At 34.2% G+C, this 266,594-nt stretch overlaps 20 protein-coding genes and 5 long non-coding RNA genes across 55 annotated transcripts; 17 read left to right on the top strand and 8 right to left on the bottom strand.

The window, feature by feature from the left end:
- Positions 1 to 3,856: 3,856 nt before the first annotated feature.
- LOC133825859 (putative disease resistance protein At3g14460) lies at positions 3,857 to 8,059 on the top strand. Its single transcript, XM_062258752.1, has 3 exons — positions 3,857 to 7,276; positions 7,409 to 7,493; positions 7,867 to 8,059. The coding sequence occupies exon 1, from the start codon at positions 3,961 to 3,963 to the stop codon at positions 7,165 to 7,167; it is 3,207 nt and encodes a 1,068-aa protein (XP_062114736.1). The 5' UTR covers positions 3,857 to 3,960; the 3' UTR covers positions 7,168 to 7,276; positions 7,409 to 7,493; positions 7,867 to 8,059.
- A 6,255-nt stretch (positions 8,060 to 14,314) lies between these two features.
- LOC133825860 (putative disease resistance protein At3g14460) lies at positions 14,315 to 18,108 on the top strand. The gene has a single exon (XM_062258753.1). The coding sequence runs from the start codon at positions 14,446 to 14,448 to the stop codon at positions 18,106 to 18,108; it is 3,663 nt and encodes a 1,220-aa protein (XP_062114737.1). The 5' UTR covers positions 14,315 to 14,445.
- Positions 18,109 to 19,273: 1,165 nt separating this feature from the next.
- On the top strand, positions 19,274 to 20,574 carry LOC133824847 (uncharacterized). The gene is made up of 3 exons (XR_009888583.1): positions 19,274 to 19,374; positions 19,527 to 20,203; positions 20,472 to 20,574. It is a non-coding gene; the product is annotated as an uncharacterized LOC133824847 (long non-coding RNA).
- A 6,419-nt stretch (positions 20,575 to 26,993) lies between these two features.
- LOC133824829 (putative disease resistance protein At3g14460) lies at positions 26,994 to 30,949 on the top strand. Of its 2 annotated transcripts, none has more exons than XM_062257813.1 (2): positions 26,994 to 30,733; positions 30,866 to 30,949. In XM_062257813.1, the coding sequence occupies exon 1, from the start codon at positions 27,009 to 27,011 to the stop codon at positions 30,660 to 30,662; it is 3,654 nt and encodes a 1,217-aa protein (XP_062113797.1). In that variant the 5' UTR covers positions 26,994 to 27,008; the 3' UTR covers positions 30,663 to 30,733; positions 30,866 to 30,949. The 2 variants fall into 2 exon arrangements, with proteins under 2 accessions (XP_062113797.1, XP_062113796.1); XM_062257812.1 differs by having other exon boundaries at positions 30,875 to 30,949.
- Positions 30,950 to 35,247: 4,298 nt separating this feature from the next.
- Positions 35,248 to 39,225, top strand: LOC133824832 (putative disease resistance protein At3g14460). Of its 2 annotated transcripts, none has more exons than XM_062257814.1 (2): positions 35,248 to 39,009; positions 39,142 to 39,225. In XM_062257814.1, the coding sequence occupies exon 1, from the start codon at positions 35,285 to 35,287 to the stop codon at positions 38,936 to 38,938; it is 3,654 nt and encodes a 1,217-aa protein (XP_062113798.1). In that variant the 5' UTR covers positions 35,248 to 35,284; the 3' UTR covers positions 38,939 to 39,009; positions 39,142 to 39,225. The 2 variants fall into 2 exon arrangements, with proteins under 2 accessions (XP_062113798.1, XP_062113799.1); XM_062257815.1 differs by having other exon boundaries at positions 39,151 to 39,225.
- A 3,633-nt stretch (positions 39,226 to 42,858) lies between these two features.
- On the bottom strand, positions 42,859 to 45,485 carry LOC133824830 (uncharacterized). 2 transcript variants are annotated; one of them, XR_009888574.1, is made up of 4 exons: positions 45,289 to 45,485; positions 44,453 to 44,581; positions 43,408 to 43,592; positions 42,859 to 43,326 (listed from the first exon to the last, which is right to left on the bottom strand). It is a non-coding gene; the product is annotated as an uncharacterized LOC133824830 (long non-coding RNA). The 2 variants fall into 2 exon arrangements; XR_009888575.1 differs by lacking the exon at positions 45,289 to 45,485 and adding an exon at positions 44,916 to 45,282.
- A 4,206-nt stretch (positions 45,486 to 49,691) lies between these two features.
- On the top strand, positions 49,692 to 51,340 carry LOC133825861 (putative disease resistance RPP13-like protein 1). The gene is made up of 2 exons (XM_062258754.1): positions 49,692 to 51,249; positions 51,293 to 51,340. The coding sequence occupies exons 1-2, from the start codon at positions 49,885 to 49,887 to the stop codon at positions 51,338 to 51,340; spliced, it is 1,413 nt and encodes a 470-aa protein (XP_062114738.1). The 5' UTR covers positions 49,692 to 49,884.
- Positions 51,332 to 66,900, top strand: LOC133824839 (putative disease resistance protein At3g14460). 4 transcript variants are annotated; one of them, XM_062257840.1, is made up of 4 exons: positions 51,332 to 53,602; positions 53,735 to 53,819; positions 65,855 to 66,531; positions 66,798 to 66,900. In XM_062257840.1, exon 1 carries the CDS (start codon positions 51,346 to 51,348, stop codon positions 53,491 to 53,493), a length of 2,148 nt encoding a protein of 715 aa, XP_062113824.1. In that variant the 5' UTR covers positions 51,332 to 51,345; the 3' UTR covers positions 53,494 to 53,602; positions 53,735 to 53,819; positions 65,855 to 66,531; positions 66,798 to 66,900. The 4 variants fall into 4 exon arrangements, with proteins under 4 accessions (XP_062113824.1, XP_062113825.1, XP_062113823.1 ...); XM_062257841.1 differs by having other exon boundaries at positions 53,744 to 53,819; XM_062257839.1 differs by lacking the exons at positions 65,855 to 66,531; positions 66,798 to 66,900 and adding an exon at positions 54,193 to 54,614.
- LOC133825862 (putative disease resistance protein At3g14460) lies at positions 60,643 to 65,587 on the top strand. The gene is made up of 2 exons (XM_062258755.1): positions 60,643 to 64,507; positions 65,158 to 65,587. Exon 1 carries the CDS (start codon positions 60,774 to 60,776, stop codon positions 64,434 to 64,436), a length of 3,663 nt encoding a protein of 1,220 aa, XP_062114739.1. The 5' UTR covers positions 60,643 to 60,773; the 3' UTR covers positions 64,437 to 64,507; positions 65,158 to 65,587.
- Positions 66,901 to 73,309: 6,409 nt separating the features above from the next.
- Positions 73,310 to 74,684, top strand: LOC133825863 (putative disease resistance RPP13-like protein 1). Its single transcript, XM_062258756.1, has 2 exons — positions 73,310 to 74,584; positions 74,652 to 74,684. The coding sequence occupies exons 1-2, from the start codon at positions 73,310 to 73,312 to the stop codon at positions 74,682 to 74,684; spliced, it is 1,308 nt and encodes a 435-aa protein (XP_062114740.1).
- On the top strand, positions 74,545 to 77,993 carry LOC133824838 (putative disease resistance protein At3g14460). 2 transcript variants are annotated; one of them, XM_062257836.1, is made up of 3 exons: positions 74,545 to 77,027; positions 77,160 to 77,243; positions 77,621 to 77,993. In XM_062257836.1, the coding sequence occupies exon 1, from the start codon at positions 74,686 to 74,688 to the stop codon at positions 76,954 to 76,956; it is 2,271 nt and encodes a 756-aa protein (XP_062113820.1). In that variant the 5' UTR covers positions 74,545 to 74,685; the 3' UTR covers positions 76,957 to 77,027; positions 77,160 to 77,243; positions 77,621 to 77,993. The 2 variants fall into 2 exon arrangements, with proteins under 2 accessions (XP_062113820.1, XP_062113821.1); XM_062257837.1 differs by having other exon boundaries at positions 77,169 to 77,243.
- Positions 77,994 to 78,572: 579 nt separating this feature from the next.
- LOC133824848 (uncharacterized) lies at positions 78,573 to 80,403 on the bottom strand. The gene is made up of 2 exons (XR_009888584.1): positions 79,329 to 80,403; positions 78,573 to 79,232 (listed from the first exon to the last, which is right to left on the bottom strand). It is a non-coding gene; the product is annotated as an uncharacterized LOC133824848 (long non-coding RNA).
- A 1,989-nt stretch (positions 80,404 to 82,392) lies between these two features.
- Positions 82,393 to 84,984, top strand: LOC133824842 (putative disease resistance protein At3g14460). Its single transcript, XM_062257844.1, has 3 exons — positions 82,393 to 84,039; positions 84,181 to 84,255; positions 84,632 to 84,984. Exon 1 carries the CDS (start codon positions 82,621 to 82,623, stop codon positions 83,965 to 83,967), a length of 1,347 nt encoding a protein of 448 aa, XP_062113828.1. The 5' UTR covers positions 82,393 to 82,620; the 3' UTR covers positions 83,968 to 84,039; positions 84,181 to 84,255; positions 84,632 to 84,984.
- Positions 84,985 to 87,659: 2,675 nt separating this feature from the next.
- Positions 87,660 to 89,555, top strand: LOC133824846 (uncharacterized). Of its 2 annotated transcripts, none has more exons than XR_009888581.1 (5): positions 87,660 to 87,777; positions 88,085 to 88,167; positions 88,463 to 88,615; positions 88,755 to 88,837; positions 89,183 to 89,555. It is a non-coding gene; the product is annotated as an uncharacterized LOC133824846 (long non-coding RNA). The 2 variants fall into 2 exon arrangements; XR_009888582.1 differs by having other exon boundaries at positions 87,666 to 87,777; positions 88,764 to 88,837; positions 89,183 to 89,549.
- Positions 89,556 to 90,300: 745 nt separating this feature from the next.
- Positions 90,301 to 95,806, top strand: LOC133824835 (putative disease resistance protein At3g14460). Of its 10 annotated transcripts, none has more exons than XM_062257825.1 (6): positions 90,301 to 93,908; positions 94,041 to 94,201; positions 94,291 to 94,367; positions 94,510 to 94,544; positions 94,647 to 94,847; positions 95,329 to 95,806. In XM_062257825.1, the coding sequence occupies exon 1, from the start codon at positions 90,457 to 90,459 to the stop codon at positions 93,835 to 93,837; it is 3,381 nt and encodes a 1,126-aa protein (XP_062113809.1). In that variant the 5' UTR covers positions 90,301 to 90,456; the 3' UTR covers positions 93,838 to 93,908; positions 94,041 to 94,201; positions 94,291 to 94,367; positions 94,510 to 94,544; positions 94,647 to 94,847; positions 95,329 to 95,806. The 10 variants fall into 10 exon arrangements, 8 of the variants coding, with proteins under 8 accessions (XP_062113809.1, XP_062113805.1, XP_062113810.1 ...); XM_062257826.1 differs by having other exon boundaries at positions 90,302 to 93,908; positions 94,050 to 94,201; positions 94,473 to 94,544; XM_062257824.1 differs by having other exon boundaries at positions 90,302 to 93,908; positions 94,050 to 94,201.
- A 3,830-nt stretch (positions 95,807 to 99,636) lies between these two features.
- Positions 99,637 to 101,147, bottom strand: LOC133824843 (GDP-mannose 4,6 dehydratase 1). The gene has a single exon (XM_062257845.1). The coding sequence runs from the start codon at positions 101,043 to 101,045 to the stop codon at positions 99,933 to 99,935; it is 1,113 nt and encodes a 370-aa protein (XP_062113829.1). The 5' UTR covers positions 101,046 to 101,147; the 3' UTR covers positions 99,637 to 99,932.
- Positions 101,148 to 108,235: 7,088 nt separating this feature from the next.
- On the top strand, positions 108,236 to 115,001 carry LOC133824836 (putative disease resistance protein At3g14460). Of its 8 annotated transcripts, none has more exons than XM_062257830.1 (5): positions 108,236 to 112,065; positions 112,361 to 112,518; positions 113,128 to 113,352; positions 113,947 to 114,117; positions 114,889 to 115,001. In XM_062257830.1, the coding sequence occupies exon 1, from the start codon at positions 108,680 to 108,682 to the stop codon at positions 112,052 to 112,054; it is 3,375 nt and encodes a 1,124-aa protein (XP_062113814.1). In that variant the 5' UTR covers positions 108,236 to 108,679; the 3' UTR covers positions 112,055 to 112,065; positions 112,361 to 112,518; positions 113,128 to 113,352; positions 113,947 to 114,117; positions 114,889 to 115,001. The 8 variants fall into 8 exon arrangements, with proteins under 8 accessions (XP_062113814.1, XP_062113812.1, XP_062113815.1 ...); XM_062257828.1 differs by having other exon boundaries at positions 113,956 to 114,117; XM_062257831.1 differs by having other exon boundaries at positions 112,361 to 112,496; positions 113,956 to 114,117.
- Positions 113,427 to 115,510, bottom strand: LOC133824845 (uncharacterized). Its single transcript, XR_009888580.1, has 2 exons — positions 115,163 to 115,510; positions 113,427 to 115,072 (listed from the first exon to the last, which is right to left on the bottom strand). It is a non-coding gene; the product is annotated as an uncharacterized LOC133824845 (long non-coding RNA).
- A 1,238-nt stretch (positions 115,511 to 116,748) lies between these two features.
- LOC133824833 (putative disease resistance protein At3g14460) lies at positions 116,749 to 122,970 on the top strand. Of its 2 annotated transcripts, XM_062257816.1 has the most exons (5): positions 116,749 to 120,578; positions 120,895 to 121,063; positions 121,509 to 121,751; positions 122,299 to 122,521; positions 122,604 to 122,970. In XM_062257816.1, the coding sequence occupies exon 1, from the start codon at positions 116,872 to 116,874 to the stop codon at positions 120,511 to 120,513; it is 3,642 nt and encodes a 1,213-aa protein (XP_062113800.1). In that variant the 5' UTR covers positions 116,749 to 116,871; the 3' UTR covers positions 120,514 to 120,578; positions 120,895 to 121,063; positions 121,509 to 121,751; positions 122,299 to 122,521; positions 122,604 to 122,970. The 2 variants fall into 2 exon arrangements, with proteins under 2 accessions (XP_062113800.1, XP_062113801.1); XM_062257817.1 differs by lacking the exons at positions 122,299 to 122,521; positions 122,604 to 122,970 and adding an exon at positions 121,930 to 122,261.
- Positions 122,971 to 124,796: 1,826 nt separating this feature from the next.
- Positions 124,797 to 140,541, bottom strand: LOC133824840 (serine carboxypeptidase-like 7). Of its 2 annotated transcripts, XM_062257842.1 has the most exons (14): positions 140,236 to 140,540; positions 140,011 to 140,156; positions 139,169 to 139,245; positions 138,770 to 138,892; positions 138,524 to 138,626; positions 137,282 to 137,319; positions 137,046 to 137,147; positions 136,611 to 136,697; positions 136,316 to 136,474; positions 135,718 to 135,789; positions 126,691 to 126,815; positions 126,281 to 126,394; positions 125,677 to 125,722; positions 124,797 to 125,082 (listed from the first exon to the last, which is right to left on the bottom strand). In XM_062257842.1, exons 1-14 carry the CDS (start codon positions 140,382 to 140,384, stop codon positions 124,999 to 125,001), a joined length of 1,425 nt encoding a protein of 474 aa, XP_062113826.1. In that variant the 5' UTR covers positions 140,385 to 140,540; the 3' UTR covers positions 124,797 to 124,998. The 2 variants fall into 2 exon arrangements, with proteins under 2 accessions (XP_062113826.1, XP_062113827.1); XM_062257843.1 differs by lacking the exons at positions 135,718 to 135,789; positions 136,316 to 136,474 and having other exon boundaries at positions 140,236 to 140,541.
- Positions 140,542 to 143,666: 3,125 nt separating this feature from the next.
- On the top strand, positions 143,667 to 145,092 carry LOC133825864 (putative disease resistance RPP13-like protein 1). Its single transcript, XM_062258757.1, has 2 exons — positions 143,667 to 144,273; positions 144,752 to 145,092. The coding sequence occupies exons 1-2, from the start codon at positions 143,667 to 143,669 to the stop codon at positions 145,090 to 145,092; spliced, it is 948 nt and encodes a 315-aa protein (XP_062114741.1).
- Positions 145,093 to 145,269: 177 nt separating this feature from the next.
- On the top strand, positions 145,270 to 148,041 carry LOC133825865 (putative disease resistance RPP13-like protein 1). Its single transcript, XM_062258758.1, has 4 exons — positions 145,270 to 146,141; positions 146,236 to 146,416; positions 146,834 to 147,115; positions 147,499 to 148,041. Exons 1-4 carry the CDS (start codon positions 145,270 to 145,272, stop codon positions 148,039 to 148,041), a joined length of 1,878 nt encoding a protein of 625 aa, XP_062114742.1.
- Positions 148,042 to 155,957: 7,916 nt separating this feature from the next.
- LOC133824844 (serine carboxypeptidase-like 7) lies at positions 155,958 to 179,609 on the bottom strand. Of its 5 annotated transcripts, XM_062257846.1 has the most exons (12): positions 179,412 to 179,609; positions 179,171 to 179,316; positions 178,625 to 178,701; positions 178,264 to 178,386; positions 178,018 to 178,120; positions 177,358 to 177,395; positions 177,123 to 177,223; positions 176,634 to 176,720; positions 162,993 to 163,167; positions 157,774 to 157,898; positions 157,095 to 157,208; positions 155,958 to 156,189 (listed from the first exon to the last, which is right to left on the bottom strand). In XM_062257846.1, exons 1-7 carry the CDS (start codon positions 179,558 to 179,560, stop codon positions 177,200 to 177,202), a joined length of 660 nt encoding a protein of 219 aa, XP_062113830.1. In that variant the 5' UTR covers positions 179,561 to 179,609; the 3' UTR covers positions 155,958 to 156,189; positions 157,095 to 157,208; positions 157,774 to 157,898; positions 162,993 to 163,167; positions 176,634 to 176,720; positions 177,123 to 177,199. The 5 variants fall into 5 exon arrangements, with proteins under 5 accessions (XP_062113830.1, XP_062113832.1, XP_062113831.1 ...); XM_062257848.1 differs by lacking the exon at positions 176,634 to 176,720; XM_062257847.1 differs by lacking the exon at positions 162,993 to 163,167.
- A 5,296-nt stretch (positions 179,610 to 184,905) lies between these two features.
- On the bottom strand, positions 184,906 to 205,852 carry LOC133825866 (serine carboxypeptidase-like 7). The gene is made up of 13 exons (XM_062258759.1): positions 205,771 to 205,852; positions 203,695 to 203,771; positions 203,333 to 203,455; positions 203,087 to 203,189; positions 189,718 to 189,755; positions 189,482 to 189,583; positions 189,006 to 189,092; positions 188,254 to 188,412; positions 188,098 to 188,169; positions 186,702 to 186,826; positions 185,879 to 185,992; positions 185,420 to 185,465; positions 184,906 to 185,143 (listed from the first exon to the last, which is right to left on the bottom strand). The coding sequence occupies exons 1-13, from the start codon at positions 205,850 to 205,852 to the stop codon at positions 185,060 to 185,062; spliced, it is 1,212 nt and encodes a 403-aa protein (XP_062114743.1). The 3' UTR covers positions 184,906 to 185,059.
- Positions 205,853 to 228,668: 22,816 nt separating this feature from the next.
- On the bottom strand, positions 228,669 to 260,699 carry LOC133825868 (uncharacterized). The gene is made up of 33 exons (XM_062258760.1): positions 260,467 to 260,699; positions 260,244 to 260,389; positions 259,284 to 259,360; positions 258,685 to 258,807; positions 257,118 to 257,220; positions 256,317 to 256,354; positions 256,081 to 256,182; positions 255,650 to 255,736; positions 255,347 to 255,511; positions 255,163 to 255,234; positions 253,846 to 253,970; positions 253,443 to 253,556; positions 253,165 to 253,210; positions 244,800 to 244,880; positions 243,964 to 244,266; positions 240,895 to 241,182; positions 240,629 to 240,721; positions 240,440 to 240,547; positions 240,269 to 240,342; positions 238,922 to 239,131; positions 238,703 to 238,848; positions 236,559 to 236,635; positions 236,198 to 236,320; positions 235,952 to 236,054; positions 234,731 to 234,768; positions 234,494 to 234,595; positions 234,067 to 234,153; positions 232,965 to 233,126; positions 232,349 to 232,420; positions 230,191 to 230,315; positions 229,781 to 229,894; positions 229,155 to 229,200; positions 228,669 to 228,980 (listed from the first exon to the last, which is right to left on the bottom strand). The coding sequence occupies exons 1-33, from the start codon at positions 260,613 to 260,615 to the stop codon at positions 228,897 to 228,899; spliced, it is 3,783 nt and encodes a 1,260-aa protein (XP_062114744.1). The 5' UTR covers positions 260,616 to 260,699; the 3' UTR covers positions 228,669 to 228,896.
- Between the last annotated feature and the right edge of the window lie 5,895 nt (positions 260,700 to 266,594).

Here is a 266,594-nt window from a genome sequence, read left to right on the forward strand (position 1 = left end):
AATTTAATTAACAAAATTTCAGTTTATAGGAAAATTAATCACATATAGGAACTCAAAATTAAACAAAAACACATCAGCAAAATGAGGGATACTATGATAATTAACATTGCAAAAACTCATCTACTCAAACTTGGGTCGATCAACAGCATCTCCACACAAAATCGTGTCTTCAGCTAAGGCACCCAAACTCGGGCAACACCTTCCACCTCCGACAACAGCTTCAAAACTCCGACGAGATCTTCAAGATTTGATCAAGAATGACATTCAAATCAATTCCAACAACAAATCTACAACCTCCAGGCAACTCCGATCGGCAAACTTCAAACAACAATCGGCAACATTCGATCGGTTCTGCTGCAATCTGAATTTTTTTTCTAGGTCTAAACTTTTTCTTTTTCTTTAGATCCGGAACTAACTTGTAAAAAAATTAATGTTTAGGTAAACAATTGCTCATATTATTACAGATATACCTTCTTTTTCTTGAGTTGCAGATCAAAACTCGCTTGTTTTCTTTGGATTTGTAATTTTTTTTTATCTCAGGTCTGCAATAGGTAACTGGTTGCCTTTACGCTCTGTTACGTGTATATTTCTATGTTCTTTATGGTAATCGATTACCTTCACGTTCTGGTATGTGTGTATATTTCTAGATTTTTTTTTTCTATCTTCAGATCTGCAATAGGTAATTGGTTACCTTAACGTTCTGATATGAGTATATTTCTGAGTTCTTTATGGTAACCAGTTACCTTCACGTTCTGGTATGGGTGTATATTTCTAGGTTCTTTATGGTAACCGGTTATCTCCACGTTCTGATATGTGTGTACATTTCTGGGTTATAAGATTAGATCATGTATTTTTTTTCTTTCAAATTTAATGTTTTTTTTAATATTTAATATAAGTAACTCGTCGCCCCTCGTATGGTAACTGGTTAACCCTCCTATGACAGAAGGTTACTTCTATCAGGATAAGTGATTACCCCTCTTGATACTTGTTATTTAACTTAGCTCTAGGATTTTTTTTTACATAACTGTGAAAAATCAATCAAGTTACTGATTGCTTTACCCAGACTTTGAAAAAAAACAACAATCTAAAATAAAAGGAAAAGAATATTTATAATAAATAAAAAATGATAAACACAATTCATATTGCAAAAATAAAAAATAGTTTTTTTTTTTTTGGAAAACAACCAAAAAAAAATTTAATATAAAAAAATCAAATAAACTAAAAACTAAGAATCAAATTACAAACGTACTTTTCTAAATTAACAAAATTTGATTAAGAGTAAAACTATGACATAAACCAACTTTTATACAAAAATATGAAACAATAAACTCATATAAGTGAAAATTCTTAAAAAAAGCCATATATTAACCTTTTTTTTTTAAAAAAAAAAAACCATATTTTTGCAAACTCTATTAAAAATCTCATATAAAATATAATTTCCTCCTTGAAATATGACACCAATTTTATGAACACCAGGCCTCTTCAGTATAACACCAATTTTGAAAAATTGGGCTATTTGCTTTTATTTTCCATCTTACACTAAAAGCTATGCTCATTTTGGATTGGATATATCATCACCACAGCCAACAACTCCTGCTTGACCTTTACCACTACCAAAGTCAACAGCTCTCGCTCGATCTCTTGATGTGGACAAAGTATTATTCTTTTCTTAATTCATTAATCATTAGTTAACCTTAATGATTATAATAAATTTAATAACTTGATCGGTTTCTAAATGTAGGTAATGAAATGCAAGTTGTGCGTTGATTCGAAGAAGAAAGCACATGAGAAACAGATACATATTTTTCTGAAATTAAAAAGTCAAAAATAGAAATTGAAGACATTGTACATGACAAACAGACATTGTGAACAACAAAAATCACCCAGGACTGTGATGTATTATTCTGTACCAGTTCACTTAAATGTATAAAATGAACGGATAGTGTTGTACCCTAATTTTAGCTCGAGTCATTCACTCAGTTTGGATACAGCTGATAAATAAATATACGGAGAAATAACCAAGGGAATGATATCTGCTTATTATCCACATAAGCAACTCCAGTTTCACATGGACACGTATGGTGTTAGAAGTCCTGAGTTTAACCCGAGCTACAGACACGAAGGTTGTGAAGTGCGAGCTCGAAATATTCAAACAGTTGTCGAAGTACGAACTAGAAGAGATACTAAGCTCGTGCTTCAGCTCAAGTGCACATTTTTCTTCTATATGTATAGTTTGTTATGGTTGATATTCCTATTCATTGCTCACTTTGTTTTGACAGACTTTACGTACACTGAAAATCTGAGACTGGAATTGTTTAGAATTCTATATTTATGAAATTACATTTGTTATTAAGTGTGTCACTCTTTTAGTTACACTCGTAAATCACATTTACCACAAATATTATTGAAATTATAAATATCATCAAAACTAAATAATAATATCATTTTCTAATGCCACTAGTGAATCTGACCAAAAATTTGTGTGAAAACCCCAAGAATATTGCTTTTTATTTGCTTTGCTTTATAATCATTATATATTCTCATATCCTCTTATATGGTAATTAGCTAGTACTTCAACAATTATTTTGGTAATTATTTCAATGGTGAAGCACTATTATTTTGTCTTTTATGATTCTATTTGAATCATTTTACAAAACACAAGGTCTAAAAAGTAATTTATTAAAATATAGAGTCTGAACAGATAATGAGACAAAACATGGTGTCCAAAATGGTATATACCCTAATAATAATAAGAATAAATAATATGTTTACCCCCCGAACTATGACCACTGTATGATCGTGCCCCCCGAATAATTTGCGATGTTAAAAATTCCCCCCGAACTATGCACGTTACTGAAATATGAGACTTCTGTTAGATTTCGTCCTAGGTGGCTAACAAAATGATGATATAGGATTTTGTCTCTGGATGTGGCAGTGCCATGTGTAGAATAATTAGAAATTTTGCCCCCCGAACTTTGACCACTACCAAATTGTGCCATTTTTATTAAAACTAATTTAATTTAAAAAAAATATAATTAAATCCTTAAAATTTAAAAAAAATCATTTCAAAAGATTAAGAAAATAATCAATCCTAAAAGTTTCAAATTAATTAAATAAAACTCAAATACTCAAAAAAATAAAAATCTAATTAATAGAAAATAAATTTTTTTTACTTTTTCTTTTCTTTTACTATATAAAATAAATATATTTTAATATAAAAATTAAAAATAATTCATAAAACAAAGTTTTTCCCCTTTGTCCTCCTCTTAAATTAAAATTTTTATTTGTTTATTTAAGTCTTTCGTCCACCTCTTTAATTAAAAGTTTTTTCTTTGTTTTAGTATTTATTTTAAATGTTCATTCTAAAATAGTTGTAATTAATATTGTAAAAGAAAAAGTAAAAAATAGTTATTTGTTGATAATTAATTTTTTTATTTATTAAGGATTTAATTATTATTTTTAAGAAAAAACATATATATATATTTATAAAAATGGCACAATTTGGTAGTGGTCAAAGTTCGGGAGGCAAAATTTCTAATTATTCTACACATGACACTGCCACATCAAGAGACAAAATGCTATATCATCATTTTGTTGGCCACCTAGGACGAAATCTAACTAAAGTCCTATATTTCAGTAACATGCATACTTCGAGGGGATTTTTAACATCGCAAATTATTCGGGGGTACGATCATACAGTGGTCATAGTTCGGGAGGCAAAAATGCTATTTATTCTAATTAGAAGGATGGCAAAAAATTAAAATTGCAACCCGATCAATTAAAATAATAACAAAAAAACAAATTATCATAACTACTAGTTACTTTGGCGATGCTGAATACGATGCTCTCAAACCGAAGAAAGCTGCTGAGTCAAGGAAAGCAAGAAGAAAGGCAAGTAAGTTACTCTCTCGTTTCTTCTCCAAACCTTCGAATTCAATTGATCGTAAAAGAAACACCGATATGGAAGAGATTCTTCTGAGATTGGAGTTGTTGGCAAATCAAATTGGAATCTTGAATCTAGAAAACAATGTTGTTGAGGTGAAACCATCAGAAATGTTGTTTGTTAAGACTTCACTGCCGGATGAACCTGAAGTTTATGGTAGAGAGAATGACAAGGATGCTTTAATGAAGTTATTAATGTCAGATGATGTATGCGGTGATCAAAAGATATGTGATGTCATTCCCATAGTGGGAATGGGTGGGATTGGAAAAACTACCCTTGCTCAAACCCTTTTCAATGATGAAGAAGTGATGAAGATGTTTGAACTGAAGGTCTGGGTGTACGTTTCTGATAAATTTGACGCCATGGCTGTGACAAAAACCATTATTCAACAGGTAGCTCCGGATGATGCTCGTAATGACATGGATTTGAATTCGCTTCAAGTCAATTTGGCAAAGAAGTTAATGGGAAAAAAGTTTTTGATTGTTCTAGACGATGCTTGGGCGAATGATTATGTTCAGTGGAAGGAAGTGATGAAGCCTTTCAATAATGGGGTAAAAGGCAGCAAACTAATAGTAACAACAAGAAACAAGACAGTTGCAGATAGCATTGGAACTGTTGATCCACACTATCTTAAAGAACTATCAAAAGATGAGTGTTGGGAACTATTTGCAAAACACGCCTCTCGTGGAAATCTTAACATGTTTATTGAGAATCCAAAACTAGAAAGTATTGGCAGAGAAGTTGCTAAGAAATGTAATGGCTTACCTTTAGCTGCTAAAGTTCTAGGAGGGCTCTTGAGATCGACGTTGGATGCTGAGAGATGGGAACAAATAGCAAAGAGTAATGTCTGGGAGCTGACAGATAAAAGGAGCAAGATTCTTCCTGCAGCCTTAGAAGTGAGCTACCACTATCTTCCTGCACACTTGAAAAAGTGTTTTGCTTATTGTTCAATATTCCCAAAAGGCTATGGATTTCAAAGAGAAGAGTTGGTCTTAATATGGATGGCAGAAAATCTTGTGAAGCATTCTGAGGGGAATAGAAGACTGGAAGAAGTTGGTGATGAGTATTTCGATGAACTAGTATCTCTGTCATTTTTTCAAGTGAACACCGAATACTCGACGACTAATTCTTATTTCGGTATGCATGATCTTATAGTTGATTTGGCTAGAGCTGTTTCTAGAAAATATTGTTGTTTGTTAGAGCATAATAAAGATATTGATAAGTTTGAGAAGAAGACTCGTCACCTTGGATGTGCCACGAAAGTCCTTTGTTATGGTGATAAGATATCTACTTATGATTTTAAAGCTATTCGTTTGCGAACCCTTTTGTTTGGTGATTCATTGGTTCCTAAGGAAGTAGTGCACGATTTGCTGCCGAAGTTGAAGTGTTTGAAAGTTTTATCTTTTCGTGATTGTGGTATCACTGATTTGGCTGATTCAATCGGTGATCTAAAATATCTTCGCTATTTAGACCTTTCTGGCACCAAGATTGTGATGTTGCCGGAATCTGTAACTGTATTGTACAATTTACAGACATTGAAATTAGAAAATTGTCATCTACTTGAAACTCTGCCTAAAGATATGCATCATCTCATTAATTTGAGACATCTTATTATCAGCAGCATTAGCCTAGTAGAGATGCCAAGTCAAATAAGTAAATTGACGAATCTCCAAATGTTGACAACATTCGTTGTGGGAAAGGATAGTGGTGCTAAAATAGAAGAGTTGGCAAATCTTTCAAGTCTATGCGGAGAACTTTCCCTTCAGAAGTTAGAAAATGTGGCCAATATTACCAAAGCATCGGATCAAGTCAATGTACTGGATAAGAAGCAACTTGAGAAATTGAGTTTGGAATGGACTGCTGCTGCTGCTGATGATGTTGTTGTTGATCCGAAGCATGGAGAGGTTGTGCTTGAAATGCTTTCACCTAACACAACGTTGAAGCAGATCGAGATTCTTGGTTATCCAGGCACAAAATTTCCAAATTGGGTTGGGGATGATTCATTCAGCAACATTGTTGACATGAAGCTTAGTGGGAGTTGGCATTGCTCCAATTTACCACCACTTGGGCAACTACCTTCACTAAAAATTCTTCACATTTCATGGTTTGATTCAGTAACGACTGTGGGTGCTGAGTTTTACGGGAATAGTTCTGCGAAGAAGAAGCCATTTTCATCATTGGAAATCTTAAGCTTCAGCTTCATGCCATCATGGGAGCAATGGCATTCAATGCAAACTGAAGATGCAGCAACATATGGAAAGCTCAAAACACTTGAGATTTCTTTTTGTCCTAAGCTCATTGGGGATTTGCCTCGCTTCCTTCCTTCATTAACAAAGATTGAAATTGATGCAGATGGGCAGTGTGCTTTAAATATCCCAAGATTACCTTGTGTCACAGTAATGAGCATTGCAAAATTGGAAACTGTGGAATCATTGTACGAGGCAATAAAGGCAATGAATCCTTTTTCTTCGACTGGAAGTTTGCTTACCACTCTCACTCCTCTTCAGTCACTTACTTTGAGTTTCTGTGGGTCATCCTTTAGATCCTTCCATATGGATTTATTTCCCACTCTCCAAACTCTTTCAATAATCAACTGCTATTACTTGGAAGCCCTCTCAATGTCCGATGGTCAATGTCGGGAACTAACTTCTCTGTCTATCTCTCGTTGTCATAGCTTTGTGTCTTTCCCAAATGGTGGACTTATTGCTCCCAAACTGAGAAAATTTTGGATTTCTCTTTGCCCTAAATTGAAGTGGTTGCCTGACAAGATGACTTCCCTCTCATCTTTGAAAGATTTGAAAATCGAACGTTGTCCGTTGGTAGAGACTATTCCTGAAGGTGGTCTGCCCATTAGTTTGTCTACACTTCGGATAAACTATCATCAACTTTTGAGGATAAAATGGAATTGGCAAACATTACCCAATCTCAGGAATGTTACAGTTGACAGATATAAAAAAGATTTGGAATCATTTCCGGAGGAAGGACTACTGCCTGCCACTATCACCTCTCTTTCTATCGAAAATTTTTCAAAACTTAGAGGCCTGGACAAAAATGGGCTGAGTCAACTCACCTCCTTGCAAAAACTTGACATCTGCCGGTGCCCTGAGTTGCAGACATTATCAGAAGAAGGGTTTCCAACATCCCTCAGCTCTTTGAGTATAACTGGTTGTCCTCTGCTGGAGAAAATTTACGACCCAAAGGAGAGTGAGAATAAGGAGTACTAGAGAAAGATTAGTCATATACCACGTGTCGAATTTGATTGAGCTTGCATTTACCATACGTCACATCCAATCTTTCACACAACTACTCTGAATGTTAAATCAAATAATTGAGGTATGTATTCGCTCTTTTTAGGCAATCTCAATTAATTGATTGATCTCTTTGTATTTTTCTTCTATTAATCGTTGATCTATAGAGATAATAGTTTTCGGTATTGTTTTACATATCCTCAAAACTATTTGTTAGTTATTGCAGAATTACTATGAGAGCTACAACTGTTGAAATCCATATCAGTTCAGAATGGACCCAAAATATCAAAATGGGAACTCAGGTTAGCAAAATTCAATACAAAAGTTTCAGATTTTAATTTTTTGGCTCGAAACACTATGTTGAATTTCTCTAAGCAAGTAGACCATTTTCTTAATTTTGTTCTCAGGTGTCACCCTTATGATACTTGTAAAATAATTAATGAAGACATGTTTGTTTACATAGAGATGTGTATTTGAGTACGTTTGCAAAAACACAAGTCTTAATTATGTGTATCAGCGACAACATTTTTTGCTTTTATTTTTCAAAGGCCAAAGTTTCTTTGGAGAATATTTGTAGAGAAGTTGTTGTTTTGTCTCTGAAATTTACAAAGATTCTATGCTTTTGCCTAATTACTCCATGATGAAATTTATGTGTATCTATCTTTACTTTTGCAGAACAATATATTCACAGCTTGATCAGCTTCTATCATGGAGTAATTTATGTTCACAAGTCTATGGATTCATTTCAAGAGATGGAAGTGTAATAACCCGGAATTTTTTTTTTATTTTATTTTATGTAAGACAAATTTTGTGAATTAATTTTTATTAAGAGTTCGAATAATAATTAGTGAATATTATTTTAACTAAATTTTAACTTAGAGGTTTGAATAAAAATGGGCTTAAACATGGCTACCTTTCCTTTTTGTCGAACAGGGCTGGCTTGGTTTTGCAGGAGTTTAGAGAGGAAAACTCTTAAGAATTTTGATTGATTATCGAAAAAGGAATATACAGCTAGCTATAGGATTTATTTTTTTTTTAAACATTCTATTATATAAAATTAGTAATCTGCTGGTTAAAATTAGTAAGCAACATGTTAATAATAGGGGTGAACATTTTGAATTTTCATAATTAATTGGTAGTTCCAGCCTAAAGATTTAGAGAGGAAAACTTTAATAATTTTGATTGACTTCAATAAGAAATATACAGCTAGCTAGGATGTATATATATATATATATATATATATCTATATAGATCAGAACATGGAAAGAACTATAAATACTCAAGTGCTGCTCTTCAGTTTTTCTTTGATGATTTTGGCTTCCTGTTTACTTAGATACTTTCTTTAGTTAGTGTCTGAGCATGTTGGTGATGATTTTCTTGGCAAAATAATATCCTCACAGAGAAGAAGTTCTCCTATCCTAAGGAAGTCTGGGATTGAATATCATATTGATCCCTAAGCAGCCCAAACACAGGTGTTAGAGTCCATGTTTCTGCCTAATTACTCAAATGATAATTTCTATGCGTGTAAGCCTTTACTTTTGCATTGCAATTCATAATTATATCAGCTTCAAGAGATGGAAGGCAATGTGGGAAAAGATAATATCATTATCATTATCATCATCATCAATGATTTAATGGTCTTAGAGGGCAACTGTGAATTGGTCAACTTATTTTTACTGTTTTATTACAAATAAGGAGTAGAGTACAAAAGATTGAGAGACATTAAAAAGTTTCCTTGTAATTGTTTCAGAGTCATTTTGCTGAAGTGAGAGTTACGTTGTAGAGTCCTAGTAGCTGTGCTGATGCTAGAGAAGATGGTAGAGATTGAATGTGGAAAGTGGTGTAAAATTTGCTCTTTTGGCAAGTTTGAAGCACTCTCAATAATAGCTATGGAAGAGGTCTAGTCTAGTTTGAAGCACTTTTTTGCAGGACCGTACTCATGGCTAGAAGTTCGGCCATTAGAGGTGAACAATGAACATCAACAGTCAAAGAACAAGCCCAAATAACCTCACCATGGTCATGGTGGTTTCTAAGAACAGCCTCAATCCCAAGCCAGTTCGTGTCTTTAAACAAGGCCACATCAATATTAAGTTTCAATGGTCCAACGGGAAGAAGAGACCAAGACCTGGTATATGACTTGTCATATATTCAGTTAATAATGATCTAAAAACGCCTTGACAACTGTTATATCTCAGAATAACATAATAGAGTCTCTACTTTCTACTAACAGAAAGTAATATAGTCTAGTTTATATGTACTATAAGAAAATAGTCTCTTCATTCCAAGTCCAACAACAAGTACCAAGGTATATATATTTATATATTTTACTATATTAAGTGCGTCAACGTTCTCAGTGGCCTAGGAGACCTCAAAACTTGCTAATGTATTATTAGCATGACTAAAGAAGGAAACGGTTTATGATAATTAGTGTACCAATAGAGACATCATCATGTGAGGTTTCTTTTGGCAGTTGGTTGATTTAACCTCAAAAATACCTCCACCGACACAAACTACTATAAATAAAGTAAAAAAAGAAAAGACCAAAACTTTCCACCAACTCAGACTCATGTCCCCTTCTATTTGCAATTAGCAATTTATAATGATTTCTCAAAAAGAAGAAGAAATTTGCATTGATTAATGAAAAAACAAATTTGCATCTGTCAAGCCACTAATCAAACCATAACACCCACCAATTCAAACTTTCTCTCAACAATTATGCGTCTAGTTTTATAAAACAAAAAACTGTCAAAGGAATCTCATTCCCAAATACCCTTTTACAACAAATACACTCAATGAATTTTAACTGATAAATTATCACTCTTAAACCTGCAGATTACTAATTTTAGCCATTCTATGGTGGTGATATTTTGTAAGCCAGAAACTCTTACATTATAGAATGCCTCAAAGCTCCTCCCTTTGATTTTTCTTGTCTCTTTCATGTTGTGGATGATATCTGCATCAGATTCATTCAGATAGACATTGGGAATAATTACAACTGAAAAGCATGCATGATTAGGTAGAATCTGCTGAGTTATGAATATTAGAGGACAGATTTGGTGAGGAAGAAACAGGTGATGACTGAGAAGAAGTATGGGACACTGAAGAAGTAACAGTGGGAAGAGAAGTACTTCGAATGACAGTAGAGGGAGTAGGAAGGGGAACTTTGTACGCATTAGCATCAATAAATTGTGTGGAACTAATGGTAGAAGTAGACTGTTGAGGAAACAGAGATGAATAGTGAAATTCAGACTCATTAAATGTGACACTCCTAGCAACATAGACCCGACCACTACTATGCAAACACCTATATCCCTTTTGATTAATGCTGTAACCAATGAATACACATTTGAAAGACCGAAAAGCAACTTTATGATGTTGATATGGACGAAGTAAGGGAAAACAAGAGCAACCAAAGACTTTGAGCATGTTATAGTCTGGAGTATGATGAAATAACATCTCATAGGGTGAAACAAAATCAAGAACTGGTGTAGGTAATCTGTTAATGAGATATGCAGCTGAAGTAAAAGCTTCCCACCAAAACGTGAGAGGCATGTTGGCTTGAGCAAGAAGAGTGAGGCCGATATCAACAACATGCCGGTGTTTTCTTTCAACACGGCCTTGTTGTTGATGAGTATGAGGACAGGAATTTCTTCTTTGAATGCCCAGATTTTTAAACAGTGAATACAATGGTTTATACTCGGTTCCTAAGTCAGTTTGGATACTTTTTATCTTTGACTGAAACATTCTTTCTACAAAAGCATTGAATTGTTTAAAAATGAGTGAAACTTACGAAATCAGTGTTGTTTAAAGATGATGGTAGGAACCATCTTATTCACAAGGAAATAATCGATCCCATGCGTGAGTTTCGTAAGGAGCTACTTACGAAATCAGCCAACTTTATCAACCAGAAGTAAGTTTAGTAAAACATTGGTAAATTTAGCTACTTCTTATTTATGTATATATGTATAGACACATGTTAAATTGCACTGTATTGAGTATCTTGCTCAGTTTTTCATCATTCTAGTTTAATCTGCTATGCTAAAGAAGAACAGTGCTTTTTTTGTGTTAGTAAAATTTTGCAGTACATGATGAAACCTGATTAAATACAAATCAATTGATTCCACAAGAAATAGAGAACAAGATTGAAGTTGTGTAACGTCTAAATTAACTCAGTGTTGTCAGCAATGAAAACTACTACAACACAAAATTTATCACAAGGCTCGTACTTGATCATCGACACCACATCTCTCTCTCTCTCTCTCTGAGTTAAGTCTTGGCAACATCTCAAACTTTATTGTCACAACATGTGGTACAATTTCATATCAGATTCCACATATTTTGTTTCAAATTTGAATATGCAGAATCCGATATTAAATTACTTGATCACTTTATGCCGCTTCATGTGGTATCGAGTGTCATATAGCAACATTCTTTTTATTAAAAGGAGGTTGACAGAGGTTATTAGTAACTGCGATGCTTAATGCAGAAGAAGAATTGCAGCAGAAGGAGAAGGACCAGAAATCTCTTAGGCCATCATCTGTAAAGCCATTTGCAGTAGTCCCAGTTGCTGCTGCTAAAGAAGATAGTTCTTTTGACTCCTCTTCTATGCAAAGCCAAGAAACGTTCAACCAACAAAGGTATATGTTCAATTTTCATACTCACTAGTTCTAGTCTTTTCACTTGTACATGTTATATGTTTGCTTTAAATTTCAAGTTTTGAGCTTAACTTTCTTTGAACTTTAATAACATTCCTGGTTTGTTATGATTAGCTAGTCTATCATTGGCATGTACATAGTCTTGGTTTACATAGTCTTGCTGTTTTTTCAGGTTTATTGTTTTACTAAAGAGGTGCTCAATATTAATGAACAAAAATGAGTACAACTTAGTATTGCTTGCAGATGACTATATGATTTGCTCTATTCGGTATGCAATTGTGAATAATAGTCCTTTAAAAATGGTATCTCCAACTCTCACTACAAAAAAAATTTTATTGCAACTTTTTAGTTGTAAATAAACCTCACTTTTACTCAAAAAGAATTAAAAATTAATATTTTGTCACAAGTTCTTACTAATGTATTTTTAGTCACAACCTATCATATATAAGATAAAATTTGTTATTACTAAAAATACATTTAGTCATAACAAAACTAAATGTATTTTACACTTTTATTATTAAGTGTTTCTACAAAAATTACATTTGTATTCAAGTGTATTACTCTTTTAGTTACACTCATAAATCATATTTACCACAAATATTATTTAAATTATAAATATCATCAAAACTAATTAATAATATCATTTCTAAATGCCACTACTGAATCTGACCAAAAATTTGTGTGAAAAGCCCAAGAATATTTCTTTTTTATTTGCTTTGCTTTATAATCATTATATATTCTCTTATCCTCTTATATGGTAATTAGCTAGTACTTAAATAATTATTTTGGTAATTATTTCAATGGTGAAGCACTATTATTTTGTCCTTTAGGGTTCTATTTGAACCAAACACAAGGTCCAAAAAGTAATTTATTAAAATATAAGGTCCAAACAGATAATGAAACAAAATACAGTGTCCAAAATGGTATATACTCTAATAATAATAATAAGGATCGCAAAAAATTAAAATTGCAACCTAATTGTAACGACCCAACTTTTCTTAACTAAAATATTTTCCAAGTCCGTGAAAATATTTCGTAGCCTTTAAGCTGTCAAATCTAAACTTTGAAACTAATTCCCGAACTTCGAATTTTTCTTGAAGCTTACATAATAATTCCCGAGCCTAGCTCGTAAATTATTAGTCTTAGATGTTACTTAGATAAATTTTTCTAAACCTTGATCCTCAAATATCAGTTTGTAGACTTTGGGGTACCTAATCCCGAGCTTCGCGACAAAATTCCAAAGTTTTGGACCAACTACCATTTATGGTCCCTTTGGTTACTAATCAGTAACCATTAGTAACTAGTTGGCCACATACACGTGACTACCCCATCATCTTCATAAAGCTCAACACCAAAGGCAGTCATGGCTTCTCCTCTACACCACCATAACCACCCTCTCGGCCACCACAACCTTTTCTCCACTCCCACGTTGATCATGGAGCCAAACTTCCATACCCGCCTCTACCATTCATCACCCATCACCAAAACACCCCAAACTTCAAGCCTTATCATATTAAATCGTTCCCAATCCCCAAATGAATGTTTCTAGTCCCAAAACACAGATTAAAACTATATAAAACAGTCCACAAATTCATCACCATCCTAAGAAACAAAAATGAAAAATGGGAAACGTAACACTACGAAGGAAATCTATGAATATATACCTCTTACTGTGCCCGGTTCTTGGTGTGTTCTTTCTTTTCCTCAACTTAGTACACAACACTATGAACACAAGAAAACCATTTGACATGAATTTGGTACTCAGAATCTAAGAGAAAAATCAACGCAAATGTATGTTCGGACTTACGTTTTTCTTCTGACTATTCTTGCACCGGACTCCCAATAACACTCCCTTCTTCCTCTTGCTTTCTTCTACAATCAAAACATAGGCTCTAAGGACGTCTCTAAGGACTGTAATCCAAAGAAATAACCACAAGTGCACCGTGCACTTCTTCCTTTCCTTCTTCCCTCTCGGTTCTAGCTTCAATATCAGGATGGCTGAAACCAAATGAGAGAAAGTGGCTTCAACTCCCTCTCAACCACCCTCAAATAACCTCCCAAGATTCATTCAAAATTTCCCACCAAGTTTGTGTGTGAAAAACTTACGTGAGAAACATAAGAATATATATTTATATTTATACATGTGCTGTGCTGAAAAGTCACAGAACAATGTTTCCAGGTTATTACACTAATCAATTAAAATAATAATAAAAAACAAATTATCATAACTACTAGTTTATTTTTTATTATATGTTGACTTTATGTTTTTATATACGACAAGACTTTGTTTTGTAATTTATTTATATTGATGGTTGGAATATATTATTGTCATAATACAGGCTGTTATAGCTTAGATCAAGGAGATGAGCTCTTCCACCAATACTAATATTGTCACTTTTGCTGGTTTATGTGGCAATAGTTTAATCCAATTGGATGAATATTATAACATAAAACGAACGACTCAACTTTTGATAAAGAATTATTATACTCTTCTTTTATCATTTCGTTGTCATTACAGTGATATTTTCATATTGCCATTGCTTTAAGTTTTTTGTGAACCTTTAACAATACTGAGTTTGCTACTGAAGTGAAGTGAGACATGGCTGCTGAACTTGTGATCGGGTCTCTTCTCTCTTCTTCTTTTGATTTTTTGCTGGAAAAGATTGCTTCTCCTTATGTTGAGGAGTTCTTCTTCAAGGGAAATAAAAGTTGTGTTTCTGAGAGGCTTTTCAAGTTGAAGTCAACGTTCAACTGTCTCGCTGCTGTTCGTTTCGAGGTGGAGAACAAGAAAATCAAAAACCCTGCTGTGGAGGAGTGGCTGGACGATCTTCTCGACGCTGTGGATGATGCTGAGGACTTCTTTGGCGATGTTGAATATGATGCTCTCAAACCGAAGAAAGCTGCTGAGTCAAGGAAAGCAAGAAGAAAGGCAAGTAAGTTACTCTCTCGTTTCTTCTCCAAACCTTCGAATTCAATTGATCGTAAAAGAAACACCGATATGGAAGAGATTCTTCTGAGATTGGAGTTGTTGGCAAATCAAATTGGAATCTTGAATCTAGAAAACAATGTTGTTGAGGTGAAACCATCAGAAATGTTGTTTGTTAAGACTTCACTGCCGGATGAACCTGAAGTTTATGGTAGAGAGAATGACAAGGATGCTTTAATGAAGTTATTAATGTCAGATGATGTATGCGGTGATCAAAAGATATGTGATGTCATTCCCATAGTGGGAATGGGTGGGATTGGAAAAACTACCCTTGCTCAAACCCTTTTCAATGATGAAGAAGTGACGAAGATGTTTGAACTTAAGGTGTGGGTGTACGTTTCTGATAAATTTGACGCCATGGCTGTGACAAAAACCATTCTTCAACAAGTAGCTCCGGATGATGATGTTCGCAATGGCATGGATTTGAATTCGCTTCAAGTTAACTTGGCGAAGAAGTTAATGGGAAAAAAGTTTTTGATTGTTCTAGACGATGCTTGGGCGGATGATTATGTTCAGTGGAAGGAAGTGATGAAGCCTTTCAAGGATGGAGCCAAAGGCAGCAAAATAGTAGTAACAACAAGAAAGAAGACAGTTGCGGATAGCATTGGAACCGTTGATCCACACTATCTTAAAGAATTATCACAAGATGAGTGTTGGGAACTGTTTGCGAAACACGCCTCTCGTGGAAATCTTGAAATGTTTATTGAGAATCCAAGATTGGAAAGTATCGGCAGAGAAGTTGTTAAGAAATGTAATGGCTTGCCTTTAGCTGCTAAAGTTCTAGGAGGGCTCTTGAGATCGACGTTGGATGCTACGAGATGGGAACAAATAGCAAAGAGTAATATTTGGGAGCTGACAGATAAAAGGAGCAAGATTCTTCCTGCAGCTTTAGAAGTGAGCTACCACTATCTTCCTGCACACTTGAAAAAATGTTTTGCTTATTGTTCAATATTCCCAAAAGGTTATTTATTTGAAAGACAGGAGTTGGTCTTAATATGGATGGCAGAAAATCTGGTGAAGCATTCCAAAGAGAATAGGAGAATGGAAGAAGTTGGTGATGAGTATTTTGATGAATTAATATCTATGTCGTTTTTTCAACCGAGGACCGATTACTTTAATAAGCCGTGTTTTGTTATGCATGACCTTATAGTTGATTTGGCTAGAGTTGTTTCTGGAAAATATTGTTGTTTGTTAGAGCATAATGAAGATATTGATAAGTTTGAGAAGAAGACTCGTTACCTTGGATGTGCCACAGAAGTCCTTTGTTATGGTGATAAGATATCTACTTATGATTTTAAAGCTACTCGTTTGCGAACCCTTTTGTCAATAAGATCTAGTCTTGGTGGTTCATTGGTTCCTAAGGAAGTAGTGCACGATTTGCTGCCGAAGTTGAAGTGTTTGAAAGTTTTATCTTTTCGTGGTATCACCGATTTGGCTGATTCAATCAGTGATCTAAAATATCTTCGCTATTTAGACCTTTCTGGCACCGACATTGTGATGTTGCCCGAATCTGTAACTTTATTGTACAATTTACAGACATTGAAATTAGAAAATTGTCATCGACTTGAATCTCTGCCTAAAGATATGCATCATCTCATTAATTTGAGACATCTTATTATCAGGCAAGAAGAGGTGTTAAATGAAATTGGGTCGTTGAAAGAGATGCCAAGCCAAATAAGTAAATTGATGAATCTCCAAATGTTGACAACATTCATTGTGGGAAAGAATAGTGGTGCTAAAATAGAAGAGTTGGCAAAACTTTCAAGTCTACGCGGAGAACTTTCCATTAAGAAGTTAGAAAATGTGGCCAATATTACCAAAGCATCGGATCAAGTCAATGTACTGGATAAGAAGCAACTTGAGAAATTGAGTTTGGTATGGACTGCTTATGTTGTTGTTGATCCAAAACATGGAGAGGTTGTGCTTGAAATGCTTTCACCTAACACAACGTTGAAGCAAATCAAGATTCTTGATTATCCAGGCACAAAATTTCCAAATTGGGTTGGGGATGATTCATTCAGCAACATTGTTGAAGTAAGGCTTGATAAGTGTCGACGTTGCTCCTATCTACCTCCTCTTGGACAACTGCCTTCACTAAAAATTCTTCACATTTCAAGTTTTGATTCAGTAACGACTGTGGGTGCTGAGTTTTACGGGAATAGTTCTGCGAAGAAGAAGCCATTTTCATCATTGGAAACCTTAAGGTTCAGCTTCATGTCATCATGGGAGCAATGGCATTCAATGCAAACTGAAGATGCAGCAACATATGGAAAGCTCAAAACACTTTGTATTTCTGATTGTCCTAAGCTCATTGGGGATTTGCCTCGCTTCCTTCCTTCATTAACAAAGATTGAAATTGATGCACATAAGCAGTGTGCTTTAAATATCCCAAGATTACCTTGTGTGAGAGAAATGGAAATTACATATTTGGAAAATATAGAGTCATTGTATGAGGCAATAAAGGCAATGAATCCTTCTTCTTCGACTGGAAGTTTGCTTACCACTCTCACTCCTCTTCAGTCACTTACTTTGAGTAAGTGTGGGTCATCCTTTAGATCCTTCCATATGGATTTATTTCCCACTCTTCGAACTCTTGAAATAAGCTACTGCGATTACTTTGAATCCCTCTCAATGTCCGATGGTCAATGTCAGGAACTAACTTCTCTATCTATCTCTTGTTGTGATAGCTTTGTGTCTTTCCCTAATGGTGAACTTATTGCTCCCAAACTGAGAGAATTTCAGATTTTTCTTTGCCCTAAATTGAAGTGGTTGCCTGAGAAGATGACTTCCCTCTCATCTTTGAAATCTTTGACAATCGGAAGTTGTCCATTAATAAAGACTATTCCTGAAGGTGGTCTGCCCATTAGTTTGTCTAAACTTGGGATAAACTATCATCAACTTTTGAGGATGAAATGGAATCGGCAAACATTACCCAATCTCAGGGATGTTATAGTTGACGGAGATGAAGAAGATTTGGAATCATTTCCGGAGGAAGGACTACTGCCTGCCACTATCACCTCTCTTACTATCCATAGATTTTCAAAACTTAGAGGCCTGGACAAAAATGGGCTGAGTCAACTCACCTCCTTGCAACAACTTCACATCTTGTGGTGCCCTGAGTTGCAGACATTATCAGAAGAAGGGTTTCCAACCTCCCTCTGCTCTTTGAGTATATATGATTGTCCTCTGCTGAAGAAAATTTACGACACAAAGGACAGTGAGAATAAGGAGTATTGGAGAAAGATTAGTCATATACCCCATGTCAAATTTATTTGAGCAAGCATTTACCATACGTCACATCCCAATCTTTCACACAACTACTCTGAATGTTGAATCAAATAATTGAGGTATGTATTTGCTCTTTTTAGGCAATCTCAATTAATTGATTGATCTCTTTGTATTTTTCTTCTATTAATCGTTGATCTAGACCACATCTGGAGAGAGATAGTTGTTCGTATTGCCCACATCTTCTAAAATATATATTTGTTATTAAATTCCAATAATATAAAGTAGAATAATTATTAAATTCATAAAGTGTTGGCCATTCAAATCATGGATGTATATATACACACAGAGATGTATATCTAAGTATGTTTGCGAAATTATAAGCCTTCATTATTTGTATCAATGAGAGTATCTTTTGTAAATTCTTATGTATTTACACAGATAATTTCCACAACATGAAAGAAGTGATTTTAAGCATTCTATAATGTAAGAGTTTGTACTTTATAAATTCACCTAAAATAACTGAAATAAGTAATCTGGTTTAATGGATTTAGTGTTGAGCTTTAAAAAATTAATAGAGATAATTTATTAGCTATGAGTCATTGATGTATTAGTTGTAGAAGAGAATTTGGGAAGTGATATTTCCGTGAGTTTTAGAATTGTAGAGAGGAAGTTTGAAATGTTGAGTTTTACTTTCATTGATTAGATTAGTGGATTAAGTGACAGTGAAATTCGATATGATTTGATTTATCTCTACGTGTGTGTGTTGCAGATCATCACTCATTTATTTATGGAATGTGCATTAATTCAGCAGCTGTGGATGAATTTACGGAATTCGAAATTCAATGGTGTCTGCCTTGGTCTTGTGCTCAAATGATTGAGAGAAAATTGTTAGGAGGAAGGCAGAAGCCAAAGCTGTGGTTAGCGGCCATTTTAGGTTGCAACTTGGATTTATAAAACACAAGACTTTGAGGGATCGACTTTCTTTCCTAGGCCTTTGTAGAGATTGGGGAAGGTTTTTGTACTAATTATGTTTTAGTTTGTAGTTATCTCTTATTAGTTTTGTCTTATGATTGTGCTGCTAGAGATGTGTTCTTTATTTTCATGTAATTCTCAAGTTTTCTGTTTGTTACCAAGGTTTTCCTCCGCCACAAGTGAGGGCTTTCAATAAATTTGGGAGGAGGTCACTCATGGACATGTGACCTTTGACTTTTTAAAAAAAAAAAAAAAGATTGAGCTAGAAGGAACACGTCCTACTTCAAATAGAAGGAAGAAAGTCAGAATTGATGCGATTGTGAAAAAAAGGTTCAATTTTAGGTAATTTTACTGATCTAAAAGACCAAAGACTTCATACATTTTCCCTTTTCTGATTTATTACAAGATTGGAACATATGGCAGTAGTTCTGTCATTTTCCATCCATTCTGTAAACCAAATTATGATGTTTTTTTATTCTTATCCTGTGTAACAGAGTTATCCAGCTTGCTATGTATCAGGGTCATCAGACATCAAGATCTGTCAATTGTTGCTGTTTTGGATTATAAAATGTGTTATTTGATTATTTGGTCTGAACCAAGTAAACTACTTCTCTTGTTCATCTTTTACAATATATGCTCTTAATAAGTTGTTCTTTTGTTATGCTTGTGAATATTTAGATAATTTCTAATTGTAGTAATGATGTGTCAATTAGTTGATGTTAATAGTCTTTTTAAATCTGTAATTAGTGATATTAGTGATTGAACCTATAAATAGCCAAAGTGGATAGTAGTGGGGGTTATCTGGCTTTTGTGTTTTGTGAGAAAGTAAAAACTTGGTATTTGTAACACTTTTGCTTGATATCAATAAAATACTTTACAAGGAATTCTTTCAAGTACTGTAATTCTCTTCCAGGGTCTATCAATTATTAAGGTAATCTTTCCTATCTTTGTTTGACACCTTTCGCCAAATTATGAGTTTCGCTTTCAATTAATGCATATATATATCTATATGAAACAAGCAATGTTCTCTCAGGGCTCTGTGGAAAGACGAATGAAAACGAAGATTTTAGCTATATGCTGACAACTCTAGCTTGAAAGAAACAGTCTTATCTTTCATGGCATCGAATCAGAGTTGATGCAGCTGTGGGAAAACGAAAAAGTTCAATTTTAGGTAATTTTACTGATGTACAAGATTGATGACTTCCTGTATTTTTCCTTTTCTGGTTTATTACAAGAAAAGAAGATTTTTGTTTTGTGTGATAAATGTTATGTTTCTTATCATATAAATACATATATATATATATGTGTACTTTGACTAATTGAAATTACCACTGTCAAGTGTGAAGTTTGTGTATGTATATATATTGGTCTAATTGAACCTTTGGGAGATGAGCTACTACTTACTCTAGTTTTGAATAGACAATTTCCCATTACTGCAGGACCCTTTGCAAGCTTCAGCTTCTGGAAACTCAATCTATGCAAAGTGTTACAAAATTCTCAAATCCATACCACAAAACTTCAAGCTGAGGTAAGCATCTAAATTGCTAGTGATTGAATGTTAAATAGAGAGTACAAAAGATTGGGAGACACATGAATTAGTGTCCTTGTAATTTTTTCAGGCAGAGTAATTTCTGGTGAAAGAGAACTTGTTGAGAAACTTGGAGAATTGTGTTGAGGCTGTGTATTGAAGCAGAGCTAGTTTGCGAGTCAGCAAGTTCTGGTGCTAGGCAGGTAGCCTGTTGAAGTTGTATCGTCTTTGAGATTTAGTGGACGAGCTCGACTGGATGTAGGTCATTATCTTTGAGGCCGAACCAGTATAATTGTTCTGTGTTGCTTTGGTTGTGTGTGTGTTATTTTTGTGATCTGTTTTTCTACTTGGTCTTCTTGTGTAGCTTATATTGTGAGTCTTGGTGTTGGATTGAAACCCAACAGAATCCTTGTATAGCAAGTTTTAAACTATTAGAAACTATTGAATAAACATATTTAGTAGTTTTTTTTTAATATTGAATCCTTGCTTTTGGACTTGCGCTGTAACTCATACAAAATACATTCATGTTAGAAACCAGCTTTATCAACCAGAAGTAAGTTTAGTAAAACATTGGTAAATTTAGCTACTTCTTATTTATGTATATATGTATAGACACATGTTAAATTGCACTGGATTGAGTATCTTGCTCAGTTTTTCATCATTCTAATTTAATCTGCTATGCTAAAGAAGAACAGTGCTTTTTTTGTGTTAGTATTTCATCTTAATTAAGAAGCTACTAAACTTTTGCAGTACATGATGAAACCTTATTAAATACGAATCAATTGATTCTGCAAGAGATAGAGAACAAGATTGAAGTTGTGTAACGTATAAATTAACACAAAATTTATCATAAGGTTGGTACTTGATCATCGACACCACATCTCTCTCTCTCTGAGTTATTGTTGGTTAAGTCTTGGCAACATCTCAGACTTTATTGTCACAACATTTGGTACAATTTCATATCAGATTCCACATATTTTGTTTCAAATTTGAATATACAGAACCCGATATTAAATTACTTAATCACTTTATGCCGCTTCATGTGGTATCGAGCATCTTAAGGTATCATATAGTAACATTCTTTCTATTAAAAGGAGGTTGACAGAGGTTATTAGTAACTGCGATGCTTAATGCAGAAGAAGAATTGCAGCAGAAGGAGAAGGACCAGAAATCTCTTAGGCCATCATCTGTAAAGCCATTTGCAGTAGTCCCAGTTGCTGCTGCTAAAGAAGATAGTTCTTTTGGCCCCTCTTCTATGCAAAGCCAACAAACGTTCAACCAACAAAGGTATATGTTCAATTTTCATACTAACTAGTTCTAGTCTTGTCACTTGTACATGTTATATGTTTGCTTTAAATTTCAAGTTTTGAGTTGAACTTTCTTTGAACTTTAATAACATTCCTGGTTTGTTATGATTAGCTAGTCTATCGTTGGCATGTACATAGTCTTGGTTTACATAGTGCTGTTTTTTCAGGTTTATTGTTTTACTAAAGAGGTGCTCAATATTAATGAACAAAAATGAGTAGCACTTAGTATTGCTTGCAGATGACTATGATTTGCTCTATTCGGTATGCAATTGTGAATAATAGTCCTTTGATTTTGATTCTTATGCTTTTAATTCTTGATTATTTTGGTATTTCTCAAGTGATGATCTTTTGGAGTTATGCTTGCAGTGAAGGCTTTTCCAAAAGATGACCAAACAAAGTGATTAGACATAACAATTTGCTGCTATGATTAGGCCAACCACCAAGTAAGATAGATGGTTGTTTTGAATGAATAGAATTTGTTAATATGGGACATGTTCTACATGTTGACTTCCTAACATCTGATCTGTTTCATACTCTCAAATATTTTTTTTGTTTTAATTCTTGTTCCTTAACAAGACAATATCATGACATTGGTATATTTTGATAGAGTTGTTTCTTTAAAAATGGTATCTCCAACTCTCACTACAAAATTCTTCGAAAAAATAAAATAAAATTATTGCAACTTTTTAGTTATAAATAAACCTCACTTTTACTCAAAATGAATTAAAAAACAATATTTTGTCACAAGTTCTTAAAAATGTATTTTTAGTCACAACCTATCATATATATATATATATATTTAGTCATAACAAAACTAAATGTATTTTACACTTTTATTATTAAGTGTTTCTACAAAAATTACATTTGTTATTAAGTGTGTTACTCTTTTAGTTACACTCGTAAATCACATTTACCACAAATATTATTCAAATTATAAATATCATCAAAACTAAATAATAATATCATTTCTAAATGCCACTAGTGAATCTGACCAAAAATTTGTGTGAAAAGCCCAAGAATATTGCTTTGTTATTTGCTTTGCTTTATAATCATTATATATTGAGGAAATTACACCAAATATGAGAATTTTTTATAAACTTTGAAAAATATGGCAGTTTTTTTTTAAAGTTTTTTATGGCATATTTTTTTTATTTACAATTTTATGGGAGCTTTTTTCCCATATATTTGTAAAACTTTATTTGTAGACCATATTTTATCATTTATACTTTTTTTGGTACCTATTTTTTATTTTTTTTAATAATTTTAATTTATTTGTGTTAATTTTTATCATTTCTTTCGACTCAGTTGCTTACTTGTAGCACAATTATTTGAAAGACCAGCGGAACAAAAAAAAAAAAAGAAACAGAAACCAACAACGCACATATTCCTCATTTATAATATAAAAACATATATAATTATAAATTTATCGGGGTAATCATTACTTTTGTTTTCCTTTTTTTTTGGTTTGGAAGGAATACTTAACAGGGAAGAGACCTGTCACAGAAAAAACTTCACTGCAGAGGATGAATTAGAGGAGGGAGAGATTGCAGAATGATTAGTCCAATGAGGTACTCAAAACGATCCTCTAATGGAAGAAGACAAAAGTTAGAAGTGGATCATTGATCACTGATCTTGATCAACATTTTCCCTGTGTTTCGGTTTGGCAAGCGATAGTCGGTTAAAAAAAACCATCAAATCTGTGATTGATTGCTTCTGAGGCATTAGATTAATTCCTCCAGACCAACGAAATGGATATGTGAGATCTCTTTGGTTGCCTTCTCATGTAATTTTGCTGTTATTTCTTTGCTTTGCATACAGTGTTATAGCTCACCCCTTCGATGGTGCAACAATTTTGTCCCCAAAAAAAATTAACAAGTTTGTGCTAATATTATGAATAGTCTGTGGATGTTCATGTATACAGACCACTTTTCTAAAACGTTTCATATAATTTTATTGAAAACATCAAGTATTTCTTGGCAAGTTATGGTGACATTATTACAGTCTTATTATCAAACTAGCCAACAAGTATGATAACACAAAACATATAATACACAGATACCCAAATGTTTGCTTTAATATATGTAGTACTGGCAGCTAGTTCCACTGATATGTTTGCTTTATTTTAGTCATTTTAGTTCCACAAGTGGAAAAACTTGTTTCAACCTAAAAATATTTTAAACATGAAATAAATAAGCCAACAAAAATTGAGAATTTTAAAAATATTTCTGAGTTATTTTTTTAGGTTTGGCTCAGTAACTAGTTATCAATGAGTTATTTTAATAGGAGTAACTGGTTATCTTCTTCTTCTTCTTCTTTACTGGATGTATTCTGATCTGTTTTCACTCGAGTACTTGCCACGACAGTTAAAATTGATAGTAGTAACCAGTTATTGTCACATTACTAAAAAATCTAAATTGATAATCGTAACTGGTTACAGCGAGATTTGAAAAAAAAATCAAATCTAAAAAAAATAATCAATTGCTATGGTACTTGGTTGCTTAGTCAGGTGTGAAAACAAAATCAAATCTAAACAAAAGAATCTAAATTAATCGCTATTGTAACTGGTTACATTTAGGTTTAAAAAAAATCTGATATGAATAAAATGATTCAGGCGTCATGGAACCTAGTTACTTAAACAGATTTGGAAAAAAAAAACCCAGAAAAATCAAAAGTTTTGTTTGCTTGTTTTTTTATGTCTTGTACTTGTATTCTGAATAAATTTTGTAAACCTATTGATACATTTTTTTAGCAAACGTTCTAGTTCTATTTTTTTAAATAATTAATAAACACATAAATATTTATGTTAGAACCTTATTTGATGAACGTTTGGCTGCTAAACCTATATCCAATTGATCTAAACATCACAGAGAAGAACCTTTTGACAACTTTTGCCCTTTTCAACCAAAAAAACTAATCAGCTAACCTAAGATTTCATATGTTAAAAGTACCCTAAAATATTCAACTACCTAGCTTCTTATACTACCCTAGTCTACACTAAATAATAGCAGTCAACTTTTCTTAAGTACATTTCTTAAATTAAATCAAATATGAAGTCAAGTACCTGGTTACTTAAACAGATTTAGAAAGAAAAAAAAAACCCAGAAAAATTGAATATGAAGTTCAAAATCAGATGTGAAAAAGAAGAAAAAGAATAAAACTAGATTTGAAGAAAGAAAAAGAAGAATAAGAAAGATCGAAGAAGAAGAAGAAGAAGAAAATCAGTTCGTCGTCGTCGTCGGAGGCAGCGGCGAAGGTAGCATCGCCGGAAGAAATCTGAGGAGAGATCGTGAGAAAGAAAATAAGAAATAAGGAAGAAATGAGGAGGAGAAAGAAAGAAATGATATGAAGAGAGAGAGATCGTGAGGAGAGAAGAGAAAATAAGAGAATTAAGTTTATGGTAATTTATTTACCATATTTTAAACTATTTTTCCAAAACTTACCATGTTTTGTACAATTTTTTTTTTCCCATAAATTTAGAAACTATATATATTTTTCCAATATTTATGTAAACTTCTCTTATATATTCTCATATCCTCTTATATGGTAATTAGCTAGTACTTCAACAATTATTTTGGTAATTATTTCAATGGTGAAGCACTATTATTTTGTCTTTTATGATTCTATTTGAACCATTTTACAAACACACAAGGTCTAAAAAGTAATTTATTAAAATATAGAGTCTGAACAGATAATGAGACAAAACACGGTGTCCAAAATGGTATATACCCTAATTATAATAAGAATAAATAGCATTTTTACCCCCGAACTATGACCACTGTATGATCGTGCCCCCCGAATAATTTGTGATGTTAAAAATTCCCCCCGAACTATGCACGTTATTGAAATATGAGACTTCTGTTAGATTTCGTCCTAGGTGGCTAACAGAATGATGATATAGCATTTTGTCTCTTGATGTGGCAGTGCCATGTGTAGAATAATTAGAATTTTTTTCCCCCGAACTTTGACCACTACCAAATTGTGTCATTTTTATTAAAACTAATTTAATTTAAAAAATGATAATTAAATCCTTAAATTTTAAAAAAAAATCATTTCAAAAGATTAAGAAAATAATCAATCCTAAAAGTTTCAAATTAATTAAATAAAATTCAAATACTCAAAAAATAAAAATCTAATTAATAGAAAATATTTTTTTTGTACTTTTTCTTTTCTTTTACTATATAAAATAAATATATTTAAATATAAAATTAAAAATAAATCATAAGACAAAGTTTTTTCCCCTTTGTCCTCCTCTTAAATTAAAATTTTTATTAATTTATTTAAGTATTTCGTCCACCTCTTTAATTAAATTTTTTTTCTTTGTTTTAGTATTTATTTTAAATGTTCATTCTAAAATAGTTTTAATTAATATTGTAAAAAAAAAAAAATAGTTATTTGTTGATAATTAATTTTTTTTTATTTATTAAGGATTTAATTATTATTTTTAAGAAAAAACATATATATATTTTTTATAAAAAAAGCACAATTTGGTAGTGGTCAAAGTTCGGGGGGCAAAATTTCCAATTATTCTACACATGGCACTGCCACATCATGAGACAAAATACTATATCATCATTCTGTTGGCCACCTAGGACGAAATCTAACAAAAGTCCTATATTTCAGTAACGTGCATAGTTCGGAAGGAATTTTTAACATCGCAAATTATTCGGGGACACGATGATCATAGTTCAAGAGGCAAAAATACTATTTATTCTAATAGTAAGGATCGCAAAAAATTAAAATTGCAACCCGATCAATTAAAATAATAATAAAAAAACAAATTATCATAACTACTAGTTTATATTTTATTATATGTTGACTTTATGTTTTAATATACGACAAGACTTTGTTTTGTAATTTATTTATATTGATAGTTGGAATATATTATTGTCATAATACAGGCTGTTATAGCTTAGATCAAGGAGATGAGCTCTTCCACCAATATTAATATTAATATTAATACATTATATACAATTGGATGAATATTATAACATAAAATGAACAACTCAACTTTTGATAAAGAATTATTATACTCTTCTTTTATCATTTCGTTGTCATTACAGTCATATTTTCATATTGCCATTGCTTTAAGTTTTTTGTGAACCTTTAACAATACTGAGTTTGCTACTGAAGTGAAGTGAGACATGGCTGAACTTGTGATCGGTGCTTTTCTCTCTGCTTCTTTTGATTTTTTGCTGGAAAAGATTGCTTCTCCTTATGTTGAGGAGTTCTTCTTCAAGGGAAATAAAAGTTGTGTTTCTGAGAGGCTTTTCAAGTTGAAGTCAACGTTCAACTGTCTCGCTGCTGTTCGTTTCGAGGTGGAGAACAAGAAAATCAAAAACCCTGCTGTGGAGGAGTGGCTGGACGATCTTCTCGACGCTGTGGATGATGCTGAGGACTTCTTTGGCGATGTTGAATATGATGCTCTCAAACCGAAGAAAGCTGCTGAGTCAAGGAAAGCAAGAAGAAAGGCAAGTAAGTTACTCTCTCGTTTCTTCTCCAAACCTTCGAATTCAATTGATCGTAAAAGAAACACCGATATGGAAGAGATTCTTCTGAGATTGGAGTTGTTGGCAAATCAAATTGGAATCTTGAATCTAGAAAACAATGTTGTTGAGGTGAAACCATCAGAAATGTTGTTTGTTAAGACTTCTCTGCCAGATGAACCTGAAGTTTATGGTAGAGAGAATGACAAGGATGCTTTAATGAAGTCTTTGATATCAGATGATGTAGGCAGTGATCAAAACATATGTGATGTCATTCCCATAGTGGGAATGGGTGGGATTGGAAAAACTACGCTTGCTCAAACCCTTTTCAATGATGAAGAAGTGATGAAGATGTTTGAACTTAAGGTCTGGGTGTACGTTTCTGATAAATTTGATGCCATGGCTGTGACAAAAACTATTCTTCAACAAGTAGCTCCGGATGATGCTCGTATTGACATGGATTTGAATTCGCTTCAAGTCAATTTGGCAAAGAAGTTAAAGGGAAAAAAGTTTTTGATTGTTCTAGACGATGCTTGGGCGGATGATTATGTTCAGTGGAAGGAAGTGATGAAGCCTTTCAAGGATGGAGCCAAAGGCAGCAAAATAGTAGTAACAACAAGAAACAAGACAGTTGCGGATAGCATTGGAACTGTTGATCCACACTATCTTAAAGAATTATCAAAAGATGAGTGTTGGGAACTATTTGCAAAACATGCTTCTCGGGGAAATCTTAATATGTTTATTGAGAATCCAAGATTGGAAAGTATTGGCAGAGATATTGCTAAGAAATGTAATGGCTTGCCTTTAGCTGCTAAAGTTCTAGGAGGCCTCTTGAGATCGACGTTGGATGCTGAGAAGTGGGAACAAATAGCAACAAGTAATATTTGGGAGTTGACAGATAAAATGAGCAAGATTCTTCCTGCGGCCTTAGAAGTGAGCTACCGCTATCTTCCTGCACACTTGAAAAAGTGTTTTGCTTATTGCTCAATATTCCCAAAAGGCTATAGATTTCAAAGACAGGAACTAGTCTTAATATGGATGGCAGAAAATCTCGTGATGCATTCGGAGGGGAGTAAGAGAATGGAAGAAACTGTTGATGAGTATTTTGATGAATTAATATCTATGTCGTTTTTTCAACTGGGAATCGATTACATTTCTGAGCCGTATTTTGTTATGCATGACCTTATAGTTGATTTGGCTAGAGTTGTTTCTGGAAAATATTGTTGTTTGTTAGAGCATAATGAAGATATTGATAAGATTGAGAAGAAGACTCGTCACCTTGGATGTGCCACGGAAGTCCTTTGTTATGGTGATAAGATATCTACTTATGATTTTAAAGCTACTCGTTTGCGAACCCTTTTGTCAATAAGATCTGGTTTTGGTGGTTCATTGGTTCCTAAGGAAGTAGTGCACGATTTGCTGTCGAAGTTGAAGTGTTTGAAAGTTTTATCTTTTCGTGATTGTGGTATCACTGATTTGGCTGATTCAATTGGTGATCTAAAATATCTTCGCTATTTAGACCTTTCTGGCACCGACATTGTGATGTTGCCCGAATCTGTAACTCTATTGTACAATTTACAGACATTTAAATTAGAAAATTGTCGTCTACTTGAAACTCTCCCCAAAGATATGCACCTCCTCATTAATTTGAGACATCTTATTATCAGGCAAGAGGTGTCATATGACTTTGGGTCGTTGAAAGAGATGCCAAGCCAAATAAGTAAATTGATAAATCTCCAAATGTTGACAACATTCGTTGTGGGAAAGGATAGTGGTGCTAAAATAAAAGAGTTGGCAAAACTTTCAAGTCTACGCGGAGAACTTTCCATTCAGAAGTTAGAAAATGTGGCCAATATTACAAAAGCATCGGATCAAGTCAATGTACTAAATAAGAAGCAACTTGAGAAATTGAGTTTGGTATGGACTGCTGATGATGTTGATCCAAAACATGGAGAGAGTGTGCTTGAAATGCTTTCACCTAACACAACGTTGAAGCAGATCAAGATTCTTAGTTACCCTGGCACAAAATTTCCAAATTGGATTGGGGATGATTCGTTCAGCAACATTGTTGACATAGAGCTTAGTGGGAGTCAGCATTGCTCCAATTTACCACCACTTGGGCAACTACCTTCACTAAAAATTCTTCACATTTCAAGTTTTCATTCAGTAACGACTGTGGGTGCTGAGTTTTACGGGAATAGTTCTGCGAAGAAGCCATTTTCATCATTGGAAACCTTAAGGTTCGGCTTCATGTCATCATGGGAGCAATGGCATTCAATGCAAACTGAAGATGCAGCAACATATGGAAAGCTCAAAACACTTGAGATTTCTTTTTGTCCTAAGCTCATTGGGGATTTGCCTCGCTTCCTTCCTTCATTAACAAAGATTCAAATTGATGCAGATAAGCAGTGTGCTTTAAATATCCCAAGATTACCTTGTGTCACAGAAATGGGAATTAAAAAATTGGAAAATGTGGAATCATTGTACGAGGCAATAAAGGCAATAAATCCTTCTTCTTCGACTGGAAGTTTGCTTACCACTCTCATTCCTCTTCAGTCACTTACTTTGAATAACTGTGGGTCATCCTTTAGATCCTTCCATATGGATTTATTTCCCACTCTCCGAACTCTTAAAATAGAGGACTGCCATTACTTTGAAGCCCTCTCAATGTCCGATGGTCAATGTCAGGAACTAACTTCTCTGACTATCTTTAACTGTCCTAGCTTTGTGTCTTTCCCAAATGGTGGACTTATTGCTCCCAAACTGAGTGACTTGAATATCAATTATTGCCCTGAATTGAAGTGGTTGCCTGAGAAGATGATTTCCCTCTCATCTTTGAAATCTTTGGAAATGAGAGGTTGTCCGTTGGTAGAGACTATTCCTGAAGGTGGTCTGCCCATTAGTTTGTCTAAACTTGGGATATACTATCATCAACTTTTGAGGATAAAATGGAATTGGCAAACATTACCCAATCTCAGGAATGTTACAGTTGACGGATATAAAGAAGATTTGGAATCATTTCCGGAGAAAGGACTACTGCCTGCCACTATCACCTCTCTTTCTATCGATGGATTTTCAAAACTTAGAGGCCTGGACAAAAATGGGCTGAGTCAACTCACCTCCTTGCAACAACTTGACATCTGGTTGTGCCCTGAGTTGCAGACATTATCAGAAGAAGGGTTTCCAACATCCCTCAGCTCTTTGCATATATGGTCTTGTCCTCTGCTGAAGAAAATTTACGACACAAAGGACAGTGAGAATAAGGAGTACTGGAGAAAGATTAGTCATATACCAGATGTCAAATTTTATTGAGCTTGCATTTACCACAAGTCACATCCCAATCTTTCACACAACTACTCTGAATGTTAAATCAAATAATTGAGGTATGTATTTGCTCTTTTTAGGCAATCTCAATTAATTGATTGTTCTCTTTGTATTTTTCTTCTATTAATCGTTGATCTATAGAGATAATAGTTATCGGTATTGTTTTACATATCCTCAAAACTATTTGTTAGTTATTGCAGAATTACTATGAGAGCTACAACTGTTGAAATCCATATCAGTTCAGAATGGACCAAAATATCAAAATGGGAACTCAGGTTAGCAAACTTCAATACAAAAGTTTCAGATTTTATTTTTCTGGCTCGAAACACATTTCATATGGAAAAAGACATCAAGCAAGTAAACCATTTTCTTACTTTTGATCTCAGGTGTCACCCTTATGATATTCAGTAAAATAATTAATGAAAATTGAAAGCCTTAGCCATCCCAGTCATAGACATGTTTGTTTACATAGAGATGTGATTATTTGTATCAACAACATCATTTTTTGCTTTTATTTTTCAAAGGCCAAAGTTTCGTTGGAGAATATTTGTAGAGAAGTTCTTGTTTTGTCTCTGAAATTTACAAAGATTCTATGCTTTTGCCTAATTACTCCATGATGAAATTTATGTGTATCTATCTTTACTTTTGCAGAGCAATATATTCACAGCTAGATCAGCTTCTGTCACGGAGTAATTTTACATTCACAAGTCTATGGATTCATTTCAAGAGATGGAAGTGTACTAGCCCGGAATTTTTATTTTATTTTATTTTACATTTTATTTTATGTAAGACAAATTTTGTGAATTAATTTTTATTAAGAGTTCGAATAATAATTAGTGAATATTATTTTAACTAAATTTTAACTTAGAGGTCTGAATAAAAATGGGCTTAAACATGGCTACTGTTCCTTTTTGTCGAATGGGGCTGACTTGGTTTTGCAGGAGTTTAGAGAGGAAAACTCTTAAGAATTTTGATTGATTATCGAAAAAGAAATATACAGCTAGCTATAGGATTTATTTTTTTTAAACATTCTATTATATCAAATTAGTAATCTGCTGGTTAAATGGAGTTAATTTTATGCTTTATAATAGCTCTCTATATGTTAATGAATTCTCATGCACTAATCACAGCATTTTGCATTTTCATGATTAATTGGTAGTTCCAGCCTAAAGATTCAGAGAGGAAAACTTTAATAATTTTGATCGACTTCAATAAGAAATATACAGCTAGCTAGGATGTATATATATATATATATCTATATAGATCAGAACATGGAAACAACTATAAATACTCAAGTGCTGCTCTTCAGTTTTTCTTTAATGATTTTGGTTTCCTGTTATACTTAGATACTTTCTTTGGTTAGTGTCTGAGCATGTTTTTGATGATTTTCTTGGCAAAATAATATCCTCACAGAGAAGAAGTTCTCCTAAGGAAGTCTGGGATTGAATATCATGTTGATCCTTAATCCTTAAGCAGCCCAAACACAAGTGTTAGAGTCCATGTTTCTGCCTAATTACTCGATGATAATTTCTATGCGTGTAAGCCTTTACTTTTGCATTGCAATTCATAATTGTATCAGTTTCTATCACTAATTCAAGAGATGGAAGGCAATGATTTAATGGTCTTAGAGGGCAACTGTGAATTGGTCAACTTATTTTTACTGTTTTATTACAAATAGGGAGTACAAAAGATTAAGAGACATTAAAAAGTTTCCTTGTAATTGTTTCAGAGTCATTTTGCTGAAGTTAGAGTTACGTTGTAGAGTACCCAGAAGCTGTTGCTAGAGAACAAAGTTAGGTGAACAGTTGAGATTGAGTTTCAACCTTAGTTGCAATCCGATCCGATCTATATATATATATTTTTATAATTCTTTGTTGAATGTGGAAAGTGGTGTAAAATTTGCTCTTCTTATAGCTAAGATGAGATCTATTGTTAAATCCAATAGAGACATCATCAGAGGTGAGGAGCAATTGATTTGAGATACTTGATAGCTATGTTCTTTTGGCAGTTGGTTGATTTAACCTCAAAAATACCTCCACCGACACAAACTACTATAAATAAAGTAAAAAAAGAAAAGATCAAAACTGATAAATTATCACTCTTAAACCTGCAGATTACTAATTTTAGCCATTCTATGGTGGTGATATTTTGTAAGCTAGAAACTCTTACATTATAGAATGCTTCAAAGCTCCTCCCTTTGATTTTTCTTGTCTCTTTCATGTTGTGGATGATATCTGCATCAGATTCATTCAGATAGACATTGGGAATAATTAAAACTGAAAAGCATGCATGATTTGGCAGAAGGTGTCAACCAAGATTGAAAATTTTACTTACCTTAATCATTGATGATGAAGTAGTAGTAATCACAAGGATAGGATGTTTCATATCTAATACAAACTAGTAAACATCAAACATAATAAAATTGCTAAATCCAACGAATTAAGTTGAGTAACATTAAAGAATGGAACTGACAAGATATGATAAATATTAAATTACTGGAATCAAACTATATTTGCTCTTAAGAACCATTTCATGGAACGACATTGTACAGGGATTTCTTTGTACAGGGAAGTGAAGTGAGAATATTATAGAAGAGGGTGACACCATTGTTTTGTGCTACCATTACAGATTAGTGCAGAGGAGAAGAACCAGCTCTATATATCATCTTGGTGTTTGCATTCTATTATTGTTCTAATATTCTCTAGTTCAATACTGTTCGAATTTCTGGTTTGAACAAGTGCTGTCAGTTTTGCTTTCTTGGTTGTATGCATTATCTATTGCAGGTTAGATTGAAGTCTAGAAGATGTGTGCTAAAGAGAGGTAGGTGTGGTGTTTGATTGAGTGACTATATAGGGACCTTGTTGACTCTGCTGCCTTGGACGTAGGACCTGATTATTTACGACATCCCTCTGCTATTTGAGTATAATTGATTGTCCTCTGCTGAAGAAAATTTACGACACAAAGGAGAGTGAGAATAAAGAGTACTCGAGCAAGATTAGTCACATGCCACATGTTGAATTTATTTGAGCTTGCATTTACCTCATTCAGACAACTCTGAACATTAAATCAATTAATTGAGGTATGTATTTGATCTTCATATGCATTTATTTTGTTTGTTCAGTTTTATTCTCTATTTTTATGACTTCTTCATTTTGATGATTTCAGCTTCACCATGCTTTCACCACTTAACCAATTCCTAATGGTTAAAGTCTGGCTTTAGCACATTCCCAGGTTTGTTTTACATATTGTTATTCGGATGCTAACTGTTTTATTTAGTCATATTTAGTCATTTTCTTAATTAAAGCTTATTCAACACAAGTGCACCTTTTGCTTTTTCATGGACAAGTGTTTCGGTTTAAGTATCGTTTGTTTTCTAAAGAGAGCAATATTATCTCAATCATACAAAATAGTGTTACTGTGTATGGTTTGTTATGGTAGATATTCTTATGTATTGCTCACTTTGATTTGACAGGCTTTATGCAAACTGAGAATCTAAGATCATTACATTTGAATTGTAAAGAAGGAAGCTTGCTGAAATCAGTTGCCAAATTAAAGGTCTTAGCTAATTCTGTTATTTCTGTTTTCTTAACTTAGTTTTTTCAAGTGTGTAAAAAAGGGTGTCATCTCTCTTAGAATTTTACTTACTGATCATTTTGTAATCAAAAGCAAGAAAAATTTGAGCGTGGTGTGTGAATACAAGAGAGTTTAGAGTGTTGTGAGTGGTGTGTGAATATATCTTGATGTACATATTCTATTATTGTTCTAACATTCCCTAGTTCAATTAATAGACCCAATAATTGCGGCATAAGTAGCCAATGTTTGGGTTTTGTACGCGGGATAGACCCAATATTTATTTTTAGTAGCAAAAGTATCCAAAGTCAGTAAAACTGTAATTCCGTCAGTCTCCTCCATTAGGCAGACACGTGTCATGTTTTTATTGGTCCAAATCATAATTATTTTTAAAAAATTATTGAGTTGGACCAATCACGAAGTGACACGTATTGGTCCAGTCATCACAAAACGGAAACGGAACCTAACGGAGGAGGCTGACGGAATTACAGTTTTACTACTTTTGCCACTAAAAATAAATATTGGGTCTATGCCGCGTACAAAACCCAAACATTGAGTACTCATACCGCAAATATCCCTTTTAATTATTATTCCTACTCTTAATAAAAAAAATTTACATCTTTACATAAAACACAATAAATAAATAAAAACACTAATCAATTAAAATAATAATAAAAAACAAATTATCATAACTACTAGTTTATTTTTTATTATATGTTGACGTTATGTTTTAATATACGACAAGACTTTGTTTTGTAATTTATTTATATTGATAGTTGGAATATATTATTGTCATAATACAGGCTGTTATTGCTTAGATCAAGGAGATGAGCTCTTCCACCAATATTAATATTAATACATTATATACAATTGGATGAATATTATAACATAAAATGAACAACTCAACTTTTGATAAAGAATCATTATACTCTTCTTTTATCATTTCGTTGTCATTACAGTGATATTTTCATATTGCCATTGCTTTAAGTTTTTTGTGAATCTTTAACAATACTGAGTTAGCTACTGAAGTGAAGTGAGACATGGCTGAACTTGTGATCGGTGCTTTTCTCTCTGCTTCTTTTGATTTTTTGCTGGAAAAGATTGCTTCTCCTTATGTTGAGGAGTTCTTCTTCAAGGGAAATCAAAGTAGTGTTTCTGAGAGGATTTTCAAGTTGAAGTCAACGTTCAACTGTCTCGCTGCTGTTCGTTTCGAGGTGGAGAACAAGAAAATCAAAAACCCTGCTGTGGAGAAGTGGCTGGACGATCTTCTCGACGCTGTGGATGATGCTGAGGACTTCTTTGGCGATGTTGAATATGATGCTCTCAAACCGAAGAAAGCTGCTGAGTCAAGGAAAGCAAGAAGAAAGGCAAGTAAGTTACTCTCTTGTTTCTTCTCTAAACCTTCGAATTCAATTGATCGTAAAAGAAACACCGATATGGAAGAGATTCTTCTGAGATTGGAGTTGTTGGCAAATCAAATTGGAATCTTGAATCTAGAAAACAATGTTGTTGAGGTGAAACCATCAGAAATGTTGTTTCTTAAGACTTCTCTGCCGGATGAACCTGAAGTTTATGGTAGAGAGAATGACAAGGATGCTTTAATGAAGTCTTTGATATCAGATGATGTAGGCAGTGATCAAAACATATGTGATGTCATTCCCATAGTGGGAATGGGTGGGATTGGAAAAACTACGCTTGCTCAAACCCTTTTCAATGATGAAGAAGTGATGAAGATGTTTGAACTTAAGGTGTGGGTGTACGTTTCTGATAAATTTGATGCCATGGCTGTGACAAAAACCATTCTTCAACAAGTAGCTCCGGATGATGCTCGTATTGACATGGATTTGAATTCGCTTCAAGTCAATTTGGCAAAGAAGTTAAAGGGAAAAAAGTTTTTGATTGTTCTAGACGATGCTTGGGCGGATGATTATGTTCAGTGGAAGGAAGTGATGAAGCCTTTCAAGGATGGAGCCAAAGGCAGCAAAATAGTAGTAACAACAAGAAACAAGACAGTTGCGGATAGCATTGGAACTGTTGATCCACACTATCTTAAAGAATTATCAAAAGATGAGTGTTGGGAACTATTTGCAAAACATGCTTCTCGGGGAAATCTTAATATGTTTATTGAGAATCCAAGATTGGAAAGTATTGGCAGAGATATTGCTAAGAAATGTAATGGCTTGCCTTTAGCTGCTAAAGTTCTAGGAGGCCTCTTGAGATCGACGTTGGATGCTGAGAAGTGGGAACAAATAGCAACGAGTAATATTTGGGAGTTGACAGATAAAAGGAGCAAGATTCTTCCTGCGGCCTTAGAAGTGAGCTACCGCTATCTTCCTGCACACTTGAAAAAGTGTTTTGCTTATTGCTCAATATTCCCAAAAGGCTATAGATTTCAAAGACAGGAACTAGTCTTAATATGGATGGCAGAAAATCTCGTGATGCATTCGGAGGGGAGTAAGAGAATGGAAGAAACTGTTGATGAGTATTTTGATGAATTAATATCTATGTCGTTTTTTCAACTGGGAATCGATTACATTTCTGAGCCGTATTTTGTTATGCATGACCTTATAGTTGATTTGGCTAGAGTTGTTTCTGGAAAATATTGTTGTTTGTTAGAGCATAATGAAGATATTGATAAGTTTGAGAAGAAGACTCGTCACCTTGGATGTGCCACGGAAGTCCTTTGTTATGGTGATAAGATATCTACTTATGATTTTAAAGCTACTCGTTTGCGAACCCTTTTGTCAATAAGATCTGGTTTTGGTGGTTCATTGGTTCCTAAGGAAGTAGTGCACGATTTGCTGCCGAAGTTGAAGTGTTTGAAAGTTTTATCTTTTCGTGATTGTGGTATCACTGATTTGGCTGATTCAATTGGTGATCTAAAATATCTTCGCTATTTAGACCTTTCTGGCACCGACATTGTGATGTTGCCCGAATCTGTAACTCTATTGTACAATTTACAGACATTTAAATTAGAAAATTGTCGTCTACTTGAAACTCTCCCCAAAGATATGCACCTCCTCATTAATTTGAGACATCTTATTATCAGGCAAGAGGTGTCATATGACTTTGGGTCGTTGAAAGAGATGCCAAGCCAAATAAGTAAATTGATAAATCTCCAAATGTTGACAACATTCGTTGTGGGAAAGGATAGTGGTGCTAAAATAGAAGAGTTGGCAAAACTTTCAAGTCTACGCGGAGAACTTTCCATTCAGAAGTTAGAAAATGTGGCCAATATTACAAAAGCATCGGATCAAGTCAATGTACTAAATAAGAAGCAACTTGAGAAATTGAGTTTGGTATGGACTGCTGATGATGTTGATCCAAAACATGGAGAGAGTGTGCTTGAAATGCTTTCACCTAACACAACGTTGAAGCAGATCAAGATTCTTAGTTACCCTGGCACAAAATTTCCAAATTGGATTGGGGATGATTCGTTCAGCAACATTGTTGACATAGAGCTTAGTGGGAGTCAGCATTGCTCCAATTTACCACCACTTGGGCAACTGCCTTCACTAAAAATTCTTCACATTTCAAGTTTTCATTCAGTAACGACTGTGGGTGCTGAGTTTTACGGGAATAGTTCTGCGAAGAAGCCATTTTCATCATTGGAAACCTTAAGGTTCGGCTTCATGTCATCATGGGAGCAATGGCATTCAATGCAAACTGAAGATGCAGCAACATATGGAAAGCTCAAAACACTTGAGATTTCTTTTTGTCCTAAGCTCATTGGGGATTTGCCTCGCTTCCTTCCTTCATTAACAAAGATTCAAATTGATGCAGATAAGCAGTGTGCTTTAAATATCCCAAGATTACCTTATGTCACAGAAATGGGAATTAAAAAATTGGAAAATGTGGAATCATTGTACGAGGCAATAAAGGCAATAAATCCTTCTTCTTCGACTGGAAGTTTGCTTACCACTCTCATTCCTCTTCAGTCACTTACTTTGAATAACTGTGGGTCATCCTTTAGATCCTTCCATATGGATTTATTTCCCACTCTCCGAACTCTTAAAATAGAGGACTGCCATTACTTTGAAGCCCTCTCAATGTCCGATGGTCAATGTCAGGAACTAACTTCTCTGACTATCTTTAACTGTCCTAGCTTTGTCTCTTTCCCAAATGGTGGACTTATTGCTCCCAAACTGAGTGACTTGAATATCAATTATTGCCCTGAATTGAAGTGGTTGCCTGAGAAGATGATTTCCCTCTCATCTTTGAAATCTTTGGAAATGAGAGGTTGTCCGTTGGTAGAGACTATTCCTGAAGGTGGTCTGCCCATTAGTTTGTCTAAACTTGGGATATACTATCATCAACTTTTGAGGATAAAATGGAATTGGCAAACATTACCCAATCTCAGGAATGTTACAGTTGACGGATATAAAGAAGATTTGGAATCATTTCCGGAGAAAGGACTACTGCCTGCCACTATCACCTCTCTTTCTATCGATGGATTTTCAAAACTTAGAGGCCTGGACAAAAATGGGCTGAGTCAACTCACCTCCTTGCAACAACTTGACATCTGGTTGTGCCCTGAGTTGCAGACATTATCAGAAGAAGGGTTTCCAACATCCCTCAGCTCTTTGCATATATGGTCTTGTCCTCTGCTGAAGAAAATTTACGACACAAAGGACAGTGAGAATAAGGAGTACTGGAGAAAGATTAGTCATATACCAGATGTCAAATTTTATTGAGCTTGCATTTACCACAAGTCACATCCCAATCTTTCACACAACTACTCTGAATGTTAAATCAAATAATTGAGGTATGTATTTGCTCTTTTTAGGCAATCTCAATTAATTGATTGTTCTCTTTGTATTTTTCTTCTATTAATCGTTGATCTATAGAGATAATAGTTATCGGTATTGTTTTACATATCCTCAAAACTATTTGTTAGTTATTGCAGAATTACTATGAGAGCTACAACTGTTGAAATCCATATCAGTTCAGAATGGACCAAAATATCAAAATGGGAACTCAGGTTAGCAAACTTCAATACAAAAGTTTCAGATTTTATTTTTCTGGCTCGAAACACATTTCATATGGAAAAAGACATCAAGCAAGTAAACCATTTTCTTACTTTTGATCTCAGGTGTCACCCTTATGATATTCAGTAAAATAATTAATGAAAATTGAAAGCCTTAGCCATCCCAGTCATAGACATGTTTGTTTACATAGAGATGTGATTATTTGTATCACAACATCATTTTTTGCTTTTTATTTTTCGAAGGCCAAAGTTTCATTGGAGAATATTTGTAGAGAAGTTCTTGTTTTGTCTCTGAAATTTACAAAGATTCTATGCTTTTGCCTAATTACTCCATGATGAAATTTATGTGTATCTATCTTTACTTCTGCAGAACAATATATTCACAGCTAGATCAGCTTCTATCACGGAGTAATTTTACGTTCACAAGTCTATGGATTCATTTCAAGAGATGGAAGTGTACTAGCCCGGAATTTTTATTTTATTTTATTTTACATTTTATTTTATGTAAGACAAATTTTGTGAATTAATTTTTATTAAGAGTTCGAATAATAATTAGTGAATATTATTTTAACTAAATTTTAACTTAGAGGTCTGAATAAAAATGGGCTTAAACATGGCTACTGTTCCTTTTTGTCGAATGGGGCTGACTTGGTTTTGCAGGAGTTTAGAGAGGAAAACTCTTAAGAATTTTGATTGATTATCGAAAAAGAAATATACAGCTAGCTATAGGATTTATTTTTTTTAAACATTCTATTATATCAAATTAGTAATCTGCTGGTTAAATGGAGTTAATTTTATGCTTTATAATAGCTCTCTATATGTTAATGAATTCTCATGCACTAATCACAGCATTTTGCATTTTCATGATTAATTGGTAGTTCCAGCCTAAAGATTCAGAGAGGAAAACTTTAATAATTTTGATCGACTTCAATAAGAAATATACAGCTAGCTAGGATGTATATATATATATATATCTATATAGATCAGAACATGGAAACAACTATAAATACTCAAGTGCTGCTCTTCAGTTTTTCTTTGATGATTTTGGCTTCCTGTTTACTTAGATACTTTCTTTGGTTAGTGTCTGAGCTGAGCATGTTGGTGATGATTTTCTTGGCAAAATAATATCCTCACAGAGAAGAAGTTCTCCTAAGGAAGTCTGGGATTGAATATCATGTTGATCCTTAATCCTTAAGCAGCCCAAACACAAGTGTTAGAGTCCATGTTCTGCCTAATTACTCGATGATAATTTCTATGCGTGTAAGCCTTTACTTTTGCATTGCAATTCACAATTGTATCAGTTTCTATCACTAATTCAAGAGATGGAAGGCAATGATTTAATGGTCTTAGAGGGCAACTGTGAATTGGTCAACTTATTTTTACTGTTTTATTACAAATAGGGAGTAGAGTACAAAAGATTAAGAGACATTAAAAAGTTTCCTTGTAATTGTTTCAGAGTCATTTTGCTGAAGTTAGAGTTACGTTGTAGAGTACCCAGAAGCTGTTGCTAGAGAACAAAGTTAGGTGAACAGTTGAGATTGAGTTTCAACCTTAGTTGCAATCCGATCCGATCTATATATATATATTTTTATAATTCTTTGTTGAATGTGGAAAGTGGTGTAAAATTTGCTCTTCTTATAGCTAAGATGAGATCTATTGTTAAATCCAATAGAGACATCATCATGTGAGGTGAGGAGCAATTGATTTGAGATACTTGAGAGCTATGTTCTTTTGGCAGTTGGTTGATTTAACCTCAAAAATACCTCCACCGACACAAACTACTATAAATAAAGTAAAAAAAGAAAAGATCAAAACTGATAAATTATCACTCTTAAACCTGCAGATTACTAATTTTAGCCATTCTATGGTGGTGATATTTTGTAAGCCAGAAACTCTTACATTATAGAATGCTTCAAAGCTCCTCCCTTTGATTTTTCTTGTCTCTTTCATGTTGTGGATGATATCTGCATCAGATTCATTCAGATAGACATTGGGAATAATTAAAACTGAAAAGCATGCATGATTTGGCAGAAGGTGTCAACCAAGATTGAAAATTTTACTTACCTTAATCATTGATGATGAAGTAGTAGTAATCACAAGGATAGGATGTTTCATATCTAATACAAACTAGTAAACATCATCAAACATAATAAAATTGCTAAATCCAACGAATTAAGTTGAGTAACATTAAAGAATGGAACTGACAAGATATGATAAATATTAAATTACTGGAATCAAACTATATTTGCTCTTAAGAACCATTTCATGGAACGACATTGTACAGGGATTTCTTTGTAGAGGGAAGTGAGAATATTATAGAAGAGGGTGACACCATTGTTTTGTGCTACCATTACAGATTAGTGCAGAGGAGAAGAACCAGCTCTATATATCATCTTGGTGTTCTCATTCTATTATTGTTCTAATATTCTCTAGTTCAATACTGTTCGAATTTCTGGTTTGAACAAGTGCTGTCAGTTTTGCTTTCTTGGTTGTATGCATTATCTATTGCAGGTTAGATTGAAGTCTAGAAGATGTGTGCTAAAGAGAGGTAGGTGTGGTGTTTGATTGAGTGACTATATAGGGACCTTGTTGACTCTGCTGCCTTGGACGTAGGACCTGATTATTTACGACATCCCTCTGCTATTTGAGTATAATTGATTGTCCTCTGCTGAAGAAAATTTACGACACAAAGGAGAGTGAGAATAAAGAGTACTCGAGCAAGATTAGTCACATGCCACATGTTGAATTTATTTGAGCTTGCATTTACCTCATTCAGACAACTCTGAACATTAAATCAATTAATTGAGGTATGTATTTGATCTTCATATGCATTTATTTTGTTTGTTCAGTTTTATTCTCTATATTTATGACTTGTTTATTTTGATGATTTCAGCTTCACCATGCTTTCACCACTTAACCAATGCCTAATGGTTAAAGTCTGGCTTTAGCACATTCCCAGGTTTGTTTTACATATTGTTATTCGGTTGCTAACTGTTTTATTTATTCATATTTTTTATGTCTCAAGATGTTCATATTTGTTATTTTTCTTTTACATATCGAAACTAAGACTTCAGAGTGCCTATTTCATTTTCTTAATTAAAGCTTACTCAACACAAGTGCACCTTTTTCTTTTTCATGGACAAGTGTTTCGGTTTAAGTATCGTTTGTTTTCTAAAGAGAGCAATATTATCTCAATCATACAAAATAGTGTTACTGTGTGTGGTTTGTTATGGCAGATATTCTTATGTATTGCTCACTTTGATTTGACAGGCTTTATGCAAACTGAGAATCTAAGATCATTACATTTGAATTGTAAAGAAGGAAGCTTGCTGAAATCAGTTGCCAAATTAAAGGTCTTAGCTAATTCTGTTATTTCTGTTTTCTTAACTTAGTTTTTTCAAGTGTGTAAAAAAGGGTGTCACCTCTCTTAGAATTTTACTTACTGATCATTTTGTAATCAAAAGCAAGAAAAATTTGAGCGTGGTGTGTGAATACAAGAGAGTTTAGAGTGTTGTGAGTGGTGTGTGAATATATCTTGATGTACATATTCTATTATTGTTCTAACATTCCCTAGTTCAATTAATATTTTTGGTACCTTGATAACAATATAATAAAAAAAATATTAGATTTACAAAAATGTCAATACCATCCTATTAGTTAACTCGGTCCAAATACATGTTTCACTTAAGAAGTGAATAACTTTCAAAAAGTAGAGTTTAGAGAATCAAAGTCATCATGATAAAATTCTAGCTAAGACTTTTTGCTATAATTTAAAAAAACTTCCATGTTTCACGAACAACAACGAACCAATAGCACCAATAGTCATGGATGACATTCGTCTTTGCGCTTCATCTCCTATGACTTCGGCGACATTGATATCGTCCGTTATAGTATTGGAGTCGCTCTAGTGGTCATCCTCAGGAGTCGATCAGATACACTTGGTCATCCACGAAATCCTTAGCGCGATTGGAGTGAATAAAGTAGCATAGACCTTAAAATTCTAATGCGGCATCAATGGAGAATAGCATAAGAATAGCTTTGCAGATACCCGTGATGGTCATGAAGTGAGAGCCATTGAATCAAATCCCTCTACCACTGAAATCAACAATACAAATCAAATTACCCAAACAAAATCGAAAGAAAGGGAGAGAGAGAAAGAGTTCACATAGGCAATACCGTAAAGGTTTGGAAGAGTGGTGGAATATTTGAGAAAGCTTTGGACATTCCTGTCAATAAAACTGCCGTTAGAACTACAAAGAGCCCTAGCAGAGAGACATCAAGGAGGAAGAGAGCGATTCTAGGGCCAAGAGAGAATGTGCGAAAATGAAAGGCATCTTATGGGCCCGAAATCCAACATTCACCTTCAAAATCCAACATAAATAAAACCAATATCAGACTAACTCTAATTTTATTCACCAGATATAATATGCAATAAATTCTGAAGATAAGAAGCAAGCAACTCAAGTTTCAGAGCAACAGGATAACTAGTTCTGAAGGGACCAAGCAGTCAGATGGTCTCAAATATTATCTAAACAGGTTACAGCAAAAATAATAAAAAATCAAAATCCAATAATAACTACTAGAGTCTAGTAAGAGTAAATAAAATATATCATGAATTCCACAATGCAACTTGATCTAATATGATATATTATATACATAAATATAAAATGTACTTTTAACGAATGGAGTATTAAAACTTATTACACTTAGTCATCCTCTTCATACTGCAAAACAAAAGGTTAGTCAAAGTCCATTATGCTGGGAACATATCCAAAGTCCATTACACCACTCGATTATAATTATCCAATAACTTAACAATGCCAATCTATAGTAGAGTTTTTGCAGTAGACAGATTATTACAATTTTATTCGAATATAATAATTAGTCAACAAAATAGAATGCTTCTTTATTCTCACAGTACTGAAACAATTAATGTTACAAACTAAAATGTATCAGAATCCTACCAAGAAGATATAAGTAACCATCATCATCATCATAATTATTACTGCTAATACAACAATAATAGTTCTTACCCTATCTACAAGGCTTGTGGCATACAGAGTAAGCACAACTTTTATGCTTTTTTCCTCTTGCATGGTGATCGTATAACAGAACAATACGTAGCCCATATTATATTATAACATGAATTAAATGATATACAGCTAATAAATTGTGGAGAACCCAAATGTAGAAAGAAAATAATATATCATAAAAATTATACCTTGGATTAAGGAACTCGTTTATGATTTTCCTCTTCTTTTCCATTGAAGTCATTTTCTAAGTGACTTGCTCACCACTTTCCATCTTATGCACAACAGTGGATGACTCTGTGCTCTGTTTTTTTTATGCTCTGTTTTTTGGTCAACCGAAACAAAGAAAAATATGTTATCCTTGTGTCATTCAATAAGTAATTTTTTCAAACACCTTGAGTGCAATAGAAATGTAAAATATTGAGCAGAATAGGTGAGGTGAAACCAAATAAACCTTCTCACAATTGTTTAGAAGAAAGAAACTAGAAACTAAGCAAGAAATAAACTACTAAATTTATTAAACTCTAGGAGATTTTCTAAATCAGAGATTGATAAAATTTATTTGTGTGTGGATTTTTATGTAAGAAATTTAATCTCAAGTAAAATAAATCCAATGGAGACTAAGAATAAGATTAATATCCAACGAAAACTCACCTTCACCAAGAGAGACATGATTGGTTACGATGAACTACAGAACAAATGATCTCACAACAATATCAAGCGAAGAGATGTAGAGACCATTATGCATTTGGAAACAAAAACAACAAACAGACATAGAGATGTATAAGTTATAGAGCAACATGATTCTCAAAATCTACCGTCTGTATGATTCTCAAACTATATATATGTTCTGCTTGTGTATAATCAAAGATTGTTGCCAATACTGGAAAGTTCAAAAAACTAACATTCAATCCTGAATTAAATATACTAAAATTTTAATTTTGGAGAAATCTAAAAACTATAACATTCAATCGATAGAAGACATAAACAGAACCAAATCAAAAGTTGGAAAAGATTCAGGACTCACTTCTATAGGAGAGACTTCGTGAGAGAGTTGACTGGAGGAGAAAGAACGTCGGGCTAGGTTGCTTGTGCCAAAGCTTCTCATCAAGAATTTATGAGAGTCATTGAGAAAGAATGATGAGCGATTTAATCAGATCACAGGGGAGACTAAGAGAAATTGGAGAAAGAGATCAAGAGTTTGGGAGAAACCGAAAGAGTGACTGAAGAGAGAGAAAGAAATGATGTAAAATGAGCCCAAATACTCAACATTCCATTGAAAGCCCAATGTACAATATTAGCTTAATGATGTAAAAACAGTCCAATACGCCGAATGAGATATTTATCAATAACACTTCTTAAAAAATGTCATTTTTCAATGTGATATAAAGTATAAAATGTTGTAGTGTAAAGAGAGGCAGGTGTGGTGTTTGATTGAGTGACTATATAGGGATTATATCAATAAGATATATACTTTACTGATATTTTGGTTTCTATGTTAGTTTGCTATATTAGTACTATATAATATGTTATTTGTACTATAATATATTAGAAATGGCTATAACTTAAGGTTAATAAAATATTTATGATATATAAGTTTAATAGCATGATATATTTGTTATTTGCACTATAGTATATCAAAGATGGCTCTAACTTGGGGTAAAAAAAAGTGTTTATGGTATATAATAGTTTAGTAGCATAGTATATTTGTTATTTTACTAGGGTAGATTATCGATGGTTATCACTTAGATTTAATAAAAAAACATTTATGGTATACTTGAATAGCATGATATATCTTTTATTTGCTCTACGGTGAATTGGAGATGACTATAACTTAGGGTGAAAATAAAATTGTTTATGGTCAATACATTTAATAGCAATTAATATTTGTTCTTTGTACTATGGTATCTCAAAGATGACTATAGCTTAAAGAGAAGAAAAAAATGGTAAACAACATGGTATATATGTTATTTGTATTATAGTATATCAAAGAAGGTTGTAGCTTTTAATGTTAAAAGTATATATTTATGATATATAAGTTTAATAGCATGATATTTTATTTGTACTATGGTATATCTAAGTTGATTATAACTTAGGATAAAAAAAAATCATTTATGGTATATTTGTTATTTGTACTATGGTATATTAGTCATGACTATCACTTAGAGTGAATAAAAAATTATTTATGGTATATAAGTTATATACTATGACTTAGAGTGAATAAAAAAATATTTATGATATATAAGTTATATACCATAAATGTTATTGTATTCACTCTAATTGATAGTCATGGTTGATAGATAGCATGATATATATTTTATTTATTCTATGATATATCGGAGATAACTATAACTTTGAGTGAAAATAAAACTGTTCATTATGTATATGATTAATAGCATGGTATATGTGTCCTTTGTACTATAATATATCAAAAATAAAATAATAAGAGAAAAACTTATTTATAATATATAAGTTTGATAATATGTCTTATATTTAGCTGTAGGTTATAATAATAAATAAAATTATGGTATAGGAGATTAACAAAAAGTAAATCATCTTCTTATTTATCTATATTTTTTTTGTAAGTGTAGGATATCAAAAATGAAGTGATGATTGATAAGAAGAAAAAAATCTGAATTTATAAGATTTTTTTATTTACAATAAGATAAAAATACATATAAATGTTGATCTTACAAAATAATTAATTAACTTTAAGAAAGAGTAATTAACTAAAGTTTACAGGTAAATGGATTACACTTAGATTACAAAATTTATGTATATATACATATATTTAATTGCTAGTGAATAAAAATTAATGAATAAGAAAACAAAAACTAAGACCAAAAATAAATTGAAACTTTCACGTAAATTAAGGTTGTAAAGAAAGTAATAAGAATAAGGCTTAATTTTTTTAAAATAGAATTATTTATTTAATTAACCAATAAATTTGGGGCTATTATGCTCCGAGTCCCAGATTTTGATAGAGTGGTTTCTTTAAAAATGGTATCTTCAACTCTCACTACAAAATTCTTCAAAAAAAAAAAAAAAAAAAAAACTCTTACTACAAAAAAAAAATATTATTGCAAATTTTTAGTTATAAATAAATATTTTACTTTTACTCAAAATGAATTAAAAAATAATATTTTGTCACAAGCTATACTAATATAATTTTAGTCATAACCTATCATATAAGATAAAATTTGTTATTACTAAAAAAATACATTTAGTCATAACAAAACTAAATGTATTTTACACTTTTATTATTAAGTGTTTCTACAAAAATTACATTTTAGTTACACTCGTAAATCATATTAACCACAAATATTATTAAAATTATAAATATCATCAAAACTAAATAATAATATCATTTCTAAATGCCACTAGTGAATCTGACCAAAAATTTGTGTGAAAAGCCCACGAATATTGCTTTTTATTTGCTTTCCTTTGCTTTATAATCATTATATATTCTCTTATCCTCTTACATGGTAATTGGCCAGTACTTATGTTGTATAAAATCGATTTGCAAGTGCACATAATCGTAACAAGTAATAAAGAGTAAGTGAGATCGTTCCTACGAGGACTGTATATTAAGTACCAAAACTTAATTCCTATTTCTATTTGGCTAACGATAATTGAGTCACAAGAATTAACTAAAATTATAAAACAAAAATCTGAAATTAACTTCAAGAACTGAAGATAAACAACGTTAGGAAAATTTAATGGTTTAAAAACTAAGGCAATCAATTTCATCAACCATCCTCTTTAATTCTTATTAACACAAATCTTACTATTCAATTTTTCTCTTGTGATAGTAGGTCAACAATAATAACTTATATTTGTACTAGGATATATAAGTCTCAATCTTATGCAAATTTTCTACATCTCTATGATAAATAAATATAAGATAGGCATTAAGATTAACAACCCTAAAACTACACAGACCACACAGGTACTCTCGTCCTAATATGAAATCTATGTTTATTCAATTACAGCATATTCAATTCTCACTTCTCAGATTGCGAATCAAAATCATATATTTCATGTCAATGGTGATCAATCATTCACAATCATTAGATTCAAATTGAATAAATCACAAGATAAAATTGAAATCATAAAACTTGCATTAATTTAAAATAAAGGTTCAGGAGAATCCATTAACACCCTAGAAAAATAGTTTAGTTCATGATCAAATTCATAATAACCATAGAAGAAATAAAAAGCATCCAAAATACAGAAATTCAAAGTAGAAAAGAAGAAAATTGTGATGAATTCTTCGATTCCACTTGCAATCCTCCACAATGTGCCTTCAGCCGTCTCCTAGGGTTAATCTTCTCTTAAAAACGTCAGTAAGAAAGCTTTTATAATCCCCAATTAATTATGTGCGAAAGGACAAAATTGCCCTTGAAAAATACCCTAATTTGGCTTCCGTACGGACTGGTGCCGCGGCTCCATATGATAGAGCCGCAGCTCTAGTCCACTTTGCCATCCGGAATTCATCTCTGGTTCTTGTAGCGCCACAGCTCTACTTGATAGAGCCGCAGCTCTAATTCAGATTTTAATAGAGCCTCAGCTTTATCTGATAGAGCTGCAGCTCTAATGCTGACAGATTTTTTTTCTCTTCTCTGAAACTCTTAGGGTTGCGGCTCTAATTCCAATTTTTCGCCAAATCATCAATTTGAGCCCCGAATTCGCCTAGTTTCCATTCCTTAACCCGTTTAACACCGTTTCTTCAAGAATTAAGCGCTTTCCCTCCAATTTCAAGCTATTTCCTTCATAACCACACTTAATCCTGAAAATACAATAAACACCAGCATAATATCGCACAAAACCAAATAAAAGACTAAAATGCATCTTAAAACACGCCCTAAAAACATACCAAAACTAGTCCTAACAACTTAAACAATTATTTTGGTAATTATTTCAATGGTGAAGCACTATTATTGTCTTTAGGATTCTATTTGAACTATTTTACAAAATATAGGGTCCAAAAAATAAATTATTAAAATATAGGATCCAAATAGATAATGGGACAAAGCACGGCGTCCAAAATGGTATATACCCTAATAATAATAAGGATCGCAAAAAATTAAAATTGCAAGCTAATCAATTGAAATAATAATAAAAAACAAATTATCATAACTACTAGTTTATTTTTTATTATATGTTGACTTTATGTTTTAACATAAGACAAGACTTTGTTTTGTAATTTATTTATATTGATAGTTGGAATATATTATTGTCATATGCTTTGTTTTTTCTATTTTGAATTTTGTAACTCTACATAGTAGTAGCGGTAATAATAAGACATCAAACAGGCTGTTATAGCTTAGATCAATCCACCAATACTAATATTAATACATTATATACAATAATTGTACAAATAAAATATATTGTCACTTTTGCTGGTTTATGTGGCAATAGTTTAATCCAATTGGATGAATATTATAACATAAAATGAACAACTCAACTTTTGATAAAGAATTATTATACTCTTCTTTTATCATTTCGTTGTCATTACAGTCATATTTTCATATTGTTGATCAGTTAGTCTCTTATTGCCATTGCTTTAAGTTTTTTGTGAACCTTTAACAATACTGAGTTAGCTACTGAAGTGAAGTGAGACATGGCTGAACTTGTGATCGGTGCTTTTCTCTCTGCTTCTTTTGATTTTTTGCTGGAAAAGATAGCTTCTCCTTATGTTGAGGAGTTCTTCTTCAAGGGAAATCAAAGTAGTGTTTCTGAGAGGCTTTTCAAGTTGAAGTCAACGTTCAACTGTCTCGCTGCTGTTCGTTTCGAGGTGGAGAACAAGAAAATCAAAAACCCTGCTGTGGAGGAGTGGCTGGACGATCTTCTCGACGCTGTGGATGATGCAGAGGACTTCTTTGGCGATGTTGAATATGATGCTATGAGACCTAAGAAAGCTGAGTCAAGCAGCAAAGTGAGAAGAAAGACAAGTAAGTTACTTTCTCGTTTCTCCCAACCCTTTAACTCAGCTGATAGTAAAAGGAACACCAGTATGGAAAAGATTCTAAGGAGATTGGAGTACTTAGCAAATCAAATTGGAAACATGAACATAGAAAAGAATGTTGTTGAGGTGAAACCATCAGAAATGTTGTTTGTTAAAACTTCTCTGCCGGATGAACCTGAAGTTTATGGTAGAGAGAATGACAAGGATGCTTTAATGAAGTCTTTGATATCAGATGATGTAGGCAGTGATCAAAAGATATATGATGTCATTCCCATAGTGGGAATGGGTGGGATTGGAAAAACTACCCTTGCTCAAACCCTTTTCAACGATGAAGAAGTGATGAAGATGTTTGAACTTAAGGTCTGGGTGTACGTTTCTGATAAATTTGATGCCATGGCTGTGACAAAAACCATTCTTCAACAAGTAGCTCCGGATGATGCTCGTAATGACATGGATTTGAATTCGCTTCAAGTCAATTTGGCAAAGAAGTTAATGGGAAAAAAGTTTTTGATTGTTCTAGACGATGCTTGGGCGGATGATTATGTTCAGTGGAAGGAAGTGATGAAGCCTTTCAATAATGGGGTAAGAGGCAGCAAAATAATAGTGACAACAAGAAACAAAACAGTTGCGGATAGCATTGGAACTGTTGATCCACATTATCTTAAAGAATTATCAAAAGATGAGTGTTGGGAACTGTTTGCGAAACACGCCTCTCGTGGAAATCTTGATATGTTTATTGAGAATCCAAGATTGGAAAGTATCGGCAAAGAAGTTGCTAAGAAATGTAATGGCTTGCCTTTAGCTGCTAAAGTTCTAGGAGGGCTCTTGAGATCGACGTTGGATGCTGAGAAGTGGGAACAAATAGCAACGAGTAATATTTGGGAGATGACTGATAAAAGGAGCAAGGTTCTTCCTGCGGCCTTAGAAGTGAGCTACCACTATCTTCCTGCACACTTGAAAAAGTGTTTTGCTTATTGCTCAATATTCCCAAAAGGCTATAGATTTCAAAGACAGGAGTTGGTCTTAATATGGATGGCAGAAAATCTGGTGAAGCATTCCAAAGAGAATAGGAGAATGGAAGAAGTTGGTGATGAGCATTTTGATGAACTAGTATCTATGTCATTTTTTCAAGTGAACACCAAATACTCGACGACTAATTCTTATTTCGGTATGCATGATCTTATAGTTGATTTGGCTAGAGCTGTTTTTGGAAAATATTGTTGTTTGTTAGAGCATAATGAAGATACTGATAAGTTTGAGAAGAAGACTCGTCACCTTGGATGTGCCACGGAAGTCCTTTGTTATGGTGATAAGATATCTACTTATGATTTTAAAGCTACTCGTTTGCGAACCCTTTTGTCAATAAGGTCTCGTTTTGGTGTTTCATTGGTTCATCAATTTAATTTTTCAGTGCACGATTTGATGCCGAAGTTTAAATGTTTGAAAGTTTTATCTTTTCGTGGTTGTGGTATCACTGATTTGGCTGATTCAATCGGTGATCTAAAATATCTTCGCTATTTAGACCTTTCTGGCAACAAGATAGTGATATTGCCCGAATCTGTAACTATATTGTACAATTTACAGACATTGAAATTAGAAAATTGTTATCTACTTGAAACTCTCCCCAAAGATATGCATCATCTCATTAATTTGAGACATCTTATTATCAGCAACGCTAGCCTAGTAGAGATGCCAAGTCAAATAAGTAAATTGACGAAACTCCAAATGTTGACAACATTCGTTGTGGGAAAGGATAGTGGTGCTAAAATAGAAGAGTTGGCAAAACTTCCAAGTCTACGAGGAGAACTTTCCATTAAGAAGTTAGAAAATGTGGCCAATATTACAAAAGCATTGGATCAAGTCAATGTACTGGATAAGAAGCAACTTGAGAAATTGAGTTTGGTATGGAATGCTAATGTTGTTGATCCAAAACATGGAGAGAGTGTGCTTGAAATGCTTTCACCTAACACAACGTTGAAGCAGATCGAGATTCTTGGTTATCCAGGCACAAAATTTCCAAATTGGATTGGGGATGATTCGTTCAACAACATTGTTTACATAAAGCTTAGTGGGAGTCGGCATTGCTCCAATTTACCACCACTTGGGCAACTGCCTTCACTAAAAATTCTTCACATTTTAAGTTTTGATTCAGTAACGACTGTGGGTGCTGAGTTTTACGGGAATAGTTCTGCGAAGAAGAAGCCATTTTCATCATTGGAAATCTTAATTTTCGTGAACATGTCAGCATGGAAGCAATGGCACTCAATGCAAACTGAAGATGATGCAGCAACATACAGAAAGCTCAAAACACTTGGGATTTATAATTGTCCTAAGCTCACCGGGGAATTGCCTCACTTCCTTCCTTCATTAACAAAGATTGAAATTGATGCAGATAAGCTGTGTGCTTTAAATATCCCAAGATTACCTTGTGTCACAGAAATGAGAATTACAAACTTGGAAAATGTGGAATCATTGTACGAGGCAATAAAGGCAATGAATCCTTCTTCTTCGACTGGAAGTTTGCTTACCACTCTCACTCCTCTTCAGTCACTTACTTTGAGTAGGTGTGGGTCATCCTTTAGATCCTTCCATATGGATTTATTTCCCACTCTCCGAACTCTTTCAATAAACAACTGCGATTACTTTGAAGCCCTCTCAATGTCCGATGGTCAATGTCAAGAACTAACTTTTCTGTCTATCTCTTGTTGTCGTAGCTTTGTGTCTTTCCCAAATCGTGGACTCATTGCTCCCAAACTGAGAGAATTTTATATTTTTCTTTGCCCTAAATTGAAGTGGTTGCCAGAGAAGATGACTTCCCTCTCATCTTTGAAATCTTTGACAATCGAAAATTGTTCATTGATAAAGACTATTCCTGAAGGTGGTCTGCCCATTAGTTTGTCTACACTTGGGATAAACTATCATCAACTTTTGAGGATGAAATGGAATGGGCAAACATTACCCAATCTCAGGGATGTTACAGTTGAAGGATATAAAGAAGATTTGGAATCATTTCCGGAGGAAGGACTACTGCCTGCCACTATCACCACTCTTCGTATCTGTAGCTTTCCAAAACTTAGAGGCCTGGACAAAAATGGGCTGAGTCAACTCACTTCCTTGCAACAACTTCACATCAGGTGGTGCCATGAGTTGCAGACATTATCAGAAGAAGGGTTTCCAACATCCCTCAGCTCTTTGAGTATAACTGGTTGTCCTCTGCTGGAGAAAATTTACGACCCAAAGGAGAGTGAGAATAAGGAGTACTAGAGAAAGATTAGTCATATACCACGTGTCGAATTTGATTGAGCTTGCATTTACCATACGTCACATCCAATCTTTCACACAACTACTCTGAATGTTAAATCAAATAATTGAGGTATGTATTCGCTCTTTTTAGGCAATCTCAATTAATTGATTGATCTCTTTGTATTTTTCTTCTATTAATCGTTGATCTATAGAGATAATAGTTTTCGGTATTGTTTTACATATCCTCAAAACTATTTGTTAGTTATTGCAGAATTACTATGAGAGCTACAACTGTTGAAATCCATATCAGTTCAGAATGGACCCAAAATATCAAAATGGGAACTCAGGTTAGCAAAATTCAATACAAAAGTTTCAGATTTTAATTTTTTGGCTCGAAACACTATGTTGAATTTCTCTAAGCAAGTAGACCATTTTCTTAATTTTGTTCTCAGGTGTCACCCTTATGATACTTGTAAAATAATTAATGAAGACATGTTTGTTTACATAGAGATGTGTATTTGAGTACGTTTGCAAAAACACAAGTCTTAATTATGTGTATCAGCGACAACATTTTTTGCTTTTATTTTTCAAAGGCCAAAGTTTCTTTGGAGAATATTTGTAGAGAAGTTGTTGTTTTGTCTCTGAAATTTACAAAGATTCTATGCTTTTGCCTAATTACTCCATGATGAAATTTATGTGTATCTATCTTTACTTTTGCAGAACAATATATTCACAGCTTGATCAGCTTCTATCATGGAGTAATTTATGTTCACAAGTCTATGGATTCATTTCAAGAGATGGAAGTGTAATAACCCGGAATTTTTTTTTTATTTTATTTTATGTAAGACAAATTTTGTGAATTAATTTTTATTAAGAGTTCGAATAATAATTAGTGAATATTATTTTAACTAAATTTTAACTTAGAGGTTTGAATAAAAATGGGCTTAAACATGGCTACCTTTCCTTTTTGTCGAACAGGGCTGGCTTGGTTTTGCAGGAGTTTAGAGAGGAAAACTCTTAAGAATTTTGATTGATTATCGAAAAAGGAATATACAGCTAGCTATAGGATTTATTTTTTTTTTAAACATTCTATTATATAAAATTAGTAATCTGCTGGTTAAAATTAGTAAGCAACATGTTAATAATAGGGGTGAACATTTTGAATTTTCATAATTAATTGGTAGTTCCAGCCTAAAGATTTAGAGAGGAAAACTTTAATAATTTTGATTGACTTCAATAAGAAATATACAGCTAGCTAGGATGTATATATATATATATATATATATATATCTATATAGATCAGAACATGGAAAGAACTATAAATACTCAAGTGCTGCTCTTCAGTTTTTCTTTGATGATTTTGGCTTCCTGTTTACTTAGATACTTTCTTTAGTTAGTGTCTGAGCATGTTGGTGATGATTTTCTTGGCAAAATAATATCCTCACAGAGAAGAAGTTCTCCTATCCTAAGGAAGTCTGGGATTGAATATCATATTGATCCCTAAGCAGCCCAAACACAGGTGTTAGAGTCCATGTTTCTGCCTAATTACTCAAATGATAATTTCTATGCGTGTAAGCCTTTACTTTTGCATTGCAATTCATAATTATATCAGCTTCAAGAGATGGAAGGCAATGTGGGAAAAGATAATATCATTATCATTATCATCATCATCAATGATTTAATGGTCTTAGAGGGCAACTGTGAATTGGTCAACTTATTTTTACTGTTTTATTACAAATAAGGAGTAGAGTACAAAAGATTGAGAGACATTAAAAAGTTTCCTTGTAATTGTTTCAGAGTCATTTTGCTGAAGTGAGAGTTACGTTGTAGAGTCCTAGTAGCTGTGCTGATGCTAGAGAAGATGGTAGAGATTGAATGTGGAAAGTGGTGTAAAATTTGCTCTTTTGGCAAGTTTGAAGCACTCTCAATAATAGCTATGGAAGAGGTCTAGTCTAGTTTGAAGCACTTTTTTGCAGGACCGTACTCATGGCTAGAAGTTCGGCCATTAGAGGTGAACAATGAACATCAACAGTCAAAGAACAAGCCCAAATAACCTCACCATGGTCATGGTGGTTTCTAAGAACAGCCTCAATCCCAAGCCAGTTCGTGTCTTTAAACAAGGCCACATCAATATTAAGTTTCAATGGTCCAACGGGAAGAAGAGACCAAGACCTGGTATATGACTTGTCATATATTCAGTTAATAATGATCTAAAAACGCCTTGACAACTGTTATATCTCAGAATAACATAATAGAGTCTCTACTTTCTACTAACAGAAAGTAATATAGTCTAGTTTATATGTACTATAAGAAAATAGTCTCTTCATTCCAAGTCCAACAACAAGTACCAAGGTATATATATTTATATATTTTACTATATTAAGTGCGTCAACGTTCTCAGTGGCCTAGGAGACCTCAAAACTTGCTAATGTATTATTAGCATGACTAAAGAAGGAAACGGTTTATGATAATTAGTGTACCAATAGAGACATCATCATGTGAGGTTTCTTTTGGCAGTTGGTTGATTTAACCTCAAAAATACCTCCACCGACACAAACTACTATAAATAAAGTAAAAAAAGAAAAGACCAAAACTTTCCACCAACTCAGACTCATGTCCCCTTCTATTTGCAATTAGCAATTTATAATGATTTCTCAAAAAGAAGAAGAAATTTGCATTGATTAATGAAAAAACAAATTTGCATCTGTCAAGCCACTAATCAAACCATAACACCCACCAATTCAAACTTTCTCTCAACAATTATGCGTCTAGTTTTATAAAACAAAAAACTGTCAAAGGAATCTCATTCCCAAATACCCTTTTACAACAAATACACTCAATGAATTTTAACTGATAAATTATCACTCTTAAACCTGCAGATTACTAATTTTAGCCATTCTATGGTGGTGATATTTTGTAAGCCAGAAACTCTTACATTATAGAATGCCTCAAAGCTCCTCCCTTTGATTTTTCTTGTCTCTTTCATGTTGTGGATGATATCTGCATCAGATTCATTCAGATAGACATTGGGAATAATTACAACTGAAAAGCATGCATGATTAGGTAGAATCTGCTGAGTTATGAATATTAGAGGACAGATTTGGTGAGGAAGAAACAGGTGATGACTGAGAAGAAGTATGGGACACTGAAGAAGTAACAGTGGGAAGAGAAGTACTTCGAATGACAGTAGAGGGAGTAGGAAGGGGAACTTTGTACGCATTAGCATCAATAAATTGTGTGGAACTAATGGTAGAAGTAGACTGTTGAGGAAACAGAGATGAATAGTGAAATTCAGACTCATTAAATGTGACACTCCTAGCAACATAGACCCGACCACTACTATGCAAACACCTATATCCCTTTTGATTAATGCTGTAACCAATGAATACACATTTGAAAGACCGAAAAGCAACTTTATGATGTTGATATGGACGAAGTAAGGGAAAACAAGAGCAACCAAATACTTTGAGCATGTTATAGTCTGGAGTATGATGAAATAACATCTCATAGGGTGAAACAAAATCAAGAACTGGTGTAGGTAATCTGTTAATGAGATATGCAGCTGAAGTAAAAGCTTCCCACCAAAACGTGAGAGGCATGTTGGCTTGAGCAAGAAGAGTGAGGCCGATATCAACAACATGCCGGTGTTTTCTTTCAACACGGCCTTGTTGTTGATGAGTATGAGGACAGGAATTTCTTCTTTGAATGCCCAGATTTTTAAACAGTGAATACAATGGTTTATACTCGGTTCCTAAGTCAGTTTGGATACTTTTTATCTTTGACTGAAACATTCTTTCTACAAAAGCATTGAATTGTTTAAAAATGAGTGAAACTTACGAAATCAGTGTTGTTTAAAGATGATGGTAGGAACCATCTTATTCACAAGGAAATAATCGATCCCATGCGTGAGTTTCGTAAGGAGCTACTTACGAAATCAGCCAACTTTATCAACCAGAAGTAAGTTTAGTAAAACATTGGTAAATTTAGCTACTTCTTATTTATGTATATATGTATAGACACATGTTAAATTGCACTGTATTGAGTATCTTGCTCAGTTTTTCATCATTCTAGTTTAATCTGCTATGCTAAAGAAGAACAGTGCTTTTTTTGTGTTAGTAAAATTTTGCAGTACATGATGAAACCTGATTAAATACAAATCAATTGATTCCACAAGAAATAGAGAACAAGATTGAAGTTGTGTAACGTCTAAATTAACTCAGTGTTGTCAGCAATGAAAACTACTACAACACAAAATTTATCACAAGGCTCGTACTTGATCATCGACACCACATCTCTCTCTCTCTCTCTCTGAGTTAAGTCTTGGCAACATCTCAAACTTTATTGTCACAACATGTGGTACAATTTCATATCAGATTCCACATATTTTGTTTCAAATTTGAATATGCAGAATCCGATATTAAATTACTTGATCACTTTATGCCGCTTCATGTGGTATCGAGTGTCATATAGCAACATTCTTTTTATTAAAAGGAGGTTGACAGAGGTTATTAGTAACTGCGATGCTTAATGCAGAAGAAGAATTGCAGCAGAAGGAGAAGGACCAGAAATCTCTTAGGCCATCATCTGTAAAGCCATTTGCAGTAGTCCCAGTTGCTGCTGCTAAAGAAGATAGTTCTTTTGACTCCTCTTCTATGCAAAGCCAAGAAACGTTCAACCAACAAAGGTATATGTTCAATTTTCATACTCACTAGTTCTAGTCTTTTCACTTGTACATGTTATATGTTTGCTTTAAATTTCAAGTTTTGAGCTTAACTTTCTTTGAACTTTAATAACATTCCTGGTTTGTTATGATTAGCTAGTCTATCATTGGCATGTACATAGTCTTGGTTTACATAGTCTTGCTGTTTTTTCAGGTTTATTGTTTTACTAAAGAGGTGCTCAATATTAATGAACAAAAATGAGTACAACTTAGTATTGCTTGCAGATGACTATATGATTTGCTCTATTCGGTATGCAATTGTGAATAATAGTCCTTTAAAAATGGTATCTCCAACTCTCACTACAAAAAAAATTTTATTGCAACTTTTTAGTTGTAAATAAACCTCACTTTTACTCAAAAAGAATTAAAAATTAATATTTTGTCACAAGTTCTTACTAATGTATTTTTAGTCACAACCTATCATATATAAGATAAAATTTGTTATTACTAAAAATACATTTAGTCATAACAAAACTAAATGTATTTTACACTTTTATTATTAAGTGTTTCTACAAAAATTACATTTGTATTCAAGTGTATTACTCTTTTAGTTACACTCATAAATCATATTTACCACAAATATTATTTAAATTATAAATATCATCAAAACTAATTAATAATATCATTTCTAAATGCCACTACTGAATCTGACCAAAAATTTGTGTGAAAAGCCCAAGAATATTTCTTTTTTATTTGCTTTGCTTTATAATCATTATATATTCTCTTATCCTCTTATATGGTAATTAGCTAGTACTTAAATAATTATTTTGGTAATTATTTCAATGGTGAAGCACTATTATTTTGTCCTTTAGGGTTCTATTTGAACCAAACACAAGGTCCAAAAAGTAATTTATTAAAATATAAGGTCCAAACAGATAATGAAACAAAATACAGTGTCCAAAATGGTATATACTCTAATAATAATAATAAGGATCGCAAAAAATTAAAATTGCAACCTAATTGTAACGACCCAACTTTTCTTAACTAAAATATTTTCCAAGTCCGTGAAAATATTTCGTAGCCTTTAAGCTGTCAAATCTAAACTTTGAAACTAATTCCCGAACTTCGAATTTTTCTTGAAGCTTACATAATAATTCCCGAGCCTAGCTCGTAAATTATTAGTCTTAGATGTTACTTAGATAAATTTTTCTAAACCTTGATCCTCAAATATCAGTTTGTAGACTTTGGGGTACCTAATCCCGAGCTTCGCGACAAAATTCCAAAGTTTTGGACCAACTACCATTTATGGTCCCTTTGGTTACTAATCAGTAACCATTAGTAACTAGTTGGCCACATACACGTGACTACCCCATCATCTTCATAAAGCTCAACACCAAAGGCAGTCATGGCTTCTCCTCTACACCACCATAACCACCCTCTCGGCCACCACAACCTTTTCTCCACTCCCACGTTGATCATGGAGCCAAACTTCCATACCCGCCTCTACCATTCATCACCCATCACCAAAACACCCCAAACTTCAAGCCTTATCATATTAAATCGTTCCCAATCCCCAAATGAATGTTTCTAGTCCCAAAACACAGATTAAAACTATATAAAACAGTCCACAAATTCATCACCATCCTAAGAAACAAAAATGAAAAATGGGAAACGTAACACTACGAAGGAAATCTATGAATATATACCTCTTACTGTGCCCGGTTCTTGGTGTGTTCTTTCTTTTCCTCAACTTAGTACACAACACTATGAACACAAGAAAACCATTTGACATGAATTTGGTACTCAGAATCTAAGAGAAAAATCAACGCAAATGTATGTTCGGACTTACGTTTTTCTTCTGACTATTCTTGCACCGGACTCCCAATAACACTCCCTTCTTCCTCTTGCTTTCTTCTACAATCAAAACATAGGCTCTAAGGACGTCTCTAAGGACTGTAATCCAAAGAAATAACCACAAGTGCACCGTGCACTTCTTCCTTTCCTTCTTCCCTCTCGGTTCTAGCTTCAATATCAGGATGGCTGAAACCAAATGAGAGAAAGTGGCTTCAACTCCCTCTCAACCACCCTCAAATAACCTCCCAAGATTCATTCAAAATTTCCCACCAAGTTTGTGTGTGAAAAACTTACGTGAGAAACATAAGAATATATATTTATATTTATACATGTGCTGTGCTGAAAAGTCACAGAACAATGTTTCCAGGTTATTACACTAATCAATTAAAATAATAATAAAAAACAAATTATCATAACTACTAGTTTATTTTTTATTATATGTTGACTTTATGTTTTTATATACGACAAGACTTTGTTTTGTAATTTATTTATATTGATGGTTGGAATATATTATTGTCATAATACAGGCTGTTATAGCTTAGATCAAGGAGATGAGCTCTTCCACCAATACTAATATTGTCACTTTTGCTGGTTTATGTGGCAATAGTTTAATCCAATTGGATGAATATTATAACATAAAACGAACGACTCAACTTTTGATAAAGAATTATTATACTCTTCTTTTATCATTTCGTTGTCATTACAGTGATATTTTCATATTGCCATTGCTTTAAGTTTTTTGTGAACCTTTAACAATACTGAGTTTGCTACTGAAGTGAAGTGAGACATGGCTGCTGAACTTGTGATCGGGTCTCTTCTCTCTTCTTCTTTTGATTTTTTGCTGGAAAAGATTGCTTCTCCTTATGTTGAGGAGTTCTTCTTCAAGGGAAATAAAAGTTGTGTTTCTGAGAGGCTTTTCAAGTTGAAGTCAACGTTCAACTGTCTCGCTGCTGTTCGTTTCGAGGTGGAGAACAAGAAAATCAAAAACCCTGCTGTGGAGGAGTGGCTGGACGATCTTCTCGACGCTGTGGATGATGCTGAGGACTTCTTTGGCGATGTTGAATATGATGCTCTCAAACCGAAGAAAGCTGCTGAGTCAAGGAAAGCAAGAAGAAAGGCAAGTAAGTTACTCTCTCGTTTCTTCTCCAAACCTTCGAATTCAATTGATCGTAAAAGAAACACCGATATGGAAGAGATTCTTCTGAGATTGGAGTTGTTGGCAAATCAAATTGGAATCTTGAATCTAGAAAACAATGTTGTTGAGGTGAAACCATCAGAAATGTTGTTTGTTAAGACTTCACTGCCGGATGAACCTGAAGTTTATGGTAGAGAGAATGACAAGGATGCTTTAATGAAGTTATTAATGTCAGATGATGTATGCGGTGATCAAAAGATATGTGATGTCATTCCCATAGTGGGAATGGGTGGGATTGGAAAAACTACCCTTGCTCAAACCCTTTTCAATGATGAAGAAGTGACGAAGATGTTTGAACTTAAGGTGTGGGTGTACGTTTCTGATAAATTTGACGCCATGGCTGTGACAAAAACCATTCTTCAACAAGTAGCTCCGGATGATGATGTTCGCAATGGCATGGATTTGAATTCGCTTCAAGTTAACTTGGCGAAGAAGTTAATGGGAAAAAAGTTTTTGATTGTTCTAGACGATGCTTGGGCGGATGATTATGTTCAGTGGAAGGAAGTGATGAAGCCTTTCAAGGATGGAGCCAAAGGCAGCAAAATAGTAGTAACAACAAGAAAGAAGACAGTTGCGGATAGCATTGGAACCGTTGATCCACACTATCTTAAAGAATTATCACAAGATGAGTGTTGGGAACTGTTTGCGAAACACGCCTCTCGTGGAAATCTTGAAATGTTTATTGAGAATCCAAGATTGGAAAGTATCGGCAGAGAAGTTGTTAAGAAATGTAATGGCTTGCCTTTAGCTGCTAAAGTTCTAGGAGGGCTCTTGAGATCGACGTTGGATGCTACGAGATGGGAACAAATAGCAAAGAGTAATATTTGGGAGCTGACAGATAAAAGGAGCAAGATTCTTCCTGCAGCTTTAGAAGTGAGCTACCACTATCTTCCTGCACACTTGAAAAAATGTTTTGCTTATTGTTCAATATTCCCAAAAGGTTATTTATTTGAAAGACAGGAGTTGGTCTTAATATGGATGGCAGAAAATCTGGTGAAGCATTCCAAAGAGAATAGGAGAATGGAAGAAGTTGGTGATGAGTATTTTGATGAATTAATATCTATGTCGTTTTTTCAACCGAGGACCGATTACTTTAATAAGCCGTGTTTTGTTATGCATGACCTTATAGTTGATTTGGCTAGAGTTGTTTCTGGAAAATATTGTTGTTTGTTAGAGCATAATGAAGATATTGATAAGTTTGAGAAGAAGACTCGTTACCTTGGATGTGCCACAGAAGTCCTTTGTTATGGTGATAAGATATCTACTTATGATTTTAAAGCTACTCGTTTGCGAACCCTTTTGTCAATAAGATCTAGTCTTGGTGGTTCATTGGTTCCTAAGGAAGTAGTGCACGATTTGCTGCCGAAGTTGAAGTGTTTGAAAGTTTTATCTTTTCGTGGTATCACCGATTTGGCTGATTCAATCAGTGATCTAAAATATCTTCGCTATTTAGACCTTTCTGGCACCGACATTGTGATGTTGCCCGAATCTGTAACTTTATTGTACAATTTACAGACATTGAAATTAGAAAATTGTCATCGACTTGAATCTCTGCCTAAAGATATGCATCATCTCATTAATTTGAGACATCTTATTATCAGGCAAGAAGAGGTGTTAAATGAAATTGGGTCGTTGAAAGAGATGCCAAGCCAAATAAGTAAATTGATGAATCTCCAAATGTTGACAACATTCATTGTGGGAAAGAATAGTGGCGCTAAAATAGAAGAGTTGGCAAAACTTTCAAGTCTACGCGGAGAACTTTCCATTAAGAAGTTAGAAAATGTGGCCAATATTACCAAAGCATCGGATCAAGTCAATGTACTGGATAAGAAGCAACTTGAGAAATTGAGTTTGGTATGGACTGCTTATGTTGTTGTTGATCCAAAACATGGAGAGGTTGTGCTTGAAATGCTTTCACCTAACACAACGTTGAAGCAAATCAAGATTCTTGATTATCCAGGCACAAAATTTCCAAATTGGGTTGGGGATGATTCATTCAGCAACATTGTTGAAGTAAGGCTTGATAAGTGTCGACGTTGCTCCTATCTACCTCCTCTTGGACAACTGCCTTCACTAAAAATTCTTCACATTTCAAGTTTTGATTCAGTAACGACTGTGGGTGCTGAGTTTTACGGGAATAGTTCTGCGAAGAAGAAGCCATTTTCATCATTGGAAACCTTAAGGTTCAGCTTCATGTCATCATGGGAGCAATGGCATTCAATGCAAACTGAAGATGCAGCAACATATGGAAAGCTCAAAACACTTTGTATTTCTGATTGTCCTAAGCTCATTGGGGATTTGCCTCGCTTCCTTCCTTCATTAACAAAGATTGAAATTGATGCACATAAGCAGTGTGCTTTAAATATCCCAAGATTACCTTGTGTGAGAGAAATGGAAATTACATATTTGGAAAATATAGAGTCATTGTATGAGGCAATAAAGGCAATGAATCCTTCTTCTTCGACTGGAAGTTTGCTTACCACTCTCACTCCTCTTCAGTCACTTACTTTGAGTAAGTGTGGGTCATCCTTTAGATCCTTCCATATGGATTTATTTCCCACTCTTCGAACTCTTGAAATAAGCTACTGCGATTACTTTGAATCCCTCTCAATGTCCGATGGTCAATGTCAGGAACTAACTTCTCTATCTATCTCTTGTTGTGATAGCTTTGTGTCTTTCCCTAATGGTGAACTTATTGCTCCCAAACTGAGAGAATTTCAGATTTTTCTTTGCCCTAAATTGAAGTGGTTGCCTGAGAAGATGACTTCCCTCTCATCTTTGAAATCTTTGACAATCGGAAGTTGTCCATTAATAAAGACTATTCCTGAAGGTGGTCTGCCCATTAGTTTGTCTAAACTTGGGATAAACTATCATCAACTTTTGAGGATGAAATGGAATCGGCAAACATTACCCAATCTCAGGGATGTTATAGTTGACGGAGATGAAGAAGATTTGGAATCATTTCCGGAGGAAGGACTACTGCCTGCCACTATCACCTCTCTTACTATCCATAGATTTTCAAAACTTAGAGGCCTGGACAAAAATGGGCTGAGTCAACTCACCTCCTTGCAACAACTTCACATCTTGTGGTGCCCTGAGTTGCAGACATTATCAGAAGAAGGGTTTCCAACCTCCCTCTGCTCTTTGAGTATATATGATTGTCCTCTGCTGAAGAAAATTTACGACACAAAGGACAGTGAGAATAAGGAGTATTGGAGAAAGATTAGTCATATACCCCATGTCAAATTTATTTGAGCAAGCATTTACCATACGTCACATCCCAATCTTTCACACAACTACTCTGAATGTTGAATCAAATAATTGAGGTATGTATTTGCTCTTTTTAGGCAATCTCAATTAATTGATTGATCTCTTTGTATTTTTCTTCTATTAATCGTTGATCTAGACCACATCTGGAGAGAGATAGTTGTTCGTATTGCCCACATCTTCTAAAATATATATTTGTTATTAAATTCCAATAATATAAAGTAGAACAATTATTAAATTCATAAAGTGTTGGCCATTCAAATCATGGATGTATATATACACACAGAGATGTATATCTAAGTATGTTTGCGAAATTATAAGCCTTCATTATTTGTATCAATGAGAGTATCTTTTGTAAATTCTTATGTATTTACACAGATAATTTCCACAACATGAAAGAAGTGATTTTAAGCATTCTATAATGTAAGAGTTTGTACTTTATAAATTCACCTAAAATAACTGAAATAAGTAATCTGGTTTAATGGATTTAGTGTTGAGCTTTAAAAAATTAATAGAGATAATTTATTAGCTATGAGTCATTGATGTATTAGTTGTAGAAGAGAATTTGGGAAGTGATATTTCCGTGAGTTTTAGAATTGTAGAGAGGAAGTTTGAAATGTTGAGTTTTACTTTCATTGATTAGATTAGTGGATTAAGTGACAGTGAAATTCGATATGATTTGATTTATCTCTACGTGTGTGTGTTGCAGATCATCACTCATTTATTTATGGAATGTGCATTAATTCAGCAGCTGTGGATGAATTTACGGAATTCGAAATTCAATGGTGTCTGCCTTGGTCTTGTGCTCAAATGATTGAGAGAAAATTGTTAGGAGGAAGGCAGAAGCCAAAGCTGTGGTTAGCGGCCATTTTAGGTTGCAACTTGGATTTATAAAACTCAAGACTTTGAGGGATCGACTTTCTTTCCTAGGCCTTTGTAGAGATTGGGGAAGGTTTTTGTACTAATTATGTTTTAGTTTGTAGTTATCTCTTATTAGTTTTGTCTTATGATTGTGCTGCTAGAGATGTGTTCTTTATTTTCATGTAATTCTCAAGTTTTCTGTTTGTTACCAAGGTTTTCCTCCGCCACAAGTGAGGGCTTTCAATAAATTTGGGAGGAGGTCACTCATGGACATGTGACCTTTGACTTTTTAAAAAAAAAAAAAAAGATTGAGCTAGAAGGAACACGTCCTACTTCAAATAGAAGGAAGAAAGTCAGAATTGATGCGATTGTGAAAAAAAGGTTCAATTTTAGGTAATTTTACTGATCTAAAAGACCAAAGACTTCATACATTTTCCCTTTTCTGATTTATTACAAGATTGGAACATATGGCAGTAGTTCTGTCATTTTCCATCCATTCTGTAAACCAAATTATGATGTTTTTTTATTCTTATCCTGTGTAACAGAGTTATCCAGCTTGCTATGTATCAGGGTCATCAGACATCAAGATCTGTCAATTGTTGCTGTTTTGGATTATAAAATGTGTTATTTGATTATTTGGTCTGAACCAAGTAAACTACTTCTCTTGTTCATCTTTTACAATATATGCTCTTAATAAGTTGTTCTTTTGTTATGCTTGTGAATATTTAGATAATTTCTAATTGTAGTAATGATGTGTCAATTAGTTGATGTTAATAGTCTTTTTAAATCTGTAATTAGTGATATTAGTGATTGAACCTATAAATAGCCAAAGTGGATAGTAGTGGGGGTTATCTGGCTTTTGTGTTTTGTGAGAAAGTAAAAACTTGGTATTTGTAACACTTTTGCTTGATATCAATAAAATACTTTACAAGGAATTCTTTCAAGTACTGTAATTCTCTTCCAGGGTCTATCAATTATTAAGGTAATCTTTCCTATCTTTGTTTGACACCTTTCGCCAAATTATGAGTTTCGCTTTCAATTAATGCATATATATATCTATATGAAACAAGCAATGTTCTCTCAGGGCTCTGTGGAAAGACGAATGAAAACGAAGATTTTAGCTATATGCTGACAACTCTAGCTTGAAAGAAACAGTCTTATCTTTCATGGCATCGAATCAGAGTTGATGCAGCTGTGGGAAAACGAAAAAGTTCAATTTTAGGTAATTTTACTGATGTACAAGATTGATGACTTCCTGTATTTTTCCTTTTCTGGTTTATTACAAGAAAAGAAGATTTTTGTTTTGTGTGATAAATGTTATGTTTCTTATCATATAAATACATATATATATATGTGTACTTTGACTAATTGAAATTACCACTGTCAAGTGTGAAGTTTGTGTATGTATATATATTGGTCTAATTGAACCTTTGGGAGATGAGCTACTACTTACTCTAGTTTTGAATAGACAATTTCCCATTACTGCAGGACCCTTTGCAAGCTTCAGCTTCTGGAAACTCAATCTATGCAAAGTGTTACAAAATTCTCAAATCCATACCACAAAACTTCAAGCTGAGGTAAGCATCTAAATTGCTAGTGATTGAATGTTAAATAGAGAGTACAAAAGATTGGGAGACACATGAATTAGTGTCCTTGTAATTTTTTCAGGCAGAGTAATTTCTGGTGAAAGAGAACTTGTTGAGAAACTTGGAGAATTGTGTTGAGGCTGTGTATTGAAGCAGAGCTAGTTTGCGAGTCAGCAAGTTCTGGTGCTAGGCAGGTAGCCTGTTGAAGTTGTATCGTCTTTGAGATTTAGTGGACGAGCTCGACTGGATGTAGGTCATTATCTTTGAGGCCGAACCAGTATAATTGTTCTGTGTTGCTTTGGTTGTGTGTGTGTTATTTTTGTGATCTGTTTTTCTACTTGGTCTTCTTGTGTAGCTTATATTGTGAGTCTTGGTGTTGGATTGAAACCCAACAGAATCCTTGTATAGCAAGTTTTAAACTATTAGAAACTATTGAATAAACATATTTAGTAGTTGTTTTTTAATATTGAATCCTTGCTTTTGGACTTGCGCTGTAACTCATACAAAATACATTCATGTTAGAAACCAGCTTTATCAACCAGAAGTAAGTTTAGTAAAACATTGGTAAATTTAGCTACTTCTTATTTATGTATATATGTATAGACACATGTTAAATTGCACTGGATTGAGTATCTTGCTCAGTTTTTCATCATTCTAATTTAATCTGCTATGCTAAAGAAGAACAGTGCTTTTTTTGTGTTAGTATTTCATCTTAATTAAGAAGCTACTAAACTTTTGCAGTACATGATGAAACCTTATTAAATACGAATCAATTGATTCTGCAAGAGATAGAGAACAAGATTGAAGTTGTGTAACGTCTAAATTAACACAAAATTTATCATAAGGTTGGTACTTGATCATCGACACCACATCTCTCTCTCTCTGAGTTATTGTTGGTTAAGTCTTGGCAACATCTCAGACTTTATTGTCACAACATTTGGTACAATTTCATATCAGATTCCACATATTTTGTTTCAAATTTGAATATACAGAACCCGATATTAAATTACTTAATCACTTTATGCCGCTTCATGTGGTATCGAGCATCTTAAGGTATCATATAGTAACATTCTTTCTATTAAAAGGAGGTTGACAGAGGTTATTAGTAACTGCGATGCTTAATGCAGAAGAAGAATTGCAGCAGAAGGAGAAGGACCAGAAATCTCTTAGGCCATCATCTGTAAAGCCATTTGCAGTAGTCCCAGTTGCTGCTGCTAAAGAAGATAGTTCTTTTGGCCCCTCTTCTATGCAAAGCCAACAAACGTTCAACCAACAAAGGTATATGTTCAATTTTCATACTCACTAGTTCTAGTCTTGTCACTTGTACATGTTATATGTTTGCTTTAAATTTCAAGTTTTGAGTTGAACTTTCTTTGAACTTTAATAACATTCCTGGTTTGTTATGATTAGCTAGTCTATCGTTGGCATGTACATAGTCTTGGTTTACATAGTGCTGTTTTTTCAGGTTTATTGTTTTACTAAAGAGGTGCTCAATATTAATGAACAAAAATGAGTAGCACTTAGTATTGCTTGCAGATGACTATGATTTGCTCTATTCGGTATGCAATTGTGAATAATAGTCCTTTGATTTTGATTCTTATGCTTTTAATTCTTGATTATTTTGGTATTTCTCAAGTGATGATCTTTTGGAGTTATGCTTGCAGTGAAGGCTTTTCCAAAAGATGACCAAACAAAGTGATTAGACATAACAATTTGCTGCTATGATTAGGCCAACCACCAAGTAAGATAGATGGTTGTTTTGAATGAATAGAATTTGTTAATATGGGACATGTTCTACATGTTGACTTCCTAACATCTGATCTGTTTCATACTCTCAAATATTTTTTTTGTTTTAATTCTTGTTCCTTAACAAGACAATATCATGACATTGGTATATTTTGATAGAGTTGTTTCTTTAAAAATGGTATCTCCAACTCTCACTACAAAATTCTTCGAAAAAATAAAATAAAATTATTGCAACTTTTTAGTTATAAATAAACCTCACTTTTACTCAAAATGAATTAAAAAACAATATTTTGTCACAAGTTCTTAAAAATGTATTTTTAGTCACAACCTATCATATATATATATATATATTTAGTCATAACAAAACTAAATGTATTTTACACTTTTATTATTAAGTGTTTCTACAAAAATTACATTTGTTATTAAGTGTGTTACTCTTTTAGTTACACTCGTAAATCACATTTACCACAAATATTATTCAAATTATAAATATCATCAAAACTAAATAATAATATCATTTCTAAATGCCACTAGTGAATCTGACCAAAAATTTGTGTGAAAAGCCCAAGAATATTGCTTTGTTATTTGCTTTGCTTTATAATCATTATATATTGAGGAAATTACACCAAATATGAGAATTTTTTATAAACTTTGAAAAATATGGCAGTTTTTTTTTAAAGTTTTTTATGGCATATTTTTTTTATTTACAATTTTATGGGAGCTTTTTTCCCATATATTTGTAAAACTTTATTTGTAGACCATATTTTATCATTTATACTTTTTTTGGTACCTATTTTTTATTTTTTTTAATAATTTTAATTTATTTGTGTTAATTTTTATCATTTCTTTCGACTCAGTTGCTTACTTGTAGCACAATTATTTGAAAGACCAGCGGAACAAAAAAAAAAAAAGAAACAGAAACCAACAACGCACATATTCCTCATTTATAATATAAAAACATATATAATTATAAATTTATCGGGGTAATCATTACTTTTGTTTTCCTTTTTTTTTGGTTTGGAAGGAATACTTAACAGGGAAGAGACCTGTCACAGAAAAAACTTCACTGCAGAGGATGAATTAGAGGAGGGAGAGATTGCAGAATGATTAGTCCAATGAGGTACTCAAAACGATCCTCTAATGGAAGAAGACAAAAGTTAGAAGTGGATCATTGATCACTGATCTTGATCAACATTTTCCCTGTGTTTCGGTTTGGCAAGCGATAGTCGGTTAAAAAAAACCATCAAATCTGTGATTGATTGCTTCTGAGGCATTAGATTAATTCCTCCAGACCAACGAAATGGATATGTGAGATCTCTTTGGTTGCCTTCTCATGTAATTTTGCTGTTATTTCTTTGCTTTGCATACAGTGTTATAGCTCACCCCTTCGATGGTGCAACAATTTTGTCCCCAAAAAAAATTAACAAGTTTGTGCTAATATTATGAATAGTCTGTGGATGTTCATGTATACAGACCACTTTTCTAAAACGTTTCATATAATTTTATTGAAAACATCAAGTATTTCTTGGCAAGTTATGGTGACATTATTACAGTCTTATTATCAAACTAGCCAACAAGTATGATAACACAAAACATATAATACACAGATACCCAAATGTTTGCTTTAATATATGTAGTACTGGCAGCTAGTTCCACTGATATGTTTGCTTTATTTTAGTCATTTTAGTTCCACAAGTGGAAAAACTTGTTTCAACCTAAAAATATTTTAAACATGAAATAAATAAGCCAACAAAAATTGAGAATTTTAAAAATATTTCTGAGTTATTTTTTTAGGTTTGGCTCAGTAACTAGTTATCAATGAGTTATTTTAATAGGAGTAACTGGTTATCTTCTTCTTCTTCTTTCACTCGAGTACTTGCCACGACAGTTAAAATTGATAGTAGTAACCAGTTATTGTCACATTACTAAAAAATCTAAATTGATAATCGTAACTGGTTACAGCGAGATTTGAAAAAAAAATCAAATCTAAAAAAAATAATCAATTGCTATGGTACTTGGTTGCTTAGTCAGGTGTGAAAACAAAATCAAATCTAAACAAAAGAATCTAAATTAATCGCTATTGTAACTGGTTACATTTAGGTTTAAAAAAAATCTGATATGAATAAAATGATTCAGGCGTCATGGAACCTAGTTACTTAAACAGATTTGGAAAAAAAAAACCCAGAAAAATCAAAAGTTTTGTTTGCTTGTTTTTTTATGTCTTGTACTTGTATTCTGAATAAATTTTGTAAACCTATTGATACATTTTTTTAGCAAACGTTCTAGTTCTATTTTTTTAAATAATTAATAAACACATAAATATTTATGTTAGAACCTTATTTGATGAACGTTTGGCTGCTAAACCTATATCCAATTGATCTAAACATCACAGAGAAGAACCTTTTGACAACTTTTGCCCTTTTCAACCAAAAAAACTAATCAGCTAACCTAAGATTTCATATGTTAAAAGTACCCTAAAATATTCAACTACCTAGCTTCTTATACTACCCTAGTCTACACTAAATAATAGCAGTCAACTTTTCTTAAGTACATTTCTTAAATTAAATCAAATATGAAGTCAAGTACCTGGTTACTTAAACAGATTTAGAAAGAAAAAAAAAACCCAGAAAAATTGAATATGAAGTTCAAAATCAGATGTGAAAAAGAAGAAAAAGAATAAAACTAGATTTGAAGAAAGAAAAAGAAGAATAAGAAAGATCGAAGAAGAAGAAGAAGAAGAAAATCAGTTCGTCGTCGTCGTCGGAGGCAGCGGCGAAGGTAGCATCGCCGGAAGAAATCTGAGGAGAGATCGTGAGAAAGAAAATAAGAAATAAGGAAGAAATGAGGAGGAGAAAGAAAGAAATGATATGAAGAGAGAGAGATCGTGAGGAGAGAAGAGAAAATAAGAGAATTAAGTTTATGGTAATTTATTTACCATATTTTAAACTATTTTTCCAAAACTTACCATGTTTTGTACAATTTTTTTTTTCCCATAAATTTAGAAACTATATATATTTTTCCAATATTTATGTAAACTTCTCTTATATATTCTCATATCCTCTTATATGGTAATTAGCTAGTACTTCAACAATTATTTTGGTAATTATTTCAATGGTGAAGCACTATTATTTTGTCTTTTATGATTCTATTTGAACCATTTTACAAACACACAAGGTCTAAAAAGTAATTTATTAAAATATAGAGTCTGAACAGATAATGAGACAAAACACGGTGTCCAAAATGGTATATACCCTAATTATAATAAGAATAAATAGCATTTTTACCCCCGAACTATGACCACTGTATGATCGTGCCCCCCGAATAATTTGTGATGTTAAAAATTCCCCCCGAACTATGCACGTTATTGAAATATGAGACTTCTGTTAGATTTCGTCCTAGGTGGCTAACAGAATGATGATATAGCATTTTGTCTCTTGATGTGGCAGTGCCATGTGTAGAATAATTAGAATTTTTTTCCCCCGAACTTTGACCACTACCAAATTGTGTCATTTTTATTAAAACTAATTTAATTTAAAAAATGATAATTAAATCCTTAAATTTTAAAAAAAAATCATTTCAAAAGATTAAGAAAATAATCAATCCTAAAAGTTTCAAATTAATTAAATAAAATTCAAATACTCAAAAAATAAAAATCTAATTAATAGAAAATATTTTTTTTGTACTTTTTCTTTTCTTTTACTATATAAAATAAATATATTTAAATATAAAATTAAAAATAAATCATAAGACAAAGTTTTTTCCCCTTTGTCCTCCTCTTAAATTAAAATTTTTATTAATTTATTTAAGTATTTCGTCCACCTCTTTAATTAAATTTTTTTTCTTTGTTTTAGTATTTATTTTAAATGTTCATTCTAAAATAGTTTTAATTAATATTGTAAAAAAAAAAAAAAATAGTTATTTGTTGATAATTAATTTTTTTTTATTTATTAAGGATTTAATTATTATTTTTAAGAAAAAACATATATATATTTTTTATAAAAAAGGCACAATTTGGTAGTGGTCAAAGTTCGGGGGGCAAAATTTCCAATTATTCTACCCATGGCACTGCCACATCATGAGACAAAATACTATATCATCATTCTGTTGGCCACCTAGGACGAAATCTAACAAAAGTCCTATATTTCAGTAACGTGCATAGTTCGGAAGGAATTTTTAACATCGCAAATTATTCGGGGACACGATGATCATAGTTCAGGAGGCAAAAATACTATTTATTCTAATAGTAAGGATCGCAAAAAATTAAAATTGCAACCCGATCAATTAAAATAATAATAAAAAAACAAATTATCATAACTACTAGTTTATATTTTATTATATGTTGACTTTATGTTTTAATATACGACAAGACTTTGTTTTGTAATTTATTTATATTGATAGTTGGAATATATTATTGTCATAATACAGGCTGTTATAGCTTAGATCAAGGAGATGAGCTCTTCCACCAATATTAATATTAATATTAATACATTATATACAATTGGATGAATATTATAACATAAAATGAACAACTCAACTTTTGATAAAGAATTATTATACTCTTCTTTTATCATTTCGTTGTCATTACAGTCATATTTTCATATTGCCATTGCTTTAAGTTTTTTGTGAACCTTTAACAAAACTGAGTTAGCTACTGAAGTGAAGTGAGACATGGCTGAACTTGTGATCGGTGCTTTTCTCTCTGCTTCTTTTGATTTTTTGCTGGAAAAGATAGCTTCTCCTTATGTTGAGGAGTTCTTCTTCAAGGGAAATCAAAGTTGTGTTTCTGAGAGGCTTTTCAAGCTGAAGTCAACGTTCAACTGTCTCGCTGCTGTTCGTTTCGAGGTGGAGAACAAGAAAATCAAAAACCCTGCTGTGGAGATGTGGCTGGACGATCTTCTCGACGCTGTGGATGATGCTGAGGACTTCTTTGGCGATGTTGAATATGATGCTCTCAAACCGAAGAAAGCTGCTGAGTCAAGGAAAGCAAGAAGAAAGGCAAGTAAGTTACTCTCTCGTTTCTTCTCCAAACCTTCGAATTCAATTGATCGTAAAAGAAACACCGATATGGAAGAGATTCTTCTGAGATTGGAGTTGTTGGCAAATCAAATTGGAATCTTGAATCTAGAAAACAATGTTGTTGAGGTGAAACCATCAGAAATGTTGTTTGTTAAGACTTCACTGCCGGATGAACCTGAAGTTTATGGTAGAGAGAATGACAAGGATGCTTTAATGAAGTTATTAATGTCAGATGATGTATGCGGTGATCAAAAGATATGTGATGTCATTCCCATAGTGGGAATGGGTGGGATTGGAAAAACTACCCTTGCTCAAACCCTTTTCAATGATGAAGAAGTGATGAAGATGTTTGAACTGAAGGTCTGGGTGTACGTTTCTGATAAATTTGACGCCATGGCTGTGACAAAAACCATTCTTCGACAAGTAGCTCCGGATGATGCTCGTAATGACATGGATTTGAATTCGCTTCAAGTCAACTTGGCAAAGAAGTTAATGGGAAAAAAGTTTTTGATTGTTCTAGACGATGCTTGGGCGGATGATTATGTTCAGTGGAAGGAAGTGATGAAGCCTTTCAAGGATGGAGCCAAAGGCAGCAAAATAGTAGTAACAACAAGAAACAAGACAGTTGCCGATAGCATTGGAACTGTCGATCCATACTATCTCAAAGAATTATCAAAAGATGAGTGTTGGAAACTATTTGCAAAACATGCTTCTCGGGGAAATCTTAATATGTTTAATGAGAATCCAAGATTGGAAAGTATTGGCAGAGAAGTTGCTAAGAAATGTAATGGCTTGCCTTTAGCTGCTAAAGTTCTAGGAGGGCTCTTGAGATCAACGTTGGATGCTGAGAAGTGGGAACAAATAGCAAAGAGTAATATTTGGGAGCTGACAGATAAAAGGAGCAAGATTCTTCCTGCAGCTTTAGAAGTGAGCTACCACTATCTTCCTGCACACTTGAAAAAGTGTTTTGCTTATTGTTCAATATTCCCAAAAGGTTATTTATTTAAAAGACAGGAGTTGGTCTTAATATGGATGGCAGAAAATCTCGTGATGCATCAGAGGGGAATAGAAGAATGGAAGAAGTTGGTGATGAGTATTTCGATGAACTAGTATCTCTGTCATTTTTTCAAGCGAACACCGACTACTCGACTGATTCTTATTTCGATATGCATGATCTTATAGTAGATTTGGCTAGAGCTGTTTCTGGAAAATATTGTTGTTTGTTAGAGCATAATGAAGATATTGATAAGTTTGAGAAGAAGACTCGTCACCTTGGATGTGCCACGGAAGTCCTTTGTTATGGTGATAAGATATCTACTTATGATTTTAAAGCTACTCGTTTGCGAACCCTTTTGTCAATAAGATCTGGTTTTGGTGGTTCATTGGTTCCTAAGGAAGTAGTGCACGATTTGCTGCCGAAGTTGAAGTGTTTGAAAGTTTTATCTTTTCATGGTAGTAATATCACTGATTTGGCCGATTCAATCGGTGATCTAAAATATCTTCGTTATTTAGACCTTTCTGGCACCAAGATTGTGATGTTGCCCGAATCTGTAACTGTATTGTACAATTTACAGACATTGAAATTAGAAAATTGTTATCAACTTCAAACTCTGCCTAAAGATATGCATCATCTCATTAATTTGAGACATCTTATTATCAGCAACGCTAGCCTAGTAGATATGCCGAGCCAAATAAGTAAATTGATGAATCTCCAAATGTTGACAACATTCGCTGTGGGAAAGGATAGTGGTGCTAAAATAGAAGAGTTGGCAAAACTTCCGAGTCTACAAGGAGAGCTTTCCATTAAGAAGTTAGAAAATGTGGCCAATATTACCAAAGCATCGGATCAAGTCAATGTACTAAATAAGAAGCAACTTGAGAAATTGAGTTTGGTATGGACTGCTGATGATGTTGTTGTTGATCCAAAACATGGAGAGTGTGTGCTTGAAATGCTTTCACCTAACACAATGTTGAAGCAGATCAAGATTCTTGGTTATCCAGGCACAAAATTTCCAAATTGGGTTGGGGATGATTCATTCAGCAACATTGTTGAAGTAAGGCTTGATACGTGTCGACGTTGCTCCAATCTACCTCCTCTTGGACAACTGCCTTCACTAAAAATTCTTTACATTTTAGGTTTTGATTCAGTAACGACTGTGGGTGCTGAGTTTTACGGGAATAGTACTGCGAAGAAGAAGCCATTTTCATCATTGGAAACCTTAAGCTTCAGCAGGATGTCATCATGGGAGCAATGGCATTCAATGCAAACTGAAGATGCAGCAACATATGGAAAGCTCAAAACACTTTATATTTCTAATTGTCCTAAGCTCATTGGGGATTTGCTTCGATTCCTTCCTTCATTAACAAAGATTGAAATTGATGCAGATAAGCAGTGTGCTTTAAATATCCCAAGATTACTTTGTGTCACAGAAATGAGGATTAAAAAATTGGAAAATGTGGAATCATTGTACGAGGCAATAAAGGCAATGAATCCTTCTTCTTCGACTGGAAGTTTGCTTACCACTCTCACTCCTCTTCAGTCACTTACTTTGAGTAACTGTGGGTCATCCTTTAGATCCTTCCATATGGGTTTATTTCCCACTCTCCGAACTCTTGAAATAAGCTACTGCGATTACTTTGAAGCCCTCTCAATGTCTGGTGGTCAATGTCAGGAACTAACTTCTCTGTCTATCTCTTGTTGTGATAGCTTTGTGTCTTTCCCAAATGGTGGACTTATTGCTCCCAAACTGAGAATATTTTATATTTTTCTTTGCCCTAAATTGAAGTGGTTGCCTGAGAAGATGACTTCCCTCTCATCTTTGAAAGATTTGACAATCAGAGGTTGTCTGTTGGTAGAGACTATTCCTGAAGGTGGTCTGCCCATTAGTTTGTCTAAACTTTGGATAAACTATCATCAACTTTTGAGGATGAAATGGAATCGGCAAACATTACCCCATCTCAGGAATGTTACAGTTGAAGGATATAAAGAAGATTTGGAATCATTTCCGGAGGAAGGACTACTGCCTGCCACTATCACCTCTCTTTCTATCAATTACTTTCCAAAACTTAGAGGCCTGGACAAAAATGGGCTGAGTCAACTCACCTCCTTGCAACAACTTCACATCTGGCGGTGCTCTGAGTTGCAGACATTATCAGAAGAAGGGTTTCCAACCTCCCTCAGCTCTTTGCAGATATGGTATTGTCCTCTGCTGAAGAAAATTTACGACACAAAGGAGAGTGAGAATAAGGAGGAGTACTCGAGCAAGATTAGTCACATGCCACGTGTTGTATTTTATTGAGCTTGCATTTACCATACGTCACATCCCAATCTTTCGCACAACTACTCTGAATGTTAAATCAAATAACTGAGGTATGTATTTGCTCTTTTTAGGCAATCTCAATTAATCGATTGATCTCTTCGTATTTTTCTTCTATTAATCGTTGATCTAGAGAGATAATAGTTATCGGTATTGTTTTACATATCCTCAAAACTATTTGTTAGTTATTGCAGAATTACTATGAGAGCTACAACTGTTGAAATCCATATCAGTTCAGAATGGACCAAAATATCAAAATGGGAACTCAGGTTAGCAAAATTCAATACAAAAGTTTCAGATTTTATTTTTCTGGCTCGAAACACATTTCATATGGAAAAAGACATCAAGCAAGTACACCATTTTCTTACTTTTGATCTCAGGTGTCACCCTTATGATATTCAGTAAAATAATTAATGAAAATTGAAAGCCTTAGCCATCCTAGTCATAGACATGTTTGTTTACGTAGAGATGTGATTATTTGTATCAACAACATCATTTTTTGCTTTTTCTTTTTCAAAGGCCAAAGTTTCTTTGGAGAATATTTGCAGAGAAGTTCTTGTTTTGTCTCTGAAATTTACAAAGATTTTATGCTTTTGCCTAATTACTCCATGATGAAATTTATGTGTATCTATCTTTACTTTTGCAGAACAATATATTCACAGCTAGATCAGCTTCTATCATGGAGTAATTTTATGTTCACAAGTCTATGGATTCATTTCAAGAGATGGAAGTGTAATAACCCGGAATTTTTTTTTTATTTTATTTTACATTTTATTTTATGTAAGACAAATTTTGTGAATTAATTTTTATTAAGAGTTCGAATAATAATTAGTGAATATTATTTTAACTAAATTTTAACTTAGAGGTCTGAATAAAAATGGGCTTAAACATGGCCACCGTTCCTTTTTGTCGAACAGGGCTGACTTGGTTTTGCAGGAGTTTAGAGAGGAAAACTCTTAAGAATTTTGATTGATTATCGAAAAAGAAATATACAGCTAGCTATAGGAATTTTTTTTTTTTAATCATTCTATTATATAAAATTAGTAATCTGCTGGTTAAATGGAGTTAGTTTTATGCTTTATAATAGCTCTCTATATGTTAATGAATTCTCATGTTCTTGAATTTTCATAATTTATTGGTAGTTCCAGCCTAAAGATTTAGAGAGGGAAAACTTTAATAATTTTGATTGACTTCAATAAGAAATATACAGCTAGCTAGGATGTATATATATATATATATCTATATAGATCAGAACATGGAAAGAACTATAAATACTCAAGTGCTGCTCTTCAGTTTTTCTTTGATGATTTTGGCTTCCTGTTTACTTAGATACTTTCTTTGGTTAGTGTCTGAGCTGAGCATGTTGGTGATGATTTTCTTGGCAAAATAATATCCTCATAGAGAAGAAGTTCTCCCAAGGAAGTCTGGGATTGAATATCATATTGATCCTTAAGCAGCCCAAACACAGGTGTTAGAGTCCATGTTTCTGCCTAATTACTCAAATGATAATTTCTATGCGTGTAAGTCTTTACTTTTGCATTGCAATTCACAATTGTATCAGTTTCTATCATTAATTCAAGAGATGGAAGGCACTGTGGGAAAAGAAAATATCATTATCATTATAATCATCAATGATTTACTGTTTTATTACAAATAGGGAGTAGAGTACAAAAGATTAAGAGACATTAAAAAGGTATCCTTGTAATTGTTTCAGAGTCATTTTGCTGAAGTGAGAGTTAGGTTGTAGAGTCCCAGTAGCTGTGCTGTTGCTAGAGAAGATGGTTCTTCTGGCCCCTCTTCCATGCAATGAGAACAAAGTTAGGTGAACAGTTGAGATTGAGTTTCAACCTTATTTGCAATCCGATCCGATCTATATATATTTTTATAATTCTTTGTTGAATGTGGAAAGTGCTGTAAAATTTGCTCTTCTTATAGCTAAGATGAGATCTATTGTTAAATCCAATAGAGACATCATCATGTGAGGTGAGGAGCAATTGATTTGAGATACTTGAGAGCTATGTTCTTTTGGCAGTTGGTTCATTTAACCTCAAAAATACCTCCACCGACACAAACTACTATAAATAAAGTAAAAAAAGAAAAGATCAAAACTGATAAATTATCACTCTTAAACCTGCAGATTACTAATTTTAGGCATTCTATGGTGGTGATATTTTGTAAGCCAGAAACTCTTACATTATAGAATGCTTCAAAGCTCCTCCCTTTGATTATTCTTGTCTCTTTCATGTTGTGGATGATATCTGCATCAGATTCAGATAGACATTGGGAATAATTACAACTGAAAAGCATGCATGATTTGGCAGAAGGTGTCAACCAAGATTGAAAATTTTACTTACCTTAATCATTGGTGATGAAGTAGTAGTAATCACAAGGATAGGATGTTTCATATCAAATATTATTGATCCTCATATCTAATACAAACTAGTAAACATCATCAAACATAATAAAATTGCTAAATCCAACGAATTAAGTTGTGTAACATTAAAGAATGGAACTGACAAGATATGATAAATTTTAAATTACTGTCAGTTTGAACAAGTGCTGTCAGTTTTGCTTTCTTGGTTGTATGCATTGTGTATTGCAGGTTAGATTGAAGTCTAAAAGATGTGTACTAAAGAGAGGTAGGTGTGGTGTTTGATTGAGTGACTATATAGGGACCTTGTTGACTCTGCTGCCTTGGACGTAGGACCTGAAGCCTTTCAATAATGGGGTAAGAGGCAGCAAAATAATAGTGACAACAAGAAACAAAACAGTTGCGGATAGCATTGGAACTGTTGATCCACACTATCTTAAAGAATTATCAAAAGATGAGTGTTGGGAACTGTTTGCGAAACACGCCTCTCGTGGAAATCTTGATATGTTTATTGAGAATCCAAGATTGGAAAGTATCGGCAAAGAAGTAGCTAAGAAATGTAATGGCTTGCCTTTAGCTGCTAAAGTTCTAGGAGGGCTCTTGAGATCGACGTTGGATCTGCTATGCTAAAGAAGAACAGTGCTTTTTTTGTGTTAGTATTTCATCTTAATTAAGAAGCTACTAAAATTTATCACAAGGTTCGTACTTGATCATCGACACCACATCTCTCTCTCTCTCTCTCTGAGTTATTGTTGGTTAAGTCTTGGCAACATCTCAAACTTTATTGTCACAACATTTGGTACAATTTCATGTCAGATCTAGTCTGTCTGGTTATTTCTGTAGAGCTAGCTAAGACGCGGTTTCTTCATTGTACTTTTCTTAACGAATAAGAAGACGCCACGTGTTGAGAAGAGGGTTATTTAGTAAATTACTAGAGGAAAAGTTACTGGAATGATGATTTTATCCCGGGGCTTTCGTTGGTGATACACAAGATATTCAAAGTTACTGGAATGAAGAGGTTAATTGCATATTCAAAATATTGTATATTGTTATATACAGAAGATATTTTTTTTATCTATATACATATTGTCATTTACCATCAGTGGTGGAGCCAGTGACAGTACAGTGGGGTGGGGGTAAAAAAAAATTACGAGAAATTCCCCCTTACAGAGGTTACCGGTGTACTATTTATATTTTTTTGTACGTAGATAATTAGTGTCTTAATTATGTTTAATATAATTATGTACATTGTAGTCATAACAGACATCACATAAATTTTTAAGAAATTTTGAATAATTTAGGGTACCAAAAATAGAGTTCAAATATTTATGTTGCACAGGTGTATAATTTTTTATACACGAGTATAACAAAATATTTGAGTTGCAATTTCGACATCGTAAATAATTCAAAATTTCTAAAAATATATATAAATTTAAATATGAGTATAATTATTTCCTAAAAGAATAATTCATTAGAAACTAGATAAATGTAAATAATTATTAAAAAAGAATAAGCACTAAATAAAAATAAATAATAAAATTAGTTGAGATTTTTTTATTTTATTTTGAGCTGTCTAATAGCTCAACTTTATACTAACATATAATAATATTAGTTTATCAAAGTTTCATACCAAAAACCAAATTTTACTTATATATATGTATTGTATGTACGTATAATATTTTTTTACTTATATGTAGACAAAATTGTTAAAATTTTAAACAAACTATTAAAATTTTAGACTTTTTTTATAGTAAAATAATTAACTAAATAATTGTATTTAAATAATAATAATTTTAGTTTTACTTTTAAGATCATAAAACTCTACAATAAACTTAGTGTGTTAGTTGTTATAAGTGTAAGTATTTAAGCAAAAAGAAATATTTACTTTCTAAACAATTTGAGACTTTACATTTCTCTTTTATTAATTTTGAAAACTTATTCATGTATTAAATGCTACTAAAAATATATTCTTAACAATAATTTTTTTTGTTTGTTCAGATGGTTGGGTAGACTTTGTATTAACTATAGCAAACATAATTTTTTGATATGTTTATTGAGAATCCAAAACTAGAAAGTATCGGCAGAGAAGTTGTTAAGAAATGTAATGGCTTGCCTTTAGCTGCTAAAGTTCTAGGAGGGCTCTTGAGATCGACGTTGGATGCTGAGAGATGGGAACAAATAGAAAAGAGTAATATTTGGGAGCTGACAGATAAAAGGAGCAAGATTCTTCCTGCAGCTTTAGAAGTGAGCTACCACTATCTTCCTGCACACTTGAAAAAGTGTTTTGCTTATTGTTCAATATTCCCAAAAGGTTATGTATTTGAAAGACAAGAGTTGGTCTTAATATGGATGGCAGAAAATCTCGTGATGCATTCGGAGGGGAATAGAAGAATGGAAGAAGTTGGTGATGAGTATTTCGATGAACTAGTATCTCTGTCATTTTTTCAAGTGAACACCAAATACTCGACGACTAATTCTTATTTTGGTATGCATGATCTTATAGTTGATTTGGCTAGAGCTGTTTCTGGAAAATATTGTTGTTTGTTAGAGCATAATGAAGATATTGATAAGTTTGAGAAGAAGACTCGTCACCTTGGATGTTTCGGGGAAGTCCTTTGTTATGGTGATAAGATATCTACTTATGATTTTAAAGCTACTCGTTTGCGAACCCTTTTGTCAATAAGTTCTGGTTTTGGTGATTCATTGGTTCCTAAGGAAGTAGTGCACGATTTGCTGCCGATGTTGAAGTGTTTGAAAGTTTTATCTTTTCGATATTGTGGTATCACTGATTTGGCTGATTCAATCGGTGATCTAAAATATCTTCGCTATTTAGACCTTTCTGGCACCAAGATTGTGATGTTGCCCGAATCTATAACTGTATTGTACAATTTACAGACATTGAAATTAAAAAATTGTCGTCTACTTGAAACTCTCCCCAAAGATATGCATCATCTCATTAATCTGAGACATCTTATTATCAACAACGCTGGGCTAGTAGAGATGCCAAGTCAAATAAGTAAATTGACGAAACTCCAAATGTTGACAACATTCGTTGTGTTGTGGGAAAGGATAGTGGTGCTAAAATAGAAGAGTTGGCAAAACTTTCAAGTCTACGCGGAGAACTTTCCATTCAGAAGTTAGAAAATGTGGTCAGTATTACCAAAGCATCAGATGGAGTCAATGTACTGGATAAGAAGAAACTTGAGAAATTGAGTTTGAAATGGGTTGTTAATGATGTTGTTGTTGATCCGAAGCATGGAGAGGTTGTGCTTGAAATGCTTTCACCTAACACAACGTTGAAGCAGATCGAGATTCTTGGTTATCCAGGGACAAAATTTCCAAATTGGGTTGGGGATGATTCGTTCAGCAACATTGTTGACATAAATCTTAGGGGGAGTCGGCATTGCTCCAATTTACCACCACTTGGGCAACTGCCTTCACTAAAAATTCTACACATTTCAGCTTTTGATTCAGTAACGACTGTGGGTGCTGAGTTTTACGGGAATAGTTCTGCGAAGAAGAAGCCATTTTCATCGTTGGAAATCTTAATTTTCGAGCACATGTCAGCATGGAAGCAATGGCACTCAATGCAAACTGAAGATGCAGCAACATATGGAAAGCTCAAAACACTTGAGATTAAATATTGTCCTAAGCTCATTGGGGAATTGCCTCGCTTCCTTCCTTCATTAACAAAGATTGAAATTGATGCAGATGAGCAGTGTGCTTTAAATATCCCAAGATTACCTTGTGTCACAGAAATGGGAATTACGAAATTGGAAAATGTGGAATCATTGTACGAGGCAATAAAGGCAATGAATCCTTCTTCTTCGACTGGAAGTTTGCTTACCACTCTCACTCCTCTTCAGTCACTTACTTTGAGAAACTGTGGGTCATCCTTTAGATCATTCCATATGGATTTATTTCCCACTCTCCGAACTCTTGATATATACGACTGCGATTACTTTGAAGCCCTCTCAATGTCCGATGGTCAATGTCGGGAACTAACTTTTCTGTCTATCTCTTGTTGTTGTAGCTTTGTGTCTTTCCCAAATGGTGGACTTATTGCTCCCAAACTGAGAGAATTTCGGATTTCTCTTTGCCCTGAATTGAAGTGGTTGCCTGAGAAGATGACTTCCCTCTCATCTTTGAAATCTTTGGAAATGAGAGGTTGTCCGTTGGTAGAGACTATTCCTGAAGGTGGTCTGCCCATTAGTTTGTCTACACTTAGGATAAACTATCATCAACTTTTGAGGATAAAATCGAATTGGCAAACATTACCCAATCTCAGAAATGTTATAGTTGAAGGAGATGAAGAAGATTTGGAATCATTTCCGGAGGAAGGACTACTGCCTGCCACTGTCACCTCTCTTGCTATCGATACATTTTCAATTCTTAGAGGCCTGGACAAAAATGGGCTGAGTCAACTCACCTCCTTGCAACGACTTTACATCTTGTCGTGCCCTGAGTTGCAGACATTATCAGAAGAAGGGTTTCCATCCTCCCTCAGCTTTTTGCAGATAATTCGTTGTCCTCTGCTGAAGAAAATTTACGACACAAAGGATAGTGAGAATAAGGAGTACTGGAGAAAGATTAATCATATACCACATGTCGATATTATTTGAGCTTTGCATTTACCATAAGTCACATCCCAATCTTTCACACAACTACTCTGAATGTTAAATCAAATAATTGAGGTATGTATTTGCTCTTTTTAGGCAATCACAATTAATTGATTGATCTCTTTGTATTTTTCTTCTATTAATCGTTGATCTATAGAGATAATAGTTATCTGTATTGTTTAACATATCCTCAAAACTATTTGTTAGTTATTGCAGAATTACTGTGAGAGCTACAACTGTTGAAATCCATATCAGTTCAGAATGGACCAAAATATCAAAATGGGAACTCAGGTTAGCAAAATTCAATACAAAAGTTTCAGATTTTATTTTTCTGGCTCGAAACACATTTCATATGGAAAAAGACATCAAGCAATTAAACCATTTTCTTACTTTTGATCTCAGGTGTCACCCTTATGATATTCAGTAAAATAATTAATGAAAATTGAAAGCCTTAGCCCTCCCAGTCATAGACATGTTTGTTTACATAGAGATGTGATTATTTGTATCAACAACATCATTTTTTGCTTTCATTTTTCAAAGGCCAAAGTTTCTTTGGAGAATATTTGTAGAGAAGTTCTTGTTTTGTCTCTGAAATTTACAAAGATTCTATGCTTTTGCCTAATTACTCCATGATGAAATTTATGTGTATCTATCTTTACTTTTGCAGAACAATATATTCACAGCTAGATCAGCTTCTATCACGGAGTAATTTTATGCTCACAAGTCTATGGATTCATTTCAAGAGATGGAAGTGTAATAACCTGGAATTTTTATTTTATTTTATTTTATGTAAGACAAATTTTGTGAATTAATTTTTATTAAGAGTTCGAATAATAATTAGTGAATATTATTTTAACTAAATTTTAACTTAGAGGTCTGAATAAAAATGGGCTTAAACATGGCTACCGTTCCTTTTTGTCGAACAGGGCTGACTTGGTTTTGCAGGAGTTTAGAGAGGAAAACTCTTAAGAATTTTGATTGATTATCCAAAAAGAAATATACAGCTAGCTATAGGATTTATTTTTTTTAAACATTCTATTATATAAAATTAGTAATCTGCTGGTTAAATGGAGTTAGTTTTATGCTTTATAATAGCTCTCTATATGTTAATGAATTCTCATGTTCTAATCACAGCATTTTGAATTTTCATAATTAATTGGTAGCTCCAGCCTAAAGATTTAGAGAGGAAAACTTTAATAATTTTGATCGACTTCAATAAGAAATATGCAGCTAGCTAGGATGTATATATATATATATATATATATATATATATAGATCAGAACATGGAAACAACTATAAATACTCAAGTGCTGCTCTTCAGTTTTTCTTTGATGATTTTGGCTTCCTGTTTAGTTAGATACTTTCTTTGGTTAGTGTCTGAGCTGAGCATGTTGGTGATGATTTTCTTGGCAAAATAATATCGTCACAGAGAAGAAGTTCTCCTAAGGAAGTCTGGGATTGAATATCATATTGATCCTTAATCCTTAAGCAGCCCAAACACAAGTGTTAGAGTCCATGTTTCTGCCTAATTACTCAAATGATAATTTCTATGCGTGTAAGCGGATTGTACAAAAGATTGGGAGACACATGAATAAGTGTCCTTGTAATTTTTTCAGACAGAGTAATTTCTGGTGAAAGAGAAGTTGTTGAGAGACTTGGAGAATTGTGTTGATGCTGTGTATTGAAGCAGAGCTAGTTTGCGAGTCAGCAAGTTATGGTGCTAGGCAGGTAGCCTGTTGAAGTTGTATCGTCTTTGAGATTTAGTGGACGAGCTCGACTGGATGTAGGTCATTATCTTTGAGGCTGAACCAGTATAATTGTTCTGTGTTGGTTTGCTTGTGTGTGTGTGTGTGTGTTATTTTTGTGATCTGTTTTTCTACTTGGTCTTCTTGTGTAGCTTATATTGTGAGTCTTGGTGTTGGATTGAAACCCAACAGAATCCTTGTATAGCATGTTTTAAACTATTGAATAAACATATTTAGTAGTTTATTTTAATATTGAATCCTTGCTTTTGGACTTGCGCTGTATCCCCTGTAACTCATGTGAGAAACCAGCTTTATCAACCAGAACTAAGTTTAGTAAAACATTGGTAAATTTAGCTACTTCTTATTTATGTATATATGTATAGACACATGTTAAATTGCACTGGATTGCTGTATTGAGTATCTTGCTCAGTTTTTCATCATTCTAGTTTAATCTGCTATGCTAAAGCAGAACAGTGTTTTTTTTGTGTTAGTATTTCATCTTAATTAAGAAGCTACTAAACTTTGCAGTACATGATGAAACCTGATTAAATACAAATCAATTGATTCCACAAGATTGAAGTTGCAGATGCCTTGGCTATTAAACTTGTGTAACGTCTAATTTAACTTAGTGTTGTCAGCAATGAAAACTACTACAACACAAAATTTATCACAAGGTTCGTACTTGATCATCGACACCACATCTCTCTCTCTCTGAGTTATTGTTGGTTAAGTCTTGGCAACATCTCAAACTTTATTGACACAACATTTTGGTACAATTTCATGTCAATCATCTAGACTACAATAACTTCGGTATGTATTTGCTCTGCCAATGTGTTTATTTTGTTTAGCACATTCCTTGATCTGTTTTACTTATTGTTCTTCGGATAGTGATCGTTTTACTTTTGAGATTTTTATGTCTCAAGATGTTTTGTTATTTTTCTTTTACATATCAGAATTAAGAGTTCAGAGTGCCTATTTCTTTCAATTAACATGTTATTTCTTAATTTAAGCTCCAACACAGTGCACATTTTTCTTTTTCATGGACAAGTGTTTTGGTTCAAGTATAGTTTTTTTATTGAAGTGACCAATATTACTTCAATCAAACAATCACCCCGTACAATAAGTGAGACTCTAAGAGTTGTGTACTGAGACTCTAAGAGTTGGAACTATTTGTGCAAGATCATTAGAATTGAACATTTTGAAGGAAGCTTGTTGAAATCAGTTACCAAATAAAAGGTCTTGTTACTTCTGTTTTCTTAACTTGCTTTTGTTAAGTGTGCATAAAAGGGTGTCACCTCTCTTTGTTTTTTACTTACTGATCATTTTGTAATCAAAAGCAAGAAAACTTAGAGTGTGGTGTGTGAAGACAAGAGAGATTAGATTGTTGTGAGTTCTGGGAATTCTTTGTACAGGGAAGTGAGAATATTATAGAAGAGGGTGACACCATTGTTTTGTGCTACCATTACAGATTAGTGCAGAGGAGAAGAACCAGCTCTATATATCTTGCTGTTCACATTCTATTATTGTTCTAATATTCTCTAGTTCAGTGCTGTTCGAATTTCTGGTTTGAACAAGTGCTGTCAGTTTGGCTTTCTTGGTTGTATGCATTGTGTATTGCAGGTTAGATTGAAGTCTAAAAGATGTGTACTAAAGAGAGGTAGGTGTGGTGTTTGATTGAGTGACTATATAGGGACCTTGTTGACTCTGCTGCCTTGGACGTAGGACCTGATTATTTACGACATCCCTCTGCTATTTGAGTATAATTGATTGTCCTCTGCTGAAGAAAATTTACGACACAAAGGAGAGTGAGAATAAGGAGTACTCGAGCAAGATTAGTCACATGCCACATGTTTTATTTATTTGAGCTTGCATTTACCTCATTCAGACAACTCTTGACATTAAATCAATTAATTGAGGTATGTATTTGATCTTCATATGCATTTATTTTGTTTGTTCAGTTTTATTCTCTATATTTATGACTTCTTCATTTTGATGATTTCAGCTTCACCATGCTTTCACCACTTAACCAATGCCTAATCGTTAAAGTCTGGCTTTAGCACATTCCCAGGTTTGTTTTACATATTGTTATTCGGATGCTAACTGTTTTATTTATTCATATTTTTTATGTCTCAAGATGTTTTTGTTATTTTTCTTTTACATATCGAAACTAAGACTTCAGAGTGCCTATTTCATTTTCTTAATTAAAGCTTATTCAACACAAGTGCACATTTTTCTTTTTCATGGACAGGTGTTTCGGTTTAAGTATCGTTTGTTTTCTAAAGAGTGCAATATTATCTCAATCATACAAAATAGTGTTACTGTGTGTGGTTTGTTATGGTAGATATTCTTATGTATTGCTCACTTTGATTTGACAGGCTGTATGCAAACTGAGAATCTAAGATCATTACATTTGAATTGTAAAGAAGGAAGCTTGCTGAAATCAGTTGCCAAATTAAAGGTCTTAGCTAATTCTGTTATTTCTGTTTTCTTAACTTAGTTTTGTCAAGTGTGTAAAAAAGGGTGTCACCTCTCTTAGAATTTTACTTACTGATCATTTTGTAATCAAAAGCAAGAAAAATTTGAGTGTGGTGTGTGAATACAAGAGAGTTTAGAGTGTTGTGAGTGGTGTGTGAATATATCTTGATGTACATATTCTATTATTGTTCTAACATTCCCTAGTTCAATTAATATTTTTTTATTACTGTTTGAATTTCTGTTCAAACAAGTTGTTGTTCAATTAATATGCACAACAGGTTAGATTGAAGTTGGTGTTGAGTGTTGCATCCTCACCAAAGCTCTTGAGTCCCTTGTTACAATTTCAGATGACGATAAGAAAGCCCTGTTTTCGGTGGACTGACTTGAGTTTGTTCAACCAATGGAGTGCATGAGCTACTAATTTAAATGAGGTGTGTTTACAATTTACAGTTTGGGTTCATATTGTCAGATCACACTGCTTGAATCTTGTATGTTTTGTATGTATTTTTCTTCGATTAATCGTTGATCTAGAGAGGTATGATTTTAAATATCCTCAAAACTTTTTGTTAGTTATTGCAGAACCACTATGAGAGCTGCAACTGTTGAAATCCATATCAGTTCAGAATGACCAAAATATCAAAATGGGAACTCAGGTTAGCAAAATTCAATACAAAAGTTTCAGATTTTATTTTTCTGGCTCGAAACACATTTCATATGGAAAAAGACATCAAGCAAGTAAACTATTTTCTTACTTTTGATCTCAGGTGTCACCCTTATGATATTCAGTAAAATAATTAATGAAAATTGAAAGCCTTAGCCATCCCAGTCATAGACATGTTTGTTTACATAGAGATGTGATTATTTGTATCAACAACATCATTTTTTGCTTTTTATTTTTCAAAGGCCAAAGTTTCTTTAGAGAATATTTGTAGAGAAGTTCTTGTTTTGCCTAAATACCCCATGATAAAACTTATGTGTATATATCTTTACTTTTGCAGAACAATATATTCACAGCTAGATCAACTTCTATGAGGGAGTAATTTTAAGTTCACAAGTTTATGGATTCAATTCAAGAGATGGAAGTCACACTTGGAAAAACTATAAGATTGGGACGAAATTCAATATCCAAAGCGGTGTCATATCCTCCTTGGAAGGCATTGGGGGCATTACTTTAAAGTTTATTTAGTTTTAAACGTCCGATTTTTACCAAAGTTGATCGCAAGGGTCCAGTTGACCCCGAATAGTCATAGTCGTATTTTTGTGGGTCTAGTTAGGAAAAGTCGGGTCGTTACAGGAAGGCACACTGGGAAAAGCTATAAGATTGTGTACACATTTATCATGATTTTAATTCAATTAAAATAAAATTGTTAAAGTTAATGTCAGTTTACTTAAAACCGTTAAAATTGACAGAATTTTAAAATAATTTCATTAAAACCAAGAATTGCTGTTATCTACACATTTTTTATATAGAAGAGATTAGTGAATTATGTTGAATTAATATTTTTGAATGCTTAGTTATCTCCAACTTATGATTTTATTTAATTAGAATATACATACAATTCTCACTTTTTGGATCTCAAATCAAATACTAAACTCATATTGAACATAATCATCCACAAATATTGAAAGTAAATTAGATAAATCAACATATCAATTGAAGGGAAAACAATGAACAAATTATCATAAACAAGAATCTAGCATTTATGATTTGGTTACACCTTGACTATAAAAATGAAAATTAAAATGAGTTTGAAATTCAGATTTCTTTCTTTAGTGTAATGATACATTTGCAAAAAAATCAAAATTTTATTTTATTAATAAAATATATCAATTAAATTAACACCAAACAAACAAAAATTAAAGATTTGGTATGAATCAAACATAACAAAAATTCAGAATTTAAAACTAAAAGTTACTGCATTTGCTATCAAACTCAACTCAGTGCATGTTTGTGAATTGTCATTCTCAATAAATTTAAATAAAGCTTGAAAATAAAGAAAAAAATAGTAGAAATATTTACATGTTCAATTGATTGATCTGATAAATATTATTATTAGTAAAGCCTACTTTTGCAAATGTATGATCGTGATAAGAGAATATGAGTGGATATGCTTTTATGATCATGATAAGAGAATATGAGTGGATATGCTTTTATGATATCATATTCTCTTATCCTTTCATTTCCATTATTGCTATAAGCTTTTTATGAACCTTTGAACAGTCAGTACTGCAACAACTGAGCTAGCTAGCTACTGAAATAGTGGACTGAAACATGGCTGCTGAACTTGTGATCGGGTCTTTTCTCTCTGCTTTTGATTTTTTGCTGGAAAAGATAGCTTCTCCTTATGTTGAGGAGTTCTTCTTCAAGGGAAATAAAAGTTGTGTTTCTGAGAGGCTTTTCAAGCTGAGGTCAACATTCAATTGTATTGCTGCGGTTCGTTTCGAAGTGGAGAACAAGAAAATCAAAAATCCTGGAGTGGAGAAGTGGCTGAACGATCTTCTTGAAGCTGTCGATGATGCTGAGGACTTCTTTGGCGATATCCAATATGATGCTCTGAAGTTCAAGATAACTGAGGCAGAAACAGAAAGAAGAAAGGTAAGAAAGTTATTCAATTTCTCAAATCCTTTTAACTCAGTTCAACGTATAAGAAACAACAACATGGAAGAGATTCTTATGAGATTGGAGTACTTAGCAAATCAAATTGGAAACATGAATTTAGAAAAGAATGTTGTTGAGGTGAAACCATTAGAAATGTTGTTTGTTAAGACTTCACTGCCGGATGAACCTGAAGTTTATGGTAGAAAGAATGACAAGGATGCTCTAATGAAGTCTTTGACATCAAATGATGTAGGCGGTGATCAAAAGATATATGATGTCATTCCCATAGTGGGAATGGGTGGGATTGGAAAAACAACCCTTGCTCAAACCCTTTTCAATGATGAAAGAGTGAGGAACATGTTTGAACCTAAGGTGTGGGTGTACGTTTCGGATAAATTCGACGCCATAGCTGTGACAAAAACCATTCTTCAACAAGTAGCTCCGGATGATGCTCATAATGACATGGATTTGAATTCGCTTCAAGTCAATTTGGCAAAGAAGTTAATGGGAAAAAAGTTTTTGATTGTGCTAGACGATGCTTGGGCGGATGATTATGTTCAATGGAAGGAAGTGATGAAGCCTTTCAATAATGGGGTAAAAGGCAGCAAAATAATAGTAACAACAAGAAACAGAACTGTATCAGATAGTATTGGAACTGTTGATCCACACTATCTTAAAGAATTATCAAAAGATGAGTGTTGGGAACTATTTGCAAAACATGCTTCTCGGGGAAATCTTAATATGTTTATTGAGAATCCAAGATTGGAAAGTATTGGCAGAAAAGTTGCTAAGAAATGTAATGGCTTGCCTTTAGCTGCTAAAGTTCTAGGAGGGCTCTTGAGATCGACGTTGGATGCTGAGAGATGGGAACAAATAGCAAAGAGTAATATTTGGGAGCTGACAGATAAAAGGAGCAAGATTCTTCCTGCAGCCTTAGAAGTGAGCTACCACTATCTTCCTACACACTTGAAAAAGTGTTTTGCTTATTGTTCAATATTCCCAAAAGGCTATGGATTTCAAAGAGAAGAGTTGGTCTTAATATGGATGGCAGAAAATCTTGTGAAGCATTCTGAGGGGAATAGAAGAATGGAAGAAGTTGGTGATGAGTATTTCGATGAACTAGTATCTCTGTCATTTTTTCAAGTGAACACTGAATACTCAACTGATTCTTATTTCGGTATGCATGATCTTATAGTTGATTTGGCTAAAGCTGTTTCTGGAAAATATTGTTGTTTGTTAGAGCATAATGAAGATGTTGATAAGTTTGAGAAGAAGACTCGTCATCTTGGATGTGCCACGAAAGTCCTTTGTTATGGTGATAAGATATCTACTTATGATTTTAAAGCTACTCGTTTGCGAACCTTTTTGTCAATAAGATCTGGTTTTGGTGGCTCATTGGTTCCTAAGGAAGTAGAGCACGATTTGCTGCCGAAGTTGAAGTGTTTGAAAGTTTTATCTTTTCGTGATTGTGGTATCACTGATTTGGCTGATTCAATCAGTGATCTAAAATATCTTCGCTATTTAGACCTTTCTGGCACCAAGATTGTGATGTTGCCCGAATCTGTAACTGTATTGTACAATTTACAGACATTGAAATTAGACAATTGTTATCTACTTGAAACTCTGCCTAAAGATATGCATCATCTCATTAATTTGAGACATCTTATTATCAGCAAAACTAGGCTAGTAGAGATGCCAAGTCAAATAAGTAAATTAACGAAACTCCAAATGTTGACAACATTCGTTGTGGGAAAGGATAGTGGTGCTAAAATAGAAGAGTTGGCAAAACTTTCAAGTCTACGCGGAGAACTTTCCATTAAGAAGTTAGAAAATGTGGCCCATATTACCAAAGCATCGGATCAAGTCAATGTACTGGATAAGAAGCTACTTGAGATATTGAGTTTGGTATGGACTGCTTATTTTGTTGTTGATCCAAAACATGGAGAGGTTGTGCTTGAAATGCTTTCACCTAACACAACGTTGAAGCAGATCGAGATTCTTGGTTATCCAGGCACAAAATTTCCAAATTGGATTGGGGATGATTCGTTCAACAACATTGTAGACATAAAGCTTAGTAGGTGTCGACATTGCTCCAATTTACCACCATTGGGGCAACTGCCTTCACTAAAAATTCTTCACATTTCAAGTTTTAATTCAGTAACGACTGTGGGTGCTGAGTTTTACGGGAACAGTTCTGCGAAGAAGCCATTTTCATCATTGGAAACCTTAAGCTTCAGCTCCATGTCATCATGGGAGCAATGGCATTCAATGCAAACTGAAGATGCAGCAACATTCAAAAAGCTCAAAACACTTGAGATTTCTAATTGTCCTAAGCTCATTGGGGATTTGCCTCGCTTCCTTCCTTCGTTAACAAAGATTGAAATAAGCAACTGCCATTACTTTGAAGCCCTCTCAATGTCCGATGGTCAATGTCAGGAACTAACTTCTCTGTCTATCTCTTATTGTCATAGCTTTGTGTCTTTCCCAAATGGACTTATTGCTCCCAAACTGAGAGAATTTCGGATTTCTCTTTGCCCTAAATTGAAGTGGTTGCCTGAGAAGATGACTTCCCTCTCATCTTTGAAATCTTTGACAATCGAAAGTTGTCCATTGATAAAGACTATTCCTGAAGGTGGTCTGCCCATTAGTTTGTCTAAACTTAGGATAAACTATCATCAACTTTTGAGGATGAAATGGAATCGGCAAACATTACCCAATCTCAGGGATGTTAGAGTTGAAGGAGATGAAGAAGATTTGGAATCATTTCCGGAGGAAGGACTACTGCCTGCCACTATTACCATTCTTCGTATCTTTAGCTTTCCAAAACTTAGAGGCCTGGACAAAAATGGGCTGAGTCAACTCACCTCGTTACAACAACTTTACATCTGGTTCTGCCCTGAGTTACAGACATTATCAGAAGAAGGGTTTCCAACCTCCCTTAGCTCTTTGTGGATAGCTGATTGTACTCTCCTAAAGAAAATTTACGATCCAAAGGAGAGTGAGAATGAGTACTGGCGAAAGATTAGTCATATACCCCATGTCGAATTTATTTGAGCTTGCATTTACCATACGTCACATCCCAATCTTTCACACAACTACTCTGAATGTTAAATCAAATAATAGAAGTATGTATTTGCTCTTTTTAGGCAATCTCAATTAATTGATTGATCTCTTTGTATTTTTCTTCTATTAATTGTTGATCTATAGAGATAATAGCTATCGGTATTGTTTAACATATCCTCAAAACTATTTGTTAGTTATTGCAGAATTACTATGAGAGCTACAACTGTTGAAATCCATATCAGTTCAGAATGGACCAAAATATCAAAATGGGAACTCAGGTTAGCAAAATTCAATACAAAAGGCATTGGGGGCATAACTTCAGGCCGAGGGCAACCACGATTCATCAATAACTAATGTAAGTTTTGCTATCTTGGTTGACACCTTTTGCCAAAACATACTTTTCAATTTCAATTTATGTCAATTTTAATGTCTCTATGAAACAAGCAATGTTCTGAGGGCTCTAAGATAGTTTTCTCAACATGATCCATATTTGTTCCAAGTCTGGCTTACCACAATCCCAGGTTTGTTTTACGTCTTCGAATATTATTCAATTTTTTATAAAAATATTTACTTATAATAGTATGGTAGGACCTATAGTAATTTGAGATTATTTTACATCTCTAAAGATGGTTCTTCTTCTTCTTCTTTTCTTTTCAATTAAAGCTTCAGCTCAAGTGCACATTTTTCTTCTATATGAGGTATTATAATATGAACTCAGTCCAATTTTTTGCATATTATTTTCAATATATATAGTTTGTTATGGTTGATATTCTTATTCATTGCTCACTTTGTTTTGACAGGCTTTATGTACACTGAAAATCTGAGACTGGAATTGTTTAGAATTCTATATTTATGAAAGAAGCTCTTGATTCCCAATTATGATTTCACATGATGATGATGATGTGGCACAGCTGCAAAGAAAGCCTCTGTTTTGGAAGACTGACTGGAGTTTCATTAAATGCCCAGTTTCCACGAGTTTTATACTCTACTAAATTCTTCAGGTGTGTTTAATTACTATTTACAGTTTGGGTTCACACTGGTAAATCACTTCTTATGTGTTTTTCTATATGTATTTTTCTCTCTAATGATCAGGAAACTATAAATTATGAGGGTCTTGTAACATTTTCTTGGAATACTTTATAAGATATCCAAAATACGCAAGATCTGTTAATTGTTGTGGATTATAAAATGTGTTATATGTGCATATATAGCCTTATACTTTATAGCTTTTATGGCTTTCATCATTACACAGAAAAAAAAGCATATAATATAATACATATCATTGTACTGTCTTCTTTTTGAGAAATACAATACATTTTTTCATTGTATTATGATTTTGAAAGTTTGAATTCCATGTCCACATGCTGCATTATGATTTTTATCTTCATTGTCTTTCTTATTTTGTTACCAATTTCCTTTTCTTCTGTGTTTGTTTTTTTGCTTAAAAAATAATAAAAAAAATTGTTCACTTTGTTTTGACAGGCCTTTTGTGTACTGAGAATCTAAGAGTGGAGTCATATGTGCAATAGATTGTTCCAAAGAAATTATTCAGCAAATGGTGTGGTGTGCATAAGACACTTGAATGCCTAGATAGCCCAAGTTGATGTGCCCCCAATTCATCAGCTAGGGATATTACTGGACCAGATTTTATCATACACTGATTTATGTTCTCAAGTCTATGAGTTGAAATTCTTGAATCCCTTTTCGGAAAATCTGTATGATTGGGACAATCATTGAGGGCATCCTCTAATCATCATCAATGATTTAGGCAAATTTCACATCTTGGTTGACTACTTTTGCCAATACATACTTTTCACTTAAAGGCAATAAATAAGTAGCTTTCACAATAAGAAACAAGCAATGTTCATGTTAGATTGTAATTTGGTTATTTGGATTTTTGCGGGTTTAGGCTTGTTTAGATCGATTACTATTTTCATAATCATCTTGTTTCTTCTTATTATTTTGATGTTTGAGTTGAGATGTTTTTTATTTTATCTTTATGTAATCTTCTTATTACTGTTTTCCTCCGCCATAAGTGAGGATTTTTAATAAATTTGGGAGGAGATCACTCGTGGACAGGTGACCTTCGTCTCTTTATAAAATAAAATAAAAATATTTTATGGTCAATGATCGAAAAAGAATTTTTTTTTTTTTTATAACATTTTATTATGTAAAATTAGTAATCTGCTGGTTAAATGGAGTTAGTTTTATGCTTTGTAATAGCTCACTATATGTTAATGAATTCTCATGTACTAATCATTGCATTTTGAATTTTCATTATTAATTGGTAATTCCAGCCTAAAGATTTAGAGAGGAAAACTTTAATAATTTTGATCGACTTCAATAAAAAATATACAGCTAGCTAAGATGTATACATAGATCAGAACATGGAAACAACTACAAATACTCGAGTCTTCAGTTTTTCTTTAATGATTTTGGTTTCCTGTTTTACTTAGATACTTTCTTTGGTGCTCTATTGTTGTTGTTCTTGTTGGTTCGTGTTTGAGCATGTTGGTGATGATATTCTTCGCAAAGTAATAGCCTCACAAAGAAGTTCTCCTAAGGAAAGGAAGTCTGGGATTGAATATCATGCAGCCTAAGCATATGTTATATTATTGTAGAGTCCCACTAGCTGTTGCTAGAGAAGATGGTTCTTCTAGCCCCTCTTCTATAAATATATATATTAATATATATTTTTTATAATTCTTTGTTGAATGTGGAAAGTGATATTGAATTAGAATGATGTGCATGGAAAGAAGTATGGGGTTCCATCTCAAAACTAATTGGTGATAAGTTGAGTAGCATATACTCTTATAAATTGTTGAGTATACTCACATACTTTCCATGTGAGATATTTTCTAACATCCCCTTAAGATGATCAATTTTGGGCGGCTTGATGGAAAGTGATATAGAAGTAGAATGATGTGCATAGTAAGAAACATGAGATTCTATCTCAAAACCAATTGATAATGAGTGAAGTAACTCGTGCTCTTATAAATTGTTAAATATACTCACATACTTTCCATATGGTATATTTTCTCTATCAAGAAGCAATATCTTGGAATGAAATAAATAAATAAATTATATAGGTTGGTTCAGAATGAGTTAAGAAATCTTCTTTTTCTTAGCCTGAAGATAAGACCGCAAGAGAAAAGGACAACTCTATTCTTATTATTATTATTTTAAGACCCCAAAGAATCCCACATTTAAGATTCTCTTGTTTCCACAGGCAAAGACAAGGATGCTTTTATAGCTAAGAGCACTCCCAATGGAGTAGCTAAAATGTCTTATTCTTTATGATATAGAGAAAAAATAGTTAAATAGTCTTTTAATGGGTAATGTAAACTTATATTTTACCTATATGAATAGTATTTCTCTATGTAGTGAAACACTGTTTATGTTAGATTGTAATTTAGTTATTTGGATTTTCGCGGGTTTATGCTTATTTAGATCGATTACTATTTTCATAATCATTTGTGTCTTGTTTGTTACTACTGTTTTCCTCCGCCATAAGTGAGAGCTTTTAATGAATTTGAGAGGAGGTTCCTCATGAACAGTTCATGATGACCTTCATCTCTTTTTAAAATAAAAAAAAATGTTTTATGGTCAACTATCGAAAAAGAAAATTATTTTAAAAAAAAAAAAACATTCTATTATGTAAAATTAGTAAATTGCTGGTTAAATGGAGTTAGTTTTATGCTTTATAATAGCTCTCTATATGTTAATGAATTCTCATGTACTCTGTGTTCATTTATCAGCTGAGATCATTGAGTGCATTTTGGTGAAGTTCAATAGCATTTTATTTATATCAAAACCGCACATATAAATTAATCATAACTACATTCTCTGCATTTTGAATTTTCATAATTAATTGGTAATTCCAGCCTAAAGATTTAGAGAGGAACACTTTAATAATTTTGATCGACTTTAATAAGAAATATACAGCTAGCTAGGAATTCAATTTTTTACCATTTTAAAAACTTGAAAACAGTGGGACCTACAACAATATTCTAATTTTGTGTTCTAAAATCAAAAATAAGAAAATCACATTTTCTTTGATTTCAAATTATTTAATCTTAAAATCCTACAAATCTAACACTTTTTTATATTTTCAGATTTCCTACCAGTCACATTTTCAGTATTTTAAAACCCAAAAATATTTTCAGATACAGAGCCAATCATATTTTAAAAAACATATTTTCAGACCATAAATTCAAATTTTTATTTCAGAATCACTTTTTAAAAATACAATTTTCCAATCGCGAACCAATCAAGGTCTGTGTTTACTTTTGCATTGCAATTCACAATTATATCAGCTTCTATCAGGCAGAGATTTATATTCACTGTGGGAAAAGATATAATCATTATCATCATCAATGATTTAACGGTCTTAGAGGTCAACTGTGAATTGGTCTAACTTATTTTTACTGTTTTATTACAAATAGGGAGTAGAGTACAAAAGATTAAGAGACATTAAAAAGTTTCCTTGTAATTGTTTTGTTTCAGAGTCATTTTGCTGAAGTGAGAGTTACGTTGTAGAGTACCCAGAAGCTGTTGCTAGAGAACAAAGTTAGGTGAACAGTTGAGATTGAGTTTCAACCTTAGTTGCAAGCAATCCGATCTATATGAATTAGTAGCAATGTCTAGGAATGAAAGAAATAAATAAATTATATGGGTTGGTTCGGAAAGAGTTAAAAAAATCTAATTTTTCTTAGCCTGAAGATAAGACTGCAAGAGAAAAGGACAGCTCTATTATTATTTTAAGACCCCAAAGAATCCCACATTTAAGATTCTCTTCTCTTGTTTCCACAGGCAAAGACAAGGTTGGGCACTATAATAAGTTGCTCTTATAGCTAAGATTAGATCTATTGTTAAATCCAAAAGAGACATCATCATGTGAGGAGCAATTGAGATACTTGATGATAGCTATGTTCTTTAGATTTAACCTCAAAAATACCTCCACCGACACAAACTACTATAAATAAAGTTAAAAAAAGAAAAGATCAAAACTTTCCACCAACCTTGATTCGATGCCCTCAAAAGCTCCTTACTTTCTTCCTTTTATTTGAAGTAGGTCTCATGTCCCTACTATTTGCAATTAGCAATTAGCAATTTATAATGTTTTCTCAAAAAGAAGAAGAAAATTGCATTGATTAATGAAAAAACAATGCAATATCCTATCAGTCAAGCTACTAATCAAACCATAACACCCACCAATTCAAACTTTCCCAAATCCCCTTTTACAACAAATACACTCAATGAATTTTAACTGATAAATTATCACTCTTAAACCTGCAGATTACTAATTTCAGCCATTCTATGGTGGTGATATTTTGTAAGCTAGAAACTCTTACATTATAGAATGCTTCAAAGCTCCTCCCTTTGATTTTTCTTGTCTCTTTCATGTTGTGGATGATATCTGCATCAGATTCATTCAGATAGACATTGGGAATAATTAAAACTGAAAAGCATGCATGATTTGGCAGGTGTCAACCAAGATTGAAAAATTTACTTACCTTAATCATTGATGATGAAGTAGTAGTAATCACAAGGACAGGATGTTTCATATCAAATATTGTCCCAATCTTGCAGCCTTTCCAAGAGTGCCTTCCAGTTCCATATCAAAGATTTACAATTCAAATCTAATAATCTTGCTATTTCAGAAAAATAGGATTCTATACAATCTAATCTACCCACAAATCATTTCACTCTCAGATTCTCAATATACATAAAGCCAGACAAATTAAAGTGGGCAATGAATAAGAAAGTAAGACCATTTTGCAAAAAAAAAAAATTGAATTGAGTTCATATTATTGATCCTCATATCTAATACAAACTAGTAAACATCAAACATAATAAAATTGCTAAATCCAACGAATTAAGTTGAGTAACATTAAAGAATGGAACTGACAAGATATGATAAATATTAAATTACTCGAATCAAACTATATTTGCTCTTAAGAACCATTTCATGGAACGACATTGTAATGAAAAGGGGAAAAATCTAGTAATATCATCAATCAACTTAGGTACCATTTGAAACCAATACAAAAAAGATTGAGAGAGAGAGATACGAATGAAGATGATCATGGTTGTTGCTGGGCATCCATGTAACCAGCATCAACGAGGACCTTCTCCCTCTTAGCTAACTCAATATCTTCATCCACCATCATCTTCACCAGTTGCTCAAATCCCACTTTGGGTTTCCACCCAAGAACTTTCTTGGCCTTTGAAGCATCACCTTTGAGATTATCAACCTCGGCTGGCCTGAAATACCGCTTGTCAATCACGACATGGTCTCTCCAGTTCAAACCCACATTCCCAAATGCCACTTCCAAGAACTCCTCCACCGTATGCGAGTCCTCGGTGGCCACCACGTAATCGTCGGGCTTCTCCTGCTGCAGCATCATCCACATGGCCTCAACATAGTCTCCGGCGAAACCCCAATCCCTCGAAGCCTGGAGATTCCCCAAGAACAGCTTGTTCTGGAGCCCGATCTTGATCCGGCCAACGGCGCGCGTGATCTTGCGCGTGACGAAATTCTCCCCACGCCTCGGAGATTCGTGGTTGAATAGGATCCCATTACAGGCGTAGATCCCGTAAGCTTCCCTGTAATTGACGGTGTACCAATGAGCGGCGCATTTGGACGCGGCGTAAGGGGATCGAGGGTGGAACGGCGTCGTTTCGCTCTGAGGCGGAGGAGTGGCTCCAAACATCTCCGACGATCCAGCCTGGTAGTACCGGATGTGAGATCTTCCAGTAGCGGAGATGTGAGATCGGACGGCCTCGAGGAGACGGAGTGCGCCGGTGGCGACGACGTCGGCGGTGTAGTCCGGGATCTCGAACGAAACGGCGACGTGCGATTGGGCCGCGAGGTTGTAAACCTCGTCGGGACGAATAATGTCGAGCCAACTGCGGAGTGAGGAGGCGTCAGTGAGATCAGCATAGTGGAGCTTCATCCGAGCCTTGTGTGCATTGTGCGGATCGATGTAGATGTGATTGATCCGCTGGGTGTTGAAGTTGGAAGACCTTCTGATCAAGCCATGGACCTCGTAACCCTTGTCGAGGAGAAATTCCGTCAGGTACGACCCGTCTTGACCCGTGATTCCCGTAATCAGGGCAATCTTACGCTCCGGGGCTTCGCCGCCGTTGGTGGTGGTGGATTTGGATCCGTGAGTGTCGTTGTTCTCGGACGCCATTGTTGGTGTGTTTTGAGCTTTTTCCGAGAAAATTAGAGAAAAGGCGAAGAATTTAAGCAGAGCGAGAGAGAGACGGGGACAGATCTAGTCTGTCTGGTTATTTCTGTAGAGCTAGCTAAGACGCGGTTTCTTCGTTATACTTTTCTTAACGAATAAGAAGACGCCACGTGTGAGAAGATGGTTATTTAGTAAATTACTAGAGGAAAAGTTATTGGAATGACGGTTTTATCCTCGGGGCTTTCGTCGGTGAGTACGGCAGTGTTGTGTGTTTACTTTAGAGATATTTACCTCATACACAATTTATTAAAATTAATTAATATTGATACCATATACTGATAATAAATAACAAATATTGATGATTTATTTTTCATCAATTATACCCATTTTATTTTAAATCAAGATTTTTCTCTTACATTCAATTTAAATACTATTTTATTTTCTTATTTACATTGGTTTTATTGTCTGAAAGTGTGTATTGGTAAATGGAAGTGCACAATTCCTAATTTAGAAAGTTAATTGCATATTGTTATATGGATTTATACTTTTTTTTACCATGTGTTTTGTGTCATTATCTGTTTGGATCCTGAATTTTGACAAATTACTTTTTTAGACCCTGTGTTTTGTAAAATAGTTAAAATAGAACCATAAACTCAATTTTGATGAAGAAAAAATTGAATATAACAACACAGTTTTTAAGCAGAATGATTTTATTTTTGCTCTAAATTGTTAGTTTGGTAAATTATTTGTGATTTTAGTTGAGAAAACATTGACCAAAATCAGGTTTATGGTTCTATTTTAACCATTTTACAAAATATAGGGTCCAAAAAGTAATTTGTCAAAACTTAGGGTCCAAACAGATAATGAGACAAAACACAGGATCCAAAAAAGTATAAACCCTTGTTATATACATAAGATATTTTTTTATCAATATACATATTGTTATGTACCAACAGTGGCGGAGCCAGCGACAAAGTACAGTGGGTCAAAAAAAAATTACGAGAAATCCTCCTAAAAAGGGTTATCAGTGTACCATTTATATTTTTAGTATGTAGATAATTAGAATCTTAATTACGCTTTAATATGATTGTGTACATTGTAGTCATAACATGCATCGCACCAATTTTCGAAAAATTCTAAATAATTTAAGGCATCGAAAACATGATTCAAACATTTATGTTGCATACATGTATGTTTTTTTTATATATGAGTGCAACAAAATATTTGAACTATGATTTTAAACGTTGTTTGTTTTTAGGATATATGAATAAATGTTTATATATGAATACACATTAGATGGTAGTTTCATTTGATTTATTTGATTAACCATATATGATATGTTGTAACCATTATTCATTTTATTCATTTTTTACCATTTAATTATTATTTAAATTAATAATATTATATATAAATATCTCTTCATGATTATATATATACTAGATATAAACAACGTGCATAATGTACATCTTACTTAGTTTTATTTATAGAATTTATTAATTGTTTTTATTAAATTTATATTAATGTCTGAAATTTATATTAGTTTTATTTTTGTTTAAGTTTATGTTTATGTTTGTTCTAGTTTTTTAATTTGGGAGTGAATTATATATTATATGTTTAATGTAATATTAAATATTATACTTGGATTTTAAATTTAAGTTTCTTGCTAGGTTTTTAAAAAAAATAATTTGTTGTTAATTCACAGTAAATTATATTATATGTTTAATATGATATTATTCTAATAAGTGAGTTTAAGTTTAATTAAATTTTATTTAAGTTATAAAACGTATGATTTTATTATTTTTAAATAATTATCATTGTAAAATATTTCAAAAATATCATATGTTACTTTGTTTAATTACTTATTATTTAAAAATGATTATCATTGTAAAATATCTAAAAAATATCATATTTTAATTTGTTTAATTATTTATTATTTTTAAATAATTATTACTGTAAAATATCTAAAAAATATCATATTTTAATTTTTTTAAATTATTTATTTTATTTTATTTAAGTTTAAGTGTTTACAAACTACCGTTAAATATAAGAATATTCTGTTAAATATAAGAATATTCCATTAAAGTTAACATTAAAAAATAAAAAACTGTTAAAACCAATAATTTTTGTTATCTACACACTTATTATATAGAAGAGATATATTCTAAACATTCTCTATAAATATCTCTTCATGATGTTATATATATTATAAACTTTCTCTATAACTCTCATATTTTCTTCTACTCTATTTTTTTTTCTCTTCTTCTCTCTCATTCAATTACAATTTTCATAATGCAGTATTATTTTCTCTCCGACTTAAACAATGATAGAGATGATTGGATGACAACAATTAGAGTTTGTAGACTGTGGGAGTCTCTCAATACTAAGAAGAATGGAGAATTAATTAGTATGGATATGATTTTTATAAATGAGAAGGTTGTATCAAAATTTCTTTCATCATTTTTCTTTATATTATAAATTATTTTATATTTAATTAATATATTGTGTATTTTTGTCACATGCTAATCTAATGCATGCAACAATTAGGAAAATTTTAGTGTCTAAATTCAGGCATCTATTGAGTGAGAGTTCTTTATATAGTGTAAAAAATTTGAAAGTTTTAATTTTAAATTATTGATCTTATTATGAATTAAAAAGAATATTAACAAAAATAAATAAATTAATTAATTCAAAAAATTTAAAATCGAATAAATCAGTTTCAAGCTATACATATTCACGTAATTAAACAAATAACACCTCTAATTTATGATAGATGATAACAACAACAATAATAATAAATATAATAAATGTCTATTTAAATTTTTTTTTTTTAATTTAAATGTAATAGTTCTACAAAAATATATTTTAACAACATATATAATTTTAAAATTTTGATTTATTTCAACGATATATATTTTGAATTTAAATTTGATTAGATATTTAATTACCATAACTATTTAATTAAATTATAAATATAAGTAAACATTATTTTATCTCATTTTTTATTTTACTTTTCTAATTTATGGCTGTTAATTGATTGAGGAAATTTTTTTTTATCCATTTTCTCTTTTTTCTCATTTTTATTTTGATAAAATTACAATAGATAAAAATATCTATATATAATAATAATAAAATATATCTAGTTATATTTTAACTTTTTGACAAAATACGGGATTCAAATATTAGTTTTTAACAATAAAAGATCAAAACGGGTGATCACCAAATTATACATAGTTCAAATAATCTATCTTTATATTCATATTTTTAAGGGTAGGTAATCATTTGGTACCCTGTGTTTTTGCAAAGTATCATTTTGGTACCCTCTGTTTTCAATAATGCTCATATGGTACCCTGTATTTTAAAATAGTACATATTTGGTGTAACGCCCTGGCTACCCCAGAACCGTTACGGTGAACGGTGGACCGGAAATTTGACTCACTACCTGAGTCCTTTGGTCAAAAACGTGCTCTAAGTGTAATTAACAGGTTAAGGTATAAAACCAATAAAAAAAAGAAATGGAGATTTTATTACAACTGCTCTGCAGAGCTAAATAAAACGTCTACAAGCTGTTCCCAGCACAAAAAGGTCACTACTGTTGTAAAGTTACAATCCCGCCGACCTAAGCTGCAAAAATAGGGTAAACCCCCTAGTTCCTCTGAGAACACCTTGACCGTGGTGGTCAAGCGGCTGCATATGTACACACCACCACATCAGCTCTCCACTCAAGGCTAGGTGAGCTTCTCTTTCCCTTTACCTGCACCACATAGCACCCATGAGCCAAGGCCCAGCAAGAAAACATAACACTTTATATAAGCATTATCAAATGATTATCATTATAATCACACTGAGCATAAAGCTTTCAAACAAATGAGTGAACACCACATGAGGTCCTGATAAACCACACCGAGTGACTGATAAGCGAGTCACTAATTCAGATGGAAGAGTGGCTGATGGGTAAGCCACTAGCCTTCAACGACTTCTGGTAAACCGCACTGAGTGACTGCCATGCATGTCACTTATTCAAATGGGAGAGTGGCTGCTGAGTAAGCCACTAGCCTCCAAGCGCTTATTTCATTCATCGACCCTCGGGGTCGGTCTGGCATTAATGCTCTTTGAGTTATTCAATGCTAATAATCGATTAGATCCAATCTTACTGGCTTGCGTGACACACACCAAGGCCGTCCTGACTAATAAGTCAGTTCATTGTGATCAATGCCCAATACCACTGCCGAACCTGACTAATAAGTCACAGCTTCACAGTGATACTAGCACTCTTGCCAAACCTGACTAATAAGTCAGTGCCATGCACAAATGAGCAACATATGCTAAGCATTCTATGTTCAATCCATGTCCATATTCTCACATTCAACATGCCTCAGGAATATCCATGCATGTTACACTTGGGGTGCAGTTTTCTTACCTCTGGTTCGAGCAAGAACGAATAAAAGAACAACCCTGAGAACGATCGACTTTTTGGTCCTTTAGCGGTTACCTGGTCATAACCAAAATGTAGGATTCATCAATAAAAATGATAACTGAGGATTCCCAAACCAAAACCCAGCCCCCGAGACCTCAAATACCACCCAACCGGGTACTAGGTTCAACCCCGAGGCCTATGGTTTGAATCCCTAAGCTGAAAACCATTTTTAACAAAATTTGGCTTATGGGCCGCGGCCCCAAAAAGCCGTGCCGCGGCACGCCTCTAAGCTCCATCTGCCAGGCGCGCGTGGGCCACGGCACGCAAAAGCTGTGCCGCGGCACCCAGCCCAGTTCAGCCCAAAACCAGCACGCGAACTCAGAATTGTCCCTGCGTTTTACCCTTAAAACCAGCCTCTCAAACCAACTTTAAACCTCTTCCAAACACCCAATTAAACCCCCTATCAACACCCTTAACTCACTCTCATCAAACCCCAATCAAGCTAACACAAAACCTCCTTTGATTCATGCTTCCCACATCAAAAACATGAATTGAAAACTATGAACAAAAACAGAGTATAACCTGAAATTCAAAGGCAATTCCTTACCTCCAACTGGTTTTGAACCCTCTTAAGATGATGAACTAAGACCACAACCTCCAAGCTTTGATTCCCTAACTTGCCACCTCAACTTGGGACCAAAAACCTCAAAGAATGATAGAGAGGAAATGATGTACGGGAAGGAAGAAGAAGACTCTCTGTTTTTGCTCTGTTTTGAACGGTTTCCACAGCCTTCTAAAACCACATATATCCTAGCCAAATGACCTAAATGCCCCTAGGTCATTTAAGGCTCTAAAACCAACTTAATGGCAATTTTGACATTTTCCACCTACACCGTTAATCATAATTAACGCTTCCCTTTTCCCACTAATCGCAATATTCTCAAACTCCAATATTTCACATCCCGTTACCCTTTGATACCCGGTAACACTCTAACCATTAAAACACCCCGAGACTCACCCCGAGCCTCGAGCTTAAGCTTGTTATGACCAAACCGACGTTTAACATTTCTTTGATCGTCTCATACCAAATGGCTCGAACAATCCACATCATAATGTGGTCTCAAATTATATCACCGACATGCGAACAAATAATCAATTTACCCTCAACGGGCCAAATTACCATCGCACCCCTGTATAAAGAAGTATGGACTCACATATATGCATTTCACATCATATCATAGTATAATCAACATATACATGCATTTTATCAATTAATAACATAAGCAAGTATGGCCCTCCCGGCCTACTGTTCACGCCGTTAAACACAACGGAGAATTTGGGGCTTTACATTTGGTACCCTAAACTTAAATTTAATTAATAAAATTTTACTAATTTAATCAAACTGCTGTCAATTATGTAAGTTCCAAATTTACATTTTAATTACTTAATTACATATAACTGATGACAGTTTGATCATATTGACAAAATTTTATCTATCAAATCTGAGTTTAGGGTATCAAATATGTATAATTTTAAAATACAGGGTACCATATGAGTATTATTGAAAACAAAAGGTACCAAAATGATACTTTGCAAAAATATAAGGTACCAAAAATGAGTAAATTCCCTATTTTTAACTTTCTCACAAAACACAAGGTAATTTAAAAAAATAAAGGGTCAAAATGGGTAAGCGACTAAAATACAAGATTCAAAATAGTGTGAACTCTTATAGAAAATATAAATTATATATATTTATATAATTTACATTTTATAAAGAATTTTTAACTTTTGAATAAATATATGATCCAAAGGTTAATTTTAAAAATAAAGAATCAAAACGAGTAATCGGCCAAAATATAGTTTTTAAATAATCGATTAATCTATTTATATTTTAACATTTTGTCAAAACTTGATGTCCACAAGTTAATTTTTAAAAATAAAGGTTCCAACGAGTAACCAACTAAAATACAAGGTACCATTTTAGAAAATAAAAATTATATAAATATATAATTTAATTTTTATAAGAAGTTTGAACATTTTAAATAAATATATGGTCTAAAGGTTTATTTTTAAAAATAAAGGGTCAAAACGGGTAATCGACAAAAATATAGTATTCAAATAATCAATCTACCAATTCCAATTTTTAACCTTTTGACAAAACACGAAATCTAAAAGTTAATTTTTAAAAATAAAGGTTTCAATCAGGTAATTGACAAAAATAAGTCTTCCACAAAACATAAATTTTTTTATACATTATTTTGGACTTTTTATAAAAAAAATATCGCAAAGCGTATAATAATAATAAATAAAAGCACATGTACAGCAAATTTTTTGAACTTTATTTTCAGTATTTTAATTTGTGAGAAAATTTCAAAATCTTGTAGATTCGCTATACAATGAACAATGAAAATCATCATAAAAAAAATATAGTCTAGATGTCTTCACGTGTCCATATAAAAAACATGTTGTACGAATAGGGTGAAAATGAATCATTACTGTAATAAACTCCCAAAAAATATATATTTTTAATAATTATAAAAAAATATGAAAAACGCGATTATATTTTCTAGTTAGACATAATACTTAATAAAAACAATATAATAAATACAATATTTATATAAATTAGAGATTCATAAATATTGTAAACCATAATAACATCAAAATAAAAACCTACACCAATTTAATTATTTTCTAAATTAAATTCAAGTCTTAGGTAAGCGAATTTCCATGTGCAATAAGTATTTAGTCTGACAAGCTTTTATGACCAAAAAGTAAAATAAAGACTACTGTTTTTTCTGATCATTATTGTCATCTTCCCCTTATTCTCTCATTCAAATCACTGTGATCTTTTGGTATCCTTTCACATTGTTGTTCTGTTCGTCTTCCCATTACGATTGTTAACTGTGCAACACAACTCAGCTAGCTACTGAAGTGAAGTGAGACATGGCTGAACCTGTGATCGGTGCTTTTCTCTCAGCTTCTATTGATTTTTTGCTTTGAAAAGTTCGCTTCTCCTTATGTTGAGGAGTTCTTCAAGGGAAATAAAAGTTCTGTTTCTGAGAGGCTTTTCAAGCTGAAGTCAACATTCGATTGTCTGGATGCGGTTCGTTTCGAAGTGGAGAACAAGAAAATAAAAAATCCTGGAGTGGAGAAGTGGCTGGACGATCTTCTTGAAGCCGTCGATGATGCTGAGGACTTCTTTGGCGATATTGAGTATGATGGTATGAGACCCAAGAAAGCTGAGTCAAGCAGCAAAGTGAGAAGAAAGACAAGTAAGTTACTTTCTCGTTTCTCCAAACCCTTTAACTCAGCTGATAGGAAAAGGAACACCAGTATGGAAAAGATTCTAAGGAGATTGGAGTACTTAGCAAATCAAATTGCAAACATGAACATAGAAAAGAATGTTGTTGAGGTGAAACCATCAGAGATGTTGCTTGTTAAGACTTCTCTCCCAGATGAGCCTGAGATTTACGGTAGAGAGGGTGACAAGGATGCTTTATTGAAGTTATTGATGTCAAATGATGTGGGTAGTCAAAATATATATGAAGTCATTCCCATATTGGGAATGGGTGGGATTGGAAAAACAACCCTTGCTCAAACCCTTTTCAATGATGAAAGAGTGAGGAACATGTTTGAACCTAAGGTGTGGGTGTACGTTTCTGATAAATTTGATGCCATGGTTGTGACAAAAACCATTCTTCAACAAGTGGCTCCGGATGATGGTTGCAATGACATGGATTTGAATTCGCTTCAGGTTAATTTGGCAAAGAAGTTGATGGGAAAGAAGTTTTTGATTGTTCTAGACGATGCTTGGGAGGATGATTATGTTCAATGGAAGGAAGTGATGAAGCCTTTCAACGATGGAGCAAAAGGCAGCAAAATAGTAGTGACAACAAGAAACAGAAGAGTTGCAGATAGCATTGGAACTGTTGATCCACACTATCTTAAAGAATTATCAAAAGATGAGTGTTGGGAAATATTTGCAAAACATACTTCTCGTGGAAATCTTAATATGTTTATTGAGAATCCAAGATTGGAAAGTATTGGCAAAGAAGTTGCTAAGAAATGTAATGGCTTACCTTTAGCTGCTAAAGTTCTAGGAGGGCTCTTGAGATCGACGTTGGATGCTGAGAGATGGGAACAAATAGCAAAGAGTAATATTTGGGAGCTGACAGATAAAAGGAGCAAGATTCTTCCTGCAGCTTTAGAAGTGAGCTACTGCTATCTTCCTCCATACTTAAAAAAGTGTTTTGCTTATTGTTCAATATTCCCAAAAGGCTATGAATTTCAAAGAGAAAAGTTGGTCTTAATATGGATGGCAGAAAATCTTGTGAAGCATTCTGAGGGGAATAGAAGAATGGAAGAAGTTGGCAATGAGTATTTCAATGATTTAGTATTTGTGTCATTTTTTCTAAAGTCCAAGACCAGGAAAGGTGAATCTCATTTTGTCATGCATGATCTTATTGTTGATTTGGCTAGAACTGTTTCTGGGAAATACTGTTGTTTATTAGAGCACAATGAAGACATTGCTAAGTTTGAGAAGAAGACACGTCACCTTGGATATGATACAAGACTCTTTCATCGCGATGACAAGACATCTAGTTACGATTTTGAAGCTACTCACTTGCGAACTTTTTTATCAATAAGTAAACGTCGTATATGCACTTCTAAGGAAGTAGTGCACAATTTGCCGTTGCAGTTGAAAAGTTTGAGAGTTCTAGCTTTTCCTTGTTATGGTACCACCGAATTGCCTGGTTTGATTGGTGAACTAAAACATCTTCGCTACTTAGATCTTTCTTATAACAACATTGTGATGTTACCGGATTCTATTACTGTGTTATTCAATTTACAAACATTGAAGTTAAAAGGATGTTGTTTCCTTAAAACTCTGCCTAAAGATATGCATCATCTCATTAATTTGAGGCATCTTATTTTGAGTAATGTTTCGACAATTGCTTTGGTAGAAATGCCAACCAAGATAAGTAAATTGACGAATCTCCAAACGCTGACAACATTTGTTGTGGGAAAGGAGAGTGGCGCTAAAGTAGAAGAGTTGGCAGAACTTCCAAATCTACGTGGAGAACTTTACATTAAGAAGTTAGAAAATGTGGTAATAGCATCGGATCAAGTCAATGTACTGGGTAAGAAGCAGCTTGAGAAACTGAGTTTGGAATGGAGTTTTGATAATGTTGTTGTTGATCCAAAACATGGAGAGGGTGTGCTTGAAATGCTTGAACCTAACACAAGATTGAAGCAGATTGAGATTGTTTACTACCCAGGCACAAAATTTCCAAACTGGGTTGGGAATGATTCGTTTAGCAACATTGTCAAAGTAAGGCTTGAACATTGTAGCCATTGCTCCAATTTACCACCACTTGGGCAACTGCCTTTGCTGAAAGATCTTTACATTTCAGATTTTTCTTTGGTAGTGATGGTGGGTGCTGAGTTCTACGGGAATAGTTATGTGAAAAAGCCATTTTCATCATTGGAGTTCTTAAGCTTCAATCTTATGTTATCTTGGGAGCAATGGGATTCTATGCAAACAGAAGATGCAACAACATACGGTAAACTCAAAACACTTGAGATTAGTAATTGTCCTAAGCTCGTCGGGAATTTGCCTCGCTTCTTTCCTTCGTTAACAGAGCTTGACATTAGTGGAACTAGTGAGCAGTTTTTTTTCACTAACACAAGATTACCATGTGTTAGAGAAATAGATATTAGGCATTCAGAAAATATAGAGTCAGTGTATGATGCAATAAAGCCAACGAATCCTTCTTCTGCTTCTATTGGATGTTTGCCTACCAGTACTCCCACTCCATTCTACCAACACCCTCCTCTTCAATATCTTTTTTTGTATAGATGTGGATCATCCTTTAGATCCCTCCATATGGATTTATTTCCCAATCTCAAATCACTTTTTCTTAATGCATGTTACTATGTTGAAGCCCTCTCAATGTCTGATGGGCAATGTCACGAACTAACATTTCTATCTTCTCTAAGAATCCTGGATTGTCGTAGTTTTGTATCTTTCCCAAATGGTGGAGTTATTGCTCCCAAACTTGTTGAGTTTAGCATCATGCATTGTCCTAAATTGAAGTGGTTGCCAGAGAAGATGGCTTCCCTCTCATCTTTGAAAACTTTGACAATCAAAAATTGTCCGTTGATAGAGACTTCCCCTGAAGGTGGTCCGCCCATTAGTATGTCTAGTCTTGAAATATCCTATCGTCAATTTTTGATGATGAAATGGAATGAGCTAACACTACCCCATCTTAGGGATGTTACAATTCGTGGAGAGGAAGAAGATATTGAATCATTTCCGGAGGAAGGGCTACTACCTGCCACTATTACTTCTCTTGATATCTACTGCTTTCGAGAACTTAAAAGCCTGGACAAAAATGGGCTAGGTCAACTCAAATTCTTGGAAGTACTTAAAATCAGTTTTTGCCACAAGTTACACACATTGTCAGAAGATGGGTTTCCAACCTCCCTCAGAACTTTGAACATAGACTATTGTACTTTGCTAAAGGAAAAGTACGACCAGAATGAGGAACATTGGAGCAAGATTAGTCACATACCCCAAGTTATATTTTACGGTTGATTTTAATTCAGGTATGTTCCAACTTAACCATGCTTCACCACTTAATCAATATCTATTCGCTGAAGCCTAGCTTAGTTTCAGCTCAAGTGGACATTTTTCTTGTCGATGGATTTGTTTTTTCTAACTAACCACCATTATCTCAATCACACAATCACCTCGTACAATAAATGTAGGAACAGAATTCTTAAAAGAATTGGATACTAGCCACTATAATATGAACTCAATCCAATTTTATGCAAAATGATCTTTCTGTGTATGATTTGTTATGGTTGATATTCTTATTCATTGCTCACTTTGTTTTCACAGGCCTTTTTTTTATTTATAGAATCCTATTTTTCTGAAATATCAAGATCATCAAATTTGATTTGTAAATAGCTCCGGAGCCAATACTATGAAGAAAGCCCTGTTTTTGGTGGACCAGCTGAAGTTCATTCAACCAATGGTGTGTTGAATTACAATTTACGGTTTGTGTTCACACTGTTAAATCACACTGCTTGAATTTGAATCTAATTTGTTCTTCATGTATTTTTCCTTCACTAAAATGAGGGTCTTAAAAACATTTTCTTGAAATACTTATAAGATATCTCAATAATAAGTTATTGAAATTTTGAAGCCTCTTGTCTTTTAAAAAATATCTATGGTGGTTTTAACAGAGTTATCCCCAGCTTGCTAAATAACAGAATCATTAGATGTCCAGATTTGTTAATTGTTGTTGTTGTGGATTATAAAATGTGCCATACATAATATAGCTTATAATTTATAGTTTCAACGGCTTTCATTATTACACAAAAAAAATAAGCATATAGTGTGCAAATATTATTGGCCCTTATGTACCTAATAGTAATCATGTGTGAATGGATTCATTATGCTACCTTTGTAATTAGATTGAATTTTTAAAGGATACAAATTACTAGAGATATCCTACTTAGTACATTAGGACAAATGATAATTTGAAATGGGATTTTTTTTTTGGTTATATTTTTTATGTGATTTCTTTTTTATGGTTAGTTCAAAGAAGAAAGGTGTATATAGTGAAGCTCAGTTTGTGTATTTTGTTTATTTTGTTTTGACAGGCCTTATGTGTACTCAGAATCTGAGAGTGGGGTAATTTGTGCATAGATTGTTTAGAATCCTACTTTTATAATGAAATAGCTGGATTTGAATTGCAAATGGCTGTGGGAGGAAACATTTTTAAGGAAGCTCTTGACGAGTCCCTCGATACGATTCAGATTATGATGTAGCATTGTTTGAAAGAATTTGTTCAACAAAGATACTTGAATGGACCCCCAATTCATCAGGTTTGTTTACAATCACACTGCTTGAATATTACATGTGTTTTTGTGTATTTTTCTTTTACTAATGATATAGATAAGTGTACTTATTAGTATAGCTTTACATATCCTCTAACAAATTTGTTAGCCATTGGAATTTAATCAAGCAATATAGTACAAACTAGGCAACTTTTCTTGGTTGCAGATTGCTTGAGCAAAACAAGTCTTAGAGCTGCAATAAATGAAAGTCACTTGAGTTCAGAATGACCAAATATCATTATGAGAATTAATCCAATAAGGTTCAGATTTCTTTTTACTGTTCAGAACATGCTTCACATGGAAATTCTTTCTGCTATAAAAACCCCATCTGATACTAAGTAAAACGATTAGTGTTTATAGACATGTTTATTTACATAGAGATGTATATCTGAGAATGTTTGCGAAAGCACAAGTTCAAAGGGCAAAGCCTCTGCAGAAAATACTTGTAGAGAAGTACTTGTTTGTCAATGAAATTTACATATTAAAGATTATGTACTCTTGCCTAATTACTGATCAATGATGAAATTTGTGCTAGTTGAATCTATACATGGGACAATATACTACAACTGACCAATCTGCCAGCCTTTGCAGTGCAATTCATAACTAGATCAGACGAAATCTGGGAAAAGCTATAAGACTGGGACAATATTCAATCTGCAAAGTGGTGGAACATGCTCCTTGGAAGGCATGGGATATAACAATGAACTACTACTTTAGGCTGAGCGTATTCTCTAACGATCATCAATGATTAAGGTATATTTTACAATCTTGGTTGACACATTCTGCAAAATCATGCTTTTCACTTTCAACTTATGCCAATGTCTCTCTAACGAAACTAGCAATGTTCATGTTAGATTGTAATTTAGTTGTTTTGGTTTTCATAAATCTAGGCTTGTTTAGATTGGTCTTTCATTTTATTTTGTATGCATTTAGTAATGTCTAGTTCTTTCTTATTATTTTCATGTTTGAGATTTTTTCTATATCTTTCTGTAATTTCCAAGTGTCCTGATTGTTACTACGGTTTTCCTCCGCCATAAGTGAGGTTTTCAATAAATTTGGGAGGAGGTCGCTCATGAACAGGTGACTTTCGTCTCTTCTTAAAATGAAATGAAAATGTTTTATGGTGTATGTTGAAAGGCTTAGGAAAAAAAGGGTGAAAAAGAAAAGATGGTAAACATTCTATAATGCATAATTAGTACTTATTCTACTGGTTTAATGGAGTTAAGTTTTATGTTTTAGCAAATTCTCATGAACTCTATTTTATAAATAAAATGTTAATTTATGAGTTAAGATCAATGAGTGCATTGGTTGTAAAGGGGATTTGGGAAGTGAGGTTTCTGTGAAGAGTTTTTTGTTATACAAAACTCAACAAAGAATTGTAGAGAGGAATTTTTGAACTTTCCAGTTTTTTTTTTATAACATTTGATTTGTAAATCACTACAGAAGTCTTCTTTTAATTAATTTGTAGAATATTGATTAATCACTGCATTTTTTTTTGTTTTTCACAAATAATTGCTAAGCTAGTGTCCCAATTTGAAATTGGGGCTTGGTTTTGCGGGAATTTCTCTGGGAGGAGCCTAAAGACCAAGCAGAGCAACCAGGGCCCCCTGTGAGCCACAGCAACAGAGGATCTTTCTCAGGTCTTCTCTCCGACTTTACAAAGTAGTAGAAAAGCTGGGTGTCCTCCGATTCACCAACTCCGATATACCTATATATATACATATATAAACATACATATTTCACTATTCATATATAGTATATATATGTATATATATTATATATAGTAAAGTTTACGTACCCTGTTTCAAGATGAAAAGGCAGAGGACCTTGGAAACCAGGGAGATAGTTGACTATGGAGGCAGACAGCACAAGCTGCAAGGTCCAGGGCTGTAACAGAAAGAAGAGTAGCAGAGGAAGAAGAAGAAGAAGAAGAAGAAGAAGAAGAGGTTGAGTCGCCATGGATTGTAGCTTTGTTGAGTTCTTGCTTATTCTTTTTCTTTTCTTTTGTCGGTGCTGACCCCTTATAGCATTTGAAAAACAAAAAAAAGATGACATTAATGATATGGTCCATGGTGAGTAAATGATATGGCCAAAATAATGGCAATAATTAATGAAAGCCTCAGTGCCGAAATTGTACAAAATTTGAGCACACTGGAAAACTTTATAACAATTTCCATGTGCAATAATAAGTATTTTCATATTTATTTTTTTTCTCTGCATTATAACATTATAACATATGTTTCTCTATTTTTCTGGAACATTTAAATATTATATTTTTTGAAAATATTTTATTAATTTTAAGAAATAAAATAATTAAATATAATAGTATTACACTCGTATATATACAAAAATTTATAAAAAAGTAAAAAAATATTTATAGATTGATGAATAGTATTTCACATATAGAGAAATATTATTTATTTAGGTAAAAAAATATAAGTTTACATAAGACTATTTAACTATTTTTTCTCTATATTATAAATAATAAGACATTTTACATGAGTGCTTTTAGGTAGGGGTGAACATTTGACCCGAAAAACCCGCTCGACCCGCAACCAGAAAACCCGTCAGATTCGGGTTAAATTCGACCCGAACTCAACAAAAGTAGGGTCGGGTTTGGGTTTGAAATTTTTTAAAACTCGGGTTCAGGTTCAAACCTGAAATCCAAAAAAAATGGTATTTTTCGAAAAAAAAAATGTAAAAAATAGTATTTTTGCAAATTTTGGCTTTTCGGCCCAAAACCAAATTGGCCCAGCCCAACCCAACCCAAAATCAAACCCAAAATTAAAAAAAAATGGTATTCTTGAAAAAAATGATATTTTTGCAAAATTTGGCTTTTCAGCCCAAAACACAAATGGCCCAGCCCAACCCAAATCAAACCCGAAACCGAACAAAACCTTAAACAAACAAAAAACCCAAAAAATTTGAATCGGTTTCGATACCATTTTTCTAAACCTGAAACCCATAAAACCCGAACCCGATGAACCCAAAACACGAAAACCCGACCCGTGTTCACCCTTAATCTTGTAATTAGATTCAGTATCATTTTAAATGATTCACTTTAATTTTTACCCAGTATTTTTAACTCTTATTTTAGTACCCAAATTTTCAATTAATGTACCCATTATACCCCTTCAATTACATATTTTTTTTCTCCTTAAACACGCTACAATTAGAATGTATTTCCAATTTAACTATAATATAATACATATAATACATATTACAACAACCTTTAGAACAATGTGCTCAAATAAGGGTAATTTAGGAAGTCTTATTATTTCATTATAATAATGGATAAAGTTGTCAACTTTTTCCCCCTAATGTTAGCTAAGCCAATTTCCATGTGCAATAAGTATTTAGTCTAACAAGCTTTTATGATCATTATCCTCTCATTCACATTACTCTCTGATCTTTTGGTATCCTTTCACATTGTTGTTCTGTTCGTCTTCCCATTACGATTGTTAACTGTGCAACACAACTCACCTAGCTACTGAAGTGAAGTGAGACATGGCTGAACCTGTGATCGGTGCTTTTCTCTCTGCTTCTATTGATTTCTTGCTTGAAAAGTTCGCTTCTCCTTATGTTGAGAAGTTCTTCAAGGGAAATCAAAGTTCTGTTTCTGAGAGGCTTTTCAAGCTGAAGTCAACATTCGATTGTCTGGATGCGGTTCGTTTCGAAGTGGAGAGCAAGAAAATCAAAAATCCTGGAGTGGAGAAGTGGCTGGACGATCTTCTTGAAGCCGTCGATGATGCTGAGGACTTCTTTGGCGATATTGAGTATGATGGTATGAGACCCAAGAAAGCTGAGTCAAGCAGCAAAGTGAGAAGAAAGACAAGTAAGTTACTTTCTCGTTTCTCCAAACCCTTTAACTCAGCTGATAGTAAAAGGAACACCAGTATGGAAAATATTCTAAGGAGATTGGAGTACTTAGCAAATCAAATTGCAAACATGAACATAGAAAAGAATGTTGTTGAGGTGAAATTGTTGCTTGTTAAGACTTCTCTCCCAGATGAGCCTGAGATTTATGGTAGAGAGAGTGACAAGGATGCTTTAATGAAGTTATTGATGTCAGATGATGTGGGTAGTCAAAATATATATGAAGTCATTCCCATATTGGGAATGGGTGGGATTGGAAAAACAACCCTTGCTCAAACCCTTTTCAATGATGAAAGAGCGAGGAACATGTTTGAACCTAAGGTCTGGGTGTACGTTTCTGATAAATTTGATGCCATGGCTGTGACAAAAACCATTCTTCAACAAGTGGCTTCGAATGATGGTTGCAATGACATGGATTTGAATTCGCTTCAGGTTAATTTGGCAAAGAAGTTGATGGGAAAGAAGTTTTTGATTGTTCTAGACGATGCTTGGGAGGATGATTATGTTCAATGGAAGGAAGTGATGAAGCCTTTCAACGATGGAGCAAAAGGCAGCAAAATAGTAGTGACAACAAGAAATAGAAGAGTTGCAGATAGCATTGGAACTATTGATCCACACTATCTTAAAGAATTATCAAAAGATGAGTGTTGGGAAATATTTGCAAAACATGCTTCTCGGGGAAATCTTAATATGTTTATTGAGAATCCAAGATTGGAAAGTATTGGCAAAGAAGTTGCTAAGAAATGTAATGGCTTACCTTTAGCTGCTAAAGTTCTAGGAGGGCTCTTGAGATCGACGTTGGATGCTGAGAGATGGGAACAAATAGCAAAGAGTAATATTTGGGAGCTGACAGATAAAAGGAGCAAGATTCTTCCTGCAGCTTTAGAAGTGAGCTACTGCTATCTTCCTCCATACTTAAAAAAGTGTTTTGCTTATTGTTCAATATTCCCAAAAGGCTATGAATTTCAAAGAGAAAAGTTGGTCTTAATATGGATGGCAGAAAATCTTGTGAAGCATTCTGAGGGGAATAGAAGAATGGAAGAAGTTGGCGATGAGTATTTCAATGATTTAGTATCTGTGTCATTTTTTCTAAAGTCCAAGACCAGGAAAGGTGAATCTCATTTTGTCATGCATGATCTTATTGTTGATTTGGCTAGAACTGTTTCTGGGAAATACTGTTGTTTATTAGAGCACAATGAAGACATTGCTAAGTTTGAGAAGAAGACACGTCACCTTGGATATGATACAAGACTCTTTCATCGCGATGACAAGACATCTAGTTACGATTTTGAAGCTACTCATTTGCGAACTTTTTTATCAATAAGTAAACGTCGTATATGCACTTCTAAGGAAGTAGTGCACAATTTGCCGTTGCAGTTGAAAAGTTTGAGAGTTCTAGCTTTTCCTTGTTATGGTACCACCGAATTGCCTGGTTTGATTGGTGAACTAAAACATCTTCGCTACTTAGATCTTTCTTATAACAACATTGTGATGTTACCGGATTCTATTACTGTGTTATTCAATTTACAAACATTGAAGTTAAAAGGATGTTGTTTCCTTAAAACTCTGCCTAAAGATATGCATCATCTCATTAATTTGAGGCATCTTATTTTGAGTAATGTTTCGACAATTGCTTTGGTAGAAATGCCAACCAAGATAAGTAAATTGACGAATCTCCAAACGCTGACAACATTTGTTGTGGGAAAGGAGAGTGGCGCTAAAGTAGAAGAGTTGGCAGAACTTCCAAATCTACGTGGAGAACTTTACATTAAGAAGTTAGAAAATGTGGTAATAGCATCGGATCAAGTCAATGTACTGGGTAAGAAGCAGCTTGAGAAACTGAGTTTGGAATGGAGTTTTGATAATGTTGTTGTTGATCCAAAACATGGAGAGGGTGTGCTTGAAATGCTTGAACCTAACACAAGATTGAAGCAGATTGAGATTGTTTACTACCCAGGCACAAAATTTCCAAACTGGGTTGGGAATGATTCGCTTAGCAACATTGTCAAAGTAAGGCTTGAACATTGTAGCCATTGCTCCAATTTACCACCACTTGGGCAACTCCCTTTGCTGAAAGATCTTTACATTTCAGATTTTTCTTTGGTAGTGATGGTGGGTGCTGAGTTCTACGGGAATAGTTATGTGAAAAAGCCATTTTCATCATTGGAATTCTTAAGCTTCAATTTCATGTTATCTTGGGAGCAATGGGATTCAATGCAAACAGAAGATGCAACAACATACGGTAAACTCAAAACACTTGAGATTAGTAATTGTCCTAAGCTCATCGGGAATTTGCCTCGCTTCTTTCCTTCGTTAACAAAGCTTGACATAAGTGGAACTAGTGAGCAGTTTGTTTTCACTAACACAAGATTACCATGTGTTAGAGAAATAAATATTAGTCATTCAGAAAATATAGAGTCAATGTATGATGCAATAAAGCCAACGAATCCTTCTTCTACTTCTATTGGATGTTTGCCTACCAATACTCCCAATCCATTCTACCAACACCCTCCTCTTCAATATCTTTTTTTGCATAGATGTGGATCATCCTTTAGATCCCTCCATATGGATTTATTTCCCAATCTCAAATCTCTTGTTCTTAGTGAATGTTACTATGTTGAAGCCCTCTCAATGTCTGATGGGCAATGTCACGAACTAACATTTCTATCTTCTCTAGAAATCAGGGATTGTCGTTGTTTTGTATCTTTCCCAAATGGTGGAGTTATTGCTCCCAAACTTGCTTACTTTAGCATCAAGTATTGTCCTAAATTGAAGTTGTTGCCAGAGAAGATGGCTTCCCTCTCATCTTTGAAAACTTTGACAATAAAAAATTGTCCGTTGATAGAGACTTTCCCTTTAGATGGTCTGCCCATTAGTATGTCTAGTCTTGAAATATCCTATCGTCAATTTTTGATGATGAAATGGAATGAGCAAACATTACCCCATCTTAGGGATGTTACAATTCGTGGAGAGGGAGAAGATATTGAATCATTCCCAGAGGAAGGGCTACTGCCTGCCACTATTACTTCTCTTGATATCGACTACTTTCAAGAACTTAAAAGCCTGGACAATAATGGGCTAGGTCAACTCAAATTCTTGGAAGTACTTACAATCAGTTTTTGCCGTAAGTTGCACACATTGTCAGAAGAAGGATTTCCAACCTCCCTCAGAACATTGAACATAGACTGTTGTACTTTGCTAAAGGAAAAGTATGACCAGAATGAGGAATATTGGAGCAAGATTAGTCACATACCCCAAGTTACATTTCGTTGAGCTTGCATTTACCATTCATAATTTCCTATTCATCCAGACAACAACTTCGGTTGATTTTAATTCAGGTATGTTCCAACTTAACCATGCTTTCCCCACTTAATCAATATCTATTCGCTAAAGCCTAGCTTAGTTTCAGCTCAAGTGGACCTTTTTCTTGTCGATGGATTTGTTTTTTCTAACTAACCACCATTATCTCAATCACACAATCACCTTGTACAATAAATGTAGTAACAGAATTCTTAAAAGAATTGGATATCAGGCACTATAATATGAACTCAATCCAATTTTATGCAAAATGATCTTTCTGTGTATGATTTGTTATGGTTGATATTCTTATTCATTGCTCACTTTGTTTTCACAGGCCTTTTTTTTTTTTTATAGAATCCTATTTTTCTGAAATATCAAGATCATCAAATTTGATTTGTAAATAGCTCCAGAGCTATGAAGGAAGCCCTTTTGGTGGACCAATTGAAGTTCACTCAACCAATGGTGTGCATGAGCTACCTAATGCCCAGTTTCCACAAGTTTTATGTACTCTCACATTCATCAGGTGTGTTGAATTACAATTTACTGTTAAATCACACTGCTTGAATTTGAATCTAATTTATAAATTTTCTATGTGAGGGTCTTAAAAACATTTTCTTGAAATACTTATAAGATATCTCAATAATAAGTTACTGAAATTTTGAAGCCTCTTGTCTTTTAAAAAATATCTATGGTGGTTTTAACAGAGTTATCTCCAGGTTGCTAAATAACAGGGTCATTAGATGTCCAGATTTGTTAATTGTTGTTGTTGTGGATTATAAAATGTGCCATACATAATATAGCTTATAATTTATAGTTTCAACGGCTTTCATTATTACACAAAAAAAAAAAAGCATATAGTGTGCAAATATTATTGGCCCTTATGCACCTAATAGTAATCATGTGTGAATGGATTCATTATGCTACCTTAGTAATTAGGTTCGTTTCAAATATAAAAATTTGTTTGACAGGCCTTATGTGTACTCAGAATCTGAGAGTGCGGTTGTGCATAGATTGTTTAGAATCCTACTTTTCTAATGAAAAAACTAGATTTGAATTGCAAATGGCTGTGGGAGGAAACATTTTTAAGGAAGCTCTTGACGAGTCCCTCGATATGATTCAGATTATGATGTAGCATTGTTTGAAAGAATTTGTTCAACAAAGATACTTGAATGTCCTAATTAGCACAAGTTGATGTACCCCCAATTCATCAGGTGTGTTTACAATCACACTGCTTGAATCTTACATGTGTTTTTGTGTATTTTTCTTTTACTAATGATATAGATAAGTGTACTTATTAGTATAGCTTTACATATCCTCTAACAAATTTGTTAGCCATTGGAATTTAATCAAGCAATATAGTACAAACTGGGCAACTTTTCTTGGTTGCAGATTGCTTGAGCAAAACAAGTCTTAGAGCTGCAATAAATGAAAGTCACTTGAGTTCAGAATGACCAAATATCATTATGAGAATTAATCCAATAAGGTTCAGATTTCTTTTTACTGTTCAGAACATGCTTCACATGGAAATTCTTTCTGCTATAAAAACCCCATCTGATACTAAGTAAAACGATTAGTGTTTATAGACATGTTTATTTACATAGAGATGTATATCTGAGAATGTTTGCGAAAGCACAAGTTCAAAGGGCAAAGCCTCTGCAGAAAATACTTGTAGAGAAGTACTTGTTTGTCAATGAAATTTACATATTAAAGATTATGTACTCTTGCCTAATTACTGATCAATGATGAAATTTGTGCTAGTTGAATCTATACATGGGACAATATACTACAACTGACCAATCTGCCAGCCTTTGCAGTGCAATTCATAACTAGATCAGACGAAATCTGGGAAAAGCTATAAGACTGGGACAATATTCAATCTGCAAAGTGGTGGAACATGCTCCTTGGAAGGCATGGGATATGACAATGAACTACTACTTTAGGCTGAGGGTATTCTCTAATCTAACGATCATCAATGATTAAGGTAAATTTTACAATCTTGGTTGACACATTCTACCAAATCATGCTTTTCACTTTCAACTTATGCCAATGTCTCTCTAACGCAGGGAGATATTTTGGAAAGGCCGGAAAAAGGTAGCTTCCATAACATGAAACAAGCAATGTTCGTGTTAGATTGTAATTTAGTTGTTTTGGTTTTCGTAAATGTAGGTTTGTTTAGATTGGTCTTTCATTTTATTTTGTATGCATTTAGTAATGTCTAGTTCTTTCTTATTATTTTGATGTTGAGATTTTTTCTGTCTTTCTGTAATCTCCAAGTGTCCTGATTGTTACTATGGTTTTCCTCCGCCATAAGTGAGGGTTTTCAATAAATTTGGGAGGAGGTCGCTCATGGACAGGTGACCTTCGTCTCTTCTTAAAATAAAATGAAAATGTTTTATGGTGTATGTTGAAAGGCTTAGGAAAAAAAGGGTGAAAAAGAAAAGATTGTAAACATTCTATAATGCATAATTAGTACTTATTCTACTGGTTTAATGGAGTTAAGTTTTATGTTTTAGCAAATTCTCATGAACTCTATTTTATAAATAAAATGTTAATTTATGAGTTAAGATCAATGAGTGCATTGGTTGTAAAAGGGATTTGGGAAGTGAGGTTTCTGTGATCAACAAAGAATTGTAGAGAGGAATTTTTGAACTTTCCAGTTTTTTTTTTATAACATTTGATTTGTAAATCACTACAGAAGTCTTCTTTTAATTAATTTGTAGACTATTGATTAATCACGGCATTTTTTTTTGTTTTTCACAAATAATTGCTAAGCTAGTGTCCCAATTTGAAATTGGCCTTGGTTTTGCAGGAATTTCTCTGGGAGGAGCCTAAAGATTTAGAGAGAAAACTCTATTGATTTTGATTTATTTTTAAAAAAAAAAGAGACAAAGATAACATGGACAGTGACCTTATCCTACATTTATTAGGAGCCCTCTCTTATGGCGGAGGAAAACTGTGGGTACAAAACACGGATCTAAACATGAAACAACAAAAACCACCCAAGAACCAAACGCAAACAAGGACCTAGAACATAGAACACCTCAGGAAACAATCCCAATCTCTACTGAGATCTAGAAAGGAGAGTCCTTCGAAAGCACTTTGTTTTCAAATTACACATTACAATGTCTTCTCTTTTGCAAATTTTGAAAACTAACAACCAACCAAACACTTTAACTTTTGAAAGAACGCAACTCTTTCAAAGAAGTTTGGGCCAACTAAACTCTGGCACCCCGTGGATTGAAATGAGTGGATGGAAGGTTGATTTACAAGAGTAAATCAGACTTGTAAATCAGTTACTAATTATTAATTAATTAATTAATGACAATATAATAAATAAAAAAGTGGCATTAATTGTTGTGCCAAATTTGGCTCATGCTATATCCTATGCCGAATTTGGCACAAATTTTAACATGTGCTAAATTTATCACACTTTTTAGAACATTATTGGAGTGATAATTTTGTTGAATGTGCTATATATAACAATGCACCACCTTTTTGGAACTCTATTTTAAGCTGTTCTTATGGTGTAAACTTTATAAAAGATGATACTTTTGTAATAGTTATAAATAAAATGGTATTTTTAAAAATTTGAGAATTTTTTAATAAAAAGTGATATTTTCTAAAACTTGAGGCCTTTTTATTTGGGGCCTAGTAAATATTGTAATTTTTTTAGGTTTATAATGTAATTATGGTGTAAGCATGTATAGGTTGGTACTCGTTTGTGCTTTTGTTTTTCTAAAGTACAAGATAGTGAAGAAAATGAGATCAAGTAGTAACTTGGTTTTGGGGTAAGAAAGGTAAATTCATTTGCTATTATATGTAACTTGGGGGATGTTTGGTATGTCTTGGTCTACCATTTGAAAAACCAATTATATATAAGATGAACTAATTAATAGTGTCAATTAACATAAGAAGAGTTTATACTTTTTTTTGACTCTGTGTTTTGTCCAATTACTTGTTTGGACTCTGTATTTTGACAAATGACTTTTTGAACCATGTGTTTTGTAAAATAGTTCAAATAGAACCCTAAACTCGATTTTGGTCAAAGTTTTCTGAGCTGAAATTACAAATAATTCACCAAACTAACAATTTAAAACAAAACAAAATCATTTTGCTTAACAACTATATTGTTATATTCAAATTTTTCTTCATCAAAATTGGGTTTAAGGGTCTATTTGAACCATTTTACAAAACACAGTGTCCAAAAAAGAATTTGTCAAAATACAGGGTCCAAATAGATAATGAAACAATACACAAGATTCAAAAATGTATAAACTCATATAAGAAAGACTAGCGCATTTTAAATGTGTTGGCCATAATTGTGTAGTAGATAATATAAATAATTTTACAAACTTATATATATAGACTATATATAAATCTCTCCTTTATTCTTTTTATAGTTGCTATTTTAGAAGGAATTTTTTGAAATAAATAAAACATAATATCGAGCTAAATTCATTACAAAGGTTTACCATTGATCCACCTTTGAAACATAGCAAAACATTCCTTTTGCTTGTACTGGGGTGCTGTGTGTCCTGCTCCCTGCATTCATGTAATAATATAATTATCAAATCAATGATTATTTGGTTAAACATTGAACAAAATTAAATGATTTTTTTAAAAATAAATCATTAAGAATTTGATTATAGATAACTTAATCTTGCAAAATTTATACAATATAGGACAATTCTTCTATAGGGTTTCACTTTAAGCCCTACCAGTAGGGCTTTCAGTGTTTTTCGACCCGTGAACAGTTTTCGGCGCGACTTTTTTTATGACCGTGTATATTGTAGCTATTTAGAGCATCCTGCAAGTTTTCAAAAAATTCTGAATAGTTTACAGTATCGAAAACTAGGTTCAAACATGTTGTTTTCCACGCGCATAAAAAAAATTAGTCACGCGTGCAACATGTTTGAACCTAGTTTTCGGTACTGTAAACTATTCGAATTTTTTTTAAAAATTTGCAGGATGCTCTAAATAGCTACAATATACACGGTCATAAAAAAAAATCGCGCCAAAAACTGTTCACGGGTTGTAAACACTGAGAACCCTACCGGTAGGGCTTAAAGTGAAGTCCCTATAGAAGAATTCCCTTACAAATATATTATGTTCTTAAAAATAAACATCCAGCCTTGCCTTAACAGTTGCAAATGTCATTTGATTGGAGTAACTCCTAGTGAACCTGAAAGTCCAAAACAAATATATTATAATCTAAACTTATGAAAATGTGAGTGTTGAATATTAAACCTTTATTACTATGGCTGTGTTAGGTAAAATTTTTATTTGTGAAATTTTTAAACACAAAAATGGAGATATTTGTTTTTAAAAATAAAGAAACAAAAATAAAAATATGTTTGGTAACTATTTTTTATTTTTGTTTTTAAAAACAAAAAATAATAAATGCGTTTGATAATTTTTATTTTTTGTTTAACAATATAAAATGAGGTGTTGATTTGAAGACGAGAAGAAAAAAAAAGTGAAAAGTCGAAAACGGATGAAAAAAAATTTGAAAGTGAAAAAATTCTATTTTTAAAATTTAATTAAAATTTTTAAAAATAATAAATAAAAATAGAGTTACCAAGCACTTTTTTGTGCTTAATTTTCAAATTTTAATTGATTAAATAAAAAACCTTTTTTTTTAAATGTTACCGAACAACACCTATATCTTTTTCTATTTTAATTTTAAAAATAATGTTCCTTTAGGATTTCCCTCCAAGCAATTTGTGATGTGCATATTTACCCTGCAACTTGGTCTTCAACAATCCATGACCTCCACTCATCTACAATGGAGTAATTTAAAGACTTTATCCATGATTGAGTTGCCAAGAACGGAACACCCATGTCATGATCTCCACTGACAAAGAACATTAGAACAAAAAACAGATTAAGAAGTTATCCAAACAAAATTTATACATTTATATAGGCCATTACTATAGCCTATAGTATTCTACAAAGAGTAATGATATGTGCACCAAAATTATGCACAAAAAATTATGTATACATAAGCTGACGTGACAGTTTCATTTGACCAATCAAATCTATATCACGTAGGACCCACTGTTTTTACGTCAGTTGGTTTAATGTTTTGTTGCACATATCATTACTTATTCCACATATTATGAAAGAAATGACCTAATAAATTAGATTCACCTGTATATTAAAGATCTGTAGCCTTTAGCACTAAGGTTTACATGATACTGAAAGCTGCTTACAATGTCTACTTTATATTGATCTCCTAGGTCGTGATTGCATCGCAGCCATTCATGTATACTACCCTGCATAAAATTATCTCGTCACATCACTACCTTTATTTAAAAATAAATAATTAATAATTAAGAAAAATTTACGGGTATACACATCGCCCTAATTGGTTTGACACAATTCAAAATATTCAACATGTACAAAAAGTTCACTTCATCATGAAGGGTGAAGAAATGAGAAAACCTAACTTTGACACCATATATAAAACTTTTTAAAGTAAGATTGAGAATCCTACTTAAAACTAATTGGTGCTTGTTGAAATTCATTTCCAGCTCATGTCACTCACGTGATAAACATGTATCTCATTAAAAATTACAAAGTTGCAACACGTGTTTCGCTAAGACCAAGTATTAATCTCTCACTCAAGGCTACTTGGCTAGAAACAAGCAACGCGCATTGCACGTTGTTTATTTAGTTTTATTTATAGAATATTTTAATTATATTTAATAAATTTGTATCATTGTTATATAAATTTCAAATAATATAATATTATTATAAATAATAATATAACATTTTTAAACATACATGATAATTATTTTAATAAAAATTAAGATTATATATTATCATAATATTTAAATTTATACTAATATAAATATTAAATATCTAGTCTTAATTGTATTAAATATTATTATAATTATAATTATTTATAATATTTGAATTCATATTAATATAATTAGTAAAGAATTATGATTATATATTATTATCATAATAATATTTTATAACATTTAAATTTATATTGATATAATTATTAAATATCAATAATAATTATGGACATGCAAGGGAATTGGGTGGATTCGAAAGAGGGGGTTAATGAGGCTTTTCTCTCCTACTATAAAGATCTTTTGGGCTCTAAGTTGGCTAATCGCACTAAGGTGATGAAATCAGTTATTGGCATGGGGCCTCTAGTTACTAAGGAGCAGCAACAATTTCTTCTCCAGGATTATTCCCTTGAGGCGGTCAAAAGAGTTATTTTTTCCATTCCTAACCAGAAGGCATCGGGTCCGGATGGCTATGGTAGTGGGTTTTACAAAACTAATTGGGAGCTCATTGGAACAGAAGTTTGCAGGGCTGTTTTATCATTTCTTCATTCGGGTCACCTGCTCAAAGAGGTAAACAACACTTCAATCACTCTTATTCCGAAAACTAACTGCCCAGCAAATGTTAGTCATTTTCGGCCAATATCTTGCTGTAATGTATTGTATAAGGCAGCTACAAAGCTTATTTGTGAGAGACTCCGAATTATTCTTCCTGATCTTATTGCTCAAAATCAGGGGGGCTTCATTCATGGGAGGTTTATTGCCCATAATATCATGATTTGTCAGGATATTGTGAGGCATTATCAGAGGAAAAATGTGAAACCTAGTTGTATGATTAAATTGGACCTGAAAAAAGTTTACGATACGGTAGAATGGGACTTTTTAGAGGAGATGCTTAAGGAGTTAAATTTCCCTAGTAATTTTGTGGAGCTGATTATGATCTGTGTTAGAACTCCTCATTTTACTCTGCTGCTAGATGGCACTTTCCATGGTTATTTTGAGGCTAATAGGGGTTTAAGGCAGGGGGATCCATTATCTCCCCTTCTTTTTGTCATTTGTATGGAATATCTTTCTAGAATTTTAGCTAAGATTGCTTGCAAAACTGACTTTCATTTTCATCACAGATGCAAGGAGCTTAAACTAAACCATTTATGCTTTGCAGATGATGTTATTTTGTTTTGTAAAGGAGATTATAAATCTATTGTGTTCCTCTTACAAGGCTTTAAAAGATTTTCTGATACTTCGGGTCCTCAAGCTAATATGACTAAATCTGCGATCTATTGCCATGGGATGAGGAGGTGAACCGTATTCTATTAGTTTCGGGGTTTACCAAAAGCCATCTGCCTTTTCGCTATCTTGGGATCTCAATCTGTTCGAAAAGGATTAGCTTGGCTGAGTGTACTGTGTTGGTGGAAAGGATTATTCAGCGAATTCGAATTTGGAGTTCGAGGCATCTATCTATTGCTGGTAGACTTACACTAGTCAATGCTGTCTTGATGGCCATTCACTCTTACTGGGCTCAGATTATGATCCTTCCAAAGGCTCTTCTGGATAGAATCAATCAAATTTGTAGAGCTTATCTTTGGCATGGCTCGGCTGATTACTCTGGACTTGGTTTTGTGTCTTGGCAGGATGTTTGTAAAAGGAAGGTTGAGGGAGGTCTAGGCTTAAGGAATATTGTCTACTGGAATTATGCTGCAATTGGCAAACATGTTTGGCATATTACAATGAACAAGGAGAACCTTTGGGTGAAATGGGTGCATTTGGTCTACCTTCATAATCAAGATTGGTGGCAATATCAAGCTCCTAGTGATAACAACTGGTATTGGCGTCAAATTGTGCGGATTAAAGAAAAAATCAAAGGTGTTGTTACCAGAAACAGGTTTGAGCATAACTTTTATTCTATATCTGATATATATGCAGTGTTACTGAACAACACTCAGCCAAGATTTGTATATGCTGATCTATGGAGTAGATTAAGTGTTCCTAAGCATATAATCTTTATCTGGCAGTATCTTTTTTGAAGATTGAAAACTAAAGATCGTCTGAGGAAATTTGGGCTGAATATTGATTCTTGCTGTAGCATTTGTGGTGTAGAAGAGGAAACTCATAGCCATCTTTTCTTTGGTTGTTCCTTCAGTGCTCATTGTGCTCATATTTTGTTGGGATGGCTGGATATTAGAACCAGAAACTTCTCTGTGGAAGGAATTTTTAAATGGATAAAAAGATCCAAATTTAGTAGATTCAAGAAGTTAGTGAGTTGGTCTATCCTTTCTAGCCTCATCTATCATGTTTGGAAAGTTCGTAACATAGCATATTGGGATAGTGTGGTTTGGTTTGTTCAGTATACGATCAGAAGGATTAAGTTGGCTGTTGTTAACCGAGATTTTCGGCAACTATATTAATGAATGATATTTACTAGTAATAATAATGAAAATGGAAGATCGACACGAGGTTTTTACGTGGTTGGGGCGTTAATTAGCCTTAGTCCACGAGTCCATATATTAGAGCTAGAAGAAGCTTTTACAATGGAGTTTTCTAATTATATCTAAACAGAGTTTCTGCCTTCTCCCCCAATTTTACGTTGTTCTACAGCTTATATTTATAAGCTGAGGGGGACACCGTGTAATATCCGTTTTCCCGGAAGGGCAATTTCGTAATTTTCCCATTGTGTGCATCCTTGTCTTTTTTTTTTTTCTTTTTCTTTTCCTTTGATGAATTATTGGATATGTATGACTTCCAATGGAAATAAAATTCATTGTTTCTCATGTTTGAGTTTTTGTGGAATCACAACATGAGAATAATGTCAAGTGAATAAATAATGGCTCGGGTTAAGTTATTTTATTTATTTAAAAATTATAATAGTAATTATTATTATTATGAGCATAATAGTAATAATAATATGCTTGAAATTATTTTATCTTATTATGTGTAATTTTTGGTTTGCCATAATATTAAATATTAGAATTTGTGAAAAGACCATAATACCCTCAAGTTTGGGATTGGTTCAAGGGGCATTTTAGAGACTTTATTTCTTCTGTTTTAACATGATTAAATATTCATAAAATTGATTAAATTTTCGAAATTTAACTGATAATATTAGTTGTGGAACTTAGTCAATTTATTTTATATTTTTTTAAGGAAAAAAAAAAAAATCCTTGAAAAGAGGATTTTACCACTTCAAACGCTAATTTATTTTTTAAACCTATTCTAAAACGTGTTACCATGATAATCAGATGGAGAAATCGTGGGAATATTGAGGGAATCAAAGGATTGAAGAGAGAGAGTGTTCTTATCGTTTTTTTTAAAAGAGAAGAAATTTTTGAGTTCTTGCACTTGGGAAAAATCTGGGCAGTAAAGAGCATTGTAGAATCAATCTAGGGGAGGAAATAAACATTTTGAGTGTGAGAAATACATTTATAAAGCCTCGGATTGTGATTCACCATTTTTATCCAAGAAAATGCATATTCTTGGATAATTTTGGATTTAAGTGTGTTCAAGAGTGTATGGTGTGCGTGGTTGGTGATAAACAAGCTTAGGGGACTCCAATAATCGGTTTTGACGTGAAGAAACGGGCTGAAATGGTCTAGAGCAAGAAAAACTAATTTTGAGCTCCATTTTTGGCGGTACACCGGACTTGGAGAAGAAGACTTCGGAACAAGGGGTTACGGACATCTTTTTGGGCTGGGGTCTATTGTTTTGAAGTTCTGGACATAAGGGGATCATTTACCAAGCAAGAGAAGGGTTGGAAAGCAGCAAAACTCAGCCATAGAGTCGCCGTCGCCGGAGAAGAAGACAAAACCGGCGATATTTCCGGCGAACCCGATCTGGGTGTTTACTGAGGTGTTTTTTTTGGTTTTTCAATCTTAAAAATTAGTACATTAATTTTAGAGCATTTTCCAACTGGTTTCATATTTTTCTGATTTTTCTTTGAATTATTATGATTTATTGAAGTTTTAATAAAGATTAATTATGAAAAATATTTTTATTGTTCAGAAAAATATGATTCTATGTTTCAATGATATCTATATCATTTAGAATGGCTTTGTACGTTTAGATTTAAGTTTTGATCGTATTTGATAATTTTCTTCAATTATTTACTTTTAAATGTGTGATTTAAGAAAATATATGTGGAAAATTATTTAAAGTATTCTGAAAATTCTGAGAATTTTTGTATATGTTTAAAATGAGATTCTAAGGCTCTCTGTAATTTTATTTCGAATTTGTATCATTTATGTAATTTTCATGATTTATTTGGCTTATGTTATATTTTAAATATAAAAAAATATTAATGCTACTGTTCTGAACCTTAGATAATTTTTGTGTGTTACTGTAGGGTGTATAAACCGATCTGTATAGTTAGATTCTATTTTTAATCAGTTATTAATTTTTCTTTAATTAATTATTTTTTCTATAAAATTAATTAAGAAAATTAGTTATTTTGCCCAGAAAATTCTAAAATAATTTTTATAAGTTTATTTTGGAATTTTAAACAGTTCTGTATGTTAGTTTGATTTTTGGGCTTGGTTGTGTATTTATTTATATTATTTGGGTTTTATTTGAGAAATTGAGGAAAAATAATTTATAAATGTTAAAAATTATTTTTCTGGTCGTATATGAGAATTTGCTGATTATTTAGGGTTCTGGAAAAATTATTTATTAAATTTTGTTGTCATATGATAATTTTTATAAAATTATTGAGTCTTTAATGTAATTATGATATTAAAGGGTATTTTGATAATTTTCACATAAAAAGTAATCATATGAATTCATGCGATATGTTAGAAACATCATTGTTTGTGTATGTGACATTATGGTTTGAACCTTTTGTGGAAAATTGTTTTAATTTACGTGTCATGCATGTTAAAATGGCATAGTTAAATTATTTCGATAATTAAGGTTTCGAAATAAAACCTTAACGCCTATTTTATTTATCCTAAATTTTCGCTGTGTAATTGGACGTCTAGGAGCTAGCGGTCATCGAGGTGACGCAGCGAGTGGTTCAAGACACGTCAGCGGAAAACGCACTGTTTAAGGTAAGAAGAGTGGACATCTGCGCATAGGGTGTACGTTATGCGTACAACCTTGTTTTCTTATTTGTTAGTTATGTAATTATATTTGTGACCTGAATTGTTGCATTAGGTTGACTAGCATGAGGATAGTGCTAGGGATTTTAGTTAGTAGACATGCTTAGATGATAGAGTAGGCGTGCTACTAGATTTTAGCTGCTTGTGTGAGTATAGCACTTGCAGGAATTATCTTGGGTGTGTATAACTCAGGATAATAAGATGCCACCACGGAACTGCCGAGTGTGAGTACAGCGCAGGCAGGGCAACGATGTCTCGAGGGAACGACCGAGTGTGAGTACAGCGCAGGCTAGACTATGTGCCACCGTGGGAATGCCGAGTGTGAGTACAGCGCAGGCAAGGCAGATTACATTTCATGTCCGATCAACATGACTTGTTAGTATTTATGTGTGTGAGTGTAACACACATTATGTTAGTGTGATATGGTGTTTATATATCGCACGATGATTATTATGCTTAAGATGTTTATTTATGTTTAGTTGAAAGTTTATGTTTTCTGGTTTGGGGAGTTATGTCCTACATAGCTCTTCTTACTGGGCGTTAGCTCACGGGGTACTCTGTGTGCAGGTAAAGGCAAAGCAAAGCAGTGAGTAGTGCGGGCTCGAGGCATGGACGGAACATGTTAGAGGCTGGGCTCCAGTTATTTTATGTTTTTTTTTTAATTTTCAGACTTGAATGGTTATTTTCTTTATGTTTTGTTATTAAACCCAGCGTCCAACATTTTTATTTTTAAATAATGAGATCTCATTGTCTGTTTAAATTTTAAATAAATATTTTCTCTTAGTGTCTTAAAGTATTTATTGTTTATTATTTTTAAATGGACTCCCTAAGTAACGTCTCGGGAAATCGGGGCGTTACACACCGGGTCTGGGCCGGATCCGACCTGGGCCCATCAGAGGAATGTGCACCAGGGGCCTTTCTAGTGGAGGCCCAATATAAAAAGGTATATAGTACACAAAATTCAAACTAGCTAAGGCCCCATTAGTTGATCTGTGACACAAGCCTTCGCCCGACAAAACGGCGCTTTGGCTCTGACCACTTCGAGTCACGAGGCCGATTCAGGAGACAAGACCGGTCAGGGTACTTGGCTGCGCAGTCCTGACACACCAGTGGGCAATCCCGAGGCGACCTTTTCTGCAGGCGAAAAGTGGGGGACAATGCCCACGCGAAATGAGGCGGTTTAAGGATTCTGGACACCTGGCCCTTCAACTGGGGAGGAGGTGATCCAGGTCCGTTTACCATCGGCCCGCTCCGTTTACCTCGGGCCCGGACCATACCATGCTCCGGGATAGGGACGCATGGGCCGCGACGGTCCGGGCGCTCTGGACATCGCCGGAACCGTTCAAGGTGACGACGAACCCGGAGGTACGCCCCGGACCCCTCCAGATGGGCCCAGTCTAGAGTCCCCGGTCCGTACCAATTCCCTTGGGCGATATTCAAACCAAGGGACCTTGGGCTAGGCCCATATGCCGAGTCGGACCTCTGACCGTGGGCCAGGGCGAAGGCCCAAAGCCCTTCCAGGAAATGGGGATAACAGCTGTATATAATAGATTTCTTTATACTGTTTCTTTAGGAATGAATGTAGATGAGTTGATTTGGTTTCATAAGTTGTTTGAGTTGTAACTAGCTTTGTTTAGCTGTTCATTGCAGCTTTTGTAATATTGGTTTTATGCAATATAATTGACTTACTTACCAAAAAAAATTTATTAAATATCTAGTCTTGTAATATATATAATTATAATAATAATATTTTATAACATTTAAATTTAAATTTATATTAATATAATTATTATATAGTATAATAATATAATTAATAAATATCTATTTTAGTTAGTTTTAAAGAAATATTTCGTTAAATATTTAGAATATTCCATTAAAATTAACAAAACAAACCGTTAAAACTAAAAAATTTCTTTAGCTACACACTTTTTATAAATAATATTTTTTAATAAAAATTAAAATTATGTATTATATATTATTATTATAATAAATATTAAATATCTAGTCTTAATTGTATCAAATATTATTATAATATTTGAATTCATATTAATATAATTAATAAAAAATTAGGATTATATATTATTATCATAATAATATTTTATAACATTTAAATTTATAATAATATAATTATTAAATATCTAGTCTTGTATTATATGAATTCAAAGGTGGTGGTTCGGAAAAGAAACTATTGGATTTTAAAGACCAAGCCAAGGGAAATGTCGTGGTGGCGGTGGTTTAGTTTGAAATGGCTTAAAAAAGCTCGGATCTACGCTTGAAGGTTCAGAAATCACCATGGATTCCGACGAGCATTGACTTCCAACTCCAGTGACCATTGAGTCTGATTTTTTAGTGGGTTTTGAAACCCAAGAAGCAAGGAGTATGGTGATGGTGGTGGTGGTGGTGGTGGTTTAGCTCGTGGTGGCCGGAAAGTGCTCAGAAAGTTTGGGAGAAACTCATGAACGACAGAACTTTGAGTGCCCCGTTGAGGGCCTTAGGTCGTGCGTGAGGTGTTCATCTTCGGGGGTTGGGGGTTTCGGGGGACGGCGCATCGGATGGTTTGGTGCGTGGCGGTGGTCGACGACGGGACAGCGGCCGTTCGACCCTGGCAGAGACGACGCAAGGAGAGAGAGGGAGAGAGAGAATGAACTTCGGGACAGAGAGAGGAAACCGAGGAGAGAGAGAGAGAAAAAGGGGCTGAGTGATTTTTTTTGTTTTTTTTTTAATAAATAATAATAAAACTTTTGTTAAAAAAAATTATTTAAACTTTTAGGACACACATAAGTTTTTAGGGCTCGCACTGTGTGTCCTAAAAAAATTCTTTAAGGACTCCCAATGAGTGTCCTAAAAAGTCCAGGAGTTGTTTGTTAAAAAAAATTCAAATTTTTAGGACACATAGTGCGAGCCCTAAAAGAAAATTGCGAGTCCTAAAAAGTCCCGGAAGTGTTTGTTAAAAAGAAATTCAAACTTTTAGGACACATAGTTTTTAGGGCTCGCAGAAAATTGCGAGTCCTAAAAAGTCCAGGAAACTTTTAGGACATACATAGTTTTTAGGACTCGCTCCGTTGCGAGTCCTAAAAAGTCTTTAGGACTCACATCTAGGTGAACGCCCCAAAAAAAGTCATAAAATGATGTTTTTGTAGTAGTGTTGTGGACACAACACATGTACAATTCTATATATATACTCGAAAGAATAGTCTTTGTTGCTAGTTAGATGATATAGTTGGTGAAATCTAATGGTGATGCTTACTTGACATAACTAGAAGATGACAATCATACAAAGAACGATCACATACCTTTCTTATGTGAAGTGCTTTGCGAACATCACCATCGTTAGCCCAATAACGAGAAAGCTGGTGATCATAGTTCTAGACATACCCAGAAAACGTACGAGTTATTAGTATATAAGATCGAGTTTGGACTTAAACAAAGATTATATATATATATAGGGGAATTCTCCTATAGGGGCTTCACTTTAATTCCTACTGGTAGGGCTCTCAGTATTTCTCGACCAGTGAACAGTTTTCGGCGCGACTTTTTTTTATGACCGTGTATATTGTAGCTATTTAGAGCATCCGACAAATTTTCAGAAAATTCCGAATAGTTTACAGTACCGAAAACTATGTTCAAACATGTTGTTGCACGCGTGACTAATTTTTTTTATACACGTGGAAAACAACATGTTTGAACCTAGTTTTCGGTATTGTAAACTATTCAGAATTTTCTGAAAGTTTGTAGGATGCTCTAAATAGCTACAATATACACGGTCATAAAAAAAAGTCACGCCGAAAACTGTTCACGGCTCAAGAAACACTGAGAGCACTACCGGTAGGGCTTAAAGTGAAGCTCCTATAGAAGAATTGTAATAGTCAAGTTGATCGATTTTCCACTTACTCGACAACCGAATGGAGGAAATGGTGAGTCATCATCATCATCAGAAAGGAGAAACACTTGAGAATTCATTTGATTCAACCATCTTCTAATTTTATTTAGAGAACGATCTTTAGGGCAATCCGGTTCCAAAATATGAGCTTCATTAATTCCTGAAATGCACTGTAAACAGAAGGAATTAAGCATATGCTCTAATCTTGACCATTAAATCTAGTTTGATCCAGTGGTGGAGTGAAAATTAACCTAAAATTGTGTCAATTGAACTATATATATCATCAACTTCCTTAGTACTAGTTACCTTTTGGTAGTATTGGAAAGCTTTCAAACACTTGGTATTGTTGGAATCTATGTTCTTATACTCTCCTTGGCAACTATTCTCCAGGGACTGAAAGACAAAAATTAAATGTTTATATTTAGGATTTCTCGGCAAAATGACCTATTTTTTTTAGGTCATTTTGAATTCTGGCCTGGTTTTGATAATTTTTTGCAAAATGGTCTCCAATACTTCTGATAGCTGGTCGAAAGTTTTAGACAGCTATTTGAAATTTTAGACAGATATCATTTTGCAAAAAAAATTATCAAAGCTAAATCAGAGTGCAAAATGACTTCAGAAAAAATGTCATTTTCATCAATTAGGCTTATATTTATATAATTACATAATCTAACTTTCAACACTACAAAATTATATTCCACAACTATATTTTTTAATAATTAATTATATTTAATCATTCACCTTGTATAGTTCATCAGAAATAAGTGCCATTCTATGTGCAAATGGGATTTTGTAATTTTGGTTTGTTGAATGGTCTGTTAGAGGGTTCCCAAGTATGTATCCCTGAAAAAATTAAACCATTAATTTGACTTTTTTAATTGAGAAATTAATTTGATACATTTTAACCTTCATAAAATAACTTTTTTCAATATGAAAGAAAAGTATTTCAATAGATGTAATAATAATAATTTGATAACCTTTAGAGTTATAGATGGTATGGTGCTTTCCTTAATCCCTGCATAGCAAGAATTTAAGTGATTATTAGCTCTAGTGCTCCAAATTTGCCATTGTGCTTTAACTAAAATATTTAATGTTTACTCAATTTTGAATATTACTTTTGTTCTTCAGTAAACAAACAAGTGTAAAAAATAGTAAAATTTTGCCATTATAGCTAGGTAGATAGATGTTATATATTGTCAACCCATTAATTCTTGCATTTTTTTTTTATTATGAAACAATACAAACACATCTAATTCAAATATGCATACTATGATATGTGAGTATTTATAGGGTAGGTAACCATTTGTTATTATGTGTTTTTGTAAAGTATTATTTTGGTACATTGTGTTCACAATAATACTCATTTGATATTTTTTATTTTAAAATTATACATATTTAGTACCTTGTATTTTAAAATCGTACATATTTTGTATCCTAAATTCAAATTTAATTGATAAATTTTTTTCAATTTAATCAAATTCTACAAGATGCAAATTCAAATATAATTACTTAATTACATATAACTGATGATATTTCGGTCATATTAATAAAATTTTATTTGTTAAATCTGAGTCTAGAGTACCAAATATATATGATGTTAAAATATATGGTGTCATATGAGCATTATTGAAAAAAGAGAGTACCAAAATGATACTTTGCAAAAACATAAGGTACCAAATGAAAAAATTCCCTTATTTATAATCATATCATTTAAATGTGAGAGTCCGACATTAAAATAATAAATTGTTTATATTAATGACTTATCATAGTGTACATATTTTGTTTGTAAATTGGAAGTATATGTAGTATTAATCTTTAATTATTATTTAGGGTATATAATCATTTGATATCCTGTGTTTTATCTATATACAAATTTGGTACCTTATATTTTCAATAATGCTCATTTGATATTCTCTAATTTGAAATTGTGCATATTTGATACCCTGAACTCAAATTTGAAGACTAAATTTTAACAATATGACAAAATCGCCCTTAATTATATATAATTAAGTAGTTACATTTGAATTTAAAACCCAGATAATTAATGTCAGTTTTGTCATATTGATAAAATTTAAGTCCAGAATACTAAATATGTATAGTTTCAAATTACATGGTATTAGATGAGCATTATTGAAATCATAGAATACTAAGTATGCATTTCAATAAAACACAAAGCAACAGTATTTACCCTATTATTTATAGTTGCCGATTTTTCATACCATTTGAGATTAGTTGGCAAAGGGCAGGGACAATCATCCCAGAGAAAGAATCTCCAGTAATATAAACAGGATTGGAGATGAACTCTGGATAATTAATCAGCCACTGCATGAGTATTTACAATTCAAATATTACTAATATGATTTTAAAGATAAATGACATATTTAACATTAGGTAATATACCTAACAACTCTCCTTAAAATAAATAATATGCAATAGAATATCACAAGAAGTTTAATTATTTCTACCTTTTTGAAAAATTGAAAAAGGTCGTTGAGTTGTTTAAAATCATTCCAGTGATTTTTAGATGAAGTTTTTGAATATGAAAATCCAGTACCAACCGGCGAGTCTACAAATATTATATTGGACACCTGTACATCACGCCATCAAATACAAGTGTATAATATTTACAATATTTATAAAGACGAAGAAAAGTACATGAATAATGATATGTACACCAAAATATTAGACCAATATGTGCGCTAAAATATTACACCAACCGATGTGACAATTCAATTTAACCAATCAAATTTATTTCAAATGAGACTAGCCATTTTAAAAAAACAATATCATATCAGTTGATGTAATGTTTTAGTGCATAATTTTAATGTTCATATCATTGTTCAAAGTAGATATAGCATCATCACCTTTGTCCAGGAGTAGTGATTTAAGATCAACTTGGGTAGGCTTCCATTGTATTTCTCTATCTTGTAATTTAGTGGACCTAAAATACTCAGAACAAACCACCAAGGATGATATATTTTTGTCAATTAGCCATATCATAGTGTATCACTTATGACTAAACTAGAATTAAGTTGATCTAATAATCTTCAACCAAACCATATTTAAGAAAACAAAACTCATGTTCTTTCATCGTTAATTAACTTTAGTTAGTTAATCTGTTAGGTTATCTTTATGTCAAATTAGTTACATCTGTAACCACTTGTAACCATTCAGTAAGATCCTTTTCTCCTCATTCCGTAATATAATTTCAATGTCAAAAAAGGCCATCTCTCTCTAAATATATATATTTATATATTTGTGTGTATAATTAAAGTACTAGAAAGCACGAGTTGAAATCAAAGAATCTATATATATATATATACATAAAGGTATGTAACGATTATTTTTATGTAACGATTATTTTTATGACCGTGTATATTGTAATTATTTAAAGTATCTGTAAATTTTCAGAAAATTTTGAATAATTTACAATACCGAAAGTTAAGTTTAAACATGCTTTTCCACAAGATTTGTTTTCATGAATATACGTAAAATATAAAACAGTTACAAAAATACCTTGACAAATTTTATTTACAAAATTAGTTAAATTTGTAACTTCTTGTAACCATTCCTAATATAAGACCCCTTTCTCTTCATTCTGTTATACAATTTCGATATCAATAAAAAGACTTTCTTTTCTTCTTCTTCTCTGTTCTCCTGCAACTAATATATACATATACATATATATATTTGTGTATGTAGTTACCTATTTCATAGACAAGGCCAGACCAAGCAGAGCAACCAGGGCCTCCTGTGAGCCACAACAACAGAGGATCTTTGTCTGGTCTTCTCTCCGACTTTACAAAGTAGTAGAAAAGCTGGGTGTCCTCCGATTCACCAACTCCGATATACCTATATATATATATAAATATACATATTTCACTATTCATATATAGTATATATGTATATATATATAGTAAAGTTTACGTACCCTGTTTCAAGATGAAAAGGCAGAGGACCTTGGAAACCAGGGAGATAGTTGACTATGGAGGCAGACAGCACAAGCTGTAAGGTCCAGGGCTGTAACAGAATGAAGAGTAGCAGAGGAAGAAGAAGAAATAGAAGAGGTGGAGTCGCCATGGATTGTAGCTATGGGAGCTTGAGAAAGGACTCTAGTTTTGTTTGAAAACATAGGATAGGAGTAGGACAGTGATCCATGGATTGTAGCTTTGTTGAGTTCTTGGTTATGCTTTTTCTTTTCTTTTGTCGGTGCTGACCCCTTACTGAAAGAAAATTAATCAATTGGTTATAATTTTCATATTTAAGTACATTGCATTTGAAAAAAAAAGAAGATAGAAATTAATGATATGGTCCATGGTGAGTGACTGATGTGACCAAAAGGATGGTAATAATTAATGATATGGTCGAGTAGAGTATGATGTAAATAGTGTGTTATATTTGGTATAAAAAGTCAATATATTATATATTTAGCATAATTTTTAGTATTATACTTCAATGCACAATTACAAAAATTGTTGTAAAATTTGATATTTCATTTATGTTAATTTGATATTTATTGAAAATATATAAAAATTAATCATTTTTTTTTATCTTTTATTGTTGACATTATAAGATAATAATAAAATAATAAGATAAAAAGTATAGCATTTAATACAAATAGATAAAAATAATATTAAAATAATAAAAATGACATAAAAGCTCTTGACGAGTCCCTCGGTACGATTCAGATTGTGATGTAGCATTGTTTGAAAGAATTTATTCAACAAATGGTGTGCTTAAGATACTTGAATGTTCCCAATTAGCACAGGTTGATGTATCCCCAATTCATCAGGTGTGTTTACAATCACACTGCTTGAATCTTACATGTGTTTTTGTGTATTTTTCTTTTACTCATGATATAGATAGGTGTATTTATTAGTATTGCTTTGCATATCCTCTAACATATTTGTTAGCCATTGGAATTTAATTAAGCAATATAATACAAACTAGGCAGCTTTTCTTGGTTGCAGAATACTTGAGCCAAACAAGTATTAGAGCTGCAATAGATGAAAGTCACTAGTTTAGAATGACCAAATATCAAAATGGGAATCCAAGTAAGCGAAAATTAATCCAAAAGGTTTGGATGTTATTTTTGCTAATGATGAGGAATCTCTTGTAGTCCTGCTTGATATTCTCAAGGCTTTTTCTGCCATTTCTGGTTTAAAGATCAACTTGCAGAAGTGTCAACTTTTGGGTCTTAATGTGGGGGAGGAGGTTGTGTATTCTCGTGCCTCGGAAATTGGTTGTGAGGTAGGGAAGTGGCCTATGAAATATTTAGGTCTTCCTTTGGGAGATAATCCTAGGAAGAAAACCTTTTGGGAGCCAGTTTTGACTAAGTGCGCTAAAAGATTGGCTGGTTGGAAGTGTGCTTTTATTTCTAGAGGGCGGCAGCTTACTTTGATTCAATCAGTGCTTTCGTCACTTCCGGTGTATTATTTGTCTCTCTTTAGAGCTCCTAAATGTGTCCTGCAGGATTTGGAGAGGATGATGTGCGATTTCTTGTGGGAAGGAGCAAATCTTTCGGGTTCCGAGCATTTTATAGCTTGGAGTGTTGTTTGTAAACCCTTATTTCATGGAGGTATTGGGATTGGGAATTTAGATAAGAGGAATAAAACTTTTCTTTTGAAGTGGCCGTGGAGATTCCCTTTGGAGCGTAAATCGTTGTGACACAAGGTGGTGTCGAGACGGGCTGAAAATCTTTGGGATACAAATGTGGTGGATAGATTTTCTGCGAAGGGTCCTTGGAAAGATATTTCTCACCTTTACGGCGAGTATTTGGGGCTGGTGCATTTTAAAGTAGGCCGAGGTGATTCAGTGAGGTTTTGGGAGGATGTTTGGATTGAAGGGTAAGTCCTGAAGGATCGCTTTCCAAACTTGGCGGTTATCTCCCAAGCTAAAAGTGCTCTGATTGCTGAGTTGGGTGTTATCAGGGAGGTGAGAGCAGGTTTGGACTGAGATTTGTGCCTTAGAAGACCTTTCTTTGATAAAGAAGCGCCTTCCTTGGTTGAACTATTAAGAATACCAGAGTTTGTTAACTTGTCCACAATTTTGGATGATAGAAGGGTTTGGGAGTTTGACTCTAGTGAGTTATTTTCTTGCAAGTCTGCTTTTCAGAAGCTTAGATTTAATGACGGGTGGAGGGATGTGTCGTGGGCTAAGATTCTGTGGAAGAGTCGAGCTCCTTCTAAAGTAAAGGTGTTTGGCTGGTTGTTGTTCGTGGAGAAGCTAAGCGTGAATGATATCCTTCAACGATGGCGTTCTTATCAGTGTCTTTCTCCCAGTTGGTGTGTTTGTTGTAAAAGAGGGGCTGAATCCTTAAGTCATCTGTTTCTGTTTTGTGATTTGGCACAATCGTTATGGTCTAGAGTTTGGGGGGAGTTTGGCTTGAGTTGGTGTTTGTCGGGATCCTGCTATTAGTTGTTAAGTTGTAGTCTAGAGGGGGATAAACGTGCAAATAAACTTTGGCGGTCTACTGTTTTGTTCTTGTTTTTGGGTAATTTGGTTAGAGCGAAATAGCATAATTTTTTATGATAAGGTTTTCTTATGTGACCACATTTGGGAGAGGGTTAAATTCTGGGTTGCTACTTGGGTGTATCGGTCTAACAGTTTTGAGGGGTTATCCTTTTTAGACCTTACTAGGGAGTGGAGTAGTTTTCTGATTGTGTAACTGGATTGTATTGTTTGTTTTTCTTTTTTCTCTGTTGTATTTGTATTTCGTCTATCACCACGGTATTTCTCCACCAAAAAGTGAGGGTTATGTATTTGTGTGAGTAGAGGACAGTCTAAGACAAGGCCTAGTCTCTTTTTTCAAAAAAAAAAATCATATGAAAAAAAACTAGTTAGGAGATAAACGAAGACTAATTTAAATTTTACGATTTTGGGTATTTGAAGACAATATAAAAAATGAGGTGACAAAAAGAGGGAGAAAATTGACTAATTGTTCAATTTCCTTTAAAAAAAAATATTAGATATGCAGTTGTGAAAGTATTAAAATAGCTAAATATAAAATAATAACAATAATAAGACAAAAATACAAGCTGTTATATAACAAAGTCAGAGATCATGAGCTCTTCTACCAATAGATTATATACAAGTTGACATTGACGCTGTACAAGTATAAACATATTATAACACTTTTTCCAGATATATTGCAATAATTAAATCCAATAGGATGAATATTAATTAATATTTCTTTTGGTACGTGCATGTGCATCCCAACCAAATATCATGGTCTTTGGAATTTCAAACGTGAAGCTTATATAATTGTACTATACTTTTCTCATTCGATCTTCTTCCTACTACTGCTCTCTTTGCCTCCTACATTTGTGCCATTAACTGTCTGAGTCGTTGATTCTACAACTGATGGCTGCTGAACTTGTGATCGGGGCTTTTCTGTCTGCTTCATTTGATCTTTTGCTTGAGAAGATCGCTTCTCCTTGTGTTGAGGAGTTAATCTTCTTGACGGGAAATAAAAGTAGTGTTTCTGAGAGGCTTTGCAAGTTGAAGTCCACGTTCAACTGTCTCACCGCAGTTCGCTTTGAAGTGGAGAACAAGAAAATAAAAAATCCTGGAGTGGAGAATTGGCTGGACAATCTTCTGGATGCTGTTGATAAGAATGTTTCTGAGGTGAAACCGTCAGAAACGTTGTTGGTTAAGACTTCCCTAGTGGATGAACATGAAGTTTATGGTAGAGAGAGTGACAAGGATGCTTTAATGAAGTTGTTGATGATAGATGATGTGGGTAGTCAAAAGATATGTGCGATTCCCATTTTGGGAATGGGTGGGGTTGGTAAAACAACCCTTGCTCAAGCTCTTTTCAATGATGAACGAGTGAAGAACATGTTTGAACATATGGCCTGGGTGAATGTTTCTGATAAATTTGATGCTGTGGCTATGACAAAAAGCATTCTTGAAGAAGTAGCTCAAGGTGGCACTTTCAGTAACATGAATTCGAATTCGCTTCAGAATAGTTTGCAAAATAAGTTAAGGGGAAAGAAGTTTTTGATTGTTTTTATTAGACTATTGTGTCCCACATGGAATAAGTATAAGAATATTGAGTCATTAATAAGAACATGTGTAACTCCACTAATTACCAATTGGTTTTTAGATGGAGCCTCATGATTCTTGTTATGGTATCAAGAGCCAATTCCCTAGCGGGCATTCGATCCACACCGATCCAAAAGAGTGAGTCAAGCCGCAAGAGATCCGCATAGTGCAAAAAGACACTTGAGATCCAAAAAAAATAAGCGAGCTGAAAAAAAATGGGCCACTTGTGATCAGGTGATTCAAGATTGGTGAGCGAAAAATCGCCACAATCTTGAGGGGGGATATTAGACTATTGTGTCCCACATGGAATAAGTGTAAGAATATTGAGTCATTAATAAGAACATGTGTAACTCCACTAATTACCAATTGGTTTTTAGATGGAGCCTCATGATTCTTGTTAGTTTTAGATGATGCTTGGGAAGATAGTTATGTTCGGTGGTCAGAATTGATGAAGCCTTTCATCAATGGGGCAAAAGGCAGCAAAATAATAGTGACAACAAGAAACAAAACAGTTGCAGATAGCATTCGAACTACTGATGCACATCACCTTGGAGAATTGTCAGAAGATGAGTGCTGGGGGCTATTTGCAAAGCATGCTTCTAGTGGAAATCTTAGAATGTTTATTGAGAATCCAAAATTGGAAAGCATAGGCAGAAAAGTTACTAAGAAATGTAAAGGTTTGCCTTTAGCTGCTAAGGTTCTAGGAGGCCTCTTGAGATCGACGTTGGATGCTGAGAGATGAGAACAAATAGCAAATAGTAATATTTGGGAGCTCACAGAAAAAAATAGCAGGACTCTTCCAGCAGCCTTAGAAGTGAGCTACTCTTATCTTCCTCCACACTTGAAACGATGCTTTGCTTATTGTTCAGTATTCCCAAAAGGCTATGAATTTGAAAGAGAGGAGATGGTCTTAATATGGATGGCTGAAAATCTTGTGAAACACTCAGGGGGGAGTAGAAGTAGAGGAATGGAAGAGCTTGGTAATGAGTATTTTGATGATTTAGTATCTTTTTCATTCTTTCAACCAAAAACCACTCACTGGAATACATCTTATTTTATCATGCATGATCTTGTTATTGATTTGGATAGAGCTGTTTCCGGAAAGTACTCTTGTTTGTTAGAGCACAATGAAGATATTGATAAGTTTGAGAAGAAAATACGTCACCTTGGATGTGTCATGGAACTCCTTTATCATAATGACGAGAAATCTAGTTTTAATTTTGAAGCTACTCATTTGCGAACCTTTTTATCATTAGGTGAAGTTGATCAACGTGTTCCTATTCCTCTGGAAGTGCTGCACAATTTTCTATTGAAGTTAAAAGGTTTGAGAGTTCTATCTTTTCGTTATTCTCATATGTTGGAGTTGCCTGATTCAATTGGTAAACTAAAATATCTTCACTATTTAGATCTTTCTTACACCAACATTGTGAAGTTGCCTGAATCAATTACTGTATTATATAATTTACAAACATTGAAGTTAGAAAAATGTTTCGAGCTTCAAACTCTGCCCGAAGGCATGCACCATCTCATTAGTTTGAGACACCTTATTATCAGAGGAGCTGGGCTAGTAGAGATGCCAAGCCAAATGAGTAAATTGACGAAACTCCAAATATTGACAACATTCGTTGTGGGAAAAGAGAGTGGGGCCAAAATAGAAGAGTTGGCAGAACTTGCAGACCTTCGAGGAGAGCTTTCCATTGAGAAGTTAGAAAACGTGGTCAACATCACAAGAGCATCGAATCAAGCCAGTGTACTATATAAGAAGCAACTTGAGAAATTTAGTTTGGAATGGTGATGATGATGATGATGATGTTGGAGAGGATGTGCTTGAAATGCTTTCACCTAGCACAACGTTGAAACAACTCAAAATTCTTTGTTATCCAAGCACAAAATTTCCAAACTGGGTTGGGAATGATTCTTTTAGCAACATTGTTCAAGTAAAGCTTGATGAGTGTCAGCGTTGCTCCAATTTACCACCACTTGGGCAACTGGCTTCGCTTAAACATCTTGACATTTCAGGATTCAATTCAGTAGTATTAGACTATTGTGTCCCACATGGAATAAGTGTAAGAATATTGAACTATTAATAAGAACATGTGTAACTCCACTAATCACCAATTGGTTTTTAGATGGAGCCTCATGATTCTTGTCATAGTATCAAGAGCCAATTCCCTAGCGGGCATTCGATCCACACCGATCCAAAAAGAGTGAGTCAAGCCGCAAGAGATTCGCATAGTGCAAAAAAGACACTTGAGATTTGAGATCTGCATAGTGCAAAAAGACACTTGAGATCCAAAAAAAATAAGCGAGCTGAAAAATAAATGTGCCCCTTGAAATCAGGTGATTCAAGATCGGTGAGCGAAAAATCGCCACAATCTTGAGGGGGGATATTAGACTATTGTGTCCCACATGGAATAAGTGTAAGAATATTGAACTATTAATAAGAATATGTGTAACTCCACTAATCACCAATTGGTTTTTAGATGGAGCCTCATAATTCTTGTCAAGTAGTGATGGTGGGTGCTGAGTTTTATGGGAATTCAAAAGAGCCATTTTCATCATTAGAAACTTTAATATTCAGCTACATGTCATCATGGGAGGAATGGGAATCAAAAGATTCAGCAAAATACAGAAATCTCAAAACACTTAAGATTCGTCTTTGTCCTAAGCTCATTGGGAATTTGCCTCCCTTTCTTCCTTCATTAACAGAGATTAAAATCGATGCACATTGGCAGGGTGCATTAACCATCCCAAGATTACCATGTGTTAGAAAAATGGATATTTTTTATTTGGAAAATATAGAGTCAATGTTTGAGCCAATAAATTCTTCTTCTTCTTCTTCTTCTTCTTCTTCTTCTTCTTCTTCTTCTTCTTCTTCTTCTTCTTCTTCTTCTGCTATATGTTCATATTTGCCACCCACTCTCATTCCACTTCATCACCCTCTACAAAAGCTTTTATTGAAAAGTTGTGGATCATCCTTTAAATCCCTCCACATGGATTTGTTTCCTAATCTCGAAACTCTTTCAATTAATGGTTGCGGATATTTTCAGGAACTCACAATGTCTGACAGACAATGTTTGCAGGAACTAACATCTTTGTTTTCTCTTGATATCAGTTTTTGTCCTAATTTTGTGTCTTTTCCAAATAGTGGACTTGCTGCCCCAAATTGACTTACCTTGAAATCATGGATTGTTTCAAAATGAAGTGGTTGCCAGTGAGGATGGCTTCACTCTTATCTTTAAAGTATTTGAGTATTTATGGTTGTCCATTGATAGAGACTTTGCCTGAAGGTGGTCTCCCCATTTGTTTGTCTACACTTAAAATATCCTATCATGAACTTTTGAGGATAAATTGGAATTGGCAAACATTACCTCATCTTAAGCATGTTGAAATTGAAGGAGATAAAGAAGATTTGGAATCATTTCCAGAGGAAAGACTACTGCCTACCACTATTACCTCTCTTGGTATCGTAAGATTTTCAAAACTTAAATGCCTGAGCAAAAATGGGCTTACACAACTCACCTCCTTGCAAACACTTGAAATCCGATCCTGCCCCGAGTTGGATACATTGTCAGAAGAAGGTTTTCCAACCTCCCTCAGCTCTTTAAACATAATTGATTGTCCTCTGCTGGAGAAGAAGTACTACTGCTCTAGCAAGATTAGTCACATACCAGATGTCACTTTTGATTGAGCTTGCATTTGCCATCCATCACATCCCAATCATATAATTTCTGTTAGCGTGTCCCACATGGAAAGTGTTTGAGCACATTCAACAATATATAAGAGCATGAGCTACTCCACTCATCCCCAATCGGTTTTGAAATGGAACCTCATGTTACTTAGACATTTCACCTCTATGTTTATACTTTCTACAATTACTATCCACATCCACCGGCTAAACTAAATCCCATTATACATTGTCACAATTTCGATTGTATGAAACTAATTATTAATTGAGGTATGTATTTGCTCTTCAACTATGTTTAATATGTTTTAGTTTAATTATCTGTATTGATGACTTATCTATTATTTTGATGTTCCAACTTCGCCATTATTTCACCACTTATTAACTAATGCCTAATTGTTAAAGCCTGGTTTAGCACATTCCAGTTCTGCCTAATGGTTAAAAGAATTAGATATGAGAAATTATAATATGAACTCAATACAATTTTTTGAAAAAGATTTATATAATGTGAAATCTTATACATCTCAATCAAGTTGTTTTTTTTTCCCCTAAACTCAGCAATATCACCTCGTACAGCAAATGGACTAATAGAAATCTTAAAAGATGAAGAATTATAATCTGAATCCAGCCTAATTTATTGCATACTTTTTTTGTTGTTGTATTATTATGTATGGTTTGTTAACTTATGGTGGATACTCTTATTCACTGCTCACTCTGCTTTTACAGGCTCTGTAACGCCCTACTACCTTAGAGCCGTTACTAAGTGAGTTTAAAATGTGCTAACAACTCGCTAAACGAGATTTTTAGAATAAAAGTGTGATTAAACTGAAGTTAAGGCTGTAATCTTTGAAAATCTCTTAATTCACTGAAAATTTCAAGTGTCTTACATCTGGGATCCCAAAATATAGTTTATAAAATATTTACAACTCCAAAACAAGTTTACAAGTAGTTAACTACCAAAATTAGGGTTTACACAGCCTTTCCTACAAAATACCCCCAACCAGGCAGTTGGGCAGGCCAAACATGTACGCGTCGCCCCCACGCTCTCCGTACTCATGCTGGTCGACTTTCTCTTTGCCCTTACCTGCAACACAGAGCACCCGTGAGCCGAAGCCCAGCAAGAAAACTCATACAGCACTTAACATATGCATATTATATAATCAACACATTAAGCAATCCACAGACAAGACAGGTAACCTCTCAGACTTAACAAGTACGGCCATGCCGTCCCGGAGGCATTACCAAAGCCCGGGATCTCGGTCCTCGCCGTAGGGATATCCCATGTATCCTCTGGGGTCTCACCCTAACCACAGGCACTCCATGTGCCAAGTGGTATTCTCGGCCCCACTGCCGTTCCTGGCCTTCGCCGTTCTCGGCCTATCACCGTTCTCGACCCTTCGCCGTTCATACAACTATAACCACATATAGCATTCGCATTCAATAATCAAACACATAATAGTACATTTAGAACTATATCCTAGCAATAATACAATCTAGGGTCGTGCCCTGCAACAACACTATGGGCCCACGCCCTGCTCTATGGGTGTTACAGTTTTCTTACTTGTACCCCGAGCCTTCCGATGCACCAAGATCACAAGCACGGTCCTCTATCCTGAGCCTCTCCGAAAACCTAGTCACAACACATATAAAACACCCTTTAATGCTAACCAATCCAAAACCACTTTCCGGGGCCAATCCCACACTCTCGGAACCCCCAAATCCCTAAAACAAAACATCGAAGACATTCCCCGAACCCCCGGAGCAAAGGCTCAAGATTGCAAAATCTCAAGTTCTGAAAATGGCCTAGCACCGCGGCACTCCCTAGAGGGCCGCGGCGCCCAGCAAGTCAGAAAGCCTCCCCTGCCCAGAAACAGCCTCGAGCCACGGCGCCCAAGAACAGGGCCGCGACGCTCCTTAGCGAACCCAGAAATCTGGGTTTTTCCTTGCGTTTTTCTCGAGCTAAAACCATTCCAAATCATTCCAAGCAAATACCCAAGTCCCAAAATCATTTCAAAACCCCAAATGAACCCTTTAACAACCTATAAACATCATAGACAACCCCAATCACACAAACACACCCAAAATCCCTTCTTGAGTTTCAAATTCCTAAAACTTAAACCATGGCTTCCAAGACTCAAACCAGAGCTTGAAAACTATAAATCGTGCCTCTAGAATCTTGAACCACACCAACTATGAAAATTAAACATGCTAAAGATTCTTACCTCAATCAAACTCAGCTTGAACTCCTCCCAATTCCAGCTCCCAACTTCTTTCCTCTTGATTATCCTAATTGAATTTCCAAGTAAAACCAGCCATATTCCCTTTAGGTTTTCTCACTTAATCTCTGAAAATTCAGACTTAAATTCAACATAAACAGAGCACAATTCTTACCTTTGAGCAATCCTAGCTTAAATCTGGTTTTGGTTGCCTCAAACTCCTTTGAATCTCCTCCTAGGTCTCACAAGTTCAGCCCCTTCTTCATTTCCCCTTTCTTTCTAGCTCTTTCTTCAAAATTCAGCATAAACCAAAATATAACCAAGTGTAATACGTATTCCCTTCTCCTTCAGCTGAAGTAATCCAAATCCTTGCCTAATGACCATTTTACCCTTCCATCTATTTCCCATTCCAACTAAACCTCAAGGCCCTTTTTGTCATTCCTACTTTCTTACAATTCTACCACTTCTTTTAACCAAACTTGTTACTCTCAGCGGTTACTAACGGTTACACAAGTTACCAAATTACCAGTTACCACTAACTCACAAGAACCCAATTGCAAAATCCCCAAAATACCCCTAGGCTCCTCCCGAGACGGGTATTTAATCCCGTTGTGACTTTTAAACTAAATAGCTCCTTAGGACCATCTCGGTACGTGCATCACACTGATATCACCACACTCACGTGGTACAAATCACACAATACAATTATCGCATTTATGCCCTCAACGGGCTAAGATTATCAATTTACCCCTATCATGCAAACGGGGCTCACATGCATATTTATACCACCTAAACATGCATTCTAATCACATATTCATTTAAATTCACATATTATCATATTAATTCACTTATTGCCCTCCAGGCACGCTAATCAAGGTCCTAAACCTTATTAGCAACTTAGGGTGTTACAGGCTCTATGTATAATTTGTGTGTTTTTAACTTGGTTGCAGAAAGTAGGGGTGCACACGGGTCGGATTTTCGGGTTTCAGGTTCATCGGGTTCGGGTTGAGAAAAATGGTACCGAAACCGATCCGAAATTTTCGGGTTTTACTCGGGTTCAGGTTCGGGTTTGATTCGGGTTGGGCTGGGCCATTTGTGTTTTGGGCTGAAAAGTCAAATTTTGCAAAAATACCATTTTTTTACACTTTTTTCTTCAAAAATTCCATTTTTTTTCAAATATACCTTTTTTTTTTTTTAGATTTCTGGTTTGATTTTGGGTTGGGCTGAGCCTATTGGGTTTTGGGTCGAAAAGCTAAATTTTGCAAAAATACCATTCTTTTACACTTTTTTTCAAAAATACCATTTTTTCGGATTTCAGGTTTGAACCCGAACCCGACCCGACTTTTTTCGGGTTCGGGTCGTATTTAACCCGATTTCGACGGGTTTTCCCAAAAAATGGGTTTTCGGGTTCGCGAGTTTTTCGGGTCAAATGTTCACCCCTAACAACAAGGTTTTATAGAACCACCTTTGAGAGCTGCAACAGTTGAAGGTCACATGAGCTCAGAAGGACCATAAATCAAACTTGGAATCCATGTTAGCAAGAATTAATAAATTAATATGAATATTGAAAGTGTTAGCTAAGCAAATCATAGACATACATGTTTAATTCTACTTCTACCTGAGTATGTTTGCAAAGTTTGAGCCTACATTACTTGAATCAAATGTAAGAGTTTGTGGATTTGTTTTGCTTTTGTTTTTTGAATGTAAAAGTTTCTTGACAATGCTTGTAAAGAAGTTCTTTTTTATCATTGAAATTTATACAAAAGAAAGTATACTTTTGCCTAATGAAGAAGATTTTAAGCATTCTATAATGTAAGAGTTTGTAGTGTACAAATGTCACCTAGAATAACTAAAATTAGTAATCTGCTGGTTTAATGCAGTTAGTTTTAGGGGTGTGCACAGTGTGGTTTGAGCGGTTTGAATACTTTTTAATACACCACGTCACAAGTGCGGTGTAGTAGCTAGAACACATCGTGCGGTGTGATTTCGTTGCACCAAACCGACCAAACCAAATCAGTTTTTGCGGTGTGGTTTGGGTGGTTTTCCACAGTGTAAGTGTGTTAAAAAATATGTGTGAGATAGAGAGGTGAAAGGAAGGAGGTGCAAATAAGATGAGAGAGGAAATAGTTGTTATCGTGTATGGTGTGTTAGAGAATAAGGTTATACCCTAATTTAAGTGGACTCCTAATTTAAGTGGGTTCCTAGTTTTAGATTGGGTTACTAAAAAATAGTATATATGTAAAGTTTAATTTTTTTTAACATATTTGGAAGTATACGGTGCGGTGTGGTGCAAACCAAAATTTCACACTGCCAAACCGCGCACCGCACCGCGCGGTTTAGCTAAGATACAAACCATACCGAACCATTCCACTTTTGACACCGCGGTTTGCGGTGTAGTGTGGTGCGGTGCGGTGCGGGCGGTCGCCGCGGTTTGTCGGTTTAGATGCTCACCCCTAGTTAGTTTTATGCTATGCCTATAGTCTTAAACTTTATATCTAGTAGTATTTTGGGTTTTATTATTATATAGAAAAAACATATAGCATACAAATATCATTGGTCCTCATATAATATTTCCACATGCTGTATGATTTTTCTCTTCATTGTATTTCTTATTTTGTAGGGTAGGTAACCATTTGGTATCCTGTGTTTTTGCAAAGTATCATCTTGGTACCCTGTGTTTACAAATAATGCTTATTTGGTACCCTGCATTTTGAAATTGTACATATTTGGTACCCTGTATTTTAAAATTGTACATATATGGTACCCTGTATTTTAAAATTGTACATATTTGGTATCCTAAACTCAAATTTAATTAATAAAATTTTACCAGTTTAATCAAATTAATCTCAATCATACGAGTTACAAATTATATACAACTGCCGATAGTTTGTTCATATTGACAAAATTTTATCAATTAAGATACTAAGAGGGTGTTTGGCACCTTAACTAAAAAACAGTTTTTTTGTTTTTAAAAGCTAAAAATTGTTTTTTGAAAACAAGTGGGAGTGTTTGGCGTTGTTTTCAGAAAACAATTTTTAAAAATAAAGTTACAAAAAACAGAAAATTTTGAGAACAACAAAAAGTTATTTTCTGTTGTTCTCAACAAAATTTTGTCTATCTTTTTTTCTTTCTCATATCATTTATTTATTTATTATTATTATCTAACATAATTTATTGTCACATAATTTTTCATCTCATTAGTTTCTCTCTCTTCAGTTTCTCTCACATGACTTTCTCTCTCATCACTTAATATATCATCATTTTTTCTCTCTCGTCATTTCTTCTCTCTCGTCATTTCCTCTCTCATCACTTTCTCTCTACTCACTTCTCTCTCTTCACTTTCTTTCTCATCACATTCTCTCTCATTTTTTCTTGGATCAATTTCTTTCTTCTCAATTTCTATTTCTTTAAATTTTCTCTCCTTACTTTCTTACTTCTTATTTTTTCATCATTTTTTTCAAATTATTTTATCTCATTATTTATTACAAATTTTTAAAATGTTTTTCTCTTTGTAAATATATTTGTTAATATTTTATTTAAGATTTGAAAAAAATAAAACTAAAAAATTGTTTTTAGAAAACATTAACCAAACACATCTTGTTTTTTGAAAACTACAAAAATAGTTTTCTGTTCTCATTTCTGAGAACACAACTTTGAAAACAAAAAACAGAAAACAATACCAAACAGGCCCTAAATATCTATGTTTTCAAAATATGGGATATTATATGAGCATTATTGAAAATAGAGGGTACCAGAATAATACTTTGCAAAAACAAAGGGTATTAAAGGAGTAAATTTCTTATTTTGTAACCATTTTCTTGCAACACTTTCAAGGAAGCTCTCGAGTCCCTCAATACAATTCAGATTATGATGTTTATTTAAGAAACTCTGTGCATAAGATACTTGAATGCCCAGTTTGGATCATATATATATATATGTGTGTGTTTGTGCATTTTTCTTGTACTAGATAGATATAGTAATTCATAACATATCTTCTGTAATATTTGTTAGTCATTGGAATTTAATAATAATAATAATAAAAAAATCCCTTTTGTCATGAGTAGAACAATTAATGAATATCGAAAGCATTAGCCATCCAATCATTGACATATATGTTTACACAGATAAAATGTTTGCAAAAATCTTCATTATTTGTATCAATGAGAGCATTTTGTTTGCTTTTCTCTTTCAAAAAAGAGAAAAGGTCTTGTTGGTCACTAAAATTTACAAAGAATTTATAATTTTTCTTCATTAATTTCTCGATGGTAAATTTTGCAATCTCTTATGCAGGGAGGTCTTTACAGTTATAGACATTTTTCAATATGAAAGAAAAGTATTTTCCACTTACGAGTTCTTCGAGGTGCTTAACTAGAAGTAGGCTCATTAATGCTGAATCTTTATAACTTGGTTGTGTTCTTGATTTGTATCAATGAGATCATGTTTTTTTTTCTTTTTTTCAAGGGCTTCTTTGTAAAATGGTCTATTTTTTAAAATCATTTTGCACTTTAGCCTAGTTTTAATAATTTTTTGCAAAATCGCTTCTCATAATTTAGATAGCTAGTCGAAAATTTAGACAGGTGGTCGAAAAATTTAGATAGTTGGTCGAAAATTTAAACAACTGGTCGAAAAATTTAGACAACTGGTCGAATTAATTTTAGACAGAGTCCATTTTGCAAAAAATTATCAAAAGTAAGCCAGAGTGCAAAATCACTTAAAAAAAAGTAGCTATTTTCACCAATTTCTCTTTTTTTAATTGTCAAAGTTTAGATAGACTTTACTAGTAGAGTGGGAATTAAAAAAAAAGGCACCCTTATTATGCATATCAAAATTTTATGCTAATGATTCCTACTCTTCCCAAAATACCCCTCCCATAATTTCCGACCTTTTATCCTCTCTCACATAAAATACGGCCACGACAGCCACCATCACCACCACATTGTTGTAAAAAAATATTGGAAAACCATCCTTCATCTTTCACTGTGAGAAGCAACTTCGCCATTAAAGTGAAAGGTAAACCTCCATTAACATCACATCCTTTTATCACGGAAGTTTTATATTAATATAATTATTAAACATCTAGTTTTGTATTAAATATCATTATAATAATGATATTTTATAACATTTGAATATTTATTAATATAATTAATAAATATTTATTTTTAATTGATTTTAAAAATATATTTTGTTAAATTTAACAAAAAAAAACGTTAAAACCAAGAAAAACAATTAAATACACACTTTTTATATAGAATATATAGATAGAGGAATTCTCCTATATGGGCTTCACTTTAAGCCCTACCGGTGGAACTTTCAGTGTTCTCAACCCGTGAACAGTTTTCAGCGCGATTTTTTTTATGACCATGTATATTGTAGCTATTTAGAGCATCCTGCAAATTTTCAGAAAATTCTGAATAGTTTACAATACCGAAAACTAAGTTCAAACATGTTGTGGCACGCGTGACTAATTTTTTTTATGCGCGTGGAAATCAATGTTTGAACCTGATTTTCAGTACTGTAAACTATTCGAAATTTTCTGAAAATTTGCAGGATGCTCTAAATAGCTACAATATACACGGTCATAAAAAATCGTGCCGAAAACTTTTCACTGGTCGAGAAACACTGAGAACCCCACCATTAGAGCTTAAAGTGAAGCTCCTATAAAAAAAATTGTCTCAAATATAAACATAAAAAAAAAAAAGTGATGGCCTTAATTGTGTGATAGATAATATAAATAATTTTACAAACTTAGAGAGTTCATATAAACTATGAATCTCTGGTTTATTTTTTTTAGTTTTGCATTAGAAGGAACACAAATACAAAATAGGGATAATTTTTTTTAAAATAAATAAATTCATTACAAAGGTTTACCATCGATCCACCTTTACAGCATTGCAAAACATTCCTTTTGCTTGTACTGGGGAGCTGTGTGCCCTGCTCCCTGTATTAATTCATGTAATATAAATAGTTATCAAATAATAACATTAAACTCTATATTATCTAACAATAATATTATTTTGTTAAATATTGAGCAAAATTAAATGACTTCTTAAAAAAAAAAAGAATTTGATTATAGTCTTCTATAGATACACTTAATCTTGCAAAATTTATATTAAAAAAATGTATTAAGATTTTAAAATAACAAATTAATTTATTTGTTTATATCTTAAACACCATAAGAGTTGGACAATAATCCCAAAATAGAAAAAGGAAATAAAAAAAATATAAATCTTGCCTTCACATTTGCAAATGTCATTTGATTGGAGTAACTTCTGGTGAACTTGTGTGAAACAAAATGTAAATGGAGAATTATCCAAAAATTGTAAGCAATGATAAATCATAAAAAGTCCAAAACAAATAAATTATTATAATCTAAGTTAGAGACATTTCAAAAGTTGAAATTTATGAAAATGTGAGTGTTGAATATGTTAATTTTAAAAATAATGATCCTTTAGGATTTCCCTCCCAACATAAGGATGTAAACAGGGCGGGGCGGGGTCGGGGATGCCTCCCCCATCCCTGTCTAGTCTCAGGGTCAGGGCCCTATCGGGTACCCGTTTAATAAAAATGTTTAATTTTTTTCTTTCTAAAATTGATAAAATAAGTTAAAATAATTAATACTTTTTAATATAAAATAATTAAAAAATAATAAATTATACCATTAATAAATATATATTTTATATAAATTATTATATTATATATTTTTAAAAATATTTATATTAAAAATATAAATTACAATGTAAATTGGGCGGGTTCGGGGCAGGGGAGGGCGGGTCCCCACGGGGACCCTACCCCGCGGGTTAAATTGACATCCCTATCCAAACAATTTATGTTGTACATATTTACCCTGCAATTTGATCTTCAACAATCCATGACCTCCACTCATCTACAATGGAGTAATTTAAAGACTTTATCCATGCTTGAGTTGCCAAGAACGGAACAACCATGTCATGATCTCCACTGATAAATTAAACAACATTAGAACAAAAAATAGATTAAGAAATTATCCAAACAAAATATATACATTTATATAGGCTATTACTATAGCCTATACTATTCCACAAAGAGTAATTATATGTGTACCGAAATTATGCACCAAAATATTACATTAACTGGCATATTAGTTTCATTTTACCAATCAAATCTATATCATGCGAGGCCCATTGTTTTAAAAAACAGTGCCACGTCAGTTGGTATAATGTTTTGGTGCATAATTTTTGTGCACATATCATTGCTCATTCCACTTATTATGAAAAAAAGAGAAATTGGTGAAAATAACATCTTTTTTTAAGTGGTTTTGCACTCTGACTCACTTTTGATAATTTTTTGCAAAATGACTTCTGTCTAAAATTCGATCAGTTGTCTAAATTTTTCGACCAGCTATTTAAAATTTTCGACTAGCTGTCTAAATTATGAGAAATCATTTTGCAAAGAATTATTAAAATAGACTAGAATGCAAATGACTTTAAAAAAGAAATTATTTTGCCAAAAGCCCTAAAAAAATGACATAATAAAATAGATTCACCTGTATATTAAAGATCTGTAACCTTTAGCACTAAGGTTTACATGATACTGGAAACTGCTTAGAATGTCTATTTTATATTGATATAATATGTCAGTATTGCACCGCAGCCATTCATGTATACTTCCCTGCATAATATTATATATATTTGTCACATCATCATTATTTAAATTTAAAAATAAATAAATAAATAATAATTATCTCTACATTTTTTTCACATCTTTCTCAATTTAAGACTAAATCTACTTTCACGTGAATGTTTTAATTTCTCACTATATGATATATGAGCAATGCATTAAAGTATATGAAGACTTGTAGTTATGAAGGTTCTTACTCAAGAGACCCTTTCTAGCAATACTGCATATCACGAGATTTTTTGGAGGGACAGTATTTTCAAGGCTTTCTCATAAGTCAATGCCAAATCAAAAGGGTGAAGAAATGAGAAAATCTAACTTGGACACCATATCACAAATTAAAACAGAAAACCTTTTAAATTAAGATTGAGAATCCAACCTAAAATTAAGAGAATTGCTAAGAGGCATTATTGGTCTCCAACACTACAATGGGGTGATGTAGAGTCCAAGAACTTTACTTAGCTAGTTAGATAGTAGTAGTAGTAGTAATAGCTAGTAATAGTTATAGTATGTTTTTTATTGTAGATTTTGGTTCAAGCCGGGACTTAGTTGGACAATCATAGCAACACTTGTAGATTTTATAAGTTTAACCTATAGTTTAAGAATATTAACTATAACCTAAGGTTTGATTAATATGACTGATTATGAAGATCATTTTTATCATACTATAAGGTTTAGATAGACCCAATACGATAATAACACTTGTCATGTGTATGTTTGAAAAGAAATTAAGTATTTTTTAGGAATAGTTTATTAAGAGTAATATTTGAAAATCCCAGAGTCTACCAGAAGCTTTGAAATCGTTAAAGGACTTAGTCAAGGTTGTTTACTCAATTCAAATTAGGCTGAAAAAGTGTAATTACGTGTATAATATTTCAGCATATGCCGATATATTGCAGCTCTAGGGGGCGATATATCGCCACACGAGGATACGAAAAACACGTAACTTCGCACGACAACTTCGACGAGCCTCGGGAATATCAGCCCATGCGATATATCGCCTAGCATGGGCGATATATCGGCTGCAGTGCATGATTTTTGAATAATTTTGAAACCGAGCTCATTTTATCCTTAACCTCTTGATAAGTCCAGAATCTTTTTGACCGAGTCTTCAACCTCTGCTGAACGATTATTCAAATGTTTTTCAATTAAAAAGTCATTATTTTATTCAAGCTAAGTGAATATTTTTTCATTCTTGAACTCTATAAATAGAACCTAGTACCCAACCATTTCTTCATTCATCAAGCTGAGTTAAGAGCCTACAAGTTGCTAGGTTTACTTTAGAGTGTTAAACACTTGGGTTGGGGTTATAAGCTTTATCATTATAAGCTTACTAAACACTTGGGAAGTAAGGTTTATAGTGTATTTCAGTTTCGAGGTGTAGTTCGATCATAGAAGTATTGAAGGTATTCGTAATTCTAGTTCCTTTCTATATTGTTTCATTAGTTCTTATAGTTTTTCTCTACTCAATTCCTAACTCAGTATTCTTTATTCTTGGTTAGGCATCTAAGTTCTTTAAACTTGAGGTTCTTGTTGGTAAGTATCTTCTCGATGGTTTACTTCATTCTTTTCATCTCTTTTCTTTTAGAATACTCACCTCTCTATTAATGGTTTTTAGGAGTGTTCCAAAATCCCAACCTTGTTCTCATCATCCCGGTATTTTGGTAAGGAAAATATGATAGTTCTTATGTGATATGTGCTATGTGCTATGTTTATATAAAAGTGTTATTATGCTATAGTATGACTTTATGTGTTATGATATATGTATGTTTGGGGCTTATAGTTATTATATAGCAAACCCTATCACTTTTATGTTTTGGGGCTTATAGTTGCTATATAGCAAACCCCAACACTTTTATGTTTTTGGGGCTTATAGTTGCTTAACTAGCAAACCTCATTGTAGTTTGAGGCTTATAGTTGCTTAGTTAGCAAACCCCAATAGTCACCATGTACATGGGTTAGAGTTAAGACATATGTGTTACAGTATATGATATGTGTTCATAGTTTATGTGTATGATTGTGTTTCATGCTCGTAGTAGACTTTCCTCACTCGGCATTAGGCTCATTCCTTTATGTTTTATATGTGCAAGAAAATAGTTATGGCGACGGGAAGGTTCTTGGCAGCTTGGGAATGTGTATTGATGGAGAATGGAATCGGTAGACTGCGTGAACGATTCGAGGATGAAGTTGTTTCTAGTCATTTAAAATTATGATTTTTATGTATTTCCGCACTTAATATTGTAACCATTTTAATTAAGATTTAAGTTATGTTATGTTTTATTTTCAAAACAACGGGATCTCATATCCTACTATGAATTTTATGTATTTGAACTATTTATAGTTTTAATAAAGTTATGGTTATTTCATATGTATGTTTTCTTAAGATTAGTGTCTGTGTATAGTAGTTATTAATAGTCCAAAGTCTAGAATAGTTGGGTCGTTACAGTTGGTATCAGAGCAACGGTTCATCCGCATGAAGTTTTCCTCGATACACACACTCAAAGCTCCGAATCTGACCTCCAAGTAAGTGTTTATGATTATAGTTATTATGTTTATATCTTTAGCTAACAATTTTAGCCTTTATGTTTCAGTTAAGAATGAAAGGAGCATTAACTTATGAGGATATCTGAGTCATTAAGGCTTTAAAAAGAATTACAGAACCATGAAACACCGTAGGAGTGCTAGAAAGAATCACTCGGAGGCTGGTTTTGTTCCATAGAGAAATAGGTCACCTCCAAGAATCTAAGCAGATCATGATGAAAGCAATAGAGCAATACGTTTTAGTAATTAGACTATTTTAGAGATTATCATACTGTAATTGCAGCCTTAGAAGAAATATGGGAAACAATAAATAATGAAGATGAATTGCCGGTAGCAATGAGATATTATTTTCTCTTAATTAGGTTCACTTCAAAAAAGGAATTTCAGTTAGAATTTTTACGAACCTTCCTCGAGGGAATTTTGAGGCACATGATAATGAGGACTATGAGGAGTCAAATGATGATTTGCTAGATGAGGGATCGGATATAGAAGATCCCGATTTTTAGAATAATTAGTTTCATTGTTTGTTTTAATTTATTATTTGTTTTCTTTTATGATTGTAAATAGTGAAAACTTTCTTTTCCAAATTAATATCATGGTTATTTTGTTATCATGTATGAGTTTGATTTTTCTTTCGCAATCATAATAAATAATAAATAAAATAAATAATGACTAAGTTCGGTGAGGGTGGATACAAATCAATGAACCAAGTTTCTATATTGAGAGTTAGGGGGCCATAGTAGTGGGAACGATTTTACTGATCCCAGCCCTCCCTCAATATGGTTAACTTTGGAACAAAGATGAGTTTCGAGCCTAAGAATTAAGTCATATAGGATGATTAGAAACAGACTTAGAAAATAATAAAGATGGCTTGTTTTTCTAAGTATAGAAACCCACTCTAATAATAAAGAAGACTTATATAATTTTCATAAGAAGTCATAATTAATAGGTCCGAGTTATGTTTGTTTAGATTAAGTTTTTGCCTTAGAGCCTATTAGGGTAAAGTTCTGACATGTTTCTCTCAATTGTTAGAACTCTACTGCGATGTCGCTCCGAAGATCTGCTCACACCAATGGAAACACCTCCAACGCTGCTCCGGTAAACAATGAAGCCCCTCCGGTTCGTAGAAGGGGAGTGCGTGCTGCTGCCAGCCGCAATGCGTCGCCAACACCGCCAGTTGACAACACTACGGAGATTGCCAGATTGCGACAACAAGTCGAGGAACTATTGCAACAACAACAACAATCAATCCACCCACAACAACCACAATCAGTCCAGCAACAACAACGGTCAGAAAAGAAGGCATCCTGACAATAAGCAGTCTGACAGCGATAAAAGGGCACAAACAAATAATGGAGGTAGTAGGTCGGGTTATGTAGAATACCCGCCATGTGCTAAATGTCAAAGGAAACATCCTGGGGAATGCCGGGCAAACACCAAAGGATGTTACAACTGTGGTCAAGAGGGACACCGAAAGAAAGAATGTCCTCAGCTCAAGTCAGAGGAGAAAAAAGAGGATAAGGTGGTTCCTGCTAGGGTTTTTGCCTTAAACCAAGGAGAGGCTGATGCTAGCAATAAGGTGGTCACAGGTCAGGTTTCTATCCTCAATAATATATGTTCTGTATTATTTGATTCGGGAGCCACTCATCATATATCTCGTTAGGAATGATAGAAAAACTAGACAAACCTTGAGAAAGATTTAGAACTAGGTTTGTAACCGAGTACAAACCTAGTTGCCCTCGAGCAAAGTAGTTCTATCATCACAGATAGTACGAGGCGTACCGATCAAGATTGAGGACGTAGAACTAGAAGGAGACCTGATAGAACTGGAGATCAAAGACTTCGACATGATATTAGGCATGGACCGGCTAGTAAAGCATGGCGCGACCATCGACTGCAAACGTAAGAAGGTGATGTTCGAGACTTCTGACGACCAGAGATTATGCTTCATGGGACAAGTTTCAGGACTACGCACACCGCTAATATCATCTCTAAAAGCTCAAAGAATAATGGAAAAAAGATGTCAAGCATTCTTAGCCAGCATCACAGATGTGGTAAAGGAAACACCACTTAAGGTTGGAGACGTCTGGATTGTAAGAGAATTCCCAGAAGTATTTCTCGATGACTTGCCAGGGTTGCCACCAACTCGAGAAATTGACTTCATGATTGAATTAGTACCGGGCACCGAACCTATCTCCAAGGCACCATACCGGATGGCACCTACATAACTCAAGGAGTTAAAGACGCAGCTACAAGAACTCCTAGACTTGGGTATTTGTGAAGAAAAAGGCCGAGCCATTCGCCATGGGGAGCACCGGTTCTATATGTGAAGAAAAAGGATGGAAGCATGCAGATGTGCATAGACTACCGTGAGCTGAATGAGGTAATGATTAAGAATAAGTACCCACTGTAGGAACTTAAAATTTAAATCTAGATGCATGCTTCCTATTATTTTTCCAAACACATAATAGAAACATAGAATAACATGACATACATATGAACATTATATTCGTAAATTAACATAAACACAATGATGTAGAAACTTACGAATACGCAGCGGAACTGGAACAACTCCTTCCTTCAATCTCTCTAACTCTTGATTCCTTTCTGTAGCAGAGTATTATCAAGAGATTGAACTAGATTAGCAACACAGTCTTCCTCACCAAGCCTTTGATCAATCTAGAACTAGTGTGGGCTGGTTCTCAACACATGAGAAAGAGATCTAGAAAAGAAGAAGAGAAAGTGGCTAAGAAAGGATTAGAGTGTCTAGGTTTTCACTTACCCAATGAATTAACTGATTCTTACTCATGAAAACCCTAGATATCATATTCCTTATATAGACAACTTAATGTGCTTTATTTAAATTTAAATTTAAATTTAAATTTTGAATTAATTAAACTAATAAACAAAAAGATAAAAGCCTTGGGCTCCCACAAATGGACTTGGGCCCAATACTTTTATTTTGAATTTAAATCCCAATTGGGCCTAAATTCAAAACCTTTTATTTATTTATTTATTTTAATTAATTAACTAAATCCTTATTCAAATTAACTAATTATAATTTGAAACTTGATTTAATTTTTATTTATTTATATTGATACCAATTTATCAATATTAATAAATTTACCCAAAGATTCTCTTTTATTCTCTAAATCTCATATCTCTATAAATTTTCCAAAATTGACCTAGTCAACTTTAAAAAAATCCTAATTGATAATTAAATCAATTAATTGAGACATTCTAGATGATTTACTCAAAGGTGATGCGGGGACCATGGATCCATGAAATCAAGCTCCAATAAGTTACCGTGAATTTATTTACGAATAATTTCACTACCTTATTAATTCCTCGTGACTCCACTATAGACTTGGAATTGAACTCTTGAATTCATAGAACGTATTTTCCAAAGCATAAATACGTTATCCATTGTTATAACCATTACAGTTAGTCAATCCTCTATCAATGACTTACTAACAAGCTGGGTGAAAATTACCGTTTTACCCCTCATCAGTATTTTATCCTTAACTCCCACTAAGTTCCTTATAAATGATATTTCCGTGAACTTAATCACAGAAATGAGATCTCAATCATTTAACCTTTTGAACAAAGCAATTAAGGAAATCATCTTTTCACTTCTCATACAGAAGTTATAGATTTCATATCTATGAATAATACTCCCACTCAATTTCATTACTAAATCTCCAAGATGTAAGTATGGGCTAGACCATAGGGTAAGCTGGTAACGAACAAGTCAAAAGATTTAAATAATATAATTAGCAGAATATTATCACTCAGAATTAAGATCGACTTAACCTATGGTCAACGTTGTGATATTGATTAGATTCGATAACAACGATACTTATTTATCAATCAATAATCAATATCGGTCCTAGTCCGATGTAACCAAATACATCCGATCATATCTACTTGGTCAATGCCTTGGACAAGACATCACACTCCTAATGTGTAAGTAGATCATATCGTAGATTTCCTAATCAGTGAAAATCCAATGCACTGATCTAATCTAGGACTTGTTCTTTTGAACATATAATTACAACTATAATCCACTGTGACCTAGTCACCATAATTGTAACTATCCATATGTTCAGGATTTTATGAATGTTTGTATTAATTGAATAAACATGTAATAAAACAAGCGAACAATGCAATTGAATAAACAAAATGATTTCTACTTCTTTTATTGATAATAATAACGTGTTACATAAGAAAAATGGTTTTATTAAGGGCATAAAACCCAACACCCACTACCCCGGATTGACGACTTGTTTGATTAACTCCGAGGTGCAACTGTATTTTCAAAGATTGATTTACGGTCCAGGTACCATCAACTCAAGGTGCGAAGAAAAGATAATCCTAAGACAGCTTTTAGAACTCGTTATGGGCATTATGGGTTCTTAGTTATGTCTTTTGGTCTTACTAACGCTCCAGTCGTGTTTATGGACTTGATGAATAGGGTCTTCAAGGACTACTTAGATAAATTCGTCGTAGTGTTCATCGACGACATCTTAGTATACTCCAAGGTCAAAGTCGAGCACGAGGAACATTTGAGGTTGATTTTGTCACGACTAAAGGAGCATCAACTCTATGCCAAGTTCAAGAAATGTGAGTTTTGGCTTTCACAAGTGGCGTTCCTCGGGCACATTATATCAAAGGATGGAGTTGCAGTAGTGTAATGCCCCGGATTTCCTAATAAGGTTTAGGACCTTGATTAGGAGGCCGGGAGTGCCATAATTGATTTATTATGATACTTAATGATTATATGCATGTTTATACGAATTATATTATTTTATGATGATGAGTGCATGCTTATGGGCTTATATTTTAAATGCAAGGGCATTTTGGTAATTTGGCCACTGTGGGCGTAATTGTATATTTTGGGTGCATGGTTGAGATTAAATATAATTTTACCACATTGTATGTGGGTTGGTTCGAGCTTTTCGACATGAGACGATCATGAGATGTAAGTGTTCGGTCTAGTCATAACGGGCTTAAGTTCGGGGCTCGGGGTGAGTCTCGGGGTGATATTAATGATTAGAGCATTATTGGGAATTAAAGGGGAATGGGATATGATTTGTTGGTATTTGAGAATATGGAGGTTAATGGGAAATTGGGAAGCGTTAATTATAATTAACGGTATTGGTTTGAAATGACGATCTTACCCTTGGAGGTGTTTAGAAGCTTTTAGTGACCTAGGGGCACTTAGGTCTTTTGGCATGGGATAAGTATCAATTAGAAGGCTGTGGAAAAATAGAACCAAAACAGAGCCAATCTTTATCCTTCTCCCTTCCTTCCCGTACAAGTCTTTCCTTTATCCTTTTCTTTGAATTTTGAGAGCTCAAATGGAGGTGTTGAGCTAGGGGATTAAAGGTGGCAGCTAGGGAACCTATAACAACCATCAAAGGGGATTCAAAGCTGTGTTTGAGGTGAGTTTTAGCCTTTGAACTCAGGTGTGCTCTGTTTTTTTGAGTTAAGTTTTGAGTTTCTTAAGTCTTTAAGCTTAGGATTGGACTTTGTGAATTGTTGAGTTTTTGGTTGGTTTGAGCTTCAGGTTTTGGTGGTTTTGGACCATTGAGAAGTTTGGTAATATTGATTTGATGATTTGTAGATGTTTAGATGTGTTTTTGGAAGGTTTTAGAAGTGGAAAAATGAAGAAAAATGGCTGGTGCGAAGTTGGGCCGCGGCCCTTTTCTTGGGCGCCGCGGCCCTAGCTTGAAGAAGGTGGTGGAGGCTCTGTCAGGGGGGCGCGCCGCGGCATGGTCCATGTAGGGCCGCGGCCCTTAAGGGAAAAAAAAAATACTAAATGGTGGTTTTGTGATGGGAACTTAACTCTAAGGGCCTAGGATCGATCCTACTACCTAGTTGAGTGGGATTTCATATTCCGGAGGCTTGGGTTGGGTTTGGAAGTATTTAATTACTCATTTTGATGAGGTTTTATATTTGGTTATGACTAGGTGACCGCTAATGGACTAGAAGTTGATCGTTCTCAAGGGTCGTTCTTTTGATCGTTCTAGCTCGACTTTGAGGTAAGAAAACTGCACCCTGTGTATATGTGACATGCATGGCTATTATGGATGCATGTTGATTGATTATTGAGCATGACATGCATGGCTATTATGATGCATGTTGATTGGCTATTGAGTATGACATGCATGGCTATGATTGATGCATGTTGGATGTTTAAATGTAAACAGTGTTAGCATAATGAATGCTTGGCAATCTTGCCCATTTGCATATGACTGTTTAGTAAGCATGCTGAATTCCCTATTCTTGGATAACTGGCATATGATACATATTGATAGCATTGCTTACTTGTGTATGGTACTGACTAACTAGTCAGATCGAAAAAAGTGTTAGTATCAGCTGTGAAGCTGTGACTTACTTGTCAGGTTCAGCAGAGATACTGGACATAGGTCAGGAAGCGCTGACTTACTTGTCAGAACGGCCTTAGCGTGAATCACGCAAGCCAACAGAGATTAGATCTAATCGATTACTAGCATTGAATGACTCAAGGAGCATTAATGCCTGACCGACCCTGAGGGTCGATGAATAAACAGAGCTTGAAGGCTAGTGGCTTACCTATCAGCCACTCTCTTGCTAGAAAACAGAGCTTGAAGGCTAGTGACTTACCTATCAGCCACTCTCTTGCTAGAAAACAGAGCTTGAAGGCTAGTGGCTTACCTATCAGCCACTCTCTTGCTAGGAACCAGAGCTTGGAGGCTAGTGGCTTACTTAACAGCCACTCTCCCGCTAGAAAAGAGAGCTTGGAGGCTAGTGGCTTACTTAACAGCCACTCTCCCTCTTGAATCATGTGATGTTCACCCATTGGTTTGAGAGTTTTATATTCAGTATGATTATAACGATAATCATTTGATAATGTTTATGAAAAGTGTTATGTTTTCTTGCTGGGCTTCGGCTCACGGGTGCTATGTGGTGCAGGTAAAGGCAAGAGGAAGCTGGACCATCCTTGAGTTGGAGAGCTTAGGTGATGACGTGTACATATGCAGCTGCTCGACCGCCACGGCCGAGGTTTAAAGTGGAACTAGGGTTGAACCTTGTTTTGCCGCTTAGAACGGCTTGTTGTAAATATTTTCTGTAATAAACTCTGAAACTTTATTTTCGGGATCCCAATGTATATATATTAAACGTTCTAGTGAAACGTTACATCTTAACCAAAATGTTTAATCCCTAAACCGCTAATCATACTTAGATCACGGTTTTTGGCCAAATGACTCGATTAGCGAGTTTAGCACTGTTTACAAGGCACACCGTAACGGTCCCAGGAGTTGGGGCGTTACAAGTAGACCCATCCAAGGTAGAGGTCGTTAAGAAATGGCCAAGACCGTATAACGCATCCGAAGTAAGAAGCTTTCTAGGATTAGCAGGTTATTATAGGAGGTTCGTAGAGAGCTTTTCTAAGATAGCCACTCCGCTCACCAACTTGACCCGAAAACAACAAAGATTCAACTGGAATGATAGATGTGAAGAAAGCTTCCAGTTGCTTAAGGATAAGCTGTGCTCAGCACCAGTACTCTGCATACCAACACCCAACGATAAGTTCGTAGTCTACTGCGATGCGTCAAAGCAAGGGTTGGGTTGCGTGCTGATGCAGAATGACAAGGTGATAGCCTACGCTTGAAGGCAACTGAAGGAGTACGAGCAACGCTATCCAACTCATGATATGGAGTTGGCAGCAGTGGTCTTTGCGTTGAAAATCTGGCGCCATTATCTTTACGGAGAACAGTGCAAGATTTATACGGACCACAAAAGTTAAAGTACTTCATTACTTAGAAAGAGCTCAACATGAGGCATCGCAGGCAATTCGAGCTAGTGAAGGATTACGACTGCGAAATCTTATACCACCTGGGAAAGGCAAACGTAGTTGCCGATGCACTAAGTAGGAAGAGTTATGGAAGTTTAGCAGCTCTAGCCGGAATGGGAGAGCCACTACAGCAGGAGCTGATCAGAGCTAGAATAGAAATAGTTGTCGGTAAGCTGGCTAATTTGTCTGTTCAGTCAAATCTGCTTGAAGATATACGGATTGGGCACGGGCATGACGACACACTAGCTGCACATATGGATGCAGTCAGAAAAGGCAAGGCCACATATTTCTCAATATCAAGTCAAGGATTATTGAGATATAAGGATCGGGTATGCTTGCCAGATTATCAAGGAATTAAGATGGTGATTCTAGAAGAAGCGCACAATACCCGTACTCAGTTCACCCAGGGTTGACCAAGATGACTCACGACATCAGGGCAATCTATTGGTGGCCAGGGATAAAGAAGGACATAGCGGAATTTGTGGCTAAGTGTCTAGTATGCCAGCAAGTGAAAGCAGAACATCAGCGACCTGCAGGCTTATTGCAACCACTTAGCGTACCAGAATGGAAGTGGGACGATATAGCTATGGACTTCATGACAGGTTTGCCACGAGCAAACAAGCAGCATGATTCAGCTTGGGTGGTAATAGATAGACTAACCAAGTCCGCTCATTTCCTACCTGTTAAGACTTCATACACGACGGACCAATATGCAGACATATGAATGAAGGTGGCTTAAAGCTTAGATTTGGGAATGGAGCGTTCATTGCGGTCCAAGCTAGAGGAAGAGCTCGTCTGAAGTTCGAGAATAAATTTTTAATTTTAAAAGATGTATTTTTTATTCCGGATTTTAGTAGAAATTTAATTTCAGTTTCCATGTTGCAATTAGAACGATTTGTTATGACTTTCACAAGTTTTAATATATCTATTTCTTTCAATGGATCACAATTGTGTATTGCATGTTTGGAAAACGGGCTTTATATTCTGCGACCTAACGAACCCCTCGCTCTTAACAATGATTTATTCAAAGTAGCTAAACCTAGGACCAATAAACGTCAAAAGACCGATAACAATAATATGACGTATTTATGGCACTCGAGACTAGGTCACATTGGCTATGATAGGATTCAAAGACTTACAAAGGACGGACCTTTGAAAGAACTCACCTTAGGGGAATTACCTGTCTGTGAATCTTGTCTAGAAGGCAAACTGACCAAGCGTCCATTCTCTGCAAAGGGTGATAGGGCCAAAGAACCACTTGGTCTTGTGCATTCAGATGTTTGTGGACCTTTGAATATACAAGCCAGGGGTGGTTTTGAGTATTTCGTCACTTTCATTGATGATTACTCTAGATACTCATGTCTTTACCTAATGCATAGGAAATCAGAAACATTTTCAAAGTTTCAGGAATTCCTAGCAATGGCTCAGAACCAATTAGGTAAAAGGTTAAAGATCTTGCGATCTGATAGGGGTGGAGAATATTTGGATATGCAGTTCCAAGATCATTTAACTGAACTTGGGATTTTATCACAACTTACTGCCCCAGGTACTCCGCAAAAAAATGGTGTAGCGGAACGCCTAAACAGAACTTTATTGGAAATGGTTAGATGCATGCTTAGTTACTCAACTCTATCAACTTCGTTCTGGGGACATGCAATTGAAACCGCAAATGACATTCTCAATGTCGTGCCGTCAAAATCAATCCCCAAAACACCTTTAGAACGCTGGAATGGTCGTGAACCTAGTTTACGCCATTATAGAATCTGGGGGTGTCCCGCTCACGTCCTGAGGAAAAATGAGGGAAAGCTAGAACCGCGAATTGAAGTTTGCATGTTTGTTGGTTATCCTAAAGGTACTCGAGGTGGACTTTTCTACAGTCATTCAGAAAAGAAAGTGTTTACTTCTACAAATACTACTGTTATGGAAAATGACTATGTCCAGAACTTTAAACCTCGCAGCAAAGTAGTTTTAGAGGAGATGGTTAAAGAATTGACTCCAACCAATGTTCCATCGTGATCAACGCGTGTTGATGATGAAATTCCCACTCTTCATGTACAACCGACGCAAGTCGATTTAAATGAAGAAAGTACCATTGTTCCTGAGCAAACAGTCACGGAGCCTCGTCGTAGTGGGAGGATTTCTAGAAACCCAGTTCGCTATGGTTTGGATGGTGAAACCAATATGATTGTTGGTGACACTAGTGATGATGAGCCATTGTCTTTCAAACAGGCAATGGCTAGCCCTGAAAAGGAACTATGGCTCGAAGCCATGAAATAGGAAATTAGGGCAGATTTATTAATTAAGATAAATTGGTATCTAAATTAATAAATAAATTTAAATCAAGGTTCAAATTATAAATAATTAATTTGATAAATGATTTAAATAATTATTTAATTAATTAAATCAATAGAAAATAATACAGGCCTTGATTTTAAAAGCTTATACGGGATCTTTATTTATTTTCATATATATCCAATATTAAACAAATTAATACGAGATAGCCTAAAACATGTTTCTAAAATTGAATTCATAGAGAAAAAAATAATATAATACTTACAGTATACGCAGCAGAATTAAAGAGTCCTTCCTTCAGTTTCTCTAACTCTTGTATCCTCTTTGTCGCAGAGTATTATCAAGAAACTGAACCGATCTTCTATTTTCTTCACGATCTTCCAATGTATCCTTAGAACCACCTAGACTAGTGTGGGCAATTCTCAACACATGAGATAGATATGGAGAGAAGAAGAGAAAATAACAAAGTGGCTTAGAAAAGGACTTGTGTTTAGAGAGAATATAAAACTATCAAAACATCTGACTTGTGACTTATCTGTCGTCTCTGAAATCTTCTCTCTAAGCACTCCTTTTATAGACTCAATTAGGCCATTTAATTTAATTAAAAAATTAATAAAATAACAGCCATTTTGAAGCCATGGGTCGAAATTATCATGGGCTATAGGCCCGTGAAATTTCCCATTTGATTATAAGCCCATTGGACTTAAAATCAAGGCCTGTATTATTTTCTATTGATTTAATTAATTAAATAATTATTTAAATCCTTTATCAAATTAATTATTTATAATTTGAACCTTGATTTAAATTTATTTATTAATTTAGATACCAATTTATCTTAATTAATAAATCTGCCATAATTTCTCTTTTCTTCTCAAAATTACACAACTCTGTGAAACTATCCAAAATAGACCTGGTCAACTTTGATAACTCTAATTGATAATTAAATCAATTAATTGAGACTATCTAGATGATTTTATCCAAGGTACAATGGGGACCGTGGGCCTATGAAATCAAGCTCCAATAAGTTATCATAAATCTAACACATAAATTTACTAACTTATTAATTCCTCGTGACTCCACTATAGACTTGGAATTGCACTCTTGAATTCATAGAACGCTCTATAACAAATATAGATACGCTATTAATTATCCATTGTTACAACCATAATTTTCACTCAATCCTCTATAGACGGTCTACAATGAGATAGGACTAAAATACCGTTTTACCCCTCATTGTATTTTATCCTTAAAACACTTAGTTCCTTGTAAATGATATTTCAGTAAACTAATTTAATTACTGAAATGAGATCTCTATCATTTATCACCTTGAACCAAACTAAAAGGAAACCATCGTTTCACTTCTTCATCAGAAGCTATAGATGTTCATATCTATGATTAACACTCCCACTCAATTATACTACCGAGTTCCCAAGATGTAAGTATGGGCTAGTCCGTAGGGTAAGCTGGTAACGAACAAGTCAAAGAACTCAAATAATACAATCAGTTAGAATACTAACCACTCAGAATTGAGATTGAATTGACCTATGGTCAACTATATGATATGACTAGAATGGATAATAACGGTATGTTTACTTATCTTATCAACTGTCAATATCGGTCCTGTCCAATGTAACAAATACATCCGATCTTATCTACTTTGCTAATGTTTTGGAAAGAACATAACACTGTAATGTGTAAGTAGATCATATCGTAAATTGGCAAGTCAGTGTAAATCCGGTGCACTGACTAATCTTAGGACTAACTTATTTTGAACATATAATCATATTTATATTCCACTGTGATTACGTCACTATAAATAATATTAGCTATATGCTCGGGATTTAATAGAAGTTTATATTAAACAAATAATCATGAAAATAAAACATGTGAGCAAAGTGATTGACCAAGTCAAAAAATTATTTATATTCTTTTATTGATAATAAAATGAGATTACAAAGAATTTGGGTTTTAATTAGGGCATAAAACCCCAACAAACTCCCACTTGCACTAATTGAAACTAATGCCTTAATTCTACTAATCCCATCTCCTTGATATGCTTATCAAATGTAGCTTCTGGTAGTGTCTTTGTAAACGGATCCGCAAGATTGTCTTCAGTTGCAATCTTCATAACCTTCACATCTCCCCTGGCCACATATTCTCGAATAATGTGATACTTCCTTTCTATATGCTTACTCCTCTTGTGACTTCGAGGTTCTTTCGAGTTGGCTATCACTCCTGTATTGTCACAAAACAACACAAGCGGTTTATCCATTTCTGGAATAACTCCAAGATCTGAATATAACTTCTTTAGCCAGACTATTTCCTTAGCTGCTTCTGACGTGGCTATGTACTCAGCCTCCATGGTGGAATCTGAGATTTCAGACTGCTTTACGCTTCTCCAAATCACAGCTCCACCCCCAAGAGTAAACACCATTCCAGATGTAGACTTTCTGTCATCGACATCAATCTGAAAATCTAAATCGGTGTAGCCTACAGGGTTCAGAACCCCACCCTTGTAGACCAACATATAATCCCTAGTCCGTCTCAAATACTTCAGGATATGCTTAACTGCTATCCAATGTTCCGGTCCTGGGTTTGACTGATACCTGCTCACTACTCCCACTGCATAGAAGATATCTGGTCTAGTACACAACATGCCATACATCAGACTTCCAACTGCAGATGCGTAAGGAACTTTTCTCATTGCATCTTCCTCTTCAGGAGTTTGGGGAGACTGCTTCTTTGAAAGATGAATTCCATGGCGGGACGGTAGATGCCCTTTCTTGGAATTTGTCATTGAGAAACGTTCAAGAACTTTATCAATGTAAGCTGCTTGAGATAGAGCTAAAAGTTTGTTCTTTCTATCCCTGATGATCTGGATACCTAGAACATAACTTGCTTCACCCAAATCCTCATCTGGAATTGAGTGCTCAGCCAATTCTTCACATCTGATAATTTCTTAACATTGTTTCCAATGAGTAAGATATCATCTACATAAAGAACCAGGAATACCACTATTTGATTTGCCTTCAGTTGGTAAACACAGGGCTCATCAATATTTTGTTCAAAGCCATAGGTTTTGATTATTTCATCAAACCTAAGATTCCAGGAACGAGAAGCTTGCTTAAGTCCATAGATGGACCTATTTAACTTACAAACTTTTCCTTCTTGTCCAGATACTTTAAATCCTTCTGGATGATCCATATAAATGACCTCGTCAAGCTTTCCATTAAGAAAAGCTGTCTTGACGTCCATTTGCCAAATCTCATAGTCGAGAGCGGCTGCTATGGACAGGAGGGTGCAAATGGATTTGAGCATGGCTACCGGACTAAAAGTTTCCTCATAGTCCACGCCTTCTCCTTGGGTATAACCCTTTGCCACTAATCGAGCTTTATAAGTCTCGATATTTCCATCAACACCTCGTTTCTTCTTGTAGATCCACTTGCACCAAATGGCCCTAAAGTCAATAGGTGCTTCCACAAGATCCCAGACAGAATTTGAGTACATAGACTCCATTTCCAGTTTCATGGCTTCGAGCCATAGTTCCGTTTCAAGGCTAGCCATTGCCTGTTTGAAAGACAATGGATCATCACCACTAGTGTCACCAACAACCATATTGGTTTCACCATCCAAACCATAGTGAACTGGGTTTCTAGAAACCCTCCCACTACGACGAGGCTCCGTGACTGTTTGCTCAGGAGCAGTGGTACTTTCTTCATTTAAATCGACTTGCGTCGGTTGTACACGAAGAGTGGGAATTTCATTGGCTATGATAGGATTCAAAGACTTACAAAGGACGGACCTTTGAGGGAACTCACCTTAGGTGAATTACCTATCTGTGAATCTTGTCTATAAGGCAAACTGACCAAGCGTCCATTCTCTGCAAAGGGTGATAGGGCCAAAGAACCACTTGGTCTTGTGCATTCAGATGTTTGTGGACCTTTGAATATACAAGCCAGGGGTGGTTTTGAGTATTTCGTCACTTTCATTGATGATTACTCGAGATACTCATGTCTTTACCTAAAGCATAGGAAATCAGAAACATTTTCAAAGTTTCAGGAATTCCTAGCAATGGCTCAGAACCAATTAGGTAAAAGGTTAAAGATCTTGCGATCTGATAGGGGTGGAGAATATTTGGATATAAAGTTCCAAGATCATTTAACTGAACTTGGGATTTTATCACAACTTATTGCCCCAGGTACTCCGCAACAAAATGGTGTAGCGGATTGCCGAAACAGAACTTTATTGGAAATGGTTAGATGCATGCTTAGTTACTCAACTCTACCAACTTCGTTCTGGGGACAAGCAATTGAAACCGCAAATGACATTCTCAATGTTGTGTCGTCAAAATCAATCCCCAAAACACCTTTAGAATGCTGGAATGGTCGTGAACCTAGTTTACGCCATTATAGAATCTGAGGGTGTCCCGCTCACGTCCTGAGGAAAAAGGAGGGAAAGCTAGAACCGCGAACTGAAGTTTGCATGTTTGTTGGCTATCCTAAAGGTACTCGGGGTGGACTTTTCTACAGTCATTCAGAAAAGAAAGTGTTTACTTCTACAAATGCTACTTTTCTGGAAAATGACTATGTCCAGAACTTTAAACCTCGCAGCAAAGTAGTTTTAGAGGAGATGGTTAAAGAATTGACTCCAACCAATGTTCCATCATCATCAACGCGTGTTGATGATGAAATTCCCAATCTTCATGTACAACCGACGCAAGTCGATTTAAATGAAGAAAGTACCACTGCTCCTGAGCAAACAGTCACGGTGCCTCGTCGTAGTGGGAGGGTTTCTAGAAACCCAGTTCGCTATGGTTTGGATGGTGAAACCAATATGGTTGTTGGTGACACTAGTGATGATGATCCATTGTCTTTCAAACAGGCAATGGCTAGCCCTGAAAAGGAACTTTGGCTTGAAGCCATGAAACAGGAAATGGAGTCTATGTACTCAAATTCCGTCTGGGATCTTGTGGAAGCACCAAGTGACTTTAGGGCCATTGGGTGCAAGTGGATCTACAAGAAGAAACGAGGTGTTGATGGAAATATCGAGACTTATAAAGCTCGATTAGTGGCAAAAGGTTATACCCAAGGAGAAGGCGTGGACTATGAGGAAACTTTTAGTCCGGTAGCCATGCTCAAATCCATTCGCATCCTCTTATCCATAGCAGCCGCTCTCGACTATGAGATTTGGCAAATGGACGTCAAGACAGCTTTTCTTAATGGAAAGCTTGACGAGGTCATTTATATGGATCATCCAGAAGGATTTAAAGTATCTGGACAAGAAGGAAAAGTTTGTAAGTTAAATAGGTCCATCTATGGACTTAAGCAAGCTTCTCGTTCCTGGAATCTTAGGTTTGATGAAATAATCAAAACTTATGGCTTTGAACAAAATATTGATGAGCCCTGTGTTTACCAACTGAAGGCAAATCAAATAGTGGTATTCCTGGTTCTTTATGTAGATGATATCTTACTCATTGGAAACAATGTTAAGAAATTATCAGATGTGAAGAATTGGCTGAGCACTCAATTCCAGATGAAGGATTTGGGTGAAGCAAGTTATGTTCTAGGTATCCAGATCATTTAAGTTGAATTAAATATTTAGAAAAATATTAGTTTACAACCAAGTTATCTTCTCACAAAATATCAATTTATTAAACAAAACAAAAAAATTGTCATAGAATTAGACTAGTGGCAAAATACATAATAATAATAATAATAATAATAATAATAATAATAATAATAATAATAATATCTTAAATTCAGCAAGTAACACGGTCAATTCAATTTCCAAGCCTAAGAGAAAAAAATTATTAATTATGTACTATTTGATTGCATTATTATTTACTTTCTTCACCTACAAGAATTCAAAACAAAAATATATTTATTTACTTATTCATTTTTAAATCACTTTTAGTTTTATGACAATAAGCAAAACGCTAGAGAAAGAGTAACAATGTTAACGGGTTGCTCGTGCATAAGGCACGAGCCATTAACTAGTATACATATATATATACATATAGATTATACTCATCAACTTCCTTAGTACGTACTAGTTACCTTTTGGTAGTATTGGAAAGCTTTTAAACACTTGATATTGTTGGGATCTATGTTCTTATACTCTCCTTGGCAACTATCCTCCAGGGACTAAATGAACAAAAATAAATGTTTATATTTAGGGTTACTCGACAAAATGACCTTTTTTTTTTAAGTAATTTTGTATTCTGGTCTAGTTTTGAATTTTTTTTATAAAATGGTCTTCGACAACTCCAAACAGCTGATCAAAATTTTTTAGGCAGCTCGTCGAAATTTTTAGACAGCTAATCGAAATTTTTTAGACAGCTGGTTGAAATTTCAGATATATGTCATTTTGCAAAAAAAAATATCAAAATTAGACCAGAATACAAAATAATTAAAAAAAATGTTATTTTCACACATTACTCTTATATTTATATATAAATTTATATAATTACATAATATAACTTTGAATACTATAAAATTATATTCCACAACTATGTTTTTTATTATTAATTATATTTAACCATTCACCTTGTAGAGTTCATCAGAAATAAGTGCCATTCCATGTGCAAATGGGATTTTGTAATTTTGGTTTGTTGAATGATCTGTTAGAGGTTCCCAAGTATGTATCCCTGAAAAAATTAAACCATTAATTTGACTTTTTAAATCGAGAAATTAATTTGATACATTTTAACCTTCATAAAATAACTTTTTTCAATATAAAAGAAAAGTATTTCAATAGATGTAATAATAATAATTTGATAACCTTTAGAGTTATAGATGGTATGGTGCTTTCCTTAATCCCTGCATAGCAAGAATTTAAGTGATTATTAGCTCTAGTGCTCCAAATTTGCCATTGTGTTTTAATTATGAAACAATACAAACACACCTAATTCACAAAACTATGATATGTCATTATTTATAATCATATCATTTAAATGTGAGAGTCTCACATTAAAATAATAAATTGTTTATATTAATGACTTATCATTGCATATTTTGTTTGTAAATTGGAAATATATGTAGTATTACTCTTTAATTATTATTTAGGGTATATATAATAATTTGGTACCCTATATTTTATCTAAATACAAACTTAGTACTTTATATTTTTAATAATGCGCACATGATATCATGTAATTTGATATTGTACATATTTGGCACTCTGGACTCAAATTTTAACAATATGGCAAAATTGCCCTGTAATTAAGTAATTAAATTTGAATTTTAAACTCATATATAATTAATAGCAGTTTGGTCATATTGATAATATTTAAGTCTAAGATACTAAATATGTCAAATTTCAAATTACAGAATACTAGATGATCATTATTGAAAATATAAAGTACCAAGTATATATTTCAATAAAACACAATGTACCAAATTAGTATTTACCCTATTATTTATAGTTGCAGATTTTTCATACCATTTGAGATTAGTTGGCAAAGGGCACGGACAATCATCCCAGCGAAAGAATCTCCAGCAATATACACAGGATTGGAGATAAACTCTGGATAATTAATCAGCCACTGCATGAGTATTTACAATTCAAATATTAATAATATGATTTTAAAGATAAATGACAGATTTAACATTAGGTAATATACCTAACAACTCTCCTTAAAATAAATAATATGCAATCGAATACCACAAGATGTTTTATTATTTCTACCTTTTTGAAAAATTGGTAAAGGTCGTCCAGTTGTTTAAAATCATTCCAGTGATTTAGTGATGAAGTTTTTGAATATGAAAATCCAGTACCAACCGGTGAGTCTACAAATATTATATTGGACACCTGGACATCACGCCATCAAATACAAATGTATAATATTTACAATATTTATAATGACGAAGAAAAATACATGAGTAATGATATGTGCACTAAAATATTACACAAACTGAGATGACAGTTACATTTAATCAACCAAATTTATTTGGGACGAGACTAACTATTTTAAAAAAACAATATCACATCAATTGATGTAATATTTTGGTGCACATATTATTATTCAAAGTACATATAGCATCATCACCTTTGTCCAGGAGTAGCGATTCAAGATCAACTTGGGTAGGCTTCCATTGTATTTCTCAATCTTGTAATTTAGTGGACCTAAAATACACAAACCAAGGATGATATATTTTTGTCGATTATAGTGTATCACTTATGACTAAACTAGAATTTAATTGATCTAATAATCTTGAACCAATCCATATTTAAGAAAATAAATCTCCTATTTTTTCACCATTCTATTTGCATTTTATTGATTCTAGAGCAAGCAAGATTTGAAATCAAATGTCACCCCATCTCTCTTTATATATATATATTTCTAAGTAAGCAAAATCCTAAGAAAAATATGTTTTAACTTAGTTTTCGGTACTGTAAATTATTTAAAATTTATTGAAAATTTGCAAAATGCTATAAATAGTTACGATATACACAGTCATAAAAAATATCGCATCAAAAACTGTTCACAGGTCGAAAAACACTCATAGCTCTATCGATAAGGCTTAAAGTTAAATCTCTATAAAAGAATTCTTTGTGTGTGTATATATATATATATATTTGTGTATATAGTTACCTATTTCATAGACAAGGCCAGACCAAGCAGAGCAACCAGGGCCACCTGTGAGCCACAACAACAGAGGATCTTTGTCTGGTCTTCTCTCCGACTTTACAAAGTAGTAGAAAATCTGGGCGTCCTCCAATTCACCCACTCCGATATACCTATATATATATAAATATACATATACATATTTCACTATTCATATATAGTATATATGTATATATATATATATATATATAGAGTAAAGTTTACGTACCCTGTTTCGAGATGAAAAGGCAGAGGTCCTTGAAAACCAGGGAGATAGTTGACTATGGAGGCAGACAGCACAAGCTGTAAGGTCCAGGGCTGTAACAGAAAGAAGAGTAGCAGAGGAAGAAGAAGAAGAAGAAGAGGTTGAGTCGCCATGGACTGTAGCTTTGTTGAGTCCTTTTCCTTTGTCGGTGCTGACCATTTACTGAGAAATTTAATCATTTGGTTATAAATTTCATATTTAAGTGTATAGCATTTGAAAAAATAAAAAAGATGACATTAATGATATGGTCCATGGTGAGTAAATGATATGCCAAAATAATGGCAATAATTAATGATATGGTCCTTGATGATATGGTCCACTCCAAGTTGTAAATAGTGTGTTATATTTAGTACAAAAAGTCAATATATTATATATTTAACATAATTTTTAGTATTATATTCCGATGTACAATTGTAAAAATTGTTGTAAAATTTGATATTTCATTCATGTTAATTTGATATTTATTAAAAATATACAAAAATTAATCTTTTTATTTTATTTTTTATTGTTGATATTATAAGATAATAATAATAAAATAATAGGGTAAAAAGTGTAGCATTTAATGCAAATAGATAAAAATAATACTAAAATAATAAAAATGGCATAAAAGTAAATAAAAAAGTGTAGCATTTATGGTAATGCAAAATATGTACTATGCTATATTGTGTGACAAATTTGCCACAACTTTTGGCACACCATTGGAGCAAGTTTTTTTTTTGTTTTGTTTTGAAAAATGAGCTATATTTTAGCAATGTATCACCAATTTAGCACTATATTGGAAATGCTCTTAAAAGTGAAGATGAAATTATAATTGTTAAAAGTCGTTAACTCAGCTAACAATTAAAAGTAACACATAAATAGAACGATAAGAACAAAAAATAATAACCTTTAATAATGTAAACATGAAATTATGACTACAAGAAACTTATGCAAGAAAGGTGAATGGATTAGTTTGAAAAACACAAGATGACCTGCAAAAGAAGCATGAGACACGTTGCAAGAGGAGTTCCAATGAACTATAAAAGTACGCATGGTTAAATTATAGAAGCTTATTATTTTAGATTAAAATAAATAGTAAATAAAATGGGAAAATAGTAGAAAAAAATACTAATTTTTTCTACAGAAAAATATGATGCAATAATTTATGTGATAGAAGAAAAAAAAGATTTAGAAACTCTATCAAAAATTAGGATAATGTATTAAATATTATTATAATAATGATATATTATAACATTTGAATTTATATTAATAAAATTATTAAATATCTAGTTTTGTATTAAATATTATTATAATAATGATATTTTATAATATTTGTGTTGACGCCGTTTTTCGTCAAACAGTGAAAGAAGAACACATAAACAAGAATTGATAATGGCCAAATACAATAACACAAATCAAACACACGATTTTTACGTGGTTCAGCAGTTAAATCTGCCTAGTCCACGAGTCTCTGTTATTAATCTCAAGATTATCTCTGAAAATTCTTAAGCATGAATTCTTCAGAGTTTTCTCTCAAGGATCAGAATTTCGGTCCTTTACAATGGTGCATGGCCTCTCTATTTATAGAGAAGGCTGCAGAATACTATCCCACATATTTTGGGTAGTTACTCTTTTTGTGAATAAAATAAATGGCTTTAAATGCCTATAATCAGATATAAAAGGAAACGTCCCTGAAGACCAGGAAACGCATAACTGACCAAATAATATCCCACGATTCCAGGGGATTTACATTAATAAATGAGGATTACATCTCATATTTATAATACTTGTAGATATTCAAGATGGTTATCGCGTATCTCTAAGGCTTTAGCCTCCCAGGTTTCCCGTCATCTGTCGAGCTGAAGATATCTCTCGAGGCTAAACTCTTCTCGAGATCGCACGCGTATCGAGCTCGGGCCCCTGATCCGTAGTCGTCCCGAAGATGAATGTATTCCCGGAGCTATCTTTCGAGATCGCGATCGTTTCGAGGTCACCATATTCGAGGTCATATATCGTACTTTGCAGGCTCGATATACAATCCTGGAGCATACTCTAATCCTTACGAGACCATTTGTTGCGAATCTAACTTTCGAGGTCACATTTACCATGGCTCGAAATCTGGGTATAACAATTTGAATTTATATTAATATAATTATTAAAAATTTATTCTACCGAGATTTTATAAAAAAATAGGATTATATATTATAATAATAATATTTTATAACATTTAAATTTATATTAATATAATTATTAAATATCTAATCTTGTATTATATATTATTATAATAATGATATTTTATAACATTTGAATTTATATTAATATAATGACTAAATATCTAATTTTGTATTAAATATGATTATAATAATGATACCTTATAATATTTAAATTTAAATTAATATAATTAATAAATATTTATTTTTAATTAGTTTTAAAAATATATTATGTTAAATATTTAGAATATTATATTAAAGTTAACCAAAAAAAACGTTATATATATATATGTAAAAATTATATATAAAAAAAAAAGTGATGGCCATAATTGTGTGATAGATGATATAAATAATTTTACTAACTTAGAGAGGTTCCTCACATGGGTGTTCCAAATGGTAGGAGACTTCATAAAATCTCTCGTTTATTCCTTTTAGTTTTGCATTAGAAGGAACACAAATACATATTAGGGAGATTTTTTTTAAAAAATAAATAAAACATTATATCGAGCTAAATTCATTACAGAGGTTTTCCATCGATCCACCTTTGCAATGTAATATAATTATCAAATAAATACATCATGATAATATTAATACGAAAAGAACCAAGATTGGAAAATACAAAATTGAATAAAAACTTAATGAATTAAATTAAAAGAAAAGAGCTTGAGTACAGGAATATTTAGCGAGAGAATATATTAAAGGAATATATACAAATCTGTTATTCGCCCCTGGTCTTCAGGGGACGTTTCCTTGTATATAGGAGTTACAATATTTAATATCTTTATTTTAATTAATAAGCAGAGGTATCTTCCCGAAATATGTGGGAATGAACTCTGAAAACTCTCTATAAATATAGAGTTCATGAACATTTGTAGGGGACGGATCTTTTGATATACTGAGAGAAATTCTGGAGAATTCATCCCTGAAGGATTTCCAGAAAACTCCAAGTCTTAAGAAAATAGACTCTTGGACTAGGCAGAGTTAACTGTTGAACCATGTAAAATTCTTGTTGTTTTGCCATCTTATTTATTTGCGCCATAATTCTTATTGTTTAATTGCTCTACATTTTAAGTTGACGAAAAACGGCGTCAACAATATCAATATAAATTTAAATATTATTATAATAATGATATATTGATAACTCTACAAAATAAAGTTATTTTACCATATTTTATATGCTATTTGTTGCTTAGTTCTTGAGTTTTTAATTAATTTATTAAGTTTTTAAGTAATTTTGAACTTATTAGGTTTATTTTAATTTTATAGATTTTTGTGTATTTTTATAGTTATTTTGTTGTAGTTTAATTATTTAAATTATTGTGTTTAATTAGAAGTAAAAAATGTGTGTTTTATTGAAACTAAATGTTAAATTAAATTAAGTTTTAATTAATATTTTCAAATAATTAATATGATTTATTTTATAATTGAAAATATTTGATTTTGATTTTGATTTAATTTATGTTTATTTTGTAGGGACTATGTTGTATTTTTCTTTGGGCTTTGAAAAATAAAAATAAAGAAAAGAAAAGAAAAATAAAGGAAAGTGATAATTTTGAGAAGAAAGCAAGGGAATTTGGCATTTTTCTTCAACAACCCAACTGTGGGCCTGCCTGCCTCCTTCAGCTGCCTCCTGATGCCCATTCGACCCAGCTGCTGCTTCCTCCTGCCTCCAGCTGAACTCAGCCACATGGGCCCATGCCTCCCAACAGCCTAACCCAGCCTGCTCTCCTCCCAGCTCCAGCAGAAGACCCCTCCAGCCCGCCTGCTGTTCCAAGCCATGGATTGGGCTTGTCTCCAACCTTCCTCCTCAGCAGCTTCTCGGTCCAACAACAACCACAATAACTTAGCCCATTTCGGCCCAGTTGCCAAGCCAACCCCCCACGCCTGGGCCTACCCACAGCAGCCAGCCAGCTGCCAATAGCCACAAAACCACCCCTCTTGAGCCCAACAAAAGCATGTATGTTCTCTTGTCCCCTTTGCCCAAAAATGACATTTTTTACCCAAACTTTTCTACACATTTTACCTAAATATCATCATTATACCCTAAAATTTACCCATATTTCCCATATTATTATTAATTTAATTAATTTAATCAATTTAATTTTCCTAAGTTATGTTTGTAATTTTTTTGTTTGTATTTTCTATTATAGTTATGAGTTTCTAATCTTTTTAAGACTATTAAGGTGATGATGAAACAATATGTAACTAGATAGTATTTATGTTGTATGTTGATTTCCCATTTTGTGCAATAAAGTTTGTGGATTTTATTCTTCAAATATTTTTTTTCATCTTAAATATCATGTATTTTGGATTGTTAGCACATATTTACACTTTGTTCTTCATTAGTGCAAAACACATAATATTTTTTGCTTTATTATCTTTCATTTTTATTTTCTTGATTAAAAAATCTCATCAATATTTGGAGCTAGGTTAGAATTTATTAATTTTGATTTAAAATAGTTATTTATTTTTATTTTAGATAACTCCTTTGTGTTCGATCTCGTGCTTACACGAACACTATATTTCATATACGATTCGTGTGCTTGCGAGTATAAATTTTTAAAACATACCCGTTTGGGTCCATCATATATAATACATAATTTTTATTTTTATTAAAAAAATTATCATTTATGTTTAAAAGTGTTATCATATTATATATATTTAAAAAAATCAAAAACAGTGTTTTTATTTAATTTTTCATTTAATATTTTATGCTATTTTTTATATATAATATTGTTTATTTATTTGAAATATTTATATGACAATGATACAAATTTAATAAATTATATAAATAAAACTAAACATGTTGCGTATGTATCTAGTATACATAATGTACATAAACAAAAAAGTGATGGCCATAATTGTGTGATAGATAATATAAATAAGGTTTTATAATTTTTTGCACTCTGTATTTTGTCTCATTACCTGTTTGGATCTTGTGTTTTGACAAATTACTTTTTGGACCCTATGTTTTGTAAAATGGTTAAAATAGAACCTTAAACTCAATTTTGATGAAGAAAAAATTGAATATAACAACATAGTTTTTAAGCAGAATGATTTTATTTTTGTTCTGAATTGTTAGTTTGGTAAATTATTTGTGATTTTAGTTGAGAAAACATTGACCAAAATCGGGTTTAGGGTTCTATATTTTAACCATTTTATAAAATATAGGGTCCAAAAAGTAATTTGTCAAAACACAGGGTCCAAACAGGTAATGGGAAAAAATACAGGGTCCAAAAAAGTATAAACCCTATAAATAATTTTACAAACTTAGAGAGGTTACCTCACACATGGATGGGTGTTCCAAATGGTAGGAGAGTTCATATAAACTATGAATCTCTGATTTATTCTTTTTAGTTTTGCATTAGAAGGAACACAAATACATAATAGGGAGAATTTTTTTTAAATAAATAAATGAATTCATTACAAAGGTTTACCATCAATCCACCTTTGCAGCATTGCAAAACATTCCTTTTGCTTGTACTGAGGAGCTGTGTGCCCTGCTCCCTGTATTAATTCATGTAATATAAATAATTATCAAATAATAACATTAAACTCTATATTACCTAACAATGATATTATTTTGTTAAATCTTTAAAAAAAAATAAGAACTTGATTATAGTCTATAGATACACTTAATCTTGCAAAATTTATAAAAAAAAATGTATTAAGAATTTAAAATAACAAATTAATTTATTTGTCCATGGGTTAAACACCATTTGAGTGGCTAATCCTATCTAAACCCAAAATAGAAAAAGGAAAAAAAAAAAATATAAGTCTTGCCTTAACAGTTGCAAATGTCATTTGATTGGAGTAACTCCTGGTGAACCTGTGTGAAACAAAATGTAAATGGAGAATTATAAACAAGAGAAACTAGTAAAAATAGTTATTTTTTTAGGTGGTTTTGTACTCTGGCCTACTTTTGATAATTTTTTGTAAAATGGTCTCTGTCTAAAATTCGACCAGTTGTCTAAATTTTTTGACCAACTGTTTGAATTTTTCGACCAGCTGTCTAAAATTTTCGACCAGCTGTCTAAGTTATGAGAGGTCATTTTGCAAAAAATTATTAAAACTAGACTAGAGTGCAAAATGACTTTAAAATATAGGTCATTTTGCCAAGAAGCCCTATAAATAGTGATAAATCATAAAAAGTCCAAAACAAATAAATTATTATAATCTAAGTAAGAGAGAATTCAAAAGTTGAAATTTATGAAAATGTGAGTGTTGAATATAATAATTTACCCTGCAATTTGATCTTCAACAATCCATGACCTCCACTCATCTACAATGGAGTAATTTAAAGACTTTATCCATGCTTGAGTTGCCAAGAACGGAATAACCATGTCATGATCTCCACTGATAAATTATAGAACATTAGAACAAAAAATAGATTAAGAAATTATCCAAACAAAATCTATAAATTTATATAGGCTATTACTATAGCCTATAGTATTCCACTAAGAGTAATTATGGGGAATTCTCCTATAGAGGCTTCAGTTTAAGCCATACCGGTAGGGTTCTCAGTGTTCTCAATCCGTGAATAGTTTTCGGCGCGATTTTTTTTATGACTGTGTATATTGTAGCTATTTAGAGCATCCTGCAAATTTTCAGAAAATTCTGAATAGTTTACAGTACCGAAAACTAGGTTCAAATATGTTGTTGCACGCGTGACCAATTTTTTTTATGCACGTAGAAAACAACATGTTTGAACCTAGTTTTCGGTACTGTAAACTATTCGGAATTTTCTGAAAACTTGCAGGATACTCTAAATAGCTACAATATACACGGTCATAAAAAAAAGTCACGCCGAAAACTGTTCACGAGTCGAGAAACACTGAGAGTCCTACCGATAGGGCTTAAAGTGAAGCCCCTATAGAAGAATTGTCCGAGTAATTATATGTGCACTAAAATTATGCACCAAAACATTACATTAACTAACATGATAGTTTTATTTTACCAATAAAATCTATATCACGCAGGACCCACTATTTAAAAAAACACTATCACGTCAGTTAGTGTAATGTTTTGATAATACGAAAGAAATGACATAATAAATTAGATTCACCTGTATATTAAAGATCTGTAGCCTTTAGCACTGAGGTTTACATGATACTGAAAACTGCTTACAATGCCTACTTTATATTGATCTTTTAGGTTGAAATTGCACCGCAGCCATTCATGTATACTTCCCTGCATAATATTATAGGACAATTCTTCTATAGGAGCTTCACTTTAAGCCCTACCGGTGTGGCTCTTTACTATTATTGACTTGTGAACATTTTTCGGCGCAAATTTTTTTTATGACCATGTATATTGTAGTTGTTTAGAGCATCCTGCAAATTTTCAGAAAATTCTGAATAGTTTACAGTATCGAAAACTAGATTCAAACATATTGTTTTCCACGCGCATAAAAAAAATTAGTCACGCATGCAACAACATGTTTGAACCTAATTTTCGGTACTGTAAACTATTCAGAATTTTCTGAAAATTTTCAGGATGCTCTAAATATCTACAATATACACGGTCATAAAAAAATCGCACCGAAAACTGTTCACGGGTCATGTTCACTGAGAGCCCCACCGGTAGAGCTTAAAGTGAAGCTCCTTTAAAAGAATTCCCCTAATATTAAATACATTTGTCACATCATCACTATTTAAATTTAAAAATAAATAATAATAATTATCTCTACATTTTTTTCAAATCTTTTTCAATTTAAGACTAAATCTCCTTTCACGTGAATGTTTTAATTTCTCACTATATGATATATATTAGCAATGTATTAAAGTATATGAAGACTTGTAGTTATGAAGGTTCTTATTCAAGAGTCCCTTTCTAGCCATACTCCATATCACCAGATTTTTTGGAGGGACAATATTTTCAAGGCTTTCTCATAAATCCATTCCGAAATCAAAAGGGTGAAGAAATGAGAAACTAAGAGAATTGCTAAGGGGCAATGCTGGTGCTCAATACCATAAAAGGGTGGCATACCGTTATTGGTGCAATCCAATATCCGATCTCAAACATTTGAATTTAATAAGTATTATGACGTATCGATATCCAACCATAAAGTGTCACCTCCTGTAGTGTTGCACAATATTTGATTCTTGACTCAGGATTTACGTACGTTTCACATGACAAACAATAATTTAGGGCCTAAAGAATTTCAAGGCAGCAACAATGGTAATAAAGTAATTCTTGGAAATGATCAAGCATGTCCAATTGAGGCAATTGGCTTAGTCATTTTCAAGATGTTTGGTCTCTTTGGCTATTCAATAACAAGACTATACTTATATGAGGTGGCACTGTTAGCGATACCTCAAAATACTTATAAAATTCAAATGTGTAGGACCCGATATTGGATTCTCCCTGTGATATTGGACACCACAACAATTACATTATATACTCAAGAAAAACTTAACCGATATAACTAGATGACAATCATACAAAGATTGATCACATACCTTTCTTATGCGAAGTGCTTTTCGAACATGACCATCGTTAGCCCAATAACGAGAAAGTTGTTGATCATAGTTCTCGACATACGTACCCAGAAAACGTATTGAGTTATTAGTATATAAGATCGAGTTTGGACTTAAACAAAGATTATATGTACTTACTCGACAACCGAATGGAGGAAATGGTGAATCATCACCATTAGAAAGGAGCAACACTTGAGAATTTATTTGATTCAACCATCTTCTTTTATGAGGTTTTAGAGGACGATCAATAGGGCAATCCGGTTCCAATATATGGCCTTCATTAATTCCTGAAATGCACTGTAAATAGAAGGAATTAAGCATATGCTCTAATCTTGACCATTGAATCTAGTTTGATCCAGTGGTGAACCTAAAATTGTGTCTATTGAACTATATATATAGGGGAATTCTCTTATAGGGGATTTACTTTAAGCCCTACCGATGGGGCTCTCAGTGTTCTCGACTCGTGAATAGTTTTCGGTGTGATTTTTTTTTATGACCGTGTATATTGTAGCTATTTAGAGCATCCTGCAAATTTTCAGAAAATTCTGAATAGTTTATAGTACCGAAAACTAAGTTCAAACATGTTGTTGCACGCGTGACTAATTTTTTTTATGCGCGTGGAAAGCAACATGTTTGAATCTAGTTTTCAGTATTGTAAACTATTCAGAATTTCCTGAAAAATTTGCAAGATGCTCTAAACAACTACAATATATACGGTCATAAAAAAGAATCACGCCGAAAACTATTCACGGGTTGAGAACACTGAGAGCATCGCCGATAGAACTTAAATGAAGCCCCTATATAAAAATTGTCATATATATAAATATATATATATAAAAATATATATATATATATCATACTCATCAACTTCCTTAGTACGTACTACTTACCTTTTGGTAGTATTGGAAAGCTTTCAAACACTTGGTATTGTTGGGATCTATGTTCTTATACTTTCCTTGGCAACTATTCTCCAGGGACTGAATGAACAAAAATAAATGTTTATATGTAGGGTTACTCGACAAAATGACCTATTTTTTAAAAAGTAATTTTGTACTCTGGTCTAGTTTTGATATTTTTTTTTTACAAAATGATCTTTGACAACTCCAGATAGCTGATCAAAATTTTTCAGACAGCTGGTCGAAATTTTTAGACAGCTGGTTAAAATTTTAGACGGATGTCATTTTGCAAAAAAAATTATTAAAACTAGACCAGATTACAAAATAATTTAAAAAAAAAGAAATTATTTTCATAAATTACTTTTATATTTATATATAAATTTTTATAATTACAAAATATAACTTTGAATACTATAATATTATATTCCACAACTATGTTTTTTAATAATTAATTATATTTAATCATTCACCTTGTAGATTTCATCAGAAATAAGTGCCATTCCATGTGTAAATGAGATTCTGTAATTTTGGTTTGTTGAATATTCTGTTCGAGGGTTCCCAAGTATGTATCCCTGAAAAAATTAAACCATTAATTTGACTTTTTTAATTGAGAAATTAATTTGATACATTTTAACCTTCATAAAATAACTTTTTTCAATATGAAAGAAAAGTATTTCAATAGATGTAATAATAATAATTTGATAACCTTTAGAGTTATAGATGGTATGGTGCTTTCCTTAATCCCTACATAGCAAGAATTTAAGTGATTATTAGCTCTAGTGCTCCAAATTTGCCATTGTGTTTTAATTATGAAACAATACAAACACACCTAATTCACACACAAAAAGTATGCATACTATGATATGTCATTATTTATAATCATATCATTTAAATGTGAGAGTCTCACATTAAAATAATAAATTGTTTATATTAATGACTTATCATAGTGTGCATATTTTGTTTGTAAATTAGAAGTATATGTAGTATTACTCTTTAATTATTATTTAGGCTATATAGTCATTTGGTAACATGTGTTTTTATCTAAATACAAACTTGGTACTTTATATTTTCAATAATGCTCATCTAATATCCTGTAATTTGATATTGTATATATTTGGTACCCTTAACTCAAATTTGAATAATAAATTTTAACAATATGACAAAACTATCCTGTAATTAAGTAATTAAATTTGAATTTTAAACTCATATATAATTAATAGCAGTTTGGTCATATTGATAATATTTAAGTCTAAGGTACTAAATATGTCAAATTGTAAATTACACGTGTTGACGCGGTTCTTCGCCAATAGGTAATTAAGAGAAAGAGAGGAAGGGATTAGTGCCGAATGTAGAACCGTAACAGATATAAGATCTTAGAGGATGAAATGGGTGACTCAAGACACGTTTTTGAGTGGTTCAAAGGTTAAAATCCTTCTACTCCACTAGTCAATATTATTGATATATTCTGGGTATTTGGTTACAAAGTATATCTCTCTAGAGACTATTGTTTTTCCAACCCTTATCAACTCCCAGGGTCTCCATATTTATAGAAGAAGGCGCCTAGAAGTTGGTAAGGAGGTCATCCCGTGACCTTCTTATTTGTCATATCAACTCTGTGACATTCATGATTAATTCCTAACCCTGACACATAAGTATGGTCAAATCGATAGGTAAGGAGATAATGGGCCGCACGGCCCAACCCAGCCGTGGGTGTCTGAACACGCACGTTCCTGCGACGTGTCCGAGAAGTCAGGGAGATATCGGACACGTGATGTCAGATATATGCACGTTTATCTTGCGTGTGTTGACTTTACAAGGGGTCATAGTCTCCATATCTAGCTCGTACCACGAGCTGTGCATCTGACCCGACCTTCGGCCTTCCGATTCCTCGCTCCAGTCTTGGGAGTCTTGGCGGGTCCTTGAGGATTCCTCGAGCTAAGGGGGGTACGACCTCAAGACAGGAGCTCCGACCTGGGGGATGCTTATGGACTAACCATGATTAGTCCAAAGCTCGCCCTGCTAATCAGCCCGTGGGAAAATCAGGGCGTACATCTGTCCCCCAAGCTCCTGCTCGTGGTATATGACGTCGTATATAAGACCATAGTAGGGGCTTTTAGACTTCCCCACAAACTCTTCGCATTCCACCCTTTACGCAGGCGCCTGATACGTGGCACATCGTGGGTGGTGACGGTACGTCTCACGAGAACCGCATTTAATGGCCTAGCCTATGCCCGGCAGTCGTTTCGTATTTCGATTGGAAGGCCTCGGATCCCTCACCAGGGCCATCCAAGTGCCTTATACATGTGATCCTTCACGCATATAAAAAGGGGGTGGCCACCCTACGCACGGGCCACCCATTTATTCGAAATTTTTCAAACATTTTTTCCTCTTTCCCCTCCATATTCCAGAAGAACAAAACCCTTCTCCTCATTCGAAACTGTTGCTGGCATTTTCACCGTTCAAGAAGCTTAGGCGCACGGATTTCTCCGAAGCTTTGGGAGCTACTACACCGACGAAGCCCCTACCAACGCAACACTCTCGTCTACCTCCCAGTCATACCCAATAAGTTTCCTGACCCTGTGTATTTTGATAACATGCTACTGTAGCTTAGGTAAAAAATTTCACTGTAGCCGCATGCAAGGGTTTTCTGGGTTTTGTGGATATGGAGGGTGACAACCCTTTTTAGGTTAGGGTTTATTTGTTGTAGGAAATCGCTTTAGAGTATGGGTTCCAGGACACTTTTTCTGGGGAAAATTTCTGGGTAGGAATTTTGGGTGCAAAACCGGGTAGCTTAGGGAACACGCCTCATAAGCGGTTTTGTAATTTTCTGCCTATTGAAACTTTCCCCCCAAGGCAAATTCTATTCTGAACCTCCTGACACACGAATTCCGAGTAATCTAGGATCTGTTGGGAGTATATGCGCGTGTTCACTGAACCGCATGGTTCCACTCTCCACGAGCTGGGCTTACCTCAGCTCGTGCAAATAATAATTGTTTCTTCCTCCTGCTCGGGTCGCCTTTTCTAAAGTGTTTTCTTTTGTTCGTTAGGCGACCAGATGGCTCCAAAAAGGAATCTCCCTCAGAAGAACGTTGGAAGCTCGGCCTCCCAGCAGGAGAAAGGGAAGGCGACGATGCCCAGCTCCCCGATCCCTCGTTTCGGGCCGGCAGTGGAGAAGGAGGTCGAGGTGGCCCCCGACGCATTCTTTGAGGCAGAGAGAATCGTCTCAAAGATAACCGATCAGACGAAGATCAACAACTTCTTCCTCACTCACAACATCGCGCTGGGGAAAACCTCCATTATTGCCCGACCTGCCTCGGATGGTGAGCGGAGCTGCGCGCCGCTCGACGAATCGTTCGCGGCCTGGAGCAGAGAATACTTTAAGGTAGGGGCCATCCTTCCCCTGGATCAGTACTTTGCTGATTTCTTGAACTTCGTGGGGTTGGCCCCATTTCAGCTCCCCCCCCAACTCCTACCGTCTTCTGGCAGGGTTGAGGTACTTATTCCAGAAGCATGAGTGGGAGGTCCCCACTCCTGCGGATATTTTATATTTCTTTTGTCTCAAAGATAGCCCGTACCAGTGGGAGCGAGGCAACGAGTTTTACTATTTAACCCGTTTTCCCAATACGGCGGCGGTCATCAAGCTGCCCAGCCACCCCAATGATTTCAAGGACCAGTTCTTTATGTCAACTGGGTTCCGGAACTACGAGCACCACTACTTCAATCGTCCTCGTAAGTGCTTCCTGACCTTAGCCCGTGTGTTTAATTATCACTTTAGCTCCTCCTGCACCCCTTTCTGACTTAACCTCATTACGCAGCCATCTTCGCAAGGACAGAGAAATCTGTGACCCTCGGGGCGCAGTATGAATCACTGGCGGGCTTGCCCCCCAGTGAGAAGGATTATCGCGTGCTCGTGACGGACGAGACGATGGTGGCCTGCAAACTGATCTTTCCGAACCAAACACTAAACCTAAAGAGGCCCCGGGGGCCACCTCCAGCTCGGGAAACCAGACCTATCAACGTGGAGGAGGTCGCGGAAGATGAAGACGAGGAGGACGAGGGTGACGAAGTTACGCTTGTGAGGAGCAGGAAGAGGACTTTGGAGGTCGCCCAGAGGACGGGCGAGGAGAGGACCCAATCCGGAGCAGCCGTGAGTCCTTCTGGCCAAGGTAACCCTTACTTTTTTAGGAATCTAGATAGGGCCGCTGCGGACCCCCGGCTGGCTAGGTTCAATCCTAGGCAGCTCGTCCATCGTCACAGGAGCAATCCGGACCTGAACACACTTCTGCTCCATTATGTCGACCGGCTCGTGTTGGATCACCAAGAGAGCCGGCCTAGGGGTACCATAGTAGTAGATAATACCCTAGCCTTTAGGTCGATCTTATTCGAGGAGTATGGGACCAACCTACGCACACATGGCCATCACTCCAGAGGGGTATCTATGCCCTGGGGCTTAGGCAGTATGTAGAAGAATCTAGCCCCGAGTCAGAACCGGACCCAGAACTTGCGCCAGTTCGGGAAATAATCACCTTAGGCTCTTCCAGCTTGGGGGGTAGGGCTCCCTTAGTATTCGTATACTTTTTTGCGTTAACCCTTTGTCTTTATCTCTGGATGATTGCTAACTTGTAATAACCATGTTTTTTGTTTTACAGAAGAGATGTCTCAGCCCGAGGATAGCTTGCGGGGCGTAGTCTTCGGGGGGAACCCCTCAGCCGGGCCAAGACAGAAAAGGCTCCGGGGTTCCAAGAGCACTGCTGGGGTCTCCACCAAATCTCTGGCAAAGGAGAAGGAGAAAACCCCGTCAGCCCAGGTCGCGGGGGCGATCCTTCCTGCTGCCCGAGCAGGACAAATGCCTCCACCGTCTCAGCGAGCTCCGGCCGCTACTCAGGTCGGAGGATCGAAGCTCGGAACCCCGGCCGTGGCGGCCTCCGATGTGCGCATCCCAGTAAACCCTCAGGACCTGGAGAAGATCCCAGAGGCCTTCCGGGGGACAGTGTACGAATCGGCGAACTACGCCGTTAGCCATATCTATAAGTTCACCGAGAAGGAACTCCGGACTATTGAGTTAATGAGCCCGGTTGACGTTATGGACTCTTCAATGAGCATGACCCTAACGGTAAGCTGCCCTATTCTTTTAAAAATTTTACCATTATACTCTACCTTATTTTTCCTCTGAGCCAATTTATCTTTCATCCCTCGTAGGGTGTCGTCGCCCTTCACCGGAGCATCATCAAGGCCAGAACTCAGCTCAATGACATGAGGACCGAGCACCAGGCCACCCTTCAGGAGGTTAAGGCGACTAAGGATGCCTTGGCGACCTCGAAGGCCGAGTTAGAGAAGACCCAGGTCGACTTGGAGAAGACCCGCTTGAAGGTCCAGGAGCTTGAGACCTCCCTTGCTACCTCGCAGGCAGACCTCGAGGCAGCGAAGACTGAGATCCAGGCCGCCCAGACCGCCCTGGAGGACGAACGGACCACCTCGGAGCAGTCCATGCAGGATCTGTTCTATCACTGTTGGGCCCACAATCCGGAGGCTGACTTCTCTTTCATGCCACCGAGTCTCTGGGCGCGCTTGCTGGTGAAGTTCCAAGCTCGCCTCGACAAAGAGGCGCCGCCTTCGGAGACTGGGGAAGCCTCTGGTGCGGCGGAGCAGGGTGAAACGGCGACCTCCAAAGGGCCGACTGACGGAGCTTAGGGCACTTTTTCTCTTCTCTCTCTTTTTTTTTTTTGCCTTTGAATATGTTGAAGTATTTTATGTAACCTTTGCATGAGGTGTTTTCACCTCGAGACAATTTGCCTTACACCTTTAATTTATATTTTTTCATGCTTTTGGCTACAATACATATATCTTTTTGATAAACTTAGTTCGTGTTAACCGCTATTTATATCTCGAGCTCTTTGGAAAGAACAGTGATAAATAGATAATCAACTTCTAAGTTTTATGACCCAGTTAAAACCAGGAACTTATTTAGAAAACTTAGTTCGTGTGAATTTTTTATCCATATCTCGAGCTCTTTAAGAAGAACAACGATCAACGGATTTAAATCAACTTCTAAGTTTTTATGACCTGGTTAAAACCAGGAACTCTTTGAAAAACTTAGTTCGTGTTAATTTTTATCCGTATCTCGAGCTCTTTAAGAAGAACAACGATCAACAGATTTAAATCAACTTCTAAGTTTTTATGACCCGGTTAAAACCAGGAACTCTTTGAAAAACTTAGTTCGTGTTAATTTTTTATCCATATCTTGAGCTCTTTAAGAAGAACAACGATCAACAGATTTAAATCAACTTCTAAGTTTTTATGACCCGGTTAAAACCAGGAACTTATTTAGAAAACTTAGTTCGTGTTAACTTTTATCCGTATCTCGAGCTTTTTAAGAAGAACAACGATCAACAGATTTAAATCAACTTCTAAGTTTTATGACCCAGTTAAAACCAGGAACTTATTTAGAAAACTTAGTTCGTGTTAACTTCTATCCGTATCTTAAGCTCTTTAAGAAGAACAAGGAGAAATAGATTTAAATCAACTTCTAAGTTTTATGACCCGGTTAAAACCAGGATAGGACTTAGTTATCGTTAACCCTAATCCATATCTCGAACTCTTTAAGAAGAGCAACGATCCATAGATAAGGATCAACATCTAAGTCGTTAAGGAGACCTGGTTATATCCAGGTACCATATGCCCCCCAAGTAACTGGGAAAGGGTCTTTCGTGGTTACTTTTAAGATTACAATTGCAAATATGCGTAAAAAGCTGATTTTTATTAATATACAAAAGGTGGCCTTCCAGGCCTTACAAGTGGATCATTGATAATATCTCTTTAAGTGGATGGCGTTCCAAGTTTGCGGGACCGCCCCTCCATCAAGTCGAGCTAACTTATAAGTTCCCTCCTTGATGACTTCGATGACCTGGTATGGTCCTTCCCAGTTTGGTCCCAAAACTCCATCTTTGGGATCTTTCCCGGCCAGGAAAACTTTCCTTAGGACCAAGTCGCCAACGCTAAAGGCGCGTTTTTTGACTTTAGAGTTGAAGTAGCGAGTGATCTTCTGCTGATAATGGGTGAGCTGGAGTTGTGAATCCTCCCGCTTTTCCTCAACCAGATCGAGGGAATGGCATAAGAGCTCATGGTTCCGACCTTGGTCGTAAGATTGGACTCTATGCGAAAGAACCTTTATCTCCACGGGGAGGACTGCCTCACTCCCAAAACTTAAAGAAAAAGGAGTATGACCCGTAGGAGTCCGATGCGAGATCCGATACGCCCATAGGACCTGGGGGAGCTGTTCTGGCCAGACCCCCTTTGCTTTGTCTAAACTTTTTTTGAGGCTCGCCTTTAAGGTCTTGTTGACAGCTTTGACCTGGCCATTAGCCTGAGGATAGGCTACATAGGAGAAGCTTTTTACAATCCCATGCCTGTCACAGAACTCCGTGAACAGGTCGCTGTCGAATTGAGTGCCGTTATCGGAGACGATTTTCTTGGGCAGGCCGAAGCGACAGATGATGTTTTTAATCACGAAGTCAAGCACCCTTTTAGACGTGATCGTTGCCAACGGCTCGGCCTCGGCCTACTTAGTGAAGTAGTCGATGGATACCACGGCGTAACAGACCCCACCCTTTCCGGTAGGCAGGGCGCCTACTAAGTCTATCCCCTAAACGGCGAACGGCCAGGGGGCCGAGATCATTTTCAGCTCGACTGGAGGAGCTCGGGCAACTGCAGCGAATCGCTGGAACTTGTCGCAGCTCTTCACATACGAAATCGAGTCTTTGGACAGAGTCGGCCAGTAATACCCTTGCCTGAGAACTTTTAAGGCCAGGCTCTGCCCCCCAGTGTGGTCTCCGCAGAATCCTTCGTGAATTTCCTGCAGGACAGCCTTCGCTTCACTTGGAAGAACGCACCGGAGGAGAGGTAAAGAATGCCCACGTCGGTACAACACTCCATCGACTATCGTATATCTCGGAGCTTGATATAGGACTCGCCGCGCGTCGTTACGTCCCTCAGGCAGCTTGCCCTCGGCGAGATATTCAAGAATGGGAGTGATCCAGGTCAGCCTAGCGTCAATCATCTCGACCTCTGCCTGATCTCCTTCTATAGTTGGTTTTTCCAAGAATTCTATTGGCACCAACCCCAGGGTCTCTGTCTCTCCCGAGGTGGCGAGCTTGGCAAGAGCATCTGCATTGGCGTTCTGCTCTCGAGGTATCTGTTCGATCGATCCTCGCTCAAATGCGGACAGCTCGGCTTTTACCTCCGCCAGATAGGCGGCCATCTTGGGTCCTCGTGCCTGATATTCACCCAAGACCTGGTTAACCACGAGCTGGGAGTCACTGAAGCACTGGACGGAGCTCGCCTTTAACTCCCTGGCTATCCTTAGGCCGGCCAACAAAGCCTCGTATTCCGCCTCGTTGTTGGAGGCCTTGAATCCGAACCTTAGTGCCGAGTGGAACCTATGTCCCTCGGGGGATATCAGAATTATTCCGGCCCCGGAGCCGTTTTCATTGGATGAACCATCTACAAAGATCTTCCAAAATGATTGGGGCGAGGTGAGCTGAGATGAGTACTCCGCTGGATTCTCCTGGAATCCCGTGCATTCTGCCACAAAGTCGACCAAGGCCTGACTTTTTATGGCAGTTCGTGGAGTATAGAAAATCTCGAACTGACTGAGTTCGATCGCCCACTTTAACAAACGTCCCGATGCTTCAGGCTTTTGCAAAACCTGCCTTAGAGGCTGATCGGTCATGACGTGTATCGAGTGAGATTGGAAGTATGGCCTGAGCTTTCGCGAGGCCGTGATTAGGCAGAACGCCAATTTTTCCATCAGCGGGTATCGTGATTCTGCCCCGAGGAGTCTCTTGCTGATGTAATAGACTGGCTTCTGAACTTGGTCCTCTTCTCGTACTAGCACGGCGCTAGCTGCATCCTCAGTGACAGCTAGGTAGAGAAAAAGAGGCTCGCCTGCCTTGGGTTTGGATAGTACGGGCGGTTCAGCCAGATGTGCCTTCAGGTCGAGGAATGCGCTTTCGCATTCTACTGTCCATTCGAACTTCTTGTTCCCTCGGAGCAGGTTGTAGAAGGGCAAACACTTATCGGTAGACTTGGAAATAAACCGGTTCAGTGCGGCCACTCTCCTTGTCAAGCCCTGGACATCTTTCCGCGACCTAGGCGAAGGAAGCTCGAGCAGTGACCTGATCTTGTCGGGGTTTGCTTCGATTCCTCGGGTATTAACTATGAACCCCAGGAATTTCCCGGATGCGACACCAAAGGTACATTTCTGGGGATTGAGCCTCATGCCATATTCTCGTAGTATTTTAAAAAATTCTTCCAGGTCGGAAACATGGTTGTCTGCAGTCTTTGACTTGACAAACATGTCATCAACATACACTTCCATGTTTTTTTCGATCTGGTCTGCGAACATTCTGTTTACTAGCCTTTGGTAGGTAGCTCCGGCATTCTTCAGACCGAACGACATGACCTTGTAGCAATAGACATTAGTCGGGGTCATGAAGCTGGTGTGTTCCTGGTCCGCCGGATTCATTGTGATCTGATTGTAGCCTGAGTACGCATCCATAAAGGACATGAGCTCGTGTCCCGCCGTGGCCTCCACCAGCTGATCGATCCTCGGCAGTGGAAAACAATCCTTGGGGCAGGCTTTATTTAGATCGGAGAAGTCAATGCAGGTCCGCCATTTCCCGTTGGGCTTTGGAACTAGCACGGGGTTGGCGACCCAAATAGGAAATTTGGCTTCACGGATAAAGCCACATTTTTTGAGTCGGGTCACTTCTTCTTCTAGGGCTTCAGCCCGGGTTGTTCCTAGACGTCTTTGCTTCTGAGACTTGGCAGGAACGCTTTTGTCCAGATGGAGCGTGTGCATGATGACACTCGGGCTAATCCCTACCATGTCCTCGTGCGACCATGCGAATACATCTAAATTAGCCCGGAGAAACGTAATCAGCTCCGTCTTCCTCTTGCTACAGAGGTTTTTCCCGAGCTTGACCATCCGTAATGGATTTTGTGGGTCAAGGTTCACTTCTTCGAGCTCCTCAATAGCCTGGAGCTCGGACCTATCTTCGCCTATTCGGGGGTCAATGTCCTCACTAAGGGTGACACTTTCCCCTTTGGCGTTTTGAGGTTTTTCAATCTCAGGAGCCGCCAAGGGTTCCTGGGATTCCTCTTCACTCAGAATGGCCATAGCCAGCTGCCCGGGTTTAGATTTTCCCTTCATGGAAATGCTGTAGCATTCCCTAGTAGCGAGCTGATTGCCCTTGATGGTGCAGATTCCTGTTGAAGTAGGGAATTTCATGGCGAGGTGTCGAATGGAAGTGATAGCCTCGAAAGCTATGAGCGTAGGTCGGCCCAAAATGGCGTTGTAGGCAGCGGAGCAGTCAATGACCACGAACTCGAGTAGTTTAGAGACTGTCCGAGCCTCTTCTCCTAGGGTGATCACCAGCTCGATCGTCCCTATCGCTGCCGAACCTTCTCCCGAAAAGCCATACAGCATCATGGAGGTTGCCTTTAGATCGGCGACAGTCAGACCCATCTTCTCTAAGGTGGATCGGAATAAAAGGTTCACCGAACTCCCGTTGTCTATTAGCACCCTTCTTACTTTCCGGTTGGCGAGCTGGACTGCTACAACCAAGGGATCATTGTGGGGGAGCTGGACATGGCCTGCATCTTCCTCCGTAAAAGTGATCGGTTGCTTCTCTAATCGTTGATGTTTTGACTGACGCTGCTCCGGGACGAACTCCACTCCGTTGTGAGCTTTTAGTTCGTTCACGTATCTCTTCTGGGCGCCTCTGCTCGTGCCAGCCATGTGCGGGCCTCCAGAGATGGTGGATATCTCTCCTCCGACCACGGGAGGAGGGACGTCCTGATCTATCCGAGTCCCGGGCTGACTGGCTGGGACGTCTGGAGTAGGCCGACTCGCTGGGACCCTGTTCCGTGAGTATTGAGCCAAGGGGCCTGCTCGGATGAGAGTCTCTATCTCATCTTTGAGATGCCTGCAATCGTCGGTATTGTGGCCGACGTCGTTAAGAAAACGGCAGAATTTGGAAGTGTATCTCTTTCCCTTGTGGTGTTTCAATGGTTTCGGCCTCTTCCAGGGGACCCGAGTAGAGTTGGCCAGGAAGATACTTTCCCTGGATTGGGTGAGTTCGGTATATGTCGCGAGCACGGGCTCAAACTTGTCTACAGACTTATTCTTCTATTGGCCTTGCTGATTGTTTTCGCCATTCCCCTTTCTTTTGCTTCCACCGGGCTGGTTATTCTGTGTGGCGTCTGGGGTCGCTGCCACGACCTCCGTCCCTACTCCAGTGGGCTGCTCGGGAACCTGGCTGGCTCTTGCGGCTGAGGCTTCTGCTTCTTCCAAATTTATCCATTCTTGGGCTCTGTTAAGGAATTCGTTAACCGAGCTGACTCCCTTCCTCTGTATATCCTTCCATAGGTCTCCTCCGACAAGGATTCCGGTTCTCATGGCCATGAGCTTGGAGCTATCATCCGCGTCCCTAGCTCGGGCAGCGAAGTTCGCGAATCTACTCAGGTAGGCCTTCAGCGTCTCGCCGGGCTGCTGTCTCACATTGGCCAGGGAGTCGGCCTGAACACGGGCGGCCTGGGAGGCGCGGAATGCCCTTTTGAAGTCAGCTGAGAAGGTCTTCCAGGAGCTGATTGACTGTTTTTTACTTTGCTTGAACCACTGTCTGGCAGGTCCGATCAGTGTGGAGGGGAAGATCAAGCATCTCAGCTCTGGGCCAATGTTATGGGCCATCATTAGGGTGTTGAACATCCCTAAATGGTCCGACGGATCTCCGTCCCCGTTGAACTTCGACAAGTGATGCATACGGAAGCCAGATGGGTATGCCGTCGCTGCTATGTTGGGGGCGAAGAATTCCATCTCGTCTCCCGAATCATATTCATCTTTTTCTTTTTCCGACAGGAGCTTCCTCATCAGTTCCTCCACCTGAGTTAGGCGCTCGAGGGTTTGGTCCTGAGATCCTTGGTTATTCCGGGGCTGCTCACCAGCTCCGGATCCATTGTACATATTAGGTGGGTTATTGCCCCTCCTATCTTGAGATAGGTTGTTTGGGACATTCCCTCCGTTACGTACTTCGGATCGGCCCCCCCCCCCCCCCCCCCGAGTGAGCCTGACTACCATCTCTAGCCCGATCCTCTCTGTGAGAGTTAAGGCGATCTCAAAGGTCGCCTCCCTGGGTGGTCTGGTGACTTTGTGCCGAACTTAATCGCTGACACAGGTCTCCTCCAGAGAGACCACTCCCGCGACTGCCGGTCCAATGGCTCCTGCTGGATAGGCTTGGAGTCCGTCTTTGGTGGCCAGGACCTGAACTTTCTTCTGGCGCCCTGCTACGCCGGGAAGGTCCCGCTGATGGTGGGTTTCTCCTACTACTCCCGTAAGCTAGGATGTCTCGGAAGGGCCGAGGAGGAGACGGATATCTGATTGGAGAAGGAGGATGTCTGACTGGGGAGGCGATCCTAGTTCTGTCTGGACGGATCAAATTTGGTGGGGGCCTTTCGGCCCTGCCAACTTGCTGGTCCCGCGCCAGGCGATCTGGACGAGGCGCAGGACGGTCTTTGGGGACGGGCTGACGTCGCGGGCCATCCCCGGATCTTCTTCGGGAATTTCCTCGAGCTCTCCCGGGCACTCTCGAGGATGGTTGAGAGCAGGAGTTGACGTCCTAACCGAACGGCTGTATTGCTGTTGTCCGGGTCTAGGCATTTCCCCGAAGTTTGCTTCTTGATGATGCGATGAAAGGGTGGAGTTGGCTGCTCGAAGTCTATCCGAACGGCTATGCCTGGACCGATTACCCCAGCGAGACTTAGGAGCCTCACCTTGCCTCTCTCCAACATTAACGTTGGTTGTGAGAGGGGGTAGTCGGGCCAGGATATCCTGGATTTGCTGACTAGCAGTGGCTAACTGGCTCCTCAGCTGAGCGTTCTCCATCTCCACCGCAGTATAATAACACGGGTTTGGATTAGGTGGTCGGGGCACCGAACTACCAGTATCGTCTTGGCCCGCCAGCTGCTTTCCTGGCCGCTGCTGGACTTCAGGAATTTGTTCATCAGGGATGGCGGTATGATGAGCCTCCTGCCCATCATGTTGTTCTGTCTCGTTGCCATGCCTGGATCGAGTAGTCACCATAGTTGGATGTTTGTAGCAGCACTAATCGAACTTGCTCTCAATGAAAGCACCAAACTGTTGACGCGGTTCTTCGCCAACAAGTAATTAAGAGAAAGAGAGGAAGGGATTAGTGTTGAATGTAGAACCGTAACAGATATAAGATCTTAGAGGATGAAATGGGTGACTCAAGACACGTTTTTGAGTGGTTCAAAGGTTAAAATCCTTCTACTCCACTAGTCAATATTATTGATATATTCTGGGTATTTGGTTACAAAGTATATCTCTCTAGAGACTATTGTTTTTCCAACCCTTATCAACTCCTAGGGTCTCCATATTTATAGGAGAAGGCGCCTGGAAGTTGGTAAGGAGGTTATCCCGTGACCTTCTTATTTGTCATATCAACTCTGTGACATTCATGATTAATTCCTAACCCTGACACATAAGTATGGTCAAATCGATAGGTAAGGAGATAATGGGCCGCACGGCCCAACCCAGTCGTGGGTGTCTGAACACGTACGTTCCTGCGGCGTGTCCGAGAAGTCAGGGAGATATCGGACACGTGATGTCAGATATATGCACGTTTATCTTGCGTGTGTTAACTTTACAAGGGGTCATAGTCTCCATATCTAGCTCGTACCACGAGCTGTGCATCTGACCCGACCTTCGGCCTTCCGATTCCTCGCTCCAGTCTTGGGAGTCTTGGCGGGTCCTTGAGGATTCCTCGAGCTAAGGGGGGTACGACCTCAAGACAGGAGCTCCGACCTGGGGGATGCTTATGGACTAACCATGATTAGTCCGAAGCTCGGCCTGCTAATCAGCCCGTGGGAAAATCAGGGCGTACAACAGGGCACTAGATGATCATTATTGAAAATATAGAGTACCAAGTATATATTTCAATAAAACACAATGTACCAAATTAGTATTTACCCTATTATTTATAGTTGCAGATTTTTCATACCATTTGAGATTAGTTGGCAAAGGGCAGGGACAATCATCCCAGCGTAAGAATCTCCAGCAATATAAATAGGATTGGAGATAAACTCTGGATAATTAATAAGCCACTGCATTAGTATTTACAATTCAAATATTAATAATATGATTTTAAAGATAAATGACAGATTTAACATTAGGTAATACACCTAACAACTCTCCTTAAAATAAATAATATGCAATAGAATACTACAAGATGTTTAATTACATGTACCTTTTTGAAAAATTGAAAAAGGTCATCCAGTTGTTTAAAATCATTCCAGTGATTTACTGATGAAGTTTTTGAATATGAAAATCCAGTACCAACCGGCGAATCTACAAATATTATATTGGACACCTGTACATCACGCCATCAAATACAAGTGTATAATATTTACAAGATTTATAAAGACGAAGAAAAATACATGAGTAATGATATGTACACCAAAATATTGCACCAACTGAGATGACAGATATATTTAATCAATCAAATTTATTTGAGACGAGACTAGCTATTTTAAAAAAAATAATGTCACAACAGTTGATGTAATATTTTGGTGCACATATCATTATTCAAAATAGATATAGCATCATCACCTTTGTCCAGGAGTAATGATTTAAGATCAACTTGGGTAGGCTTCCATTGTATTTCTCAATCTTGTAATTTAGTGGACCTAAAATACACAAACCAAGGATGATATATTTTTGTCAATTAGTCCTATCATAGTGTATCACTTATGACTAAACTAGAATTAAGCTGATCTAATAATCTTGAACCAGTCCATATTTAAGAAAATAAAACTCTTATTTTTTCATCATTCTATTTTCATTTTATTGATTCTAGAGCAAACAAGAGTTGAAGTCAAAGGCCATCTCTCTCTAATTATATATATATAGGGAACGACTACAATGTATCACCTTGTTTTGCAATACCAGTGCATCATTTTTCTATTTTTGGCACCTGGATAGATATAATCCCAAATTTTTTATATGACGGTGTATATTTTAAGTATTTAGAATATCCTACAAATTTTCATGAAATTTTGAATAGTTTACGAAGCCGAAAACAGAGTTCAAATTGTCAAATTTTACACGCGTACACAAAAAACCAGGCACACGTGCAATAGACAGTTTAGATCTTGTTTCGGTACCATAATTTATTCAGAATTTCTTGAAAATTTGTAGGATGTTCTAGATAGCTATAATGTACACCATCATATAAATTTTTTGGGATTATAACTATTCAGGTGTCGAAATAGAAAAAAGATGCACCGGTGTTGCAAAAAAAAAAAAGATACGTTGTAGTCGCTACCTATATATATAGGTGTATATAATTAAAGTACTTTGTGTTAGAGAATAAAAATACAACTCTATGCAAAGAATACAATAGACAAGACAATTGATTAAATAAATATTACAACTTAATTACTCAAAATACAAGTAAATATAAATAAGAGAATGAGGAGAATTACAAGAACGAAAACCTTAAAACAAAAGATACCAATAAATATGTAAATAAGAATAAGAGAAGATGATTACAAACTCAATGCACTAATAATACAAGAAGAACAACATAAGAAAAGATCAATGGAAAACACAAACTCTCACTCAACCAAAGTGTAGAGTAGTAGGGATCACCAACTTGAACAAGGTTCAAGACTTTTGTCCAAAAGCTTATTTCACTATATTCTCTAAGCAGTAAGGGATCTCTCCAAGAAATAGCTCTCTGGAATTATCAAGTCTTTTGGTATATTTTCCAACCAAGTGCTTTGTGGATGGAAAATTGTGTCTTACAAGTGAGCATTAGGCTCCTATTTATAGAGTTTGAGATGCCCTTTGGATTTCAAATTTCACCAACCCCATGGCTGTTACCAATGTTTAATTGGATTAATATGGAATTAAAATTGAGATTTTGGAGTTATATGGGTTTTTAGAACCGTTCAACACGTTTGGAAAAAACTGAAAATTTGGCCTGAAATGCACCTGTGGCCGCGGCAAGGGACATCAGTGGCCGCGACCACTGCTCTCTGTCCCCTAGGCCGCGACCACCATCATTCTGTGGCCGTGGCCACAACCCATTTTCAGCACTTGAAAATGTGTTGTTTTTCCAAACAGTTCTGAACCCTCCCAAATGACTTTGTAACTCCTAAAACACATTATTGGGGTTAAAATCATATATCTCCAACAGCCATATTTTATAATGGCTTTATGAAATTCAATCTCAAATGTGTAACATATAATATACACATTATTGGGTAATATTTAGGAGTTACAAATTTGTAACTCCAAAATATGTCACATTTTGGCACACACGTGTGCCCAATTTTGTGACTCTCAATAATATGTTACAAGGTGTGACAAATCACATTTGTGTGAAAAATCACATTTTGTCACATTATTTAATATAATATTATATTATATGAAATAATATAACGCTTTGTATTTCTAAGTAAGGAAGAGGTGAAATCAAAGTCTCTCTTTAGTTAATTAGTTTTAGTTGGTTAAATTACTTAAATTTGTAACCACTTGTAACCATTCCTAAAATAAGGCCCTTTTCTGTTCATTCTCTAATACAATTTCAATATCAATAAAAAGACTTTCTTTTCTTCTTCTTCTCTGTTCTCCTGCAACTAATATATATACATACACATATATATTTGTGTATATAGTTACCTATTTCATAGACAAGGCCAGACCAAGCACAGCAACCAGGGCCCCCTGTGAGCCACAGCAACAGAGGAGGACAGTGACCCATACACGTGGTGTAAGTCGTGGTGCAAACAACTCTTTCGTTTCCTTACGAGTCTTTACACTTTATACATTTGTCCTTTTCTCATAGACAATAAATTATTTATACGATAAACAGGTGAAAATAAGCTTTTTTTTTTTAGGGGTTTTGTGCTCCCGCATATTTTTAATAATTTTTTATAAAATGGTATCTGTCTAAAATTTGATTAGTTATCTAAATTTTTAAAAAAAATTTGAGCAGCTGTTTAACTTTTTTGAACTCCTGTTTAAATTTTTGATTAACTGTCTAAATTATGAGAGGTTATTTTATAAATAATTATTAAAACTAGAACATGTTGAGTCGCCATGGATTGTAGCTTTGTTGAGTTCTTGCTTATGCTTTTTCTTTTCTTTTGTCCGTGTTGACCCCTTACTTAAAGAAATTTAATCAATTGGTTATAATTTTCATATTTAAGTCTATAGCATTTGAAAAAAAAGAAAGAAAGATAGACATTAATGATATGGTTCATGGTGAGTAACTGAAATGGCCAAAAAGATGGTAATAATTAATGATATAGTCCTTGATTATATGCTCCGGTCGTGGAAGATGTAAATAGTGTGTTATATTTGGTACAAAAAGTCAATATATTATATATTTAGTATTATACTCAAATGCACAATTGTAAAAATTGTTGTAAAATTTGATATTTCATTAATGTTAATTTGATATTTATTGAAAATATACAAAAATTAATTATTTTTTTTTATATTTTATTGTTGACATTATAAGATAATAATAAAATAATAAGGTAAAAAGTATAGCATTTAATGCAAATACATAAAAATAATACTAAAATAATAAAAATGACATAAAAGTAAATAAAAAATGTAACATTTATGGTGATGCAAAATATGCACTATACTATATTGTGTGCCAAATTTGCTACAACTTTTAGCACACCACAGGAGCAAGTTTTTTTTTTTTTTTTTTTTTTTTAAAAAAAAGAGCTATATTTTAGCAATATATCACCAATTTAGCACTATATTGGAGATGCTCGTAAAAGTTAAGATGAAATTATGATTGTTAAAAGTCGTTAACTCAGCTAACAATTAAAAGTAACACATAAATTGTAACGACCCAAAATTACTAATCAAGCTTAAGGGCCTTAATTAGTGTACCGGGAGGGCATAATTGGAGGTTAAGAGAATTAATGGTAAGAAAGCATGAATATGGGTATTGAATCAGTATGCAGGCCCTGTTTGGCTGGTAAGGGCATAATGGTAATTGTGGCCCGTTAGGGCATAAATGTGATTGTGTGTGATAAATTGTTGAGACCACATTATTATGTGGATAGATAGATAAATATATATTCGTGTACATGTGTGTGCATTTGTCACTATCGGCACGAGGCGATCCTAGGGAGCAGGTAGCGGGAAAAGTCATAACGGGGCTTAATAGTTGACTTTGGATAAGTCAGGGATATTATAGGTACCAGGTAGTTATTTAGACTATTGGGTTATGAAAATAAATATATGGAGATATATTTGAGGTTAGAAAGTCTAGGCGGGAATATTGGGGAATTTTACTGTTTTGGCCCCGGGGACGGTTCCGACACCCCGAGCCTTGGGAATTAACTTAGCAGATAAGATAAACTTAAGGAAACCCTTAGAGGAAAATAAACTGACTCTTTCTCAGCTCTATACTCTACTATCTCTTAAGGAAAAACAAGGCAAGAGGAACACTGAAATCTAAAGGGAAACAAGCTGGGAATTTCTAGAAATTGAGGCTGGATCTTTGGGGCTAGTTCAAGAATCATCCAAGGAATAGAATCAACACTAAGGTAAGCATTGAATCTTCTTTCTGTGATTATAAATTCTGGGTTTTGGTTGGGTTTTGAGGTAAACATGGTTTTGATGTTTAAAGACAGAATTAAGGAGGAAAGCTTGGGAATTAGCTTGGTTTTGGCTTGGTGAAGTGGTTCAGCAGAAGAGGTAAGTTTCAATTCATGGTTTAGTGGTTTTAATCTGAGTTTGAATGGTTGGTTTGAGTGTTTGAGGTTCTTGAGTTTTAGAGATTGAAACATGGATTGCAATGAGTTTTAGGTTGGGTTTCCTGTTGAATTAAGATGTTAAAGTTGTTTTAAAAATGTTGGGAATGATTGATATTGAAATAGGGAGCTTTGGGATGATTTTGGGTAAGGTTGGAAATGGTGGAAATTCTGGACTCGAAGGGAAGGGTCGCGGCTCTGTTCTAGAGCGCTGCGGCCCTAGGATGAAGATGAGCCAGGAGGGCTCGGCCAAGGGTGAACGCCGCGGCGCCCAAGGCAAGGGCCGCGGCGCGTGTCTTCTCCCAGGAAGGGCTTAGGTTCTGTTTTGGCGCAGCGCCGCGGCTAGGCTTCAAGGGCCGCAACCCTTAGATGTATACTTGAACATTTGGGGTTTTAGAGCATGGGAACCACACCTAAAGTACTCGGGATCGATTTCATCACCGTGTTTGGTGGAACTCGATTCCTGGAAACTAGTTTTGTACCCGAAAACCTATATTTGAATATTAATGGCATCCATTATCTTGGTTGTGACTAGGTAATAAGCTAGGGCTCGGGAAACGGATCGTGCTCGGGGGTCGTCCTTTCTAATTGAAGCATATGGAATTAAGGTAAGAAAACTGCACCTATATATGTGGATAGGATGGGACTAAGTGTTCCGTATTTGAATGTATTGTTATGTGGTCGTAATAAACCATGTGAATATATTGGGACTAAGAGTTCCCTACAATCGTATGAATGTCATAAGATGGTATTATGCCACGGGGACATGTGGTAACGGCTTAAGGGTGACGAAATCCACACTTGCGCATATGGCACAGCTCGGACACTGGTATCTGAGGACAGCTTATTGATCACTGAGCTCGGTTAAGCTGGTCGAAGTCAGTGGGCATGTCACTGGAGTTGGCCTAAGCGAGCCAAAGGCAGTGAATTAAACGGAGGGTGCGGCCTGCGGGCATTAACCCTAGTTATTGCTTGATATGCGTTTATTGTGGATTATTGTCTATGACTTAATGAGTATCTGGAGCTGGATTATTGGTTATTGACCAGTGTGTTGTCTTGAATGAATTTTATGGCTTGATGGAACTGAGTAATGCTTTGTGGTTGTTAGATTATGCTTTGTGAACTATTTAGCTGTTAATGCTGTTATGTTATGATATTATGTTTTCTTGCTGGGCTTCGGCTCACGGGTGCTACATGGTGCATGTAAGGCAAATTGGCCATGGGTTGGAGAGCTCTGGGGGCAGGGTGTACATTGTCAGCTGTTCGGCCACCACGGTCGAGGATTTGTACAAGAACGGGAACCTAAAACGTATATTTTGCCATTAGAGTGGCTTGGTTACTTATTTGTAATTACATTGTTTAAACCATGATTTGGGATCCCATGTAATAAACATCCGTTTTAATAAAATTTAATCGTTTATAATCAAAATTCTTTTTAACCTAATCTTTATGTGTCATCAGATACACATTTTGAGTTAAATGACTTGATTAGCAAGTCTTGCACTATTTCGAACACACACAGTGTAACGGTCTTGGTTATCCAGGGCGTTACATAAATAGAACGATAAGAACTAAAAATAATAACCTTTAATAATGTAAACATGAAATTATGACTACGAGAAACTTACTTTTGCAAGAAAGGTGAATGAGTTAATTTGAAAAACACAAGATGGCCTGCAAAAGAAGCACGAGACACGTTACAAGATGAGTTCCAATGAACTATAAAAGTACGCATGGTTAAATTATAGAAGCGTACTAATTTAGATTAAAATAGATAGTAAATAAAATGGGAAAATAGTAGAAAAAAATACTAATTTTTTGTAAAAAAAAATATGATGCAATAATTTATGTGATAGAAGAAACAAAAGATTTAGAAACTCTATCATAAATTGAATCATTAGGCTCTATTGAAGCACATGAAAATAGGCAAGAAATACATGATGAAAATTTGACTGAAAATGACTTTAAGTCTAAAATTCATTCGCGCTCTCAAAAATCAAAAGCTAATGGGAGAAAATTACAAGGAAATTTTATAAATAAGAACTATCAAGAAAAACTATAAGAAAATAACCACAAGTTTTCTCCATGTGATATTTGCAAGCGGAAAAATCACTTGGAGAAAGATTGTTGGCTTAAATGAAAGCCTCAGTGCCGAAATTGTACAAAATTTGGGCACACTGGAAAACTTTATAACAATTTCCATGTCCAATAAGTATTTGATGTTAGAGAATATTACAATGGAGATGATTACAATCAAAATAAACACAAAATATATATAATATTACATATGTGAAGGAAAAAGATGAGAAGATATTACATAAGTTATATGTAAATTATCATAATTAGGATGAGAGATAGAAGATTAAGATCTCAAGGCATAAAGAAGGTTCAAAATATTTGTCCTAAAAACTATTTCCTTCCTCATAAGAACATTTTGTGAATACTCTCTAGAAACATCTAAGAGCACTCCCAGTAAATCCTTAAAAATAGAGTATTCTTCAATAATTTGAAAAGGCAAGGCATAAAGCTCATTTCGGCTAGTGATTTAAACTAGTTCTCTATTTCAAAGCATCTCAAGTTTCTTTATTTTCAACTCTACATGAAGAGAAGAGATAAAGCTCCTTCAAACATTTTTTTCATCTTTCTTTCTCTCTCTCTCTTTTATTTATTTTCCTGATTTTGTATTTAGTGCTCTTCATTTTCTAAATTGACGAAAAACAATGTCAACATATATAATACAATAATGATATTATATAACATTAGAATTTATATTAATATAATTACTAAAAATTTATTCTACCAAAATTTTATAAAATTATGATTATATATTATAATAATAATATTTTATAACATTTCAATTTATATTAATATAATTATTAAAAATTTATTCTACCAAAATTTTATAAAATTATGATTATATATTATAATAATAATATTTTATAACATTTGAATTTATATTAATATAATTATTAAATATCTAGTCTTGTGTTATATATTATTATAATGATGATATTTTATAACATTTAAATTTATATTAATATAATTATTAAATATTTAGTCTTGTATTAAATATTATTATAATAATAATTTATAATATTTGAATTTATATTAATATAATTAATAAATATTTATTTTTAATTGATTTCAAAAGTATATTCTGTTTAATATTTAAAGTATCTCGTTAAAGTTTACAAAAAAAAAACCGTTAAAACTGAGAAAAACTATTAAATATACAGTTTATATATATACTAGGTGCAAGTACGTACAATGCACGTGTGCTTAGTTTTATTTATAAATTTATTAATAATTTTTATTATGTTTTTATGATTGTTATATAAAATTTAAAAAAAAACAATATTATATATAAAAGAATGATAGAAACATATTAAAAGATAAATTATACAAAAACTAAAAAATATGATAATCTTTTAGATCACAAACTACCTTATCCAAGTTAAAAAAAATCTCTTCTTCTTATTCGCTTTCTCTCTCGGCTTAGTTCTGGTGCGATGGCAGGAGGATCTAAGATAAAAAAGAAGCATGGTAGACCTAAGCATGGCTCTTCTTCTTCAGAGGCACCGAGGAAAGTTAAATCGATGGTGGAGTTAATTGGAGTGGAACCGATGTTGTTCTCAGAGGATGAAGAACCCATCCAGAATGACGATGGGAGTGAGATTGCGAAGGTGACAGAGGTTCTTTCTCCTTCTGAAATGCATCGTAGGTCTTAGATTAGGGTTCAATTTTGTCATCTATTGGAAAAGAGTGAGACTCAGCGCAGTGGTAAGGCTCTGGATAACCCTATTTCTCCTCCTAATCCTGAATTGAGTAAGGTGAATATTCCAAAAAGTCTAGGAGGAGAGGCTGGTTTGGTAACACATATGAATGAAATTGTTAAAATTGATATGGAAGATATAGTTGAGGAGGTGAATTACTGGAGTCCATCTTTAGTTTGCTATGTGTTAGGAGCCAATCCTCCATTGCCTGTTCTTGAAGGATTTTGTCGACGTATCTGGAAGAATATGGGGATTGACAAAGTGGCTGGGTTAGGGCAGGGTGTTTATATAGTGAGATTTAATACGGTGGAACAGAGAGACTTTGTTATGAATAATGGGATCATTTTAAGAAGGAAGATATGCAACAAGTGCCCATTTGGATACAGGTAACAAATCTTGATCTGAAATATTGGGGTGAACAGTCATTATTCAAGATTGTGTCTCAAATTGGGAAATCGTTAAAGATAGATCCTGTAACAAAATCTAAGGAGAAGCTTAACTTTGCGAGGATAATGATTGAGGTTTCTATTGATCAATCTTTTCCTACATTATAAGTTTTATCAATGAGAAGGATTTCCAAATGGATGCGATGGTGCATTATGAATGGAAATCGGTTGTTTGTTCACATTGCAAGGGACTGGGACATGAGACTACTTTGTGCAAAAAGCAAAATGGGTCAAAAGTTTGGATACCTAAAGATCAAGGGAAGGTAACTACTAAACAACCCAGTCTAGACGTTGATGGGTTCTATACTGTCAAAGGGAAAGGAAGGAAGGGTGATGATAGTAATGGGCACAGGGAGTGCGTATCTGAAAATCTATGTAATACTTTTCAGGTCCTAGCTGAAACAAATTCGGTGACAAAAGACACAGAACAAGGAATGGATATCACTGCAGGAGGGGGAGATCCTCCTACAGTGAATGGATAAGATCCTATCATGGAATGTGAGGGGGTTGAACTAAACTCAGAAACAACATGAAGTCAAAAATATTATTTTGACTAAAAAAATTAGTTTGGTTGGGCTCCTTGAGACTAGGGTTAAGGCTAAGAAGATGGGAGCCTTATTCCTCAACATGTTTAAAGATTGGTGTTTTACTTCAAATAGTGCGTGGTTTAATAATGGCAGAATATTAATGGCTTGGAACCCCAATGTTTTCACAGTGGATATTCGGGTTTGTACAAGTCAATGCATTCATTGTTGGGTGGTACCTCAAAATGGTTCAAGTGGTTTTTTTTGGTACTTTTGTTTATGCATTTAATGATGAGGAGCGTAGGAGAATTTTATGGCAACAACTCAGAGATATAAAAACCAGGGAGCCATGGATTTTGCTTGGTGACTTCAATGCCACCATTACGCAGGATGAAAGAATGGGTGAAAGAGTGAGGTCTTTTTATTCTGAAGCTTTTTGTAACTGTCTGCTTGATTGTGACTTGCTTGATATTCCTTTTCATGGTTGTTTCTTTACCTGGAATAACAAGCAATATCCACCTGACCGAATTGTTGCTAAGCTTGATAGAGTGTTGGGTAATTCTGTAATGACCCAACTATTTCTAAGACCTTGGACCATTAGATCTACTATACATAACTACTATTTTGGGAAAGATACATAAGAAATAATATAACTAACTATATTAAATCTTGAAATATTGTATCAAATACATAATAATAGAAAATATGGCATGGGTACCCATTGTTTAAAACATAAAACATAATTTTAAACTAAAGAAAATTGTTTACAAAACTAAATGCGGAAAAAAAAACATGATTTAAAAGACTAAAAAATAAATAAATAACTCCATCCTCGATCGACACGCAGTCCACACATTCCATCCATCCTCAACACACAAGCCAAGCTACCAAGAATCCTTCTGCCTTCCATATTCATTTTCCTGCATCACACTAAATGTAATGCCCCGAATTCTCCGATGAGTTTAACGGCATGAATAGTAGGCCGGGAGGGCCATATTTGCTTAAATATGTTATTAGTTGATAAATGCATGTATATGCTGATTATATTATGATATGATGTGAAATGCATGCATGTGAGTCCATATCTCTTATTACAGGGGTGTGATGATAATTTGGCCCGTTGAGGGTAATTTGTGTATTTGGGTGCATAACTTGATTTGTGAATGAGATTCCATTATTATGGAGATATATTCGAGCTATTTGTCATGAGACGGTTATTTTTAGTGGATTAGCGGTTTTACCATAATGAGGTCAATTTTGGGGTAATAGAAATGTTCATTTGATGATAAATTGGGAATATTTGAGATCAGGGTGAAATTTTGGAGGTTTTGACTATAATGTCCCCGGGGGTGTTTTCGGGACCCCGAGCATTAGGTTTTATTTGAGGTTACTTAAGGTTGAAGTAGCTTATCAGATAGAACATACGATAGAAAACCTCTCGTTTCCCTTCGTTAGTTCGTTTTCGCCACCTGGAGCATATTTGACGAAATCTTGAGTTCTAGGAGTCGGAATCGAGTGAGGATCGAGGCATAGAGATCCTAGGGAAGATTAGAAGCTTCTTAACCGAAGGATTCGATGGAAAACAACCCAATTGAAGGTAATCGAAGTTTAAGTTTTGAGTTTTTCCGAGTTTCTAAGCTTTGAATTGATTTTGTGAATTGTTGAGTTTTCGGTTCGTTCGAGCCTTGGGTTTTGAGGGTTTTGATGTATGGGAAAGCTTGGGAACTTTGATTTGATGATTGGGGAATGTTTAGGGATGATTTTGGAGGCTTTGAAGTGTTAGAAACGCGGTTGGGAATGGCCCAGGGTGGAGCGCCGCAGCCCTGTTCTTGAGGCGCCGCGGCCCTTCTTTGAAGAAGCAGGTGGGGAGCTTGTGCTCGCTGGGCGCCGCGGCCCTTGATGAAGGGCGCCATGGCCCTAGCCTCTGGGAACCCTGGGGGCCGCGGCCCAAGGTGCTAGGGTCGCAGCCCTTGCCCTGTTTTCGCCCCGTTTGCTCGTTTTGACCCCGGAAACCTAGTTTTAGGCCTCGGGAGTGTCCTTGCTACTTGGATTAGTTTGGATTGATCTCTTGGAGGTTAGATAATGGTTTGAGACCCTTGATTATCTTGATTATTAATGGTATCCCAAATGTGTTGTGATTAGGTAACCACTAAAGGACTAAAAGCTAAACCGTTCTCAAAGGTCGTTCTCTTGTTCATTCTAGCTCGAATCAAAGGTAAGAAAACTGCACCCCAAGTGTGACGTGCATGGATATTTGTAAGGCATGTTGATTGTGTAATATGGACATGGATTGAACATGGAATGCTTAGCATATGTTGTTCGCTTGTGCATAGCACTGACTAATTAGTCAGGTTTGGCAAAGGTGCTAGTATCAACTGTGAAGCTGTGACTGATTAGTCAGGTTCGGCAGTGGTACTGGGCACTGGTCACGTTGCACTGACTTGTCAGTCAGAATTGGCAAAGGTGTTAGTGTCAGCTGTGAAGCTGTGACTTATTAGTCAAGTTCGGCGGTGATACTGGACACTGGTCACTTGGCGCTGACTTATTAGTCAAGGATGGACTTAGCATGGTTCACGCAAGCCAACGGAGATTAGATCTAATCAACTTCTAGCATTGAATGACTCAAGGAGCATTAATGCCTGACCGACCCTGAGGGTCGATGAATAAACAGAGCCTGGAGGCAAGTGGCTTACCTAGCAGCCACTCTCCCGCTAAAAAGAGAGCTTGGAGGCTAGTGGCTTACCTAACAGCCACTCTCCCGCTAGATTCATGTGTTGTTCATTCGCTTGTTGAAAGCTTTATGTTCAGTATGATTGTAATGATAATCATTTGATAATGTTTATGAGAAGTGTTATGTTTTCTTGCTGGGCTTTGGCTCATGGGTGCTATGTGGTGCATGTAAAGGGAAAGAAAAGCTCACCTAGCCTTGAGTGGAGAGCTGATGTGGTGGTGTGTACATATGCGGCCGCTTGACCACCACGGCCAAGGAGTTCTCAGGGGAACTAGGGGGTTACCCTATTTTTGCCGCTTAGGTCGGCGGGATTGTAAATTTCAAACACTAGTGATCATTTTGTACTGAGAACCACTTGGAAATGTTTTGTTTAGCTCTGCAGAGCAGTTTGTAATAAAATCTCCATTTTCTTTTTATTGGTTTTATACCTTAACCTGTTAATTATACTTAGAGCACGTTTTTGACCAAATGACTCAGGTAACGAGTCAAATTTCCGGTCCACCGTTCACCGTAACTGTTCTAGGGTAGCCAGGGCGTTACAATAAAAATAAAGGAATGAGCCTAATGCCCAGCAAGGAAAACCTACTAAAAACATACATCATATATCATAAGCATAAAACTACATCATATACTATAAAACATAATACTATCTAAAACATACATAATAAATCATAAGCATACACTAAAAACATATGACTATAAAAACGTATATCATATAGGACTACAATATTAATGGACATTAACTCATTAACATGGCATGCGATAAACCATCTAGGTCCCCTGTCTAATATCTGAGGTAGGTTAGATCACATGGTAGTATATGATAACCCATCTAGGTCCCCTGTCTAATATCTGAGGTAGGGTAAACCATAACTCTAAACCATGAATATGATAAACTAATCTTGAGGCTTGCTATCTAAGCAAGTCATATGCCCAAGCGACTAAAAACATAATCTTGGGGCTTGTTATCTAAACAAGCCATATGCCCAAGGACTACAAAACATATTATACATATACATATTATAGCATAAACATATCATAACATATCATACAAACATACAAGATCTATCCTATTTTCCTTACCAAAATACCAGGATGATGAGAACAAAGGCGGGATTTTGGAACACTCCTAAAAACCATTAATAGAGAGGTGAGTTTTCTAAAAGAAAGAGATGAAGAGGAATGCACTAAACCATCGAGAAGATACTTACCAACAAGAAATCTCAAGTTTGAAGAACTTAGATGCCTAACCAAGAATAGAGAAGATTGGGTTAGGAATTGAGTAGAGAAAAACTATAAGAACTAACAATACAGAAAAGGAACTAAGAATAGGAATACCTTTGAAATTGCTATGACCGAACTACACCTCGAAACCGAAATATACTTTATGAACCTTACTTCCCAAGTGTCTAATAAGCTTAGAATGACAAAGCTTATAAACCCAACCCAAGTGTTTATCACTCTATAGTCTCACTAACATCTAGAAGGCTCTGATCAATGCTTGAAGAATGAATGAAAAAGCTTGGTGCTAGGTCCTATTTATAGAGTTCTAGGAATAAAAATTGTCTAATTATAATCCAAATTTAAATTTAAATTTAAAATAGAATCATAACTTCTAACTTTTTAAATCCCGTAACTCTAAACTAACCTACAGTAAAATCAACATATCTGGAGCTTTAGGACTCAGATTTATAATATCTTTATACCGTTAGAAAGATAATTAAATTATCTACAACTTTTTAGAAATACTATTTTTCAAAATTCATAACATAACTTGGTTAAAAATAGGTCGGAAGTTACAGTACCCTAAAGTTGCGAAAAATCTATTTAATTATCTAAATCACAAATAAATAAAATTGTGACAAATGTCAAGCTCCTAACAAATTCTGGTGAAGATTAAGTCTTATATTTCCCTTATTTTATCATTAAAATAATAATTCATTAATAATCATACATATGACAAGTGTCATATTCCTATTGGCTCTATCTAAACTTTAGGAATAATCCATGCTCATGATAAATGTCATATTCTTATTAGCTCTATCTAAACCTTAGGTTATAATAATTATCATATTAATAACCAGCAATATTAATCAACACTTATGTTATAATTAATATTCTTAAACTATAGGTTAAACTTATAAAATCCATAACTATTGCTAGGAGTTTCCAACTAAATCCCGGCTTGAACCAAAATCCACAGTAATGAACATACTATAACTAATACTAGCTATTACTACTACTACTACTATCTAACTAGCTAAGTAAATTCTGGGACTCTACAAATTCAGCTTGGTTTGAAAGGTTTCCGCTCGCGAATGCGTGTTTTTTACCAGAAGGTATCTTTGATCATTCACTAGCAGTGGTTTCCCTGAGTAAGACTATGGAGTTAGGGAAGAAGCCTTTTCGTTATTTCAAAATGTGGCAAAGTTTTTCAGGTTACCATTAGTGTGTTCGGGAGGCTTGGTGTAATTTGGTGCAGGGCACTCCTATGTTCAGAGTAGTGACTAAGCTCAAGAGAGTTAAAGTTGCTTTGAAGAATTTGAATACCTGTATAGTTTGTGATATTGGTACCACTTACCTTTGTTCTGAACAAGTATTGCATCAAGTTCAACAGCAGGTTAATAATGACCCTCATAATTCTCATCTTATTGCAGAAGAACTGAGATGCAGGCAGGAATATAATATTCGTAGAGCTGCTTATCTAGAGTTTTTGCGGCTAAAGGCAAAGCTGACTTGGATACAATCTGGGGATGCGAATACTCAGGTTTTTCACCGAAGGATTAGGCCACGTAGGGTGCAGAACTCTGTCCTGGGTATTCATGATGAGCAAGGAAATGGCATGATACTCCAATGGGAATTCAAAATGCATTTCTTGAGTATTATCATAAGCTTTTGGGAGGGAAATTCCAGAGAAGAAGGAAAGTTCAAAGAAGTGACATGAATGAAGGAGATGTACTTTCTAAAGCTAATATCCAAACTCGATTGCAGCCTTTTGAGAAAGCTGAAGTTAGGACTGCCCTCTTTGAAATTCCTGGTGATAAAGCTCCTGGTCTGGACGGATTCAGTAGTTATTTCTTTCAACATAACTGGGATCTAATTGGGGAGGAGGTTAGTGAGGCAGTTCTGTCTTTTCTCACCATTGGGAATCTATTGAAGGAGATTAATGCCACCACAATTACTCTAATTCCTAAAACAAACTGCCTCGATAGTGTTAGTGAGTTTCGGCCTATATCTTGTTGCAATGTGCTTTATAAAGTGGCTGCTAAACTTATATGTAATAGGCTGAGACAAGTTTTGCCTGACATAGTTGTGGATAATCAAGGAGGCTTTATTCAAGGAAGATATATTGGGCATAATATCATGATTTGCCAAGATTTAGTTAGGCACTATGGAAGGAAAGGAGGCAAACCGAATTGCATTTTAAAGATGGATATGCGGAAAGCTTATGACACTTTGGAATGGGATTTCCTTGAAGAAATGCTTGGGGCTTTTCATTTTCCTCCTCATTTTATTCAACTGATCATGACTTGTGTAAGATCTCCTAATTCTCAATCATGTTAAATGGGTCTTTACATGGTTTTTTTAATGCTAATCGGGGATTGAGGCAGGGAGAACCGATGTCTCCTCTTTTGTTTGTCTTGAGCATGGAGTACCTATCCCGAATATTGAAGAAAATTGCTAAGGATAAAGATTTTCAGTTTCATGAGAGATGTGCGGAACTTCAACTCACTCATCTGTGTTTTGCAGATGATGTGGTGTTATTTTCGCATGGGGATTTTAAATCAGTGTACAGATTACTCCAAGGTTTCGAACTGTTCTCTCACACCTTGGGCCTTCAAGCAAATTTAAGCAAATCTAAATTCATTAGTACTGGTATATCTGAAGAGGAGATCCAAAGAATTCTCATGGTGTCCAAATTGAAGAGAGGTAAGCTCCCTTTTCGTTATCTTGGTATGCCAATTAATGCGAAAAAAATCTCCACTAATGATTGTGAAAGTATAATCGATAAAATGGTGGCTAGAATTCGGAAGTGGAGCTGGAACTCATTTTCTTTTGCAGGGAGACTCAGCCTTATAAACTCAGTGTTGATTTCTGTGCACTTTTACTAGTCTCAAATTGTGGTGCTGCTGAAGAAAATTTTCAGCAGAGTAAATGAGATATGTAGAGCATTTCTTTGGAAGGGTGTGTCTAATTATGGAGGTTCGGGTAGTGTAGCATGGGATGATGTGTGTAAAAGCAAGAAAGCATGAGGGTTAGGCATCAGAAACATCGCAATTTGGAATATTGCAGCCTTGGGGAAATTTGTTTGGGCTATAGCCACAAATAAGGAAAGCTTGTGGATTAAATGGATTCATTCGGTCTACCTTAGAGGAGAGAACTGGTGGGAGTATGAGGCTCCTTTATATTCCAGCTGGTATTGGAAGCAATTGGTCACTGTTAAAAACAGGCTGAAGAATTATTACTCCTATCATACCTTTATCTCTATGTTTTATCGTATTCATGAAGTGTATCACAAACTTTTGGACTTGTCTGGGAATGGGAAGTTTTGGACAAGAGTTATTTGGAGTGCTTGTGTTGTGCCTAAACATGCATTCATTATGTGGCTAGCTAAATTGAATAGATTGAAAACAAGAGATAGACTTCACCACATGGGGATAGTGACTTCAGATGCTTGTTTGATATGTGATGATGCTACATAAAATAATTGCCATATGTTTTTCTCTTGTTACTACAACAGGAGATGTATCATAGAGGTGAAGCTTTGGCTGGGTTGGCTTTCGAAGTCTGAGAATATTCATGAGCTACTGAGATGGCTTGCCAGAGAAAAGCATCTGTCTCGTTTCAAGAGATGGATTTTTGCTTCTGGTTTAGCGACAACTACATATCATTTGTGGAGGGTTCGAAATCTTGCTTTATGGGAGGATAAAGTTCAGAGTATTGATTGTACAGTTAGACATATTAAAAGGGATGTTAAAACAAGAGGATATAATTTTGTGAAAAATAGAGTTTCTGAGTTAGATAAAATCTGGTTTAGAGATTTAATTGTATAGCATTTGTTGGTTCTTTATTGGTTGGGGTTCCCAACTGGGAGCTTGTAGGTTGTATTGGTGTTTTTTCTATGAATAAATTTGCTTACTTACCAAAAAAAATATTATTCAAGGCACACATCAATGATTGAAGAACAAACTTGTTTAATTTTTATAAAAGAGAAATATTATTCTACTTTCTTATGTAGATACATGTACACAGTCATATTCTTTGTAAACATGAAACTTATATATGATGTTATTTTTAAATATTTGTTGTTATTTTATATGGATATATATTAGTTAAATTAAGTAATAAAAAAATAACACATTTTCTTTTTAAATATAAATGATTATTTTTTTAATAAAAATTAGGATTATGTATTAAATATTATTATAATAATGATATATTATAACATTTGAATTAATATTAATAAAATTATTAAATATCTGGTTTTGCATTAAATATTATTATAATAATGATAGTTTATAATATTTGAATTTATATTAATATAATTACTAAAAATTTATTCTACCGAAATTTTATAAAAAAATAGGATTATATATTATAATAATAATATTTTATAACATTTAAATTTATATTAATATAATTATTAAATATCTAGTCTTGTATTATATATTATTATAATAATGATATTTTATAATATTTGAATTTATATTAATATAATAACTAAATATCTAATCTTGTATTAAATATTATTATAATATTTAAATTTATATTAATATAATTAATAAATATTTATCTTTAATTGGTTTTAAAAATATATTTTGTTAAATATTTAGATTGTTCTGTTAAAGTTAAAAAAATGTTAAAACCAAGAAAAACAGTTAAATGCACACTTTTTATATAGAATATATATATAAAATGTACTTAAACAAAAAAAAAAAAAAAAAAAAAAGTGATGGCCATAATTGTGTGATAGATAATATAAATAATTTTACAAATTTAGAGAGGCTCCTCACATGGGTGTTCCAAATGGTAGGAGACTTCATAAAATCTCTCATTTATTCTTTTTAGTTTTGCATTAAAAGGAACACAAATAATAGGGAGAATTTTTTTAAATAAATAAAACATTATATCGAGCTAAATTCATTACAGAGGTTTTCCATTGATCCACCATTACAACATTGCATAACATTCCTTTCTCTTGTACTGGGGAGCTGTATGCCCTGCTCCCTGTATTCATGTAATATAATTATCAAATAAATACATCATGATAATATCAATACAAAAAGAATCAAAATTGGAAAATGCAGAATTGAATAAAAACTTAATGAATTAAATTAAAAGAAAAGAGCTCGAGTACAGGAATATATAGCGAGAGAATACAAAGGGAAAACAAGAAAAAAGAAGTAACCGAATAACAAACATCAACCTAACTAAAACTAAATAAAGGTTATTCCTAATACCCCCTTAAGATGGAGTGTGCATGTCATGCACAGTCATCTTAGAAATGTGAGTGGAAAAGGTTGTTGAAGGTAGAGCCTTTGTAAAGAAGAATGTACTGACAGAGATAAGTCAAATAGATGAAGCTTGAATTTTGTCCCTTATGAAATGGCAGTCCAACTCGATGTGTTTGGTTCTTTCATGGAAAGTGGGATTGTTTGCAATACCATACATCAGCTTCTTTACATATTTCTCTACATTATTTAAATGTTATATCTTTAAACATATTTTATTGATTAAAGTAAAATAAAATAATTAAAAAATAAATAATAAATATATACTAAATGGGAGAGAGAAAGCTTATAAAGAAAAATAATAATATTAAAATATTATATAAAAGGATATGTAAATGTTATGTAAATGCAGATATTGATTAATTGAAGTTTGTGCATAGCTATTGTTGACCACGATTTTGGCCAACGATGAGTAGACATCAAAACTACAATGAACCTTCAAGAGAAAAATACGACACAAATAATTTTATAGTGGTTCAGCCCCAATTTGTTGGTAATAGCCTAATCCACTTGGAGTTGTGATATGTATCCTACACTTAAGATCAGATGAACTTGAGCCAACTGAGTTTCTTAAGTGTAAGTAGAAAAATACATAGTTTCTCTCTCTAAACTTGATAACTCTACAAAATATAGTTATTTTACCACTTTTTATGTGCTAATTGTTGCTTAATTATTGAGTTTTTAATTGATTTATTAAGTTTTTAAGTAATTTTGAATTTATTAGGTTTATTTTGATTTTATATATTTTTGGGTATTTTTATAGTTATATTATTGTAAAATATTATAGTTTAATTATTTAAAATTAATATTGTCAAGTTATGAGTAAAAAGATACAATTTTGAGCTTAAATGTTTAAGTAAATTAAGTTTTAATTAATATTTTCATGAAACTTTTGTTGTATATTTTATTATTGAAAATATTTAGTTTTAATTTAATTTTTGTTTATTTTTGTAGAGAATTTGTTGCATGTTTTTGCTCTTGAAAAAGCAAGAAAAATGATGGAATTATGGCAATTTTGAAGAGAAAAGAAAAAAAATGGCACATGCTCCTTCCCAGCCGTTGGGCCTGCATCCAAAGCCCAGGCCCATGCTCAATCCACCCATCAGAAGCTCACCAAGACCACCAATTCACCCTTCAGCATACTCCTTCGGCTCACCTCATCAACAAAGCCACACGCCTGCCTTCCCTCATCAGCCATGCATATCTTCAGCAAGTCTCCACGCCTGGGCATGCACCCAGCCAGCTGCCAACACAAAGCAGCCCCAAAGCCACCAAACCTATGCATGCTACTTATTGAGCCCAACAAAAATGCTTTTGTACCCTTGTCCCTTTTGCCAAAAATACCACATTTTTACCTCACTTTCTACACATTTTACCTCAAAACATCATAATTACACCCTATAATTTACCCATATTTTCCATATTATTATTAAATTAATTAATTTAATTAATTTAAATTGATTTTTTTAATTTACTCATTTTGACTATAAATATGGAGTTTTGAAGACCATTTAGGGTGTCCATTTTGGGGGAGGTTACGATACCATAATTTCTACACATTCAAAACCTGTCAATCCTCTTCATCTTCTTCTTCTTTTTGGTTATTGTCTATGTATTTTTAGAGGAAAAATTTGGGGGTTCATCCTCCAAATTTTCCTATTTATGTTTGTAATTTTTAGTTTGTATTTGCTATTCTAGTTATGTGTTTCTAATCTTTATAAGATTATTAAGGTGATGATGAAACAATATGTAACTAGATAGTGTTTATTTTGTATATTGATTTCCCATTTTGTGCAACAAAGTTTATGGATTTTTCTTGTTCAAATATCTTCTTTCATCTTAAATATCATGTATTTTGGATTGTTAGCACATATTTACACTTTGTTCTTCATTAGTGCTAAAACATAATATTCTTTGTGTAAGATGTGTCATTAAATTGTACACATCCATGCTTAGAACAAAAATATTATGTTTTGCCTTATAAATAATGTTCATTGATTTATTTGTTATTTCATTAGATTGATTTACACTAAATGCTTTGAAGTTATAATTTTGAAAAGTGAAGAAAAATCTTATCTTTTTAAGAAGTAATTTGTGCTTAAAATTATAAATCTATTTGGAAAATGATAGTTTGATTTATTTTAACTATCACTAAAACTTGGGAATCAATATACTAATAAATATTATTAAACTTACATTTTGTGGATTCTAGTATCTTAATAATCTTTTCTTTTAACACTTATTTTCAAATCATTATTGCTTTATTTTTATTCTCTTAAATAGCTTTATTTTTCAATCTTTTATTTTATGTTCATAATATTAAAACTCATCAATCTTTGGAGCTAGGTTATAATTTATTACTTTTGATTTAAAATAGTTTTCTCTTTTCGATTTTAGACAACTCCTTTGGGTTCGACATCCTTGCTTACACGATCACTATTCTATATGAACGATTCGTGCGCTTGCGATTTATAAATTTTTAAACATACCCGTTTTGGGTCTATCAAAACTCTCTTAGAAAATGCCCCAAGAACACCCCAAGTAACAGTCCTAAAATCTCAAACTAGAGAGTTTTTCTCAGTCTAAAATGATCCGATCCCCTTTTATGATGCCATGAGCCTTGTATTTATAGGCTCAGGATCGTACAGATGATGTCCCCCATAATTGGGATATTTTGTTATTCCCACTATATTTAATTAATAATAATCTTAAAAATACAATAATACACTACTTTTGTGGGATAATCTGAGAGATTCCTGTGCAGGTATGACCAATTCTTGTTGAAGCCGTTACTGGGATCTTTCGCGTAGCCCTGTTCTGTTTAGTCGGTCCACATCACACTCAAGAGGAGAACTGAAGGGCCAAAATTCCTCACTGGTCGGCCAAACCTTCACTGGTCGGCCAAGACAAGTGTCTGGTCGCCCAAGGACATGACTAGTCGGACAAGCACATGACTGGGCGGACAAGCACCTGACTAGTCGGACAAGCAACTGACTGGTCGGACAAGCACATGACTGGGCGGACAAGCACCTGTTTGGTCGAACAAGCACATGACTGGTCGGACAAGCACCTGACTGGTCGGATAAGCACATAACTGGGCAGACAAGCACATGACTGGTCGGTCAGATCACTTTATCACAACTCCGAAGAGCCAATATATTTATTGACTATTAATGTGTCGTTCACGGACCATGTATTGCCACTTGTCACTTCTGATTACCACATCATCGAACTCCAATTTTTTGGGATAACATTTGCCCCCCAAGTTTATTATACGATTTACTCGTATGATAAACTTTTTATCTAGCAAAATGTTTTTGAGGTCATCCAAAAGCTTCCATCCGGTCAGTAACTTTCACTTTTGTAATAAACCCATGATCGAACTTTTCTTTTGATTTCTTCAAATTCTTTTTTTGATCTTGTTGTAGTATCCCATGAGTAGGAAAACATGTTTGTGCCCCATTCTCTTGAGATTTGTTGTCGCCTTGGAATCCTCTAGCCAATCGGTTACTATTTTTGGCCCTCATATTCGTACATGACTAGTAGGATAGCTCAACTCCTCAGAAATAGCTTATTGGAAGTGCATGTGTATGGCCGACCGGTTATCCTCTTCTAACCACTCAAACACTTGTACATTCTTCTCCCAAGCTACTCGAACACTCCATGCAAACCACTCAGATGCTTGGCCTAAACACTTGGACACCGCACCATCCGCTTGGACACCACGTGCACCACTCGGGCACCATCCGATCGAACACCCACCCAAGCCACTCGAACACGCCCCTGCCTTGGACACGCAACCAACCGATCGCATGCAGCCCCCCAGCTGCTCGGATGCACATACGCACCTGCAGTTGCTCCTCGGCGTGCCTGTCTCCTCGGATGCGCACCTACAGCCAGTCGATCGGAAATGCCCAATCTGCCCGGAGAAACTGCCAGCATCCGCTCGGATGTATCACCACCTTCCGCCAGCCAGACATCACATCACATGAGTTCAGAATGACCAAATATCATTATGAGAATTAATCCAATAAGGTTCAGATTTCTTTTTACTGTTTAGAACATGCTTCACATGGAAATTCTTTTTGCTATAAAAACCCCATCTGATACTAAGTAAAACGATTAGTGTTTATAGACAATACTTGTAGAGAAGTACTTGTTTGCAAAAGCACAAGTTCAAAGGGCAAAGCTTCTGCAGACAATACTTGTAGAGAAGTACTTGTTTGTCAATGAAATTTACAAATTAAAGATTATATACTCTTGCCTAATTACTGATCAATGATGAAATTTGTGCTAGTTGAATCTATACATGGGACAATACTACAAGTGACCAATCTGCCAGCCTTTGCAGTGCAATTCATAACTAGATCAGGCGGTGATTTATGTTATGAATTTGAGAGATTGAAGGAACTCTAGGAAAATCTACAACGCTGGGACAATATTCAATCTGCAAAGTGGTGGAACATGCTCCTTGGAAGGCATGGAATATAACAATGAACTACTACTTTAGGCTGAGGGTATCCTCTAATGATCATCAATGATTAAGGTAAATTTTACAATCTTGGTTGACACATTCTACCAAATCATGCTTTTCACTTTCAACTTATGCCAATGTCTCTCTAACGCAGGGAGATATTTTGGAAAGACCAGAAAAAGGTAGCTTCCATAACATGAAACAAGCAATTTTCGTGTTAGATTGTAATTTAGTTGTTTTGGTTTTCGTAAATCTAGGCTTGTTTAGATTGGTCTTTCATTTTAGTTTGTATGCATTTAGTAATGTCTAGTTCTTTCTTATTATTTTGATGTTTGAGATTTTTTTCTATATCTTTCTGTAATTTCCAAGTGTCCTGATTGTTACTGTGGTTTTCCTCCGCCATAAGTCAGGGTTTTCAATAAATTTGGGAGGAGGTCGCTCATGGAAAATGAAAATAAAATGAAAATGTTTTATGGTGTATGTTGAAAGGCATAGGAAAAAAAGGGTGAAAAAGAAAAGATTGTAAACATTCTATAATGTATAATTAGTACTTATTCTACTGGTTTAATGGAGTTAAGTTTTATGTTTTAACAAATTCTCATGTACTCTATTTTATAAATAAAATTTTAATTTATGAGTTAAGATCAATGAGTGCATTGGTTGTAAGGGGGATTTGGGAGGTGAGGTTTCTGTGAAGAGTTTTTTGTTATACAAAACTCAACAAAGAATTGTAGAGAGGAATTTTTAAACTTTCCAGTTTTTTTATAACATTTGATTTGTAAATCACTACAGAAGTCTTCTTTTAATTAATTTGTAGACTATTGACTAGTCACTGAATTTTTTTGTTTTTCACAAATAATTGCTAGCTACTGTCCCAATTTGAAATTGGGCCTTGGTTTTGCAGGAATCTCTCTGGGAGGAGCCTAAAGATTTAGAGAGAAAACTTTATTGATTTTGAATTTTTTTTTTTTTTTAAAAAAGAGACAAAGATCACATGTTCAGTGACCTTATCCTACATTTATTAGGTGTAGGAGCCCTCACTTAAGGTGAAGAAAAACTGTGGATACAAAAAACGGAGCTAAACATGAAACAACAAAAACCACCCAAGAACCAAACCGCAAACAAGGACCTAGAACATAGAACACCTAAGGAAACAATCCCAATCTCTACCGAGATCTAGAAAGGAGAGTCCTTCGAAAGCACTTTGTTTTTAAATTACACATGATAATGTCTTCTCTTTTGCAAATTTTTAAGGTTAACAACCAACCAAACACTTTAACTTTTGAAAGAACGCAACTTTTTCAAAGAAGTTTGGGCCAACTAAACTCTGGCACCCCGTGGATTGAAATGAGTGGATGGAAGGCTGATTTACAAGAGTAAATCAGACTTGTAAATAAGTTACTAATTGTTAATTCATGAATTAATGACAATATGATAAATAAAAAAGTGGCATTAATTGTTGTGCCAAATTTGGCTCATGCTATATCCTGTGCCGAATTTGGCACAAATTTTAGCATGTGCTAAATTTGTCACACATTTTAGAACATTATTGGAGTGATAATTTTGTTAAAATGTGCTACATATAACAATGCACCACCTTTTTGGAACTCTATTGAAGGTGCTCTTATAGTGTAAACTTTATAAAAGATGATATTTTTGTAATAGTTATAAATAAAATGGTATTTTTACAAATTTGAGATTTTTTTTAATAAAAAGTGATATTTTCTAAAACTTGAGGCCTTTTTTATTTGGGGCCTAGTAAATATTGTAATTTTTTAGGTTTATAATGTAATTATGGTGTAAGCATGTATTGGGTTGGTACTCGTGTGTGCTTTTGTTTTTCTAAAGTACAAGATAGTGAAGAAAATGAGATCAAGTAGTAACTTGGTTTTTGGGTAAGAAAGGTAAATTCATTTGCTATTATATGTAACTTGGTGGATGTTTGGTATGTCTTGGTCTACCATTTGAAAAACCAATTATATATAAGATGAACTAATTAATAGTGTCAATATAATATAAGAAGGGTTTATACTTTTTTGGACTCTGTGTTTTGACAAATTACATGTTTGGACTCTGTATTTTGACAAATGACTTTTTGGACCCTATGTTTTGTAAAATAGTTCAAATATAACCCTAAACTCGATTTTGGTCAAAGTTTTCTGAGCTGAAATTACAAATAATTCACCAAACTAACAATTTAAAACAAAACAAAATCATTTTTCCTAATAACTGTATTATTATATTCAAATTTTTCTTCATCAAAATTGGGTTTAATGGGCTATTTGAACCATTTTACAAAACACAGTGTCCAAAAATGAATTTATCAAAACACATGGTCCAAAAAGATAATGAAACAATACACAAGATTCAAAAATGTATAAATTCATATAAGAAAAACTACACGCATTTTCAATGTGTTGGCCATAATTGTGTAGTAGATAATATAAATAATTTTACAAACTTATATATAGACTATAGATAAATCCCTCATTTATTCTTTTTATAGTTGCTTTTTTAGAAGGAATTTTTTGAAATAAATAAAACATAATATCGAGCTAAATTCATTACAAAGGTTTACCATTGATCCACCTTTGAAACATAGCAAAACATTCCTTTTTCTTGTACTGGGGAGCTGTGTGTCCTGCTCCCTGCATTCATGTAATAATATAATTATCAAATCAATGATTATTTGGTTAAATATTGAACAAAATTAAATAATTTTTTTTTAAAAAAATAATTAATAGAATTTGATTATAAATAACTTAATCTTGCAAAATTTATACAAATATATTTTGTTCTTAAAAATAAACATTCAGCCTTGCCTTAACAGTTGCAAATGTCATTTGATTGGAGTAACTCCTAGTGAACCTGAAAGTCCAAAACAAATAAATTATAATCTAAACTTATGAAAATGTGAGTGTTGAATATTAAACCTTTATTACTATGGTTGTGTTAGGTAAAAATTTTATTTTTGAAATTTTTAAACACAAAAATGGAGATATTTGTTGTTAAAAATAAAGAAACAAAAATAAAAATATGTTTGTTAACTATTTTTGTTTTTTGTTTTTAAAAACAAAAAATAATAAATGCGTTTGATAATTTTTATTTTTATTTTTATTTTTTGTTTAACAATATAGAATGAGGTGTTGATTTGAAGAAGAGAAGAAAAAAAAAACGAAAAGTCGAAAACGATTTAAAAAAATTTAAAAGTGAAAAAATTCTATTTTTAAAATCTAATGAATTTTAATTAATTTTTAAAAAAATAATAAATAAAAATAGAATTACCAAACACTTTTTTTGTGTTTAATGGTTAAATTTTTAATTAATTAAATAAAAAACCAATTTTTTAAATGTTACCGAAGAAGACCTATATCTTTTTCTATTTTAATTTTAAAAGTAATGTTCTTTTAGGATTTCCTTCCAAGCAATTTGTGATGTGCATATTTACCCTGCAACTTGGTCTTCAACAATCCATGACCTCCACTCATCTACAATGGAGTAATTTAAAGACTTTATCCATGCTTGAGTTGCCAAGAACGGAACAGTCATGTCATGATCACCACTGATAAAGAACATTAGAACAAAATACAAATTAAGAAATTATCCAAACAAAATTTATACATTTATATAGGCTATTACTATAACCTATAGTATTCTACAAAGAGTAATGATATGTGCACCAAAATTATGCACCAAAAATTATGTATACATAAGCTGACGTGACAGTTTCATTTGACCAATCAAATTTATATCACGCGGGACCCACTGTTTTTACATCAGTTGGTGTAATATTTTGGTGCACATATCATTACTCATTCCACATATTATGAAAGAAATGACCTAATAAATTAGATTCACCTGTATATTAAAGATTTGTAGCCTTTAGCACTAAGGTTTACATGATACTGAAAGCTGCTTACAATGTCTTTTTTATATTGATCTCTTAGGTCGAGATTGCATCGCAGCCATTCATGTATGCTACCCTGCATAAAATTATCTCGTCACATCACTACCTTTATTTAAAAAATAAATAATTAATAATTAAGAAAAATTTACGGGTATACACATCGCCCTAATTGGTTTGACACAATTCAAAATATTCAACATGTACAAAAAAGTTCACTTCATCATGAAGGGTGAAGAAATGAGAAAACCTTACTTTGACACCATATAGAAAACTTTTTAAAGTAAGATTGAGAATCCAACTTAAAACTAATTGGTGCTTGTTGAAATTCATTTCCAGCACATGTCACTCACGTGATCAACATGTATCTCATTAAAAATTACATTGTTGCACACGTGTTTCGCTAAGACCAAGTATTAATTTCTCACTCGAGTCTACTTGGCTAGACAAGCAACGTGCAATGCATGTTGTTTAGTTAGTTTTATTTATAGAATTTTTAATTATATTTAATAAATTTATATCATTGTCATATAAATTTCAAATAATATAATACTATTATATATAATAATATAACATTTTTAAACATATATTCTAATTTTTTTAATAAAAATTAAGATTATATATTATTATAATATTTAAATTTATACTAATATAAATATTAAATATCTAGTCTTAATTGTATTAAATATTATTATAATTATAATTATAATTATTTATAATATTTGAATTCATATTAATATAATTAGTAAAGAATTATGATTATATATTATTATCATAATAATATTTTATAATATTTAAATTTATATTGATATAATTATTAAATACCTAGTCTTGTATTATATATAATTATAATAATAATATTTTATAACATTTAAATTTATAATAATATAATAATTAAATATCTAGTATTGTATTATATGAATTCAAAGCTGGTGGTTCGGAAAACAAACTATTAGGTTTTAAAGCCCAAGCCAAGGAAAATGTCATGGTGGCGATGATTTAGTTTGAAATGGTTCAAAAAAGCTCGGATCTACGCTTGAAGGTTCAGAAATCACCATGGATTCAGACGAGCATTGACTTCCAACTCCAGTGACCATTGAGTCTGATTTTTTAGTGGGTTTTGAAGCCCAAGAAGCAAGGAGTATGGTGGTGGTGGTGGTGGTTCAGCTCGTGGTGGCCGGAAAGTGCTCAGAAAGTTTGGGAGAAACCCATGAACGACAGAACTTCGAGTGCCCCGTTGAGGGCCTTAGGCCGTGCGTGAGGTGTCCATCTTCGGGGGTTGGGGGTTTCGGGGGACGGCGCGTCGGATGTCTGGTGCGTGGCGGTGGTCGAAGACGGGACGGCGGCCGTTCGGCCTTGGCAGAGACGACGCAAGGAGAGAGGGGGAGAGAGAGAATGAACTTCGGGACAGAGAGAGAGGGAACCGAGGAGAGAGAGAGAAAAAGGGGCTGAGTGATTTTTTTTGTTTTTTTTAATAAATAATAATAAAACTTTTGTTAAAAAAAAATTATTCAAACTTTTAGGACACACATAAGTTTTTAGGGCTCGCACTGTGTGTCCTAAAAATTCTTTAAGGACTCCCAATGAGTGTCCTAAAAAGTCCAGAAGGTGTTTGTTAAAAAAAGTTCAAATTTTTAGGACACATAGTTTTTAGGACTCGCTCCGCGAGCCCTAAAAGAAAATTGCGAGTCCTAAAAAGTCTCGGAGGTGTTTGTTAAAAAAAAAATTCAAACTTTTAGGACACATAGTTTTTAGGGCTCGCGGAAAATTGCGAGTCCTAAAAAGTCCAGGAGATATGTTTGTTAAAAAAAAATCAAACTTTTAGGACACACATAGTTTTTAGGGCTCGCTCCGCGAGCCCTAAAAGAAATTCTTTAAGGACTCGCTCCAAAAACGGTTTTTAGGACTCGCATCTAGGTGAGCGCCAAAAAGAAATGTCATAAAATGATGTTTTTGAAGTAGTGTTGTGGACATAACACATGTACAATTCTATATATATACTCGAAAGAATAGTCTTTGTTGTTAGTCAGATGATATAGTTGGTGAAATCTAATGGTGATGCTTACTTGACATAACTAGAAGATGACAATCATACAAAGAACGATCACATACCTTTCTTATGTGAAGTGCTTTGCGAACATCACCATTGTTAGCCCAATAACGAGAAAGCTGGTGATCATAGCTCTAGACATACCCAGAAAACGTATGAGTTATTAGTATATAAGATCGAGTTTGGACTTAAACAAAGATTATATATATATATTGGGGAATTTTTCTATAGGGCTTCACTTTAAGCCCTACCGGTAGGGCTCTCAGTGTTTACAACCCGTGAACAGTTTTCGGCACAATTTTTTTTATGACCGTTTATATTGTAGTTATTTAGAACATCTTGCAAATTTTCAGAAGATTCCGAATAGTTTACAGTACCGAAAACTAGGTTCAAATATGTTGCACGCGTGATTAATTTTTTTTATGCGCGTAGAAAACAACATGTTTGAACCTAGTTTTCGGTATTGTAAACTATTCGGAATTTTCTAAAAGTTTGCAGGATGCTCTAAATAGCTACAATATACACGGTCATAAAAAAAAGTCGCGCCGAAAACTGTTCACGGATCAAGAAACACTAAGAGCCCTACTGGTAGAGCTTAAAGTGAAGCTACTGTAGAAGAATTGTCCTCTATATATATGTACTGTGTGTAGTAGTCAAGTTGATGGATTTTCTACTTACTCGACAACCGAATGGAGGAAATGGTGAATCATCATCATCAGAAAGGAGAAACACTTTAGAATTCATTTGATTCAACCATCTTCTAATTTTATGAGGTTTTAGAGAACGATCACGAGGGCAATCCGGTTCCAGAATATGATTTTCATGAATTCCTGTAATGCACTGTAAATAGAAATCATAATAATAATAATAATAATCAAATACTTATGCAAACGTAGAAGGAACCTATAATCTTGACCATTGAATCTAGTTTGTGTTTGATCAAGTGGTGAACCTAAAATTGTGTCTGCTGAACTATATAATGACGTAAATTTTTGGTTTTAACAGTTTTTTATTTTTTTTAATGTTAAATTTAACGAAATATTTTTATATTTAACGGTAGTTTGTAAACATCACTTAAACTTAAATAAAATTAAATTAAAAATTAAATTTTTTTTAAAAAAGATATTTTTGAGATATTTTACAATGATAATTATTTATAAATAATAAATAATTAAATAAATTAAAATATGATATTTTTGAGATATTTTATAATAATAATTATTTAATTAAAATAGGATATTTATTTGAAATTTATATGACATTAATATATATTTAATAAATTCTATAAATAAAATTAAGCAAATAATTATCATTATAAAATATCTCAAAAATATTCTATTTTAGTTTGTTTAATTATAATAATAATGATAATTATTTTCTTAGTTTTATTTATAGAATTTATTAATTATTTTTATTAAATTTATATTAATGTCATATAAATTTTAAATAAATATCATAATTTAATTAAATAATTTATTTATTATTTTTAAATAATTATTATTGTAAAATATCTCAAAAATATCATACTTTAATTTGTTTAATTATTTATTATTTTTAAATAATTATCATTGTAAAATATTTCAAAAATATCCTAATTTAATTATTTTATTTTATTTAAACATTTACAAACTACCCTTAAATATAAAAATATTCTGTTAAATATAAAAAAATTTTGTTAAATTTAACATTAAAAAAAAAAACTGGTTAAAATTAAGAATTTTTATTATCTACATAATTATTAATATCATACTATTCAACTTCCTTAGTAAGTACAAGTTACCTTTTGGTAGTATTGGAAAGTTTTCAAACACTTGGTATTGTGGGGATCTATGTTCTTATACTCTCCTTGGCAACTATTCTCCAGGGACTGAAAGAACAAAAATAAATGTTTATATTTAGGGTTTGTCGGCAAAATAACCTATTTTTTTTAAGTCATTTAGTATTCTGGTCTAGTTTTGATAAATTTTTGCAAAATGACCTCCAACACTCCAGACAGCTGGTTGAAATTTTAGACAGATGTTATTTGACAAAAAGAAATAATCAAAACTAAGTCAGAATACAAAATGACATAAAAAAATAGTTCATTTTCACAAATTACTCTTATATTTATATATAAATTTATATAATTACATAATCTAACTTTGAATACTATAAAATTATATTCCACAACTATGCTTTTTAATAATTAATCATATTTAACCATTCACCTTGTAGAGTTCATCAGAAATAAGTGCCATTCCATGTGTAAATGGGATTTTGTAATTTTGGTTTGTTGAATGATCTGTTAGAGGGTTCCCAAGTATGTATCCCTGAAAAAATTAAACCATTAATTTGACTTTTTTTATTTGAGAAATTAATTTGACACATTTTAACCTTCATAAAATAACTTTTTTCAATATGAAAGAAAAGTATTTCAATAGATGTAATAATAATAATTTGATAACCTTTAGAGTTATAGATGGTAGGGTGCTTTCCTTAATCCCTACATAGCAAGATTTTAAGTGATTATTAGCTCTAGTGCTTCAAATTTGTCATTGTGTTTTAACTAAAATATTGAATATTACTTTTGTTCTTCAGTAAACAAACAAGTGTAAAAAATAGTAAAATTTTGCCATTATAGCTAGGTAGATAGATGTATATCTTGTCAACCCATTAATTCTTGCATTTTTTTTAATTATGAAACAATACAAACACACCTAATTCAAATATGCATACTATGATATGTGAGTATTTATAGGGTAGGTAACCATTTGGTATCATGTGTTTTTGTAAAGTATTATTTTGGTACATTGTGTTCACAATAGTGCTCATTTTATACTTTTTATTTTAAAATTATACATATTTAGTACCTTGTATTTTAAAATCGTACATATTTGGTATCCTAAATTCAAATTTAATTAATAATTTTTTTTCAATTTAATCAAATTCTACGAGATGCAACTTCAAATATAATTACTTAATTACATATAACTGATGACAGTTCGATCATATTGATAAAATTTTATTTGTTAAATCTGAGTCTAGAGTATCAAATATATATGATTTTAAAATATATGGTGTCATATGAACATTATTGAAAAAAGAGGGTACCAAAATGATACTTTGCAAAAACATAGGGTACCAAATGAGAAAATTCCCTTATTTATAATCATATCATTTAAATGTGAGAGTCCGACATTAAAATAATAAATTGTTTATATTAATGACTTATCATAGTGTACATATTTTGTTTGTAAATTGGAAGTATATGTAGTATTAATCTTTAATTATTATTTAGGGTATATAATCATTTGGTATCCTGTGTTTTATCTATATAAAATTTTGGTACCTTATATTTTCAATAATGCTCATTTGATATTCTCTAATTTGAAATTGTGCATATTTGGTACCCTGAACTCAAATTTGAAGACTAAATTTTAACAATATGACAAAACTGTCATCAATTATATATAATTAAGTAGTTACATTTGAATTTAAAACCCATATAATTAATGTCAGTTTGTCATATTGATAAAATTTAAGTCCAGGATACTAAATATGTATAGTTTCAAATTACATGGTATTAGATGAGCATTATTGAAATTATAGAGTACTAAGTATGCATTTCAATAAAACACAAGGTAACAATATTTACCCTATCATTTATAGTTGCCGATTTTTCATACCATTTGAGATTAGTTGGCAAAGGGCAGGGACAATCATCCCAGCGAAAGAATCTCCAGCAATATAAACAGGATTGGAGATAAACTCTGGATAATTAATCAGCCACTGCATGAGTATTTACAATTCAAATATTAATAATATGATTTTAAAGATAAATGACAGATTTAACATTAGGTAATATACCTAACAACTCTCCTTAAAATAAATAAAATGCAATAGAATAGCACAAGATGTTTAATTATTTCTACCTTTTTGAAAAATTGGAAAAGGTCGTCCAGTTGTTTAAAATCATTCCAGTGATTTATTGATGAAGTTTTTGAATATGAAAATCCAGTACCAACCGGCGAGTCTACAAATATTATATTGGACACCTGTACATTACGCCATCAAATACAAGTGTATAATATTTACAATATTTATAAAGACGAAGAAAAGTACATGAGTAATGATATATGCACCAAAATATTACACCAACTGAGATGAGAGTTACATTTAACCAATCAAATTTATTTGAGACGAGACTAACTATTTTAAAAAAACAGTGTCACATCAATTGATGGAATATTTTGGTGCACATATCATTATTCAAAGTACATATAGCATCATCACCTTTGTCCAGGAGTAGCGATTCAAGATCAACTTGGGTAGGCTTCCATTGTATTTCTCAATCTTGTAATTTAGTGGACCTAAAATACACAAACCAAGGATGATATATTTTTGTCAATTATAGTGTATCACTTATAGGCATGGTAAAATAGGGCGGCGGGGCGGGGCCGCCCCGCCTCAATTTTTTTTTTTTTATACTCTAACTCAATTTTCTCATGCTACTTATATACATAGTACGTAAAATTGACATTTTATATGTGGTTTAGAATATTTTTAATTCTATATAGACTAGAAAGAATTATAAATATTGAAAAATATATTTTATATAATCCATCCTTATTCTTGTATTTATTTTGCAAATTTTAAAATAAAAAAACAAAATATAATATTTGATGGTGTAGTTGATACCAAGTGTAAAATATAAAGATTACAATAAAAAATAATATTTAGGCTTGGAGAAAATTCTAAAATTATAATTTAATATTTCTTAAAAGAAAAAGTTAAATGGGGAAAATGGGGCGGGGCAGACCCGCCCCACTCCAAGAAACTAATCGGGGCGTGGCGGGGCGGGGCAAAATGTTTGCCGGGAGGGGCGGGGCGGGGCGGAAGCGGGGTGGGGCGGGGTAGACCCGCCCCATTTACATCCCTAGTCACTTATGACTAAACTAACATTGAGTTTGTAAAGTCCTTTTTTGACTAACTTTATTTTAGACAAAATATTTTAAAGTTATTAAGGAAAATCAGTAGTATCTCCATATTGATTTTCGGTTTTATTTGGCAATATTTTCAGCTGATTTTGTAATGTGAAAAGATCTCTAAATGTGAATATATTTGTTGCCTTATTTATCTCAAATAATCAATTTTTGGTAAAAATATATTGTGCAAATATCTTGAGATTATTTTCAGGGATTATATGGGATTATGGTTATCCTGGAAATAAAGAAGGAGTCGAAAATGAACATGGTCAAGAAAAATGACCATGTTCGTTCTGCCAGATCAAACGGATTACGTTGCTGACTCATCAGTTTCCGTTTCTGTCAACACAGAATCCATCTGGCTGGCTGTTTTCCTAAATCAAAGGAATTCGCAAATTGATTTCAAAGATACCAGAAAATCATGGCCTTGGTCGTTTTCCCTTCCTATAAATACCTTGCCAAGGCCTTTGGATTTTTCACCTCTTCCATTTTCAATATTTGTAAACATTATTTGAAGAGTGTCTTTATTTGTAGAGATTAAGTTTGTTCACATTAATCTTTGTGAGAGTGCTGAGTGTACTTGTGGATATCTATCTAGTCCATTGTAAACAGATAGTGTCTATTGTGAACGTATTCATAAGGATCTTCGGGAGAGGATTCCATCTAAGTCTCACTTCGGGAGGAAGTGTGCACTCTCTGTTCTTTGAAGGGAGTTCAAGAGAATCAGCGTTTCATCAAACCAGATTCGTAGAGAAGAGTACAACAAGATTGCAGCAATAGTTTAAGAGGGAGTCTTACATTGTTTAAGTCAATGCTTTTGTACACTTTGTTTCTTTACTAATTGGTTTATTCTCTGGGCGTGGCCCCAAGGAGTAGGATATCCGAAAGGGTTTATGAACCTTGTAAAAATTCGCTGTGTTCTTTAATTTTTGTGTTCAGTTCTGTCGTGACAAGTTCGGATTCTGTCTCGACAGAATTGCTTTTTGTGTAAACATCTAATTACCATTCCGCATTTTAATTAATTCATTGTTTAATTAATCTGGTAATTATTAAAAACAGAATTTCAGAGTTGATCTAATAATCTTGAACCAATCCATGTTTAAGAAAATAAATCTCTTATTTTTTTCACCATTCTATTTGCATTTTATTGATTCTAGAGCAAGCAAGAGTTGAAATCAAATGTCATCCCATCTCTCTCTAAATATATATATATATATATATATTTCTAAGTAAGCAAACCGGAAATTTGGTTTTTGGTACTGTAAATTATCTAGAATTTTTTTAAAATTTGCAGAATGCTCTAAATAATTACAATATATATAATCATAAAAAAAATCAAGCCAAAATCTGTTCACGGGGTCAAGAAATACAGATAGCCCAGCAGTAAAGCTTAAGATGAAACCAAAATATTCTCACATATATATATATATATATATTTGTGTATATAGTTACCTATTTCGTAGACAAGGCCAGACCAAGCAGAGCAACCAGGGCCTCCTGCGAGCCACAACAACAGAGGATCTTTGCCTGGTCTTCTCTCCGACTTTACAAAGTAGTAGAAAAGCTGGGTGTCCTCCGATTCACCAACTCCGATATACCTATATATATACATATTTCACCATTCATATATAGTATATATGTATATATATATATATAGTAAAGTTTACGTACCCTGTTTCAAGATGAAAAGGCAGAGGTCCTTGAAAACCAGGGAGATACTTGACTATGGAGGCAGACAGCACTAGCTGTAAGGTACAGGGCTGTAACAGAATGAAGAGTAGTAGAGGAAGAAGAAGAAGAAGAAGAGGTTGAGTCGCCATGGATTGTAGCTTTGTTGAGTTCTGGCTTATTCTTTTTCTTTTCTTTTGTCGGTGCTGACCCCTTACTCAAAGAAATTTAATCAATTGGTTATAAATTTCATATTTAAGTCTATAGCATTTGAAAAACAAAAAAACAAGATGACATTAATGATATGGTCCATGGTGAGTAACTGATGGATGAGGATCCTCTGTCCAAGATTTGTGTACCATTGTTTGTCCACCCATGATTTTGTGACAAATCATTTAATGATTTATCCAATCAAACCTAACACTCAATTACCGTTAGTTATCCTCCGTTAGTTTCTGTTTAATTTTATATTTCTTTTTTTATTTCTTTTTTCATTTAACCAATTACTCTTACTACAGTCATCTGTCTTATTATTTTTGTTGACGTGTACATACAAGTCTAGTCTATATGTATTTTTAATCAATTCCATTTTTGTTTTGATAATATTCTACATTTTTTTGTTTCTTTTCCTTTTTTTAGCTCAAGGATATATATAATATAATATATATTATTACGATATTTGGGTTTATTTAATTTTTGTTAATTACTCCTTTTTTTTTTAAGTGTTGTTATATAACTTATTCAATTTTTTTATATATTTACAGTAGCTATTTCTTTTATATAAATATTATTATCATTTAATTAAACCAATTATTTTTTTCATTTCTTTTATATAAACCGTGAGTCGTTTTTCTTTTATATAAATGTTATTGTCATTTAATTAAACTAATTTTTTTTTCTTTTATACCATAATCTTGTGGTAAAGTTTTTTTTTTTTATGGCTTTTTTTAGTGCTAAAATGTAGACACAAAAGCATAGCAGTAGTTTTGTCAAAAAAAAGAAGCCAATAGTAGTATTTAAAAGAGTAGTTGTGAAAATATCATAATGATTACTATAGAAAAATAAAAAAGAAATAAGGAGTGAAATTAATCAAAACTTAAATAATAACATGTTTAAGAATTGTCAATAAAATCTTTGCATAAAAAGTGATTTAGTTATTTTACTATGAGCCTTTATCTTCAACTTTTAATATAAGTGTCTTCCTTCAAGAGTTTGGTGGATTTTGAGGAAGTTCAAAGCTTGTATGAAATGAATGAGCCCGTAGATCATAAAATAGACAAACATAATTAATAGATTAGATATGTATAAGATAAATATATATATATATTCAGTAAATAAAGTATGAAATACAAATGTACATGCTGTAGCAATTCCATCATGTTGATATTGTTATTTAGATTAGTGTAAGCATTTTGACTTTCATGCTACAAAGTAATAATGTGTTATTCTCTCAAAACATTATATTAATGAGAAGAATTATATATATATATACATTTTAAAATAAATAAATATTATACGTACTGGGTTAAGATTAAGTGGAGATATACATAACTCTGAATTTTGCAATGGTTGTTGAGCAAGAGAGACTTCAAAATGAAGTTGTCTATCTCTTCCAAAATGAGATGAAGCCTAAACAAAGAATCTTACGTCAATTAAAACAATAATTGGCATAAAAATTAAATATTAAATAATAAAAAAACAGTTACATACTTGTGATGCACCAAAAATGAATGGATCATGTTGATGTGGATCATCAAAGCTACTTTGATTAAATTTCTTTCCACTTCCACTTGATCCTTCGTTCTAAAAAAGCATAGCACAAATAATTAAATTATAGAGACATAATTTTTTAAATTACTATGAAATGTAGATATAATATATAATTTCTGATGTGTAGAAACTTCATTGCGCTCAACTTTTTTATTCTTTCTAACTTTTTCAAGAGCTCATTTTGGCCTGCTAGATTTACCACGAACCTTTCCTTTTGTCTTGAATCCTTTAATATTATTCCTCGCTCTGCTGGAATATTGATTCTCGTCATAGATATGTATGATTTGGTCATCTGATGGATCATCAATTTCTTCCACAATCTTTCTAAGATAACTCTTAGCATAATTGTATGCTTTCTCACTCTTTGATGCCTTTGTTACAACACAAGTTTGAAATAATCTACACAACTCGTGATAACGATTCACCATAGCAATTTTAGGATCTTCACTATGGTCATTTGTTGCACAATTATCCAATTCATCTCTCACCTTTGCCTTAATTGTCCATCTTTTCAAAATATATCGAGAAGGAATGTTCAATATTTTTTTTTTCAGAAAGAACGTTAAGAGCATGTGAACACAAAATACTTGTGAATTGAAATTTCTTGCAAGAGCATGTCACTGTGTCATCAGCTGAATCGTATTCATCAATATGATGAAGATGCTTTTTCTTAGGGAAAATTTTGTACTTGAACAATGTCTTTGTAACGACCCAAATTTCCTAATAAGGTTTAGGACCTTGATTAGGAGGCCGGGAGGGCCATAATTGATTCATTGTGCTATTATGTGATTACATGCATCATTATGTGGGTCATATTATTATATGATGATAAAAGCATGCATGGGGTTATATACTCTGCTGTGAGGGTATTTTGGTAATTTGGCTCATTGAGAGCGTAATTGTGCACTTGTGTGTATATTGGTAGGCTAATCTTGAGACCACATTATTATGTGGATATATCTGTGATCTGTGACTCAAGACGATCCTAGCAAGCAGATTAGCGAAAAAGTCATGGCGGGGATTTATACCTGGCTCGGGGTGAGCCTAGGGGTATAAATGGGAATTTAGTGAGTATATTGGAGTCTATTTTTAACATCGGGGAAAATAATTGGAGATTAGTTAGATATCGGGAATTAAGCGGGAAATGTTAGAGACATTCGAGGAGTTAGTGGGAATCGGGTAAAATGACTAAAATGCCCCTAAGTGGATTTAAGGGTTTAGACTTAATAGGGAGGGCATTAAGGTCATTTGGCTTGCAAGGGATAGATATGCTGAGGCTTTATGTTAGTGGGAATTGTAGAAAGTAATAGAAGTCTGAAAGAGAGGAAAGAGGGAAAAGAAAGAAAAGAGAAAAGGAAGGGAAAACAAAGTTGTATTCTCTTGGGTCGGTTTGCGGTTCTTTCACCACTTTTCTGGGGTTTTCTTGGAGCAAAGCTCAGAGGAGAGCTGGGTTAGGCTAAGCATCAAGAATCCTAAGCTAGGATTGGAGAATTGGCAGAGGTTTAGCAGGAACACCCTAACACTTGAGGTAAGGTTCTATAGTTTCTTCAATTTCTGGTTTTGGTTTTTGAACTATGGTGCATAAGCTGAGTTTGATGGGAACTTTAGGGAATTCAGGCCAAAGGGTGAGGAAGAGCAAGCTAAGGAGGTGTAGAGGTTGTCTTGAAATCGAAACTCCATTAAAGTTATGAATTCTAAGCCTCTAACTCTGATGTTTTGACTGGTTTTGCCGAGTTTCTGAGCTTAGGGACAACTATGGTGAATTTTGGGATTAGAGATGCATGTGATTGGGTTTTGAGTTTTTTGGGTGCTTGGGATGAGTGGAGTATGTTTATAAGGTTGTTTTTGAGGTTGGCAAAGGTTTGGAGAAGTTTTGGTTGAGTTTGGTTCGAGGAAATCACAGGAAGAGAAATTTGGAGTTGGCCTGTCTGTGACTAGCGCTAACCTTTGGGCGCTGTAGCGCTAGGCCATGTATGCTGAGGGGAATTTGGTTATGCTTGTAGCGCTGCCCTGTTTCCAGAAAGGGATTTTAGGGTTATTTGCAAGGGTTTTTTACCAAAGGTTTGGGGTTTGGTTCCACCACCTTGTTTGGTGGAACTAGTACTTCCCGGGGGCTCGGGATTGGTCTCGAGGCTAGGTTTTGGACTTGAGGTTTGGTGATGACTTTGACCTATGATTGTGTTTAGGTGAGCACTAGGGCTCGAGAAGGATCGTGCCCAAGGAGTCAAGTGATCAAAGCTAGCGAATCGAAAGGTAAGAAAGCTGTACCTAATTATGTGGCTAGGTTGGGACTAAGTGTTCCCTATGTTTGTATGCATTGTTATGTGAATGTGATTAACCATGTGGATACGATGGGACTAAGAGCTCCCTATATTTGTATATCATGTGATGAGATGGTATTATTATGCCATGGGACATGCGATAACCGGCCTAAGGGTGTCGAAATCAATATTTGCGCACAGGACGCGACTCGGCCACTGGTAGCTGAGGCAGCTTATTTATCACTGAGCTCGGTTAAGCTGGCCGGAGTCAGTGAGTATTACACTGGGGGCGGCCCAAGTGAGCCGAAGACAGTGTGTTAAACAGAGGGTGCGACTAAGGGCGCCGACCCTGAATGTTATTTGATGGATGTGATAATTTGTTGATTATGAACGTGAGTATTGTGTTATGGATATGATTGGTTGACTGTCTGGATGATAAACTGTTAGTCTGCTGAGTGTTATCACTGATTGGATAAATGTTATGAAATTCCGAATTCCTAGTTGTACATTGTGGATTATTTGTTTAATTCTTGCTATGATATCATGCTTTCTTGCTGGGCCTCAGCTCACAGGTGCTACGTGGTGCAGGTAAGGCAGGGGTATGCTGAGTCAACCATGAGTTGGAGAGCTCTGGGGGCGAGGTGTACATTGTCAGCTACTCGGCCGCCACGGTCGGGGAAATTGTACAGGGACGGAAACCTAAAATGTATATTTTGCCATTATAGTGGCTTGAAATGTTTATAACCTTTGGAATTTGCTATAACTAAGTCATCTAAACCATGTTTAAAGTTTTCATGTATTTAAACTGTCATTTTTAATGAAAATAGCCTGTTTGTGACCAAAATCTTTAATTTCTAATCCGTTGATGACGTTGGATTCACATTTTGTCTAAATGACTTGATTAGCAAGTCTTGCACTATTTAAAACACACAGTGTAACGGTCTTGGTTATCCAGAGCGTTACAGTCTCATTCTCATCGTATAAAGTAATAACACAATCATAACTCTCACAAACCTGAGTTTGAAACATGTTTAACATTGCTGGTGTATAAAAACTTGATGCATGCTTCAAAATTTCAACCTCAAATGACAATTTTACTTTTCTTTGGGTCGCTTTGAAATCAACTTGTAACTCCTCATAGCGACGATAATCAAGTAATCTTTCAAAATTTTCAAAAAAGCGTAAAGGATTCTGTTTGTAATTGACAAAACATTTTATTGCATTGTTCATACTCTCACTTCTTTGGGTAGTCGTCTTATCAGCACAAAATGTCTCCCTACCATAAACCAAATCCCATTTCTCTCGTAAGTCATACATCTGTTTCAACCAATCATTTTCCTCAAGATCATATTTGATAAGCATATTATTCCAAGCTTCGACAAATTTGCTTTCTTCATTATAATCATATATGCAGTTACTGAAATCTTTTGAAAATTCTCTAAACTTCTCAAACACATTGTTAATCTTGTATTAAATATTATTATAATAATAATATTTTATAATATTTAAATTTATATTAATATAATTAATAAATATTTATTTTTAATTAGTTTTAAAAATATATTATGTTAAATATTTAGAATATTTGGTTAAAGTTAAAAAAAAAAACGTTATATATATATAAAAATTATATAAACAAAAAAAAAAAGTGATGGCCATAATTGTGTGATAGATAATATAAATAATTTTACAAACTTAGAGAGGTTCCTCACATGGGTGTTCCAAATGGTAGGAGACTTCATAAAATCTCTCGTTTGTTCTTTTTAGTTTTGCATTAGAAGGAACACAAATACATATTAGGGAAATTTTTTTAAAAATAAATAAAACATTATATCGAGCTAAATTCATTACAAAGGTTTTCCATCGATCCACCTTTGCAACATTGCAAAACATTCCTTTCGCTTGTACTGGGGAGCTGTGTGCCCTGCTCCCTGTATTCATGTAATATAATTATCAAATAAATACATCATGATAATATTAATAGGAAAAGAACCAAGATTGGAAAATGCAGAATTGAATAAAAACTTAATGAATTAAATTAAAAGAAAAGAGCTTGAGTATAGGAATATATAGCGAGAGAATACAAACCGAACAACAAACATCAACCTAACTAAAACTAAATAAAGGTTATTCCTAATACTAGGGGTGGGCATCTAAACCAACAAACCGCGGTGACCGACCGCACCGCATCACACTACACCGCAAACCGCGGTGTCAAAAGTATAATAGTTCAGTATGGTTTGTATCTTAACTAAACCGCGCGGTGCGGTGCGCGGTTTGGCGATGTAAAATTTTGGTTTGCACCGCACCGCACCGTATTCTTCCAAATATGAAGTTGTATCCCTTGATTAGGTGATGTGAAGCAAGAGGGTTTCTTCCATGATGGTAGTTTAGTGGAGTGAAAAGAAGTTTATTATAACTTGTGATGTTTTGAACTTAAGTTCCATGAGGGTTTTGAAAAGAAGTTCATGGGAGACTTGTTTTTTGTGTTGTTTTGAACTTAATTGATAACTTGTGATGTTGTTTAGAACTTATTAAGGATTTTTTTTAAACTAAGGATTTAGTATTGTTACACTGTGGAAAACCATCCAAACCACACCGCAAAAAATAGTTTGGTTTGGTCGGTTTGGTGCAACCAAATCACACTGCATGGTATGTTCTAGCTACTACACCACATTTGTGACGTGGTGTATTAAAAAGTGTTCAAACTGTCCAAACCACACCGTGCACACCCCTACCTAATACCCCTTGAGATGGACTATGCATGTCATGCACAGTCATCTTAGAAATGTGAGTGGAAATGGTTGTTGAAGGTACTGACAGAGATAAGTCGAATAGATGAAGCTCGAATTTTGTCCCTTATGAAATGGTATTCCAACTCGATGTGTTTGGTTCTTTCATGGAAAGTGGGATTGTTTGCAATATGGACTGCTGAAGTGTTGTCACAATAGATAAATGCAAGTGAGGTCTGAGGTATTTGGAGAGCTTGCAATAAGTATTAGAATCATGTGATCTCGCTGGCAGTGGCTGCAAGAGCACGGTACTCAGCTTCTGCTGAGTTTTTGGAATTTTTTGGTTGCTTTTTGGATCTCTAGGAGATAAGACAGTCCCCAAGAAAGACACAAAAACTGGTTGTGGATCTTCGGGTAAGAGGACATGAAGCCCAATCAGTCTAAAAATGCTCGAAGATGCAAAGAAGAGTTAGTATGATAGAGAATTCTCTGCCCTGGCTTTCCTTTTAGATAGCGAAGTAAGTGATGGGTGTTAGAGTTTACACATAGATTAGTTTTGTTAGTTGTTATTTCTGGTTTTTTCAGTTACGGTTAGTTCTTGTCTCTCAGGGGCTTTCTTGTCATTTTGTTTTCAGTTCCTCTTCTATAAATAACAACTTACAGCTCTGATCATTTTCTCAATGTGATCAAGAGTACTTTCTAAAACTTGTCTCAATTTTGTTCACATTTACATGGTATCAGGCCTCATCTTCCCACTTTCTTGTCTTCTTCTTGAACTTTCTTTCCCTCCCATCTTTCTTGAACTTCAATGGCGAACGATCCACCGACTGAAGAACATGCAAGACCCGATCAGAACAACCAGTCCATTCCGACCGCTTCCGCAAATATCTCAGCCCTCACTCCTCACCAACAACAATTTCTTGCTCTGTCTCAAGCTCTGAATCACACCCTAGCTGTGAAATTAGATCGAAGCAACTTTCTTCTATGGCAGACTCAAATGGAAAATGTTATATATGCAAATGGCATTGAAGACTATCTGGAGGGAAGGATTGTGGCTCCACCTCAGACGATTGAAGGTCAAGATGGCATCAATCCAGATTTTCAACAATGGCGTCGAAAGGATAGATTGATTCTCAGCTGGCTCTTCTCTTCGCTCACCCCAGAATTGATGTCTCACCTCGTCGGTCATCGCACCGGTGCTGCTGCTTGGGCTGCGCTCAATCAACTCTACTCTTCCACTTCAAATGCTCGAATCATGCAACTGCGATTGCAACTACAGACAATCAAGAAAGGTGCGTTTTCCATGATGCATTATATCTTGAAGATCAAAAGTTTAACTGATCAACTAGCTGCCATCTCTGAAAAAGTTTCTGATCGTGACCAAGTTTTGTACTTACTTGCTGACCTTAGTGTCGATTACAATTCCTTTGTGGTGTCCATCACTTCTAAATCAAAGGGGGTCACCTTCGAACGTGTCTCTAGTCTACTTCTGGCTCATGAATCCAGGCTTGAGCACCAACTCTCGGTAGACGAAACTGCCCCAGTTGTGAACATGGCCAATCGACAGAGCCAGCTTTCAAGAACTCAACCTTGGCATCGCTCCTCACAAGGTCGTAGCCAGTCTCAGGCACCTCACGGCTCCAACCACAACCGCAACAATCCCAATCTCGGCTCCAGACCCCCAGTGGTCCCAAGATTGTTTGTCAATTATGCCAGCGTCCTGGTCATCAAGCTTACCATTGTTACAGGCGCTTTGATCCTCAGTTACCTCCTCCGCAGACTGCATCTCACGCCAACAACTCTCAGTCTCACTCTGCACCAATCAATGCCATGGTTGCTAATGCAAATTCTGTTGCGGATGACACTTGGTTGCTCGATTCTGGTGCCTCTCACCATTTAACTCCTCACTCATCAAATCTTGAGTCTTCTTCTGCTTATACTGGTTCTGATGCAGTCACCATTGGCAATGGTAACTCTCTTCCCATTAAATCTCTTGGTCATTCTTCTATTCAAACATCTTATAATTCCTTTGCTCTTCACAATGTCTTTCATGTTCCGAAACTGTCCAATAATCTTCTTTCTGTATCTAAATTTTGTTCTGACAATAACGTGTTTCTTGAATTCTTTGCAAATTCTTACAATATCAAGGATCTCCCATCGAAGAAAATTTTACACAAGGGTTCCCTTGACAAAGGTCTCTACACCCTCCAAGCCAAGAATACTTTACAATCTGACTTGAAGATCAAATCTGCCTATGTCTCCACAGTTCGATCTCCTAATCTCCCTGCCTCTACTATCAATCATTTCCAGTCTCATTCGACAACTCCAGCTGCTATTTGGCATTCTAGATTAGGACATGTTCACTCTGACATTGTCAATCATGTTTTACTTCAATGTAATCAAGACTTCAAATATAATAAAAATTTGATTTGTTCTTCCTGTCAATTTGCAAAGAATCAAAAATTGCCTTTCCCTATCTCTCAATCTTGAGCTACTGCTCCTCTAGACCTTGTGCATACTGATCTTTGGGGTCCTTCCCCCATTCCAGCCATTGATGGTTCTCGATATTTCATTCTATTTTTGGATGACCACTCTAGATTTTCTTGGCTATATCCTTTACATACCAAAGATCAAGCATTACCTGTCTTTAAACAATTTAAACTTCTTGTTGAGAATCAATTCAGTACCACTATCAAAGAATTACAATCTGACAATGGAGGTGAGTATCGTTCCTTTGTACACTGTAGAGTCCAAGAACTTTACTTAGCTAAGATAGATAGTAGTATGATAGTATTTATAGCATTATCTTTGTTACTTTGGATTTTTGGTTCAGACCGGGAGTTATTTGGACACTCATAGTAGTACTTATAGATTTTCTAAGTTTAACCTATAGTTTAAGAATATTAAGTATAACCTAAGGTTTGATTAATGTGACTGATATTAAGGATTATATTATTATATTATAAGGTTTAGACATCAACCAATAGGATTTTAAGCACATGTTTTGAATGGTAATTAAGGATTAAGATTTTTGAGGATTAAATATAATAAGGAGTAAAGTTTGAATGTTATAGGGTCAGTCAGCAGCTTTGAGTACGTTGAGGGCTTAGTCAAGGCTGTTTACTCCATTCAAACTTAGCTAAAAATGTGTAATTTCGTGTTTAAATATTCAGCGTGTGCCGATATATCGCAGCTATAGGGGGCGATATGTCGCAGCACGTAGATACGGAAAACACGAAACGATGCACGGTCGCCTCGGGCATACTGGCCCAGGCGATATATCGCCTACAGGGGGCGATATATCGCCTCCTTCAGCATGGATTCAAACTCTTTTGAATTCATTTCCTTTCAGCCATTCAAACTCCTTCAACAGTCCAGCATCTTCTGAACGAGTCTTCAGCCTCTGCTGAACGATTATTCAAATGATTTTCACCTAAAAAGCCATTATTTTTATTCAAGTAAAATCAAGATATTTTCATTCCCAAACTCTATAAATAGGACCTAGTACCCAGCCATTATTCACCATTTGCTCTAAGTTCAGAGGCTGCTAGTGTTAAGTGAGTGTGAGAGTGTAAACACTTGGTTTGGGGAAAAACTATAAGCTTAAACATCATAAGCTTATCAAACACTTTGGGAAGTGAGTGCTATAGTATTTCGGTGGATGTTAGATTGATCTTGCAATCTTTGAGGTAAACCCAAAACTCTAGTTCTTTTCTGTATTTTTATGTTATTTCCTTTCTCAAAACCTTCTACTCAGTCCCCTAACCTTATTCTTATTTTGGTTAGGGAATCCAAGCTTTTAAGCATATAAGTCGGTAAGTATGTTTTCTATGGTTTAGTCTTTCTATTCTCTTTCATTTCATCTCCTTTCTTAGACTCACTCTTTCTTATGGTTTTAGGAGTGTTCCAAAAGTCCCAACTCAGTCCATAATCCCGGTAACTTTGGTAAGGAAAATAGGCTAGAATTAATATGTTATGTGCTTATGTTATCTATATGTTTTTATGTTATTAAAAGTGTTATGATATGTATATGTGTATGTTTGTAGGCTTGGGCATATGACCCATATGACTAACAAGACCCCAAATGGGTTATGGGCATATGACCTACTTAGCTAGTAGGACCCCACTAATCCCATGGGCATATGCTTGTTTAGTCTATGGGACCCCAAGTAATAATGGCCATTATAATAAGTGAATTATGTGATATGTCTTTACGTTATTATGAAATTATGTTTATGTTTATGACTATGTGTTAGATTTTTCCTTGCTGGGCATTAGGCTCATTCCTTTCTGTTTATGTGCAGGAAATAAGCTTTAGAGGTGGAAAGATTCGTGACGCTTAGAGGATGTGTATCGATGGTGAATGGAGTCAAGGGGCCGAGCGTTATTCGATTCGAGGATGTAGTCTTCTTTATGTTTTTTTTATGGTTTCAAATGTATTTTCTGCATTTTCTATGTAACCCTTTTTACTTTAAGTTGTTTTTGTTTTAAAGACGATGGGTACCCATATCCTACTTATTTTATGAAAGTAACCTTTGTTTCCATAAGTTTTCAATAAAATTATGGTATTTCCGCAAAAATGTAAGTTTTATGTATAGATTCGTTAATGGTCCAAGTAGTCTAGATTAGTGGGTCGTTACATACACTTTCTGAATGCTTCTGGAATTCATCATCGTTTATCATGTCCCTACACCTCTGCTCAAAATGGCAGAGTAAAGAGAAAACACAAACATGTGGTAGAAACCGGCTTAGCTATGTTAGCGCATGCCTCCCTTCCTTTGCATTACTGGCTATATGCTTTTAATACTGCTATTTACATCATCAATAGACTACCTACTAAACTTCTCAATCTCACATCTCCCTGTCAAATTTTGTACAACAAAACCCTTGATTATTCTCTTTTTAGATCATTTGGGTGCTTATGTTTTCCCTGTTTAAGACCATACAATGATAACAAGCTTCAGTACAGATCTAAAGCTTGCATATTTTTGGGATACAGTACCAAACACAAAGGTTATGTCTGCCTTGACCCTCAATCTCACAGGATATACACCACACGACATGTGGTCTTTGATGAGAAAGCTTATCCCTATCACCTCCCACCTCCTTCAACAATTCCCTCTTCTTCCTGTACTTATTCTCATACTCCTGCTATTCTTCCCACCTCTTTCACTCCCTCTCCCCCATCCTCTTCTACTTCATTTCCCCCTTCTGCCCCTTCTTCCTCTCACTTACATGTTCTTCCTCCTTCTCCCCCTCCCATTGAGCAATCACTTGTCATCTCTACAGAATTTGTTAATACTAGCATTACTAACCCTATTGTGCAGGATCAAGTCATTTCGCATGTGCAGGTACCTTCGGCTGAGACAATTCTGGCACCCATCTCAGCAACTATGCCTCCTTCCAATGCGCATCCAATGATGACTCGTTCCAAGTGTGGCATTCACAAACCGAAGGCTTATGTTGTCCAACAGCTGTCATCTTCTTTTGTACCTCCTCGAACATACAAGACTGCTCTTCAATATGCTCCCTGGCGTGATGCTATGGAAGTTGAGATTGCTGCCTTACACAGAAATGGTACTTGGACTCTAGTTGCACCTCCTGCTTATGCTAATATCATCGATTGTAAGTGGCTATTCAAGCTAAAATACCACCCCCAATGGCTCTGTTGATAGACACAAAGCAAGGTTAGTGGCACGGGGATTTACTCAAACTCAGGGAGTTGATTATTTTGACACTTTCTCTCCAGTTGTCAAGCCAACTACTGTTAGAGTTCTTCTCACTTTGGCTCTGTCAAAAGGTTGGAAACTCAGACAAGTAGACATCCATAATGCATTCCTAAATGGAGAATTAACTGAACATGTCTACATGTCTCAGCCTCCGGGCTTTATCAATCAAGAAACTCCCTCCTATGTGTGTAAACTTCGGAAAGCCCTCTATGGCCTAAAGCAGGCACCGCGGGCCTGGTTCTCAAAGCTTAGTTCTGCACTTCTCTCTTGGGGATTCTCCAACTCCAAGTCAGATTCCTCTCTGTTTACTCTGCACACCTCGGCTGTTCACATGTTTCTCATTGTCTATGTTGATGATATTATCATAACAGGCAACTCCTCCCTCCATATTGATCAATTGGTTGCCAAATTACACCAAGCATTCGCTATTCGTGACCTTGGTCAACTGCACTACTTCCTCAGCATAGAAGTAACTCATACTCCAAACCAGATCCACTTGTGTCAGCAGAAGTACATCACTGATATCTTAAATTCCACTGAGATGCTAGACTCCAAACCTGCTCCTACACCTGGTTCAGTAGGCAAACCCTTCTCCAAAAATGATGGCAAACCCTTCACGGCATAGAAGACATGTTGAATCACGAAAAAAATAGAATCAAGAGGAGAGAGGCGATGACAGCGAAAGATATCGCGAAAAAGGAGAAAAGGAATTGAAAAACCAGATCGTCAGAGCTAAAGGAGACGAATCATTGCTGCGTCGGAGAAGACGAACACGGTGAGCAGGAAGAGGATCGAAGGGAAAATCAATTTTCCCTCTCTAATACCATAATACGAAAAGAACCAAAATTGGAGAATGTGGAATTGAATAAAAATTGAATGAATTGAATTAAAAGAAAAGAGCTTGAGTACAGGAATATATAGCGAGAGAATACAAAGGGAAAACAAGAAAAGAGAAGTAACCGAACAACAATCATCAACCTAACTAAAACTAATAAATAAAGGCTATTCCTAATCAACATTAAACTCTATATTATCTAACAATGATTATTTATTAAATATTGAACAAAATTAAATGACTTCTTTAAAAAAAAAGAACTTGATTATAGATAGAGCTGGCAATTCGTGTAAACATGTCATGTTCATATTGACAAGATTATGACACGACACGATTAAGGTAAACACGAACATGACACAATTATTAAACGTACCAAAAACGTGAACAAAAACACAACACGATTATTAAACGTGTCAAAAAGTGAACACAAACACGACACGATTATTTTAGCAGGTCACATGACACGATACGATAACATGATTATGACACGATTAATGTGTTACGATACAACATGAAATTGACACACTTAATCATACCTATATAAAAAATTATGAAACCTATGATAATTATTTGTGTTAACTCGATTATGACGCAACACTATTAAAGTAAAGCCACGAACACGACACGATTATTAAACGTGTTAAAAACTCAAACACGAACACAACACGGTTATTAAACATGTCACCCAAACTCATTTATTTTTGTGTCGTATCGTGTCGTGACCCGAATTCTAACTCCTAATTATAGATAACTTAATATTGCAAAATTTATAAAAAAATGTATTAAGATTTTAAAATAACAAATTAATTTATTTGTCCATATTTTAAACACCATTTGAGTGGTTAATCCTATCTAAATCCAAAAGAGTTGGACAATAATCTCAAAATAGAAAAAGGAAATAAACAAATATAAGTCTTGCCTTAACAGTTGCAAATGTCATTTGATTGGAGTAACTCCTCGTGAACCTGTGTGAAACAAAATGTAAATGGAGAATTATCCAAAAATTGTAAACAATGATAAATCATAAAAGTCCAAAACAAATAAATTATAAACTAAGTTAGAGACAATTTAAAAGTTGAAACTTATGAAAAGGTGAGTGTTGAGTATTAAATCTTTACTACTATATCTTTTTCTATTTTAATTTTTTTTAAATGACCCTTTAGGATTTCCCTCCAAGAAATTTGTGTTGTAATTTACCCTGCAACTTGGTCTTCAACAATCCATGACCTCCACTCATCTACAATGGAGTAATTTAAAGACTTTATCCATGCTTGAGTTGCCAAGAACGGAACATCCATGTCATGATCTCCACTGATAAATTAAAGACCATTAGAACAAAAAATAGGTTAAGAAATTATCCAAACAAAATCTATACATTTATATAGGCTATCACTTTCACTATAGCCTATAGTATTCGACAAAGAGTAATGATATGTGCACCAAAATTATGCACAAAAACATTATAGTAACTGACGTGACAGTTTCATTTGACCATTCAAATCTATATCACGCAAGACCCGCTGTTTAAGAAAACAATATCACGTCAGTTGGTGTAATGTTTTGATAATACGAAAGAAATGACATAATAAATTAGATTCACCTGTATATTAAAGATCTGTAGCCTTTAGCACTGAGGTTTACATGATACTGAAAACTGCTTACAATGTCTACTTTATATTGATCTTTTAGGTCGTAATTGCACCGCAGCCATTCATGTATGCTTCCCTGCATAATATTATATATACTTGTCACATCATCACTATTTAAATTTAAAAATAAATAAATAATAATTATCTCTTCATTATTTTTTTCACATTTTTTTTCAATTTAAGACTAAAGAAAAATCATCTTACTTATGTCATCACTATAAAGTCAGTGACTAAAATTATTAGTCACAAAAATCACAATTTGTTGTCATTAAATGTACTTTTAGTCACAACAAACTTTATCACTAAAAATAATAGGTTGTGACTAAAACTACATTAGTGACAACTTGTGATTAAGTATGATTTTTTAGTCACTGATAATTTTTTGCTGTACTAAAAGTGACATTTAGTCACACAAAATATATGTTATGACTAAAAAATTGTCACTAAAGAGTACATTTATTTATAGTGGAAGGTTCTTATTCAAGAGTACCTTTCTAGCCATATTGCATATCACCATATTTTTTGGAGGGACAATATTTTCAAGGCTTTCTCATAAAGTCAATGCCAAATCAAAAGGGTGAAGAAATGAGAAAACCTAACTTTGACACCATATCACAAATTAAAAAATAAAACTTTTTAAATTAAGATTGAGAATCCAACTTAAAACTAAGAGAATTGCTAAGGGGTACTACTGGTCCCCAACACCACAATGGGGTGACATACTGTTATTGGTGCAATTCAATATTCGGTCTTAAATATTTGAATTTAATAAGTATTATGAGGTATCACTAACCTACCATAGAGTGTCACCTCATGTAGTGTTGCACAAAATTTGATTCTTGACTCAGGATTTACGTACGTTTCACATGACAACAATAATTAAGGCTTGGCTGAAAGAATTTCAAAGGAGCAACAATGGTAATAAAGTAATTCTTGGAAATGGTCAAGCATGTCCAATTGAGGCAATTGGCTCAGACATTTTCAAGATGTTCCATGGAGAAATTCATACTTTTAAAGGGAGTTAATTAGATATACTTGGTCTCTTTGGCTATTCAATAACAAGACTAAATACTTATATGAGGTGACACTGGTTAGCGATACCCCATAATACTTATAAAATTCAAATGTGTGGGACTCAATATTGGATTGCACCAATAGCAATATGCTATCTCCTTGTGGTGTTGGACACCATAGCAATTACATTATCTACTCGAGAAAAACTTAACAGACATAACTAGATGACAATCATACAAAGACTGATCACATACCTTTCTTATGTGAAGTGCTTTGCGAACATCACCATCGTTAGCCCAATAACGAGAAAGCTGGTGATCATAGTTCTAGACATACCCAGAAAATGTACGAGTTATTAGTATATAAGATCGAGTTTGGACTTAAACAAAGATTATATGTACTGTGTGTAGTAGTCAAGTTGACTGATTTTCCACTTACTCGACAACCGAATGGAGGAAATGGTGAGTCATCATCATCATCAGAAAGGAGAAACACTTGAGAATTCATTTGATTCAACCATCTTCTAATTTTATGAGGTTTTAGAGAACGATCATTAGGGCAGTCCGGTTCCAAAATATGAGCTTCATTAATTCCTGAAATGCACTGTAAATAGAAGGAATTAAGCATATGCTCTAATCTTGACCATTAAATCTAGTTTGATCCAGTGGTGGTGTGAAAATTAACCTAAAATTGTGTCAATTGAACTATATATATATCATCAACTTCCTTAGTACTAGTTACCTTTTGGTAGTATTGGAAAGCTTTCAAACACTTGGTATTGTTGGAATCTATGTTCTTATACTCTCCTTGGCAACTATTCTCCAGGGACTGAAAGACAAAAAATAAATGTTTATATTTAGGGTTTTTCGGCAAAATGACCTATTTTTTTAGGTCATTTTGAATTCTGGCCTAGTTTTGATAATTTTTGCAAAATGGTTTCCGACACTCCTGATAGCTGGTCGAAAGTTTTAGACAGCTGTTTGAAATTTTAGACAGATATCATTTTGCAAAAAAAATTATCAAAGCTAGATCAGAGTGCAAAATGACTTCAAAAAATATGTCATTTTCACCAATTGGACTTATTTATATAATTACATAATCTAACTTTGAATACTATAATATTATATTCCACAACTATGTTTTTTAATAATTAATTATATTTAATCATTCACCTTGTATAGTTCATCAGAAATAAGTGCCATTCTATGTGCAAATGGGATTTTGTAATTTTCGTTTGTTGAATGATCTGTTAGAGGGTTCCCAAGTATGTATCCCTGAAAAAATTAAACCATTAATTTGACTTTTTTAATTGAGAAATTAATATGATACATTTTAACCTTCATAAAATAACTGTTTTCAATATGAAAGAAAAGTATTTCAATAGATGTAATAATGATAATTTGATAACCTTTAGAGTTATAGATGGTATGGTGCTTTCCTTAATCCCTGCATAGCAAGAATTTAAGTGATTATTAGCTCTAGTGCTCCAAATTTTCCATTGTGTTTTAACTAAAATATTTAATGTTTACTCAATTTTGAATATTACTTTTGTTCTTCAGTAAACAAACAAGTGTAAAAACTAAAAATGTTATATATTGTCAACCCAACCCATTAATTCGTGCATTTTCTTTTTTCAATTATGAAAAAATACAAACACACCTAATTCACAAAACTATGATATGTCATTATTTATAATCATATCATTTAAATGTGAGAGTTTCACATTAAAATAATAAATTGTTTATATTAATGACTTATCATAGTGTGTATATTTTGTTTGTAAATTGGAAGTATATGTAGTATTACTCTTTAATTGTTATTTAAGCTATATAATTATTTGGTAACTTGTATTTTATCTAAATACAAACTTAGTACCTTATATTTTCAATAATGTTCATCTTATATTCTGTAATTTGATATTGTACATATTTGGTATGAACTCAAATTTGAACAATAAATTTTTTACAATATGACAAAACTATCCTGTAATTAAATAATTAAATTTGAATTTTAAACTCATATATAATTAATAGTAGTTTGGTCATATTGATAATATTTAAGTCTAGGGTACTAAATATATACAATTTCAAATTATAAAGTACTAGATGAGCATTATTGAAAATATAGAGTATTAAATATGTATTTCAATAAAACACAAGGTATCAAATGAATATTTACCCTATTATTTATAGTTGTAGATTTTTCATACCATTTGAGATTAGTTGGCAAAGGGCAGGGACAATCATCCCAGAGAAAGAATCTCCAGTTATATAAACAGGATTGGAGATGAACTCTGGATAATTAATCAGCCACTGCATGAGTATTTACAATTCAAATATTAATAATATGATTTTAAAGATAAATGACAGACTTAACATTAGGTAATATACCTAACAACTCTCCTTAAAATATAAATAGGAATGTTAGCGGCGATAATACCCAAAAAATTTCAAAAGTTACACTTTAATACCCAAAAATTTTCGGTAATAATACTTAAATCTACAATTTTGGTGCAAGTATAAGAGTCTTGGCTAACCAGGGCATTACAACAATGTTCCTAGGAAACGGTAGTGCCACTACTCTGATAGATCATGTCCCTAGGATTCCCTTGGTAGCCCACGCGGATCAGTCCGTACCAACATACAAATGGCACTTGTAAGGCTCTACTACACTTAAGCCGGCCCAATGGGCCAAGATTAATAACTTGCAATTACATTACACTCTTGCACTATAACTTTTTTAGAGAGCACTTATGATTACATCCTTATTGGGCCCGGATTAGTCCGGCCCAAGTCACATGACTGCCTATAAAGAGGGTCATTCGTGCACTGTAGCAAAGATCCTGATTTTCTCTTGTATGCATAAACGTTGTTGAACTTGCAGAAAACCTCCATTATTAAACTCTCTAAAACTTAATACAAGTGACTCGTGGACTAAAGCTTATTAACACATCAACCACATAAAAACTGTGAACTTGTTCATGTCTTTGTCTTTCTTTTTTGCTCTTATTTCTTAATAATACTAAAAAAAATTCAAAAGTTACACTTTAATACCCAATTTTTTTCGGTAATAATACTTAAATCTACAATTTTGGTGCAACTATCAATACTCGCCGTTAACTGCCCATTAAGTATCCAAGTGACACATTTTTATACGCGTAAATTTAGGTATCAAAGTATAACTTTATAAATGATTTGAGTATTATCACCGTCAATATCCCTAAATTCTTTAAATACTATAAAAATTTTAAAAATTATTAGAAACTAATTAATAAAACTAAATTTACAAATTCGAAACAACCTAAATTAAAATTGAAACTCAAAATTATCCCAAAATCCATATTATTGATTAGTTTTTAATAATCTTTTAGATTTTTTAAAATTTAAAATGATTTTTATAATATTTAAAGAATTTAGTTTAAAATCATCCTAAAATCCACATGTGCCTAGTGGATACTTAACGGTTGCACCAAAATTGTAGATTTAGGTATTACTGCAAAAAAAGAAATTGAGTATTAAAGTGCAACTTTTGAAAAGATTTGGGTATTATAGCTGCTAATTAGACTAATAAAAATGTGTCACGTGGATACTTAACGGGCAGTTAACAATGAGTATTAACAAATGCACCAAAATTATAGATTTATGTATTATTTCCACCAAAAAAAAAATATTTGGGTATTAAAGTGCAACTTTTGAAAAAATTTAAGTATTATCGACACCAATCTCCCAAATAAATAATATGCAATAGAATACAACAAGATGTTTAGTTATATGTACCTTTTTGAAAAATTGAAAAAGGTCGTCCAGATGTTTAAAATCATTCCAGTGATTTCCTGATGATGTTTTTGAATATGAAAATCCAGTACCAACTGGCGAGTCTACAAATATTATATTGGACACCTGTACATCACGTCATTAAGTAAAATCATTATTTAGAGAAATTGCTGAAAATGACCTATTTTCTTAAGTGATTTTGTATTCTGACATACTTTTGATAATTTTTTGCAAAATAACCTCTGTCTAAAATTCAACCAGGTGTCTAAATTTTTCGACCGGCTGTTTGAATTTTTCGACCACCTGTCTAAATTTTTTACTAGCACTCCAAATTATGAGAAGTCATTTTGCGAAAAATTATTAAAATTAAGCTAGAGTACAAAATAACTTTAAAAAATAGGCTATTTTGCCAAAAGACCCTAATATTTATAATATATTGATATGCACACTAAAATTATGCACCAAAACATTATATTTAACCAATCAAATTTATTTGAGGCATACACACTGTTTTAAAACAGTGTCACATCAATTAGTGTAATATTTTGGTATATAATTTTGATTCACATATCATTATTCAAAAATACATATAGCATTATCACCTTTGTCCAGGAGTAGTGATTTAAGATCAACTTGGGTAGGCTTCCATTGTATTTCTCAATCTTGTAATTTAGTGGACCTAAAATACACAAACCAAGGATGATATATTTGTGTCAATTAGTCCTATCATAGTGTATCACTTATGACTAAACTAGAATTAAGCTAATCTAATAATCTTGAACCAGTCCATATTTAAGAAAATAAAACTCTTAATTTTTCATCATTCTATTTGCATTTTATTGATTTTAGAGCACAACGCATTACCTTTTTTACAACACCAGTGCATCCTTTTTTTATTTTCGGCACTTGGATAGATATAATCCCAAATTTTTTATAAGACGGTGTACATTGTAGGTATTTAGAATATCCTGCAAATTTTTAAGAAATTCTGAATAGTTTACGAAGCCGAAAACAGAGTTCAAATTGTCAAATTTTACACGTGTACACAAAAAAACAGGCACGCGTGCAACAGACAGTTTAAACCCTGTTTCGGTACCATAATTTATTCAGAATTTCTTGAAAATTTGTCAGATGTTCTAGATAGCTATAATGTGCACCATCATATAAATTTTTTGAGAATTATAACTATTTAGGTGCCGAAATAGAAAAATGATGTACCGATATTGCGAAAAAAAGGAATGCGTCGTAATCACTTCCTATATATAGGTGTATATAATTAAAGTACTTTGTATTTCTAAGTAAGCAAGAGTTGAAATCAAACTCTCCCTCTTTATATAGATATAAATTTAGTTAACCAGTTTTAGTTGGTTAAATTAGTTAAATTTGTAACCACTTGTAACCATTCCTAAAATAAGACCCTTTTCTCTTCATTCTCTAATACAATTTCAATATCAATGAAAAGACTTTCTTTTCTTCTTCTTCTCTGTTCTCCTGCAACTAATATATATATATATACATATACATATATAAATATATATATATATATTTGTGTATATAGTTACCTATTTCATAGACAAGGCCAGACCAAGCAGAGCAACCAGGGCCTCCTGTGAGCCACAGCAACAGAGGATCTTTCTCAGGTCTTCTCTCCGACTTTACAAAGTAGTAGAAAAGCTGGGTGTCCTCCGATTCACCAACTCCGATATACCTATATATATATAAATATACATATTTCACCATTCATATATAATATATATGTATATATATATAGTAAAGTTTACGTACCCTGTTTCAAGATGAAAAGGCAGAGGACCTTGGAAACCAGGGAGATACTTGACTATGGAGGCAGACAGCACAAGCTGTAAGGTCCAGGGCTGTAACAGAAAGAAGAGTAGCAGAGGAACAAGAAGAAGAAGAAAAGGTGGAGTCGCCATGGATTGTAGCTATGGGAGCTTGAGAAAGGACTCTAGTTTTGTTTCAAAACATAGGATAGGACACGTGGTGTAAGTTGGTGGAAACAACTCTTTCGTTTCCTTACGAGTCTTTTTGCTTTTTTCATTCATTATTATGTCTTCTCAATTTTTTACTCATCAACAACATCTAACCTCAATTTTTTTTAAGTGGTTCTGTACTCTAGTATATTTTTGATAATTTTTTTGTAAAATGATATATGTCTAAAATTTGATTAGTTGTTTAAATTTTTCTAAAATTTTTGACCGCCTGTCTAAAGAATTATTAAAACTAGGCTAAAATGTAAAATAACTTTAAAAAATAGGTCATTTTGCTAGGAGACCCTATTTATATTTAGTTTTTTTATTAAAAAAATAAATGTAATTATTATTTTATAAAACAATTGTGCTCAATTATGCAAATAATGTGTTTTTTGTATTGTTTATTTATGGGTTTATACATATTTGGACTTTGTGTTTTGTCTTATTATATTTTTGGACTATGTGTTTTGATAAATTACTTTTTAGATATTATGTTTTGTAAAATTGTTCAAATAGAACCCTAAACTTGATTTTAGTCAAAGTTTTCTCAACTGAAATCATAAATAATTAACCAAACTAACAATTCAGAACAAAAATAAAATCATTATGCTTAAAGGCTGTGTTGTTATATTCAATTTTTTTTTCATCAAAATTGAGTTTAGGAATCTATTTTAGTTATTTTATAAAATATAGGATCAAAAAATGATTTTTTTAAAATACATAGTCTAAATAGATAATCAGAATAAACATAGAGTTCAAAAAAGTATAGAACCTTTATTTATTCATTTCTGATTGGGAAAAGTTGAGAATCCACTTTTAGGAGTAGTTAACTAAAATTAGACACTAAATATATTTAGTTGAACTTTACCCATTACTATCATGAGACTTCCTAAATTACCTTTATTTGAGCACATAGTTCTAAGTGTTGTTGTAATATATTATTGTGTAAGGAAAGAGTATAATGAGAATATTTATTATAAATCAGGATATAAAAGTAAAATAATTAATAAATGAGTAAAAATTAAAATAGTTATTTAAAAATTGTCACCTGGTCTAATTTCTTCTTTCGGATTACGTAACATGTGACACAATGGCCTACCGAACCAATTACCACGTGCAAGCAAATAGTAAGTATTTGATGTATGTGACCAAACGACTGTAAAATGCCAAAGAATAATACTACTTTTATTTGGGGCTATTATCAATTTTTATTTTGAGAAATTGGCGAAAATGATTTTTTTTTAAGTAATTTTGTATTTTGGTTTATTTTGATAGTTTTTTGCAAAATGATATATTTCTAAAATTCGACCGGTTGTTTAAATTTTTTGACTAGCTGTTTGAATTTTTCAACCACCTGTCTAAATTATCAAAGGTCATTTTGCAAAAAATTATTAAAACTAGGCTAGATTGCAAACTAATTTTAAAAAATAAGTCATTTTGCAAATAGACTCTTTTATTTTAACAATTTTTGTAGTTGGAAGAGTTTAGTTAAAAAAAACTATTGATTATTAATCAATCAATCACCAGAGGCAAAAATCAAGTGACTAAATAATGTTGATCAGCAAACCATTATTATTATGTACAAAAAATATATATTTTTAAATGTAAAGTTCAATAATTCTTACCTATATACCTGATCTTTATTGTGGAAAGTGAAAGTAAAAGTAAAAGTAAAAGAAAAATAATGATTATTAATCACAACAAATCTTTCAAAAACAGATAAAAAGATCAATGCATTGCAAAAGTTAAGAATGAAATTACATATATGTTTGTTAAAAGTCTTTACATATCCTCAAGTATTTGTTATCAAAGTTTAATTTAGTACTAATTAGGAAACTTTTGTTTTGTTGCAGATACACTATGAAAGCTATACCCAGGTTAATTAGCAAAAATGAATACAAAAGTTGAGATTTTATTTTGGTGTTTGGAACATAGTTCTCATGAAAATGATATTAAGTTGAACAATTAATGAATATTATTTTGGTTTTTGTGGGTTTAGGCTTGTTTAGATTTGGTCTTTCATTTTTATCTTTATGTAATTTTCAAGTGTTCAATTTGTAACCACGGTTTTCTTCGGTCATAAGCGAGGGCTTTTAATAAATTTGGGAGGAGGTCATTCATGGACAGGTGACCTTCCTCTCTTCCTAAACTAAAATGAAAATGTTTTATGAGCTACAATGAAAGCACAGGAAAAAAGGGCAAAGAAAAGAAGACTGTAACCATTCTATAATAATGTAAAATTAGTAATCTACTGGTTTAATGGTGTTCCTCTTATGTTTTAATAGCTCTCTATATGTCAAGGAACCCCATGTACAGTTTTTTATAAATAAAATTGAATGTAAAAGGTGATTTGGGAAGCAAGGTTTCTGAGAAGAGTTTTCTGTTATACAAAACTCAAACAAAGAATTGTAACTTGTGGGTGTTAGTTTCTTTGGTCTAATCATTAGGGAATGAGTGATAGTAGTGTAATTCCCCCTCGTCACTATGGTTGCTTCCTGGAATGATGTCTCGCCCTGCAAACCAACACGAGTCTTTCCAGCGTGCTTTGTCCTCGCTCGCATGCTTCCTGGGAAAACTTTCTAGAAAGTCATCCATCATGAGACTACTCCAGGTCAAGCACGCTTAACTTTGGAGTTCTCAAGTGATGGATTACCGAAAAGAAGATGCATCTTGTTGTCATAAATAGTATCCATCAATCCATTTAAACTCTTTTCAACTATGTAGTCTCATACTTACACGGTCTTAGACCCCAAGCAGTGGGGATTGCACAATTTTTTACCGAGTCTTTTCCCTATGCGGATCATAGGATTCTGACTGTCACAAGTAGGATTTGATATTGTTTACATCTCTCTAAAGATGTTTTTTGTTGTTTTTCTTCTATATATCGGAATTTAGACTTCAGAGTGCTTTTTTTTTTCCCTTCCAATTAAGGTGTGATGTTATTTTTATCAAACATACACCTAGTTCTATCAGTGTAACAGAATTCTTAAAAGAATTAGATATGAGAAATTATATTCTGAACTCAACTCAGTCCAAATATTTTGCAAAATTGTCTTGCTGTGTATGGTGTGTTATGGTTGATATTCTTATTTATTGCTTTTATGTTATACTGAGAATCTGAGACTGGAATGATTTCTGCATGGATTGTTTAGAATCCTATTTGGGTGGACTAACTGAAGTTCATTTAACCAATGGTGGGCATGAGCTACTCATTAAATCCCCAGTTTCCACAAGTTTTATGTACTTCCAAACTCAACAAGGTGTGCTTGATTACAATTTTAAAGTTTAGGTTCACACTGTTAAATCATTCTGCTTGAATTTTATGTGTTTTTTTTTTCTTTCACTAATGTTCTGTATAAATTATCTAATATGAAGGTCATATAACCTTTTCTTGAAATACTTCCAAGATATCCAAATATGCAAGTGGATTTCCAACAATAAGATATTGAATGTTTAAATCCCATGGGTTTTAAAAAATCTCCAAGATTGTTTTAACAGAGTAATCTAGCTTGCTTAGGGTCATTTGATGTCAAGATTTGTTAATCGTTGTTGTAATATAGCCCTAGTTATATACTTTATAACTGTTATGGCTTGTAGAAAAAAAAAAAAAAAGAAAGAAGAAGAAGTATATATTATGTAAAATACCATTGGTCCTCATCTACTTAATAGTCATGTGTGAATAGGGATTAATAATGCTACCTTAGTAATTAGATCAAATATTTAAAGAAAACAAGATTACTAGACTTAGCAGAGCCAATTCGTCAGGTGTGTTTATAATCACACTACTTGAATCTCATATGTGTTTTTCTGTATTTTTCTTTTGCTAATGATACAGAGAGATGTAGTTTATTCATATTATTTTAAATGTTTCTTGCAACTTTGTGGATGGCAGCATTACTTGCTGTTTTTTGGGCAGTGTGGCTTGAAAGAAATAGCAGAGTTTTTGAAGATAAGGAGAGTGCAGAAGAAAATCTTTGGGAAAGGATTAAACTAATGGACATGTGACCTTTGTCTCTTTTTTTTTTAAAAAACAAGAGAATTTATACTTTTGGCTAATTAGTCAATGGTGAAATTTATGATTATAAATTTATTTAGTTTAATCTTTTGAGACAATGCTACACTCTACAGTTAGTCTATCAGGCAGTGATTTAAGTTCACAATTCTAATATGAATTCAAGAGATGGAAGGCACCATGGGAAAAGCTATAAAATTGTCATCATCATCATCATCATCATCATAAATTTGGGTAACTTTTCAATCTTGGTTAACACCTTCTGCCAAATCATGCTTTTCACTTTCAATTAATGCCAAAGTCCCTCTAATGCATGGAGATATTTCAGAAAGGCTTAAAGGAGATAACTTCCACAACATGAAATGAGCCATACTTTTCTTCCTCTTGATCATGTTTTCTTCTCCTTCAATTAATAAACATGTGATTAAGTGTTGATTCTAAGAGTGGCAGTGGCACTAAAAATAATGGTAACATGGATTGAGTCTCACAAGTTTCTTCATAGTACATTATTCTCATAAAAATAATGAATCTGTAACGTCCCACGTCACTATGGTTGTTTCCTGGAATGATGACTCACCCTGCAAACCAACACGAGTCTTTCCAAGGTCACTCATCTTGAGATTACTCCAGGTCAAGCACGTTTAACTTTAGAGTTCTCAAGTTATGGACTGCTGAAAAGAAGATGCATCTTGTTGGCATAGGTAGTACCCTTCAATCCATTTAAGCCATCTTCAAATGTATAGTCCTATACCTACACAGTCTTAGAATCATCACACTTGACCTTCCCCAGACGATGTGGGATTGCACAGCTTTACCCGATCTTTCCCCCTACGGATAACGGGATACTGACTGTCACAGAATCATATTCATGTCTTTAGCAGTACCAAGGCTGAAATAGCTTCCTCCCCTGTAAACATTGCGTACGACCCTCCACACCACAGACCATCTTGAAAACAAAATACTGCAAACGATCAAATAGTTAAGCTGAGAGAAATCTTCTTGTGTTCCAAGTGTATAAGCTGTGTACTACTATAGTGAGTCATTGATATAGTGGAACTGACTAGGGACCTCATGTCTCTTCCTTGGACGTAGGACCTGATTTGGTCTGAACCAAGTAGAGCTTCTCTTCGTCTTTGCTGCTGATCCTTACAGAAGGAAGTAATAAAAGAATGAAAATTAACCATAACAAAATGCTTGAGCAGAACCATTATTAGAGCTGCAACAGTTGAAAGTCACATGAGTTCAGAATGACCAAATATCCAAAATGGGAATCCAGGTTGGAAATAATTAATACAAAATGTTCAGATTTAACCTTCACTGTTCAGAACATGCTTCACATAAAAATGCCTGTTGCTATAAAAGGAATAAAGCAAGTACACCATTTCTTACTTTTGAACTCGGGTGTTAATCAAGTTTTCATTTCTTACTATTGCTAAGTATCGATTCAACATTGTTGTTTTCCTCAAAAATCAAATTTTCATGGGGGATCATTGCTATGTATGAATTTAGTATCATTTTTGCTCGATATCTACAAATTTAAGATTTTCACATCTGAAAAAAAAAAATTGCAATCAAACTCAATATATCATGTATAAATGAATTCGAAACTTATAAATTAGTGTTGTTAAGTGAATATTTCCATAGATTTAAGTTTTAGATTAGAGTTTAAACTATTAAAAAAAATAAATGATATGGCCAGTGATGAGTAGAGGTGGCATTAATGGCGGTGTTGTTCTCCTTCCATGGGTAGAGAAAGATGAGAAACCAAGAGAGAAAGGAGTAAAATTATGGGAGGCGCTTCAGTTTCATTTGAAGGAGAACTCATTTCACAATGGCCTACCAAAGTAATTACCATTAATTAATTAGATGTGACCAAAAGTTTGTGTGAAGAGCCAATGAAGATTTTCTTA

The sequence above is a fragment of the Humulus lupulus genome, chromosome 3 (genome assembly GCF_963169125.1).
Source record: "Humulus lupulus chromosome 3, drHumLupu1.1, whole genome shotgun sequence".
Taxonomy (NCBI): Eukaryota; Viridiplantae; Streptophyta; class Magnoliopsida; order Rosales; family Cannabaceae; genus Humulus; species Humulus lupulus.

Bases quoted from the DNA above. Each gene is read 5' to 3' on its own strand.
- LOC133825859 (XM_062258752.1), top strand. From the start codon at position 3,961: ATGGAAGAGATTCTTCTGAGATTGGAGTTGTTGGCAAATCAAATTGGA.
- LOC133825860 (XM_062258753.1), top strand. From the start codon at position 14,446: ATGGCTGCTGAACTTGTGATCGGGTCTCTTCTCTCTTCTTCTTTTGAT.
- LOC133824829 (XM_062257813.1), top strand. From the start codon at position 27,009: ATGGCTGAACTTGTGATCGGTGCTTTTCTCTCTGCTTCTTTTGATTTT.
- LOC133824832 (XM_062257814.1), top strand. From the start codon at position 35,285: ATGGCTGAACTTGTGATCGGTGCTTTTCTCTCTGCTTCTTTTGATTTT.
- LOC133825861 (XM_062258754.1), top strand. From the start codon at position 49,885: ATGGCTGAACTTGTGATCGGTGCTTTTCTCTCTGCTTCTTTTGATTTT. The intron at 51,250-51,292 runs GTCTTAATATGG...AGCATTCCAAAG, and splicing joins GATTTCAAAGACAGGAGTTG to AGAATAGGAGAATGGAAGAA.
- LOC133824839 (XM_062257840.1), top strand. From the start codon at position 51,346: ATGTCATTTTTTCAAGTGAACACCAAATACTCGACGACTAATTCTTAT.
- LOC133825862 (XM_062258755.1), top strand. From the start codon at position 60,774: ATGGCTGCTGAACTTGTGATCGGGTCTCTTCTCTCTTCTTCTTTTGAT.
- LOC133825863 (XM_062258756.1), top strand. From the start codon at position 73,310: ATGGCTGAACTTGTGATCGGTGCTTTTCTCTCTGCTTCTTTTGATTTT. The intron at 74,585-74,651 runs GTGAGCTACCAC...TATTCCCAAAAG, and splicing joins TTCTTCCTGCAGCTTTAGAA to GTTATTTATTTAAAAGACAG.
- LOC133824838 (XM_062257836.1), top strand. From the start codon at position 74,686: ATGGATGGCAGAAAATCTCGTGATGCATCAGAGGGGAATAGAAGAATG.
- LOC133824842 (XM_062257844.1), top strand. From the start codon at position 82,621: ATGCTTTCACCTAACACAACGTTGAAGCAGATCGAGATTCTTGGTTAT.
- LOC133824835 (XM_062257821.1), top strand. From the start codon at position 90,457: ATGGCTGCTGAACTTGTGATCGGGTCTTTTCTCTCTGCTTTTGATTTT.
- LOC133824843 (XM_062257845.1), bottom strand. From the start codon at position 101,045: ATGGCGTCCGAGAACAACGACACTCACGGATCCAAATCCACCACCACC.
- LOC133824836 (XM_062257830.1), top strand. From the start codon at position 108,680: ATGAGACCCAAGAAAGCTGAGTCAAGCAGCAAAGTGAGAAGAAAGACA.
- LOC133824833 (XM_062257816.1), top strand. From the start codon at position 116,872: ATGGCTGAACCTGTGATCGGTGCTTTTCTCTCTGCTTCTATTGATTTC.
- LOC133824840 (XM_062257842.1), bottom strand. From the start codon at position 140,384: ATGGCGACTCCACCTCTTCTATTTCTTCTTCTTCCTCTGCTACTCTTC. The intron at 138,893-139,168 runs GTGATGATGCTA...CGTGATGTACAG, and splicing joins ATCACTACTCCTGGACAAAG to GTGTCCAATATAATATTTGT. The intron at 137,320-138,523 runs GTATGAAAAATC...CTTGCTATGCAG, and splicing joins TTGCCAACTAATCTCAAATG to GGATTAAGGAAAGCACCATA.
- LOC133825864 (XM_062258757.1), top strand. From the start codon at position 143,667: ATGGCTGCTGAACTTGTGATCGGGGCTTTTCTGTCTGCTTCATTTGAT. The intron at 144,274-144,751 runs GTTTGCAAAATA...GATTCTTGTTAG, and splicing joins TTCGAATTCGCTTCAGAATA to TTTTAGATGATGCTTGGGAA.
- LOC133825865 (XM_062258758.1), top strand. From the start codon at position 145,270: ATGGCTGAAAATCTTGTGAAACACTCAGGGGGGAGTAGAAGTAGAGGA. The intron at 146,142-146,235 runs GTGATGATGATG...TTGTTATCCAAG, and splicing joins GAGAAATTTAGTTTGGAATG to CACAAAATTTCCAAACTGGG. The intron at 146,417-146,833 runs GTAAGAATATTG...ATTGGTTTTTAG, and splicing joins GTGTCCCACATGGAATAAGT to ATGGAGCCTCATAATTCTTG.
- LOC133824844 (XM_062257849.1), bottom strand. From the start codon at position 179,560: ATGGCGACTCAACCTCTTCTTCTTCTTCTTCTTCCTCTGCTACTCTTC. The intron at 178,387-178,624 runs GTGATGATGCTA...CGTGATGTCCAG, and splicing joins ATCGCTACTCCTGGACAAAG to GTGTCCAATATAATATTTGT. The intron at 177,396-178,017 runs GTATGAAAAATC...CTTGCTATGCAG, and splicing joins TTGCCAACTAATCTCAAATG to GGATTAAGGAAAGCACCATA.
- LOC133825866 (XM_062258759.1), bottom strand. From the start codon at position 205,852: ATGGGTCACTGTCCTCCTCTGTTGCTGTGGCTCACAGGGGGCCCTGGT. The intron at 203,772-205,770 runs GTAACTATATAC...TGTGTATTTTAG, and splicing joins TGGCCTTGTCTATGAAATAG to GTCCACTAAATTACAAGATT. The intron at 203,190-203,332 runs GTACATGTAATT...ATACTAATGCAG, and splicing joins TTTTTCAATTTTTCAAAAAG to TGGCTTATTAATTATCCAGA.
- LOC133825868 (XM_062258760.1), bottom strand. From the start codon at position 260,615: ATGGCGACTCCACCTTTTCTTCTTCTTCTTGTTCCTCTGCTACTCTTC. The intron at 255,235-255,346 runs GTAAGTGGAAAA...GGGTATGTCTAG, and splicing joins TTCCTCCATTCGGTTGTCGA to AACTATGATCACCAGCTTTC. The intron at 236,055-236,197 runs GTAGAAATAATT...ATACTCATGCAG, and splicing joins TTTTCCAATTTTTCAAAAAG to TGGCTGATTAATTATCCAGA.